A 288,358-nucleotide genomic window follows, 5' to 3' on the forward strand; every position below is an offset into this window, starting at 1 on the left:
CATGTGCCACCATTGTTTGGCCAGGAGTTTTTAAAAGGTAAAGTTTTAACTTGGGAAATGGGTTTACATAAAAGGAAACTGATGAGTAACTTGACCATTAGACACTTACAATGCTGTTATTTGATTATTTATGTGGTAGAATACTGTTAGTCAATTTTCATTCCTTAATAAAAAATACCTGAGAAAATCCATTTAAAAAGAAGAAATATCTATTTTGATTCATAGTTTTTTAAGCTTTATTTTATTTTTAATCATGCGTACATGTGGATCCGTGTGTGAATATGTGCATGAGTATAGGTGCCCACAGAAGCTGGAGTCCCTGGAATTGCAATCACAGGTGAATGTGAGCTGCCCAATGTGGCTGGAACCGAACTCACTTCTACTGCAAGAGTCGTTTGTACTCTTAAATGCTGAGTTGTCTCCAGCTCCTGGCTCAGCTGGGAAGGTTTCGGTCTGTGGTCAGTTGGCTCTTTTGCTTTGGACCCGGGGTCCATCATGACAGGGAAGTCATGAGAGGACTTGCTTAGGGTGGCATGCATGCCCGGGTCCTAATCTTCAGTGAGCTCTTTCCACTCCCCACGTCCTGAAGGCTCGACCATCCTCCAGCAGTGCCAAGAGCTGCTCACCAAGTCTTTAGCATATAAGCCTTTGGGACCGTTTAAGATCCAAAAATCATAACAAATAATGGAAGCCTTTTCTGTTTTTAATCAATTTCTTTAATAAAACATAATTTTAAATGTTTTTGCTATGGAAAGTAAATTCTACCTTGCGGGAAAGAGAAAGTTCCTCAAAACGGTCAACAGTTTATTCACATATTGGAACGGGTCAGCCAGTGAAAGTCCTAAAGAAAGACAAAAAAGGACAGCATTCATTCAGAAGAAATACCTGTATTTGACTCACTGTGATTGCTTTATAACGTAGAACTAGACAATCATGGTAAAATAAGGTTTGTGTTTGGTCTAGTCAAAAGGAGGTAAAAATTAATTAGTGAAACCAGCTGTCTTACACAAAGCAGCCTAGGAAACTTACTTTTTCCGAGTCTTCTTCCACTAACCGTGATCAGAACACAGAAAAGCAGAGTTAGAAAGAAACAGACATTTACTTGGCAGAGAAGGGACAAGACCCCGATCTCAGGCCTGAGATGCACAGACAGGAAGAACTATGGAGCTTTTGGCAGTGTCCTCCCCACTTGGCCAAGACACGGGTTACCACAGAGCAGTTAGTTGTCCTAACCTGTGGGTCGTGGCTCCTTTGGCAAACGTCTTCCTCCAGAAATATTTACATTATGATACATATCAGTAGCAAAATTACAGTTATGAAGTATCAATAAAAAATGCATGGTTGGGGGTCAGCACAATGTGAGAAAGGGTCACAACATTAGGAAGGTTGAGAACCACTGCCACAGAGAGATTCCTACGCAAAGCGAGAAGCAGCCAGCCTGCATTGTGAGTCAAGGGCAAATGGTGGTAGACAAACATTCAGTTAAAAGACAAAAGCTTGGAAATGAAAATATGTCAGAATTCCACTGGAATGAAGGTTAAAATATATTAAAGTGTTTAATATAAAAATAATCCTACAGAATTACTAATGGGGATGATAATTTATACTTCTCCAGAAATACCCAAATGATGTTCAGAGGAAAATTGCAGAACAGATTTAAAGCAGATCCTTAAATGAATTAGAAAGTTTCCTGCCAATGCCACCTGCCTGCTTCCTCAGCATAACCTATGTGTGTTCATCTGCCTAGCCAGCAAGCTCTGTTCTTGGAATCCTTTCTCTCAGCTCAAAGGTAAATTCTCAAGTCTCTGATGTCTATTTTCACACAAACAGAATTTCAGCAGAATTCTATATATCTGACAGTTTCCAAGCTAGTTGCTGTGTATTTTATTGATTGTTCAGGTATCTGACCATTTGTGCTCCATCTTACGCAAAGAAGAAAGAGACTGGCAGCAGATCTTTGTCTGAGAACCAAGAGAGGGACACTAGCTATACGTCACTATGCGCCAGAGGTCACATAACTGAGCGGGATGCAACCACGAGATCCACGATTACAGACTCATCGATGCTGTGCTCACTGCATTTTCTTTTCTGCTCTTCTTGACATAGAGCCCCTGTCTTTCCATCTCCTCTTTGCTAACTCACTCTGATCTCAGTTTAAGCACTACCTCCAATGAGCTTTGCCTATAGCACCAATGTATTTCTTCACTTAGACTTGCTCAGAACAGCAAGTCGATTCCTTCCCGTCATGTCCTTGCTCTGTCATGTTTTGTTTACTTGTTACTCCAACAAGCACACATAACAATATCTCAACAAATACTTGTTAAACAAGCAAGTGAAACTTCCAAATTCAGAAAGAAACTTAAAAAGACTTCTGAATCCCAGAGAGTATGCCTCTCGGGGAGGAATCAGGAGAGAACGTGTGTTTCTTGCTTTCTGCTCAGTAGCTGAACTTGCCTGGGCTTTCCGTGTGCTCTGTGGTTCAATCATGATGTTGATAAGACAGGGTTTACTTGTGTCTTCCAGTGCCTGCCTCAGAGAGTTTTGGAGTTCTTCTGGTGTTTGTACAAAATACCCTTTGCCTCCAAATGCAGTCATGACCTGCTCATAATGCGAGTTTGGCAAGAGACACATCGGCGGGACACTGAAAAGCAAGTTATAAGTCAATAAAATTTAAATCTTTCAGCTTCTAGAAAAAGTAATGTCCCCAAATTATCTGTGAAAAACATAAGCTGACCCAAGGGCATACTTTTTTCCAGAACAGCTCTCTATAACAGCGATATGCAGAACACGTGATCCTTGTTCCTTCTTTATTCCCTCTCATATTTCCATGCCCCCTTGGTGAGCGAGCCAAACTCCAGGCCTTCGTTGCTAGAAGAACCTGCAGCTTTCTCTGCCAGTGGCAACATTCTTAAAAGTCAATGCAGCCATAACTGGTAGGTTACTGGCTGGCTGTTGTAGGGTTTCGGGTTAGGGTTTTTTTTTTGTTTGTTTGTTTTGGTTTTTGTTTTTTTGTTTTTTTTTTAATCTCCTTTGTTCATTTGCTTTTGAGACAGAATCTATATATAACCTTGACTGGCCTGGAATTTGTTGTATAAACTGACTGTCTTAAACTCTCAGAGATCTGCCCATTGCTGCCTCCTGAGTATTGGGATTAAAGGCATGTGTCACCATGCCTGGTTCCCCACCCCCTTTTTATTCTCTGATGGATTTTTTTTAAGCCTAGTTCTTTTTCCCTTTAGAGCAAAACAACAACAACAAAAACAACAAACTAAACAAAAAGCAATCAGTTAAGCATTGGATCCAAGCCTAACGAAGATACCCAATAATCCTTTGACAGCACTTTAAATGTCACCTGCATTCTAATTATTGGATGTGGAATATACCCTTCAATCTGAAGTCTTCAACTTTGAAGCCAACAACTATCTCAACTATTTGAAGATTCTCATCTTTGGTTCTTGTTGATACTGAATTTTCAATAGTTCAATGTGATTCAGGTAAATATGCATTTCTCGAAGCATGTACAGAGTCGCCTGGTGCAGGCTGTGATGTGTGTGGTCATGTAGGTATCAGGGTGCTAACTGGCAATGTCACAGAGCAGAGCAGTCTGGCCCATGTCACTTGTCCTCTGCTACAGCTGGCTGATCACTGCACAGAACCAGCAGAGGGCATGGTACAGAGGCAGCACCATCAGAGCTGAGATGCCAATACATAAAACCTAACCTCCTCTTTATTTTTGCTTGTTCTGAGACAGGACCTTGCTGTGTGGCAGAGTCTGTCTGGAACTCAGTATGTAGCCCATGCTGGTAGCCTCACTCTAAACCTCTTGCCTCAGCCTCCCAAGGGCTTGAACTACAGTTTCCCCTATTTTCCACTGAGTCTTTTTGTGTATGACGGAGTCTTGATATGTCTTGGACCCATCAGCTCAAGGATCTCCTCTTCCCATCTCCAGACAGACTAGTGAACTACAAGTGTGTGTCACTACACCTGGGTCCCTGTACTTTTTATTGTTTATATAGCAATGTCCAGTAGAACTTTCTATAATGATAAAAATTTTTTACATACAGTATGGTGGTCACATCACTGCCTGTTACTATGGGTAACTGAAATGTAACTAAACTGAGAAATTGAATTTTTAAGACTTATTTATTTATTTATTTGCTTTTGAGACGGGGTTTCTCTGTGTAGTCCTGGATGTCCCAGAACTCACTTTGCTGACCAGGCAGGCCTGATCTCAAACTCAGAGATCTGCCTCCTTCTGCTTGTCAAGTGCTGGGCTTGTTGTGTGTGCCACCATGCCTAGCAACAAAATATTTTTATTTTATATGTATGGGTATTTTGCTGGCATGTACGTCTATGTACCTACCACATGTGTGCAGTGCCCAAAAAGCCAGAGAGGTTTTAACAACTGTCAACAACTTCTCAGTCAAAGAGGAAAGGGTACTGATTTTTTCTTTTAATGAGACAGCGTTTTATGTAACTCAAACTGACCTAGACTTGCTATATAGTCAAGGATGTCCTTGAACTGCTGATTTTCTTGTATCTACCTCTGATTGATAGGTGTGCTCCAGCATCTGGGTATGAAATGCTGGGTATGAAATGCTGGGGCTCAAACTTAGGGCTTTGTGAATAAGAAGCAAGTATTCTACCAACTGAAGCCTAGAAACTTTATTTATTTTTAACTAAGTTTACGTAGTAACATGTGATTCAGAGCTTCTTCACCAGATAGCACAGTCCATACTATTAAGTAGAATGAAGCTAAAAGGCATGGCGTGGTGGTTTGAATGAGAATGGCCCCCACAGGCTCCTACATTTGAATATGTGGTCCTCAGTTAGTGGAACTATTTGGGAAGGATTATGAAGTGCGGACTTATTGGAGGAGGTGTGTCTCTGGGGACAGGCTCTGAGGTTTCAAAAAGACTATACTATTCCCAATGTGTTCTCTGTCTCCTGCTTGTGGATCAAGATGTGAGTGCTCAGCTGCTGCTCCAGGGCCATACCTCCACTCCACCATCATTAACTTAACCCTCTAAAACTGTAAGCCTAATTAAACTTTTTTAAAAATACAAGTTGCTTTGGTTGTGGTGTTTTATCATAGCAAATGAAAAGTATACAAATGGCTATAGAAAAAACAACAGTGTAATGAAAACACTGGCACTCTACTCTCTGACCGTCTCAAAAAGTTTTGTCAATGCCCACGGCAGTTCTGACAGTCTTAGCTTGACTCTGCAATCAGATGGTAAAGGCTTAGCTTTTTGGTAAAAGTAAGGAAGATCTTTAAATCACAAATAGTATGCCAACTATTTGTGATGGTTAACCTTGGTTGTCAGCTTGACTACATAGACTAACACCCAACCATCTGGGCATGACTGTGAGGGATTTTCTTGACTGGATCATTTGAGGTCAGAAGACCCACTCTACATTCGAGCCACACCTCATGGCAGTCCGGATGAGAGGACATGGAAGAAAGAAGCTTGCTTTTTGTTTACTTGCCCTCAGCTTTGGTGGCATGTTCCTCTATTCTGCTGCCAGGCGTTCCTTCACTGGTGTTAGAGACTACTTTCTCAGGGTTCCAGTGAATACTACAGATGAGCTAAGGCATCAGATTCGTGGACTAAACAGCTACTGGACTCTTGGCCATCCATTGTAAAGCAGCCACGGTTGGGTGGCCAGACCACAGACTGTGAACCACTAATACATTTCCTTTTCATATATGCAGATTCACATTTACATTCATGAGTTCTGTTCCTTGAAAGAACCTCGACTAATACAGCATTAACAGTTCTCCCTGGTGTAAATACCAGCACTGCTATTACCCTAGGGTAGACATCACAAATCGTGACCTGGGTCTTCAGTGTCCCTGACTGTAAACAATTATAGACAGCTGTACAGAAAAGATCCAAGAAGAAGTGGCTTCTGTCACTTTAAAAAGGCTGACAAACTAACCAAGTTTATAGCATGTAGGCACATTCCAATACAGCAAACTTTTAAGACAGACTAACACATGACACAACCTAACTGTGCATTTGTTATGAGTTACTCACATTGCAGCAGCTTCTTGAAGATTTGACATTTTCCCCCAAGTGTCTGCATCAACTCCTTGGTATATTCCATTATTGTTTACTACCAAGACTATAATTGGCAAGTTGTACCTAAAAGGGAAAGTAAACTATGAAGAGATCATTCTTTCTAAAGCAATTCCTTTTCTTAACACTGAAATTTTTACTTAAAAGTAGACAATTTCAATAATTTTTTTTCAATAGGGAAAACCAAGCATTAATTATCCTAATAAAAATATAAAACCATTGATAGAAACGCTGCAGCTGCAGGACGTACTCAAGGCTGACAGTCTGCTTAGCCATGGATCTTAAATAACTAAACTTTTACAGGCAGCTACAAGAAAAACTCCTTCTCCATTCCCTCCCTCCCTAGGCCTATTTCTACATGGTTCCTAGGAACACTGTCTGAAAAGTCCCGTTATATTGTTGAAAGTGTCAATGACAACCAGCTCATGCTGGATGTTGTGAAAGACACATTGGCAAATAACACCCGATCTGCATTTCTAATGAAAACCAGCATGGCATGATTGGTACAGAAGACAAGCATCCAAATGTCTCAAAAACAGTGCAGCAAAGATGAAAAGCCTAAAAAGGCTGAAAAAGAATGTGGGTTTGCTTTTATACATTGTTGTATGATATTTTGATTGTGTTCTGACAAATAAAGTTTGCTTGGCACCAGAGGGCAGGGTCAGCCACCATCTGACCAAAATTTACCACAAAGGACTGTAGAGAGAGGAGACAGGAAGTAGTAAGGTGGGGCAGAGAGCGGATCTCAGCCCTTTTGGACAGAGGAACTGAAGAGGAAGAAAGCAACTGGCAGTTGCTCCTTGTTCTTGATCTTTCAGGTTCTTACCCTAATATTTGACTCTCGGTTTTTGTTGATTAAAATTAATTAGATTAATGCTTCATCATATTTTTCCCTGAGGGCTTATGGTAACGACACAACTAAGTAACATGACTGTAGAAGCCATTTGCTCTCTGCGCTGGAAAGGAATTACCACCCTCTAAAAGGCTCAATTCTCCGCGCTGGAAAGGAATTACCACCCTCTAAAAGGCTCAATTTTTTTCACACATCATCTTTTTGGCATATGTGGATTTTCAGTATAAACCTCTAATAGGCCAAACTTTCCCCTAAACCGCAATAATGCTGACTATGAAAAACATTTGAGAATTGAACATGCCTACTGTATAATAACATTTTTCATTAGTGTATTTTTAATTTTTATTTAGATTTATTTAGTTTATGTATGTGTGTATTTTGCTTACATATATACATGTGCCTGCCTAGTACCCTCAGAGGTCAGAGGTCAGAAGAGGGCTTTTGGGTCCTCTGGAACTAGAGTTACAGGAAGTTGTAAGCCTCTGTTGTGGGTATTGGAAATCAAATTTAGGACTTCTGTAAGAGCAACAAGTGCTCCTAATCTCTGAGCCATCTCCAGCCCCACAGAAGTATATTCTTTTTTTCTTTGTTTTAGTTTGTTGTTGTTTTGTTTTTATTTTTTCTGTTTTTTGCTTTGTTTTGTTTTGTTTTTTTGAGAAAGGGTTTCTCTGTACAGCCCTAGTTATCATGGAACTCACTCTGTAGACCAGGTTGGCCTCAAAGTCAAGAGAGATCCACCTGCCTCTGCCTCCCGAGTGCTGGGATTAAAGGTGTGCGCCACCACCGCCTATCTAAAGTGCACTCTTAGGTGAGATTATACAGTTTATAGAATAAGCAGCGTGAAAGGAAAGCGACTCCTGTAGTCCAGGTTGACCCTGAACTTGCTAAGCAGCTGAGGATAACCCTGGTCTCCAGATCCTTCTGCTTACACTGTCATCTCTATTCCCAAATGCTGGGATTAGTGGAGTGCATTGCCAAACCTGGTTTGATCTTGACAGTTTTTTTATACCACAGTATTGAAAGTCCCAAAACATGTTTCACAAAAAACCTACTACCCTAGTAGAACAGTCTTATACAGTTTGAACACAGCTGGGCTAAGAGGTCGGGAGAGTCCTCATGAGAGACTCAGTGGGAGTCTCTCCATGAAAGTTTATAACTAGGAACCTCAAAACACGATGCTGTCTGGGACTCCTGTTGTGAAGCAAGTGAGTAGTGTGCGTTTTCATATTATGAGAATGAAATGCTATGATTTAGGGCTCTGTTTACCTGCAGATGGTTTCTACTTCCATGCCAGAAAACCCAAAGGCACTGTCGCCTTCCACACAGATGACCCGCTGCCCGGGACTTCTATCTTTAGCCACCAGAGCAGCTGCAATAGCAAATCCCAAACCAACTCCCATTGTTCCAAAGGTGCCAGCATCAAGCCTGTCAAGAACAAAGCTAAAATCAAACTCTCTTGTACATGTCATGCAGGGTGGAGGTGGCATAAACCTTTCCATCTATATTCATATGGTTTATGGAAAAAGTTAAGTAATAGACATTTTTCTTTAATATTAAATTTTTGGAATATAAGGAAGCAAGTTGTCGAGGATAAGCGGCATGAAAGGAAAATGCCACGCATAATTGCTTGGATGAATGTAAAAAACTGAGTGCACGGGCAGGGCGGTGGTGGCGCACACCTCTAATCCCAGCACTCGGGAGACAGAGGCAGGCGGATCTCTATGAGTTTGAAATCAGCCTGGTCTACAGAGCTAGTTCCAGGACAGGCTCCAAACCCTGTCTCGAAAAACCAAAAAAAAACCCCACAAAACTGAGTACACAAACCATCACATTACACCAAGAATTATGAACCACAAAAACTATAAAACTATAAAATCTCACCTAGGAGTACACTTGAGCTGAGCAATGGAGGCACACGCCTTTAATCCCAGCATTCAGGAAGCACAGGCAGGTGGATCTTTCTTGGGTTTGAGGCCAGCCTGGTCCTGGCATGTACAATTCTAAAATATTTTTCTTAATCAGTATTACTGTGGTTTCAAATTAAACACACTGTCATTTTTTCTTGGAGTCTTACCTGTGGCGAGGAAGGTAATTCTGAAGCACGGTACGGCCGATGTCCATAGTATTAGCCCCCTCACTCACTATAAAGCAGTCTCTGGGTAACTGTTCTTGAACATGGTAGAATACTGTGTAGTAATTCATAGGGAGGGATCTTTTAGAAGCTAATTCCTAAAAACAGAGGTAGGCACACACTAAGTGACACTGGGACATAATGATAATAACAGTGTCAGCACCAAAGTCATTTTGGAACAGTTCAATACCACCAGTCGGCTACAAGATTCCCAAATGGCTGACTCTGCGAACAATCCAGAACCATGCTGAGAACAATGTGCTCTTCAGTCCCAGTTGGGACACAATACATAAGCTAGGGAATCCCCACGACCCGGTGAGTGGATGAACACCTGGAGAAGTCTTATAGTAAAGATGGCTGAGCAACACTGGGCTAAACAAATAGAACGGTCATACCTCTGCACTCTTACAAAAACATTGTCTTAACTATTTTTCAGAACAGTTTTATCTGAAGTATGGTCCTAAATTTAAAACTAAAAGTTAGGCCAGGCGGTGGTGGCGCACGCCTTTAATCCCAGCACTTGGGAGGCAGAGGCAGGAGGATCTCTGTGAGTTCGAGACCAGCCTGGTCTACAAGAGCTAGTTCCAGGACAGGCTCCAAAACCACAGAGAAACCCTGTCTCGAAATAAATAAATAAATAAATAAATAAATGTATGTATGTATGTATGTATGTATGTATGTTAGGATTACAGAAGAAGATCTGAAAATTTGGTTCTTCTCTCACAGTGTAGAGGAGCTATGTTATATGTTACATCTATTTAAAAAGTCCCTGATTGACAGAGCTGTAGCAAGGTCTTCAAACAGCCTCATGGTCACGAGTGCTGAGAGGAGCCACTGGTGTTTCATCAGTTAACAGTCCTGTCCCGGCACTCCAGCCTCACTGGTGCTACCCTGCTCTGCTGGAGGTTACATTCCCCTGTGCATGAGAGATGTCCCACGCCCCTAGCGTGGACAAAGGAGCAAACCCTAAGGGGCTCCTAGGGAAAGACACATTACTTACAACAATGGAGAAACTAGAACTTAGACTAGTTCTTGGCAGTAGAAATAGTCACTAAGATTCTCCTGCACAGCGGAGTCAGCCACATCAGTTCTACTAGGATGTTTGGTTCAAAATACAAACTTACTCTATGATGACAGATACATTAGGAAACACAAGTGCCTAACTCAAATTGCAGATGTGCAAATGTATTGTTCTTTCAGGAGGAAACCCTAGGGCAGGCTGGAGAGACTGCTCAGTGGTCAAGGGCATTTGTTGCTCTCATGGAGGACGCAGGTTGGGCTCCTGTACATACATGGTAGTTCACAACTATCCATAACCAGTTCCAGCTCACCTCCAAGGGTTCTAGACACACATGGTGCACATACATGCAAGCTCACACAAAATGGAATCAACAACTTAAAAAGAAGAAACCCTAATGTAGACTGAACACTGCACCCAGCTGAACCAAGACACACCCAAATACACAAAACAGTAAAAGAAAACCTACCACCCCATCTGACAATCAAAGAGAAAGTGCTGTATTTACAATGACTTTGAATAGAAAACAGCAACACTGCTGAAGAGACCCACTGTAGTACTTGCTGGGAAGGATTAGTGGTGACCTCAAAATTCAAGACAGTGTCCAAACCTTCACTATAAGGCAAAGTCACAAGGGCAGATGTGAAAGCCACAAGAGTTTCCGGCAGTGATGTGAAAGATAAATATGGCAGTGTGTGTGGAAGGGGTGGACTGAACACTCACGTGCCTCGAAGGAAAGATTTCTTAAGGGCAGATAACCAAGTCCTAACATGCCCTTAGGACTTAAGGGACATTCTTGCATCAATCCTTAAATGTCATAGGATTTAATTATGATATTATGCACCAAAATCAAACTGACAGCTTTCCAGGGTCAGATTGCTTTTCTTCTATCAGCTCACAGTGACTCAAGAACCATACCCTTTGGATGCTCAATTATGCAAGGAGCTTAAGGCCCTTTCAAGGTAAAGTAAAAGCATGCACATGGGCATGCATATGCTTTTTCTTAACTATTTACAAGGTTGAAACTTTACTATCCACCCCCTCCCACACACACAGCGTTTCTCTATAGACCAGGCTGGCTATGAACTCTGAGATCCGCCTGCCTCTGCCTCCCCAGTGCTGGGATTAAAGGCATGTGCCGCCATGCCAGGCTTCACTACCATTTTCTATTAGGCCCTTATCTGACTTTCTAGTTTGTGGGCCTTTTGAGAGCTGTGCCCCAGCAGCACCCCTTTTGATCCCCAAGCTTACACAATGCAGTACTTCCTAGGACTGTCTATGCCCCATTATGAGAGGCCAAAGCAACTCATCAACCTGAAGGGATCTTGAAACACAACTGGTCCCACATTACCTTGGATGCAGCTTCATTGGTCCTCATTTTTTCCCTCAGAGTCTCCCACCATTTACTGTCTATGGGGTACTGCCATGGGGTTTTATCAAACTGTTCCAAAAGCTAAAAATAAATAAACAAACAAACAAACAAACAAATTAACTTCCTTAAAGTAGGCAATGGCACACTGCTCCACCCTTCACATTGCTCACACTTGCTTCTCTTCCTGCAGAGCAACTGATGGCAGACCAGTGGGTGGCAGGGTGAGCCACACACACAGACTAAATGCTGCAGAATGACTGCACATGTGACATGGACTGCGTCTGCATCTCAAATGCTGTGTACGCAAGATAACGAATATCATACAAAATCGAGCGATAAATGTGACCATATTTTACCTCCGGCCACAATGAAATGTATAGATTACATATAAATAGGAAGTCAGACAAGTCCTTGATTATAGTTTAAAGAATAAAAATTCCTTTACTACCTAAAAATATACTGTTATATGTCCACTGTGTAAGTCAAGTTAAACTAATGCTGTACTGTAATTTTCTCAGAAAGCTGAATTCTACCTACTGAATTCTGGTTTGAATAACCTTAAATTTTCATGACATCAAATTAGTGTTCTAAACGCTCAACTTCCACAAATATGAACAGTGTACAATGAGCTGAATTTACCAAGTTCCAAATTTACAGTTAAAGTTAGTTTCCCATCATGAACTTGCCACCAAGCCAATCAAGACTAACATTATCCAGAATTGACTGTCCACAGAGAACAGTCCACAGGAATTAAAATCCAGAGAAAGGAATTACCTGCTTAGAAACAGCATTTATGTCTCCTAGCAAAGTCACAGAAGGCCTTACATTATTCCCCAATTCTTCTGCACAGATATCAATCTAAAAAAGAGAAAAACCTGAAGAACAAGACATGTTTGGTCTTTTTTGTTTTGAACAAATTGAGAAATTATTTTTTATTTTCTGTGTATGAGTGTTTTGTCTGTATGTATGTCTGTATCACATGTGTGCCTGGTGCCCAAAGAAGAGAGAAGAAAGCATTAAATACTCTTGAACGGAGTTACAAATGGTTGTGGGCTGCCATGTGAATTCTGGGAATTGAACCCTGAACCTCTGGAAGAGCAGCCAGCTCTTAAAAACCTTTAAGAAAGGCTATTGTGCCAGTGGTGGGGTGCATGCCTTTAACCCTAGCACTTGGAAGGCAAAGGCAGGTGGATCTCTGAGTATGAAGCCAGCCTGGTCTACAGAGTGAGTTCCAGGACAGCCAGGACTAAACAGAGAAACTCTTGTTTCCAAAAACAAAAAACAACAACAACAACAACAAAACAAACAAAACAACAACAACAAAATCCATCCAAATAAAAACAACAACAACAAAACTTTAAGAAGGACAGAGAGGCGACTCAGAAGTTAAGACCTCTTCTAGAGGACCTCAGTTTGAGTCCCAGCACCGGCTCCAGTTCCTGGGTATGTGGTGCCCTCTGCTGACCTCAGCGGGCAACAGGAGAGGTTGGAGTACTTTCCAGACATTCAGTTTAGGGGCAGGTGAGTTCAAGGCAGAGTCGTCTAGAGGTTTCCAGAGGCAGTTTTGGCATCTAAAAGGACAATTCACCTCCTTACAAGGCCGAGGTGTCCCTCCAGTCTATCACCCTACTTAAGCCTCTCTTTGTCTTTAAATACACTCCAGCTGCAAGGAAGAGGCAAATTATGCTTTTCAAATGGTTTCAGACTCGACTTTGAAAGCTTTTCTACTTAAAATTAGCACGAGATGCTTTGTAGGCTTGAAAAGGCAGCTGACTTTGGTACCTGTAATTACATCAGATAATTTGTAAAATCTATTTCTGTAAGAGAAAAGGTTCTTTACAAAAGAGGGAGAACAAAGAAGCACAGAGTCAGCTGATCAGAGTCATCCCCCGCCCCCATGCCCAGTACCTGAATAAACTTCACATCTGCCTGGTATCTTGGAGGCAATCCAAAATGTAATATCCAGTTCAGCCTCGCACCAAATAACACAATCACATCAGCAAACTGCAGAGCCCTGTTAAAAAAATTAACAACAAACAAACTAATGATTTTCCTAAAATATTTTCGAAGTCTAGATAATTTGGAGCTTCTGAAGTAAATCTGATCTTTCTAATTGAGTTTTGAAAGATTGGGAAGATGGCTCAGTGGGCAAAATGCTTACTGTGCAAGCATGAGAACCTGATCTGGACCCTTGGTGCCCACATAAAGGGTGACTGCTATGGTGCTGTCCCTACCTGAGCGCTGGGGGTGGGGACAGGTGCAAGCCAGGTGCCTAGTCAAACTGGTTATCTTCAGGCTCAGTTAGAGACCCTGTCTCAAAACTAAGGGGAAATGTGACTGAGAAGAAACCTAAGAAATCCTTGGCATTCACACCTGCATGTATGCACTCTACCCCCCAACACATAGAAAAACATAATCTGTCATTTTGTTTTGAAGATGGGATATTGCTTTTTAAACTAAAGTTGGCCTCAAACTTGTGGTCCTCTTCCCTCAGCCTCTAAATGTTGAGGTTACAGGCATGTACCACAATGCCTGGATAGCTTTTGGTTTGTAGGTTTTTCTGGGGCTAAAACCAGGACCTCAAGCATGCTAGTCAGGCACCTTAGTGAGTCACACTCCAGCTCCCAGACCCTATGTTTGCATCTCAATGCATTCTTCACACTGATTTCCAGGAGCAGATTCTCCTTGGTGATGGGATTAAAGACATGAGCCACCATGCCCAACTTATACAATGCAGGATTTCATGCCTGCTAGATAAGGACTCTTCCAATTGAGCTACATCTTCAGTCTGGAATTGCTTTCGAAAATATACTATATGCATATACCTAATATGCAAATAATCGAGACCAGGTTGTGCTTTCACAAATTTTCAGTAACTTCACCATCTAAATTTGGGATTTTTGCCTTGTGAAAATTCCAAAGATTCTACCGACGGTACTGTAAGCACATCCCTCTGTAGGTAGCAGAAGGCAGATATTATGCTAGTGTGATTCCAACTGAAGAATTTTTACAGATATAGAAAAAATGGAAATTGGATAAGAGTTCAAAACAACTACCAGGAAGTGATAGGGAGACAGATGCAAGAGGATCTCTCTGAGTTTGAGACCAGCCTGGTCTACAGGGTAAGTTCCAGGACAACCAGAACTACAAAGAGAAAATCTGTCTTAAAAACAAACAAACAAAGAGACAGAAATCTTTAATAAATAAATAAATTAATAATAATAATAATAATAAAAAACAAAAAAGAAACAAAGAGCCTGAAATGCCACACACCTGGATCTGGCTGCACCTACACAGTTTGGATGATTGTCAGGGACAACACCCTTCCCCATAGGGGTGGGCAAAAATGGCAAATTGCACTGCTCCACCAGCTTCCGGAGACTGTCCTCTGCACGGGAATAAGCAGCACCTACAAGAAATGCAAATCACTGGATGATCAGTCACACTGCACATTGGGAACCTCCAAAGAATCATGTGATCCTCTACTGCATAAACATCAGCTTTAAAGCAAAATGAACTGTGATGAATATTCTGAAGAACTGCTTCTCAACAAAAACTTGTATCTCCTGCTGCTCTCAGCTTCCTGCTTTATGCGCAGGGTCTACTAAACTACTACCCACAATTCCCTGAATGTAAATGGGCAGGGAAGACCTTTGCCCTCTATTACCTGTAAGCCTCCTCTGCAGTACACTGTGTCTGAGTTTCAAGGGTTGCTACAATGCTGTGGTACATATCTGTTTTTACAACTGTGTGCTGCAGAATAAAACATGCCCTCAGTGGCACTGAGAACTTACTGTTTCGACATATATGAATAATTTCATTTCTGAAGTCATCATGACTGCTATTATTTTATTTAATTTTTATTTAATTATTTAATTACACACACACACACACAGAGAGAGAGAGAGAGAGAGAGAGAGAGAGAGAGAGAGAGTTTTGTTTTTCAAGATAGGATTTCTCTCTGTAACAGTCTTGGCTGTTCTGGAACTTGCTTTGTAGAGCAGGATGGCCTCAAACTCACAGAGATCCTCTTGCCTCTGCCTCTTGAGTGCTGAGATTAAAGGCATGTGCTACCATTGCCCAGCTTTAATTTTATATTCTTTAGAGCTAATAGCATATTATCCATTTCTCTATAGAATTTTACTAAATAGTATAGTTACATTCATATTCAGTATCATGTTCTGCACTAAAAGGTCATCTTAGAATTCTTTATTATGCATATGCAAGAAAAATAGTGCTTTTAGTTCAGCCAGAAAGTTTTCTTACTCTTTTTCTTGTCTGGGTGTCTTTGTATACTCAGGCCTTGCTTCTTAGACACCTTTGTTCCCCTTGTCTACTTGGGGAACGACTGTTTCTTAATGGTACAGCTGTGGATGTCATAGCCTCTAGATCCTTTTTTCACAACACCCACATAAAATACTCCCTTTCTTATAACTCCATCTCACCTTCCCAGAGCACACAGCATAGGAGTATATATATAAAACAGTGAGGGTGTAGCTCAGTAGATAAGGTGCCTGCAGTGTAAGCATGAGGACCCAAGTCTGGATCCAGACGTGGCGGTGCACATCTGTAACCCTAGCACTGGAGAGTCTGGATCCAGACGTGGCAGTGCACATCTGTAACCCTAGCACTGGAGAGTCTGGATCCAGACGTGGCGGTGCACATCTGTAACCGTAGCACTGGAGAGTCTGGATCCAGACGTGGCGGTGCACATCTGTAACCCTAGCACTGGAGAGTCTGGATCCAGACGTGGCGGTGCACATCTGTAACCCTAGCACTGGAGAGTCTGGATCCAGACGTGGCGGTGCACATCTGTAACCGTAGCACTGGAGAGTCTGGATCCAGATGTGGCGGTGCACATCTGTAATCCTAGCACCAGAGGAATGCAGACAGGTGGATCGCAGGAATCACTGGCCAGATACTCTAGCCAAATCAGTGAGTTTTGGATTCAGTAAAAGACCCTGTTGACAGCTACAGAAATACTTTTGGTATCCACATACACACATGCATGAAAATGTACACACATATACCATACATAGAATTAAAAAGAATTGTAAAGTGCACTTGTTTAATCCCAGCACTTGGGAGGCAGAGGAAGGCAGAGCTCTATGAGTTTGAGGCCAGTCTGGTCTACAGAGCAAGTGCCAGGATAGGCTCCAAAGCTACACAGATAAACCCTATCTTGAAAAACCAAAATAAATAAATAATCAATCTACAAAATAAAAAAAAGAAAAAACAATAATAATAAATTGCTAACAGGAATATAAATTGTTTCTGTGATACCTAAGGAGTAAGCAATTTCAGTTCCAAAAGTCATTCAGATACCCATACTTTTTAATTTAGTTAATTCTCTTTTTGGAGTGCTACCACAAATCCTAACTATGGAAAAACTTTTCATAAAAATGTTTACCACAGCTACTATAAACAAACAAACATTTGACAACAAGCGTCAATGTATAAAATTCAACATTAAAATTGTGTTTAGGAAATAACTTTAAGAAAAATACTTATTATAAATAGCTTATCAAATATAAAGCTGTCTATATAGCATTATCACAATATGTAAAATAGGCATAAAAAATAAAATATTGGCTGGGCAGTGGTGGTGTACACCTTTAATCCCAGCACTCAGGAGGCAAAGGCAGAAGAATCTCTGTGAGTTCAAGGCCAGCCGGATCTACAGAGCTAGTTCCAAGATAGCTAGGGCTGTTACACAGAGAAACCATCTCAAAACACCAAATTAATTAATTAATCAATCAACTAATTAATTTTAAAAGTGAAATAAAATACTGAAGGCCAAAACTTATTTCCTTGGATGGAGTGATTTCTTTTTTTTCTAAAACTTTTCTAGATTTTTCTGAAATATCTGTAATAGAAAAAACTTATTTGTAGGAGGGAGGGATTGCTTGTTGGTTCCCGGCTAGCTCGGACCCGAAATAATCACACAGAAACCATATTATTTCAATCACTGCTTGGCCCATTAGCTCTAGCTCCTTATTGTCTAACTCTTACATATTAATTTAACCCAACTCCACTAATCTGTGTATCACCACATGGCAGTGGCTTACCAGCAAAGTCTCAGCATGTATGACTCTGGCAGTGGTTCCATGGCTTCTCTCTGACTCCGCCCCTTCCTTCTCTCAACATACAGCCTTGTTCTTTTCCCCCACATAGTTCTGCTCTTCCCAGACACAGGCTCAAAGCAGTTCTTTATTCATTAATCAATAAAAGCAACATATAGACAGAAGACCTCCCATACCACTTATTTACTTCTAAGTCAAGAAATAAAATTATTCTTTGTAAAAGTGAGGTCTCCAGGCCACTGAACATGAGTTCTGTGATTTGGAAATGGATGAAAAGACCATTTGCTGCAATTACAAACACCAGAGCACATAAAAACAAACAACAAAGACAGTGTCAACATTCCCACAGTCTGTGACCTAGGAGTTCTTGTGCTACCTTTCCCGATGATGAGCAGGGGCCGTTTGGCATTTCTAATAACAGATGCTGCCATACACACAGCAGGGGTTTCGGCCATGCTAACTGGAGATGGCATGCAGCACTCCTTGTACCTAGAAATAAAAATGATGCTGTAATAATGAAAAGAGGCTAGGGGCTTGGAGATAGCTCAGCAAGTAAAGGCACTTGCCACCAAGTCCGAAGACCTGAGACTGGTGGAAGGAGACAGCTGACTCCATCAAACTGTCCTCTGACCACTAAAGCATGCATATGCACACACACAAATAAATGCTTTAGGCTGAGAGTGGTGGTGCACACCTCTAATCCCAGCACTCAGGAGGCAGAGGCAGGTGGATCTCTGTGAGTTCGAGACCAGCCTGGTCTACAGAGCAAGTTCCATGACTGGGTCTATAGCTATTGGGAAACCTGTCTCGAAAAAATTTTAAAAAGAGAGAGAGAGAGATCTATATTATCCAACTATCTAGACACACAATAAAATAGGGCATCAACCTCTACACAAGTTTAAAGGGAGGCTACATTTTCAACTCACCTAAGGCACACTGTCCTTCATTCCTCAGTATTATTTTGATAGTTATTCTCTCTCTCTCTCTCTCTCTCTCTCTCTCTCTCTCTCTCTCTCTCTCTCTCTCTCTCTCTCTCACACACACACACACACACACACACACACACACATACACTAGATGTATAATGTCTGGTTCTAACAAATAGAAACAACCCCAGTATACTGAATATACTGACCACTGTCTGGAGCTACTAGAGAACCATTTCCCTAATAGCAAGGTCCACAAACATAGCATTTAAGAAATAACAATGAAACACGCTAGGCAGTGTTGGCACACACTTTAATCCAGCACTTAGGAGGCAGAGGCAGGTGGATCTCTGTGAGTTTGAGGCCAGCCTGATCTACAGAGAGTTCCAGTCAAGGCTCTGTAGTGAGACACTGTTTCAACACACATATATACACTTAAAACAATGAATGGTCATTGTTATGGATGTTCAACAAATAAATTACAGGAGGAATGTAACCTATATAATGTGTATGAAGGCTCAGGACAGTAGTGCACACTAGTAAACCCAGTACTTGGGAAGTGAAGGCAAAAGAATTGGCTATGAAACCAGGCTGGACTACACAGTGAAATCAGTCTTAAATCTTCTAACTATAAATTCAACATGTTGATTAAATATGCATGACAAAAAGAAAAATACTAAATGTTAAAAATGTCAGGCCTTGGGCTGGAGATATGGCTCAGAGGTTAAGAGCATAGCCTGCTCTTCTGAAAGGTCCTGAGTTCAATTCCCAGCAACCACATGGTGGCTCACAACCATCTGTAATGGGGTCTGGTGCCCCCTTCTGGCCTGCAGGCATACACACAGACAGAATGTTGTATACATAATAAATAAATAAATAAATATTTAAAAAAAATGTCAGGCCTTAGATAAAAGGATTTCTTTTGAGCTGGAGAGAAAGCTCAGAGGTCAAGAGCTGCTCTTCCACTCTTGTATTCCCAGTACCCACAGCAGGTGGCTTACAAGTGCCTGTAACTGCAGCTCCAGGAGCTCAGATACCTTCTTCTGACTTCCACAGACGCCTGTACACACGGGCAAGCACTCACACAGACACACACACACATGCCATTGGCCATGCCAGAGGAGCAGCAGGTTGCAGTTGAAGTTCCAGGTGTCAGCCCAGCAGAAGGGAACCCCCTGATGGGCCAATCTCCTTTAGGCAAGGCCACGGGGCTGCAGACCCTGGAATGCCTTTTGCTTCCTCTGCACCTTTACATGTTTGCTGCGGCTCCCTTTCTCTGGTATCTAGCATGGTGTGAGTGGACGTGGGGAGATTCCCACTGCCCGTAAGTATGCCTATCTCTTGGAAACATCCCGTTCTACTGAGCATTTTTACCTGTGGATTGTCAAGAAGATGACCTCTCTCTAAGCTGTACTGTCTACTTTCATAATAATAATATTGGCTTATACAGAGTTTTGATGAATAAAAATAAATACAAGGATGTTTCACAGCCAAGGTCTATGAGTCTCGCCTAAGGAGCTGCATGAATTGGACCTCAAGTTAATGACAATTAACAATCAAATCCCAATAGCTAGTTTAAATTATTTAACCTAAATGTTGGGAGATGTGTTCACGGGTCTCGGAGTGCATCACAGCTGAAACAAAGCTTTGAAAATAACAAAGTTAGACTTAGATATTTTTGTTAAGTAACTTTGAGGTAAAAAACCCAAGAAGACAATTTAAAGTCTTAGGAACATAGTTGAATGTGAAACTCTTTAAGGTCAAGAAACAAGAACAAAGCAGTCCAATTATAACTGGCTGATGAACTTTCATTGCTAGATTTGGATGATGACCAAAGGTGATGATTAATCCTTTATACCCATTTATGTCCTCAATCTCCTGATGTAAAAAACTATTAATGAATGAATACGTACCCTAAAGATTTAAAGGAGAGCTGACTGATTTCTTTTTCAAATATCAAAGTTTATGTTTATTATTTCTTTAAGATTCCTTTCAAGATAAGTAATAAAGTAATTGGCCCACTCTTTGTAACTGCAGAATGCAGCCTGCCAGTGAAAGACCCAACAAGAACAACTTGCTTGCCACATGGTTAATCTACAAGTTGTTTGGGTATGAATGCATGTGGGTTCTTGGGATAATTTGTCTTTCACCTGTAATATATAAAATGTTTAATCATATGAGGGAGATTAAAAACGTGTTTTTACCAATAATCATTCACTTGAGAAATGGAACACAACTGATTTGACTCTTGCTGCCTGGAAGGTTCTGCTGGGGTATAAAAGCTGTGAAACAACATGAGGAGAGAATAAACAAAGAAATCAGCAAGAGAGTTTGTGAGTGCCTTTCCCCTAACACCCCTCCGATAGAAAAGATCAGCTTCGCCGACTCCATGGACTCCTGCCAAAGCCCTGTGCTGCTGGAGGCTGGCCCCCCAGACAGCAGTACAATAAAAAAATAAATCTTTTTTTAAAAGAATGATTTCTACATTTCTGGATTTCTCTAAAAATGTTATAATAGAAAAGGCATATTTTATTCCTAAGACTAAAGAAACACCACTTAGGGGTTGGCGGACTACGGTAGCATATTTATCAGGGTGAATGACAATCAAGTGTGATTTTTTTGTACTTCTTTTCACTCAAGGTTTATTTAAGAAATCAAAGTGAAGGACAAATCACAGAAACACACTTCAGAATGTTTTAAGTTATAGGGATGCTAGACGAACACTTTTTATACTAAATCCTAATAATGCTCTCACCAATCATGTATCTTATCTCTTGGCTTACAGTGAAATGCTTGTCAATGTGGAATATTCCTCTACACTGTGTGAATATATGTTACTGTGATTGATTTAATAACAAAACTGTCCAATAGTTGAGCAAGATAAGGTCCGGGGGTGAGCCAAACTAAGGACCTTGGGAAGAAGAAGGGTGGAATCAGAGGCATCTCGAGCAGATGCAGAGAAGCAAGATGAAAGTGCCATGTTGAAAAAAGTTACAGCCACATGACAGAGGGTAAATAAGAAACATGGGTTAATTTAAATGTAAGAGTTAGCTTGGATCAACCTGAGTTATTGGCCTATCACGTAAAATTAATAATTTTAATTAAATTATGGTTATTTGGGAGCAGCTGGTGAGACAGAGAAATTCAACCTATATGTTAATAACCCATACGTTAATGGAGATATATATCTAAGGTTATTAACTGGGTGAATAACTTTGAATAAGGAATCAGGAAGTTCCAAGTATTAGATTAGTAATTAAATCGATAGACAGTTACTAAGTAATACCATTTAAATGAAGAGAACCAAGCCTTTTGGCTAGGATTCAGTTTAATTACAAAATCATCAAAAATATTGAGACACTTGGAGATTAACAAACTGCTAGATAAATTCTTTTCGAAGAGTAAGTATGATAACACAAAACTAAGGAAGAATCTGAATAATTCTTACTTTATAGAATTCACATTCTCCTGGAGGATCACAAGATCTGCAGGAATGTCAACGTAACAAGCACCTGGCCGACCATAGATACTGCTTCTCACTGCCTGTGTTTATGACAAACAAAATGTCTCAATTATCATATTCTTCTTCAAGTTAATCTAAAAGTGTGAAGTGAACCCTAAGTTTTCTTGAGTTATTCTTAGTTGGATAAAAGTTATTATTAAGCTGGGCAGTGGTGGCGCACGCCTTTAATCCCAGCACTTGGAGGGCAGAAGCAGGCGGATCTCTGTGAGTTCAAGGCCAGCCTGATCTACAAGAGCTAGTTATAGGGCAGGCTCCAAAGCTACAAAGAACCCTGTCTTGAAAAACCAAAAAAAAAAAAAAAGAAAGAAAAGTTATAATTAAAATTAAAATGTCCTCCATTAACTATTATTTCTGAGAGATAGTTTCATCTAAAGGGGGATAAAGAGTTCCTGTAAGGCCCTGAGATTCATGCTCCATTACACTTGAAGAGCATCTGTTAGTCTCTGCTCGCTGTTTATGCTGGATCATGAACTTTCACCCACTTCTTAACCTTAACCATTTGGCAGCATTTTCAGAAACTGTGACAATTTACAATGTATCAAATTGATTCTGTAATGCATAGTTTTGAAATAGCTCAATTATAATTTCACATAAAACTCTTGCTAGCTAACATTAATTTACAACATGTTATTTAAGTAAAAGACAATCTTATATGTAATATTCCCCAAATTTTTTGCAAATGCTTAAGAGATCATTACCCAGGGTCTTAATATATATATTTATCTTTACTTTGGTTCAAATAAAAAGATAATTTAAGGAACTAACATACAGGAGAAACTTTATTCCAAAAATAGCTTACTTTCCCTCTGTTTCAATAATTAAATATAATGGCAGTGAACGGTAGAATGCAAATAGCTTTTTAACAATGTCATTTTTATAGTGTGGGAATATTATCGCTCCATTATGAACAAAAATAGCAGTGCTGAAGGTGTTGCTCTGCAGAGGAGTATGTGCTTGGCACATTACATGAGACACTGGGGCCAATCTCCAGAGAGCTTTTCAGTAAATACTGTACCTTCTCAATAACAGAAGGAATATGTTCTATGCTGGCTGGCCGGGCAGAGAACTTGCTATATAATCTGCAAGCTTCAACCTATACAGAAAATGAAAATCACTTAAATTCAGATCATAATTATATTGTTTTCATAAGGGAAGATAAAATGTTCAAGTCATTACTGCTTATTACATTTAGAGGCAAGATAGAAAAAATGTGGCTTTTCTTTTGAGGTTATCTCAAAAAAAAAACACATTCAAATCACAATCAAAGTCCTTTCTCAGGATGATTCTAGAATCAAAACATTATTTTCCTTTCTCAAATTAGCAAAAATAAAGATAATATACACCATGTACCATAAAACAGGCAAATGAGCATTCTTATAAACTGCTGGGGGAGGTTAGCTGACAAGCAAGTGCCCAGTAAGACTATGAAAATTCCCCCGATGCATCTTACACCATCTTCCATTGCTGCTGCTCTTCTCCTCATGTATTGTTTGCTATGCTCTGGGAACACGGGAGTTGGAAGTGCTATCTCTACATTGTCTAGTGCACTTTGAGGAACATGGAGAAATTTTCTTTGATACTTTTCAGTATGAAATCTATGGAAAATATGACAGCCTTAATCACACAGGCTTGAGGGGGCCAAGATCATCCGTCAGTTTTTCAGAATCTTATGTTCGTGGCCTTCAGTTTTAAGAACTTCCAATAAGAAAAGGATATTTGAATTTTAAATCAAACTGTGTTTTAATTTACAATCTAATAAACTTATTATTTTAGGAAAATATATTTTAATGGTTGACATTAATGCTCTACTCCGTGCTTCATATGAATATAACTTTTAAAGTAACTTCATATTTTCTTTAAACTATTTTACACATTTATATCCTCTCTGTATGTGGTGGTTTGAATGAAAATGGCCGCCACAGGCCCATAGGGAGTGGCACTATTTATTAGGATGTGTCCCCTGTTGGAGGAAGGGTGTCAATGGGAGTAGGCTTTCAGGCCAGTGTCATTCTCTCTTCCTACCGTCTGCAGATCCAGACATGGACTCTCTGCCATGCTTCCTGTCATGATGACAAAGGACTAAACCTCTGAACCTGTAAATCAGTCCCAATTAAATGTTTTGCTTTCTAAGAGTTGTCATAGCCATGCTGTCTCCTCACAGCAACAGCCACCCTACCTGAGACGCTGTGTGTGTGGACTGTGAAGGTGGGAGTTGAGTATCCTATCATGTCTGTTCTGAGGTTGTCAGGCTTGATGGCAAGTACCCTTTCCCACTGTGGTTTCTCACCTGCCCTAAATTTTATTTTTGTTTTGCTCTAAATCATGGTCTTGCTAGCCTAAGATAGTCTTAAATGCACAATCTTCCTGCCTCAGCTTCATAACCGTTGGAAATATTGGTGTGTGGTACCAAATCCAAGACTATACCTAAATTTCTATTCAATTATTTATCAATTCTACTTTTCTGGATACATTAGCATCATTTGAAAACTTTTGCTACTGTTATAATTAACCAATAAAACTTTGTATTCGAGAGTATAAGGACTTGTACTGAGGGTAGTATTTTATATTAATGCAATATAAATTCTGTATGAAACTTTTGAGTATGGTTCAGTGGTAGAAAGTCTATAGCATGTATAGTTCCAGTGCATTCCTGTTACAGGTCAATCATTCACCCTCAGCTGTTTGCATTCTATCACTATTTTTCTTTAAATTTATTTAATTCTGTGTCTATGAGTGTTTGGCCTGCGTATATGTATGTGCACCACAGATGTGCAGAGTATCTGTGGAGGTCAGATCCCTTGGGACTGAAATTATTGACAGTTGTGGTCCACCATGTGGACCTGGTAGCCTAGGTCCTCAGAAGAACAAGTGTTCTTAACTGCTGAGCCATCTCTTTAGCATTCCGCCAGTTATTTTTGAAGCTGTAACATTTTGTTGACAATTTTTTCAACTTTTGAAATACTTTCTTTTCTCCTAAAATAAAAATAAATGTATACCAAGTCTGATAATTTTGAGAAGAATTTTTTCTTTTAGCTATTTCTGTAGCGTCTGAGGGTTGTACCCCAAATCCATTTTCATTCATATATCTATTTATTTATTTAGGTTCCTCAAGACAGGGTTTCTCCGTGTAGCCCTGGCTGTCCCGGAGCTCACTCTATAGAACAGGATGGCCTCGAACTCAGAGATCTGCCTGCCTCCGACTCCTAATGGTTAAAGGCATGCACCACCACCACCCAGTTTTTTTTCTTACATCTTTAATACTATGTAAAGGACTTAACTTCAGTTTAAAAATCAGGTCGTTTTGGAGGGGCCGGAGAGTAAAAAGCACTTACTGCTCTTCCAGAGGACCTGAGTTTGGTTCCTAACACCCACACCAGGTAGCTCACAACCGTCTGTAATGCCAGCTCCAGAGGTCTCTGTGGGCACCTGCACACACACACACACACACACACACACACACTAAAAATAGATCTATAGGGACTAGAGAAATGCCCAGTGGTTAAGAGCAATGGCTGTTCTTCTAGAGGACGCAGATTAGATTCCCATCACCCACATGGTAGACACAGCCATCTGAAACTCCAGTTCTAGGGGATCTGACATCCTCTTCTGGCCTTCACAAGCACTATGCACACACTGCACAGATATACATGTGGCAAAGCATCCAGACAAATAAATAAAATAATAAAAAAACTAAGTCATGTCAATTTTGGTATAGATCAGCAGATCTCAAACTGTGTGTCATGACCCCTTTGGAAATCAAATGACCCTTTCATACGGTTACCTAAAGACCATCAGAAAACACACATATTTACATTATGGTCCATAATAGTAGCAAAATTACAGTTATGAAGCAGCAATGAAAATATTTTTATGGTTTGGAGTCACCACAACATGAGGAACTGTACTAAAGGGTCACAGCATTAGGAAGGTTGAGAACCATTGCTTTAGACCTTTTTAATTCTATATATGCACATATGAGTGCAGTACCCACATGAGCCAGAAGAGGGCATCAGGTTCCCCTAGAGCTGAATTGCCCATGGTTGTGAACCCCCCAAACTGGGTGCTGGGAACTCTCATCTCTGCAAGAAGTGTGTGTCACCACTGCCTGGCTTCTGGGGCTAACTACTGGCTTGGCTCTGCACTCTTCAGGTGAGCTTTACTTGTTAGATCACAAACAAAATTCCACCACATTTCATATTTTTAACAGACGTTATTAATTGTGTTTGTGAGAGGTTTTGGTTAATGTGACCCAAACGAGGGTTATCTGGGGAGAAGAACCTTAACTGACAAAACACCTCCATTAGATTGCCTGTAAGCAAGCCTGTAGGGCATTTTCTTGATTAATGGAAGTGGGTGGGCACAGCATATAAAGCCACCCCTGGGCAGGTGCTCCTGAGTTGTATAAGAAAACAGGCTGCTGAGTGAGCCCTGAGGAGCAAGTCTTGCTGACCTGCTGTTCCTCTGTGGCCTCTGCATCAGTCCCTGCCTGACTTCCCAGGACGAGGAAACAAACTCTCTCATCCCTAGTTGGTTTTGGCCACAGTGTTTCATCAAGCATCAGAAACCCCAGTCAAGACAGTGTTTTTACTTCAACAGTATTTAATCTTTGCTCGGATGGTAGAGCTGGGTACCTGGGGAAACTCCTGAAAGGCTCCCATTGTTTCTTGATTTCTTTCAGAAGAACCACCAATCACAATCAAGGGCCTGAAACAGCAATTTTTTAAAAAGATAGTTAGAAATGAGAATACAGAAAACATTCATCAGTGTCCAGTGCATGACAATTATGAGTGACTAAGACAGAGAACAAACTACATCTTCCTTGAAAACCTAGAAATTAAAAAAAAATTAAGATGTGATCTGATAGGCGAGATCCCATTCTCAAAAACCACAAAAATGGAAAACGTATAGTAAATGCTTTTCTTACATCAGCTCCCTCCTTCCATGTTAACATTAGGTTTCCAGGTACAGTGACAAAATCAACTTTATGCCTTACTATTCCTGAGATGGAGAGAAGAACTTTTATATGTTCTTGAGTAAACCTATTTGGAAATGGAAAAATGAGCAATAGTTCTCAATTTTCATTTCTCAAGGCTAAAAAAGTTCTCCACTTTTTATTTCTCAAGGTTAAAAAATACATCAAACTTAAAGTTTTTTTTTTGTTGTTTTTTTGTTTTTTAAGATTTATTTTGTAGTGTTCTGCCTGCATGTGTGCTTGCATGCCAGAAGAGGGCACCAGATCTCATTCTAGATAGGTATTGGGAATTGAACTCAGGACCTGTGGAAGGGCAGACAGTGCTCTTTTTTTTTTTTATTAATTTATTTATTATATACACAGAATTCTGCCTGCATGTATGCCTGCAGACAAAAAGAAGGCACCAGATCTCATTATAGATGGTTGTGAGCCACCATGTGATTGCTGGGAATTGAACTCAAGACCTCTGTAAGAGCAAGCAAGCATCCTGTGCTCTTAACCACTGAGCCAGCTCTCCAGCCCTGAGCCAGTGCTCTTAATCCCTGAGGCATCTCTCCAGACCCCAGACTTAAATATCAATTTCTAAGGTAGATATGGAAGAGGAAGACAAGGAAGGAAGGCAGGAAGAAAGAAACACAGTGAAGCTCAGACAACTCTGTGGGTAAGGGCAATTGTTAGCAATCCTAATGAGGTGAGTTCAGTTCCTGGAGCCCATAACGCAGGAAGCAGCCAACCTCTGTGGGTTGTCTCTACATGCTAGGTCCTGTGTGGGCACGCACACACACACACACACACACACAAAGTGCAAAGAAGAAAATGTCCTTCACATTAAAAAGATTAAACATGTTCTGAATTGATCAGAACATAATCCCCTTCATCCTGCTATTACTGATAAAGTAGCTGAGACAAGGTTAAATAAAGGATGGAGAATAAGCATTAAACAGTTTATAAAGCAAATTTTAACAAATATAAGAATACAGTTGCTAACCAGGCAAAGCAAGATGGTGGATATACACTTCTATATGCTGAACAAAGGTGTTAAAAACTCTCAGCTAGGAGTAGTGCTATAGACCCATAATCCTTACTCAGGGGCCTGAGGCAGGAGGATCACAAGTTTAAGGCCTGTCTGGGGCATGTGTGTTCAAAGCCTCCTAGGCTAACTTAATAAGATTTTATTACACACACACACACAGACACACACACACACACACACACACAGCTTAGCTGGTGTAGTGTCAAACGCCTTTAGTCCCAGTACTCAGGAGGCAGGTGGATCTCTGTGAGTTCGAGGCCAAGCCTGGTCTACAGAGTGAGTTCCAGGACAGTATTATTGTGATTATGATTATTCCAGACTAGCCAAGCCTATATAACATAGTGAGGGTCTAGGTTCAATATTCAACGCATTTTAAAAGTAGTTCTTTATTTAGAACTACAAGCATGCTCACATCCATAAACATGAATACATACAGAGAATGAAACTCTAAAATGTTCAGTGTTTCCTTCTTAGTGATGGACTTAATATGTTCTTCCTAGCATTGCATATAATAAAGGCTACAATGTTGTTTTGATACCTACAATGAACTGATGCTATAGTCAAGCAAATCAACAATCACAATGTCACAGTTACCTTTTCATATATCACAGAAGTACCCCAATTTACATCTGTAGCAAATTTCCAGCATTCAGTACAATATTATTAACTCTTGTCCTCGTGCTGCACATTGAACCTCAGGCGTGGCCGGCAGGCACCCTTTGACCCCCATCTTCCCCATCTCCAGTCATTTCCCGATTCATGACCTTCTACTCTGTTTCCAAGCATAGCAGGGTGGACTTTTGTTTTCCCCAAGTCTTTCCACTGTAGATCAGTTCTACTTTTCCAAAACACACAAAGACACATTTAAAAAGTTTTGAGCAAGAATGATTTAATTACCAGCAGTTCATGTTCGCATTTGCCATGCCACCCAAGGCGTGGATGAGACCTGGGCCAGAAACCACAAGGCACACTCCTGGCCTACAAGTAAAGCAGAGTTATCAACAGCGTGAAACCTAACAACAGAAAAAAAAAGAATGCGGATGCCAGACTGCTATCTCAGCTTCGAACACACCAACTACCAGTTCGTATTATGTTAGGGTTTCCATGGAAACTTCTTGGTGGCCAGAGGAAAGACATGTAGTCTTTACTATAATTGGTAAACAATTATTAGAACATCTTAATTAAAAATGAGTAACATCAAGTTTCTTTTAAGATATAATGGTCATTATTACCGTCACATTGTATTTTACTAATCTTTCGCATTTTGCTCCAATCATTTTGGGTTAGAACAAGTTCACTGATTACAGAAGCAAATTTTTGACAGCCACATATATTTTATATGGATTTTTTTCATTTTCTAACAAATAAATATAATATACTCAATCTCCGTGAGGCGGTGATTCTAGATGCATGGTTTTCCTCTCCATCTTTCTGAATGCTTTCTGCTGACACAGCTCCTGAGCCTAAGCCACTCAGCAGTGAAGCCTTTACATTTCCCAATCTTTCAGACTTAAAGGAACACTAACAACAGTTCTAGTATCCAGAGCAGTACCACCCCCAGCATGCCCTACAGACGTAGACATCCTCCCTCCCTGTGCAATTCGACAGGTCATGGACCCCACACAGTCACTGAACACTTTCAGTGTGGCCGCTACGAAAAAGCAGTTCTACTTAGCATCTTGGTTATTTTTAATTACATGGAATAGCTAAACATTGCTAATGCTACAATACTAGACAGTATAACTCTAAAGTGTTCAAAATAAAAATTCCAAACTAAACTTTCAGTTTGTAAAAATAATCATCATCCCATAATCAATTAAAGCATCAAGGACTGTAATTTAAATGCTTTCCAGGGTCAACAAAAACACAGATAAAGCCATAGAATAGTTCAGGGGCTGTTTCAGGCAGCCTGGTTTTCCTCAGGCTCAAATTCAGAAGGTTCCCATTAAAGAGAAGGACTGTGAGTTCTTGCTTGTTTATATTTCTAGAATGTAATTACTAACTTCACTTTTAGAATAAAAAAATCTTACTAATGCTTATATATAAGTGGCATATATAGTGCCATAAAAAGTATGGTACAAATTTTATCAAAGGCCCAAATTCCACCTTAAAAAATATGTGAATGTAGAAAAAAAGTAAAATATATGAAAAAACCTTAGCGGTTGTGGGATTACAGTCATTTTAGTTTTTCTTCCTTTTACATTTTCTACATTTCCTAAAATGGTTATTTTTAACAAGTATTACTTTTTAGTAAAAAGCGAGGGCTGAGTAATTATCTAACACAAGAAGACAGGAATGTGCTCTAGCAACCTCATTTGGAACCAAGCCTTTTATATGAAGTGGACTAAGGAAGTTAAGGGTTACTTCTTACTAATACTACCTTCTACAATCTTTTCAATCCAACTAAGTTGTGAGTTGACATGTATATTTCTACCCCAAACTTTTGGTGTATTCTAATGAAGTGGACTTTAGTTACCTGCCCGTTAGGTATCCAACCGCAGAGGCAGCATAACAAGCCTACAAAGAAAGAGCAGCAAGACTGAATGAGATATAGAGGACTCTGGTATATACACAAGAAAATCTAATTACTAAAGGATGAGAATTTGTGCAAACAGAGGTAGCTCTGTCCCAACCCAGCCCACATCTTCTTTTAAATAATCACTCAGAGGCTTAATATTAACTGCAAAATGTTTGACTGAATAGCTCAGGCTTAATTACTAACTAGTTCTTACAATTAAATTAACCCATTTCTATTAATCTATATATTGAAACGTTACCGTGGCTTTTACAGGTATGCTGGCATTTTGTTTCTTGGGCAGCATCTCTCCTGACTCAGCTCTCTCTCCCTATATTCAATTTGGCTTCCCCACCTAGCTATATTCTGCCATGCTATAGGCCAAAGTAGCTTTTATTATCAACCAGTGAGAGCAACATATATTCACAGCATACAAAAGGGTTATTACAGAGCAGATCTGAGCTGGTCATGATGGTGCATGCCTTTAATCCCAGCACTCAGGAGATAAAGACAGGCAGATCTCTGAGTTTGAGGCCAGCCTGTTCTACAGAGTGCATTCCAGGACAGTGAGGGCCACACAGAGAAACTCTGTCTCAAAAACACAATGAAACAAAAATAGATGAGAGTTTACATAGTAAAGGAAAGGGAGAACTGGAACACTACTCGTTTTTATGAGATGTGATAACCATACATTTTAAGGAATGGCTTAAGTACCTAAGTATCTAAATTTTATTTTTTCAAGGAACGTTTCACTACTATTTGTTATTCATATTATCATCTTTAGAATCTTATCAGTCATTTATGTCTGTCACTCCACTTATGAAGGGTTAGTTGATTTGTTCAGAGTCTGGTCTCATTACCTCAGGCTAGCTTTGAATTTGTTGTGTAGTCCATGGTGATTAGCCTTCCAAGTCCTGGCATTTTTAAGGTTTTAGTTTTTCTGTATTGTTTCCTACTTCACTAGTCTCTGCTTATGCATCAATTACTTAACTTCTTCCCTTGAGTTAGATCTGATTTTCCTTTCCTAGTGTCTTGAGAAATAAGTGGACAGCACTGCTTTTAAACTTTACTAACAGATTCACCTCAACTACTTAGGCTAAAATATCTTAGCTACATATTATGAATTATATTTGATGTTCATCTTTTCAAATTGATTAAAATATTTTCTATTTGCTACTGTGATTTCTTCAACTCATTTTTAAATTAGGGTTTGTAGCAAGGTCTGTATTTCTATCCCTCACACTGGTGATCTGTGTTTTCCCTTTTATTCCTAATCAGTTTGCTTGAAGTTTTCAGATAGGTATATGAGGCAGTGAGTGTGTTGTTTCTTTTTTTTTTCTTTTTAATTTATTTAACTTTATTTTATGTGCATTTGTGTGAAGGTGTCAGATCCCTGGAACTAGAGTTACAAATAGTTGTGAGTTGTCATGTGGGTGCTGGGAATTGAACCTGGGTCCTGTGGAAGAGCAGCCAGTGCTCTTAACCACTGAGCCATCTCTCCAGTCCTGTGTTGCTTCATTTTAAATGTGATTTTTCACTTATCCTTCTGTTACTGAGTTTGCTTCCACATGGTTGTTACACATTATTTATTGTATGTTTTCAATTCTTAGCAAGCAATCTGCTGCAATTTTCTTTAAGGCCAACATGGTTTTCTATCTGTTTGTTTTGAGACATGATCCCACTGTACTCCAGGCTGGCCTTGAATGCAAGGTAAGCCCCACAAACCCGTGAGCTCCAGGAACCAGCTAGGAGTTACTACGCTTGGCCACTTTTCACTCAACTGTGCTTCATCCAGTATATAAGGAAGATAGGGAATACAAAGTTAAATCAAATACAAGATGCCCACGAAAAATGCTAAGTGCATTTTAAAATTATTCTTTGTCTAGGACATTATAGTGTTACTTATCTCTTTTTTTCTTTGGTTCTTCAAGACAGGATTTCTCTGTGTAGCCCTGGCTGTCCTGGAATTAGTTTTGTAGAACATGCTGACCTTGAACCCACAGAGATCTGCCAGCTTCCACCTCCCAAGTGCTGGAATTACAGGTGTGCACCACTGGGATTACAGGTGTGCACCACCAATGCAGGCCAGTAAACATAGTTTTTAGGTCAGCAAAGTCTGGAGTCCAAGTGTTCTGATTCTGACCCCAGTTCCCCTCTATTCTACTGTTGATTTTGACAAGTTTCTCGGCACACTTACTTCTTCATCTATAAGATGAATGCAGTTCACAGCACTGTTAGGAGGATGAATCAGGGCTCTCAGACATGTAAAGCACTGAGAATCAGCTTCCTGACAATCTGTCCGCTTTCTGGCCACATGGTCAATGTCTCAACTACTCTAAGGAGCTGATGAATGATAGTCAAGCAGTACCCAGGTATATCTTTCTCTTTAGCACAAACATGCTCTTGAATCCTGAGCCCTCTTGCAGATTCCTTTCATTAAACCCACCATCTTCCCTTCTAGATTGTTCCTCCTCTGTCTATTCTCAACCTCAGTCGGTAGAATTATCATTTATAGTCTGAGTCCCTAACCTAGCACTCACCTCCTTCCTAATAGGTCATGCCTACTCTTTCCTCAAAATAGCTCTGGCATTATCTTCTGTGGGATGCTTTCTCGGAAGACTGTATTTGTCTCTCTGTTTAATTCTTTTGTTGTTGCACTAGGGAAATCCAGAGCACCAGGCATATTAGGCAAGCACTCTACCACTGAAAGATAAAACAAGCTGTCCAAATCTCAGTTGACTGGGTTGGCTCCAAATCTGTGATTTTGTTTCACTCGAGTAGATAGAGATTACAGTTGTGAGCCACAGACTTTCCATAAGCATCCTTTGGTCTACCTGTCCACTCTTACGGCCTGCCATGCCTTTAAGCTATACTGATGCAGCATGCAACAAACATTACTTCCATGAGCAATCTTCCCTGTCCTATCAGAGAACCAGCCACATACTCTGCAGCTACTGTCTCTTCATGGATTCCTTTAGTGAGGACCATTATTCTAGATTACCTTTTTTTTTTGTCATGCCCCCACTTTTCCCAGCTGATCAACTTGTAGTTGAAAAGTAAACCTCATTTCTTCTTTATATCCCTCACTGCCTATGCAACACCTACCAAGCATATAGTACATACTCAGCACATGTCTAATGCAAGAAAAAGAAAGCAGTGGCAAACATACTTCCCCTAGAAAAACAGTAAAATGTAGATCAGCAGCTATACTTTCTCACGCAGGTAAAAGAATAGAAAGTTGTCCCAAGTAAGAAAATGGGAAGGTAAGTGCACATAGCTCAGTGGCAGGGTGCTTGTTTAGTATGCACAAGGTCCTAGGTTCAATTCCTAGCACTGAAGAAAGTGGGGGGGGGCAAAAGAATAAGCAACCCAAATTCAATATCTACCAGTTTTCAGACTAAAAACACTCCCTATAAATTCCAAACCTTGTTGATAAACATTTTTCAATTAGTAAATAATGTAGTAGTTATCTATATTATACAAACGCCTCAATCAAACCAGCACCATGGAGATAGGAAAATGATCCCTAACGCCTGCTGCACTGGAGCTCACATTTGAAGGCAGAGAAAATGAGGCAAGAGGGGGCAAGAAGGTAGGTCAAAGGGCAACAGTGGAAGAGAAAACAGGACTCTGCCTCAGCAGGGCTGACAATGTTACAAAATAGATTCTTACTCTTTTCTAACATTTAGTGTGTGTGTGTGACCCATGGAGGCCAGAAGAAACCATCAGATCCTCTAGAACTGGAGTTATAGGTGGTTGTGAGCTACCATGTGGGTGCCAGAAACCAAACCCTGGTCTCTAAAGAAGAAACAAGTACTGTTGACTTGAGCTATCTCTCTAGCCCCAATTCTTGATCCTTTAAATTATGTGTGTGTGTGTGTGTGCTCAGACAACAACATGAATCAATTATCTCCTTCCTTCTTCCATGTAGGTCCTGGCCACTGAACTCGGGTCATCAGTCTTGGTAGTAAGCACCATTCAGCCACTCCATCCATACCAGATTCTTGCCAGTGTTGCTGAGAGAGGGTAAGACTGGGCAGCCAGAGGAAACAACGTAAGTGGGATCACAAAATGTCTACTTTGCTTTTCCCGCTTCCAGATTAAACCCGGGTTCCAGTAAGAGCTTTACTGTCACTAAGGTCTTTCAGCTTACCCCACGCCTGCTATGCAGCATGAGTCCTAGCCTTCAATCATCCATCCTAGAGATGCTCTCTGAGCCCTTGTCATGTATAGAAATCACACCAGATACTGACAATACACATATGCAGCGATGAAGCAACATAGCTAGAACTTACAGCCTGATAGTGGCAACGGACCATCCTTTCCAGTTCTGACACCTGAGCACAGACCCAAACTCAGAACATCTGAGTGCCAATGCCACCACCAAATGACTCACATTGGGCAAGTTTGACTTACTCTCTCTGCATAGCACTTTCCTGTCAAGTAGGAACAGTGTGGTATGTGCAATGCTTTAGAGGTGATGGGACGCCGTGTGCAGCGAATAATTGCCATTCGGCCATGTCCACACTCACCGCTTGCTCATTCCTCATCCCGATGTACCTGATGCCCAATTCCTGTGCAGCAAGGGCGATTTCGGTTACGGGGATGCCTACGACTCCGAACATATATTCCACATTCTGGGGGGGGGGGGGGGGAGACAGAGGAATAAACGCAGATCACCAGGTGACCCAGTCTTCTTGTCCAACAGAAAGGCCAACAGGACCCCACCCGCCCCACCCTCCTCCGTCTCTATGACAACGCGTGGTCTCTCTCTCTCTCTCTCTCTCTCTCTCTCTCTCTCTCTCTCTCTCTCTCTCTCTCTCTCTCTCTCTCTCTCTCTCTCTCTCTCCTCTCTCTCCTCTCTCTCTCTCCTCTCTCCTTTCCTTCCTCCCTCTCTCCCTCTCCCTCCCTCCCTCTCTCCTCTCCCTGACGATCCACCGTACTTGCGTTTTCAGGGCCTGGGCGATGACTTTCGCACCAGACACCTGCTCCTCGCTTCTATCGCTATCCTCTCCCGAGTTACTTCCCGGCATCTTCCACCTAAAGTTACTTCACGGCACTCTGGCGGCCCACAGCCTCACAAGCCAGACAAGCTTCAGAGTTGGCCGCACGCTATTGGTGACACCGCTTCTGACCGACAGGAGGACAGCCAACCGCTTTTAGCTAAGAGAAGGGGCGGGACTAGGAGTCAGTCCTCTGTGAGGCGATAACATGAGCACGCCCATTCTCCGTTCAGCCTTTGCCCGGTTCCGCCATCAGCGGGGGCGGGATGAACCGGAGACCGCGGCCTATGCCGAGCAGGTAAGAAACCCAACCTCCGAGTTGGCCCGCCATGGTTTCCGTCTCCACGGGGGCAGCGACGGGGCTCAGTACCGCGCAGGCGGGTAACACGTGCGCACCTCGAGGGTGAAGGTTGAAGCCGATCACGTGGGGAGGGGGCGTGGCTCCGGCGCCCATCCCCCCCCTCCCCCGCCCCCGCCGGGGCTTCTTGCTTTTGGGGGCGAGCCGTGCGGAGGCTGCTGGGACGCGGCTAGCTTGGAGAGAGTGGAAAGTTGAGGAAAATGACCCATGGGTCGTGCTGTCATGCTTCGGCACCCTCCGATTTCATAACTTTGTGGTTTTGCACGCCACAGAATGTGCACGTTACTTAAGTCTGTGCTCAAAGGTCTACTTTTTATCATAGATGACACCCAGCTTGTTTGTGGAAAGATAAACTTGTCCAGAACATTCTTCACACCGCAGCTGCCCGTGCCCTCTGCCTGGTTTTTATTTATTTATTTTTGTTCCTGTGGAGTATCACTAAGTTAATAATGTTGGTTGCTCTCGACTTACGGGTTCAAGGCGAAGCCTGCTGTCTATACAGCCAATGGATTCCTTTTTCAAGACAATCACTACCAGAACTCTGTATGAAGTGCACACTTAACTCTCTGATTAGAACAAATCACTAATTCATATTGTTTTTTTTTTTATATAAAAGAATTAGTCTCCAACTGACCATATTTTGCCATTTAGCCAAGTGAAAAACCATTGAGCTGGTTCCTGTCTTCACCTGCAGTCCACGGTACAGCGTTTCACGCTTCCCTTGTCGCCTGTAGTGATTGAGCAGAAGCGATGTGAACACTGACTGGAAGGCCAAGAGTCACTCCTGTTGCATCCCACTGCACCATTGTAACCCCAGGATCTGTAATTTACACAAAGCACTCTGTGCAGGCATTGCACACATTAATCATTGCACACATTAATCGTGTTGGCAGTGTGCTTGAGGTTTTGTTTGTTGAATTTTGCCCTGGTTGAGTCAGACGTGGTGGTGTGTGCCTTTAAAGCCCAGCACTTGGGATGCAGAGACCTGTGGATTTCTGTGAATGAGAGCCTAGCTACTCTACCTGGTGTGTTCCAGGACATCAGGGCTATGTAGAGAGATCCCTGTCTGAAATGACAAACAAAAATAAAGAAAGAGGAAGGAAGAAAAAGGAAAGGAAGAAAATTGGCATTTTAAAAATAATTTATTTAACTTTATTTTGTGTGCTTTGGTGTGAAGGTGTCAGATCCCCTGGAACTGGAATCACAGACAGTTGTGAGCTGCCATGTAAGTGCTGGGAATTGAACCCGGGTCCTGTGAAAGAGCAGCCAGTGATCTTAATCACTGAGCCATCTCTCCAGCTCCTTGGCATTGTTTTTAAATTTACTTGTTGCTCAAAGGAAGAATAAGCTTTTTGTTTTGTTTTTGTTTTTTTCTAGATAGGTTTTATCTATAGCTTTGACTCTCCTGGAACTTGCTTTGTAGACCAGGCTGGCCTCGAACTCAGAGATCCACCTGTCTCTGCCTCCCAAGTGCTGGGCTTGAAGGCACCACTGCCCTGCTAAAAGAATAAAATCTTTTAAAAATGTGCTAGGGATTGAACTTAGGGCCTTGTGCATATCAGGCAAGCACTCTACCTCTGAGCTGTATCACCAGCTCTAAATTTTAACTTTCTTAAAAACAGAAGGCTAGGGGGTTGGAGAGATTGGTTAGTGGTTAAGAGCAGTGGCAACACTCCACATGGCCTGAGTTTGATTTTCAGCATCCACATGGTGTCTCACAACCCTCTATAAGTCCAGTTTCAGGGAAACAGATGGCCTCTTCTGGCCTCTGAGGAAACCAAGCACACACATAGAACACAACATGCATGCAGGCAAAACACCCGTACACATGAAATAAAATAATAATAATAAGAAGAAGAAGAAGAAAAGGCAGTGTTGGTAACAAACTTTCCAAAGGGCAGAGCCAATCGTCAGAATCTAAATAGTGATTATTTTAATGATCTAGATTTGAGATTATGAGGAGTGACTTGACAGCTTTTCTCCAAGTGGGTGAAGATAATATCTAGGTAGCTGGGAGAAGCAGGGAGAGCTGTAGGTAGGGTGTGGTGAGGCATGCCTCCAGTACCTGTACTCAGGAGGCTAAGGCAGGAGGATCCCAAGCTGAAGGCCAGCCTGGGCTAGAGTGTCCCTGGCCCAAAAATGAGTGATTAAAAAGAAAGTCGCAGTATTATGCCCAGGAATATTAACTTTCAGAAGAAGGCAACTTCTATAGGCAGTGATTCCACGGCCCCAGATTGTGATGTTATCTCTGTCGGTTCATACGAACACTAGGAATCCTTGTGCTCATTTTTAAACGCAGCCCTAGCTGAACCTGGGACAAATGGGTCATGCCTTACCAAAAAGTGGTGCTTAGTTACCAAACAAAGAAGGAATTAGGATTATTTGTTAGCCCACCTTCATTTTGTTGTCATGACAAACACCTGATCAAAAGCACATTTAGGGAGAAGGGGTCATATTCCATTCCTCTGAGAGAAGGTTGTCGGGGCAGAACTCAAGGCAGGGACCATGGAGTAACCTACTCGCTGGTTCACTCTGTGGCTTACTCCCTGCCTGGTGCTTACTGAGCTTTTTCATGTAGCCCTGGACCACCTGCCCTATGAGCTGGGCCCTCCTGCCTTGATTAATGTCCATCTTGATTCGTCCCTCACAGATGTGCCCGCAGACTGGCGGATACTTTATGCAGACACATTGCTCAGTTGACTCCAGGCTGTTTCAGGTTGACGATCGATGCTAACTAGGAAATTTGTGACATATTATAGAAGGGCTGAAAAATCAAAGTGACTGACAATCAAAACGGAAACTGAGTCCATATCTTCTGCTTTTCTGGTATGGGGTTTGAACCCAGAGCCTTGTGCTTGCTAGGCAGCTCCTACACCTGCTGGGCCTGGGAATCGCACGGATGTTAAAGAGCAGAAGCAGCTTTACTCCATCCCCCGGGTACCAGAACTTCTAACTAGTTAGGGCCACAAGCAGGGGGATCTGCGTGGTGACCCTGAGCAGGGGGAGTTGGTCCTTTTTGAAGCAAAAGCTGAAAGTTGGGGGCAGGGTCGGGGTGATATAAGAAAAAGAATCTTTACAATTTGAAGTTAAGTTCTGGGTGACAATTTGGGTACATTCTGGGAATTTACAACTTGTGATAACGTTTTATAATTAGTAGTACAATTTGTGATAACAAGGTATTTGTACAAACTTAACGGGGTTTGTGGACACTTGCTTACACAAGTCTGTGGCTATCTTAACACAACGGAGAGCTTAATTTTTAACCAACTGTTCCCCCTGTGACTGAGAATATAGGGCAGCGTTCAAGCAATAGAAGAAGCTGGGTAGTTGGGTTAATAATGTTCAGACTTACTCTGAGGTCTTTGTACCAGTAAGCCCTGTTTTTACTTTTTTTTTTTTTTTTTTTTTTTGGTTTTTTTCAAGACAAGATTTCTCTGTAGCTTTGGTGCCTGTCCTGGAACTAGCTCTTGTAGACCAGGCTGGCCTTGAACTCACAGAGATCCGCCTGCTTCTGCCTCCGGGATTAAAGGCTTGCACCACCACCGCCCAGCCTGTTTTCACTTTTTTACGTTAATACAGGGTTTCACTAAGTTGTCTAGGTAGGCCTTGAACTTTGGGTCTTCTTGGCTCAGTCTTCTGAGTAGTTAAGAGCACACAGCTATGCCACCTGCAAGTAAAAAGCCAGGAACAAAAATGAAAAGGAAGTCTATATAGAGCACTATTTTTACAGACAACCCTTAAACTGCACTGCAGGAAATGCGCTGTAGAAAACATCAACAGAGACAGAACAGGCATCAAATAAGGGATAAAATGGTTGCTCGAGTGTAACAGGCTAAGTTGATTCTGTTTGCTTCTCATTAAATTTATCACCTTTATAGTAGCAAAGCTTAGAGACAAGCTTGAAGCAAAACTGCCCATGGGAGACAACTTTAGACGCTGGAGCCGTCAGGGACAGCTCAGTAATAACTCAATAATAAAAGCTCCTGGTCCCTGTTTTGTTGAAAGGCACTAAGCACTTTCCCCTGGTATCCTCTGACCTAGAGAAAGCTGGATTCCTGCCTCCGGCCTGAACTTTGCCGAGCAGTTTATTGCAGCCATGGCCTAGCACTGAAGCCGGGAGCACTATGGAAGGAAAACAGAAAGAATGTGGTTCTTGTGCTCTGTCCATTCTGGGTTTGTTTTGTTCTTCTTTTCTTTTTAAAGTAAATTTGAAAGAGTTTCACATTAGCAATAACCACCGCAATGATATTGTGCTATGAAGGCATAATGGCTCAGCATGTAGTGTTTCTCCTTGGAATAGAACTGCAAAGTCCCCAGGGTTGAACTGAGGACATTTTCATAAGGGAAGACTTAAGACCATAAACTGGTTTCTTCATCATAACCCCTTTCTTGGGGCATATCAGCAACTCATTGTTTTCTTATAGTTAATATTTATGGCATCTTTCAGACCCATGAAAGGATCAGAAGTTACTACAAATCTACAAGCCAGCTTCTAGCTCAGGAAAGCCACACAGTGGGCCGGCCTCCTGTGTCCCGCCCTGACTGATCTCCTTTCCCATCCCAAAGAGGGAGCCATTACTTTGAACTTAATGATTATAATACCTTCATGACCCATTTTTAGGGTCTTAATTCATTTCTGTTGTTAGAAAAGAGTACATGACACTAGGCATTACCTATTGTTCTGTGGTGCAGGGGAAGCGATTGTTCCACCTCCATCCCTGAACCCTTCCCCTGCTTTTTATTTTGAGGTAGGGTCTGTGAGTTGCCTAGCCTAGTCTTTTTTTTTTTTTTTTTCGAGACAGGGTTTCTCTGTGGCTTTGGAGCCTGTCCTGGAACTAGCTCTGTAGACCAGGCTGGTCTCGAACTCACAGAGATCCTCCTGCCTCTGCCTCCCGAGTGCTGGGATTAAAGGCGTGCGCCACCATCGCCCGGCTCCTAGCCTAGTCTTGAACTCACTCTGGAAGGCCTTGAACTGGTGAAGCCTTAGCTTTAGCTTCCTAGGCAACTGGGGATTATGGAGTCTACATTATCAACCCTGGTCACTGCTAAGTACTGTGTAAGGACTCCTATTTCTGCCCACTTTTCTAGCAGCTCAGAAGAGTCTGTTACTAGAATGCGGTTTTGGTGAGATCTTCAGAGCAGGAAGGCAAGCAAATGTGTGAGGAAGAGAGAAAAAGAAGACCAAACTAGAGATGGCGAACTCATTCCTAAATAATTCATGAGGATAAATGACTCAGACTCCCCCCTCTAGACCGCACCTTCCAGCATGGCTGTGTTGAGGGAAATATACCATGTAGGGAATACAGTCAAACAGTAGCAGACTTTTAGGTTAGTTTCTCAGGGTATGGATAGTGTACTCTGAAGATTTTGTATGTCTTAACGCCTATGTGAGTCTCTGTAGAATACTGGTGTGAGGTATTGCCGGTTTTATCAGAAATTGTTCCCCAAGGTCATTTTAAGAACTTCATACCATCATTGTGTGAGAACTGCCCTTTTCTCCATCAACTGAAACCTTACTGTTTTTGTTTTTGCCGATCTAGTCTGTCATGGTAGTGCACACTTATAATTCTAATACTTGGGAGACAGAGCAGGTTCATCCTCAGCTACATCGTGAATTCAAGGCCAGTCTTGATTCCTTTAAGGAAGAGGATTAATAGCAGGGAACAAAGAAGGGTAAGGAGGAAGAATATGATTGAAATGCATCACGTTGATTGTGAACCACCATGTGGTTGCTGGGAATTGAACTCAGGACCTTTGGAGTAGTAGTCAGTGCTTTTAACCTCTGAGCTGTCTCTCCGGCTCCTGAGCCATCTCTCCAGCCCCACAGTCCAGTTCTTAACACATGGGATTTTATATCTTAGGGAATATAAGAAATCTCTGAAGACATTTTTGGTTATCACCATCAAGGGACACTATGGGCAACAGTGTCTATGATCTGGGTGTTTTGTTTTGTTTTTGTTTTTCGAGACAAGAGTTTCTCTGTAGCTTTGGGGCCTCTTCTGGAACTAGCTCTTATAGACCAGGCTGACGCTGAACTCACAGACATCTGCCTGCTCTGCCTCCCGAATGCTGGGATTAAAGGCATGTGCCACCACTGCCAGCATCTGGGTGTTTTGTTTAATAACCTGTAGTAGCCCTGACAGCATATAATTATCTGGTCCAGATGGGCCTGGTGGCCTTTGCCTTTAATTCCAGCACTAGGAAGGCAGATGCGGTTAGATTATTATGAGTTCTAGGCAAGTGTGGTTAAGTCCAAAGTAGCAATACTGCAGAACTGAGAAATGTTTATTTTATTCCTTTTGTTTTGTTTTGTCAATACAGGGTTTCTCTATGTAGGCCTAACTGTCCTGGATTTCACTCTGGACTAGGCTGGCCTCGAGCTCGGGGATTCTCCTGCCTCTGCCTCCCAAGTGCTGGGATTAAAGGTGTGTGTTACAACTGCCTGGCTTCATGTCATTCTTTTGTTACACACACACACACACACACACACACACACAATTCAAGTAACTAGCTGGGCTATGGTGGTTCATGCCTTTGGTCCTAGCACTTGGGAGACAGAGACGGGTGAGTCTCTGTGGGTTCGGAGCCAGCCTGGTCTACAGAGTGAGTTAAGGCCGGCAAGGGTCACAGAGAAACCCTCTCTCAAAACAAAACAATAAAAAAACAAAAACAACAACAACAACAAAAAAAGTACTGCTGCTGTCAGTGATTATAATGGCACTGTGAAACTTTTGGGAAAGACAGTGGCAAATTAATTATGCTTAAATAAATATGAATATGTTCTTATATTCATTTTAAAATATAAATTTAAAATATTTCAAATTTACAATAAATTTAATACTTAAAAAAAAGAAATGTATCACGTACATAGGTGACATCTCATAATAACCCTGTCATTATGCATATTTAACGTAACTAGTAAAACATTAAAATAAAATTATAATTTTTGCCAACTTGATTGGCATAAAATAACTTCTCATTTCCAAAGATACTGTGATTATGAATGAAGTAAAGTTTTGCCCTTTTCTTTACTAGATTATTTATCTTTTTCTTATTGGTTCATAGATATCCTCTATATGTTCTGAATGCAAATTATTTGTCTTTTAACTTTGTTTATAGTTGCTTTTTTTTTTCTTTTTGAGAAAAAATTTCCCTACTTGAGCCACACTAGTCTTAAACTAGAGATCTGCCTGTAGTTCCCTTTGAGATGTTGAATTGTCTAATTATCTGCGATAATTGTTTTCCTTTATGTTCTATTTCTTGTATCTCATTTTATAAGTGGTCCCTACTTTGAAACTTTTAACCCTTTTTCTGTGCCAAAAGTTTGTTTCATCTTTTGTATTTATTTGATTTTCTGACCTTATTTGGACTCACTGGGTAGTCTAAGCTAGCTTTGAATTTGGTATCCTTCTGTCTCAGCTTCCCAAGTGCTGGGATCACCGATGTGTACCACTATGCCAAACTCATTAAGTCTCTATTGTACCTGGTGTAGGTGACCTAGTCCAGCAAGTCATTCTTCAGTGGCAGGATCCTGAGGGGAAGACCCAGGGATGAGGGAACAGAAAATAAAAAATAACAACAAAACACCCAGAAACTCTGGGACCAGGAGATCTCAATTAAGCTGATGGTTTATGCCAAGTGAGTATAGCATCTTATATCCATTTTACAGGGAAATGGGCAGAGTCAACAGAAGCTATCATACAATGAGATGGTGTCGGCAGGAAGCTAACCAAGCAATGATGTACAAAGGGAACATAGGAAATCTCAAGTGTGTAGACAGAGCACACAGCAGCTTTGGGACTGATAACCCAGTCTCTTCAGGGGAAAAGCCAGGTTCCCAGGAACTAAAACCTTAACTCCTCCCAAGCCCTCAACCCAGCCCCATACCAGATCTTGCCAAGTCTGCCTCTGGGCAAATACATAGAACTAGTGTTCTCTTTGTTATTTCATCAGCACCTCTGAGAAAGCCTTGGGTTGGCCTGGCTCCCAACAACCAGGAAATACACATACACAAGGGGCAGGGATGTATGGAACCTGCACTTGTTTCTACACAATACCTTTATGAATTAGGTTTGCCTGGATATCTATCCACCCCAAATTTGGTGGTTTAAAAAAAAAAGCTACATATCTGTGAACCCGGGTTCAGCTGGGCTCATGCTCAGCTGGCCTCATTCATGAGTCTGATCATTTGCCTATCACCTAGATTATACTGGCAGTTGACAGACGGGGTTGTCTGTCTGGGCACCAGGCATATCTGCCACTGAAACACATCTCATTAGACACCTGCTTTCTTCATAGCTGTAGAATGGGACAAGACCCATTGTGTAAGCCTTTGTATATGTGGTAATGTCCCATTTGACACAAATTACTTGGCTAAACTTAGACTCGACTCTGAGCTAAATTACACTATGAGGAAATAGAGAGGGAACTAATTGATTGGGCTTTGTAATAGTCAAGTTGCCATAATAGTCAGTTGTTTGAGCACCATTTGTGCTTCATTCTGATTCAAGTATCATGTTCTGTCGCTTTAGATACATATCAAGCTTCATGTATGCATCACTTTCCTCTTGCTGGGTTAAATACTATGAGCAAAGCAACTTCAGAAAGAGTGTATTTTGGTTACAGATCCAAAGTGATAGCGCCCATCAGTACACGGAAGGCATGGTGGGGAGGCAGGAACAGGAAACAGGCTGATCATATTTTCATTTACATAGGAAGGGGGTGAGGTGAGAGAGAGAGAGATTGATTCCCATGTGCAAGAAGCAGAATGAGGCTATAAACCCTTAAAGTGACCCCCAGTGACATACTTTATCTGGAAAGACTCCACCTCCTAATGGTACCATAACCTCTCCTAACAGTGCCAACAACAAGGCTCAAGTGGACAAATACATGAGCCTATGGGGTACATTTCTTAATTCAAGTCACTTTATATACACACACACATATACATACACACACATATATCACATATATGCATATATTATAATTCCATCATATATATATTGAATAAAACTTTCTATTCGCTTCCTCTTCCAACACCTATTTGATACTATTTTGTCTCTTTTAACAGTGTCTTCAGAGTTTTAAGTTTGGTTTGGTTTTTCGAGACAGGATTCTCTGTAGGACAGTCCTGGTTGTCCTGGAACTCACTTTATAGACCAGGCTGACCCCGAACACATTGAGATATGCCTGCCTTAGCCTCCCAAGTGCTGGAATCAAAGGTGTGAGCCACCACCACCAGGCTCGTTTTGTTAAGACAAGGTTTCTCTAGGTACTGAGGTTGACCTAGAACTAGTTATATAGCCCAGTCTGACCTTGAACTCTCAATCCTCCTGCTTCAGGCTCCCAGGTGCTGGGATTACAGATCTGAGCCACCACATCTGGCTTCTGCCTTATTCTGTGTGTGTGTGTATGTGTGTGTGTGTGTTTTGTATGTACGTTTTGTATGTACATATTTGAGTGGCATGTGCAGGTACATGTTGAGGCAGATGTCGGATGTCTTTTTCAGTTACTCTCTAACTTAATTTTAAGACATGGTTTCCCTGAACCTGAGCTCATCAGTTCAGCTAGACTGGCTGACCAGTGAGCTCCAGGGAGTCTGCCTTTTCCCCCAGTGTTAGATTACAGCATACACCAGTGCTCCCCACGTTCACGTGAGTGCTGAAGATGGCCGGCAGATTACAGACAAGAACACCTCCTGAGAGCATCTTCTCTAATAGTTTTAAGGAAATAAAGAGGAAAGAAGCACCTACAGACTAAAGGACACTTAAAAGGTCTATTTTTTTTCAAATGGGCAACAGTAAATTAATGTTTAGTGGGTGACAAAGCTGTTTTAATAATTTTTTCTTTTTATTTTATGTGTATTCGCATTTTTGCCTGCATGTGTGTGTGAGAGAGTATCATATTCCTTGCCACTGGGGTTACAGACAGCCATGAGCTGCCACGTGGGTGCTGGGAATTGAACCCAGGTCCTCTGGAAGAGCAGCCAGTGCTCTTAACTACTGAGCCCTCTCTCCAGTTCCAACAAAACTTTTTTTTTTAAAAAAAAGAAAAAAGAGAGAAAGAAAGAGACATGCTGGTTCTAAAAGTGTTTTAATTACATGAACATTTATGAATAAGGTTGTCTGACTTAATAAAACAAAAACAAAACCTAGACACCTAGACACATAGTTAAATTTTAGCTTTAGATTCTCATTGGAAAAAGTTTTAGTATAAAGATACTCTTAACATGTGAAATTGTGTGAAAATCAGATCTGAATGGATTTCCATGTCTGACAAAAAGCCATAATTTTTATTTAAGGTGGTAAAGAAGTTTCCATTAGCCAGCCTTCCTCATAGCTAGAAGAGGTTGCTAGGCAACCTTTGGGGAAAGTCAATGGAACTGGCAAGTACCTCCTACTTCTGTACCACGTGGTGCCTAGACTTGGAGCTGTCATCTTGCCACCACAGGGTAATCCTGCAGATGGAAGACACATGCAAAGGCAGTGAGACAGAAAGAGAAGAGTCTGAGTCTTAGTGAGACCTCTTGAGTCTGACCTCATGGGGAAAAAATTCTTCTATGTCCTATGTAGGTGGAAGTTTCTATCCTACAAGCCGCTGCTAAGTAATCATGCAGAGGCTTAATATTAATTATAAATGTTTGGCCAGTAGCTTAGGATTGTTACTAGCTAACTCAAATTTTGAAGTCAAGATACCTTTAAAATATATGTTGGTTTAGCTTAGCAGTCTGTACAATGAAATGTCTCTCTGTACTTAGCTCATTCACAGTCAAAAATTTTAAAGAAAACACAATAATATGCATAATCCAGACTCTCTGTGTATTTTCCATCATTACGTGGCTTATTTTTCTTTACTCCTTTAATCTATGACTGTACTCATTTATATTACTTTTACTATCTCTTTAAAGACTTTGTTTTATTTTTAAAACTTACTTCTTTTTATAATTGTCTATACTCTTTTTCTTCTCTCTCACAAGCCTACATACATTTCTCCAACACTGACCTTTTCAGAGGTTTATTTTTGTCTGAATCTGTCTTTATTGCATATCTGTAATTATTTTCTGGTCAGAATCACCATTTTAAAAAAATAAGCTAAGCGGGCATGGCTAGGACCAACTCCATGGCCCTGCCTGTTTGCTCTGCCTAGGTCAACATGGTGGAAGTAATGTTCACTGCCTCTGTGAGCCATGCTCAGTGTCCCAGCTCCAGGGATAAGCAGGTCTATGTTGCCATTAGCAGACTGTAGCACACTGCTCACAAACTCCATTTAAGTGCAGGACCTCCTGAAAGAACCAGAGTTTGTGCTACTAGCAAGAGTCAGGGGGCCGCCCTTTTTTAAAAGAGGCCGCGAAGTTTTTACTGCTAGTGCTGAATTAGGAAGCCTTCTTTTAGAGGAGCCACACCTCCAACAAACAGAGCCTAGCTGAAAAAAAAATGTGGCTACCAAGAATCTGTGCTTGGCTACCATTTTTGTGGGTCTAGAAGCTCTCTCTCTTTCTCTCTCTCTCTCTCTCTCTCTCTCTCTCTCTCTCTCTCTCTCTCTCTCTCTCTCTTTTAAAGCTTTTTTTAGGTCTTATGTGGATCCATGTCCCATTTGGTGAACACCATTTTGTAGATAGAGATTGCTCGTTTGTTTCTAGGCCACCCAGACCTGAAATAATCACACAGAAACTATATTAATTACTACACTTCTTGGCCAATAGCTTAGGCTTCTTATTAACTAGCCCTTACATTAATCTATTAAATTAACCCATTTCTATTAATCTATGTATTGCCACGAGACTCATGGTTTGCTAATAAGGTTCTCCGGCATCTGTCTCCTTTGGCAACTACATGGTGTCTCTTCGACTCCACTTACCCTCTCTCTACATCTGTTTGAATTTTCCATCTGGCTTTACTCTATTAAGCCATTGGCTGAAAGCAGCTTCTTTATTAACCAATGGCAATAAAACATATCCACAGCATACAGAGGGGAATCCCACATCAAGGGAGGAGGGTGGAAGGGGACTGGGGAAAAATGTATAGCCCATTCTTATCCAAACAGTTAAAATGAAGAACAAGACTGCAGTTCTGTGCAAAGTTGTGCAAGTGGTCGCAGTTCTGTGGGAAATGGTATTCTACAGAAGACTCACTAGAAACATAGTTGAGACCTTTTCTATTAACACAGAAATTCAATGCATTCTCAAAATTCAAGTTTCAAGATTTAGAGAGATGCTAACATTCTGTCACATAATTAATTAGAAAGTAGTGAACAGAATCTTAGGAAGACTATATAAAGAAAGGGAACATGAGTTTTGTTAATTCTTGAAGGCAACTTGAATTGATTTCTTAGGAAATTAACGAAATCTTAGCAGCTAAAGTATTATTAAGAAGGGCATGCCCATTCTCGACATCTTGGTGAGTAAACTAACAGCTTTATTAATGAAGGCACCGAGGGATGCAGCAGTGAATGGCAGCTGTAGGATGGTGGTTCCGTCCTACGGATTCGACAGGCTGGGGAATGTGACGCAAATGTACTACTGAGAGTTACACACTTCCATGGGCAGGTGGGGGAGTTACACACTTCCATGGGCAGGTGGGAGAGTTACACACTTCCATGGGCAGGTGGGAGAGTTACACACTTCCATGGGCAGGTGGGGGAGTTACACACTTCCATGGGCAGGTGGGGGAGTTACACACTTCCATGGGCAGGTGGGAGTGTGTGTTGAAGCATAGTCCCATGCTTAGTAAACTGAAATAGAAAGGACACCCAGGAACTGCACGATGCCAAATTGCCATTTTGTTTTGAAGAGACTTCGGGAGGTGGTGAAGGTAACAGAACCTCACAGCTACTTCCAGATAGTATTTTGGAGTTGAAGACTCAGTGGCTAGTGAAGACCTCCCGGGTTTATATCTCTGTGCCAAGTGGGAACCGGGCTTGCCTCTTCCGTAAGGGTGTAAACACCATTTCAGGTGCCAGGACTGGGACTGATTCTGTGTCTTGCCCTTTGCCCTTTGGTTTTTTTCAGTGCGGAAATAACAAAACTGAGCCGGGCGGTGGTGGCGCACGCCTTTAATCCCAGCACTTGGGAGGCAGAGGCAGGCAGATCTCTGTGAGTTCGAGACCAGCCTGGTCTACAAGAGCTAGTTCCAGGACAGGCTCCAAAACCACAGAGAAACCCTGTCTCAAAAAACCAAAAAAAAAAAAAAAAAAAAAGAATTAACAAAACTGTATGTGTACTGTATTGGCCTTTCCACCACATGTATTACGACACGGTACCTCACTACCTGCTGTTGTCTTCTTGCCCTAAAGGCTGTCCTTTAGCCTAGCATTTGTGGTTCAGTGACTCCAGAGCCGCCAACACAGAAGGAATGACTTGGTTATATAGTGAAGTCCCTGTGGTTGTGCTCACCACACAAGTTATTTTATTTCCTCCTATTACCCTGTCTTTAGATCTCATCCAGCTGTCATCCTTACTGTTCATTTTCTCTAGACTCCCCTTCAGGTCTTTATTCCCATTCCCGTTGCTTGCTTTTCTAATTCTTGAACATTTCTATTGTTTTCTTCATTTACACCATCGTCAGGTTCCTTTGACTGTTTCCATGTTTGCCATAACTGTGTGTGTGTTGGGGGTGAGGGGGTCAGAGCACAGGCTGTTAAGGGCACAAGTGGAGGCCAGAGGTAGACGTTAGGAGTATAAGGTGTCTTCCTCAATTGCTGTCCAGAATCTCTCACTGAACCTGGAACTTGCAGATTCAGCTGGACTGGCTGGACAGGAAGGCCCTGGAATTGACCTTACAGACAATGGACATGGACATCCTTGCCTCTTACATGGCGCTGGGATCCGAACCCAGGTCCTCATGCTTGCACACAGCCACTTGTTGTGGGGAGCTGTGGGCTGTGTTCCTGCCGCCCCAGCTCCTGGTCGCTTGGCTAGCTTATGCCCCGAAATAACAACACACAAACTGTATTCTTTTAAACACTGCTTGGCCCATTATATCTAGCCTCTTCTCGGCTAACTCTCACACCTGAACTAGCCCATTTCTATTAATGTGTGTAGCACCCCAAGGTGCGCTTACCGGGAAGATTCTAGCCTACATCCATCCTGGGTCGGAGCTTCATCGCGTCTGCCCCAGAGAGGAGAGCTATCGAGTCTGAGCTCACTTCCTCTTCCTCCCAGTTCTCTTTACTCCACCCACCTATGTTCTAACCTATGAGGGCCAAGCAGTTTCTTTATTTTTTAACCAATGACTTTCCTCCATCAGCCACTTTATCCACAGGGCTGTTGCTCTAGTCTTATTTTCTTCCGTACTTCTTTTTCATTTCATTTTGTCCTCTTCTTCTCTGTCTTCCTTCCCTCCTTCTTCCTCCTCTTTTAAATGCTTCCTTCTCTTGTCTATTTTGTGCTGGTTTTTAAATATATAATAAGCAGTTGTTGCTTTGTTTTCATTCATAACAGAGTGTTTAGTAACAATTTTTACTATTTGTGGTAATTTTCTGGTGAATAATCTTCAATTTCTTTTCTTATAGTATTTTTCAAAATATCTTTGGCTTTTTGTTTACTCGGTTCAGAACGAGTGAATCCTTGCAGCGCAGTTTGGGTTTATTTGTAGGAGTTTATGTGGGAGGTAAACAAGGCTGTGTGTTGATAATTACCTTCTCTCTGCACTTTGAAAATATCTTATTTCTTTCTCTGATATTGAAAAGTCTACTTTTGTTCAGCTCACCATAAAAAAAAAACACTGTACCAGCTTTTTCAAATTAAAATTATAGTGTAAGTGGGGGGCGCATGCCAGGTGGGTGTGTGGAGGTCTCCCTAAGGTTGGTTCTCTTCCACCTTTATCTGGAGCTGTTCCCCACCCAGACTCTGCAGTGGACGTCTCCAGGCCCCCACTGTGGCTGTTCCCAGCACTGGAGCCCTCAACCTGGTACCTGGCTCCAGTGTTCTGAGTCTCTGAGAAACACTGCCAAGGACTTCTCCAATGCTGGCCTGTTGTACCAGGCAAATGCTTGCCCTAGATTTAAGGCTGGGGAAGAGAGGAATTCTGTGGCTAGGATTGCCATCTGGGACACCAGGGCTGCCAGGCTTGCCTTGTGCGCCTTCCTCCCTAGGGTGCCAGGACTGAGGTGCTGGAACTGAGGCTTGCTGCTTTTCGCTACAGCAGCTTTGTGTTTCTCCATCCTTGCGAGATTCCCTCTGTTCCTTCTTGATTGCCAGTGTTCTCCTTCCCCCCTTGGCATGTAGTTCTGCCCTACTTACCCTGGCCCTTCTGGCCTGCAGAGGAAATGCTAACCTCTGGCTTCGCCTGGAAGCACCTGCTGTGTGCCCTAAGCTGCGCTGACCTGTGGCTTCAGTGTTTGGTAGTCATCTAGGAATTTCCAGCCATAGCCCTGAAACCTGCACTCCTCCTCCTTCTCCTTGTGCAGGTTCCCACTTGCGTGTTCACAACCTTGTAATCGTCCCATACTGTATGTCCCTGCTTTCTTTCTGAAGTTTTTTGTGGCTGTTGTTCGTCCATTTGAAAGACAGTTTTGCTGTATTGCGGTGCTTGCCTCAGACAGCCCCCCCTTTCCTGGCTTTCTGAGTCCTGTTATTTGAAGTTTCCATTAGCAGAGTAAGGTAAAGAGATTATCTTCTCAGCCATGTCTATTCTACTAAGGAGCAGCTAAGGGATCCTTCGTTTCTGTTAGTGTTTTTGTATGTTGTACCTGGAAGAACCCATCCGTTCTTCTGCCATGTCTTTTTTCCCCCCAGCTGAGCCCTTAGCATAGTTGTCAGAGTTATTATAAGTGCTATTTTGATATGTGTACTGCCTTTTCAAACTTTGGTTTTGATGTTTTAGTATCCTTGTAAATTTTTGTTGAGAAGGTTAGAGAGATGATTCAGGGGTTAAGAGCACAGGCTGCTCTTCCAGAGGTCCTGAGTTCAATTCCCAGCAACCACATGGTGGCTCACGACCATCTAGAATGAGATCTGGTGCCCTCTTCTGGCATGTGGGCATATATGCAGGCAGAACACTGTATACATAATAAATAAGTAAATAAATAAATAAATCTTTTTTTTCTTTTTTTTTAAGATTTATTTATTTATTATGTATACAACATTCTGCCTCGATGTATGGCCCGCACGCCAGAAGAGGGCGCCAGATCTCATTACAGATGGTTGTGAGCCACCATGTGGTTGCTGGGAATTGAACTCAGGACCTCTGGAAGAGCAGCCAGTGCTCTTAACCTCTGAACCCTCTCTCCAGCCCCAATAAATAAATCTTTAAAGAAAAAAATGTTGCTGTTGTTGAGAGAATGACATCATGCTCTGGTAAAGCAAGCAGCTGCAGGTACCAGGCCTTTAGTAAAGAGGTGGTGGTGTGGAGAGCCCACCAGAGAAGACCACTCACCAGCTGAAAGTCATTCCAGCTGGCTGGACCTATACTCAGGGATTCAGGACCCAAGTGAGTGCCCCGTGATTAGAGTAAGGGGTTTTTAAAGGCTAAAACCATATCCTGATGTCTCTGTCTTGGCAGTTGCAGTGGGTGGTTTTGTGCCTGAGAGGAGTGTAACTGAAGATAAGATAAGCGGTCAGCTGCAGCTGGAGGTTTCCCTAAGCAGGCAATTTAACAGAAGCTTACCTAAAAGAGCTGGGGCATCTTGACCTTGGGTTCCTAGAACAGAGTTGGGTAATTTTCCACAGAGCTTACCAACAAAAGATCAAATTCCAGTTCCGTCTAAAATGGCCGCAGCAGTAATATAAGATGGAGGAACCTCTGCACTGCCCTGCTGTCACAGTACCAAGAGAGGTCCCTGGAGTTTGCAGGTATGTCTTGGACTGTCTGTACCTTGTACTTTTGACCTTGGACTCAGGGCTCTCCTACAAGGTGAGGCGGAAAGGCCAGAAGGAGCTAATGGGGAGATTTCCCTCTCCCACGCGGCAGCCGGAGAGGGCTAGAGGTAGCGGTTCTCTTTCTCCAGGTCTGTTAGGTTCAGAGAAACTCTCCCAAGGTTAAGCTTTGATAACTCAGTTTCTTAACAGGATGGGCCTACGGAAGAACAGAAACTCTTGTGACTTTCCCTGACCCTTCCAGAAGTGGGACGAGGACTTTTCTCTAATCTTCATTGTGAAAATCGCTAGCCCTGCTAGAGGCATGCTCAGACTGGTCCCTGAGTCTGTCCATCTCAGCCTCACCCATGCTGAGCCTTTTGCAATTTTCAATGACCAGTTAGGCTTCCTGCCAGGTTCTGGGGGCAAGGAGCATTGTGCTTGCTCCTAGGCCTCTGCCCTCCAAGTGCGGCTCTCTGTATTTGTCCCTATGCTAATGTACAGTGGTCTGCTCCAGGGCCTCGGTTCCCTTCCATATCTGATGAGAGCGCCTGATCCCCAGTCTCCGTATCTATGCTTCCTGTGGGCCAAACCAGAAACTTGAACTCTCTGCTATCTATTTACTCATTTATTATGTACACAGTCTCTATGCTTCCATGCATGCCAGAAAAGGGCACCAAATCTCATTGTAAGCGACAACGAATTGAACTCAGGACCTATGGAAGAGCAGTCAAGTCTCTAACCTCTGAACCATCTCTCCAGCCCCTTGCTATTGTTTTTAATAGTTGTCACTTATTAGAAAAACAGTGTAACACTAAAGAAAACATAGCAACAACAACAAAAAGATAGGGTCTGTCTATGTAGACCAGACTGGCCTCAAAACCACGATGATCCACCTGCCTCTGTCTCCCCCAATGCTGGGATCAAAAGTGTGCACCACCCCTGCCCAGCAAAGAAAACGTTTTAAGCAATTCCAGCACAGGAGGCAGAGGAGGAGGATCACTGCAAGTTCAAGGCCAGCCCCATCTCCATAGTGAGACCCTGTTTCAAAACAAAGCAGAACCACAGAACGTGGTGAGTCGCTATGAGATAACGTGTGTGCTCCTACTACCTCGCCATCTGCCATCTGCGGTCTTTGCTGGCACGCATACGTACTTTACCCGGCGGCTATCGCTGTCTCTATGGATGGTTTCCCTTAGAGGACATATTAAGCATATTTCATTATCAAGGTTCTTCTTAATTATGTTTTAACCTTCTGCCTAATGCTCCGCGTCGCCGATATGCATTGATTTCCGTGATTTTCTTCCTACTGCTCATCGCTTTCCTGTTAGACCGGACCTCCAGGATCAGCCGCGTCAGGGAATGGAACAGTAAGCACTTCACATAAGACGCTTTATTTTCAACTTACAGGTGAAGGAGTGAAAGCTTCGTTTTCTCACCTTATTTTATTACGAGGATCAGAACTGATCTTTAGCCCCCTGCACACTGTAACCCGAACGCCCATTTCGTTTACTTCGTGTTACGCTGTCGCTCCCCCCAACACCCTCCTCCTCCGTTTGAATGACGCCCTGAGATAAAGCCCCCGAAGCAAACTGTGACGCACTCGGAACACCAGTTTTCAGATCTGTTTGGGCCAGTTAGAGATCGCTGTTATCACTTTACTTGCTTGCCTTAATTTTTTTCTCAATTCAAAGTTTGGGAAGGTACCAGTTTGAATTGGTCTTCTAGGGAAGTTCAGAGGCTTTTCCCGTGCCTGTGGTTCGCTTGTCTGCCTAAGGGCCGCCTTGATGTTCATATTTTGCGTGCAGATTCTGCCAGTCTGCTCTTTGACCGGTTTAACTGCTTCGTCTCCTGGACAGCTGTCCCAAATATCTGGTGACTGGCAGTTGTTTGTGCGTGCCACAAGATATTTGAGCTTATTTCCAAATTGTTTAGCCGCCCCAGGTGTATTTATTCTACCTTTCCTCCATGTTTTGATTGAGGCATTGAAAGGCTGTGTGAACTCCAACACATGTGAAATCCTGGCTGTGGCTTCAGTCCCTTTTTAGGTAAAGGGCCACCTCTCTCCAGCCAAGGAACTGAGATGTCTACCTCAGCTTTGCAGTAAATGCTAAGTGTAGAACCTGCAACATTCATGGAAGGAGCCGAACCTTCCCTTCCCGGCCATAGCCGCAGCACCTTTGGCTTCCCCAGGTCTGGAGGACTTGGCCCCTCAAGCTTGGTAAAGCTGCAGGATTTGGGAAAACAGGCCACGGGCCTGTCCAGTTAAGAGACTGGAAAGCATAGGACAGTTGGCCGTGTGTCAAGATCAGGATACAGCTGAGACTGAGCTGGGACCTTTGCTATAGAAATAGACGTCATTCATCACATAATGCCCCATTTAACCATTCAGACCAGGCAGAAATGCTCGGGGCTGCTTGGTGAATCACTCCACACTCTACAATGCTGTTGCTGAGAATGGGCTGAGTGGGTATGCAGGCCGGAACAGGGAGCTGTCGTTTTATCATGTCCTGCCCTCTGTCTGAACACAACACCACTGGCTTCTCTTAGTCCCATACGATCTGTCACATGCTCCTTCTTCTTCCTGATCCAGGAACTGATGACATCAAGATCCACGAGTTTTTCTGTTCTTCTTTCTCTGGACATAGTTACCTTTGCCAATTTGTGCCCCTCAGCTCTCTGCGGGGGAAGGAGCCTTCACCTGTTACCTGTAGGACTCTGGCCTTTGTGCGCTCTCCCCCGCCCACACTTCCTACCATCACTTGTGTTTCTTACAGGCTGTCTTGTGAAGGACTATCATTTGGTGTGAGGAACAGGAGCAGTCTTTGGTCCTCTCACCTACGGCCTGCCCCTGTCTTCAGCTCTTCCAGAGGACTGGCATTCTAAGAGCACACGGTGACAGGACTGGCTGGAGCACTTGTCTGGTTCCGTCTGCCACACATCTAGACATTGTGACTTTCGTTCACGTGAGATTAGGTGTCCGCCATGCATTTAATAGAAAAAGGCAGCCTTCACGCTGTCTTCTGAGATTGCCATCCCTGGCAGGGTTGACAGGGGACTCCAGGCCAGTTGTGTTGCCAACTTTGGGTTTCTTAAAGGTGGTTCTTATGATTTAAACTTTAATTAATTCAACAGGAAAATGGAGGGGAAATTTCCACAATTCCCTATTGGTGCCTATTGAGGCGCACTTCAAATCATCTATTTTAAGACAAACTCTCACTATATTACCCAGACTGGTCTTGAAGTAGGTAATCCTCTTGCCTCCGTCTCCTGAAAAGTTGGGATTATAGTTTCAAAACACTGTCCCTTGGTGCTCATGAAAACACTTTGAAATGTACCCAAATCTCATTAGCTGTATGGGAAAAATACCTGAGAAATAAAGGTGATATTTCTGACGCCTAGTTTAGGAAGACCAAATCCTTAAAAAAAAATCAGATATATTACGTTTTCTTTTTTCATTATGAAGTAGGTGAAGGAAGGAGGAAAACAGAACCCATCTGCTACTGCCTGTCAAATACCCACGGGTGGTAGTGATTCTCAGGTAGGCCACCAGGTGGCAGTCACACCTGTAAAATCAGTGTGCTGTGCTTTCCCACAGCGGATGGCACACACAAAGACCCCAAGACTTAAATTCATGCAATGAGCAAACAACAACCACCTCCTTACCGAAATCCTTTGGCACTGCAGGAAGATGTTCGCAGTCGTGGGCCAGGACCTAGGGCCTTGCACGAACTGGCCAGGTGCTGGACTGCAGAGCCACAGCTGCAGTTGAGGAGCTTTTACTCAACTGAACCTCATCTCAGAGAAAGAAAGACTGCGTTTAGGCTAACGTGTCATGATCTCTGGATTTCCCTTTTAGTTTAAGCTGTTTAGTTAGTGCAGCAGAACTGGGTCCCTGTCCAAGGCACAGTACCGAGCCATTTCTGCCTCATCTTCTTTAAAGTCACACCTCAGAGGACTTGGCGCTTTCCTTATTGTTCTTATGGGTTCAGCCGTGACTTCGCACATCACTGGTTGCCACGCTGTGTTTATTTACAGTTGACCTTTTCAACTGGCTTGCAGGCTGTCACCCAGGTAGCCCAGCAATGGCTCCCTCGGGACAGAAAGGCCCAAATCAGCTCACTATTTAGTCTGCAAAGCTGGGGTCCGGGCAGATTCATGGGGAACCACTGGTGTTCAGTCTACAGTGGAATCCTGAAGAAATCTGGTTTATCACCAGCAGCCACAGTATAGATGAATTGGTCAGGTAGGCTGAGGGCAGGCAGGCAAAGGCAAAGTTTCTTCCTGTGTATTCATTTATGTGACCTGCTACCAGAAGGTGGGGCCCAGACACAGATAGATCTTCCTGATTCAAAATAAAATAAAATAAACCTTGATGGAGTGTCCAATAGCTTGGGTTTTAGTTGATTCCAGATGTAGTCAAGTTGACAACCAAGATTAGTCATACTATGTTCACCCCTTGTCAACTTGACACACAGTGACATCTTTGTATGTGCGAAATTTTCAAATGAAAATGATAATCAGGCCATAATTCTGCTTAACACTGTAGGCCTGTTAGAGAGGTTCACAAAAGCCCAGAATGGAGTATAACAAAGGTTTATTTATTGGGGGTTAAAACTGACAGTAAGGGTAGAGATCCACAGTCCTCTGTCTGTGCTGGGAGCTGGGACCCGTATCCAGCAAAGAAAGGGACCTGCACACTTTTCATCTGAGCTTATAGTACCTCAGACCACGCCCAAATGGGCCGGCATCGAAAAGGCTATTGGCTGAAGGAGTTCCCACAACATAACACCTCTAATGAGATGGGGAGGAGGACAAGTGATGTGCACAGAGGTCTTCAGTCCAGTGACCAGACACTGCTCTTCCTCTAACTCCGCTGGCCACCCCTTCCCACCTGCATCCATTGGCCACCCCTTCCCACCTGCATCCACTGGCCACCCCTTCCCACCTGCGTCCTTTGACCACCCCTTCCCACCTGCATCCACTGGCCACCCCTTCCCACCTGCATCCACTGGCCACCCCTTCCCACCTGCGTCCTTTGACCACCCCTTCCCACCTGCATCCACTGGCCACCCCTTCCCACCTGCATCCACTGGCCACCCCTTCCCACCTGCGTCCACTGGCCACCCCTTCCCACCTGCGTCCACTGGCCACCCCTTCCCACCTGCATCCACTGGCCACCCCTTCCCACCTGCGTCCTTTGACCACCTCTTCCCACCTGCATCCACTGGCCACCCCTTCCCACCTGCATCCACTGGCCACCCCTTCCCACCTGCGTCCACTGGCCACCCCTTCCCACCTGCATCCACTGGCCACCCCTTCCCACCTGCATCCACTGGCCACCCCTTCCCACCTGCTTCCTGTGCTCCAGCCATGCAGCTCCTCTGCCATCTCTTGAATGGAGGGGCATGCTGCTACCTTGCACCCTCCTCCAGGTCCAGTGTGCCTTCTCACAGCTGCCTCAGGTCAGAGGTTGGCTTAGAATTGCCACCCCGATGACCTTCCTCTCCACACTGTCACGAACTGTGCACTCTCACTGTCTGTTTCTCCTTTGCACATATTGCTATCTGACATATAGAAACTGACGTCTTTAAGTCCAGCCTCCTGTGTATCCAGTGATGAGCTCCAAGAGGCCCTGTTTGCTTACTGATGCATTCCAGACATGTGCCTGGGCCTGGCTCAGTTGGATAGTACGTGGATGTCTGGAGTGAGTATCTTCTTAGAAGTGGGGAAACTCAGAGACCAGACCCTGTCTTAGAGTGGAGCATGCCCACAGAGGGCGGGCACATTGTCTCCACAGCTGTATATTGGTCGAGGCCCTGCCACAGTTCAGTTCCCTGCGTCCTGCAGTAAAAGGACTGTTACCACCATGTTGGGCCAGACACGTACTTCTGGCTGTTTGGTTAAGGTCCTGGCCATCTCCAAAGATGGGTCACTGGTTGGGTTTCCAAGAACTCCTTGGCTCCAGAGCCCCTGTTCCAGGAAGCCCTGCATCCCAGTATTGTACATTTGGTCATGAGTCAGTACCTAGCAACTGCCTCATCTACATGTATCTAGAAGTGCTGGCCACTCCAGAACATCCCTTCCTCCCTGCCCCCTCCTTAACACAAGCTGCCCTTGAACTCTGTTTCAAGGTAAGGATGACCTTGACTTTCTTTTTGTTTTGCAGTGTGTGGTATATGTGATGCGTGTGCCCAATGTGCATGTGCCCATGGTGGAGGCCAGCATCAGCAGACTTCCTCTAGCATTCTTTACTATTTTTTTTTTCTTTTTTGAGACAGAGCTTCTCATTGACTCAGGGTCCAGTGGTTAGCCTGATTATGGATCACCTATGTCCATCCCTTGCAGTGCTGGGGTTACAGGTGTGCCCCCATGCCTGGTGCTGGAGTTACAGGTGTACCCCCGTGCCTGGTGCTGGTGTTACAGGTGCGCCCCCGTGCCGGGTGCTGGGGTTACAGGTGTGCCCCCCGTGCCCAGTGCTGGGGTTACAGGTGCGGCCCCGTGCCCGGCGCTGGGGTTACAGGTGTGCCCCTGTGCCCGGTTCTGAGGTAACTGGTGTGCCCTCATGCCAGCTTTTATGTAGATGCTGGGGTCTGAATTTAGAACCACTTTACTCACCAGCCATCTCTCCTGATCCAGGACCTTGCACTAATGATTCTTCTGCGTGCACCTCTTGGGTGTTGGGATTTCAGGGATACCACTCCACAATGGCTGGTTTGTGCAGTGCTAGGATCAAAGCCAGGGCTTTGTGCATGTCAGACGAGCACTCTGACAGCTGAGCTGCCTCCCTAGTTCCCGACTCTGTCACTTTAAAATCGAGCACCCCTTCTGCTGCTGCTGAGCCTTTGCTCAGCCTCCTTATGTTTTTCCTGAGACTGTGTGATGCCAAGTGCAGAGAGGAAGCCAGCTTCACAGCATTGGTGAGAATGTCTCCTGCTTCGCTGCCATTGGGGAAGGGCAAACTCTTGCAGCTATTTTTATTGTAATTAGTCATTCTCTCCTACCTCGTTAAGCCTGAGTCTTTGAAGCGTGAATACCTGGTTAACTGTGCATAGCCTCTAATTATCGATCTACCTTTGTTCACACACACACGCACACACACATGCACACACACGCACACACTCACACGATTGCAACTTGGGACGTTCCTACTGTACTCCTTCTACAAAGAACACAAATTCCACTTTCTGAAAATAGAAAGGAATGTGGTATTTTGCTGGTCATGCAGTTTCCTTGTTATTTCCTTGGATTGCAGTTAGATGTTCTGGATTAGAGTTAGATATCTGTATCTCAGGGCCTGGGTAAGGCTCAGTGGCAGAGCCCTAGGCCACCATTTGTGAGTTCCATCCCTTCCCTGTGTGCCCACATCTGCTACACAGAAACCATCAAGGCCCCTCCTAGCCTGGGAGTCCCTGACTTGTCACCAGCAAGGCCTGCCTTATGTGTCTCTCGACCTCAGCTGGTTTCCACACCTCCTCAAGGGGCCATCAACTTGGACTTTAAAAGTACTGTCACTATTACTGTGACCTCGCCCAGGCTGCCCCATTATTGTGCTTTCAAAGAGGAATGCAATGTAGATTTTTTTGAAGCATGTAAAATTATTCCTTGGTGTCTTTGCAGACAGAGTTCCAATAAGAAAGCTTATCAATTACTCCTTTGTGTCCACTCCAAAACTCATGACTGCTCACTCAAAGGCCCTTGTTCTTGCCGTACAACATTGCTTACAGCGTCCAGATGAGTGGCAGCAAACCCTGGGTTTTGTATGGTCCATTTACTCCCTGGTGAAACGAATGCAGCTTCAGACGGGATGGGGGTGGGAGGAAGAAGGGAGGAAGAAGGCAGCTCCCTGAGGAGAGTTTGATGTCGAAGGGTTCTGAATGAGGATCCCTGTGTCTAGTCTGTGGCTGTAATAAATATGGCTTTCAGCCAAATAATAAAAAGAAGACTGATAGCAGCCCAGGCAGTTTGTTTGGGATATAAACATACGCATCCTGAGTTGGGGCTTGGATGTCATTTTTTTGATGGGATGCCATTTTAAAGAACAGCAGTGGGATTCCTTGATTTGTCGTTGTTACGTTGGCTTTGAACCAGAATTCTTCTTGGGCGGTTGTCAGCCCCTGTCTGTCTCCACAGGGCAGCCGCTTGACTGTGGTACACCTCCAGGGGAGGAGCTTAGCTAGGAAACCAGGGTGTTTTTTCAAGGCACAATTGGGCCAGTCACTGAAAAACACTTAGTAACACATACAATTATGGAGAGTAACCATTTCTATGTCAGGGACAGGACAAGGGAGGATACAGAAGTGTCATTTGCTTGTGTCTATGGTAAGTAGAGTCTACTCACAACAAAATTCCAATTTATTTTCTGGAAAAATTTCATGTTATTCACTGTAAGAAGTATTTTTATTTTTTTTATTTAATTTTATTTATTTGTTTATTTATTTATTTGTTTATTTATTTATTTATTTATTTATTTATTTATTTATTTATTTATTTTTGAGCCTATCCTGGAACTAGCTCTTGTAGACCAGGCTTGCCTCTGCCTCCCACGTGCTGGGATTAACCACCTGCGTCACCGCTGCCCCAAACAGATATGTGTTTTAGCAAGTGATTTGGAGTGGCATGGACAAAGGTGTAGAAAGCAGTGGCTGGCAAGACTCACCCAGGTTCGAGGGGAAAGCCTTGCAGGGCTCTGATTGGGAAACTTGGGTATGGCTGCCCTGCGGGTGATACAGCAAATGCTAGGACTCCTGATGGCCCCCAAATAGACTGAAGAATGTCAGCTAGGAAGCTGCTCTGCGTTCAGGAGCCTCACGACCATTACAGCTGTCCTAGAGGACTGACTTGTAGCACTGAGTAGGAAGGCTCCGACAGAGCGTCAAATGTATCACAGAAATTGTGTCAAAAATTCGGCACAGTTCCTGCAGCGCCCAGTGTAGGCGCCTGGCTACCAAGGCAGTGGCGCATTGCAGGTTTCCTGCATGCTGCGTAAGAAAACGGAGGTAAACACCGAGTCTGTTTTGCAAATGTTCTGAAACCAGTCTATTAACACAGCGAGCCATTTGAAATGCAGCCCTACGTGTTTGGAGAGAAAAACACGCCTTTTATTAGGGACATGAAACAAATTCTTTGAGCCGCAGCATCGCTGCGGGCGAGTGTAATTGCCAGGATTAATAAATCACATCTGCGAAAGTTCAGTCCTTGGCAGCCCTCCTTATTCCGTTCTCTCCTTGCCGGTTCGTTCCAGATTTATGGTCTGCATTATGTCTGGATTCCGTACCACGCCTGCTGTATTCCTCCTCGGCTGCTGTGCGCTTGCGCTGGGCCTCGGCTCAGGCTCCCTGGAGCACCGTGAGGCCAAGCACTACATTGCTGCAGTGTATGAGCACCGGTCGGTCCTGAGCCCAAACCCTCTGGAGCTCACCAGCCGCCAACAGGCCCTGGAGCTCATGAACCAGAACCTCGACATCTATGAACAACAAGTGATGGCTGCAGCCCAGAAGGCAAGAGCCCTTTTTGTCCTTAGCAGAGTCAGCTGCTCTGAGCAAGGAGAAACCGCAGCCTCTCAAGGTCCCCCTGAGAAATGTGTCAACTTTCTGATCTGAGTTGATGGGTCAGCTGACTGGCATCTTGCTTCTCAGAAGTTAGCGGCCCAACCAACCGCACATGTCAGCTTATTAAATCAGGCCCCACTCCTGACCTCCAGAGTCAGGACCAGCAGGCTAAGCAAGGTCATCTCCAAGGAGTGTTTTCCCCAAGCTGAAGAAGCCCTGCCTAGGTCTTGGGTGGCTTTGCCTGGGATTTGACAGTGAAATAAACAAGAGCTGGAGTTTGGGTCTGGTGCTCTAGCCGACTGTTCCACAATGAGTGCAGTTTGGGCTGTGGGAGTGTGCACAGCACATCCCCGGGGGATTAATGATATTCAGAAACAAACAACAACAGAAAAAAAAAAAAAACGCTTGAAAACCATTGAGCACAGTGAACTCCATGCTCAGAAAGGCGTTCAAAGCTTACAGGAACTTGTAAATGCCCACAGAACTGCCGCTGGCTGTCTGCCCACTGTCTGTGGTGCACTTCGTGTAGATGGGGAGCCCTTAGTCCAGACGGAATAGGACCCCAGGCCCACACCCTAGTAAGGACTTCCTCTTGGCTGTCTTTCCTCTTCTGCCAGCCAGGAAGGGTGGGGGCGGAGGATAGGCTCCCCTGGGACAGGAGGGAGTGCTGCTCTCAGAAGAAGCTGTGGGGTGGGGAAGTCTGGAACCAAGAGAATCTGAGCTTCTTCCCTGTTGGTGGAGCCGCCAAGCCCAGCTGCTTGAGGAAGGCCTGCTGTGCTAATGACAATGAGCCAATGCCCTGCCTTTGCTGCCGGTGTGGACCTGGCCATGCCAACAGACCCACCACCCCATGCCCACACCTCGTGACCCGAAAGGACATAGCTACCACTTCTTGGTGCACTTTAAAATCCTGGGCTAGTTAGTGTATATGGTCCAGCCTTCCTTGTGGATGGCACCCCTCTCTTGTCCCCTGGCACCTGGCTTCTCGGCCACCCTCAGTAGCTCAGAATGCACTATTTCCCAGGTCCACGTGTTCCACTGTGCCACTTCTGGGAAGGTTTTGACCACAGTCTGACCTTGAAAATCAGCTGAGTTTCATCTTCTGCACACCTGCCCCAGTCCCCCAGGAAAAGCCTGAACTTCCAGTCCTCTTCAGACTTCTCTTAGAACTGTGGGCATAAACCCACTGCTGTGTGGCAGGGTGGGTGGCGGGGTGGGTGGCAGGCTTCTCCCAATCTTCTTGCTCCAGGTGATGTCCTCAGTAGACTCCTGGCAGTCACATCACACTGTGTTTCCAGGGCACTTAGGACCTCCTGTTCCTTTACACATGAGGCTGTGTGCTGCCCCCCTGAACTCGGGCAGTCAGCTGACAACCTGAGCAGGCCTTCCCATCGGAGCTGTTCCTTGCTCCAGCCTGTTGGGCTATTTAGGGATCTTTACTGACATCTACATAGCGTTCATGCATTTGATACTTATCCCTTTTATGTCTCTGCTGAAGTCAGTGTAAAATAAATCCCAGCTGTACTTTCAGGCCTCCTACCAGCCCTGACCCACACAAGGGCAAGCCCTGTGGTGGAGGCATTGAATGGCACGGTGCCTCCTCAGCACCTGCAGGCTCACCTGGCTTCTCCATCTGTTCATGGTACTACTAAATCTCCAGCTTGGAACTCCCATACATGGTTGTGTGAGTCGTGCCAGGGGCTGCTTTGTGTTGTCCAGAGCCTTAGCTCCTATGCCGTTTGCGGCATCTACATCTTACATCAGATTCACTGAAGACAGGAGTTCCCCACAGGACCCCTGGCATAGAGGGACAACAAGTCTGCCTTGAAGATTAGACTGTGCAGTCCCAAGGGTTGGTGACCTTCATTCCTCAGGAGTTCTTGACCTTATTAGGCCTGTCAGGACCCAGCCGAAGCAATGTAGTCAGTGTGAAACATAACTGAAATGGCAGGCTCCATAAGACATCCTTCAAGTGCTTTTGTTTTGTTTTGTTTTTTCTGAATAAAGGAAAACCTCTTTCCAAGTATAATTTTCAAAACGTTAAAAGAGTGACTCATAGCCAAGTGGTGGTGGTGCACGCCTTAATCCTGGCAGAGGCAAAGGTAGGTGGATCTCTGTGAGTACAAGGTCAGCCTGGTCTAGAGAGTGAGTTCCAGGACAACCAAGGCAACACAGAGAAACCCTGCCTCGGACCCCCCCCCCCAAGAAGGGATTCATGCAAATACATAATGAGGAGTTTTTATTTAACTCATTTGATCATGGTAGAAATTTGAAAAAGGGAATGTTGCAGTCAGCCCAGCAGTGACCGGGAGAATTTGTTGCTAGCTAAAATAAGCAACTGTGTATTGTTCCACACGACACAGATGCAGTCTTCAGTGTGAGGACTTGTTCCATTTTGATTTTGATGAACCGGGCTCAACTGTTAGCTAGGCTGGCCTTGAGCTCAGGAGCCTCCAACCTTCATCTCCTTGGGGTAATCTTCTAATTAACAAAAGACAACGGTGGCATATTCTGTGCACAATCAAATTGCCTAACTCTGTAGCAAGCCTGTTAATCTGGAAAGGCAGGCCACCTCCATCTTGAGTTTGTGATCAGTTTGCGCCGTCAAGGCTCGTTGTGCAATGGGAAGGTCATTGTCACTCTGTGCTATGGGGAGCCACACCAGTTTGTCGATGCGTATTAAGAATGTAAAACTTGCTGGGCAATGGTGGTTGCACTGGAAAGCAGAGGCAGGACGATCTCTGTGAATTTGAGGCTAGCCTGGCCTACAGAGTGAGTTTCAGAATAGCCAGGGCTACACAAAGAAACCCTGTCTTGAAAAACGGGGAAGGAAAAAAAAAAAGGAATGTAAAACTTTCCCTGCTCTTTAACCCAGCGGATTCACATGTGAAATTCACTTTATTCTGAGTGGAAGCCAACTAAAATCATGAACACCTCAGTCAGGGTAGTGAGCACCACACACAGACCACACACAGCTGCCGCAGCTTTGATTTTATTGCAGAGGCTGCATTCCGATGATCAATGGAGGAGAAATGGTGGCCATTACAGTTGGCATTTCTGCTTGTTCTCTATGAGAAGGACAAATGCCACACAATATACCATCTCATCAGCACCCAGCTACACAGGGAAAAGGACTTGCAGAATGGCAGCAGGCATCTTTGTGGTAGAGATATGCATTGATTTATTTAAGTTTTTCAGTCTTGCAGATTTTTATACGGTTAAACTTTGGAGCTTTTATAACCAGAAGTGGGTAAACAAACCTAAATAAAATTGCAGTTCCCTGAGGAACTAAGTGCTGGCGCGCCTGCTGTTGTGTGTGGCACGCCGTCACTACCTGCCGCCCCACCCTCTGCACTGGGCCGACATTCTAGGCCTGACATTTTCATCCACAGAGCTGGAGAGCCCCCAGGAGAGCGAGGTGAGACCAGGGCGGAGGGCTGCCCTGTTTGTTTCTCTCCCTAAGTTGCTGTGGATACCACAGTGTGGGGAGAGGCCTACAGAGCAGCAAGAGCCCCGAAAGGGACTCTTAAGGCCCGGGTGGGAGCTGCTTTGTGTACCGCACACTTGCTGCTCATCCATGGCCCCCAGAGTCCAACCGTGACTACACAGTGGAACCTTTTAAACAAACACTGCAGCCAGGGCTCACCCACATTCCAGTCGGCTGTTTTATGGTGGGCCTCCGTATCAGAGTTTTCCTTAGAAGTTCCCCAGCTGACTTAGGCATGAGAGGATGGGCAAGAACAGCTGGACTAGAGACGTCCGCTCCCCGCTCCCTCCATCCCCACATGCTGGTGGTTCTTCTTCCAGGACACGGACACACGTGCGGCCACATCCAGCACTTGGGCGGTCAGCTGATGGCCCGAGAGCAAGCCTTCCCACTAGGCTGAGTTGAGCCATCTCCTTCCTAGCCCGTCAGTCAGCTTGTTGATGTTTGGCAGCCAAGGACGTGGTGCTTCCTTACTTCCCGACACTCTGCTCTGTCTTTCTACTTACAGGGTGTGCAGATTATAGTGTTCCCAGAAGATGGCATCCATGGGTTCAACTTCACAAGAACATCCATCTACCCATTCTTGGACTTCATGCCATCTCCCAGGCTGGTCAGGTGGAACCCCTGTCTGGAGCCCTTTCGGTTCAATGACACGGAGGTAGGTGAGAGGACTCGTATGCTGAGCAGAACCGGATCCTTGGCCAAAAGCCACAGCATGCTGCCTGAGGTCTGAAGGAGGTCTGGGCTCCAAACCACAGAACCCAAACGCCCCAGGCCCTGTGTTAACTAATATAGGACATTACTCAGGTGCCGGGCTTTTCACTGGTGAATTACACAAGAAACACACGCAAACTGAAACATATTAAGCAAGTCAAGTTCAAACAAAACAAAACACTAAAAGTTCAGCTCAGCACTGCCTGGCCCTCATCCACTGGCTTTTCTGGAAGCTTCCTTCCAACAGTGGTGTGCTGTGCTTTTTCTCCCCTTGACCTCCGGCCAAGCAGGAGACAAGCTCCCTTCTTTTCCTGCTTGCTATTTTAAGCACTGCTTCAGTGAGCATCCTGTATGTATATTTTTGTAAGCATGTTCAAATTTTCCTGCAAAACTCTTGGAAATGGAATTTAATTAGTTTAATTAATATTTAATGAATTTTTCAAATAGTAAATTTCGGGGTTAAAAGATGTTTGTCTCACTTTACATACCTCCAGTACTAACTTGTGAGCCTGTTTTTCTGCCCTTGGGTCAACATTAGATGCAGTACTTCCTTGAGCTTTTGCCATTCTAACAAAGGTGAAGACTTGGCTCCCTGAATTTACATTTTGTCGTCACTATTGAGTTTAGTTGCAGGTGCCTCTTACGTTTGTCCCGTGAATCACCTGTTCATAGCCTTTGTACACTCTCACAAGTGTTTTCCCACTGACTTATGATAGCTGTTTATATATGACAGACACAAAACAGGAACTTCTTTACTGAAATATGATCCAAAAGGCAGTGTTTAAACTTATTTTATTTATTGTCCACCCCAGGTCCTCCAGCGCCTGAGTTGTATGGCCATCAAGGGACAGATGTTCTTGGTGGCCAATCTTGGAACAAAACAGCCTTGCCTTCGCAGTGACCCCAGGTGCCCAGATGACGGGAGGTACCAGTTTAATACAGATGTGGTGTTCAGCCACAATGGAACCCTTGTTGCCCGCTACCGTAAGCACAACCTGTACTTTGAGGCGGCCTTTGATACCCCTGCTCACGTGGACCTCGTCACCTTTGATACCCCCTTTGCGGGCCAGTTTGGCATGTTCACTTGCTTTGACATCCTGTTCTTTGAGCCCGCCATCCAACTCCTCAGAGACTCGGAGGTGAAGCACATTGTGTACCCCACGGCCTGGATGAACCAGCTGCCGCTCTTGGCAGCCATTGAAATCCAGAAAGCATTTGCCACTGCCTTTGGTGTCAGTGTTCTGGCAGCTAACATCCACCATCCAACTCTGGGGATGACTGGCAGTGGCATCCACACCCCTCTGAAGTCCTTTTGGTACCATGACATGGACAACCCCGAAGGCCACCTTATAATTGCCCAAGTAGCCACAAACCCCCTGGGACTTGTTGGGATAGAGAATGCAACTAGTGAAACGGACCCATCCCATAGTAAGTTCTTAAAAATGCTGGCTGGTGACCTGTCCTGTGAGAAGGACGCCCAGGAAGTGCACTGTGAGGAGGCTGCCAAGTGGAACATGAACACACCACCTACTTTCCACTCAGAGATGATGTACGACAACTTCACCCTGGTGCCTGTCTGGGGAAAGGAAGGCTATGTCCAGGTCTGCTCCAACAGTCTCTGTTGTCACTTACTCTACGAGAGGCCCACCGTGTCCGAAGAGCTGTACGCCCTGGGTGTCTTTGATGGGCTCCACACGGTACACGGCACTTACTACATTCAAGTCTGTGCCCTGGTCAAGTGTGGGGGCCTCGGCTTTGACACTTGTGGGCAGGAGATCTCAGAGGCACAGGGCCTGTTTGACTTTCACCTGTGGGGGAACTTCAGCACTTCCTATATCTTTCCTCTGTTCCTCACCTCAGGGATGACTCTGGATACCCCTGACCAGCTCGGGTGGGAAAATGACCACTATTTCTTGAGGAAGAGTGGACTGTCCTCTGGTCTGGTGACAGCCGCTCTCTATGGGCGGTTGTATGAGAGGGACTAGAAAAAGTGTGTGGTCAGTGGAGTGGGCTGTGCCAGCCTGCCTTTCTACAGGACCGTCTCTACCCAGAGGGTGGAAAGCCACCTCCGTGGCACTGGGTTCCACCCTCGGTCCCACTCTGGGAATTGTAAGAAGATGGGAGAGGCAGTTCCTTCTTCCTTTCTACATAATGACAGACATTTTGTGGTATTTTCTATTCACACTCTTTTTCAAACCACACCTTCTTCCTACTACGCAATTAGTTTTAAATGCTAAAATAACAAATAGACATAAGTTGCTACTTTACAATCCCACAGAGCCCTGGTTGTTTTTTTTTTTTCTTTCTGTTTTGTTCTTTCATTGTTGATCTAGTGACACAGTGTCCACATTCTCCAAGCCTCAAACACTTTCTGTGGTAAAAAACAGACTCTCGAAGCAAAAGCTGTGAAAAGGGCTGCCATGGTGAACCATCCTGTTCTGGTCAACAGGGACTCTGTTCGGATGCGGTGGCAAAGTCAGAGCTACCAGCAGTGGCAGAAATGTAGCCCTAGAAACAGCAGGGAGGCGAGGCTTTCTTGCAGGCGCCTTGCTGTCCTGGATGGCTGTGTAGGCAGGCTTGGAATCTCTGCAGGAATGCGGTGCTGTGGAAGTGGGGAGGGGGGCTGGAAAATGTTGAGCAAGGCCAGGCTAGGAAAGCATGAGTAATAGAATTATTCCTCCAAAGCGTCTCATCCAGGGATTCCAGAGGCCTTAGCCAATCGATTTAGCTGTGCTCAACTGAATTTGCACCCAATAGGTCTCCCTCGTGCAGAGAGGCGGGGAGCTGCCTCCAGCCTGCTGCAGTCACAAACTTTTGCTCAGCTCGGCACAGCAGGTGTTTCTCAGGGCCCACGTAAGCACAGAGCCAGGACTGTGCACAGTAACAGCTGCGCACCAGAAGCTGAGAAGCTATGGGTAGCACGGCGACAACATTTATAGGCCACTGATACTTTCTTTGCAACCAATGTTTGAAAGCCATTTAAAAAGTATTTTACTTCTATACAGAGCAATTGTTTCTTTTATTTTTGTTTATTATTTTATTATTTTTTGAGTACAGAATGGATAGTCTTCTGAAATTTGCCTCTTTTTTTCCCCAACAGTAGAAAATATTTAATATACCACCTGATAAATAACAAAACACTTGGGATTAATTTTCCCTTTTGTCCATATATTCAAAGAATTGTAAAACCATTCAAGAAACAAGAGATGTAGAGGTGTTTCAGATACACTGAAGGGAAATGCTTAAAGGCAAAATTCCTTAAACATATGCCACTTGTGGGAGCCCAGAACCATTCCCTGCTAATCCTGTTAAAATCCATTGTGCAGGAAGGCTGTGAGAAAGATCACATCTGTGTACAAACCAAACATACTATTTTTTTTACCACTAGTCAGAATACTCATTCTTTCCTACAATAACAGATTTGAAAAACAAACACATTTCTTGAAAGCAAATCCTTCTTTGAAGTACAATTAAGGACTGAGTCTGACAATAACCATTAAACAGGTAAAGCCCTGTTTATTCCAGGTAAGACTATCTTAGTTTTGGAGTGGGCAGCGACCATCATCCTGATAGGACTGGCTTTGACTTTAGAATCTTTCTGAGTGAGCTGCTGCTTCGTGTATAATGGGGGCTAGTCATGCTTCCATTTAGTACCGGTAATTCATCTCAGCCTTAGGTGAAGACATGGAAGAGGTTGTGTTCTGTGTGACGCAGGTCTGACCCTGTCCTTGTTCACACCTCCAATATTCCAGCTACAGTTAGGACAGACCAGAACCAATTCCAGTCCCAAGCTGTAAAAATTCCCAGGGCATTTACACATTCTTGTTGGATGTGTACCCTGCTCTCAAGAAAGACAAGAAACCTAAGTTGTCAACCCGGAAGTTTCATCTGATCATCCCAGCCTCAAAGGACCCGAAACCGCTTGCTGTTGTTCCTTTCCTTTCCTGCCTAGCTTTTTATCTTGAGGGATGAAATTCGCTTCTTTAATGTTGCTATTTAACTCCTTGAAAACCATGAGTGTTATACAGAGGAAACCCTGTCTTGAAAGACCAAAAGAAAGAAAAAAGAAAAAGAAAAAAAACCAAAACCATGAGGGTGAGTGTGTGTGTGTGTGTACATGCGAGTGTGCCTGTGTATGTGGGCACATGTGCCATGGAGTCACTTGAGACAGATTTCTGTGAGTTCTAGGCCAACTTAGTCTACATAGGAAGTTCCAGGACAGTCAGGAATACTTAGCACAACCCTATCCCAAAAAACAACAAAATTATAAAACTATGAAATGAAAACTGCACTCTTCCCATGCTCTGGCAGGGAAGTCCCTCTCTGGTCTTGGCAGGGTAACTGAGGGTATCCTAGGCTCTTGCAAGTGTGACTTCGCTGTGAAACTCCTGCTGCTGTCTCAGCCGGGGCAAGCCATTATGCCTAAAGGGAAAGGCATCCGGTGGCCCCAGTCCTGGTTGACTCACAGCTTGCAAAGGCTTGGCATGAGTCAAGTCTTGAGAAAATGAGCAGGGATGAACAATTCAGAAGCCCTCAGGAAGTCCTGGGATTCCTGTGCCCTGGAACGGCCCCCAGGGATGGTGCAGGACCTCTCCTGCCAGAGGACAGTCTGTCTGCTCTCTCAGTTCAGACATTGCCAGGAGGCGGGAGCTGGCAGGCTGGAAGTGGCTCCAGATATGGCTGTTCAGTCCATGCTGCTTCCCTGCCCCCAAACTAGAGAGACAGGAATTCTCTTAAAAATGCCTATCACTCTATTGGGAGCTCACCAAGGCCAGCTGGACTGCTACTGAAAAAAACATGGGATAAAACCGGACTCTCTTAATGTGGTGGACAATGAGAGCTGACGAGAGGCCAAGGAGAATGGCACAGGAACTTTCATCTTGCGATGGATCGAGAGAGAGACAGAGACCCAATTTGGATCAACGGTCTGAGCTCTTAAGGTCCAAATGAGGAGCAGAAGGAGGGAGAACATGAGCAAGGAAATCAGGACCACGAGGGGTGCACCCACCCACTGTGACAGTGGAACTGATCTATTGGGAGCTCTCCAAGGCCAGCTGGACTGGGACTGAATAAGCATGGGTTGAAACTGGACTCTCTGAACAAGGCGGACAATGAAGGCTGATGAGAAGCCAAGGACAATGGCACTAGGTTTCGATCCTAATACATGAACTGGCTTTGTGGGAGCGTAGCCTGTTTGGATGCTCACCTTCCTGGACCTAGATAGAAGTGGGAGGACCTTGGTCTTCATGTAGAGCAGGGAATTTGGACTGCTCTTCAGTATCGAGAGGGAGGGGTAGTGGACTAGGGGGAGGAGAAGTGGAGTGGGGATAGGGGGAGGGGAGCGGGGGGAGGGGGCAGTATGTGGGAGGAGGGGGAGGGAAATGGGAAACGGGGAGCAGTTGGAAATTTTAAGTAAAAAAGAATAAAAAAAAATGCCTATCACTAGCCGGGCGGTGGTGGCGCACGCCTTTAATCCCAGCACTCGGGAGGCAGAGGCTGGCGGATCTCTGTGAGTTCGAGACCAGCCTGGTCTACAAGAGCTAGACAGGCTCCAAAACCACAGAGAAACCCTGTCTCGAAAAACCAAAAAAAAAAAAGCCTATCACTACTTCATGCCAAGATGACCCAAACCAGCATGAGAAGCTGTATAGAAAGGCTCGTCCTGAATTCGGACCTGCTACAGCTAGTCCCCTCAGTAAGTGACAATCCTAGGCACCCGTGAGATCTGCATTGTGTCCTGCTGGAGCCCAGACCCTCCCAAGAGTCACTTTCTAATGACAATTCAGAATTGTCTCGCAGACAGAAGGGCAACAGCAAATAAGGGTGGTAGAACAAAGACTCTCGCAATTAAAAGAAGCTGCCAGATGGCAAAACAAAGGGAAGAATGGGAAAATGAATAAAACCAACCATTTCTGGACAAAAATATACTGATGACTAATGGTTGTGGTATGCTTTTGTTAACTGTAATACTGAAGTTCAGGAAGCAAATGGCAACCCTGACCACAGCATCCAGGCACGAAGCCCAGAGTACTTCTGGTGGAGGCCGACTTGGGGGAAGTGGCTTGCTTCGTCTGTGTGGGCTTTCTGGGGTTGCAGCTGTGCCTGACTGACTTCTCTCACAAAGGAAGGAAGGGCACAATGAGATGTATTCACACTGAGCTTAACATCTGGACCCTAGAGAAGCAAAACCCCCAACAGCCTTCTTGAAGACTGACCCAATTCCAGTGTCTACCACCCATTTATAGGGGCAAAAATGCCCACCGCTGCCACCAAGGAAAACTTGTCTGAGCAACCACATCATGGGTGAAACAGAATGGGACTATGTTGGTTAACTATGGCAGTTGTAGCAAGTTCACAAACTTATTCGCTTTCAAATAAACACCAAATGGATTCTATAGGTATGGTGCTATACAAAAGGGCTAGGTTTAAGCCAACCATGTTGGCACATACCTGTAATTCCAGCACTCAGGAGACTGAAGCAGGAGAATTGAAAGACCAAGGCCTACCTAGGCTACATAGTATGATCTTGTCTCAAACACATACAAACACAAACCAACAGAAAGTTGGTTTAAACTCAGAGCTGGGATGCATAGCAAGACATCTGTGAGGACTGTGGAGGTTGCACTATTTCTGTGACTACAAACAGCTACTCAGGAAATGCAGGCCAAATGTTCAGGCTCACAGGGTGAGAGAATGTGGCCCCCTGCCTCAGCCCTGGCTGGCTTGTAGCCCAGCAAATATTCTGCTGTCCTCTGAGAAAGACACCATAGCCCCAGAGGAGCTAGCACATCTAATGGCGAGAGGCACGACATCTCCACTTTGCCTAGCCCAAGCTGCAGACTTACCAGCAAAATGAAGTAACTGTTGTTTGGAGCCACTGAGTTCTGGGATGACTTGTTATGCGGCAAACAATCAGAAATCAGAGCTGGCATCTGCAAACCATATGGTTTGGGCTGCTTGACAGTCTTTAAAAAATTAAAAATATAGAAGGCCAGTGAGGAGACACTAGTGACTACTGTCTGTGTGCCCTGCTGGCTGTGGAGGACTGTGGAGGGGCACAACAGTGACAGTGTTAAGCTGGGGAGTGATACCATTTGAAATGATTGTCCTCATTGCCTCTGATTTTCAGAAGCCCTGCCCCCTTCTAAGTCATGTGTACCTCAGGGCTCACCAACTAGTGGAGTGCAATACAAGTCATTCTAGGAAAGCAAAAACTGCTAGAATTTAGAATAAAAAACTGTACCAGGCTTTCTCTTTTGGGCTACCAACCAGTCCCCAGATCATGGCACTGAGATTTATTATTAGTTTTGAATGCTCAGTTGTTTCACTGTGCCTTTTAAAAAAAGCTTTGATAAAGACGTCTAACAATCTTTGCAAAGCACCAGGTGTTGGATTTCCTAATTATAAAACTTTTATTATTTCATTATTTCGGATTTCTCTGGGTAGCCCTGGCTGTCCTAGAACTTACTCTATAGACCAGGCTGGCTTGAACTCATAGAGATCCACCTGCCTGTGGCTCCTGAGTGCTGGGATTAAAGGCTTGAGCCTCTGCTTTTATTTTTGCTTAATTACTTTGGATTTACCTTGCTCTGGTTTTTCTCAGTCTCTTAAGGTGGAATGCTCACAGGGTTGATCTCAGATCTTTTTTTTTCTCTTCTAGTATGGACAATCAATGCCAGAAACTTTACACTTAAACCACTGCTTGAGTACCAACACAGACAATTCTTAATGTTTCATTTAATTCACCATTAAAAAAAATCACAGTATCTTCTTTACCTCCTTGGTTTATATGTATTATTTAATCTTTAAGTATTTTCTATTGTATTGATTTCTAACTTAATGCTATCAGTGTCCAAGAGCAGATTATGTCCTGCCCGGTTTCGGCAGTCGTTAAGTCCCAAAGAAATCACAGAGGTCTACATTAACTATAAACTGATTGGCCCATTAGCTCAGGCTTCTTATTAACTCTAATAACTTATATTAGCCCATTATTCTTGTCTATGTTAGCCACGTGGCTTGGTACCTTTTTTGGTGAGGCAGTTACATCTTGTTTGCTCTGTGGCCAGGTCAGGACTGGTGAATAGGACTTCCTTCTTCCCAGAATTTTCCTGTTCTCATTGACCTGCCTCTACTTCCTGTTTGGTTATTTCGCCTATACTTCCTGCCTGGCTACTGGCCAATCCGCGTTTATTTAAAATATAATCGAAAGAATACAGACCATTGTCCCACACCAAGATCCCATATATTTTCTGCAGTTTTAAGTCTGCTAAAGGATGTTCTATACTTCAGAATGCAGTCTATTTGGTGCGGTTCAGATGAGTGTGCATTCTGCTGTTGTAATCTACAGAAGTTGTCTGCTGTGTCTAGCAGTTGATGCTGCTGTGGAGATCAACTATGACTGCTGATTTTCCACCTGCTAGTCTCCCATCACTGGTTAGCTGGTAGGGATATCCTCAAGTATAAAAGCGGATGCATCAGCTTTAATTTTTGTATCATTGGTTCTGATACCCTATTGTTAAATGTTAAAGAGAAAGATTAGGACTTTGAACACAGGTCAAAAATGGGAACGTTGCTTTGAAAGAGTATTAGCTTTGCTGCCTAGTGGTTGCCAGGTGGCATCAGGAATGTGAAGTACCAAGTTTCTAAGCTCCCACAGAGCTGGAGAGTGAGGGATGTGGCCAGTCAAAGGCCGGGGCACTTCTGTTTTTAGTCCCTGCTTTTTCCTAAACACACACTCTGAAGGTTGACAGCAGCCATTCATGTCCACTTTTGAAAAATTTGATTCTGACATATTTTGTCAATACTTCTTTGGAAGCAAATTTCAAAACTGCTTATTCTGCCTTCTTCACTGTCATATGGCAAACACTTTCTATTAACTGAAGTTTCATAACTGTACTGGACATATAGACAATTCTCTATACTGACTAGATTTCTGAATAGATGCACACAAACACAATAGTTAGCCCAGATCTTTGTTGAGCCTGGCATCAGTGTGCACATTTGGAGTTTCCATGCCTCACAGTAAATATTTGGAACTGGGTACCTGCATCATGCAGTTCACTAAAGGAATGTGCTAGTCTCTGGTCACCACCTCCCTGATGGAGATGGTCCCTCCTTTTCTTATCACCTGTCTTTGTTGGAGTCAGAACATAAGCAACAGGGCAGCGCTAAGCCAGCAGTGAGAAAGTCTGTCCTAAGTCCTTTCTCAGTTTAATTGGTGAGACATCTGCCATTCAAGCCCCTCACCTGGACACTCCTATGGCCCTGGCCATCTTTCATTCCAGGGCTTGGATGTTTCTAGTGAAGCACAGGCCCCTTCCCTGAACACTTAGCCTCCAACCAGCTCTGGGCACATAACTCCACAGGAAGTCCAACACTGGGGACGCATGGAGATGAGAGTCCTGAACCCAGGCCCCAATGCCCAACCTTTGACTGCCGTTCTCATGTCCTGTTCCCACATCAGAGTTGCAGGCAACTGCAGGCCTTCCCCGGTCCCCATACTCCTAGTGCTGGGATCAAAGGGGTGCACCACCGCACTCCCCCACGCCCAATACTATCACCATTCACAGCTGCTCAGCTAAAGAAGACTACTCTCCTCCAGATGCAACTTTGCCTTGGATTTTCTTCATTCATTCTCTTGGGTTTTGGCATTTCCTGCTTTGAGGATTCATCCTTAAGAACTACAAAGAACTTTTCTTTCACATATGTTATGCATTAGTGACCAGAATGTGGGCTCATGCCAGGTTACCAAGGCAGAAGAAGTTAAATGGCAAGTTTTCCTGTCCATGTGAAATGTGCATTTGTCTTTGTTAGATCAGAACCTAGTAGTCACAATGCCTGATTTTTTTTTTTTTTTTTATTTTCGAGACAGGGTTTCTCTGTAGCTTTTGGTTTCTGTCCTGGAACTAGCTCTTGTAGACCAGGCTGGACTCGAACTCACAGAGATCCGCCTGCCTCTGCCTCCCGAGTGTTGGGATTAAAGGCGTGAGCCACCACCGCCCGGCCTTTTATTCATTCATTTAATTAATTAATTAATTAATTAATTTTAGTGCCTGATGTTTTTGAGGATCAGAAAAGAACCAACTTACCTGATGTTCTTACTCATTCTTTATTTGTATAAGGCTCATGCCTTAGGAAACAGTGCTTCTCCAACTCAAGTGTCGTGCCATCTTTCCAGCTATCTGGAGGCAAAGCAAGTTAATGCTGTATAGTCAGGGGCATTCGAAGAGGGCTCACACTCAACAAACTAGCTCAAAAGAAAATCAAAGAAAGCTCTGGGGTAGAGCGTTTGTCTAGTATCTGAGGCTGAGTTCAAGCCACTGTACAGCTCAAACAAACAAACAAACCACAACAAAAATTCAACAACAACAAAGCAAAGGATAAAAGGTTCTTGGGTGAACCTGTGATGTGCTGTGGTTGGTGTTGATGGGTTAGCCAGCATCTCCATCCTCTACTGCTACAAGGAGTCCGAACATTCATCTACATATTCAGCAGCATCTTCTGTCTCCTTACACCAGAAGTATTAGTGTAATCTTTTTAAATCTTGTTTAAGCGACCTTCTCATCCTCAAGGGCTTCTCTCACACAACAGGATTCCAATCAGCATTACTCTCATTTTTTTTTTTTTCTGGCAAGCAATTATTTGGATGTTTTTCTGTCTGACCAAGCACATCACTTTGAGGATAAGTACTTCACTTAGTCCCGGTGAACATTCAGGATTTAAGATCATGCTTTTGACATACTGTGTGCTTTAAAATGTTTGTTGAGTGTGGAAAATAAGCTTTAAAACTGAAAACTTACTTTAGGTTTAAAAAAGAGTAGAGAAGAAGAAATATTTTAAGCTTAAATCACCATTTAAATTTTGTTTTAAAATCTAATTAAAACATCAGACAGAAATATAGTAAACTCATCACCTACAATTAATGCTAAAAGGCATTTTTCTTTCTTTAAAAACAACAACAAACCCAGTAGGCAGAATGCAAGAGTGAGTAACCAGAAGGAAATAAAAAAACACGCAGAGAATGAGGCAGGGACGGAGACAGAAGTGCTGAAGGATGGAGTACCGGCAGTAGACAACATTGCACATAACCATCCTTTATTATTTTTAAAAGCAGCCACTAGGCAAACTTTATGATCTTTCTTCAGTCTAGCCTCTGCTTTGGAAAGAATGATCACAGTAAGAACTACAGAGAAGACTAGGCTCTTCTCAAGGTTGAGGCAGGCAGATGTTGGTTCCCTACCTTTGGAGAAGAGTGAACTTCTCCAAACCTCTCCAGTCCCATATCCCACCCACACTAGCAGGGAGTTAAGAACGGAGCATGGTGCAGTATATACTTGTAACTGAAGCACTCCAGCAGAAATGGGGAGATAACAAGGTTGATGTCAATTTAGGATACATAGTAACACCCTGTATCCAAGGAAACAAACAGGGCAGGGAGCATAAAAACAAAGAAGAAACAGGCATTAAATACTTACAAGGGCAACCACCAGCTGACACAAGCATCTCAGGACTGTGACTGTGGGAGCTGCACCCACCAGCCTCTCCTATCCTGCCATGCCACTTGTTAAGCTCAATGGGATGGCAGGAGATGTGATATACAGAGTTGCACAAATCATGATGGTGTGGTCAGAATTCCTTCCAGGCTCATGAAAACCCTACATGTAACTTTTTATATTTCAACCCAGGCTCAAGAGCGAATACAGATAAAAAGAACCAAAGTCAGCTCCTAAAAGGTGGCAAAGCCCTGCATTGGCCCCAGCTTGAAGCAGTCACTCTAAGAAACCTTTATTAGCCAACCTGCAAAGGCATGAGGCTTATTTTAAGCAAGTGATATATAGGGTGCTCAAGAGGGCAACAGTAACTGAGGTGAGCAGGTGGTGGGCTTTCTGGAGCCACTCCATCACAGGGTGAATGACACTACATCCTCCCTTACCTCTCTACATCCAGAGCCTCAGTTCCTTTGCAAGTAGCAGGTGTTCAGTAACGGTTGTGACCAAATTTCTGTTTGTTCTAAAAATAGTGACCTATGAGAATAAAACTAAAGGGAACTTAACAATTTTGAAGTCAAGATAAAAACCAGAAAATCAGCAAACATGTTAAGAGACATTAAAGGATCATAGCAATGGAGGACTGCCTGCATTTAAATTCAAGTTTTAAAAACTAACACCCTGTTAAATGCTATTATTAATAGTACCTATCTCAGTCATGGGGATTAAGGGATAATGTATTTATGGCTTTGCCTGCACATGATAGATGCTGTACTGGTCTTTCTATTACTGTTACCTACAGAGATGATCTCAAGAAAGAGTAAAGCCCCTTTATCTGTTGCTCCAACCAGCTATTAATATCTATATTTTGTGCTTGTTATCTACGCTTCATACAGTTTCTATAGTCTCACACTCAGGAATGCTAAGTGTCGAAGAGCACGGCATCCCCACATAGCCATCTTCCAAGCACTTTGAGGTCCACTGGCTCTGCTTTGGAACCAAGGAAATCACTTAGCCTTTTTTCACCTGCTTAAAACAGACTTGTTCTTGATGTCCAATCTTTCTGCCACCTCCTCCACAAAGCTCGTTCTGTCTTCTTCAAAGTGTCCTGTTTCTGCTCTCTTCAGCAGTTTATCTCAATCGTATTTTGTCATCATCTGTTTACACTGTCTCAAGATCAAACTAGCTGTTGAAGGATATCACCACCATTTTGCCCATTGCTACCCCCAGGTACATAGCAGGTAAGGAATAAATACTTGGTACATTTGAAAGATTCATTTAGATAAATTTGAAAGTCTAATTTTATTAAAAAGTCACTAAATTTTTAAGGACAAAAGTCAGAAATGGGCATGGAGGCACATACCTGTAATCTCAGCACTTGGAAGTGGAAGAAGAATGACCAGGAATCCATCCTGGACTATTTAAGACCCAGAAACAACCTAAAAAACACTTGTCTGAAATCCTGCCATAACTTATCAATGAATATTTTAAAGAGAAACATTCTTTACATGTAAAAAAAAAAGACACTTAATTTTTTTTGCATTAAAATTTTTTTATTTCATTTAAAAGATCCAATATATGAAGCCAAATTAACCCCAAATTTATAGCTACATTTAGAGATCCCCTGAACTAAATGGCACTGGTTTGAGGTCACCTATCATCACTATTTCCCCAAAGTTGTTTTTGAGCAAAAGCTGGTATTACTGTAATACATGTATTTCAGATATTACCTTTCACACAGAAGTTAAAGGCTGACAGGCTTTTCCCTTCTGGGTGAGGATAAAAACACCACAGAACCAGGTCCAGTGTTTTTTGCACACTAGGTGTATGTTAACTATAAAGTAACGTATGGTGCTATGCTTTGCTCGTGTATTTATTCCAAATACTGGGGTTGGTCAACACTTTCTGGGACAGTACTTCAGAATTTCCCTCTTCCGGTGCATACCAAAGGAAGTGAGCTGCTCAAGTCAGAGACAAACTTCCACAAAGCAAAGGAACAGCTTTTCTAGTTGGCCAGAGACAGCACAAACCACCTCCAAAATGTTTCCAGTTACGGCATCATTTAGATAAAGTGAGGCAGAATCTATGGTCTCTACATATATATGATGATAAATTAAAAGATGAGTTTGTTACTTTATAGCTACACCTTGGATGTCATTAGATGTGGAGACAGTGTGTTTAACAAGTCCTTCTGGAAATCACGTCAGCAAAGGAGTCACCAGCCTGTGAAAGAGAAGACGTGGCAGAGGGTGGAAGAGTCAGTCTTCCAGCACTCTCCTGAGGACAGAGCTGGGCCCAGGACAGGAGTTACCGGGAGGGAGGCTTCAACTCCGTTAAGGAGCCCTCCTAACAGAGCTGCTCAACAATGAATGCACTGCTTGTGAGGTAGAGTCACTGCAAGTGTTCAAGGTGGAAAGACAACCTTGGAGAAGGGACGCCTGCATTTGTTAAGAGGTTAGACTGGATGAACCTCAGGTCTCTTTCAATTCTGAGATTCTAGAAAATTCCCTCAGGGAATTCAGAAGAGAATTCCTAAAAGGAAAGAGAAAGCACACATATGGTATACTTTAAAAATCCTTTTGAGTTTTTTTTTTTTAAGGTACAATAGAAAATGTAGTCTAGAGTCTTTAAAATGTATATTTACCCTCCTACCACTATTAGTTAGGAAGGGTTCATTACAACTTCTTTATATATAAAGAAAAGATGGAGATTATAATTTTGTAAATATTTTAGAAAAAAATGTTTAAAATCTAGTAGTCAATGCCCTAGAAACTTTATAGATTTTTAAGTAATATGCACAGATACAAATACATTATTCATTAAATACAACTCACATCTGTGTTTTATTATACTCTAAAATATACAGGAATCTTGATGTACTGAAAGAGTGCAAGTAAATACAGTATTCAAGCAGTCACTATTTCTATGTACATGCTCATTAATTTTTCAAAAAACCCACAAAATTATCAAAGATCAAAATACTGTTCTGTGTTTTCACACTTTATATTCAGAAAAACCAGCTGATAATTTACAATGTCATAAAGTTCCAGTTTCACAATACAAAAAGGATAAGATGAATTGGGTATCATTTTGTTGCAATGTATGGAACTTTATCCGGCTCTATTAAGAACCCCCCTCCCATGTGAAATTATTTTTACTGGGACAGTGACAGGTACAGTACAACAGAACCACAGAGAAGTGTTATTTAAAGCCTAATGCCAGCTCAGCCCCTTCTCTATTACCTGAAAGGCAGTCTTCAATTTGGCAGGCAATCTTTCTCCGACAGCACCAAGCTGCAAACATGCTACTCTAGATCTAAGTCGAACCCAAAGCCTGAAGTATTTTAAATTCTGCCCAATATAGAAATGCCTTCCAGGTGACCTGATTCTGTTTATGATAGAAATCATCATCTATAGCAAACTTCAGTACTTCTGAAAATGAAGCCAATGGTTTGTTGAAATCTATAAAGAAAACGAACACCTGAAGCTAGGCCTGGTGGCACACCTTTAGTCCCAGCTCTCCGGAGACAGAGGCAGGTGGAGCTCTTAAGTTCAGTGCCAACCTGATCTACACAGTGAATTTCAGGACAGCCAGAGCAACACAGAGAAACCCTGTCTTAAAAAAAAAAAAAAAAGGAAAAGAAAGAAAACATCTGAAAGCCTTCCTGCTATATTAAACCATGAGAAAGCAGATGTCTTCTGTCACATAAAAACTTTAAAATTCCAGTTTTTATACAACTTAAAACCAGCTTTAGATGATCTCTCATAACAAGAATTTAAAATTTTTTATTTTGATTCTTGCTTTGCAAAGCTCAAAGATTAGTAAGTGAAATGAAAGTCCTCCAATCCAAGGTGGAGGTGTGCCACCCTGCAGAGGCTTAACCAGTCCCACTCCCCAGGACAACTGGGCTACAACAGGTGAAATAATCTGATTTTTAATTTCATCAAAAAATTTCCCCCTATGGAATTCCTTAAATAAAAATAATTCAATTTAAAACCAAACACTCAGAAGTGGGCAGCAGCCCTGACCTAGTCTATATCCACTTACACGGTACCTAGTCAGCTGCTTTTGAATTCTATAAAAACTGGAATCTTACAATTTTTACATTAAAAAACTAAAGACATCTGCTTTCTCTCATGGATTAATATAGCACTGAAGGCTTTTTAGATGTTTTCTTTACAAAAATCAACACCAAACCAAATCTTAGCTTCATTTTCAGAAGTATTGGTTTGCTTTCGATGATGTCTTATTTCACCTACTTCTATTTCCACAGAACGGCGTTCTAAGAGAAATCTGTACGTTATTTGGTCCTTTGGCAATTTGGTGTGTACATAATGCCTACTATACCAAACTTTATTGCATTTAAATTTAGCTGTAAATTTATGGGTAAAATTTAACCTAGTGTTTTTATCTCTTCCTTTACAGCAGTGTTGCCTGTATAAGCAAGTCAGGGAGCAGTGTCCCAATTTCTGGCACTGAAAAGCCAATTAAACAATCCCACAAAGTAATCGACATCAATGTGTTTTCCATTGGTCAAGTCATTATTAAGATTCTAGAAGTTCCTTTTGCAAAACTTGCCTTTCAGATTCTTCTTCCTAATGTCATCACATTTCTTCTATCCATTCACTGTGTGATCTTTCTTCAGGATGAATTTGTGTATGAGTAAGAAAAGTGCTTTTTTCCTGAAAAAGCCCAGTTTGAAGTTTCAATGTTAAAACTCCCTTCAACCTTCAGCTCAGCCTTTCAGTAGGTCTCAGAGTCAGAATCGTTGAGCTCGTCCACGTCAGTGTACAAGTACTCTTGATCCCCACCAATGTTGTTGAGACTGCAATAGGAGCTAGGCTCATTCCTCATGATGGGCAAGGCTTCAAAGCTAACTGTTTTTGAGGTGTTGGTGTAACGGTTAATGGCATTTAATGTCAGGGATGACAATGGGCTACTTGACGAGACAGGCATCATGGTGGCCAAAATGAGAGCCAGGCAGTCAGCCACATCCTTATTGGGAGCACAGGCCAAAGCTGGGGTATAGCCTAGGATTCAATTTAAAATATAAAAATTAATATCCTAAGATCCATGAAGCATGAGATAGTAAGTCTAAAGGTCTTAAACTTTACATATAGATTCTATGGCTTATAACAAATTCTTTCAGCAGATTGATTCACAACTTTCTAGCAAGCAGAAAGAGACATGATCATAAAAACGCATAGTAGAAGGAGAGTGTTCAAACTGAATAATAAAAGAAGAAAACTAGGGCCTCATGATGCACACTTTCCCCAACATCTCCCAACTCACACACCCAACTCAACTCAGAAAATACTGGGTACACTTAGAATAAGGAGAAGGAAAAAACCTCAACAAACCCACATATTAGTCAATCATCTTCGTTTAAAACAGTGAGCCAAGGCTTATTGTCATTCATATCTGTGTAAGTCAACTTTTATATGCTGAGTCTAAATGTGTATATGAACTAAGCATTAAAGAGATATTCATTAACTACATACTAAATGAATTATTAAGAGTCATCTTTTCCTAATGTGTTTGTCATTCAGCCTCCGATGAAGACTATGGTAGGTAAAGTACCTTGAGTAAGTACGAGAATCTAAGTTCAATTCCAGAATCCATGTAAGTAAACCAGGGTGTTGTAGGAATTAATTCAGCCAATGCCAATAGCCTTTTAGATACCAGCCCACTAGGGTGTGGTCTGAGGTACTATAAGCACAGATAGGAAGCATGCTTGGCCCCCTTTTTATCCCTTTCACTTGGTTGGTGGTCAGAGTTCTGTTGGCAGTGGCTTTCTATTGTGAGTGTTCTCCAATAAACATTTGTTAACCTTTACTACAGGTTCTCATGGACCTCCATTCACTGAGCTACACCATGTACTGTGGTGTATACTTATGGATTCCTGAGATCTACTGGGCAGACATATCCACACAAGAAAAATGATAAACTAAAAAGGCAAATTTTAAAAGCCCGAAATCTAAGACAAATATTTCCTTTTATCTTAGCAGAGAAGCTTCTTCAGATATAAAGTATCCCAATAACAAGAATCAATGGGCAAACAACAGAGAAGCATGTGGTACCTTACTTGGCAAAGAACTAGCCTTGTGGATGAAGTGGGAGAAAATGATGAGACAATGTGTGATGACATTTCAATTATTCCATATGAAGCTTTGTTTTTACTTGTTTTAAGCCATGTGGAGGCAAAAATGCTAATGCCACAGATGTCTTCCAATTTTAGCCTATAGCTTCATTTATTGTTGCACTATTTTTTATATTATGCTTACATTTCAGTACCCACATACATATGGATTATAAAAGACTTGTTTTTAAAACAGATTTACCACACAACAAATATTGATACAGTCACCAGTCAGAATAAGAAAGAACACAGAAAGAGAACATTACCAGTACACCACTAATACTACATGTCTTTTCTTCCTCCACATTGGTAACCATTATCCTGACCTTTTCCTTCTGTGGTAACCATTTCCTTGTTAACTTAGTTATTTTGAACTTAATTTAAATGGAAGCACATAGTATACACATTTTAAAATCAGACTTCTTTTGCTTAATTATGTATGAGACCTAATATTGTAACAGACAACTATAGTCAGCTAATTTTCACTGTTGTATAGTATTCATTAGTATGATAATACTGCAATATATACATTTACGTACTGCACATCTGGCTATTTCCACCTCTTCAATATATTTTCATTATTATTATTGTTATGATGGTGATGATGATGATGAAGGTATTATTAGTCTTCATGATTAAAATACAATTTTTTCCTTGTAAAACTGTCATTTTGCTAAAGGTCAAAGGGAAAACTAGCTATTTCCCCAAAGAAATGGAAAGAGTGACTGAAGGATGAATATATTTTAATTAAACCAGTTCCTCAAAATGCCCGAGCAAGTACTTTAGTCTCACTTATCTTTTAAGGCTCTTCTGAAAATGTGAAGGTGCCAGTTACTGTTACCCCAATGCTGGCAAGCACAGCCAAATCCTTAGATAGGACATGATGACCCAAATGAGTGGGAACATATCTCTCGTCAGTATCTGTAGGCTTCTTAAAACAGAAGTCTCTCTCTTTTCTACATGAGAAACTCTTTGATGACATTCCCTGAATATGTAAACTGTTTCTTCTTATTCAGAAATACATCTCATTATCACTAATCCCATTCTTGGGAGTGAACAAAGGCACAGAATGTACTGGCGACTTTATCTTGTCTTTATTTAGCCTTCAGAACGTAATTAACCACCAACCTGTTGTTACTAGACTGATTTACAACTAACACTACACACAATCATAAGATGAGATTGACATTTCTTTAACTTGTGAACTGAAGCCACATTACTATGAAACAAGTCAAAGGGCACCAGAAGATAACTAGGTCACTAGTGGGGACCTTCATCAACAGGGCTATGATCCTTTCCTTTTCCTTTTTGTTTGCCTGTTTGAGACAGGGTTTCTCTATGTAGTCCTGTCTGTCCTAGAACTTGCTCTGTGGACCAGGCGTGGCCTCAAACTCAGAGATTTGACTGCGTCTGCTTCATGAGTGTTAGTTAGGATTAAGGGGTGCATCACCATTGCCCCACTTCTTTTTTATTTTTAAAGACAATGTGAATTCCTTCAAACAAAGTAATACATATCGGCAGTTATCATAATGTGCATAGTGTGGCCCTCATTTTAATTTATACAAGTAGCTGTATTCCTAGAAATATATAGTTTGCTTTTGTGCTTCAGATCCATACATTTAATTGCTCACTTTCACTCAGGTTTCCCTATGTCCCCAAATAAGTGTAATATAGGGTAATTCTTGACTCAATGCCATTTAAAGTGTCATCCACACAAGCTTCCCAAGCTATAGTGGGTATAACTTCACCTACAAAATCTCACTCCTTTACCAAATTCCAAAGAGCATACACTCTAGAAAACATTTTTTCATTCTAAGTACTCATCTCAATGCTAGTGGCTATCTATGCCTCTCTTATTTCCCCATTCTAGTCTTGCTGTTCCCCTTTCAGACTAACTGCCATCTTTCTAATGCTTAGACTCCTAACAAGTTGACTTAATGCTTACACTTACCCCAGGTTCTATGTCTCAAGAGGCTTATTACTCTTTTAGCTTAGAAGGTTCTCTCCCAAACTAACACAGAAACTTGCAATAGGATAATGTGCAGATGAGGGACTTTAGAGTACTTATTACTAAATGGAATGTCCTCTCCCCTCAAAGGCTCAAGGATCTTTGTGGAAGAGGAGGTGGGAATAGTTCTAAGAGTCAGGGGAGGTCAGCTTGGTCTACAAAGGGAGTTCAGGACAGCAAGAGTGTCACACCGAAAAACCCTGTTGTGGACCCCGCCCTCCCCACCCCCTCAAGGAGCCACAGAAGATGGATGACTCCATGGAACACATCTTCCAGACACAACAGCACTGATGCATATATGAATTAAGAGGCTGTGGGAGCATGAATAAAGCCCACACATTTCAAGCCAGATAGGGTTCAAGCACTGAGAAAGGAAAGCAGATAGAGCTCCCACCTCTAACTAAGGAGCAATCTGCAATTTAAAACCACTGGCAAAGAAAAAATTAGTTTTCCTCACTGGCTTCACTGAGTATATTAGCCACACTTCAGGGCAGGCCCCATGCCCATTAGTAGTTGGCCAATAATCATTACTTTTGTATTTTTAAATATTTTTGTATGTATTCTTGTAGACATTTTGTCTCATTTGCTTTGGATTTTTTTGTCCTCTTTTGCTTATTGATTTCCATTTTTCATGTTTTTCTTTGTGTGTGTTTGTGTGTTTTCTGTTTATTTTTAAGGAGATGGGGAGAGGGAGAGGGGGAGAGAGACAGAGAGAACATAAAATGGGTGAGTAGGAAGGTAGGGAAGATCTGGAAGAATTGGGAAGAGAAAACATGATCAAAATATATGAAAAAATTATCGATTAAAAAAGTTCCCTCCCAACTTGCTATTTGGAATGTCTTTTATCTGATCTTATAAGGAATGGTCAAGATTCTTTAATGCTCCTTAGTAGACTCTGTCATACTTATTTCACACAGAAGTCTCAGACTTAACAGTTCTGACATAATTAAACATGCAACAAATATCCACCGAACTCCCAAATTCTTTTGACACTTAGAAACATCAATGAACACAGATGACAAAGATTCTCTGCTTTTAAGAAGTGTGTTTTCATTCTAATGGAGGAGATACACACATCGGCATTGAAAAACACATCATATTCAGTAAGTTAGACTATAATAAGCTTTATTGAGAATAAGAGATGAAAGGCTAACTGGGACTAAGAATGCCATAATACAATTAATTAGTGAGGTAAAGCTTCACGGAGATGAAATCTGATTTGAAATAGGTTAATGATTTGGTTAAAGAATACTTGCAGATTAGAGTGTTCCTGTCAGAAGACAGCTAAAGCAAAAACTGTAACACACACACACACACAAACTTTGGGGTAGTTTTGTAGGAGGGATAAAGCGAGGCAGAAAGGTCATAAGAGTGGACTACTTTGTAGGTCACTGTGAGAACTATGAATAAATTGCAGGAAAAATATGTTATCATGTGTTTTAAAGGTATCTGTGTGTGGAGGGTGGGATAGGAGAGAGAAAGATGGATAAATATGGGATTTACTTTAAATGTAATCAGTTGCACTTTAAATGTAATCAGTTGCACTTTAAATGTAATCAGTTGCGTTTGCTGTTGGAGTGTACAGTGGGCGTGAGAGAGGAACCAAAGACAATTCAAATTCCTGCCTCGAGCTATAAAGAGAAGATCTGTCTTCAACTGAAATCAGGTTTGGAAGGATATGTTTAGAGTGAGTAAGGAACAGGGGTTGACAGTTCTAGACATCTGTATGGTATTATGAATTCAGCAGTTAGATATAAGAATGCAGACACTGGGGAAGGTATGAGCTGGCAACATAAATGTAGGAAGTCTCAGCAAATAATGTTCAGAATCAAGGGTTAGGTAGTCACCTAGAGAGTAAATGTAGACAGAGAAAATAAGAAACAGGATTATTAGATTTCAGAACTCTACATCAGTGTAGAATCCTAAAAGCCAAGTAAAGGAAGTTTACCAAGAGAAAAGGAGTAATCATATACCAAAAGCTGACCAGCCAAGTGCAACAAAAACTGACTTAATACTGTGGAGAACCAAGAACCTTGATGAGAAGAGTTCTACAAAGTGGTGAGGACAAAGGCCTGCCTATAGAAAGTCATCCTTGCTGCAGTGGAAGACAGAAATATAGTGGAGCTGGCAGCAGTTGAGACTAGTGATTGCTACAGTGGAAGAACTGAGACCTTAATGTTGACGGGGGAGACTGGGATGCAATTGGTGGTAGAGTACTTGCAGAATATGCACAAGGCTCTGAATTTGATTGCAACAACCATAAAAAGTGATATACTGACAGAACAATTGCTAAAGTGATAGCTGACAGAGGTGAGGTAAGGGGGGAGGGGAGGAGGAGGGGGAGGGAGGAGGAAGAGTAGAAATCTAGGGACAGGGAGACCTTCAGGGAAGAAGCCTGGACAGGGGCCAGAAGTCTGGAATGGGGAGGAGTGGCACCAAGGTGGAACTTCCAACTGAGCATAGTCTCTAGTAGGAAAAAGTAACAGAATCTAATTTAAGAGTAGAACTACTGGCTTTGCCTAAGAATGTGATATTTTAGTAGGGCCTTGGTAAATACTTGTTGAAATAACAAAATCTTTGGCTACCAACTGAGTAATAGTGGTGACCAAATAGTGAACATCAAATTTGGCTTAACAGAAGATACATTAATTCAGAAGCTCACCTACAGATGACTTTCTTGTTTTTTATTCTTATTTATCTACAACAAGGAACTCAATATTTATTTCAGCACTCTTCTTTGCCCAATAAGAAAGTACTGAACTTCGTTTTACTTAAAAAATACACCATTAAGAGAAAAACTTCTACCAAGAAGTTGGTCAAGGGAAGGCACACAGAACTTACCATTTTCATCGACGGCAAGTACACTTGCTCCTTTCCCCAGAAGTTCTTGAACAACCATTGTTAGCCCGTTTCGGGCAGCAACATGCAAAGGCCTGGGGGAGAAAATTGTACATATATGTGCAGTGCATGCATAGACACACAGCTGGCTGCAAAGAGCATTTCATCAAGTTGTGAAGATCTAGAGATAAGAATCCAAGACACCCAGTTCTCAGGCAATGAAGACAGGAAGGACAGCAGCACCACCTCAAACATCAGTAGTAGTTTCCTGGCCTCATCAAACCCTTTGAACCTTCCAAGACTCCATACTTAAAAAGAGTTAACCAAATAAACTACATTATTTTTTTAAAATTTCTTATACTTTTGAAGTTTTATTATAATTACATCATTTCCCCTTCCCTTTCCTTCCTCTAAATCTTCCCATATACTCCCATTTTTGTGCTTTTTCAAATTCATTTGCTCTTTTTTTCATTTATTTTTCTCATATGCATATACAGGTATATTACTAAATATAACTTGTTCAGTCTATATAATGCTACTTGCACATACTGTATATATGTTTTCAGGTCTGACTACTGGTATTGAATTGGTGTGTTCTTCCTTGGAGAAGACCATTTCTCTGCCCTCAGCATTCCTTAGGAATCAATAGTTCTTTGTAAGGGGTTGACACCTCCTGGGTTTCCCTGATCCACTCTAGCAAGGTTATTGTTGTTGCCCTTATTCAGGTCATGTTTAGGCAGTTATGTTGACAAGACTTTATGAGTGTAGCTTCTGACCTTACCAGAAGACACAGTCTCACAAGATATTCCATGACCCTTTGGTTCTTACCTTCAGTCCCTCTTCACAATGTTCCCTAATCTTAGGTTTAAGTAGCTGTCCACTGGGATTAGGTGAACTACAGCCTTAACTTATTAAGCAATGAAGTGAACAAATATATAATAAAAGCTACAAACAGCAATACTACAAATTTTAATAATCTTTAAAAGATGTTTATTGGCCCCCATGACTAAGATTTGGGCCTTTGAGGGGTTGGAGAGATGGCTCAGCGGTTAAGAGCATTGCTTGCTCTTCCAAAGGTCCTGAGTTCAATTCCCAGCAACCACATGGTGGCTCACAACCATCTGTAATGAGGTCTGATGCCCTTTTCTGGCCTGCAGGCATATACACAGACAGAATATTGTATACATAATAAATAAATAAATATAAAAAAATAAAAGATTTGGGCCTTTGAGAGATTCGACTGAATCTACAATGTGAACTATTAAAAGCATTTTTTTCTTTTTTAAAATCAATGGAAATTGGAAGACAAAGATGGGAGACATGGACCTATTTTCTCTGCGAGTCAAATTCAAGACTTACTGCTTATTCCAAGAGACTGATTATTTCTGAAACCTCTTTAAATTTACACACACACACACACACACACACAGCGAGCGAGCGAGCGAGAGAGAGAGAGAGAGAGAGAGAGAGAGAGCGCGAGCGAGCAAGCACTTCTCACCTCATTTACTGCTAGTATGAAATGGTATCTTTTCATACACAGACTAGAACTATCTTCCTTTAGAAAATTATAAAGTAAACTAAGAAAAAAATCCATCAATGTTGTAAAAGTTTCAGTTCAAATATCAAAAATTTAAATAATAGAGCTTTTAGTTATATGATTTAAACAGTTTGTAACTGATCTATACTATTGGTCACATTTTAAAAGTGCGTTTATCCTTTTTTAGAATTATAGAGATCACTAAGTTTACCCAGATACTCAAAGTACTTACGTTTGCAAGGCTGCATTGGTTGCATTGATGAGGTTTCTATCTGTTATCTTTTCCAGTATTAACAAGGCACTAGTTTCATGACCCTAAAATGTGGCAAATAGATCTTAAAAACAGTGAACTATTAAGAATAAACACATCAACTCAACTATCTCTAACATATGTACAATATTACACACATATCACAATTTTTCTAAGATAATGTCTGAAGTGTTTATTCAAAGGTATCAGAAATGTGAATAAAAAACAGTTCAATAATAGCTAAGTGTTAAGATCGTATTTCAAAACCTAGTAAGCCAACACCTCCCACCCCACTCCAGAAACTCAGGGTTAGTAATTCTTAGGTATGTTTCTGACTTCTGTTTATTCTAGTGAGCTGGGAAAACTTAATGCTACTCAATAGTAACCATGAAAAACTATGTACAAACCTTGCTGCAAGCCAAGTGAAGGGCGGTGTTTTTACTTTTATCTTGTAAAGTTAGGTCTGCACTAGCACTGCTCACCAGCATCTCTGGGAGGAAAAAAAATGCATCAATTGTTATAAACATGATTCTTAGACTATCAATAACTTACTGTAGAGAGATTAAGACATACAGAAAAAAAAAAGCCCTCTTGCAAGTAAAACACTATAATATATAACATACACATTATATTACCATGCAATTATACGGAACTTTTATATTCTTATGCAAATCATGTCCTAGCAACAATAACCAACATTTTGGAGTGTTAATGTTCAAAGTTTTATATGCCCTGGACTTACAGGTTATCTTTAATCCTCACATCAATCTTTTAAAGTAGATGCTGTCATTTTGCTCATTTTATAAGTGAAAAAAGTGAGGTAGGAGAGGTCACTTAAGATCTAGGACTCACACTCATGCAGTCTGATTCCACAGCCTGTGTTGTATGAGGTTAAACCACCTTGATTAAAAAAAAAACTGTTCCGTCAGTAAGGGCAATAAACCAAAATGAAAATGTGGAATTTGGTGAGATAATTCATGAAGTCAGAAGGGTTGGGATCTAAGTTACACATACAACAGAATTCATAATGAGCTTAAAAAAAAAAAAAACAAAAAAACAACATGGGTTGTGATTTACTACCTAGCCCAGAGTGGCCTTACGCTTGCGATCTTCTGACAGGCTCTTTGGTAGCTGAGTTTATAGGTGCACACTAAGCCAGGTTCTAAACAACTTCTCTTTTCTTATGGAGATACTATGTAGCCAAGGCTGACCTCACACTCAGAGGCAGTCCTACTGCCTCGGCCTTCTCTAAACAGTTTCTTTACCAACTGTATTGGTTTGTCCGTTTTCTGCAGCCATCATGAGGGGTGTTTTTCCAGTAGAGTCCACGGAATTGACTTGAGCATTATGGCTGAGCAGCAGCTGTAAACACTCTACATGGTCTGTGAAGGCAGCGGCATGGAGAGGAGTTCTGGGACACAGAGAAATACACAACAAAAGCTGAATAGCACATACACCGAAAAATTATTCCTTAATTCAGGACAAAAAATTTTCAAGGGTTTACCTAGTAGGTTATAAAAGCATTGCTAAGATACAAATTGTGGGACCCTCAACACAAATAAGTTCAATGGAACTCACAAATTTCTACTTTATATATGTATATTTGACACAATCTATTTTAAACTACAACTTGCCTAAAAAAAGGATGAGCTATATAATACTATTAACACTATATTGTTAAAGAAAACTTAAAAGGACAAATAATTTACTCCAAAATTACTACATATTACAATTGCTAGATTCTTCTTTCAGCCTTTAATCTAATTTAGAGAAATATGAACAATTTTATTTGGGTTTAAAATCATTCTTTTTAAATCAGAAGAGTAACATTTATATTTTAAAATAAATTGATAAAAAAATTAAATGCCCTAATAATGCAAAGAACTTAAGACTTTATAATAATTTACAACATCTGCGAAGTCTTGTTTTCAATTAGATATGAGTTCTCTATAAACTCTCAAACAGATGGTCAAATTACAGTGCTTTCTCTTATGCAAAGAAACACCGTGTGTTACTAACTGGAATCCTACCTTCCCTTTGAATCTGTGGCATTCACAATGTTGGCTCCTAAGGTATCAATAAGCATCTCAGCAGCACCTTCATTGTCATTGATCCTGAAAAAGGTACAAGATGATAAGTCCATGGCAACAATGTTTCTTAAAACACCAAAAGGAATTTGATTCACTATGACTTTACTTACACAGCACAATGCAATGGACTAAAGGCATTCCCATCTATTTTCTGGAAAACATCCTGTTCTAAAAGTAGTTCCACACATGTCTCATGACCTAATAGGGACATAAGAACCAGATATTAAAATCCAAGAGATACTTGCAACAATCGCAAATACACAGAAGTATCTAAAAGGGTACGTTTAAAAAGATTCTGTTACATCCCACCTTCACTCTTTTTAGACCATAACCAGTGATCTCAAGAGTGCTATAATGTTTCTAGGCACATACAATTGCCTAAACACTTATTTTTTCTTTTTACAATTCAAATGGTATACTTTGTTCTGCAACTTTCCTTTTCAATTAATAAACTGTATGCATCTTCTATAATAGCATGCATAGGGCAATTTCCTAAAGCACCGTATTGTGAAAAAGGAAAATATTCTGAAAGAAATAGGCAGAAAGCTTTTTTAAAAAGCATAAAACAAAAATAAAACATAAAATAAAAACATAAAACAAAAATCCAACAAAACAATAAATCCCAACAAAAACTAGTTTTTCTTAGCCTAGGAGTTGGGTCCCAGGAAGCAAATTTAGGTTGTCAGGCTTGGTGGCAAGCACCTTTACTTGCTAAGTCATTTTGCAGGTCCCTTAAAAAGTTGCTCTTGTAAAGATTTTTAAACTTCTCAAGTCCCATTAACAATGCAGGTATCATCAATAGCTGTAACCCACAAAGCCTGAGACCAAGGGCTAGAGATCCACTGAGTTATAGAGTACTTTATCTGCTATCTCCAGGGATTAGCACTGGGTAGAACCAAACTACAATCTAAATACAGTCTCATTATTTCTCTTAGTATTTCAGAAAGTTCTTTCTCTTTCCTTTCTTCCTTCCTTCCGTCCTTCCTTAACCCCCTCCCCCTCCTTTTTTTTTTTTTTTTTGAGACAGGGTTTCTCTGTGTAGCACTGGCTGTCCTGGAAGGCACTCTGTAGACCAGGCTGGCCTTGAACTCACAGAGATCCGCCTGTGTCAAGTGTTGGAATTAAAGGCATGTGCCACCACTGCCTGGTTCAGAAAGTTATTTCTGAGGGTGCTTAAGAACATCAAGTTGATTAGTTGTTGAAAGGGACAATAAATTGAAATTCTGGACTTTAAGCTTAGTAAGTTTATAGTCAATAATTTTCTAAAACCTGGTCATCATTTCATTGAGAGAAAAGCTTGTTTTGATTAGAGTACTTCCATTTTTCTGTACAAAAGTTACTAATCAGTTAAACCATTTAATGTATTCCACTTATGTAATGTCAAATTATAAAGGAGGCATTTGGCTAAAAATATGGCATTAATTTTAGACTGCATAGTCTGTTACAGTGTGAACTAACATTACATTTCTTCTAGCTCAATTCAGAATCACTACAATTTTGCTTTTCTTAAAAAAAAAAAATCAGACCCATTTGATTTTTTATTTTTTTGTTTCATTTTTAATGGCAACCAGGCATGCTGTTGGTGTAAAATTCTGTTTCTATGAGAGTAAACCTCCAAAAGACAAGTAAATGCTCTACCTTGGGAAATACACTTCCTGTATAACATGGAATGTCACTGATCACTTTAAAAAAAAAAATCACCCAATAAAAAAATTCTGCCTTCAACAGGCAGTGGTGGCACACACCTTTAATCCCAGCACTTGAGAAGCATAGGTAGGCGGATCTCTTTTTGTGGCCAGCCTGGCCTACAAAGTTTCAGGACAGCCAGGGCTACACAGAGAAACCCTCTCTCGAAACCCACCACCCCAAAAAAATTTTGCTTAAAAAGTTTATCTTGCTGATTTTTACATAAAATTCACATTTGTGGATACTTTCTCAGGTTATTAGACTCATAAAATGTTAATTCATAGTATAAAAACAAATCAAACTTCAATGACAATATACAGCAATTCTTTTGATTCAGGTACAATCTTTAGCTACTCTACTATACCCATTAAACATCAATCCAAGAGAGCTGAAAGGAAAAGAACATAAAGGCTTATCTCAAACACTTGAAAATTAATGACCTATCTTTAGCATAATAAAGGACAGGAGTAAGACACAACTAGAGAGTAGATTATTCCTAGTCTTTCCACTAATCTTACATTTTAAGCCCGGCTTATAAATATGCTACTGTCATCAATACCACAATGTATTTTGAGTTGCCTGTTTTTACTTATTAGTACCTAGTAGGCAGGCACTCAGTGCAGGTTTTTATCGGATACTTAACCATTGTAGCAAGCCCAGTGAAGTGCTGTATACCCATGATTGTCTAGTACGGCTAGATTTGCATCTATGGATGCTGCTGACTGCAAAAGGGCTCCAAGAACTCCAATGTGTCCACAGGCAGCTGACAAGTGTATAGGTGTCCGACCTCTGCTGTCCCGTAGTAAGCACTTAGCACCATGTTGAAGTAATGCATCTACACATTCTTCATGGCCTGTAACTGCCTGCAAAACAATTTGGGTGTATTAAATACATTATGTGGGCACCATGGACCAAATTTAGTTAATTTAATTTTGGCTTACCCCTCTATGCAATGCTGTCCTTCCCCACTTATCTTTGGCATCTACGTTTGCTCCTTTGTTCAGTAGTGAATATACACAGTCTGTGTGTCCATTGAGAACAGACAGCATTAGAGGTGTCCTGAACAGTAACAGAATTAGGTTTAGTGTTATCACTTACAAAACTCTGAAACAGCAATGATGTGATGGCTTATTTTCTATTTATGCACTATCGTGACATAACTTTTTATGTGTTTAAAAGGAACTATATACTTGCCTTTCTCCAGTATACAAACTATTACAAATTTACTAAAATAGGGGCCAGAGTATTAGAACATCTAGTATTTTGACAACAATCAAAGGCAAGGTATAGTGTACTCATGCCTGTACCCAGCATTAAAAAGGGTGAGGTGGTAAGGTAGTAAGATTGTAAAATGGAGGAGTGCCGGGGCTATATAATAAGACATAAAAAAAAGTTAATCTAAAAATTATTCAAACTTACTGTCCATTTCCATCCTGAATATCTACTGCATTCTGTGGTTCTGCATTTCCTATTAATAACCGTAAGCATTCCGAATGGCCATTTGTTGCTGTAAATCAAAAATTTTAAATAATTTTAATATACATCATTAAGCAAAAATATATTAGAGATAGCACATCTTTTAGAATATAATTTGGGGACAGAATTCAATAAGCAGAACAACAACTATGTGTATAAAGAAGGTTTTATACTGTATTTGCTATTAAGGGACTTGTCTACACACAGCAAATGGAATGCATATACTGCCCCCACCCCTACATCCTCCCTCATGTTAACAGAATCCTCATTTTATTTAGCTTGCCACTAGAGGAATTAAAGGCATGTGTTACACTGTCCAGCTGACTCCATCTTATTCACACCACTTGACAGTTTCTACAGACATCTTTATCTGAGAGTTTAAATGCTTGTTATTTGTCTCTAAACCTTGCCTGAATAACAAATACTTCTTAAAAGCTGCTCTGGGATTAACAGTTAGTGTGTTCTCTATTTCTATAGTCTTCTAAAATGTATCTTTCCCCCAAAACAAGTACAAATCAAGTCATATATTTGAATGGGTTCTTAATGTTCCATAAACAAAGTGAATTGAATCTGGTCACATAAGATTGGAACTAAGAAAAACACTTGGCTACTATTTTTCAGTTGTACCAGTACTGGTTATTGAAAATAAGTACTGTGCCTTGTAGTAATTATATAAAGAATTGGGAAATTAGTGTCTTCTATTGATATACTGTTGGTACTAAGTCATTTCTATAATTGTTCTCTTTCCCTTGCCAGTCTTTTTCCTACACACCCACAACTTGGTTACACCCTGCATTTTTTAGTACACTGGCAAAGTTATGAAACTACAACTTGGGGCAGTTCTTGCAGAAGTTAAAATTTGGTGAATTTTTTCTGAGGGTTTAATGCAGTAACCAGTAAAATAGTAAAAGAGACTATTAGGGCTAGAGATGGCTCAGTAGCTAAGAGAGCTTCTGCTCCTGCAAAGGACCCAGGTTTGATTCCTAACACTGACATGATGGCTCACAATCATCCACAACTCCAATTCTGGGAGATGTAACACCTTCTTCTGGCTTTCTTGAGCACCAGGCACACATGTGGCACACACATATATATGCAGGCAAAACACTCATACACATGGAATTCAAATAAGTCTTAAAAAGAAAAAGACTTAAACTCTGGTGATAATCTAAGTATTTTATTTCATAAATCCAATCCTAACGGTATATGATTTTATGAAAGTGTTGCTTTTCCTTCAGAATACAATAATTTGACTACTTAACATAAAAAGTAAACACAACTACAGTATCAGTATGAAAAAGTATATTAGGATTATAAACATTATCAAGTATAATATTTGGCATACCTGCTGCATGGATAGGTGTTCTCTTCAAAACATAATCTTTTACGAGGATTGAAGCTCCCTGGTTAATGAGCACATCCACACATTCAACATGGCCCTTAAATGCTGCAAGATCTAAGGGTGTTCTACCACTACCATTTCTTACATCAAGATCTAACAAAGATTGTACCAACACTTCCAAGGCTTGGTGATGACCATGATAGGCCTAGAAATAAAAAATATATAAATGAAAAAATACGTATTTAGACCAACTCCCCAATTAGGTTTCTATTTCTCTCTTTCTCTATTCTGGGAATATAAACTAAGTACTTGTGCATGCCAGGTAAGTAAGTAAGTTTTACCACTGAGTTACATGCCCAATACACTAATGTTCTGGAAAATGTAAGCAAATTCATTTTTTAAAAAGATTTATTTATTATGTATATAGTGCTCTGCCTCCATGTATGCCTGCACACCAGAGGAGGGTACTAGATCTCATTATAGATGGTTTTGAGCCACTATGTGGTTGCTGGGAATTGAACTCGGGACCTCTGGAAGAGCAGCCAGTGCTTAATGGCTGAGCCATCTCTCCAGCTTGCAAATTCATTTTTACACTGTTACAACTGAGATAATACAAACTTTTATATTGAGAAGTCAGGAAGTTTAAATCATAGATTTCTTTTCCATAAGAATCACCAGCACTCTCCCATATAAAAAACATATATATTCTGTAAATAATAAAGCCTCAAATGGCAGGAGGTAACACAATGCCTGAATCACAGCAGGCATGGAAGCTCTGGCTGTGAAGTTGGTGACAAGAAAGTGTTCCAGACAGTTCACCTTGAACACTGACACTGCACTGGACACTCTACAGGAAATAAAGCAATAAACTTCAAAGGACAATAAAGCAGTTATTTCTTGGGCAAAATGTCCAAAAATTGGGCCAATGAAATGGCTTAGTGTGTAACAGCACTTGTTCTGCAAGCCTGGTGACTTAAGTTCAAATTCCAGAATTCATGTAATAGTAGGATACAATCAAAGTCATTTAGGAGATAGTCTGAAAATAGGGTACAGAGGGTTCAGGGTGTTCACTCTAAAAGGAAAGAAAAAGTCAGAAAGTACAAGCAAAGAGAAAATTTGGTTTTGCTGGAAGTTTATCTACAAGCTTAACTATCTCAAAGATAAGACGAGTGTAGACAATAGAATTAATTTTAGGGCACACCCAATTTTATATGGCAATATTAGGTGGAAGAACTCATGCGACTCTAAGAATGAACTTTGAAGAATTTCACTGGATACACAGAAGATAGTATTTAAAAAAAATAAAGAGGAGAGAAAATGAAGACTAGGAGTCATGATGCTTTTTTATAGGGCTCTTCTCCTTATCACTTCCTTCTACAAGACTGAAGGAAAAGCCTGTGTCTAGCACTAACATTAGGAAGAAATAACATTTTCCTTAAACTTCACTCCACTGTCTCACTATAAGGTTATCTGAAAACCTGAGTTTAATAATAATAATAATTTAAAAAACTACTTTAACTAATTTCTGGGAAAGTCTCTTAGGATTAGATATAAAATGTTAAAATTGTAATATAATCACATTTCATTGAATTTAATCATTAAATTGCAAAACTGTCTATTTCAGCTTAAAAACCTAACACACCAGCACTTACACATTCAAGAGATGAAGCAACACTAAGTGTCCACTGATAAGCTGATTGAATATAAACTGCAATATGAACATAAGTAAGCTCAAAAGTAAAGGAACTGCACAGGGATGAACTTTGGGGAATATATATTAAATGAAATAAGACACGCCAAAAAGAATTCAAACGAGAGATACAGTATTTATTAAGATAAAAAGCTACAGAACATGTACAAAGAAATATTACTGAACTTTTAGTGGTCCTGTTAAATGAAGCACTATTCTTAAGACCAGAGGTCACATAAACAGCTAGTGATGTGTCCTGGTCTCTTGATGATCAAAGTCCTCTACAGAAATGGGCTTCAGAATAAATTCTTTCAGTATAGAAAAGCTAAGACGGGTTTTACTTAATATTTCCTAACCTCTTTGTCGTGGTGACTGACACCCAGAGGAATCTGAAAATGGATGGGAAATGATAGCGCATACACCCAATCCTGTAGCAGTGAACAAGTGAGATTGCACTGACCTTACAGTTAGCCAGCATCCATGGCCAAGAGCAAGCCAACAGTTGCTGAAATTTACAGAAATTGTGTGGTTTATATAATCTGCTCAACAAATTACAGTCCTACTATGGTAGCAATTTACGTCAAAGTCAGATTCTCTCACTGAAAAGCAGGGCTTGAGGAAACCAAGGACTAAGACTTAAGAGGAAAGTAAGAAGCAGATAACCAAGAATGCAGTAAAGAAGTTTCTGGATTAAAAAAGTTCTTTAAGTCTTAATTCCATAATGACTACACCAATCAACACAAGTATATACCAGAGATCCATAGTGAAGCAACCATTAAAGTTAGCTATGAAGGCAGTACTTACAGCCAAATGTAAAGGACTTATTGTCGCTCTATTATCTGAATCACTCAACATATCTGTTCCCGAGGTTTCCATTAACTGCAAAAAGGAGAGGCCATTTAAATATGATAGAAATGATACTTTTAAATATATCAGTAGTAGTTATCCCTCCTATCCCTCACTCCATTTTAGAGTATGTCAATAACTCAGCAAATTCACAAAACAGCATAATCACAAAAGCATAGTAAGAATCACAGACTCTGAGCTTTATCAACCAGGTGTTTGGAGAAACATTCTTCCATCAAATAAATACCTTCCTTTCTTGAATATACATTCTTGTCATTGTCTTTGGTATCAGGGGTATGATGTGAAAATATGTCCAACTTTAGTTTTAATGAGAATAAAGAAATACACTATTTTAAATGTTTTTTTGGGGGGCAGAATCAATTAATACTTACAACATCCAAAGGAGTTTCACTTGCAATCTGAAATAAAAGAAATGACATTTTATGAAGTTACTCATATATATTAAGATGTTTAACATTTTTATTGATAGAGGGCTGTTAGTTTCTGTTTTAAACCCATGATTTCTTTGCCTTCAAAGAGAAGTCTTTTACATAGACAACAAATCTACATACAAAGCCTATAATTTAATTCTAAAGATGCATAGTAACCTATGAAATTATGGGTTATTTTTACAGTAGCATAATAATGGCTACATGAAATATGTTCACCTTCTTAGATGCCTTCCTTGAGTATTATTTCCTACTGAAGGGAAGCAATGCTTATACATGTCTATAAAGGAAGCTTTGACCTGAACAAGAAGTATATGCACTGCAGTACATTTTAACTCATTTCTTCCTTTCCAGTTTGGCAAAGAATCATGTATATTCCAGGACAAGACTATGGTTGAAATTCAAACTTCCTTTGCAAAAGCAGATTGTCCTTTATTAAGAAGAACTGGGAAACAAAAGGACTTTGCATAGTTCTCTAAACACATGAGGGAATTGTAACTCTCTCAGGGGATTTATTTTTTTCACGTAAGACACGGTTACAGCCCCTTTGGATGTCAGTGTAGCGATTTCTCAGAAAATTAGGAAACAACCTTCCCCAAGACCCAGTAATACCACCTTTGGGTTTATAGCCAAAGGATGCTCAATCGTGCCATAAAGACATGTGCTCAACTATGTTCAGAGCAGCATTGTTTGTCATAGCCAGAACCTGGAAACAACCTAAATGCTCCTCGATTAAAGAATGGATAAGGAAAATGTGGTACACAATGGAGTACTACACAGCAGAAAAAAAGAATTACACCTTGAATTTTGCAGGAAAATGGATAGAGCCAGGAAACATTTTGAATGAGGTAACCCAGACCCAGAAAGACAATCATCAAATGTACTCACTCATAGGTGGTTTTTAAACATAAAGAAAACCAGCCTACAAATCACAAACCCAGAGAACTTAGACAACAGTGAGGACCCTAAGAGAGACAAACATAGATCTAATCTACAAGGAAAGTAGAAAAAGACAAGATCTCCTGAGTAAGTTGGAAACCTTGGGAGAGGGTTGAAGGGGAGGGGAGAGGTAGAGAGGGGAGCAGAGAAAAATATAGAGCTCAATATAAATCAATAAAACTAAAAAGGGGGGAGAAATATTTATTTAAAGGGGTAGAAATAAATGCAATAGACCTAGAAGTTGAATGATACGAAGATTTGAAGGCTGGCATATAGCTCAGTTGGTAGTGTGCTCACATGAACTAAATCCCCAGACCACATAAAACTAGGTGGGATGGTGCAAGCTCGGGATTCAGAATGTGGAGGCTCAGAAGTTCAAGGTCATCCTCAGTTACACAGCTAGTTTGAGGCCAGTCTTGCGATATGCGACCATCTCAAGAAACACAACATTTTCGTAGTCTTCTTCAAAGATTAATCTGTTTTTTTTTTTTTTAGGAAGTTTCTCACTATGTTGTCCTGGATTCAAGTCAGTGTCCTTCCTCAGCTTCCCAAGTAGGACCGCAGAGATGTACCACTGTGCCTGACTCCCCTCAAGAGATGAAATGCACTATCATTTAGACAGTATCTCACCAACCCCTAAATTTACAATATTTCTCCCTTAGTTTTTTAAGGATTAGGATTATAGGTATGTGCTACCACACTGGATTCAGTGGCTTGTTTTTCCTTTTTGTTGTTGATTGGTTTGGTTTCTCGAGACAGGTTTTCTCTGTGTAACAGCCGTTGGTTTCCTAGAACTAGTTATTATAGACCAGGCTGGCCTCAAACTCACAGAGATCCACCTGCCTCTGCCTCTCAAGTGCAGGAAATTAAAACTGCTATTTTTCCTTTTTCAAAAGGAAATTAGAGAATGAGAGGTATCTTACTGAAGCAACTATGAATTTAAGAGGGAAATGGAGTATGAAAATGTTAAAGAACAAAATTAAATGTTTGCTGGACTACTTAGTCTTATTTTAGTTATATTACTAAACTAAAAAACTCACACTAGTTCTGCATGAGAATTCATAAATCTTACCAGTTGAAGACACAGACGGTGACCATAAGCAGCTGAGTAATGAACTGCATTGTATCCTTGTTTGTCCCGGATTCCAGGATTTGCATCATTTCTTAGTAAGTATTCCAGGCACCTATATATAATAACAACAAAAATGAAAATTCCAAATTTTACATTTAAATATTTTATTATAAAAAAATACCACAAACCCACAAAATCACATGCCAAAATTAACCAGGTTTAAAGAAAGACTATAAAACTCAATAAACTTTTCTATACTGTAGAATATTCTATTATACTGCATGAACATATATAACTGTGAATGGTTTAATAAAGAAGCTGATGGACCTATAGGTAGGCAGGATAAGATCAGGTGAGAGAACAGACGAAGAGAATGTTGTGAAGAAGAAGGAGGAGGGGAGTCTCGAAGAGACGCCATAAGACACAGAGTGAACAGGGTGGGAAGTATATACATTAGATTAAAGAGCCTCAAGACAGCACACACATTAATATAAATGGGTTAATTTAAGTTATAAGAGCTAGCTAATTGGGTGGTGGCGGCACATGCCTTTAATCCCAGCACTTGGGGGGCAAAGGCAGGCAGACTTCTGTGAGTTCTAGGCCAACATGGTCTGTAAGAGCTAGTTTCAGGGCAGGCACCAAAGCTACATAGATAAATACTGTCTGGAAAAAAACCAATAAACAAACAAACAAAAGAAAACAAAGAGCTAGCTTTGAGTTATTAATTATAAATGTCAGGCTTATAAGTCTCTATGTGATTGTTTGGGAGTGGCTGGTAGAACAAAAAAGTCTGCCTATACTATACAGTAAGAATAACCATTTGGAATGAAAGCTGGAGCTTCATATTAGTTTTGTTATATATACTTTCAATACTGAATATATTTTTTATATAGTTATCCACCTACATTTTGTTTAATTATACATCTGGGACAAGGTTTCTCTATGTAGATCTGGCTGTCCTAGAACTTTCTATACAGATCAGGCTAGTTCGAACTTAAGAGATCTTCCTGCCTCTGCCTCCTACCATGCCTGACCTTTCCACCTACATTTTAAACAAATGATTAAATCCTGGTAATTGTTGCTGTGGGACAACAGTCTTGTACCCTGTAAAGATTTGTTACTTGTATTTTAATAAAATGCTGATTGGCCAGAAGCCAGGTAGGAAGTATATGTGGGGTGGCCAGGCAGGAAGCAGCAATGGGAACAGGAGAATTCTGGGAAGAGGAAATGGTCAGTCTGCAGTCGTGATCCAGGTACAGAGAAAGCAAGATGAGAATGCATTGCTTATAAAAGGCACCAAGCCACATGGCTAACAGATAAGAATTATGGGCTAATATAAGTTACAAGAGTTAATAAGAAGCCTGAGCTAATAGGACAACCAGTTTATAATTAATATAGACCTCTGTGTGTTTCTTTGGGACTAAAAGGCTGAGGTACCGGCAGGACAGAAACCTCTGTTAACAAATTGTTCTCTTCTTGTCATTAAAATTTTTATATGCATGATCATATAATGTAAGTATTATGTCCAAGATATAACTGCTTGTGTTTTTTTGTCAGGCTTTTAACATGAAAGGGCTCGTTTACATAACTATTTGGGAAGAAGTATAAATGACCACTGGTTTCATACAACAGGGCTATTATATATGTCAGATACAACTACACATCAGGCAGTAAGTCTGTTAATTGTCTTTACTATCATTTTCTTAACTTGGTCTAACTCTCTAAACCTAAAAACTTAATTTTGTTTCCAAAGTACAGGCTAAATTAATGCATAAAAATTTTATGTAACTATAATATACTGCTTTTATGTTTCATTAAATCTTCATGATACAAGGCTTCTAACAATATAAAACTCACAAAAGCTTTACCAACCTGATATTATCCAATCTACAGCTGGTGTAATGTTTTGTAAGCTGTTAAGCCATACATAACAAATTTGCAAACTACTATCTAGTAGCAGTATATAAGAGCATGTTCTGCTAATTCAAATAGTGTTCTATTAAGACTAAAACTGGACTTGCTAAAACTTGGTCCCAAAGAGTACTGACTGCCAACCCCACAACCTCAAGAGATTGTATCATATTAAGGTGTCTGCACGTGTGTGCAGAAGATGCTATTTACTCATTCATATAATGGCCATTATACATTCATAAGATAGCCAGGTATTTTAGCTTTGTAGTTTTAAAAACTTAATGTGTGTCTATGTGTAGGTATGTACACTGTGATGCTAACCTTATTTTTTTCAATTTATGCATACGTACACAAGTTGTGTGTAGGAATGCACACCCATGCATATGTAGAGACCAGAAGAGGGCATTTTACTACTCTCTGCCTTATTCCTGAAACAGGATTTCTCATCGAATCTGGAGCTTGCTACTTTTCAGCTAGGCTAGTGGCTAGCAAGCTCTAGTGATCCTCCTGTCTCTGCCTTCTACCTCAAGACCTGGTTACAGGTGTGTGTAGCCATGTCTAATTTTTCACATGGGTGATAGGGAGAACTCAGGCTCTCACGCTTGCACAGCAAGCTGTTCTTACCTACAAACCCATCTCCCCAGCTTCTAACTTTTATTCCCTTAATGTTGAACAGCCTAAAACCACTTAGGCCTCTCAGTAATTACTCTCACAAAATACTATCAATGTCATCTTTTCAAGTAAGAATTGCCTGGTAATGTGAGTTCAACTGTTGGATCCCCAAGTAGAAGGAAACTGGACTCCTGAAAATTATCTTGACTTAAATGTGTGTACTGTAGCATGTGTACATACATTATAATATACATTCACAATAATAATAATAGATAATAAAACATGCACACACACGTTTGGGTATGGTTATGTGTGTCATAGGAGGTATATGGAAGTCAGAAGAAAACCCTGGGTGTCAGCCCTAATTTCTACCATTAGACAGGTTTCTTGTGGTTTGTGGCTATGTATCTCAGTCTAGTTGGCTAGGGAACTTTCCGGGATTCTTTATCTGACTCCCACAGCAAGGTACAAGTGTTAGAATTTCAGATGTCTACTACTAATCTGGATTTACATAGGTTCTGAGGTCCTCAACTTTGTGAGGTCAAGTGTTTATTTACTGAGTCATCTCCCCAGCTTGAATTATACACATTTTGCAAAGGATTTAAAAAGCGAAAAACAAAAGCTTCTATGTTAACTGTAACTTCCCAGAACTACGTTTTTAGCATTGCTCCCTAGGAATAACTAACTGTTCCTCCTAACATTTTTAATCTTCATTGACTCTGACACATGAGTGATACTAGAAACACTTAAGATATAATTTGCTGTCTTCACTGGATTTCAATCTAAGAAGAAAAATTTTATACTGAGGCACTACAAATGGATCTGGTAACGGGATTTCTTTTGCCAGTTTATATATCACTTATCCCTTTTTTTCTCACCACTCTTGATCAACATTTACTCGGTCTGCTATCTAACAATATTCAAGCAATATGTACCTACTATATGTCAATCTCAGCACTCAGGAGGCAGAGGTAAACAAATCTCTGAAATTAAGATCAGCCTGGTCTACAGAGTGAGTTCCACGACAGCCAGGGCTACACAGAGAAACCTTGTAATGAAAAACAAAAAACAAACAAACAAACAAACAAACACTGTTTTGCAGGAAGAATAAGACCATCCTCTACCAGATTTTTCAACTAAAGGCCAGATGCTTGGGACACAGCAACAGCTAGGATTTAATAGTAATTATGAAATGTCTTCATTTTTCAAACTGTGTACTCAGGGAATGGTAATAAAAATGTAAAAAGGCAACAAACATTTGCAGTAAAACAGTCCCCATATGAAGATGCCAATTTATAGAAATAACAATCTTCTTCTCCTTCCACATGATACTTACTTGCCATCTGTGTCTGATGTAGCTGCATAGTGCAGGGGTGTGCAGCCTCTTTCATCAAGGTCATTCACACTTGCTCCTGATCCCACAAGAGCAAACAGGCACTGGTAGTTGCAGTTGGCAGCAGCATAGTGCAGTGGAGATCTTTTGTGATCAAGTAACACAGGAAATATAGAAGTCAAGAACATACATTTGTAAACATAAGCATAGCTGACCTTTGTTCTACACATTTAGTTACAATACAATCCCAAGTCAATTACAACCTCTATATTCTGCTTAGAAACCTAAAATCTTTTATTTTAATAAAGTTTGCCTTACACTAACAAAAATGCCCCTGAGTCCATGTCTTGAGGAGAAAAAGAGAAGAAGAAAAACACAGACACAAACAAGAGTGGTCATTATCAACTCCACATAGGCTTCAGCAGTAACACCAGAGCTCTCAAGCATAAGCTAGGTGCAGGCTTCCAGACTAACTTCCTATTCAGAGAAGCTAATGTGTTGTTTTAATCTCTAAAGTTATGAATAATCATAACTATTTTCTCTGATTACTAAAATCACACAGAATTCTATTAAACAAAACTATTTCAAGATGATAAATCTAAGATGATTTTATGATTTCATTAAAAGAAAAAAATTATGGTAACTTCACCTCAGAGTTCTTCACAGTGTATTCTTTCCCTCTAATACATTTATAAGGAAATGATACCAAAATATTATTTTGCTTTATTGGATATTATACTATTTTTGATTTATTAGTTTGAGACAGGGTCTCACTATGTAGCCCTGACTGGCCTAAATTCATACAGATCTATTTCCCAATGCTGGAATCAAAGGCAAGTGCTATGATTCCCAGCTATTATAGAGATCTTTAAAATGGAGTTAATACTGGAAATACAGTTTTCAACCTAATATCAGAATATGATATGATTCAAAAATTCTCTTTTGTTGTATGGAATTTAAAAATTACTGCAAATAAAAAAATAGCTTTAAACTTAATTCTGTGGGCCATTTGTTCCTTCTATTAGTGCATTTATTCTTCCAAGTATTAAGGGGTCAAACAGCAATTAATTTTCTTCTATTTATTTCTTACTCCCTGCCATACGCAATTCTTCCTTTTTCTTCTGTATTGGCACTCTTACAAGAAACTAATACAAACCTACACATCTCCTTCCCGTCACAAGTCTTTTGTAGTTTTTACCTGCTGACACATATTGCTTATGCTACCACCAACATCTTTCAAACAAATTCAAACTGCATTTAATTCTTTCCTGAATGGTTTTAATGTACTTTGTGTGTCTAATCCTGCTAAACATAGGAGTAGATAATAAAAGCTTCAACTGCTACTACTACAAATGCTAGTAACAACAAAGCTAGAAATGAGACTTTGTCCTTTTATAGCTGTTTTCCTGCAGACTGTATTCAGTGGGTTATATGGATGTGTATAAGAGAAAAATTACACACATATTTGTAACCTATTTTTTCCTTTTAGTAGTGGTAAGTAGGTATAGGAAGTAGAAACTTTCACAAAAGATGACTTGGAAAAATTCTAGGTACTATGAATTTTGTAAAGGCACTCTGGTACCATGTAGTTTTAAGTTTCTATGCCAAAATTATAGGAAGAGGACAATTAATATCAAGAAGGATAAGGAGCTAGAGAGACAGCTCAGCAGTTAAGAGCATTGGCTGCATTCCCAGAGGACCTTGGTTCAGTGTTCATAATGATCTCTAACTCTGGTACCAGGGGATTTGAAGTTTCCTCTTTTGGCTTCCATGAACACACAAGCAGGTAAAACACCTACTACACACATAAAATAAAAAAAATCTTTAAAAGGTGGGTGGGTGGGGGACGACGACAGAGGCTAGGACTGTAAGGGGAACCCAATTAAAAGACTGGAGCTGCCGGGCAGTGGCACATGGCTTTAAGCCTTTAATCCCAGCACTCAGCACTGGAGCAGAGACAGGCGGATCTCTGTGAGTTCGAGGCCAGCCTGGTCTATAAAATCTAGTTCCAGGATAGACTCCAAGGTTACACAGACAAACAAACAAAAAAGCTGGGGCTGACAACAAACACTTAGAACCCATTGACTTAGCTGGCTGGTGTACACATGTGCTCTTTTTCTTTTCCTTTTGGCAGTGCTATGGATCAAATGCAATCCTGTGCACTTGGAAAGATAAGTCACAACCCCAGGTCTGCTTCAGAGTCTAGTAATCATAACTACAACTCCAAAGATGCTGTGTGACACATAAATGTAAATCTTAGAGGTCAGTTAAAGGCCCAGGAAGCCATTAAGTAAGCAAATTTCACCTAGCTTTAACTGAGTCATATAACCGATTACCTCCCAAATTTATCCTTTTTGTTGAAGTCTGCACCAGTATTCAACAGAAGGTTTAGGCACTCCAAATTTCTAATCAGAGAAAAAAAAAGTTTGAAAGTATAATTATCAGTGATTTTATAATAAAAATGGTAGGCTTAAATAAGCATAAATGAATATTTTTAAATGATAATTACATTTTATGAAGAATAAAACATTAAAATTTATTATATTTAGCACTTTAAAAAGTTATGTGCATATACTGGCACAAAGGAAATAAGTCAACTATATTTCTGTAGAAAAGGAAGATCACTTTGTAAACAATTCTAAGAGATTTGTACGAAACCAACACTTATATTTAAATGTCTTAAATTCAAGGAGTTTAAAAATACTCAATTAAAATGAACTAAAAACAACAAAAAATTCTTATACCCTTAAAGCACATAATAGTAAATTAATCTCCCCCACTCTCCTATATTTTCATTGTTTATTTAGATGAACCTTTGTTAAAATTGTAGGACCTGCTTACATAATTTATTATTATAACTTAATTTTTATAAACCTGAACAACTTTGTATATTACAATGGAAACCATGCCGGTTGACTTCCGTAGGCAAGTTATACACAGATTAGGTTTTAACTGAAATGTCCTCTGGTGACCTTAGAAGAACAAGGGAGTGAGTCACATATGCTCTCAGTTCATCTTTATAACTTAGACTTGCATGGTGGCATTCTTGGTTCAGCACATTTGTTCTTTGAAATAACGGAAATATTAAGGAATTATCACTAGAAATAAAATGCTCACAAAATGTCCTTTGTGATATTAAATGGCTTTACACAAATCTAACTTATCAGAAGCAGTAAGATAACAGAATGTTTTCAGAGACCAAGACCTCTGGTCATTCAATGGAACTAATTGACTAGCTTTCCCTACAGTGTTTCTTAAAACTTAATCCAAACAAGGAGGGTGTTGTGTGCCTATAATTCCAACACTTCAGAGGCTGAGGTTGGAGACTTGGCTACACAGCAAGATTCTGTCTCAAAAATAGGGACACACACACACATACACCCTAAACTAAAATAATATAAATAAAATTTAGTCTAAAATATTCTAATCACATTTCTTCTGAGCCAATACATAACTATAACATCAACATTTTTTTTCTGAGGATACAATTTTTAAAGTACCATTTACAGTGGAGTACACAGTATTATTTAGAACACTAAACAATACTTTTAATATTTTGAATGTTCTCATCATTTCATGAACATCTTTATTTATATAGGGATTATTTTCTCTTTCTTTTGTAGGTTTGTTCTTTCTGACTTAACACTCATGACTTAGTTGAAATATGGCCAACAGGCGATGGGGGGGTGGGGTAACTTTTGCTGCCCTGGACTGTCTTTTGTTAAACTCCAGGTATGTTTCAGTTTCTATTATGTGGGGACTCAGAACTAATAAAGAGGAACAAAGAGATAGATAGCCTTCATGACTGGCATCTGTCTCTCGAGATTTCTGGAATGAACCCAGATGCTCTTGGGATGCTAAGTGTATAATCTAATACTCTCTTCATAAAAGAAATAAAAATACTATTAACATACCCTCCAGCTGCAGCTGCATGTAGACAGGTCCTGCCAAAATCATCTGGGGTGTCTATGTCAAATCCTGTAAGAATGAATACATATCTTCTCTCATATAATATCATAGATGTATTACTTTGCATTAAGATAGTATTATTGAAAATATATATCACATTGTTCTTTTCAATCTTAAGCAAACTTATATATTCATTCATTCATTCATTCATTTATTTAGCATATATTCTTAACAAGTACAAAAATATATAAAGAAAAAGACTAGTAATGTACAATATTACAAAAAAATTCCACTAAAAGTTTGGTAATTTTACAAGCGCTATATTGCTTGTCTGAAAGGCTATATATGCCAGGAATGATGGCTCATACCTTCAGTCTCATAGTCCCAGTCACACAGAAGACTAAGGCAGGAGGATCACTACTCTGAGTCTTGACTAGCCTTGGCAACATGGTATAAAACCTGTTACAAGCAAGCAAGCAAGCAAGCAAGCAAACCACTCTAATCTCTAAAAGGCTATAGGGAGCATTGGGGATAATAGTCAACAAGAAAAAGAAATGACACAAACAGAACCCTTAAGATCATGAAACGCAAAATGCTAGTCATAAAAGATTTTGTTGGGTAATTCTATAGAAATTGTATGAGTGATAACTAATATACCACATTATGCTAACGGAATTTCTATTAAAGGAATTAAAGATATTCCACAATGGATGAAATTCATGGTTATATACCCCCACAAACGTATTATAAATATTGAACTGTATACATTAAATAAGTGAATTTAGAAGTGTATTATACACAAATATCTCAATAAAGCATTTTAATCAGACATGATGGTACACACCTGTCATCTGAACACTTGGGAAGCAGAAACAGGAGAATTGCAAATTCAAGGTCAGCCTGGGCTTTACACACTCTCCACTCATCATCTCCCTCCCTTCCAAAATAAAAAGACATGTACTTTGTTCCATATGGCTATTATTAATACTGAGAAGAGATTTTAATGTTCCTTTTCATGAAAGTGAAATGGACAGTTTCATATGAATACATGTTGATCCAGACTTAAATAAAACAACCACAATAATGAAGTTACTCAAATAAAAATGTATTGTACATACATCCCAACAAGCAGAGTCCCCAAACCTCAGAAGAGTATCTGTCTCACTCTATAATATTTTCACTGAAACCTCATTAATTTATTTCAGTAAACATGAGTGTTAAATGTTTAACGTTCTTATATTCTAAGAAATACAAAGTAATTTAAAAACAAATCCTATACAGTCAGTAATTTATTGCACTTAATAACAATCATAGTTTGCAGTAATACGAAAAAAAATCCATGCCGACTACAGTTATAGCATTTTAAACTAAGTATTAACAATAAATTAATAATTTCATGAGCCTATAAGATTATGACTTTTAACTCTCAAAATGAAGAAACATGCCAATTAAGGTATACTGCTTCTAGAACAAGTTAAATAGGGCAAGTTAAGAGACTACCATCACTAGATAGAAGCTGCCCTATAGACTTCACACCCCATGTCTCCAACTAACAAAGAGAATCAACTATAAGAATAAAGCATTTCTCAGAGCTGATAACTGTGAAGGGTGAGAGAGAATGTGTGAGCAAGCACGCACAAACAAACTGGTCTGAGAAGGTTCCACTTACCTGAAGAAAGAAGTTTTCTGCAGCAGTCTGAAAAACCACTTAAGGCTGCCAAATGAAGTGGGAACATTCCATGTATACCACGCCTTAAATTAATAGGACAGAAACTTCATTAAACACATGAAAAAATAATATAAATATATTTATTATAAAAAAATTTACTAAAGTAAAAATTAGGTGAAAAGAAATCTCTTATTACTTTGGAGAAAGTCTGGCCAGTCATTGAAAAGTGGTAAAACTAATTACCCAGCTATATTTTCCCAAAGCTTATCTTTCTAACCTTAATACTAGCACCATAATAGACTATTTTATTTTTTGGTTTTGCAAGACAGGGTTTCTCTGTATAGGCCTGACTGTCCTCGAACTCACAGAGATCTGCCTGCCTCTCTCTCCCAAGTGCTGGGATTAAAGGTGTGTAACACCACCAATCACCAAGACTCATGGTGTATTTATGAGGTCTATATTCTAATGTCAAATGCTTAGCAGCACCTTTGGGTTATGTTATTGATACTTTTCTCCACAACCAAAATATTTCCAGGTATTTCCTCATGAAGCAAAACTTCTTCCCCACCTCACTTCACAATTTAAAATCATTTCTGCAAGGTGCTGGGCTCAAGAATGTTCATCTCGGTCATTTTATAATAGTAAAAATTTGAAAGCAACTTGATTGCAAGTAAGGAGAATATTGTATGTATCCTTATACAATAAAATTAAATCCTGTAAACCCAAGTTGTATAAACATCTGAAAAACCTAAAGTGTCTATATATCAGCAAACACGTATATTTTAAATAAAAAAAATGTACACAGCATATCATCTATAATACATAAAAAGTTTACAATTTGTTCATTAATACATATAAATGACATAAAAATTAGAAATACCAATATAATTATGGTTTTGACTTTCATAGTATATAAAACCATGTATATTTTTTTTGGATTTTTTATTTATTTTTTATTCTTTAAAATTTATTTATTTATTTATTAAAGAATTCTGCCTCCTCCCCACCCCCACCTCCCATTTCCCTCCCCCAATCAAGTCCCCCTCCCTCGTCAGCCCTAAGAGCAATCAGGGTTCCCTGCCCTGTGGGAAGTCCAAAGACCATCCACCTCCATCCCGGTCTAGTAAGAGGGGTATCCAAACTGCCTAGGCTCCCACAAAGCCAGTACGTGCAGTAGGATCAAAAACCCATTGCCATTGTTCTTGAGTTCTCAGTAGTCCTCATTGTCCGCTATGTTCAGCAAGTCCGGTTTTATCCCATGCTTTTTCTGACCCAGGCCAGCTGGCCTTGGTGAGTTCCCGATAGAACATCCCCATTGTCTCAGTGTGTGGGTGCCCCCCTCGTGGTCCTGAGTTCCTTGCTCATGCTCTCTCTCCTTCTGCTCCTGATTTGGACCTTGAGATTTCAGTCCGGTGCTCCAATGTGGGTCTTTGTATCTGTCTCCTTTCATCGCCTGATGAAGGTTACTGTTCAGGAGGATGCCTATATGTTTTTCTTTGGGTCCATGTATATTTTAAAAATGTACAGGGCAACTTAAATAGGATGGGGCTGGGGGACAGGGACCCCTTTGTATCAGCAACTAGGGACTCCCTGGGCTCTGCACAGCACAGTCTGAAATCACTGTCTATAGATGGTCCAAGAAAAGCATTTGGTGTGTACAATTTTATAACTTCTCGACTGAAAAGTAAAGGGATCATAAAAGTTAAGTTTCTTATCAAAACCATGTATTATTTATGCTGGAGAAAAAATGAACAGAAATATAAAAATATGCCACACTGGCTACTCAAAATTATATATAAAACATATAAGATATACCAGTGTCAGGATAAAAGGTAAGAAGAAAGCAAACAAAGAAGCCAATGACTACATTGTTGAAGACAAAAACGCACACTCCCACTTGAAATCTCTACAAAACTCTGCACACTTGCTTCTGTGCTTCCCCAGACAGCAATTACCAGCTCTGTAAGTACTGCTTACTTTGCAGTGTCAGCACCACTTGTAATAAGAGTGTTGATTAGCAGCTCGTGGCCATACCGGGCTGCTATATGCAAAGGGGTGTTTCCATTCTTATCTTCACAGTCAATTACAGCTCCTATGAAGAAGGACATAGTGTCAGACACTAGATTATATAGAGATTGGTCAACACCGTGAAATGCAACGTAACAAAAAGATGCTTAAGTATAAACTAATGGATATAGCAATTCTAATTAATTTCATTTTAAACCATGTTTACTTGGGGTTATCAACTGCAAATTTAAAACAGTTTTGTAAATTGAGAATAGGACTTAAACATATTTTAAACTAGTAGAAAGAGTTCTAGGGTGCAGTGAGTCTAAAGACCACTATGTAAACATACTGCTTTAGAGCAGTACTTAAGAGCTATCCCATGTTTCATAAAGTCGACTGCTCATACACAGTACTCTATAAATCTTTGGGTCAAGGATCTATTATTATTGTTGCTGTTGATGTCATCATCATCATCATGATCACTGTTATTGTTATTTCCCCTTGCAGAACTCTAGGAACAAAAAACAAAGGGGTTCTTGAGATGGCTCAGTGGGCCAAATGCCTGCTATTAAACATGAGTAACAGAATTCATGTAAAGTTGGGTATGGTAGCACCCATCTGTAAGTCAAATGCCCAAATGATGAGTTAGGAGGTAGGAATAAAAGAATCCCTGGAAGGGAAGCCCATGAATGAGACAGCAGTCTGCAGCTAACATCATAAAATTCTAACTTAAACAAGGTAGAAGGGAAGGATTAACATCTGTAGCTGTTCTCTGATCCCTACATGTCCACTATAGCATCTGTATGCCTTTCTTTCACTCTCTTTCTCAAACACATTAACCAATATATACATATAAAAGATTGTGTTGTTGTTTTTCTGTTTTGTTTTTTTCGAGACAGGGCTTCTCTGTATAGCTTCGGAGTCCATCCTGGAACTTAATCTGTAGTCTGGGCTGGCCTCGAACTCACAGAAATCTGCCTGTCTCTTCTTCCCGAGTGCTGGGATTAAAAGTGTACATCACCACCACCCAACAGAACTTTTTTTTTTTAAATGCCAACAAGCAGCTGGAGAAATGGCTAATTGGTTAAGAGTATAGGATATTCTTCCCAAAGAGCTGGGTTCACTTCCCAGCACCAATATCAAAGTTTACAACTGTCTGTAATCAGAGTCCCAGGGAACCTGACCCCTTCTTCTGGTCACCATGTGCATCACATACATGTGGTGCAGAGACAGACATCCAGGCAAATATTCATGTATATAAAATAAAAAGAAACAAAATCTTACAGAGAACAATAAAACCTTTAATAAAAATTATATATTAAGAACTATTAACAAACACTCCTTTAGAACATGGTCTAAGAAACAGATTTACATTAATAGCCATAAAAAATACTAAAAAGTTTAATTTACCTAGAAATAATTCAAACATAAGAGAATAAAGTGCAGAGATTAAACTAAAACCTTAAAAGGAGTTCATTTCAAAGCATTCAAATAGAAAAAAAAAACAAAGCACATATTAAAAATATACATAAAAAAGCGGTTTTCCAATTAGCAATAACGAAAAAGAAAAAGGTCGACCCTAATTGCTATAGAAATAGAATTCATAGCTGGGCAAGGTGGTGTTATGTAGTAAGAGGATTATGAATTCAAGGTCGCCAAAACTGTGCAGGGAGACTTCTCCCTTCCTATCTACTCAAAAGAGAAGAAATAAAATTAATAATTCAGAAGAATAGAAGTAACTATGAATGATATGTATTCATGGTATTTTAGCCTCTACTGATTTTTAAGAGATTTAAAATAAAATTTTAACAGTATATACACTGCTACGGCAATTCCACAGTGCCATTCACTATGTAGATTAAAAATAAAAACCAAAAAACTACATTGAAGAAATAAAAGAAACAAACAGAAATACTTTTTACCACTCTGGATAATGGTTTGTGATCTGGAGAATCTACCGTGGAGAGCAGTCATGTGTAGTGGGGTTTTCCCATCTTTACTCTGAAATAATAACAAAAAATTGTTTACTATGCTGTACCAGGATGTGCATTCTTCAGTTGTAATTTAGATACCTTCTTATATAAATTTTATAAATGTTACTCAAGAATTACATTTTCCAGAGGTTAAACCACCTTTTCAAAGAATGAATTGAATTGGCTTTTTCATTTTAATGTAAATCAAATCAAAAACACACAAAACTCCCATGATTACTATTTATACAAATCCTGTATGGCACTGTAGAGTATAATCTTAGCATTCTTATTTCTTCAGGTCAGAAAATTAAAACACAGGATATTAAATGATTCAACCAAGTACACCATAACCTCAAGTGATAGAGTCACAATGGGCTTCCCAAGTTTAACATTCAAACTTTCACCAATGCTTTCCTTTAATGAAATCCAGAACCCTCTCATCTTTAGTCACTATTAGTCATTTAAAAAACCAATGTCTTAATTTGTTTATAATTACTTGTAATCAATATTGTTAGCTATTTTCTTGAATTGTTTAAGATAATCAGGTTGGCTGGCTGTGCATTTCTATTTTAGAAGAATTTCTAATTTAGAAGAAATTCAAAATGAGAAAAACAATGCCTGACTGATGTGATATTTTCTTCCTAGTTAAATAATATCTTTTCATGTCTAAAATCTTGTGGTGAGTTAAACTATACAAAGGAAAGAACCTGTTTTGCACTCTAATCCTTGAGTACCATGCAGTATGCCTTCTATACATACACTGTAACAAATGCTCCAAGTTTATATTAACTCTGTAAAACCTTTCCTGCTATATGGACACAAATAGTTATCCAAGTGTTTGATTGTATAATTTTGCTACCTTGTTTTGGGAGAGGAATTTTATGTTACCTAAAATTCACTACATAACCCAGAATGTTTTTGAACTTGTTATCCTTCCATCTCAGCCTCCCAAGAGCTTGGATTATAGGAATGCACTACAATGCCCAGCTTATTTTGTTAATTTTATGATTTTTTTTTGAAGCATAAACCATCTAGTAACCTTGAGGGATTTCTAATAATCTGGAGGCACTGGAAGAAAGGATGAGAAAGTATGTACACATAGAGACTCCGGAACCACAGCAACATCAATAAATCTTAGCTCTGACTCTCATAACAAGAACTGGGACAAGTTCCCTAACTTTTGAGTTTTTATTTCCTCAACTGAAAATGAGGATAATATTATCTATATCTTAGGTATGCTGCACAGTCAAAATATAACAACCTCTGTAAACCACTTGCATATCATATCTATAACTTGTTATTTTATTCCTTTAATTAGGAGGACAAAAAGGCACAAAGCTATTTCACAGAAGCATTCTGGTTTCATGTTTTCAAAAATGTTTACTATGTGGCAAATTTCAACTCAGTGTTGATATTTTACAGCCATTTTTTTGGAGACAAAAAAACAAAGAAAATAATAATGTATAATGTAAACAGCATTCATAATACAGTGAAATTAGAAAGATGTGACTTCAGATAACATTTTTAAGTATTATAAACATATTTTAGGTAAAATTTGAAATAGTCTTTATATGCAGTCATTTAATCCTCACAACCCTATGATAAAGATACTATCATTTTCAGGCCAGTGAGTTGGCCTACTGGGAAAAGGACTTTCCTGCCAAGTCTGAGGAGTTGAGTTTGCTCTCTGGACACGTATGAGGGAAGGAGAGAACCTAATCCTGCAAGTTGTCCTTTAACCTCCACATGCAGGAACGTACATGTACATACCTTAAGTGCATACATATAACAAAATTTATATAAAAATATAAAATTATTTGTTTTATAAGTGAGGAAACATACAGTCTAAGATTCAAGAATTCCATTTTGTCTTCTAGCTAACAAGATAATAAGCTTATACAAAACATTAGCTAGAATATTTTTACTTTCTACAAACTGATTATAGAAAGTATTATAAATATACAAGGAAAAAGAGATTAAGATTAGCAGTTGAAAAGTACAGCTTAATAATAGTAAGAGAGCACACTTATTTCTCTCTAAATTGGAGAAAAACATGGAGATTCTTTTAGTGTAGGACGAATAATAAAAACGCAGAGCCATATATTGTGGTTCAACCTGAAGATCAAAAAAGCAAAGCAGTCAATAACTAGAGACCTTTGACCTTTACCCAATCTTCAGACCAAAAGGGCAAGATCCTGTTTTCCAAAATCCTCAAACTCTACAGTCCAGTGAGTTCCTGTCTCTTCCCCTTTATATTTCTCTCTCTGCCCAGCCATATGACTCCTATCTTTACCTCCCTAGTGCTGGGATTAAAAGTGTGTGACTCCCATACACTGAGATTAAAGATGTGAACCACCATCACCTGGATCTGTTTCTGGATAGATCTTGTGTAGTCCACGGTGGCCTTAAACTCACAGATCCACCTGCCTTTGTCTCTTGAGTCTTGGGATTAAAGGTGTGTGCTACCACTCCCTGACTTGTATGACTGACTATGGTGAATGCTTTGCCCTCTGATCTTTAGGCAAGGTTTATTTATTAAAACACAAATAATATACTAATGTATTTCCCCCTTTTTTTTTGTCTAAAATAAAAAGGCTCTAATATAAGAAAAACTATGCACAATAAGTACAATATATATATATATAAAATATAAGGCAATAAATACATCAACAATGTCTAGTCCATTTGCATTTGACAAATTCAGGGGAAATACTCCATTATTTTGGGAAATACTATATTATCTATGCCATCTTGGTGAGTCCAAAGTCTTGTACCTAATTTACTTTCTATCTTAATTTGCTTTCTGCATCTGGTAAACAAGAAAACTGTAACTATCTAGTCTTTAACTCCCTTGGAGACCCAAGAAATAAATATTTATTGAGTAAGCAATTAATATACAAAACAACTATTTCTGCATATTGCAAATCGGCAATTATGTTGAGAGGTTCTTTAAAATCCCTTAGAATCACATGTAATTCTGACTTTTGTAAGGGCTTTGATCCATTTACTTAAATTTTCTGATTTATAACCTACCTTTCCTGATTTATTTGCATCAGTATAGAATGTAGAGGCTCTAGTTATTGATGTGCCCGGTACAATGCGAGGAAGGATCCAGTTAGTTCTCTTTATAAGTTGAATTCTCTTGCTTTTTAGGACAGTTGTTAATCTCTCCCCCAAAATTACTACATGATCACATGTACTCACTCATAGGTGGTTTTTAAACATAAAGCAAAGAAAGCCAGCCTACAAACCACAATCCCAGAGAACTTAGACAACAATGAGGATACTAAGAAAGACTTATAGAAATCTAATCTACATGGGAAGTAGAAAGTAAAAAAAGACAAGATCTCCTGAGTAAATTGGGAGCATGGAGACCTTGGGGGAGGGTTGAAAGGGTAGGAAAGAGGGAGGGGAGCAGAGAAAAATGTAGAGCTCAATAAATATCAATAAACAAAACTGAGAAAAAAAAGAGTAAAGACAGAGCTAAAATGAGAGATAGAATTGAGAAAGCAGAGAATGTAACACTGTAACATCCCAAGAGAAGGCAACGTGTGAGAATAAAGAAGGAATCCAAGAGCAAAGGTGTGAATGTGTCATTTTTTTCTAAGAAAAAAAAATCCCTCGGATAGAAAAAGGTTTTAACTTCATAATGCAGTGAATTTTTCCTTTTAACCCTGCCTATAGCCAGAAGCTGGTTCTTCTTAGGCTGTCATAGACTTGAGGATTGAAAACATACATATACATGCATACATGTATGTTTTCTTTTTAACTGAGACAGGATATTGCTATATACCTCACAGTGGCCTCAAAATCACCATCCCTTAGCTCCCAAGTGTTAGGATTATAGTGTGCATCATTATACTTTTCTTTAAATGTATAAATTTTGCACGTTTTTGTGTACAAATGAAGGTATATGCATGGAAGCCAAAGAACAACATATGGTTGTTCCTCAAGCGCCACGCACTTTGTTTTTTAAGAGAGGGTTTATCACTGGCCTAGAGTTCCCAGGCCTGCTAGCTTAGTATTTCTACACTCCCTAGAGGTGACTTCTTTAAAAAGATAGCCTAGAGGCTTGAGAGATGGCTCAGCAACTAAGCGCTCCGGCGGTCCCAGTTTGATTCCCAGCAACCACATGGTGACTCACAATTGTAATTCCAGTTCCAAGGGATCTGACTCCCATTCCTGGCCTCCATGGGTAAAAGGCGTATATGCAAACAAAATATCCATATACATAAAATAGTAAGATAATTTAAAAGAAATTAAAAAGGACAGCTTAGCCTGAAGCGTAATAGAGGCTCTTAAGTGATACTTTCTGGTCTTCCTTCCTTGAGTGTGAAGTAAATAAAATTGTCTCAGTTGAAAGAGAAGAGAATGAACTAACTCCCACTAGACTCAATGGTGCTTCACTTCTCTTGTGTAGGTTAGTATTCTCAGTTAGGAAAGGCAGTGTTCATGTACATCCATGTTCAGAAGGAGCTAAAATTCTCCATAAACATTATTTTTAAGCTTATAAATTTCTACTAATCCTACAAGATTCAAATTTGATTGATTGTGGTTTTCTTCATAACACAAGATAGGGTTTATCAGTACTTTAAGTGATAAACTGATGAATGAATACAGGAAGAAACAGTGAAAAGACATCTTTAACAATGTAAAACAATTATATACTATGAAATAATAATGCTTGAAATATTGGTTACTGATGTTTCTCACAGAATTACACAGTGAAAATAAATTTATTTTGAGCCCTGAATTTTAACATATTTCTAAAATGCTTACTCCTGAAAGCAATTATGAACAAATAGTCAAACGACTATTCTTTATGTGTAAAAAGATAATCATCCTAACACTATGAAAAATTTTATAACAGAAATTTCAGAAATGAGAACAATTTCAAAACAGTACTACAGCATGAATATCCAAATACATATCTGAATTCTATCACCAACATTTAACCCCGTATTTTTAATCACATTATCGATACAATTATTTAATGCTTTAGCGTTAGTCACAGCTGTCATCACAATGTGACAATCAGGGTGTATCATTCAATATTCAACATCGTGTAAGACGAAGTTATTGGTTCCTTCTAACAGAAAGCTGACACAATACGAAGCGCACTAGTCTTAAGAACCCTGGTGCTATTCCACAAGTGCGTATCTACATTACACAATGCCTTCCAAGAACAAAGCAGCACTGTTACCCTGTAAGGTCTCCTCATGCCCCTTGCCCAGGCGATCCTTCCTTCCCATGGGCAACAACTGATCTGTTATTTTCCTTCTGACTATAAATTCTGGAACTCCAAATAAGCAGAATTCCATCTATTCTAGAATCTTGCATAGATGGAAAATGTATTAAATTCTTTATCTGATTCAGCATAGTATTTTAGAGATTTATCCATGTTCTTTTATTGGAGGGGGTAGTAGTAGAGACAGGGTCTCAATGTGTAGTTCTGCTTGCCTCAACTCAGAGATCCACCTACCTCTACCTCCAGACACTTGGATTCAAGGTGTGCGCCACCATGTCTGGCCTTATTCATGTTCTTAAGTTTACCAGAATGTCTTTTTAATTCTGGATGGTCTGTGTTATGAATATTGTTTTAGACAGTTAACTAAGTACCAAAAGTGTAGATTCTAATTTTCTTTCATACCTTCATATTGACATCGGCCCCATTGCTAACCAGGAGTTCTAAACACAGTGCTCCATGTGTTGATGCAGCAGCAAAGTGCAAAGGTGTGAAACCTTTTTCATTCTTCTGATTTACATTAGCACCACAGTCTATGAGCTCGTTCACAACAACATCTTGTCCATTATAACAGGCTACATGAAGAGGTGTGTTTCCATAGGCATTTGGTTCGTTCATCTATAGGAAAAAATGTGAATGTTATGTAGTTCTTTCATTACTACTATAAGCTATTTTAAATTATTAAAGAAAAAGGGATAAATACAAAGATGAGGTTTACAATGTTAAGGTTCTTTTAACATAATAAACACGACAGTAAACAATTTAGTGTTCAATGGGTTACATACACTTAGAGAATGTACTTCACACATACATGCTAAATTCCTCCACAAGAGTTATTTTAAAAACAACATATTTTCAAGTCTTTGAGCTAAGGGAGAATTTATTATAAATGCGAGCAGAAACAAGAATGCTTCCTTCATCTATTTCTCACATCTTTTAAGGCCACTAAGCTAATTGGTTGAAACAGAGCTACAGGTACTATTGAACAAAAATGAAACTTTTACCCATCTTGTACTTTTCAGGATCCCACTCAACAGTATGTCTGGGTGTTTGGCAACTTCTATTTCCCACATTTTCAACGTCTTTCTTCCTTGTTTTTCAGTACAGGGTTTCTCACAGTCCTCAGATAATGCAGCTCCACAGTCCTGTCATGTCTGGTCTAACTAGAATCACATTAACTTTACTGCTTCCCTCTCTTTGCACTGTCCTTTCTCCTTATCCACTGCTTTGAAGAACCAGTTAAGTTTGATCAACATGTCCCTACATACAATAAAAGTAAATGATATTAGGGAAAAGATGGTGGCATAGACCAATAACCCAAGCACTTGGAAGCTGAGACTGGAGGATTCCAAATTTGAGGTCAACTTGGGCTACACAATGAGACTGTTCCCAAAACAAAATAAGAGTAAATAAAATAAAAGAAGAAGTAAAGGACATGTATTTAAATAATGGCATAAAAAAAGCTACATGTATTCTTATTCAGGGATCAAATATATACCAAGAAAACAATATTCTCTCCTAATCAGAATGGTATCACTATATAGTGTTTATAGTAGTCAATATGTATATTTGGTTAATAAGTATATTGTCTTCCTTCCTTGCTTTTGTCAGTATCCCATACTGTGATCTGCTACAGTCATTTAAATAAAGGTAGAATTACCACTCAGAAAACTGATAGTAACACAGCTACCTAGTCAACGTGTGTCTGATCTGCTGGCTCCCAGAGAACTGGAAGAAACAGAGCTACAGGACCTGGAATGTGATGGAAAAGAAAAGCTTTGGGAAAATCATTCATCTTTGGAATGGGTTTTAACTTTTATATATTTTGACTAATTACCTATTATATTGGCTAGTTTTATGTTAACTTGACACATCTGTGTATCTGAGGAGGGAAACTCAATCAAGAAACTGACTACATAAGATCAAGTGTAGACAAACCTATAGGGCATTTTTCTTAATTTAATGATTGATGCAGAGGGCCCAGCCCATTGTGAGTGGTGCCATTTTGGGAAGGTGGTACTTGGTGCTACAGAAAGAGAGTTGAACAAGCTATAAGGAGCAAGCTAGTAAGCAACAATCCTCTAGGCCTCTGAATTAACTCCTGCCTCCAGGTTCCTGCACTGACTTCCTTCAATAATGAATAGTGATGTGGTAGCATAAACCACATAAACCGTTTCCTCCCCAAGTTGCTTTTGGTCATGGTGTTTCAGCATAGACAATAGTAACCGTAACTAAGACACATATGTTGATCATATCAGGATACTAGATAATTAAAGGGTTGGAAATATTTGGTAAAAAGACAAAGATATTACTGTTGTCTTTCAAACCTAATTTCTGACAATATAGTAAAAACAAAGAATACATTAATTTATACTGCTCAATCTATATACCTACATCAACTCCAAGATCTAGAAGGTATTTGACTACACTGATCATTCCACTAGAGGCTGCTGCATGAAGAGGTGTGTAAGATTTCTTATCCTTGCATGTCACTTCAGCTCCATGAGATACAAGTAATTTCACTACTTCGATGTGACCTGAAAATACATTTACAAAAACAAGTAAACAAACTCAAACAGATCAGTACATAGAAATTTAACATATTGTGAATACCTTTTAAGAAATATAACAGCATATTAATGCATGAGTAATAATTCATGCTGTAATTCAAGAGAATTGAAAAAAATCTAAGAAACTAGAATAATTTTGACAAAAATTTGTAGAGAAAACAACTAAAAACATTACAATTCACTATTTTATCTAGTGTTAACCTTGACTCAATCTTGTTCTTCTACCCAAAGTTAACATCTTTCTTTCTCTTTCGTGATGTCTTCCGTCACGTCACAACATGACACAGTAGAAAGGAAGACACTTACCCGATGACAGAACCTTCACCTTGGATTTCCAAAGCTCCAAAATTTGAAGGAAATGAAATTCTGCTCAGGATAAATTACCCAATCTCAGGTATTCCATTATAGTAACACAAGGTAAATAAAAAATGTGCTGCTAACTCTAAAACACAGAATACCTTATAATTAAGTTTATCAAGGACATCCGAACCAAGCTATGCCCAGGCCAAGATTCACACACTTAACTATTAGAAGCTCAACTTCAAGCAAGCCACAAAATTATTCTGGCCCTTCATTTCATAAAAATAACTGTGAAGTCAAACCTAAATTTTTTAAAGTAAAAGGCTTACTATACTCCATTGTTTGTGCAGACCTTTGCAACACAAAATGTACTCTTTAAAATCACACTGTTTTAAACTGTCCCGATGAATAACGAACAATATTCAGGAAAGCCTTTAAAACTTAAGCATATAAAACTCTACACAGAACAACAGACTTTAGGATGAAACATAACTTTTTCTGGCTATTTTACCTTTAACACACACAAAAAAAATTTCCTTGCATATGAAGAGGGACATATTTTTGACAGTAAACACTACATTTTTAGGCTTTGGCCATCAAAATAATGTATGTGACCAAAATGGCACCCTAGACTTGGGAGTGTACTTATAATCCCAGTGCTGGGGAGGTAGAAACAGGCAAAAGCTCTTAGGCTTCTGGCCAGTTTGTTTAACATAACCCTAGGTCCCAGTTAGAGGCCCTGACTCAGAAAATAAGGCAGATAGCTCCTGAGAAATGACACTGGAAGTTGACCTGACACATATGTACAGGTGCATGTACAAATAAATGAAGACACACACACACACGTACACGTACACACAGTGCTTAGATCATCATAATAAGTTTAGTTTTCTTTCATGCAAGGCAAACACAGTGTCATTTCAGTTATACCTCCAGTTTAATAAGATGCTTCTCAATTCATCTACACAACTTATTAATAACCCAATAAAAAGAAGGATGGATATGAGAACAAACTTTTAGTAAATACCCATCTTAAGTTAAATATCCCAGGCCATCATCTTAGATGTCTCTTGTTTTATTCAGTTTTTACAGCCTGGATCCAGTGTACTGTTATAATAAACCTCTCTTACATGTCCTAAAGTATAACTTATTGTTATACTTTAGAAAAATTGCATAAATGCCCAAACCAAAATGCATTATTTCCCCTAAATATATAGTTGAAAGTCAATTTAAAAAGTACATACCCATATATGCCGCCCAGTGGATGGCACGTCTATCTTTCTTATCAAAAGCATTAATATTGGCACCTCTGGACAGAAGTAGTTTGACCATCTGGAATAAAAGTAAATATTTTCATAGAGATTCAGAAGAAGAATTGTTTATAAATATGCCTTGTTTTAACTTCATTATTTAACTTCATTTCTTTGGTACTGAATGGCTGTAGTTGTAGAAAGGAACTAAAGTAGTAAAGGCCATTTAATATAATATGATAAGGTGGGAGGGAGTTCACTGTGTTACTGAAGTTAGGCTACGGCCTCTTTTAAGATGCCTCTTTGCAATTCAATATTTTATGAACATCTAAGTAAGTACAAACCTTGAAAGTCTAAAGCTGGGAATACTTAAAAAAGAAGTACTGCTATTTATAGCCGAAAGTGTTATTAGAATGTAAATAACTGTCTCATACCAGTAATATCTGAAATTTAATTTTATTCCTCATGGTAGATCCACTATGTTTAAATCAAATTATTACAAAGTCTATTTTCAAATGTTATATTTCAAATTCAATATTTATAATCTATTACAACATAATGAATCAATAATAATGTTATAATATTTATGATTGTTTCTCCATTTTGTGATCTATGCTACAGTTGATGCAAGGATTTGGCACATTAAAATGAGAAAAACAATGAAGCCACTAGGCTTCCAGCTGCAAGATCTTGAGAATGCTGTTCTAAAATTTTGTGGTTTTGGGTCTGCACACTGAAGGACTAGAATATGGGTACAGTCAAGTGCAACTTGTTTCAGCTGCTTGGAAGAGGCTAAGGTAGGAGGATAGCCTAGTGTTAAGGAGTTTGGAACATAGTAATATCATCTTTAATTAAGAAAGGGAAGTGAAGATAGTAGGAAAAACAGTGCAAAAAAGAAAGAAAAAAGAGGAAAGAAGGAAGGTAGGCGAAGATGGGGGTATGTGTAAGGCTGGACAAGTTCTAGCTCTGGTTCAACGAGGCTTGCCAATACTAGATGAAAGCATAACTACTTTCTGTGTAGTGTATACCTGTTTGTGTGTGTGTGCTAGTGTGTTTGTGTGTGTGTGCTAGTGTATGTTTGTGCGTGTGGAGACCAGAGGTTGATATTGGGTGTTTTCCTCCATCATGCTCCACCTATTATGATGATGATGATGATGATGGGAAAGGATTTCTCTGTGTGGCGTTGGTTGTCCTGGAACTCATTCTGTAGACCAGGTTGGCCTCGAACTCAAGAGACCTGCCTGCCTCTGCTTCCCTGAATGCTGCAATCAAAGGCAATGCACCACTACTGCATGCTAATCATTCTTTTCTTTTTCTTTCTTTCTTCCTTTTTTTTTTTTTTTTTTTTTTTTTTTTTTGAGACAGGGTCTCACACCTAGAGTTTACCAATTTGGGTAGGCAGACTGACCGACAAATTTGAGAGATCTGACTGGGATTACAGGTGTGCACCACCACACCTTGCTCTATTTATGGGTGCTAGGGATCTGTCCTCACGCTTGCACAGAAAGTACTTAGGGACTGAGTCATCTCCTCAGTCCTGTCGTGACTAATTTTCTTTTTTTAAGAAGATATATTATTTATTATGCATACAGTGTTCAGTCTGCATGTATGCCTGCATGACAGAGAGGGCACCAGATCTCATTATAGATGGATGTGAGCCATGCGGTTGCTGGGAACTGCACTCAGGACCTCTGGAAGAACAACCAGTGTGCTCTTAACTGCTGGGCTATCTCTCTAGCCCAACTAATTTTCTTAATCTGTTCTTTTGATGGTTCTGTCACTAAGGAATTATCTTAATAATGAAATAGAAGAAAGCATGATTTCACCACTGCCTTTCTTTGCTATTATCCTACCTTCTGAAAGAACAATGAAATTGTTGTCTCCCTGTACTTTCTTGACAATGACAAAACATCTCTTATGTTTATCCTAGAGCAGACAGTGCTGTCATTGTATGTGTATTAAGTACTAAATACATTTTTAAATTTGAAAACACTTATATTACTAGAAAAGAAAAGCTAGGATATTTTGTTTGCTTTTCCTATGAAGTGAATGAATTAAAAGGGGGCAAATTCATTAGTAATCAAAGGCTGGAAGAATCAGTTTCTCATTGAACGCACTTACCTCACCATGCCCACTGAAGGCTGCATGATGTAATGCAGTCCTCCCTGCTCGATCTGATACATTCACATTGCTCAGAAGCGGCACCAAAGACTCAGCACACTTGACAGCTTTATTAGCAGCAGCTATATGTAAAGGGGTCTGCCAATTTTTGTCTCGAGCATTAACATCGGCAGAATGCTTCAAAAGTATCTGTACTGCTTCCTAAAATATAAACAAGAGGCGTGAACACTTTTAGGAATTTATAAAGATGTACACATAGTGAGAAAAGTTCTGAAAAGAATCTACTATAAGTAATGACAATTTAAGAAAGTATTTTTAATTGAATGATAGTACTTAGAGCCATAAAAAAATGTATCCTGATAACAAATGTTCGCATTTCTCACTAAAGCACAGCCCTCTATTAAAAGGCACAAGAAAAAAAAAAGAAATGCATGTGTTTCATTAAGTATTCATCTGGTTTCTTATTAGCAAAATACATCGCGTATATATTGTATAGCTTAAATAATATGTACTTTTAAATATTAAATATAAAAACTTAAAAAGACATTTCTTATCTCTCAAAAATTATGCATACATTTACCAAGTGGAAAAAAAATCACTAGGTCTGGTTCATTAAATTAGTACAGAAAAGGTTTTTTTATTACAATGCTATTTAACAGGAATGTTACTATGAAAGCAACTTAAGAATTACTGTCCCAAAAAATTCATCCTTAGAAGTGCATGGGAACCTTACACTATCACTTTTATAAAGCAGATGTTTGCCAGGATTCTTAGGACTTTATTATGTCAATGGCATTAAAAAATATAATCATAATTAAACAGCAAAATTGTGTCCTTACAGTGATAATCCTATCTTTGGTAGGTAAGTACAAAATCACATACGAAAATAAAAAGCAACAGAACTAGAACAGAATCTCAGTACTATGACCTTTTAAAAAATAATTAAAACTTTATTGTTGAGAACTTGCAAATAAAAAAATCACACAATGAAAACAGTCAGACTCAAAAATCACATCAATTTCTACAGTTAGAAGAGTCATTCTGAAGCCAAAGAACTTCAGCTGTGGGTCTTACTTTCAATATCAATTATTATTTTTATGCATTTATTCTACCATACCCCCACTCCAAATCCATGAGTTAAAACTAGAAAAATAATGAGCTTTATATCCTTTCATATAAGTGTCCTATGCCTACGTTCCACCCTTCCTGTTCACCTAATATCTTCCCTTTCTTGTTCTTTTAACACGTTATACTGTACATACATATAATTGCTTGTTTATACACATTATATATGAATAAATATAAATATAAACTATAGACCAGGGTTCACATGAGGAAAACTATGTAGTACTTTTCCCTTCTGAAATTGTGTGACCTCAATTATTATTATAACTTCATCATTTTTCTTCAAATTGTGATTTCATTTTTCTTTAAAGCTGAATAATATTCTATTTGTACAAGATTTTAATAGTCATTCATTTCTTGATGAGCAACTAGGTTCATTTAGTTTTTTTGCTATAGTGACTAAAGCAGTAATAAACATGGAGTGCAAATATCTCTGTGGATGGTAAGAAATAATAAAGTTTATGGAATAAATTAAAGAACTATCAAAATAACAAAATACAAAAATCAACCAGGGTTGGTTCTTAGATGAACAGAGTGTCATTACAACAGAGCAGCAAAATACAGAACATTATGAGGGATTATTATGAAAAACTATACTCTAAATATAATTCTGGATAATCCAGAAGAAATAGATTTTCTAAATGTACTAACACCCAAAAAAATTAAGCTTAGAAGGTATCAATAATGAAAAAAGGCTCATTACAAATAATGAGACTGAAGCCATAGTCAAAGGCCTCTCTCCCATCAAAGAAATCCCAGAGCTAGATGATTCACTGCTGAACTCTATCAAACTTCCAAGAAGATCTCATACCAATTCTTCTTAACTTGTTCCACAAAACAGATGAAGGAGCATTATCAAATTCATTCTATAAAGTGATTATTCTTATGTCAAAACCACGTAAAGACACAAGAAAAACAATAAGAAAACTACTGACCAGTTTCTTTAATGAACACAGATGCAAACACTCCCAGCAAAAAACTTGCAAATAGAATTCAGGAACACATTAAGGAGATTATATATTATGACCAAGTGGGCTTCATCCCAGAAAGGCAATGTTGATTCACATACATACACTAATAAATATAATACACCATATAAATGAATTTATGGACAAAACCCACATAATCATTTTGATTTTTGATAAAAAGGCCACTGACAAAATACATTATACTTTCATGATAAAGTTTTGAAGATATTAGGAATAGATGGAATATACTTCAAACTAATCGAATATATACAACAAAGCTATAGCATACATTATAGTAAACAGAGACAAACTGAGAGCACTTCCTCTAAGACATAAAAATGCCCACTCTCCTATGTCTTACTTAATACAGTATCAAAGTCTTAGCTATAGCAAAAGAAAGACACAGAAGACGAATAAAAATAAGAAAGGAAGAAGTCAAATCATTTTCATTTGTAGATGTCATGACCCTTGACTTAAAAGACCCTATGTAATTTATTAGAAAGTTCTGTGATCTAATAATAAACACAGAAAAGTTGCAGAATACACAAACCAACATAAAAAATACCCCAGTGGCCTTCATATTTTCCACCAATGTACTCTCATAGAAATAAATTATAAAAATATTCCATTCAAAATAACTCCAAAAATCTTGAAGTATTTAGGAACATAACCCAATCAAAGAGTGAACAGACCTCTATACAACAAAATCTTCAAGACAATGAAAAAGGAAATCAGAGAAGGTACCAGATGATGGAAAGACCTTCCATACTCTTGGATTGTAGAATTAATATTGTGGAAATGGCTGTATTACAAAAAAAGAATACAGATTTAGTGCAATTATCTATAAAAAAAATCCAATGTTATATTTAACAGATCACACAAATCAGTAAGTGTACTGTCACACTGAATATATTTAGAAAAAGAAAACAAAGAATCATATGGAACCACAAAAAACTACAAATACCCAAAGTAATCCTAAGCATTAAGAATATTGCTGGGGGGCTGGAGAGATGGCTCAGTGGTTAAGAGCACTGCCTGCTCTTCCAAAGGTTCTGAGTTCAATTCCCAGCAACCACATGGTGGCTCACAACCATCTGTAATAAGGTCTGGTGCCCTCTTCTGGCCTGCAGACATACATACAGATAGACTATTGTATACATAATAAATAAATAAATAAATAAATAAATAAATAAATAAATAAATAAATAAATTTTTTTTAAAAGAAGAATATTGCTGGGGGTATGACAATACCTGATCCCAAACTGTACTATCAGTATAGTAATAAAGACAGTCTAGTACTGACTGACATAAAAACAGGAAGGACAATCAACAGAAAAGAGGACTCAGAAATAAAAGACAAAGCTATGCCCACTTAATTTTGACAATAAGCACATATTTGAAAGAATGATAGCCTATTCAAAAAATGGTGTTCTCAAAATTGGGTATCTATCTGCGGTAGAATGAAATTAGATTAATTTTTCACTTTGCAAAAAAATAAACTTATAAATGGATCAAATTCCTTAATTTAAAACCTGAAACACTGAATTAAATAAAAAAGAAAATACTCTTCAAGATACTAGGCTCAGCAAGAATTTTCTGAATAAACACTATCAGCACAGTAACTAGCCTCAAGTATCAACAGATCAGACTTTATGAAAATTTAACTAACAGCAACAGATACTATCAAAAGAGGAAACAGCACAGAATAGGAGAAAATCTCTTCAGCTACAAGGAATTAATATCCAGAATTTACAATAACTCAAAAAATTAAATACCATGAAAATAAAACTGCCAATCAACAAATGGGTAAGGGAACTGAGCAGTTAAAAGAGACACAGTCAATAACTGATTTAAAAAAGTATTCAATATCTCTAACCATTGGGGAAATACAAATTAAAACTACTCTTACCCTATTCAGAATGGCTTATCATCGAAAAAAATCTAACAACAGAGGCTGGAGAGGTGGCTCAGAGGTTAGAGTATTTTGCTGCTCTTGGGTTTGGCTCCGAGCACCCACCCATATGGCAGCTTACAAACACCTGGAACTCCAGTTCCAGGGGACCAAGGGCTCTTATCTGGACTCTGCAGGTAAAACACTCAAGACACATAAAGTCAAAGTAAATAAATCTAAATAAGTAAATCGGGCAGTGCTGGGAACATAACTAGAACTATTTTATAAAGTAAAATCATTCTATGTGATTTTGAAAAAAAAAATAATGTTAGCAAGCTGTGTTAAGGAGCTAGTCATAAGGCAGCTAACTCAGATAGGAGCCAAGCCTAAGACAGATTCTCTGATAAGTTAATGAATCAGCCCTAAACTGTGAGCCCTGGAAGTGCAAAGCTAACACCATCTGGATCGGTACAAAACTGGAGGTGGCCACAGACCTTACTGTGTTCTCTGACACGAAGCTCCCTGACATCAAGTCACTGCACTGATCCCCATCAGTAAAAGACTGAGACTGGCCACTGTGTGACTCTGGCTCCTGAGACCTTAAAATTTCTTGCACAGTTGATGAGTTAGAGCTGTCACTGTCAGAGCTAGCCACTGGCCAATGCTCTTAAGGACCTTCTAGAACTTCCAACACCCTCCAGGTGTGACATAGCTGAAGGACCTCCCAGCAGATGCTGGTCAAGCTCACAGCTCACTGGCTCTGCTTGTCACAGTAAACATATATTGAGGACAACGTAGAGAAAGAAGGATCCACATTCACTGCTGAAGGTAAACATTAATACTGCCATTATGAATATTAGCTTGAGGGTTCTTTAAAAATTTAAAACAGAACTACTATATGACTCAGCTTTCACTCTTGGGCACATATAAAGAACTTAATTCTATCACTTACAAGACACGATTCAAGTTTTGTAAAACTGCCCCTTGGTGCTCCTGTCTAGGAGAAAGAGGGTACTAACTGAGCACCGCTCTTTTCCCAATTGTTATATTACTACCTAGTGCACACAGAGAGCATTAAAGTGTGAAGAGCTATAAAATAACAAGGGTTCAAGGATGACTAAATGGCATAAGCAAGGACAACTACTCATATAAGTTTCTTTTGAACAGCCATAAAATCAAATATACAAATATCTACCCAATAAGAAATCAGAAAGGCAAACTGTATAATACTATTCACAAATAAAAGGGAACTCATTATTATCAGCAGCATCAACAAATCTTAAAAAGGTTATGTTGCAGAAATCAAAACAACAGTACATATTGTTTAATTCAATTTTACAAAATTCTACAACAGGGAAAATGATAGTATATAAGTAATAACTCTAGTTGCCTCTGGGGATATGGAAAGCTGAATAAAAAGAGACATGAAAGGGCAAGTTAAGTATCTCATGCACTTTAATGAAGCAGCAAAATGACAGAAAAAGCAAAAAACAGTTGTCTTCAAACATCTGTTCTCATAAAGGTGTTATAAGGTCTAGAAGATGGGAAACACATTAAGAAAACTTTCTAAAAATATCAGTTATCTTAATGCATAAACAGCACATAGAACTATAACCAGGAAAGAGTCTTTTATCCATGGGAGAAAACTCACACTCACTAAGACAATACTTTTCAAACTGAAAAGGGAATTAAGAGTTGGAGGCAGTGTTGGATGAAGTACGAGTTATGTATAGACCCAGGTTTGGATCCCTAGAACCGTTAGAAAATAAAAAGCCAGGTAGGTGTGGCAGCTACCTGTAATCCCAGCACTTTGGAGGCAGAAACAAGAAATATCCAGGGCAAGCTAGCTAGCTACCCAGCCAGAGTTGGTTCACCAAAAAATCCCATTTCAATGAATAAAGTGGATAGTGACCAAGAAAAATGCCTGATGTCAACTTTGGGTCTCCACATGCATGTGCATACCAATGCAAGCACACTCACATACACATACATGTGAATATGAATGCAGACACACATATGTACACGATAGTCACAAAAATGCACTTAAAAGTATTTCTGGTGCAATGAAGTTCCGACTTTTGACAACACTGATTCGTATAGTCCAGTCACATCAAATTTCAAGTTACTAACTTGATGTCAATGAGGATGATATTGAGAAGATATAGCAGTCAACTTTAACAAGCTAGTATAAATTAGCTCCAAAACACCACAGGAACTGAGAGTTTGAAAAACTGTCACACACACACACACACACACACACACACAAACACACATCTTGATCTATATCAATTTGTAAGCTACATACACTATTGAAATTGGATAGCTATCGCAATCATTTCATCAGGTACACATGGTTTCTGCTCCACCACACCATGTGTTAGCAGGCACCAAAACATTTGAAAGGTGTTTTACTGGGTACCAATTTTTAGCATGCAATTTCTGTGTTATTTGGAAGTAAATCAAAAATAAATTTGTTCGTGTTTCTTCCTGCTTGTTTTAACAGCTTTTGAAGGAAGATATTTATTATTTTTATAACAGATAAAAATAAACCAGAACTCGTTTTCTAAAAACTTAACCCATGTACAAGATTGTTGATTCAATTATATAAAATAAGTCAAAATAAACTGCATTATATTAACTGCTAAAAAAAAAAAGTATTATTTCTGAAATTAACTTCAATGTTGAAATAAATCCTTAAAACTAGTCATTATATACTGATGACAGTATGTTCAGCATACCCTTGGGACAGAGTATTATGAAGCAGTAAAGAAAATACTCAAATAGGATTATGTGTTATAAAAATGCTTTGTAGGGCTGGAGAAATGGTTCAGTGGTTAAGAGCACTGGTTGCTCTTCCAGAGGACCCAGGTTCAATTCCCAGCACCCACATGGCAACTTACAACTATCTGCAACTCCAGTTCCAGGGGATTAGACACCCTCACATAGACATTCATACAGGCAAAATACCAATAAAAAATGAAAATAAATAAATAAAATAGAAAAACACTTTCTCTTGGAGGGACTGAAATAGGGTTTCTACTCTTGTTTACTCCAGACGCCAAGAGCCTTACACACAAAAGGAGAAATCCAACAATTAACTTAGTTTGTACAAATTCTGGAAAAAATGACCAGCCTAGATATTTTAGTAGTTTTGTTTCTTCAGTTAAAGATGGACCCATGCAGGCTTACTTAGTGTTTCTTTATATACAATTGACTAAAAGAAATATCATACCTCACTACAAGATGCAACTGCTCTGTGTAAAGGTGTCAACCATTTGCTGTCTTTGGCATTAACTCTAGCTCCTGTAACAAGAAGAAAAAAATAATTGAAATAATTTACATGAACTATTTTTAATAAATCTCAAGTTAGATGTAGTCCCAATTGGATAACGATCGAAAAATTATTTGTATATTTTCTGCCAATAAGTTACCCTTAAGTTATAAAACAAAATCATTCTTCTAAATTGATGTAATTATCAAAAAATGAATCAGTTCTTCCTAATAAAAATAAAATAAACAACATTTTATATCTAGGCTAGAAAAGTCACCTTTATACAGAGCATATTCAAGATAAAATCAAATCCCACTTTAAAGGATGTGTTAACCCCAAAATACTTAAAAGAAATGAACACAATATCACTCCAAGATGAATTGTATATTAATTTAAAATCTTGGTTGCATTCCTTTACTAATGAATTATTATGTCATAAAGTAATATAAAGATAGTTATACAGATCTAACTATAAATACATTAATAGATCCAAAGATTACAAATGTATGAAAACAAAGAAGCAAACCAATTTACATGTCTTTCTTGGTTATACCTAAAGCTTAAAGAAGAATTTTTTTAAAAAAATCAAGCATGTATAATTAAAAAAATTTTAATGGACAACAGTACTAATAAAATATCCAACAAGATAAAAAATTATTAGATTATAAGGCCTCTCCCCTCTCCCGTCCCTCCCTCCGTCCCTCCCTGCCTCCCTGCCTCCCTGCCTCCCTGCCTCCCTGCCTGCCTCCCTCCCTCCCTCCCTCCCTCCCTCCCTCCCTCCCTCCCTCCCTCCCTCCCTCCCTCCCTCCCTCCCTCCCTCCCTCCCTCCCTCCCTCTCTCTCTCTCTCTCTCTCTCTCTCTCTCTCTCTCTCTCTCTCTCTCTCTCTCTCTCTCGACAGGGTTTCTCTATAGCTTTGGAGCCTGTCCTGGAACTTGCTCTTGCCAACCAGGCTGGCCTCGAACTAGAGATCCGCCTGCCTCTGCCTCCTAAGTGCTGAGATTAAAGGTGTGTGCCACCACTGCCTGGCTTTAAATTTCTGCAGGGGATGGATAATCAAGTGCAGTGACTTTATGCTATAGTTGTAATGTAGTTGTGTGACCACCTCTGAACCTAAGTTCCTTCATCTATAAACAGATTTCCTAATACCTTGGTACAAAGATTACCATATAACATTATGTATACCCAGTACATATGTTGATGGTAGATTTAGAAGACCTGAACCCAAGAGACTATAAAACATGCAGAACACATGTATTAAAAATTTGAGAGTAGCAGGGTGGTGGTAGTACACACGCCTTTAATCCCAGCACTCGGGAGGCAGAGGCAGGCAGATCTTTGTGAGTTTGAGGCCAGCCTGGTCTGCAAGACTTAGTTTCAGGACAGGCTCTAAAGCTATACAAAGAATCCCTGTCTCAAAAACAAATAAACAAACAAACAAACAATAAAAAACCCAAAAACAAAAAAACTTTTAAAAACTATTTTTCATGGTGATCTGTGGACAAAAAAAATTAACAACCCACGTAGTTTCTTTCTGTTTTGTTAGTACGTAGAATAAAACTCTAAAATTCTTAGCTATCTTTAATCATTGTTTCCAAAGCTTTTATGAGAGAGAGAGAGAGAGAGAGAGAGAGAGAGAGAGAGAGAGAGAGAGAGAAGGAGATAAATATTTTAAAAGTTTTAAAGTAGGGTGATCAGGGTGCATTATGTAAAATTTCTAAATAATAAAAATATTATGCTAAAAAATAAAAGCACTAAGGAAATGTTTTGATTTCTTATAATGTAAAGGCCAATTTAAAAACTCTGCCGGCACCAATGAGAAAGATCTCTCTCTTACACACATGCATTAATTTATATGTGGTTTGCATACTAACAAACAAGATATACTAATTAATACATATTTCCAAGAACAGTTAATTAATTTGGCTGTGTTTCTAAAAAACAAAAAGGGAACAACAACAGCCAACAATAATGATGTGTAAGAGTCACAAGCAAAGCAGCACATTTTTGACGTTTCAGAGTCCTAGTGCCTCTTTTGGTGTACTCTCTGAAGGTAATAGATCTCTGTTCTACAAAGAACTCTCCTAAGACTAGCTATACGTTTATACTTTGGATAGCAAAAGCAATGCAAAAATATACAGCCAGAGTAAAATTAAGTGGTCCAACAGCTAGTCAAGAGTATAGACTGCTAGTCAGAAAGATTAACAGGGAAGATGGGAAGAAATAAAGGAAAATAAAAAGGAAAGGGAGGAGAGGGAGAAAAACATTATGAACATTATATCCCCTCAAAACAAACTCTTTGTGGAGAGAATTAAAAAAAAAAACACAAAACTTTAACAGCGTTTAGCAGTATCATCACAAGCTCCACATATGACAAAGGATAAAAACCTATGAGCTACAAAGATGTAAAGTCACTAAAAAATATTAACCTCTTTACTATGTCCTGGTCATTCAAACAGAAACTATACACTAGCGACCCCATCTTCACTGCTACTGTTAGGTTACTGGTAGAAGTTTTGGCAAGAGAAATCACTGCAAACAATCTGAAGACAAAAAAGAGAACAGTTTAAGCAAGATGACATTGATGACTATTTTAATGGCTGGACCATTTCTCTGCCTTCAAATCACAGTTCTCAAAGAATTAGTAATTTTTTTTTTTTAAGAACAAGAAATGTAGACAGATACAGACAGATTGAAAATGGAGGGAGAAAGCCTCTACTCATGAGGCAAAGGAAGAGGCACATAACAGAGCCTTTGTTTTTAAGAAGGAAGAAATCACACTCATGACTTCATCTCAGGTTTCTGACTAGAACTGTGAAAAAATAGATTTCTGCTGTTTAAGCTGCCTGTTTGATGGAACTTTTCTTTTTTCAAACGACAGTCCTGGCTGATTAATATACTTGAGTTGCAAACTTTCAAGTGGTTCATACTTTACATCTAACTCTTGAGGACAGAAACAACAGATTCTTGTTCTGTATTTAGAGTTATTTTCCATGAGAGAACAACAAAATGAATTTTTGGGTAATGCTTTCCATATGCTGGGAGGTTAACAATTCATCAGTCAGCTAGTATGATTTGAATGGAAGTATTAAACTAATTGCTTCCAAACAAAGTATCTATTCTTAAGTGATAAAAAAATTTTAGTCTTTTGGACATTCAAGAATAAAAAATAATGTGTATGCAAATTTTGCTCAATGTGAAGCAATAGTGGTAATAAAGGAGGTTAAGTACAGGAAAGAAGAGAGATTCAAATTATGGAGAGTTAATGTGAATTGAACAGAATGTGAGACTGAATTCTGCCTCTAGCTTTTCAGCTACAATAATAGTATAAGCTTCAGTTGTAAGTCACGCATCTAACAAAAGATGTCTTTGTTTTCTTGTTTTGTAATACTTTTATAGAGCTGAGGGTAAAATAGGGTAAAAGAAAAAGCTATTTTTAGTATATCATTAAAGAGATATATTACGTAATCATTGCTTACTGTTATTTTACTTCTTCTAAAAGAATTATTAATTCCAGTGGATCTCAGCTTAACTCCATATGTAGGATGTCAAAACGCACTATTTATTTACAAGCCTTGGAGCTGCATCATACAGAAATATTTACTTTGTAATAAATTTGAGTACAAGTTTTATACAATTTAATCTTAAAACTCATTAAAAATAACATTGATTATTATTGATACTAATATTGATTATGAAATAATAATTTTGTGAAAAATCTAAAAGAATATGAAGAAACAGCACCTTCAATGAGGAAATGGTTAATACTAGCTGTGGTGGTTTGAATGAGATGCTCCCCATAAGCCTTGGGCATCTGAACACTTGGTCCCTAGTTGGTAGTCCTGTTAAGACATTTAAATGTTGCCTTGTTGAACCAAGTGTTTGAAGTTTCAAACATGCCATTCCCAGTTCACTCTGCTTTCTGTTTTTAGTTTGAGATTTGAGTTCTTAACTCTCAGCTTCCAGCTGTTACATCTGCTACCTGCAGTCATGTTGTCCCGAAAATTATGAACCCTAACCCTCTGGAACTCTAAGTCCAAAATAAACTTTTCTGAAAGTTGTCTTGGTTGTGGTATTTATCACAGAAACAGAAAAGTAACTAATAAAGAAACTGGTACCAAGGAGAAGGCTACTGCTTTGACCAACTTGACTATGCTGGTTTTTAGAGGAATATGGAACTTTAAACTAGAAAAGTAGTGAACACTTGCAAAGCTTGATGGGAGCTTAGTGGACCATGACAGTACAGTACAGTACAGTAAGTACAGGGCTTTGAGCTATGGGAAAGTAGAGGTCCAATTCAAGCGATTTTAGATAAACAATATTAACAAGTAGGCTAGAGACCACTCCGGATATTTTGGTAGATAATGTGGCTGCTTTTTTTTTTTTTTTTTTTTTTAAACCTTATCCCTAAGAACTTTCCTAAGGCTAAATTTAAAAGTCATGGACTGCCGGACGATGGTGGTGCATGCCTTTAATCCCAGCACTCGGGAGGCAGAGGCAGGCGGATCTCTGTGAGTTCGAGACTAGCCTGGTCTACAGAGCTAGTTCCAGGACAGGCTCCAAAGCCACAGAGAAACCCTGTCTCGAAAAACCAAAAAAAAAAAAAAAAAAAAAAAAAAAAAAAAAAACATGGACTAATTTCTTTGGTAGAGATTTCAATATAGCCTAATATCAGTGCCGTTGCATGGTTATCAGCAATCATTCAAGTCTACAATGAAAAGGAGCAAATGAGGTAAAAATGCAAAATTTATAGTTTGGAGAGAAAAAAAAAGACACTGCCAAGCTAAATGTTATAGCTGTGACTTGAGCTGGGGAAGAGGCTGTAACTGTTAAGAATATTGTCACACCATTAAAAAGAGGTCAAGTCTGCGGTGGAATAAAGTGAAGGGTGTCCTTAGGACAAGACACCAGCCAACAAAGTTCCCAACTTGTGAGAAAAAAAATTCTGTTCCTATAAAGCAACAAAAACAACAAGTGCTGCTGTGGTTAAAGGCAGCGGGGGCAGAACTCATCCCATGTTTGCAGCTCTCCCTGGCAATGTCATCCACAAGGTGCTGGCTCTGCAGTCATGAAGGATACATGGAAGATAAACTTCCTCTGCAGTTTAAGAGAGTCACCGAGGCTAGGTATGGCTGGGATCGGGGGTCCCTGCATGGAGGCCTGAAGAGGCCATTGTCTGAAGTTGTGGAAGGTAAACTCTGGTTTGTGTTGGAGACCCCCATGATGGTGGTGGAGTTAATCTTGCAGGCAGGAAAGCTGGAGGGACAGTGCCATCTAAGCACTTTGACATCAGACAAGAAGTTACAGAATTTGGAGTTTGCTCTGCTGGATTTTGGTCTTACTTTGGTCTACTGTTTCCCCATTATGACTCTATTTCTTCCTTTTGGAATGAATAGTAATGTGTATCTTGTATCATTGTATGTTGGAAGGATGTATTTGCTTTTTTGATTTTACAGGGGGTTACAGCTGAGAGACAGTCTTGAATCTCAGAAGAAATTTTAAAACAGCGTTGACTCTGCAAAGGACTATGGAGAGTTTCAAATTAGACTATATGTATTTACTTGCATTATGAGATGGTCAGAAGCCTAAGTTGGCCAACAAGTGGAATGTGGTGGTTCAAATGAGATGTCCTCCATAAGTCTTGAGCATTTGATTCCTTGATCCCCAGTTATTTGGGAAAGGCTTCAGAGGTGTGGCCTTGTTGGAGGAAGTGTGTCAATGAGGATTGGCTCTAAGGTTTTAAAAGCCAAGTGTGGTTTCCAGTGCTTGTGCTCGCTTGCTGGCTCTTTCTCTCTCCTTCCTGTTTGAGGTTTGAGATGTGAGCCCTCAGCCTCCAGCCTCCATGTCTGACTCTTGCTCTCATGCTGTGTCTATCCTTATGCACTTTACTGGAACCAAAAGCCCCAAATAAACACTTCTGTCTATAAGTTAATTGGTTACTGGGTTTTATTACAGAACAACAACAATAATAAAACTAACACCACCATAAGCCAAAATATAAAAAAATTCTACATATTATGGGAAAATATGTACCCAATGAGGATGAACACTGACTCAAGTGAAGTTTCTTCAGTTACAGGGAAGGCTGCTGAATTCTCTAAAAAGCACATTTTGTACAAGTGTTAATGTGTTCCTTTCTCTCGGCTATGTATATTCTAAAGTCCCAAACACTCTTTCACATGATCTGGAGCTGCCACCTCTCCACAGAAGACACTGTGCTAAGAGATTAAGCAATGTGGTTAATTTACACTAGTGTGATGAGGGAGGGTAACAGCCAGTCAGCAATAGATCACTTAATAAGTCTATGGACTTGAGGGAAAAGAGCTACTTTAAGTTCAATAATATATTCAATAAGAGATTATGCTGATAAAAAACAAAGTACACATGGTTTAAATGAACTCACTTGAAACTATTTAGTTATTACACATCCTTTTGTTAGTGCTTTGTCAGTCATGAATTATAGGACTGTTTGGAATTTGTTCAGTGTCTAGGGACCAGACTCAGAAGGTGTTAGGCTTTAAAGTCTATTTCCTGATTCAGTAATAATGTCAAATGAGAATGCCCCTGGTGCCATTTATACATGATATGGTTTCTTTAAGGGAACAAAGTCCTTACTGGAACTATTCACTTTTAACTAAATGGGGAAGGGAGCCCTCCATAATAGATAATATAAAACAGTGTGTATATTAAAATAAAAATGAACACAATTCTTAAAAACAACCTACAAGTTATCAAAGTCTTAAGACATTAAAATAAACAGAACTGTGCTGCTTCTTACATAGCTAGTTTCTTATTTTATCTTTTCATGTATGCTGTGTATGTGTCTAAATGATGTGTGTCTAAGTCAAAAGACAACCTCAGGTTCTTGTACTTTCCTTCCATTGTGTTTTGCAACAGGGTTATCTTTGTTGTTTACCATTATATATTGAAGCTTTTAAAGACTCTCCCGTCTCTGTCTTCCATCTCACTTGGCCACACTGTATTGTTTTAATAAAATGCTGACTGGCCAGTAGCCAGGCAGGTAGTTAAGTGGGGTGACTAGGCAGGAAGTAGAGGTGGGGCAACAAGAACAGGAGAATTCTGGGAAGAGGAAAGACTCAGTCTGCAGTCATCACCCAGACGCAGAGGAAGCAAGATGAAATCACCTCACTGATAAAGGTACTAAGCCACATTGCTAACACAGACAAGAATTATGGACTAATTTAAGATGTAATAAAGAGTTAATAAGAAGCCTGTGTCACTAGGCCAACCAGTTTATAATTAATGTAGACCTCTGTGTATTTCTTTGGGACTGAACGGTTGCAGGACAGAAACATCGGTCAACACACTGGGATTAGGAAGGTGCCAGCACGCCTGGTATCACATGGGCACAATGAGATTAGGAAGGTGCCATCACGCCTGGTCTCACATGGGTACACTGGGATTAGGAAGTTGCCATCACGCCTGGTGTCACACGGGCACACTGGGATTGGGAATGTGCCATCACGCCTGGTCTCACAGAGGTTCTGAGGATCTGAGTTCAGGTCTCGATGCCTATGTGACAGCACTTTGCTCACTGAGTCATCTCTCGAGCCCTAGCACAGCTATTTCTAAACATTAAAAAAAAAAAGGTTTTTCAACAATTTTGTGACAAAACTTCCCTGTATTAAATTTTGACTCATCAACATATTCTATTAAAAACCTGCCTTAGTTAAGAGGAAAAGGACATTTTTTTTCAACTTCTTGATCTTAACTTTAGTAAGTTTTAGCTGAAAACTAATGACTAAATAGAGATAAAATAATTCATAAAGAAATTAACAATATTAGATAGGTCCACACCATACCATATTTAATTCTGTATAACCATAAAATTTATTATAAGAGCCAGATTTAAAAATTCTAAGTATATGTATAATGGTATTTCTTGAAATTGTGTGTTTTATAATTTATTATTTTTATTTTATGGACATTGGTGTTTTGTGTGCATGTATGCCTGTGTGAAGGTGTCAGATCCTCTGGAATTGAAGTTACAGACAATTGTGAGCTGCCATGTAGGTGCTGGCAATTAAATCTGAGCTCTCTGGAAGAGCAACCAATGCTCATAACCACTGACTCATCTCTCCAGCTTTACTGTTTTTGTTTTGTTTTTGTTTTTTTTTTGTTTTTTGTTTTGTTTTGGTTTTGGTTTTTTGAGACACAGTTTCTCTGTAGCTTTGGGGCCTTATCCTGGAACTTATAGGCCAGGCTGGCCTAAAACTCACAGAGATCTGCCTGCCTCTGCCTACCAAGTTACTGAGCGATTTTTGAGACTACACTACAAAATTTCTTTCCTTAGCTCATCCAGACTGAACTAAAATATCAAAAGAATGATACCACTCCATTTCATTGTTAACGTATATGTTCAACCTAGAAATGCAAGAAAAATTCAGCATCTCATATCCTTTACAAACAAATATCAGAAAAATAATCTGTTTTAGAGGCTAGAGAGAGAGCTCAGTGATTTAGAGCACTTGTTACTCTTACAGGGTGCCTAGGTTCAATTCTCAGCACCCATGCGGTGGTTCCACAACCAGCTTTAACTCTAGTTCCAGGGAATCAGAGGCCCTTTCCTGACCTCTGTAGGTACCAGGCATAGCTGTGGTGAATATACATCATGTATTCATATACAGAAAAAATTCTGGCTATAATAAAAGATATTTCTACACTATCTGACTGCCTGCTTTGAGATCTGTAGGCAGTCTGATGACAATGAGAGCTATCCAACAAGAGTAAGTTCTAGTGTTATATAATAAAAAACTTGAAAAGTTTAGGAGAGTTAAAAAAATAGAAACAAACTAGATAGAATTGTCCCTGCTTCGTATGCACAACAAGTATTGTAGGCTGGCCTCAAACTTGTTATGCAGCTGATAACCTTGAACCCCTGATTCTCATGCTGCTCTCTCTCAAGAGCTGGATTTACAGTAACTTGTGTGCTGTCACATCTAGTTTAGGCAATGCTGGGGAGCTGGGTATGGAACCCAGAACTTCCTATATGCCAGACCAAATGAGCTCATAAACTCAGCACATAAAGCATAATTTCTAAAAAGGCATTTAAAAAAATCTTTAAAAATTTTGAAGAAAAAAATTATTTTCTTTTTGATGTGTGTGTGTTTTCCTATGTAGGAGTATGTGGTATACATAGGTATATGTGGTAAATATGTGCACGTGAAAACCAGAAGCCAATATTGGGCTGTCTTCCTTATAATTTTCTACCTATATTTTAATCAGGTCTCTCACTAAACTTAGAATTCACTGCCTTTGCTAGGTAGTCTGGCTGGCCATCGAATTCCAGATATCCACCTGTCTCTGCCTCCTCTAGTACTGGGATTACAGCTGTGTACTGCTAAACCTGCATTATGATGTGGGTTAGGGATCTAAACTTAAGTTGCATGCCTATACAATAATCACTTTACCAACTGAATCATATCCTCAGCTCTAAATAAAAGTCATTTAAAGAAAGAAATTCTGATAGTACTGCCTTAAATTTCTGCACACACCAAAACTTGTTTCTTCTCATCTAGCTTCTGGGACACTATTACCACTATTACTCTCTCCCCTTTGGAGAAGTCACCTTTGGAATGATGTTATTGTCTCCTTGTGACTATGTATTCAATGAGGTCCATGAAAATTACAATATATAAGGCCTTTTGTAAAAGTTATCTCCTTCCCATTCCTCCTTATTTACGCTTTTCATTTTTCCATAACAGACTTTTTAAAAAAAAGCAAACTGAACATTACTTGTATTTATCAGAGTAGAAGAAAGTCTGTAAGGACAGCAATTTCTGTTCTACTTCTTAAAGTACTTTAAGCACCTACATCAGGTTATATGATCAGAATCTGTAGAATGATCAAATTGGTTTCAACTTATGAAACCAATATTAAAAAACAGGTTATGGGCTGGAGATATGGCTCAGTGGTTAAGAGCATTCCCTGCTCTTCCAAAGGTCCTGAGTTCAATTCCCAGCAACCACATGGTGGCTCACAACCATCTGTAAAGAGGTCTGGCCTTTAGGCATACACACAGACAGAATATTGTATACATAATAAATAAATAAATATTAAAAAAAATAAAATAAAAAACAGGTTATATATTCAGTAGGCAGCCAGGCTTGAGAAATACTAATTATGACAAAACCAAACAAAATGAACTCATCACAGGAGTTGTCGTACCAGATAAAATAAGCAGTTCAATGATTTCTGCATCTCCAAGATAGGCAGCAGCATGTAAAGGAGTTCTCTTCTCGTTGTCCTGTGAAAAAGATGAAATAGCACTTTTAAGATATAGTTTAAATGAAATAAAGTATTATTAACTACCAAATTATTATTTCTACAACTCTACTCCACAAGTCTCAATAACAAGATATAGGATGTTTCAACTGCTAAGAAAAAGCCTTTACAAATGTAGTTGGCTATAGCTATAAAAACATGGCATGAGTTGAATGGCTCGGTCCTACTTTGAAAATCTGCAATGAACCAAATTCCAAAAGGTTTTGAGGATTAACATGACACCACAAATGGAAAATTAACTTTGAAGAAATTTTGTTTCACATGTAAAATTCTAAAAGATATTATGCACATATTCTCAGATGATGTGTATAAGGCACCTTGAGATGACAAGTCTCATGATTAAACTTGAATCTCATCCTCAAAACAATCCCCCTCCCACACACACACTATTTTTTAAAATCTGAAATTTCACATACTCTGGTCCCAAGAATTTTAGATAAAGATATTCATCCTGTCCATAAAAGAATAAATAAAACTTAAAAAAACACAGATGAGGAAACAGTATGTTCATACATATATATGCTTTTTCAAGACAGAGTCTCACTATGTCGAACAGGTTGGCCTCAAACTCAAAGATAACCACCTGTTCTGTCCCCAAATGTTGGGATTAAAGCCACTATATCTGGCTTGAGCAAACCTTTTTTTTTCTCACTTTTTACTACTTTTCTTTTGCCAAAACAGTTCCACAATTTTAAAAGCTTAACACTTTAAATACAAACTTTAAATAGGTGTACTCATAGGACACAGAAATGACTTTGTGAAGTTAGAATTATCCTTTAACACTATAACAAGGTTAATCTTAATGTTTCTATTGGTTTCTACTTTCATACTCAAAATACATACATGTCTGTTTTAATACCTAAAATACATTTTCCCCTAAATCTTCCTCCAGAAAGGGAAGCTACATTTAGTGCACAGCTTTATAATTCTCTTCTCCAAAGCAAGTGTATTCCAATTGATCAAGCAAGGTACAAAGCAAGATATTGTCTTAAAAAACAAAACAAATGAAAACAAAACAAAAACTAGCTTACAGTTGGAGTGTTTTATCGCTTCCCACAGGCTAACAGGAAGATGTGAAACCAAGTCAGCTTTGAACATGCAGTTGTATATCAGTATCACAGACTGTAAAACAAGATTCTAAATGATTTCATAAGAACTGAGCAACCATCTTGGAACTCTAACTTCTAGACTACTTGAAAAAATAAGCTTGTATAAAGTAGAATAATCCCCAGTCTTCATAGTTTTTTGGGAGGGTGGTGGATTGTATGTGTGAATACAAGGGTACATGTGGAGGTCAGATGTCAATCTCAGAAGTCATTTCTCAAGAGCTGCCTACTTTGTTTAGACAGGATCAATCACTGGGACCTGGGGCTTGCTCCTTAGGCTTGTCTAGTTGTCCAGTGATCTCCAAGACTGTGCCTTCCTGGTGTTGATATTATAAGATTATACCACTACATCCAGCTTTTATGTGGCTGCTAGGACTCTGGTCCTCATACCTGTCCAGCATACCCACTGAGCTATCTCCTCAGCCTCAAGATTTTAAAATATAATGAATTTACTTGATTTTGTAGTAAGTTCCCAGTTTGAGAATCTCTAAATTACTTTAAGAAAGAACAACAAATTGGGTGGGGGGGGGGCGGTTAGCAATACCATATAAAAATACTATATGGGAAATTAGTATTATAATGTTAATTTAGATAGTAAGAGTTCTTACCTCTATGACCAGAGTTAGAATGGGAAATTAGTATTATAATGTTAATTTAGATAGTAAGAGTTCTTACCTCTATGACCAGAGTTAGAAGCTAGTGCATCAGTTTTGTTATTTTAATTTTCATCCCAAGAAACGGAATAGACTAAGAGAAATCACGCACCAAACAGTTGTTGAAAAGCTAACACAGAATATCTAACAAACATTGAAAGATAAAGATTTACTGAAAGCTGAATACTAATTTAAGACATTTTGGTGCAACTTATTAAGTAAGAAATTCTACTAGTGTAAAGATACGATAGACCCAGTAAAAAAGAAAAACATCTCTATTGCAATGAATAAACATGACAGAAAGAACGATGACACAGAAAGTGAGTCATCTGTGTCTAAGAGATGCCTGGATTTCTATGATTCAACGCTTGGAATACTATGAAGCTATGACTCATATGATCATAATACTCCTTTATGTAAATCAAATAAAAGGAGGGAATTAATAATGAAAGAAAAAAAACCACAGACCTTATTAAATTTGATGTCCCCTAAATGGCTACTTAAATAATGTGACATGAGAGGCTCTTCATCAATTTTTATTTAACTAACTCACATGACTAACCAATATTCTTGGTTTCCTAGATAAAATGAATAATTATTTTTTTGTACATGAGGTACTTTGACTCATACAGTCTTCTACTAACAAATCTACACACAATGGGGTCTGTGTTTACCAAGAGTAAAATGTGTTTGTAATTTATGTATATGTGCTCTATTTAAATTGACAAATTAGGAACAAAGAATCAAATATGTCTATGATCAACAGGCTAAATATTACTTTTAAAATTTAATAAAGGAAAGCTATAGAACATTCGAAGAGTGCTAGAGAACTGAAGAGGAGGAGACAATTGAAGCACTAGGCTTTGGGCCTTAGTAATCAATAAAATCTCAGGAGTTTTATTCTAAGACTAGCTTTGCCCAAGAGGGTCTCACTCTGTACCACAGGCTAGCCTAGAACTCTTATGTAATATATGGAGGCTCATACTCAAGATCATCATAACTCTGTTTCCAAGGTGGTAAGATTATTGGCATATGCCACTAGGCCTAGCTTAAGATGCTCATTTAAAGGCTTAATTTTTCATATCACTCAAAGAAATTAAAAATGCACTGTGGGTACAGTGCAAGGAAAATATTCCTATTACTGAGACACACATTATTAATGAAAAACCTCAAACTTAATTTAGGGAAATCCCTGGTAAATATATTGTTATACTGAAATGCTCAGCAATAGTCATACTTTAAACACATCAGAAAAGAAGATTACGAGTTGGACATCTACACATTGAAATACTGTGCTTAAAATTTAAATTGAGATGAAAAGGGAGAGACAGGTGAGGGTGTGTTGTAGGTCACAGGAGAATAAACACTGCATTATGGGAGTTCAAGAAGGAAAAGAAGCGGAGTTGTTGGTGCATGCCTATAGTCCTAGCACTTAGGAGGATAGAGAGAGGCAGGGGATGAGGAAAAGCCATCCTTACTACATGGCAACTCTATATCAAACAACTCACAACAAAATACAGAAGGAAAGACAGAAAATATGTTTAATGAAGTAACATCTAAAACCTTCAAATTAAAGTGTAGCACAAGTAATAAAAACCCAGAGACAGATATTGGGGCTCAAGCTGAAGATCAGAAAAGCAAAGCAGCCAAGTCACTAAAGAGCTCTTACCTCTGTGAAATCTTCAGATTGGAAAGAGAGCGAGTTCCTGCCTCATTCTGCCTTATAGTCCTCTATAGTGCTGGGATTAAGGGCAAGCACCACCCACCACCACCCAGCCTCTATGGCTAACTAGTGTGGCTGCTAAGATTAAAGGTGTGTACCACCATTGCCTAGCCTGTATGGCTGACTAGTGTGGCTAGCTCTGCACTCTGATTGTCAGGCAAGATTTACTTATTAAAACACAAATAAAATATCACTATATTAAACCCAAAATTTGAGATTTGAGAGAGAAATGGTATTCCACATAAACGTGAGCATACACATATACACTTACACATAACAATCTTCTCAAAGACAATTCTTCCTGTCTCCTCTATGTTATATGCAAATTTTAATCTCGAGTATGTTGCAGAGCTTTTAAATGTAAAGAGCAAAATTTTAAAAGTTCTCATAAATACAGAATATTATCTTTGACTCAAGTTATTAAAGATTTCATGGGTTAGGGAGACTGCTCACTTGGCAAAGTGCTTACTATGCATAAGGATCTGAACACACATAGGAAGTGCAGTTATCATGCCTGTAATTCAAATCCCAGCAATGGTGAGATGGGAGGCAGAGACAGGCAGATCCCTGGTTCCTAGACTAGGTAGCCTGGCCTACATGACAAGATTCAGGTCACCCAGAGACATCATCTCAAACAAAGGTGGAAAGCTCCTGAGGACTGACAGCCTCTGTGTACAGGTAAGCACCTGCACTAATACACACCCCCATCCACACATTAAATAAAAGAGGGTGGCATGTGCTTGCAATCTAAGTGCTGAGGGATGCAGGCAAGAGGGTCCCTACGGAATTGCTTAGTCTGTCAATCAATGAGAGATCCTGTCTCAAAGAAAAAGTGGGAAGCTCTCAGGGGCTCACACTCAATTTTCCATGTGCCAGGCAAGCAATTTCCAAGTGTATACTGTTCTCCTCTCAACACATACACACTTCTAAAAGATAGGGGTACAGCGCCAAGTACTTGCAATGTCAGCATCTGGGAAGCAAAAACATACGAACCCTGGGACTCACTGGCCAGTCCACTAGCCTAATTGGTGAGCTCTAGAATAATGAAATCCTGTTTCAAACAAGTAAGTGGTTTCTGCATTGCAACATACATGGCGGATGGGATGGCTTCGTTAACAAGACAACAAAGGAATTACTACAAAGGCATTAACTGTAAGTGAAAACCTGGACTAAGTTAAAATTAACACCTCATGTTCAATGACACCACAAAGAATTAAGGCAATCTGAAATATAAAAATAGAATTTATAACATCTACAGCTCAAAGGGGGCTCATTCAGAATATGAAAAGCTGCTGCAAATAAAAAAGAAACTAAAAAAAAATGAGCAAGAGATTTAAGAGGCTGGCTGTGTGTTTGTGTACATCAAACTCATTAAAAGCAACTCAACAATGCCATAAACAAAAATATAACATTACTATATAATGTGACACATTCCTTTAACCCTAGCTCTCAGCAGTAAGTGGGTCTCTGTGAGTTTAAGGCCAGTCTGGACTATGTAGTGAGTTCCAGGACACCCAGGGCTACACAGAGACTCTGTCTCAAAAAGTAAAACAAAAATAAAGTAACAACAACAATGGCATTTCTATACTTTACTGTAGCCTATTAAGTGTGCAGAAACTCATTTCTGAAAAAAAAAAGATATAGCCTTAATTAAAAATACTTTATAGCTTAAGAATACCAATGATCACTTGGGCTACTAAAAACACTATTGACTGACTTGCTCAATTTAGAGTTGCAAAATTACTGTTTACAAAGCACTGTATTTGTAAAGAGCTATTATAGTTGAATGTTAACTTTAATTTGCTGGAACTGAAAGTGATTCCCCCAGAAGACATAAACAGGACTTGGGATAGATCTCAAAAAGTGCAAGGAACATGTCTCAGTTGTAAAGTGCTTACCTTGTAAGCATGAGTAAGTCTGATTTCAGTATGGTAATGTAAGAGTAACCCTAATATTGGGGAAGTGGAGACAAAGGAACCCTGAAGCTTCTTGGCCAGCCAGTCTACAGTTTAGCCTAATTAGTGATCCCCTCGCTAATGAAGGAAGCTGTCGCAAAAGAGGATGACATTCCTAATGATGGTACCCAAAGCTGTTCTTTGTCCTCCATAAATGCAGGCATACATGCAATTTTTAAAAAAGAAATAAAAGCTGTAATAGGAAGTATATGTGAGTTTTAGAGGTGGCCCTTTCTTTTGCACTAATTTCTGGATTAAAAAGTTTGGTAACGAGACCCACACTGGAGCACCGGACTGAGCTCCCAAGGTCCTAATGAGGAGCAGAAGGAGGGAGAACATGAACAAGGAAGTCAGAACTACGAGGAGTGCACCCACCCACTGAGACAGTGGGGCCGATCTATTGGGAGCTCACCAAGGCCAGCTGGACCGTGACTGAAAAAGCATGGGATAAAACCGGACTCTCTGAACATGGCGGACAATGAGAGCTGACGAGAGGCCAAGGACAATGGCACGGGGTTTTGATCTTACTTCATGTTCTGGCTTTGTGGGAGCCTAGCCAGTTTGGATGTTCACCTTCCTAGACCAGGATGGAGGGGGGAGGACCTTGGACTTTCCACAGGGAAGGGAACCCTGACTGCTCTTGGGACTGGAGAGGGAGGAGAAGAGGAGTGGGGGGAGGGGGAGAGGGGTGGGAAAAGGGGGAGGGAAATGGGAGGCGGGGAGGAAGCGGAAAATTTTTTTTCAATTAAAAAAAAAAATAAAATCTTACTTGCTTTTAGATAATAAAAAAAAGTTTGGTAACATTTCTTTTTAAAAATGCTTTCTCGAAATGCTCTTTGCAAACATACACAATTCAGTGCTACATGGTATTCTCAGTTATATATGTATCTTCACAATCAATCTTACAACACCTTATCCTTATACCTGAGAAGCTTTTCTCTTAAGCCAGCAGTTCTCAACTGTGGGTTATGATCCCCAAAAGGGTTGCACATCAGATATTCTATATATCAGGTATTTACATTATGATTCATTAACTGCAAAATTATAATTATAAAGTAGCAATTAGATAATGTTATGGCTGGGGTTACCACAACACAACGAACTGCATTAAAGGATCACAACATTAGGAAGGCTGAGAACCACTGTCTTAAACTATCCTCCTTGCTTCCATTATTTCTAGCCCTACCAAAATAAACACACCATCTCTATGGATTTGCCTGCTTTGCTTACATATCTTCGGGGTTTGTTTATACCATAGAATTATTAGTATTCCATTTAACTGATTAATAATATTCCACTGTAGGGATATATCACATTTTTTATTCACTCAGTTGATGGAAATTTGAATTGCTTACATTTCTTGTCTATTACTAGAAATAATGACAAGAACATTAATTTCTTACAAAGAAAATCTTGTCAGGTGGTGGTGGTGCATGTGTTTAATCCCAGCACCCAAGAGCGGGAGCAGGAGGATCTCTGTGAGTTTGAAGCCCGCCTGGTCTATAGAGCTATTTCCAGGACAGTCAGGGATACACAGAGAAAAACACCCTGTCTCAAAAAACAACACCACCAAAAACAGAGACAGAGAGAGAAGGGGGGAAGGAGAGAATCTTTATGTGAACTTATTATTTTTTAGAAGGTATATTCTTAGGAATGAAACAATACAGTAATAAATATAGCAACTCATATTTAGACTTGAACTACCAACCTGTCTTCTACAGTGACTTCTTAGCAGAGTGAACAAGGGCTCCAATATCTAGGAAGTCTTGACATCATTTGTTAATTATCCCCATCAAGCACATGTGGCACATGCCTTTAATCCCAAACTCAGGAAACAGATCTCTGTGAGTTCAAGGTGTTCCTAGTCTACAATAGTTAAGTTACAGGCCATCTAGGGTGACACAATGAGACCCTGCCTAAAAAAGCAAAAAGCAAAATCCAAGACAAACCAAAGAAAACAAAAACCACAACTTCATCCCAGTGTGTAGCAAATGGCATCTCAGTTGTGGTTCTGATTAGTATTTCCCTGATGGCTAATCATGTTCCGCATGTCTTCATGTGCCTATCAACCACTGTGCACTTTCTCTGGAGGTGTGTCTATTCATCATTACACCATTAGCCTTTTTTTTTAATTGGGATATTTGCCTTTTTATTAAGGATAAAAGAACAAATATATATAGTATGTCCCATGTCTGTGGCCAATGTGTCACATTTAGGTTTCCTATTACCATCAGGAAACAAGCTATCAGTCCTGCTGTGGATTTGTTTGGATGATCTTTAATTCAAATTCAGTACTAACACTCCTTACTTGGGAGGTAGTATTAAATGACACAGTAGTGGGCTCAGTTCCTCAATACTGCCCGCAATTCAGACACTAGTCACAAATTCCAAGTTGTCTTTTCTGTACTTCTAACTATAAATTACAATTCCTATAGCCTCCTTCTATCTTCCTGTGTATATGTCATTCCTTCAGGAACTCCTGCGTGTGATCATTGGTGATCACGCCAATCTTCAGTCTTTCCTCTCCAGAAGCTAGAAGGTGGACATAAAAGACCATTAATAACACCTTAAACTTTTGGGTGATCAAATCCCACTCTGAAGCTTTTTAGGGGCCCTTAGGCACTTAGTTATCTGACTAACATGAAAAGACACTACCACACCTAAAAGTTCAAGGGTTTTTAAGTGTTATGTGCCAATAAATGGGAGGGAAGTGAAACACTTTATAAGATCAGATTCTACTTAAAAAAAAAAACAACAAAAAAAAAAACCACAAGAATGTGATCCAAATACGTACACTAACAATTCTGATACAGCACTCAGGAGGACATGAGTTAATAATGTACAATATAAAGTGTGGCCTATAGGCCACACGTATATCCTATAGAAATACAAGCTTATGTATATCATGCACACCAGTGTAGGTGGAGGCTGCTTGTTTTTCCCGGCTGCCCAGAACCAATAATCACACAGACAATATACTATATTATTTAAAACACTGCTTGACCCATCAGCTCTAGCTTCCTATTGGCTAACTCTTACATCTTAATTTTACCCATCTCCATTAATCTGTGCATCACCATGAGATCATGTGGCCTACCAGCAAAGTTTCAGCATGTCTACCTCCAGTGGTGGCAGTGGCTCCATGGCACCTCCCTAACTCCGCCCTCTTTCTCCCAGCATACAGTCTAGCTTTTCCCGCCTAGTTTTGTTCTGCCCTTGCCATAGTCTCAAAGTAGTTCTTTATTCATTAACCAATAAAAACAACACACAGACAGAAGGACCTCCCACACCACACCAGAGACACATTTAAAATAAGCACCTAACACACAAAACTTCATTGTTCCTAACACATAAAAATTGAAAATAACCCAACAATAGCACGGTGCATAAACTGTGTTATATATTCACTGGAACCAGTACAATTTAAAAATAAACCCACTTTAGAAAAGAACTCAGACCTGGGCAATGCTGGCATGCCTTTAATCCTAGTACTCAAGAGGAAGAGAAAGCAGATCTCTGAGGTCTCTGAATTGAGGGCAGTCTGGTCTATACAGTGAGTTCCAGAACAGCAAGGGCTACACAGAGAAACCCTATGTTAAAAGAAAAATGAAAAAGAAGGAAAGAGAGAAAAAAGAACTCAGACCTAAGTAATACTATATTGTATACTGATTGCATGATCTATTGGATTCAAAATATAAAAGACTAAATTATGACCAGAAATAAAAGACTAAGATTTTTAAAGATTTATTTGATTTTAATTATAAATATGCATTATACATACAGACATATATGTGTGTTTCAGTATGCATGAATACACACATGTGCAGGTGTTCACGGAGGCCAGAGAGGGTGTTAGTTGTGAATCACAGACACACTTGGGTCTTCTGGAAGAACAATACATAACTGCTGAGTCATCTCTCTAGCCCTAAATGTGAAAATTTGTTCATTATGTATATTCAAATGGTAATTTTGAGGAACTAACAGAATAATAAGAGAGGAGAAAAAAAACTGGACATTAGTAATCATTTTTATACAAAATATCAACTAAGGTCCATTTACACTAAGGGTAAAGTGTTCTCAGTACTAGCAAAAGACACAAGGATCTGAAATGGGATCTTCAAGTCAAGAAAGTAGCTAAAGCCAGATTTGTAATCCCAGATACTCAGAAGGCCAAGGTAGAATATTGAAAATTTAAATCTTGCCTGGGAAACTAGTTAGAACATGTTTAAAAGTATGTGTCATTGTCCTGACCCCTTCCTACCCGACAAGGTTTCTCTCTATGTAGCCCTGGCTATCCTGGAACTCACTCTGAAGACCAGGTTGGCCTTAAACTCAAGAGATCCGCCTGCCTCTGCCTCCTGAGTGCTGGGATTAAAGGACTGAGCCACCTCTGATCAGCATGTCTCAAAGTTTTAACAAGGCTGGAGAAGCCCTAAACAAAATACTAGAAGGAAAACTCTAACCCAAGGAATTTGGCTACATCAACTTAAAAACAAATCTGTCAATGTAACCCACCATATAAACAAACTGAAAAATAAAAACCACATGATCATCTCATTAGATACCGAAAAAGCTTTCAACAAAATACAACATCCCTTCATAATAAAGGTCTTGGAGAGAGCAGGGATACAAGGAACATACCTAAACATAATAAAGGCAATATAAAGCAATCCAAAAACCAACATCAAACTAAATGGAGAGAAACTCAAAGCGATCCCACTGAAATCAGGAACAAGACAAGGTTGTCCACACTCTCCATATCTATTCAATATAGTTCTTGAGGTCCTAGCTAGAGCAGTAAGACACCAGAAGGAGATCAAGGGGATACAAATAGAAAAAGAAGTAGTCAAACTATCACTACTTGCTGATGATATGACAGTTTACATAAGTGATCCCAAAAATTCTAACAAGGAACTTCTACAACTCATAAACACTTCAGTAATGTAGCAGGAAACAAGATTAACTAAAAAAAAAACCAAAACAATACAAAAAAAAAACAAAACAAAACAGTAGCCCTCCTGTACACAGATGATAAAAGGGCTGAGAATCAACACCCTTCACAATAGCCACAAATAGCATGAAATATCTTGGAGTAACTCTAACCAAACAAGGGGAAGACTTGTATGATAACTTTAAATCTTTGAAGAAAGAAATTGAAGAAGACACCAAAAAGTGGAAAGATCTACCATGCTCTTGGGTAGGCAGAATTAACATAGTAAAATGGCAATCTTACCAAAAGCAATCTACAGATTCAATGCCCATCAAAATCCCAGCAAAATTCTTCACAGACCTTGAAAGAACGGTACTCAACTTCATATGGAAAAGCAAAAAACCCATGATAGTCAAAAGAATCCTGTACAATAAAAGAACTTCTGGAGGCATCACAATCCCTGATTTCAAACTCTACTATACAGCTATAGTCCTGAAAGCAGCCTGGTATTGGTATAAGAACAGACAGAAGGACCAATGAAACCAAATAGAAGACCCGGACACTAATTCACACACCTTCGAACACCTGATATTTGATAAAGAAGCAAAAATTATCAAATGGAAAAAAGAAAGCATATTTAACAAATGGTGCTGGCATAACTGGATATCGACATGTAGAAGGATGAAAATAGACCCATATCTATCACCATGCACAAAACTCAAGTCCAAATGGATCAAAGACCTCAACATAAAGCCAATCACACAGAACCTCATAAAAGAGAAAGTTGCAAGGACACTTGAATGCATTGGCACAGGAGACCAATTCCTAAATAGAACCCCAGCAGTATAGACACTGAGAGAAACAATTAATAAATGGGACCTCCTGAAACTGAAAAGCTTCTGTAAAGCAAAGGAAATGGTCAATAGGACAAAACAACAGCCTACAGAATGGGGAAAAAAAATTCACTAACCCCACATCAGACAGAAGTCTGATCTTCAAAATATACAAGGACTCAAGAAATTAGTCATCAAAAGAACAAATAATCCAATAAGAAAATGGAACAGAGAACTCTCAACAGAGGAATCTAAAATGGCTGAAAGACACTTGAGGAAATTCTCAACATCCTTAGTCATCAGAGAAATGCAAATCAAAAAACTCTGAGATTCCGTCTTATACCCGTAAGAATGGCCAAGATCAGAAACATTGATGACAACTTATGCTGGAGAGGTTGTGGGTGAAAGGGAACACTTCTGCATTGCTGGTGGGAATGCAAACTAGTAGAGCCCCTTTGGATGTCAGTGTGATTTCTCAGAAAATTAGGAAACAACTGTCCTCAAGACCCAGTAATACCATTTTCGGATATATATCCGAAGGATGCTCAATTGTGCCACAAGAACATGTGCACAACTATGTTCATAGCAGCTTTGTTTGTCATACCAGAACCTGGAAACAACAAAAGAATGGATAAGGAAAATGTGGTACATTTACACAATGGAATACTACACAGCAAAAAAAGTCATCTTGAATTTTTCAGAAAATGGATGGAGGTAGAAAACATCATTTTAAGTGAGGTAACCCAGATCCAGAAAGACAAATATCACATGTACTCACTCATAAGTGGTTTTTAAACATAAAGCAAAGAAAACCAGCCTACAAATCATAATCCCAGACAACAATGAGTACACTAATCTACATGAGGAGTAGAAAAAGTCAAGGTCTCCTGAGTAAATTGGCAGCATGGGAACTTTGGGGGAGGATTGAAGAGAGAGGCAGGGAGGGGAGCAGCGAAAAATGTAGAGCTCAATAAAAATCAGTAGAGAAAAAAGAGAAGACTGGAGAGATGTTTCAGTGATTAAGAGCACTTGCTACTCTTCTTGGAGGTTCAGCGTTTGGTTTTCAGTACCCATATAGTGTTCCTAACTTTAACTCCAGTTCCAGAGGATCCAATAACTTTTACTGACATTGCCTGTCATGGTTCACAGACATACATGCAGGGAAAACACTCACAAGCATAAAATAAAGCAGTAAAAAAAAAAATTTTTTTTTTCAAATTCAAGGTAGTCAGGTGGTGGTAGCACATGCCTTTAATCTCAGCACTTGGGAAGCAGAGGCAGGCAGATCTCTGTGTTCAAGGCCAGCTTGCCAGAGTGAGTTCCAGAATAGCCAGGGCTGGTTCACAGAGAAACCCTGTCTTGAAAAACCAAAAATAAATGAATAGATAGATAGACAGATAAAAGGGCTGGGGAAATAGCTTTTGCCTCTCTCGTCAGATTCTATGTTCAATCCAAATTCAATCCTTAGCACTGAAATCCCCTTCCAAAAAACAAAGCATACCTATTGGCTTTTGTTTTATTCCTTTGGGAATGATTATTCTTTAAAGTTCAAAACATTACTAGAAAAATAAAAATACTATGCTCACTCTTTATATCCCTCAATATCCATTTGATTCTATATGGACACTAAGATACTAAAGAAATCATTCAAGATTCACATAAAGTAATCTTGGAGAGGCAAAAAAGCAACCTAGTTTCTACATAAATAAAACTACAAACCTTCACTGAATGCTATTTCTTTTTCAAATCAATGTTAAATACTTGACCTACATTTTGTACCTGATTTTTTGTTGTGTTTGATTTTCTTTAAAGCATATATGACACGTCCTAAAATAGTTCCTTTATTATATTTTACTGGTATTGGAGAACATCTTTGAAACAACTTTGGTGAGATATAGTCAAATCCTTGATTCTCTATAAAACTAACAAAAGCTGGGGAGATGGTTCAGTGTGCAAGAGTGGTTGCTGCACAAGCAGGAGGACCTAAATTTAAACCTCCAACATGTGAAAACCCAGGTGTGGCTGCTTGTGCCTAGAACTTTGGCATGAGTGCCAAGACAACAACAGAAAAAATAGTATAGTGTGCTTTTTAAATGTACAAGTCAGATGAAGTTAGTCTACAAGTGGTTATAAGACATGAAAGATTTATTTCAAGGCTTCCTAGCAATTTTCTAAAACTATATTATTTAATAATCTACAATCATTTATTTCGTAGTAGAGAGTCTCAATTATGTATGTAATGAGAGTAAAATATTTTCTTTGTGAATACAGTCTTTAAGTGGGATGAGGCACATTTTCCCTTTCAGTCTTGACTCAAAGTATTTTGATTTGCACAATTTTGAATATATCAGTTACTTCTACACTGGCTTATACGTACCAATAATCTGGCAGCAGGATCTGAAATGCAAGCTTTATATTACCAAATGCTATACATTTGGCTCAATTGAGCATTGTACAGAATGGTGGTGATTAGTATCCACCTTGTCTCTACTCCTTTGCCCCTGCCCCAGGTTTTCATACCTTCTTGAGTTACTTTTATGATTTTATGCTTATAATTCTAACTTTCCTCTCTGTAATACAATGATAAAACCTCAACTTGAGGGGCTGGAGAGATGGCTCAGAGGTTAAGGGCTGCTCTTCTAGAGGCCCTGAATTCAATTCCCAGCAACCACATGGTGGCTCCCAGCCATCTGTAATGAGATCTGGTGCCCTCTTCTGGCCAGCAAGCATACAGACAGAGCACTGTATACATAATAAATAAATAAAATCTTAAAAAACAAAAACAAACAAAAACCTCAACTTGACAGAATAGCTCTACTGATAAGAACTTTAAGTAAATGGCTTTTCTAGAAATTGAGGTTCCTGACCTGAGCACTGAGGGTAAAATGATTTGAATGTGCTCTCCAAAGTGTAGGTGCTGCCAAGAGGACAGTGAATGGGAGTGGGGAAGGAATTTAAGAGATAATAAGGCGTTCTAATATGACTGGGCGATAAAGAGCTCTCATGAGGGTCAGCAAGATGGATCAATGGGTTAATGTGCTTGCAGCCAAGTCTGACCTGAGTTTGGACATACATTTGTAATTCCATTACTATGGGTAGGTGGCACATAGACAGACAGATCCCTAGAGCTTGCCGGCCAGCCAGTTTAGCTCGATCAGTACTTCAGGGTCAGTGAGACCATGTCTTAAAGAATAGGGCAGAGAGTGACAGAAAGGCACTGATGGTTTACCTCCATTTATATACATACAACACATGTGCATACATACACATACACACAAGTCTCACAGATATTAACACTCATCTATAAAAGGACGGCAGCTTTTTCCTCATACTAATTGTCCCCAAAGGTAACTAATACTTTAGTTATTAATAGCAACTAAAACAACCAAGAACTGTCCATAAGTATTATCTTTGTCAATGTCCAAAAAAGCTCTTTAGTATGGTTTAGGGACCCCACTGGATGGCACAAACTGAGGACCATATTAGAAGGTAAGATAAATTCCATTTTGTTTACATCATAACTCATCCAAAATAGCACTGCGCCACAGAGGATTCTTCTGGGCTTCTTGCTTCTACTATAATAGAAAACCAAAGATAGAGGTAGATTCTAAATTCAGAGTCCTAACATTTAATACTTCTTTGTAGCCAGTCTCACCCCATGGGAGATATTGAGGATGGCAGAGGTGGACCACCTACAACCAGGAGGATGGTGAGGGTTGCAGGAACAAGGAGAAAGATCTTAGCGGTAGCTGTGCATTCTGGCCAGTGGAGATGTATCAACAGAAAAAACTTTCCTCCATGTAAATTGATTCATCACAGGTATGGAAATATTAAAATCACAGTGTAATTTATATACCTTGGCCTTTTGTTTACCATGAACTGCTAGAGCATGTAAGCTTTTTCCATACTCAAATAATCTTTTTGCCTAGCTGCAAGTAATGTCATCTTCAGTGAGAATGGCTGTGTTAAAGGGAAGAGAGTTTGTTAAACAGGTTGAGCACGAAGAAAAAAATTAAACATTTCAAATCAAATGAAACACTGTTTACATTAGGAACGAAAAGCACAAAATACAGAAAAACCTAACAAAAATCATACTCAGTGAAAGTATAAAATATTGGCAAAAGAAACGAAAACTTAGCTAAATACATAACTAAAAATATCTGAATACTATGCTATACTTGCCAATCCTAGACAGTTTTAACTTTCATAAATCTTATTTTGACACTGAATGATGAAATACAAATATTTTTCTGCTACCTTTACAAGACTGTTCTTTGAGTAAAACATTTTTAAAAGGCTCATACATATGCCCATCTCTGAAGTCAAACTTTGTAAGTAACACTACACTTACAAAGTGCAATCTACCACTCTGGACAGAGGAAAGTAATTTCTACTTGTAGAAAAACAGCTTGCTGTAAATATAGATCAAACTTTTCTCTGAAATGGGGTGGCATAAATATTTCAGATTAAATTATCTGAGAACTACAATATGACATCAAATTCTTATAAATTCTAAGGAAAGACATTTAATTATAATTTTGGTCGTATAAATCAGAAAAACAAGTGGTATCTTCTGGATAAAATCAGGAAGGCATTCAAAGTCATTGAGGACTTTTGGAGAATCCTAAATTTAGATTCAAGAATGACCCTGAAGTTAATTAATGTAACCCTACATATGTAGAACAAAAGCATAATGTCAACGCTGAAGTTAGAGGGAACTGTTCTAAGTTGTCTGTCTAAAATGATGAAGAAAATTTGATTCATAGTTCAAATGTTCTTTATACTATAAATAACAACATAACTTTAATTTTTAAGTTATTTGTTTATCCCTAGTGGTATACAGTGTTTCTTTCATAAGTAACTTCCTTTTTCAAAGTTTGCTATTTCTATTGTAAAGGAATCAGTTATCTATCCTTGCTAAGTTACAGACGAAAGCAACTACTTTTCCATTCCTCCTTCCTATGGAAATTCAGAATCACTATAGACATAGCCAAACAAGCTCCTATTCTTTCCCCCAAGAAATGAAGCAGGCAATAAACCACAACTGACATAAGCAAACTAAGTAATAGGTTGGTTGGTTGGCAGGTTGGTAGGTAGGTAGGTAGGTAGGTAGGTAGGTAGGTAGGTAGGTAGGTAGGTAGATAATCATTTTCTACTTTGCCTACTGATAGAGCAGGCCTATAATCATCAAGACTTTAGGGGATATTTTGTCAGTATTCTAAGCAAAAATGCTTTCCCCTGATTTGAAAGGAAACCTAGAGAATATTCTTTCAGCTTTGTTTTGAGTATGTGCAGTTGTTACTCATTTCATGCTGTGTGGACAAGGCTCAGATCCTAAACTCTGCATTGTCATAAGACTGACTGATAATCAGCTTGCTCTGGAGTAAATTATTCAACAAGCATGCTTAGGGCCTTGAATTTGATCACCAACACTACAACAAACTAATAGTACCAACAAATTACACATGCAAAAAGCTTCCATTTACTGAGCCAGTAAATGGCCTTATTTGAGTTCAGCAGCTATGCAAAATCTAGGGGTGAAAGCAAGCATCTGAAACCCCAGTCAGTGCTGGGTGGTAGGCAATCTCTAGATTAAGTGAAAGCATATGCATGCACGCAAAATACAACATAAACACACTTGCATAAAACAACCTTTAAAAACAAGAAATCTGAGTTTCAAGGAGCATAATTCTTCAACACTTAATCCTTGTTATTACTAGGAACCTACTACAGTCTCCCTCAAAGAAAGGACACTGACATTTCTTATAGTGTTAATGATGTCCAAAAACAAGATTTATTTTTTCCATTTAAGGTATTTTGACTGAATAAAGTAGAGAATAAATGGCACCTACAAGCTTTGTGATGGAGTAATTAGCCATGGTAATTAGAGTATGCCTGAGATTCTCACTAAATAAGAAATGTTAGCATTATTAAAGTTAAAGACCAAAGACCAAACAAAATTGTGTACATTCGTTTCCCTTCTGCTCATACATCTACACTCCTACAACTATTGTCTGTGCTAGGCAAAGTGGACTTGCTAAGACAGCCTAATTAGGTAAAGTGAACCATGCATTCCACTTAAAATAAATCCTGAGTTAGGTGTATGCTTCTCCAACTAAATATAAACCAAGAAGCCATTCACTTGAAAAGTTATGACAGTAGTCTCTAGGTCAATACTCCATGTTCTTAGAAATCAACCATTTGAGTCAATAATGCACATCTATTTAGATAATCTGAACTTCAAAAGATAAACGTTTAAATATCTAACAACATTAAATGGTACACTATAAAACTAAAGAAAGAGATAAGAGTTCACGATATGCTTGTAGTGTATTATGTTTATAGTATATATTTCTTATAATTACAAAAATTCTAGAACATCTGTTTTGGTAGTGTTATAGCAACTTTAGGAGTCATGAGACTTTTCATGCCATCCTTACTTAAGAGGAATATTTATTTCCAGAAAATGTTTATAAAATAATGAAATTATTTTGTCTTACTAAATTAGATTATTTAAGCAAGTTTAATAAGTTAAAAAAAAAGTCAGTACTGGCTACAAAATAAGACCCTATTTCAGAACAGTTATATATAAATATTATATATTTAAAAAATAATCTCCATACTGTTTTATATATTTTCTTTCTACACTTTCTAGCATGTTAACCTTGAATATTACAGCTACTATATTAAGTTCAAAAAGTTTTCAAACAATCCAACATAATTGAGTCTAATAAAAATCAAGAGTCTCTGTGTGTATCTATGTATATATCTATCTACATAGAATCACATACATATGACCCATGAAAATGAAAAGACTAGTTGAGAAGAGGAAGGGATGGAAAAAGGAAGAGGATAAGAAAGGATAATATAGAGTAAATAAAATCAAAGTATATGATTTACTTGAACAAAAATGAGATTAATGAAGCCCATCATTTTGCACAGCAAATATACTTCAACAAAAAGTATTCACAAAGCTCTCACAATTTTTACAGAAATCACATCTGATATCATAAATAAGATACATTTTAACTTTATAGAAATCTCTTCTGTCAAGTTTTAAAAAGAATCCTCATATCTAAAAATAATAAACTGTCATATTTGCATTTTACTTTCAAAACATGGTTCAACAAAGAAAAACATGTATTTCTACACACACACACACACACACACACACACTCTTTGTGAATGAGAACAGCAAAATGTTATCAATGCTGAACCGAAGGAAGGGTCTTGGGACCATTTTTTCAATATTCCTGCATTTGAAAATTTCCATATAAAAAGTTCAGAGGACAAAAACCTCTCAATTGACTTCTGGGAGCTGTGGGTTTTCTGATAGTACATTATATATGTCCAGTATATCTCTTTTGATCACGAGCAGGATTTTCCCTCCCTCACTGAAAACAACTGTTGCAAAATTATGCTTTTAAACAAAAACATGAAAACAAAAATCACAATACTAGGACAGAGCTTTTTAAAAGTAGGCTAAAAAGGTTGGTGTAAGTGAATTAACTGCTTTACCTGAAAGTTAACATCTTCTTTCTTAAATATTAGTGCTCGAACTTCATCTGGATCACCATTAAATATAGCTTGCACCAGTGACGGCTAAAAAAAAGAAAATGAATAAATAAATAAACATTGATCATATAATATATATAACTTTAAAGATATTTTTGCATGACTTCTAAATCTACTGTTTTTTTTCTCCCCTGTAGCCATAATCTTTTTTGAGGGGGTAGGGAACATAAATCAGACATTTCATGCAGTCTAATAATATTAAAAGTATGGAGTTCATCCTGGGGAGTGTAATAAAGAAGCCTAATTAATAAATCTTTTCAGTAATTTGACCAAAATTAAGTAACAGACTTGACACTCATTTTATTTCTTATGTGAAAGCCCTTTGCTTAATTTGATGAAAAGACAGACATACAAATAAGTCTGATAACTCAAATCTATTCTTGGAATAGAACCAATTAAATAAGCAATTCCTAATCCACTGAAGACAATGAAAGTAAGAGATTTTGAAAACAGCTATTCGGGGCATGAAAATAACATACATGGGGATTCCTATACACACTGTATATAATATATAATGATAGAAATCCCAGAAACAAAATTTAGCATCTGATAAAAATAACTACTATTCAAAGACCAAAAGATAATACACATCTGAATAACAAAAAAGACAAACATATGTATGTCATATTTAAATATAAGCTCCTAAGCAGCAGCATAGCCTCCAAGGCATCATAATATACTAGTCAAACAAGGGTTAGCTAATGAAAACAGTGTTTACAATAAGGTTAAGGACATACCCTGATTCTTTTTAATATAAAGTTTTATATGAAAATGGGTAAAATTCATTACAGAAAAGGCTATGCCTTGACATTGTGGTAGTAGTCAACCTTTTCAAAAATATGCAGAATCCATACTGCCTGGAGTTTCTAATGAAGCTAGTAAAATCTAACTCAATGTACTACTACAAATTTAAATTTATATAAACAGCTCTATAAAATATAATCAACAGAACTCAGCTTACCAATACATTTCCAGAGAATGGAGAATGTAGAGATTTATTTTCCTGGGGCAACTTAGAAATGAATACAGGAGAATCATCTTCTACCTCCTCCAAGACAACAATACACACTCGACTCATTCGCTCTTTTAGAACATTAAACTCCACGCTTTATGATAGAAGTCACAGTGGGAAGAGCACAGTTTTTCCTCCTCTTCTGTATATCACTCATGAACATTCTCTGAACAGTGCAGCTGGTTTCATAGTAATATTAGAGTAACTGAAGTTTAAAATTATGACACATAACTTCCTAAAAATAAAAACCTATTTCTTTCTGCCAGGTTATTGCGATCTATAAAAAGTTTCACATCAATATGTCAATAATTAAAGCTCAAGTCTATGGGTTACTTCTTTTAAAAATATTTTTCTTCTGCCAAAATAGTTACATTAAGCTCTGAAATTTACTTTGTACAAAACAATCCTTGTTTTGGGTGACAGGACACCACACCATAAAAAAATGAAATCAGAAACAACTGCTGAGATAGAGGTGGCCTCAGATAGGACTACTCCCGTCTACAAGGTCATACAGTTACCAGTAGGCTGGGCGGCTTGTAGCTGAAAATAAAAACAACAGAATCTCACTATTCTGTTTCCACTTCTAATTTGTCTTCATTTTTTCAGCTTCAACGACTTAATACAGATATTATCCATGAAACAAATAAACAAAAAATATAGAAGTTAGCATAAATCCTGAAAATGAAGTTCAGGGGTTGACAATTCTTTCTGTGTTTAGGAAAGAAAAAAAAGCCACCACTCTGCATTAACGGCAAAGCTGCAGCACATTTACACGTGATGCGTCAGATCACAGGAGACAACAGGACCTCTGGTACGAGAATACAAGTTGATAATCCAGACTTCACACACAGCAGTCCAAACACAGAGCTTTATCCCATCAGTAACAGAAGCAAGGCAAAGCTTTTATTCTTTCTCCATCAGGCAGTTGTTCCTGGCTGCCCAGCAAAAAGACACAGGCACCAGGCAGAAATGGTGTCAGTGGAGAATCCTAACAAGCAGACAGCAAAAGAATCAGAAGACCTTTGAGCTCCAATTACTGCTTCGGAGTTTTCATTTTGAGTAGTTTATCGCTCTAGTACTTCCTTTCATCTCTGCATGAATACAGCTTCCATTAAACAGTCCTCATTCAGAGGGAAAACAGCAGACTGTGCATCTTCTCTGAGCCAACTACTTTATTCAGTCATCTGCCTTTGTGCCAATACAGTTTCCTCCCCGGTAAAAACCGCTAGAGTTATCCTTTTCAGTTAATTTCAGATGCTTTCCTGTTCCTCAGATGATCTTGCAAAATTCCACTGTTATCTTCAAATGAATAAGCCCTTGAGAAATACCTACACAACCTCAGAATCAGTCCCGCAGAAGCACTTCGACTGGGGAACAGTCTGAAGACCCGCAGGATGAAATGCCTAGTAATGCTCACGTTACACTTACCAGAGAGCCGAACGACTGCTCAGGATGTAACGGATGTAACTTCCTCTAGCAGGAGAAAAAAACAGTGCATTTGGACAGCCTTCACAATTAGAGGGTTCACGCCAGTTCTATGACTAATCCAGATCAAACTGAAAATTCTATAACTGAAAAATAAGTGCACTTTTAACATTTTCCACTAAAAGCCACAAGGAAATCTGGTGTACTGCCTCTGCTGAGTAACACTGGCGTTAGCAAGTAAACAATCCCAAACAGCTTAACTGCTTTCGTATGCGACAAGTACAGCCAATGTTTAACTCCACGATAGCAGCTGCAGTAAGAATGTCTGCAGTGAGTAAGAGAGATCTCGAGAAGAAAGAGACAGAGTGTATCAGACTAAAGACCATGAACCTAAGTTAAGGTGCACGACTTTTTATTTTTCCAAGACCACCTTCCTCCTCCCTTCTCATTTCTTCTTCCCCTTTGGATGTATGTTATTTTCTAGAATGGAAAGAGGTTTTAAAAAATCAAATGTTAAGGCTTGTTATGACTTCTAAGTTAATGAATTAACTTTTAAGTTAATGAGTCAATCATTTATTGACTCATACTTTTTTAAAGAAAAATTTTAAATTTCATAAAGGCAGAAGTCCTAATGTTAAGATTTTATGAAACACTTGAATTTTCACTGAAGACATTAAATAATATCTTCATATCTAAATATGCTCTGAAGTCTTAAAAACCCACTAAGCAGCTGCATAAAACAATTGTTTAAAGTTCTTGTCCTGAATTACATAGAGCATAGAATCTTAAAATAGAAACTAAACAACCAAGCCCTCCTTCCCGATAAAATAATTTCCCCAAAGCTACGATTCAGTGTGAAAACCAACCATTTGGGGGCTGAGGTTGTAGCACTTGTCTAGCATGCACCAGACCATGGGTTTAATCCTAAACACTGAAAACAAAACCACCCAAAACCACTGTGAAGTTGGCTTTCACTACCTTTCCTTTCCCACTTTGCCCCAAACTAAGAATATTTCCCAATTTATTACAAAGAAATACCATGCCCCACCTTGATCTGTATTTTCTCCTTTTATCATCTCGTACTCTTATAAACAACCTCATGCTATTTTTCAGCATTTTATGCATGGTGCTATACATTTTCCCTTAATATAATAATCTACTATAATCACATTTTTTTTTAAATATTTATTTATTTATTATGTATACAATGTTCTGTCTGTGTGTATGCCTGCAGGCCAGAAGAGGGCACCAGACCTCATTACAGATGGTTGTGAGCCACCATGTGGTTGCTGGGAATTGAACTCAGGACCTTTGGAAGAGCAGGCAATGCTCTTAACCACTGAGCCATCTCTCCAGCCCCTATAATCACATTTTATATAGGAAAAAAGAACTCAGAAGACTAAAATGCTTAACGCCAAAAAACATATATTCCTACTACCAGTAAGATTTTTTTTTTTTAAAAAAAACTTTACTTCTATGTGGAAGAACTGATCATTAAAGAAAACTGATAATGACTGCTGAAAGTTTAGGCAACAAAAGATTATCTATTTGTAAGTTCCCTCCACCCCTGAGACAGGGTTTCTCTGTAGTTTTGGAGCCTGTCCTGGAACTAGCTCTTGTAGACCAGGCTGGCCTCGAACTCACAGAGATCCTCCTGGCTCTGCCTCCTGAGTGCTGGGATTAAAGGCGTGTGCCACCACCGCCCGGCGTAAGTTATTTCTGAATGAGCATTTCAATGCTACTATTTGCTTAAGCCAATTTACTTATTAAATCACGGGGAGGGGGACTTAATATAATGCCAGAATTTAGAGACAAAAATTACTGAAAATTATTAAGTATCCATGTAGAGAAGAACCAACATTCACATGGGGTTCAATAGTTAATCTTCCGTGGGGAAGGATGGGCTCTTGCTATGTTGCTTAGGCTAGCCTAGAACTCCTGCACTGAACAGATCTGCCTGCTTTGCCTAGCAGATGGGACTCTAGGTACATGTCACCATGTCTGCTTCTATTAGTGTAGGGCCATATATTATACAGGCTCATATGACTGCATTGTATGGCAGTCAGACTCTCAAGCCACAGTTTGCACCTGACCACACAGAAGGTGATCACCTAACCTTTCCAGACAAACCTAACAAAGGGTCAGCATAGGCTAATGTTGTTCTGCTCCTTCTTTGTAATTTGGAGGACACCTAGGATAGAGATATTAATTCAGTTACAGAGCTGCTGTACAGAACAGGAAGATAGACGTGACAGAGCAGGTATAGATAGGTGTGGATGTGACCTTAGACATTCGCCTGGTTACCTAGGGAACAGAATGCTAATGAGTTCCCTCCTCAGTTTAAGTATAAAAGTTTTGGTATAAAAGCTGTTTGGAGAATAAATGCGGGTGAGAATTTTCAGGATGTGAACGCAGGATTTCAGGAGGGATCACTGAGAATCTCCCTCCCAATAAAGCGATGTGACTTGAGTCTTTGATCCCACACCTCCCCTCTCGTCCAGAGAAATAATTTATGGTCTAGGCTGGCACCTGACCACGACATACTAGTTACTTTAAAATATATTAAATGTTTTTATAGGCAAATATTGTAACATGTTACCCATCTCTATATAGTTAAATCAAATATATCATTCTAACACTTGAAACATAAAAATAAAATTATAATAACATCTTATTGCCTATTTTCAGGGTTCTTCTCTAAAATAGAACCTCTTTTTATACAAATAATTTTTAACTTGCTCCAAAGTATCTGGTGTAAGTTCATCTACTTTGATTAAAGAAGCTGCAACCTATTTCTTGTTTGAGATCAACTTTTACACTGAAGGTTTTCCCAACCATTTGGAGATGAGGGATTTCAAGACAGGGTTTCATCATATAGCTCCAGCTGTCCTGGAACTCACAGAGATCCGCCTGCTTCTGTCTCCCAAGTGCTGGGATTAAAAGCATGTGACACTACCACCTGGCTTCCTGATCATTCTTTACATAAAATTTTTCCTACAAAAATTTAAAATTTTATTTAAAGCCCCTACATCAGCATCTACAGCATGACTGAGAAATGAAGGGTTAGCGCATCAGTACTACTGTAATAATCTAGAAGCACAAATAAAACCACATTGAACAAGAACACCCATTTTAAAGATATTTACTAAAAATTATATAGCATTGACTGAACAAATATTCAGTCTTATTTCTTCTATGCACAGCACATCAAAAAAACTAGAAAATATTGTGTTTGCGTGTATATAAAATTCTTCATCTGCTAAGACATTATACAATAAGCAGGCTGCTATATCATAAATAAGAAAAATAACCAGTATAAGAACACAAGATACTGAAAGGCGACATCATATACCAGAGGCTTACACAGGAAATACAGACCACACATTCATGAGGCAGTGAACAGTATACAAATTCATTAACTGTAACTGGCATGTAAGGGACCTTCCAATTGTTTTTACAAAGCTATCCACAAACCTCACTGCTAGGTTTCTTGTTTTAACTTACTGATATATTTTTTTTCTTTTTTGCCTCTTAAACCAGTAATAACTAGCCGGAGCTTTTAGGATCAGAACTCACATTTGGGGGAAAAGGTTTCAAAATTTAATAACACTATTTGTACTGCATGAATAAGCTACTCAAATCTTAGACTAGTATGATCTAATAGAAATATAAAGATACCTACACAAGTAATTTCTTATATAGTCACATTTTAAGCAAAAGCTGGTAAATTAAAATTTTAACATGTCCAAAATAAGATAGAGAAACCCACAACATTATATTATGTGGAGAAAGAGAGTCTAAATGGGAGGTCTCCACCAAATCCTTCCCCTCAGACCTCAGAGAATCCTGCAGAGGAGGGGGAAAGACTGGAAAAGCCAGAGATGATGGAGAGTGAGAACAAGGCCCCCTGAATCAACTAAGCAAGGAACATATGGGTCTATACCAGGTTATCTGTGTATATATTATAGCTATTAGCTTATTTCTTTTTTTCTTTTCTTTTTTTTTTTTGGTTTTTCGAGGCAGGGTTTCTCTGTAGCTTTGGAGCCTGTCCCGGAACTAGCTCTTGTAGACCAGGCTGGCCTCGAACCCCAGAGATCCGCCTGCCTCTGCCTCCCAAGTGCTGGGATTAAAGGCGTGCGCCACCACCGCCCGGCTTATTAGCTTATTTCTTTATGGCACTCTTGACTGTGAGAACTCTGACTCTTGGAACTCTTCTTCCTGTTGGGCTGCCACGTCCAGCTCCAACATGACCACTCTTACATACTGTTGATGGCAATGTAAACTAGTCCAGCCACTATCAACACGGAAGTTCCTCAAAAAATAACAATAGAACTACTATATGACCCATTTATATACCACTCTGCAGTAGATGCCCAAAGGAGTCAAAGCTGGCACATAACTGAAACACTGCATGGCCACCATTATCACAGAACTAGCAATAGTTGAACTACAGATTAAGCCCAGGTGCCCCAATCAGCAGATAAAAGCGGAGAGTTATGATCACAAGGATGCAGAAAGGAGGTTGATTTTCATAGGGAAGATTAATAGGAAACATTTGAAGATAAAACTTTCATTGTATATGGTCAAAATTAACTTTTCTTATTTCAGTCTCACATATTTTCTTAAATTTGACATTTTTTCTAATGTAAATAGCATTTATACGAGGGTTTCCTTCAGTCTGTTGAGTCCCACCCTTAAAAAAGAAACAAAAACACTCTAGAACCCTCACCGTATTTTCCATTATTAGTGTGTTGTGGATAATTTACAGTAAGTAGGGAAATTAACTCTGGAAGACAATGACAAAATTTAATTTTTCTATGTTAATATGTAGTTTGCTACTGGTTGTCTACTTACCAACCTTTGTTAACTCTTCCCTTCTTACAGCCTACCTTCAGTTCTGTTCTATATAGCACATGGCTTGGAGAAATCTTGAATAGAGTAAGGTGATCATGGTAATTCTATTCTACCTACTAAGTAACTCATTTGGTAACTGACATGCAATCTATGCCAGCTTGCTCTGTCACATGCCAGGGAAAGTCAGCTGTAGTGCTTCTAGGAAAGCTTTTCTTTTCTCTTTCTTCTTCTTCTTTTTCTTTCTTTCTTTCTTTCTTTCTTTCTTTCTTTCTTTTTTTTTTTTTTGATCTAAGGGAGAGAAAAGGAAATGGTCCTCCTACTGAACAAGAATGTTTGATAATAATGTCGTGAGGTATGCTGGGTATCTTATGACTGAATGGAGTTATCTTAGAGTCCATGCTAAGTCTAACAGAGGGAAAACCTATATATGGTCCAGCAGTAAGTAAACTAAACCACTCAACCTAAAGAACAGTATTTCAATTCTTACTGCTATGGTAAGACCCTCTACTATTTAATCCAGTTTCTATTTTAAATATAAATTATTTTCAGTTTAAAATAGCCCTAATATTAAGGGGCAAACAATATTCTATTACAAATAAAAGTTATTAAATATAATGATTAACCTTATATTGGCTCAAAAGTTTTTAAGTATGCCTGTGATGCTGGATATTATGAATATAAACGTCAACAAAACAATAAAAATTGAAGCATCATTGTTGGTAGGCTTAACTAAATTAGCTAAGAATGGACTAGTCACAGATTCTAACAAGACAGCTCCTTTATTTTTAAGAAGTTTAGAACCAGTTACAACTAATGGAATTAGCATTGCTTAACAGTTATAATCATAGCATTTTATAAGCTTACTAAAGTAAAAAAAAAAAATATTTTAAAAAGATTCCGTTCTGTGTTCCTGAAGATTGCTGCTCTCCCAAACACTGGTTACTACAGCAGTGTTTTGTTTTGTTTTTAAAGAAACTCCATACCACAAACACATCAGAAAACTACTTTCCTTCTTTTAGCCATAAAAATTGCTATGCTGAAATACATCATTCTTTTTTTGTCTGTTTTTTGTTTTGTCAAGACAGGGTTTTTCTGTGTAACCTTGGTGATCCTGGAACTTGCTCTTGTAGACCAGGCTGGCTTCGAACTAATAGAGATCCACTTGTCTCTGCCTCTTGAGTACTGGGATTAAAGGTATATGCCAGCATTCCACGTAAAATATAGCATTTTTTGATAAAGGGAACTAAAGAAAAATGTTCTAAACTATCTGAGTCATTGCTTGGAATTTTAAAATAGAATGTTCAGTATGTCTCCACCCTGTTACAGTTCAAAAAAACATGAGTCATTTTCTTTATTATTTTCCAAATGATAGCTACTTTCGAACATAAGTGATATACAGTTTTAGTTTGTGTGTGGAATAACCAGTGTACACTAAGTGACTGATCTCTCTGTACTAGTGGAAATTTTTGGGCTGTCTCATGTAATAATTGCTCAAATAAACACAGGGTAACCATAGCAACTCACTCTCCTTAACTTTTAAAGTACAGTAACGTAATACCACATTTACCCAAGTGTTTTCAAATTATAGAAACCAACATGAATAATCACTCTGTAAATAATCTTTTTTTATTCTTTTTTGTTTGCTTTGTTTCATTTTTCGAGACAGAGTTTCTCTGTAGCTTTGGAACCTTTCCTTGAATTAGCTCTAGCAGACCAGGCTGACCTCCAACTCACAGAGATCCACCTGCTTCTGCCTCCAGGGTGTTGGGATTAAAGGCGTGCACCACCACAGCCCGGCTCTTTAGTCTTTTTTAAGAATTTAATTTCTGTGTATGTATGAGTCCTGTGTGTGTGTGTGTGTGTGTGTGTGTGCGTGCGTGCATGCGCTGTGAATTTGTGGTACACATGGAAGTCAGAAAAAGGACATGAGATTTCCCCTAAAAATGAAGTTACAGGCAGTTATGAGCTGCCGCGTGGGTGATAGAAACTTAACTCAGATCATATCTGAAAGAGTACCAAGTCTCTTAACTAATGAGCCATCTCTTCAGTGTTTCTTAAAGGGCAAGACCTAGTTAGTGTGTTTCAGCTGAGTATGGTGGTACATATTTGAACTAAAGGCCAGACTGGGCTATACAGCAAGACAGTCAAAAGGGAGGGAGAGAGGGAAAAGAGGGAAAAAACCCACCAAAACCAAACAAAAAACTAATAATACTAGACAAATCAAATGGGAGATTTGAGAATAACAAAATATTAAAGAGGGAGGGAAAGACCCTCTAATTCATATTGGCTTTCAAATCAGTATGAATGATTAGTAGCTTTGCTTATTTTCAACCTACTTCTTGAGATATGAGGAAATGTAATTTCCAAAATACAGTAATGGTACATAATTATTAGAACAGTTTTCCCTTTTATGTCCTTCACATTTGACATGTTAGGTATATTCTAAAAATCTTACTTGTTGCTTACCCTATTAAATTTTTTTGTTTATAGTCATTTGAAAGGAAATAAAGGCAAAATTTTCATTGTGTTCACTTGATTTTCTGAATAAGATCATAAATTCTTGTGCATAATTCTTGAATCTAGTCTACCCTAAAAAAAGTCATTTTATCTTCTGTTTCCCTGAATTCATGCTTTTCTAGAGTCTTCTCTACTGTTGGCTATTGCTCTGTCCACACACAGGGTTATCCCCAGAGCACCTGTGTTTCTGAGTTGAGAGAAACTTTAGTCGGCAAATGTTATCAATAAACTTGCTTATAAAAGCATTGCCCCTTTTGGGGCATGTACCATCTAATTAGGTAAACTTTCTATTTCTTTTTGTTTGTACCTGACAAATATCACTACCCAGATCATCTGGATATTTGTCTCAGGGCCAGTCAGATGGCTCAGGGGGGCGAGGACACTTGATGCCAAGCCTGACAACCAAAGCTTGATTCCCAGCATCCGCATGACAGGAGAGAATAAATGCACACAAGGTATTTTCTGACCTCTGTGAGTTATAACACACACACACACACACACAAAGTCAGAATGACTTCTACTACTACCCCAAGTTTCACATATGTCAACTTGTTGCAATTAAAATATGTCACAACATTCCATACAGTTCTGCCTTTGTATATACACTGTTCCCTAGTCACCTCTTTATCCACAGAATATATAGTAGGGCTGTATAAAATACAGTAGAAAATTAGAGAGCAGCTAAGTCATGAAGAGCCATGAGTGTCATAATATAGCAAATAGATTTTTAAATCTGTACAATGATGGATTGTACCTTTTAAATCAAGTTGAAAAGTAAAAATCAAGTTTATACATAAAAAAAACTCACTGCGGACATAAAATAAAAAGTAACCTAAAAATGACCTGCCACTATAGCAAAGATAACCACCAGTAAGCTACTGCAAAATTCTATGGCAGAGACCACAAGACAGTGAACTGGAGGGAAAAAACAATCTGCCAATAGCTATCAATAACATCAATATGCCTTTCAAACTTTTTGGCTATCATTTCCACTTGTAAAAAATGTAAACATAAGAAAATAATATGAAGATTATAAAGTGTACATAGTAAGATCATTAAACATCATTAAAACATGAAATCACCTTAATACTGAATAAAAGAATGATTTAAAATACAATATATGCCATATAATGCACATTTATCTGATATTCAAAATCTCCTTTGCCCTGAAATACTGGAGACTGAAGAACTACAGAGCCTTACAAATGCTAAACAAGTACTCTACCCACTGAGCTACATCCCTGCTTCTCTGTAAGAGATTTCTAAAAACACAAAACAATACTTATGTCGCATGGAATAAAACGTGTGTGTGTGTGTGTGTGTGTGTGTAAGACAGTCTTAATTATGGCAGAAAGTTTGAGTGTTGAGGATTGAACTTAGGCCTTACACACCTTACACACCTTAGGTAAATGTTCTAATACTGAGCTAGATTCTTTTGTGTGCGTGCGTGCACACACGCTACTTTATAACTGTAATTTTGCTACTGTTATGAGTTGTAATGTAAGTAACTGATATTCAGGCAATCTGCTATGTGACCCCCAGGGAAAGACTCTTCTGTCCCAAGGGGGTCGCTACCCACAGCATAGAAGGGAGGCTTTGGCTGTGTAGGTTAATTTTTAGCTTAATCAACAGTCATTGTGTTTATGTTATGGTTGGTTTTGTTTGTTTGTTTAAACAACAGACCAATTAAGCCACAGCAGGATTATGGATTATTTATTCTCACCTTCATAGGTCACATATTTTTTGTTTATGTTTGTGTGTGTGTGTGTTTTGTTTTCCAAGACAGGATTTCTCTGTAACTCTGGCTGTCCTCAAACTGTCTCTGTAGACCAGGCTGGCCCTGAACTCCCAGAGATCCGCCTGCCTCTGCCTCCCAAGTGCTGGGATTAAAGGCGTGCGCCACCACCGCCCAGCCTTAGAGTCATGATTCTCATTTCCCTGAACTCAAACACTATCCTATAACTAAGAAAAGTAAGGCCCAGGAAGATGAAGCGACAAAAGCTCCCAATGCCAAAACGTAATGACTGCGTTTATTAAGCTAAAAAGTAACCTACAAAGCCAAAGCCTCCCTTCTATGCTGTGGGTAGCGACCCCCTTGGGACAGAAGATTCTTTCCCTGGGGTCACATAGCAGATTGCCTGAATATCAGTTACTTACATTACAACTCTTAACAGTAGAAAAATTACAGTTATAAAGTAGCAATGAAAGTAATTCTATGCTTGGGGGAGGGGTCATCACAACATAAGGAATCGTATTAAAGGGTCACAGCATTAGGGAGGTTGGGAACTATTGCTCTAAACTCACTGGGTAATAAAAACCTCTAAATTTATTCCTCAAAAGCTAAAAAATAGGACCTGGAAAACTGGCTTGGTGGCAAGCTGCTGTTGCAGAAGACCCAAGTTCTATTCCCAGCACCAACGACAGATGGCTCACAGCTGTCTGTCTCCAGCTCCAGTAGATCTGAGGCCTCTAGCCTTGGAGAGCACCTACATTTATACGTGAACACAAGACATGCTCAGATAATCTGAACAAAATACAACATAGGGTAATTTAAGATGCCTGTTTTTGCTTGTTTTCTCCTCTGAACTGGAACCTTGCTATAACTCCAAATACTATCTTGATACCTGACTACTCAACTCATTGAAATAAAAAAAAAAAATGTCAATAAGACATTTGGTAGCTTTAAAAGTAGAATGCAAATATAATAGCTATATTTTTGAAAAAAGGAAAGTTTTTGTCATAAAGGTGTGAATAGCTATGGGACAGGAGAAAAAGACAAAATGATAATTAAGGATACCTTTTAAAGCTAGAGCTTCCTCTTTTTTAAGCATTTTAAGAAATTATGAATTTTTTTTTTTTAAAAAACTTGGATGTCATTTAAACTACAGTATCATCTGTGAGCTCAAGGGTAGACAGCTTGCCTAGCATGTACAAGGTCCTAGTTTGATGAAGCTATTACCTACAATATCAAAACATCTTTACTTTTTTCGGTTTTACTAAGACTGAGTCTCTATGTAGTCCTGGAACTCACTATACAAACCAGGCTGGCCTTAAATTCACAAAAATCCTCTAGCTTCTGTCTCCCAAATTCTGGGATTATATGAGACATTGTCTAAACACAGAAACACACACACTTCTCACTCTTTCTCTTTAACTGCATAGTATATCACAAGATATTTTTTGGAACTAGCTTAAACTTGCTCAAATGCACAATAAACTATACCACCACCTTAATTTTATTATGGATTTTTCAAATGGTTCCCTTATATAAATTTATAAAGGGGTAGTAGTAACAATGCAAATGCACCACCCAGTGGTAAAAGGTAAGAATTACAACTTTTGCAAAAGCAGGTTGAAAATTCAGTAGTCTTCAACACTATCAGAGGGGTGTGTGTGTGTGTGTGTGTTATTAGCAATCAGCTATTTGTCGTATTTTTCCAATTAAAATTATTTATCACACAAACTCTTAAAGGCTTTTTGATTTGTCTTTCTCTTTTGCATAGGACTTTTTTGTTTGCTTTTCTGTTTTGTCCATCCATTTCTCAAACACTGAATTAAGAAAGGAACTAGAATAGGTATACTTTATGATTTATCCAAAGCCTTTTATGAGTCAGGAGTTACAAGATGATTTATGAACAGAAAGCAAAGAAGCATAGAATTTTCCAGTGAAAATCTAGCTATCAACATCTCTCAGGTAATAACAAATGAGTCATTCAATACATTTTTAAAAATGAGAAGGCTAGGTGGTGGTGATGCACGCCTTTAATCCCAGCACTTGGGAGGCAGAGCCCGACAGATCTCTGTGAGTTCAAGGCCAGCCTGGTCTACAGGACAGGCTCCAAAACTTTAAACAACAACAAAAAAAGTGAGAAGAAACTAGCCACAGCTACAGTGGTAACACTCTGTCTCAAAGAGGGTGGTAGTGGTAAGGAGTGGGGGAGAGAAATAATGTATGAAGGAAAAGAGAGCACTTGTTAGCATGTGCCTATCAGCATCGTAAAAAAACAAAACAGTGGTCATTTGGAATGTCATCTAGACTTTCTTAAAAGGGGGCCAAGTAAAGAGACACCACCAGTCATGTATCTCATACATCAGAATTGTTAAAGGGAACATGGATCTTGAACGTAATCATATTCAGTCCAGTTTAACATACCAAATAGTCTGTTCATCACAGATGTATAATAAACAGCTTTCCATTTCTAACTTAACAGCTTTCTTCTTTAAAAAGGAGGGAAAGTAAAATAAAACCAAAGACAACTCCAAAGACAACTTAAATACAACTCCAATAAGGTTATTTTTTCTGTTCTGAAGGAATACTGTATTGAGTAATATCAAGCAACATTACTGTTTTGAGAGCATAAAGACATCTAACAAAAAGATAGCAACTGCAACCTAGTGACTATAAAGCAACAATTATTAAACCACGGTTTTTTTACTAACTACAGTCTTTAATGTTTCCACTTCAAATGTGAAGCCCAACAAATAGCACACACATTAAACTCACATGCCTTTCTAGTGCTCCCCAGTCTAATGCTTTTCCTCTGCAGTCTAAGAGATTTTTTTAAACTACTTTCACTAAAACCACAGGAGACATTCACCTAATTGAAGTCTCCTCATGATTACTGTGGTTGATAATTATTAAAGTATGTATTACATTTAATAGTTAAGAGAATGAGAAGAGTAACAGACAGCCGGGAAACAGGATGCAAATGTTTACTGGTTTTACAGGAGAAAATAAAACAATCTGCAGCATGCTCATTATCTTCAGCTATTTACTATTTTCTTCCCCAAGCTATAAAAAGAACATTAAGTAAGATCTATCTAGGAATAGGCACCTATCAAATTCTCTCACCAATACAGAGCTCACTACTATACACTAGCTGCCTCCAAATGGGGCTGGCATTAAGTATTAAGTCACATGTAATTATGTGTATGGTTAAGTTATATGTGTGGCAAGGTTAAGTTTTAAGGAGGCATAAGTAGCACAAAAAAAGCCAATGACAATACTACACAGGAATACTAGGATATAACATGAATTTCCATATTATTTTCCTCTAGTGAAAGCAGTAGTTCCAATCACAGGTCAGTGAAAGCAAACAGACAAAATGAAGGGACTATGTGCTTTAAGAAAAGTTATTAAATGATAGAAAGTTTACTTTGATTTTTACTAATTTAGAATTTAGTTTTTATCCTTCTATCAATAAAACTAATTTGTGTAGCATATGTTTTTTATTCCTGTTATTTTTTTTGAGACAAAGTTTTTCTATGGAGTCCAGGATGATCTCAAACTCAATCCTCCTGCCTCCAATTTACAACTCTGAGGATTACAGATGTATACATGTCATATTTATATGAAACATATATCATATATACATGCACTTTTAAAGACTATCTCTATATAAAAGTTAAACCTTATTGGATTCTTGAAGAAACACAAAGTATGGGGCTTTTTTTTCAGAACTAGTGGCAATAAATTATCCTCTTAAATCTTAAAATACAAACACACACACAGCAAAAACCCTGTCCAAATATATTTTCTGACAACATATCTAACGACTTAGCCATATTTATTTATACAGGGTTTAAGAAGTTGCAGGTGATGCATAGAATATTATTTATACCTTTACATATAAAACATTAGTTTGTCTTTATCTTTCCTTTTTTTAAATTGTGCTATGTTTTTCTCTGCTCCCCTTCCTTGCACCCATTTTCCCTTCTACCCTCTCCCATGACCCCCATGCTCCCAATTTACTCAGGAGATCTTGCCTCCTCTCCTTCCTATGTAGATCCATAAATGTCTCTCTTAGGCTCCTCTTTGTTGTCTAGGTCCTCTACGGTTGTAGACTGTAGGCTGGTTTTTCTTTATGTCTAAAAGCCACTTCTGAGAGAGTACATATTATACTTGTCTTTCTGGTTCAATATGGTTTTTCCTAGATCTATCCATTTGCCTACAAACTTCAAAACGTCATTTTTTACTGTTGAGTAGTACTCCATTGTATAAATGTACCTCATTTCCTTTATCTATTCTTCAGTTGAGGGTCATGTACGGTGTTTCTAGGTTCTGGCTATTACAAATAATGCTGCTATGAATATAGTTGAGTACATGTCCTTGTAGTATGAAAGAGCTTCCTTTGGGTATATACCCCCAAAAATGGCATTGCTGGGTCTTGAGGTAGATTGTTTCCTAATTTTCTGAGAAATTTCCATATTGATTTCCAAAGCGACTGTACCAGTTTGCACTCCCACCAGCAATGGAAGAGTGTCCCCTTTACCCAACATCCTCTCCAGCATAAGCTGTCATCAGTGTTTTTGATCTTGGTCATTCTGACAGGTGTAAGATGGAATCTCAAGTTGTTTTGATTTGCATTTTTCTGATGACTAAGGATGCTGAGCATTTCCTTAAGTGTCTTTCAGCCATTTTAGATTCCTCTGTTGAAAGTTTTCTGTTTAGGTCTGTACTCCCATTTTTTTTTTTATTATTATTGCATTATGTGTTCTTTTGATGTCCAATTCTTGAGTTCTTTGTATATTTTGGAGATCAGACTTCTGTCCAATATGGGGATGGTAAAGATCTTTTCCCATTCTGTAGGCTGTCGTTTTGTGTCATTGACCAGGTCTTTTGCTTTACAAAAGCTTTTCAGTTTCAGGAGGTCCCATTTATTGTTTCTCTCGGTGTCTATGTCGCTAATTTGCCACTTGGTGGCAGCAAATACAAAAGAAACAAATTTCAGTTCTATTTAGTTTACCAATACAAAAATATTTTCTAAATCTTATATTTTCAACAGGCGTATTAAATGAATGAGGGGCTTTATTACTCTTCTTAAAACAACAACAACAATAGAGTCTGAGTATGTTGCTCAATCTGGCCTCAAACTCACTCCCCCCCCCACCCCCCCACCCCCCCACCCCGCCCCTTGGCTTCTAGAGTGCTGGGATTACAGACATGTGCATCACTGCCCGGAACAACTTTAAGAGGTTTGGGGTTGTTACACAGAAACAAGACCAGGCAGTCTGGCACTCTTCTCACCCTTCTCCTCAGCCCCTTATATTCAGATCACTGGCATGTGCTAGCCAACATGTCCAGCTTTTGTCAGTAATGACTTGAACATTTTCAATCAAGCTCAAATTTCGAACCAAAAACAACAGCCTCCAGTAACAGCACTGACAGACACAATTTAGTCACTCCAAAAAGCATGTGGCTCTTTGATGATTATTAAATACCGTGTATTAAAATAAAAATATATACAAATTACATTTTCTTACTTGAACCAAATTAGGTTCTATCCCTACACTTATTCAAATTATTGCTTGTTAGTAACTATATGCGAAGTGCTAAAATTACAGCAATGAACAAGATTTTTTTGGTTTCACGAATATTATACAAAATCTTTCATGTATTTCTTACCCAGATTTTGTTATACGGAACAGTAGTGTGAAGAATAGATAGTAAAAAACCCACTCGAGAGCCAGAGAGAGCGGGGGAGGGAGGAGAAAGAGGGAGGAAGAGAGACAGAGAGACAGAGTGTGTAGCTTTCTTCCACCAGTAATTTACAATGAAAAAATTACACAAAAAGAACAAAGTAAAGGATATGCACAACCTTCCTATTTTGTTTGCTTTACTGTTATCCTTATTGTCTGCTGAAATATTTATTTTGAAAGGAAAAGCACCTGCTGATCTTTAACTATTCCACTTCTCAAATCCATACCCTGACCTAAATATTTTAAGTTAGAAACACCTAAAAATGTGTTTAGGAGGCTAGAGAGATGGCAACAGTTAAGAACATTAGCTCCTCTTCAAAGGATCCCAGTTCAATTCTCAGAACCTACATGATAGATTACAATTTTCTGGAACTTCAGTTCCAGGGGACCTGATACCATCCTCTGGCCCCTACTGGGCACACCAGGCATGCAAGTAAAGACGCACATACACCCACGCAGGCAGAACAACCCCACACATAAACTAATAATGACATATACAGAACAGCTTCCTGCACAAAATTATCACACAGCAAAGTAAACAAAGTTTCATTTCTCAATAATGTGTTCCCAAAATGTTTTATGCATAAAACTAGGATCACAAGTGGATTCGATTTGAACCTAAATGTGTGGATACTCCGACAGATAAATCACGGAATCAAACACACAAGAAGATTGTAAAAGGCTCAGTCTTGAGACAGCATCTTCTTCAAGAGCATGACCACATGTATCATATGCAGTGGTGGACTTTTTCTCATGAATTAACACTTAATACTAAATTATATCTTCTTATAAGAACTGTCATACCTTCCCCCATTTTGGGGGTACTGTTGTCTCTGCAAGATTTACAGCCTACAAACTAGTGAACAATTTCACACAGTTCAACCTAATATCAAGTGTCCACATTATAAAATCCCCAGACATTTCAATTTTCCTAAATGCTCATCTCTTAAGGAAGAAAGATAAATGAACTGTAAAGAAGTGTTTTCATAGACATTTACAAATGTGCACATCTGCAAAGAAAAGAATGACATACATGTAGTTTAGTATATCTGGAATTATAAGATATTTCAGCCTATGTTAATGTATAGAAGGAAAACTGGACTTCTATTTAATTTTATTATACTGAGAATCACATATATTTAAGGGAATGTAAAGATACCAGGGAAGTACTGATTGATTTCTAAGATAGCAAACAGGGCAGGATGTCTATTTTTTCTGCTCCTATTCAATGGAAGCCCTAGCATTGCTGTGAAAAGCAATAAAGACATAGAAATTGGACAAGGAAGGCATAAAACTGCCTTCAATAGCAGAGAACATACTTGTCTCTATAGAAAATTACACCAAATCTACTAAAACACTCTGAGAACTAAGTGGGTTTTTTTTTTATTAAAAATTGTATGTCGTTAGTTTTAGATAATACCAATGAACAAACAGAAATTAAAAGTATTCCAGATACCATTTGTAATGGCATTCAAATTCTGGAAAATTAAGGTAGAAACTGCACTTGCTTTTAGCATGGTATCAAGCAATGCAGTGTAAAATACAAACAATGAAATATTGGTGAGAAAAAGTAAAAGACTTATTAATTAGTAAGTGGAGATAGAATGTTAGGGGATGAGAAAATATTAGTACACATTAAGAAATGGCTTTAAGTCAGGTGGTGGTGCACACCTTTAATCCTAGCACTTGGGAGGCAGAGGCAGGTAGATCTCTATTGAGTTTGAGGCCAGCCTGATCTACAGAGTAAATTCCAGAATAGCCAGAGTTACACAGAGACATCCTATCTCAAAAAATAAAGACAGAAAGAAAGGCAGGCAGGCATAGAGAGAGAGAGACAGAGACACACACACACACACACACACAGAGAGAGAGAGAGAGAGAGAGAGAGAGAGAGAGAGAGAGAGAGAGGAAATGACTAATAATAGCACATGACAATGAACATTATATTGCTTTCCGTTTAACTTGTTCAAAAAGGTGGTAGTGAAATTAAAAATATGGCATAGTAAGAAACACTTAAACTCCATCCCATGGCTCCAATATTGATGGTGTAGGAGAAACCAGGGGCTGTAAACCAGACCAATGTCATGACAATGAACATTTGCAAGTAAAGCTGTTTAGGCAAAAGGGGAGAATGGGTGACACATTGCAGTTTCCATTGTAAGATGGTTTTTCTTTCTTTAATTTGCATTTTTATTTTTAAATTTTTATTTCATATTTTTGTTTTCTTTTCAGAGGAGGCATGATAATAAAATTCACAAAGAATCAATGAAACAAAAAGAAACAAAATAACTCTATGCCATCACAAAGCAATGAAGAACACAGCAAAACAATCAAAATCAATTATTATCTAAGTAAAAGTTAATTGATATCTTACAAAAATCAGAAAAATGATTAATAAAGAAAGAAGCTATTGTCAGGCATGGAGGCATATGCCTTTAAACCCACTACTTGGGAGGCAGAGGCAGGTGGATATCTATGAGTTCAAGACTAGCCTGGTCTAAATAGTGAGACCCTATCTCAAACCACACCCACGCCAAAAGAGGAAAAAATAAAACAGGGAGGGAGGGAGGCTCAGGCAGGCGGGGAGAGGGAGAGAGAGAAGCTACTGAATTTTAGTAAAGCTGTGGTAATTTAATTTACCTATTCACCACCCACAATTTCCTCAAATGACTGCAACCACTATGATAGGAACCCATGTTGGTGTAGTTGTTGGTACTAAATAGAACTGACACTTGTTTTCAATTACTGGCATGGGGATACCTAAGGTTGGGTTTGGGCCTTGTTTTGGTTTCCAAGACTTGGAGACTCCTAGGGTTGAAGCAGCTTCCCAGATGGTATGTATCAAAATCATTTTGGGGTCAGTGTTTACCCATGACAAGAGATAACATTTGCAACAATCAATAGACAAAACTAAAAGTTTGCAAAGAGGCTGAAAAAGGAGAAAATTAAATGAATACTGGTTTAAAACTTATGCATGTTGGAAACTCTAGAAGTCTCCATGAATACCCAAAGCTACACAAAAGCTCAGTAAAAACATCTCACAAGAACCTGAACTTTGACCTTAGCTGCACCTTTTAGCTCCTATGCAAGCAGAAATGACTAAACACTGACTGTCCTAAGACAGAGGGCTCTGCAAAGACTAGTAGAGTTTTTATCTTCTGATGAGGGTTTTTAAGAAAAGTCTGTCAAGGAGGAGATAGAATTCACTTATGATATCCAATAAATACAGTCTACCAATAGAGAGAGAGAGAAAATGAATGAATGAATGAATGAATGAATGAATGAATGAATGAATGAAACAAGTTGTAAAAACCAGAAATAACAATCCCTAGGGGGACACTGCGCCATACATGCTCCTTCCTTTCCAGCCTCCCTCTCTGACCCTGTGGCCACCATGATGTTGATGCCTAAGAAGAATTGGACTGCCATCTATGAACTCCTTTTCTAGGAAGGAGTGATGGCTGACAAGAAAAATGTCCAACCTTCATATAATGAAGGCCATACAAGTCTCTAAAGTCTAAAGGCTACATGAAGGAATAGTTTGCCTGGAGACGTTTCTATTGGTATCTTATGAACAATAGCATCCAATATCTCCATTACTACCTCCACATACCTCGGACATAGTGTCTGTCACCGTGCACCATAGCCTTCCTGAAACTGGTAGGCCTTAGTCCAAAGGTCCAGAGGGTGAGCAACAGGCAAGGTTCACAAGAGGGGAGGCAGACAGAGACACTTACAGAAGAAGGCTGTAGGTGCTATATGACCTGATTCTGACAAGAAAGCTGAGGCTGGGCTGGCTCAGCAACTGAATTCCAGTTTATAAACTGCTTTGGTCATGGACATGGTCAGCCATCTCAGTGGAGTTGGAGATTGTATTGTGCTGAATAAATTTTAAAGGAAAAAAAAAAAAAGAAGCCCCAGGGAGTCCAAAGAACTGAATTCCCAGATACATTATATACTACACCCGTGGTTCTCAAGCTTCCTAATGTTGCAACCCTTTAATACCATCCCTAATTTGTGGTGACTCCCAACCATAAAATTATTTTCGTTGCTACTCCATAACTGTAATTTTGATACTATCATGAATCAAAATGTAAATACCTTCCACATAAGATATCTGATGTGTAACCCCAAAGGGGTTACAACTCACATGTTGAGAACCACTGTACTACATATGTTCAACAATAACAAAAATTTTGAGCCATGTAAATGAACACAAAAGTATACATTAATTCACAGTAAAAATATAAACTATCTCTAAGAAAGGGCAGTTGCTAGATTTATTAGAAGACTTTTAATCATCTGTCCTTATAAGTTAAATAAAAAAAAAACTAGTAGAAACCTAGAACAAAGAACTAAAAGAGTCAGGTAGTGGTGGCGCACACCTTTATCCCAGCCCCTTGGGAGGCAGATGCAGGCGGATCTCAGTGAATTTGAGGCCAGTCTGCTGTACAAAGTGAGTACCAGAACTATTACACAGAGAAATCCTACCTTGAATAAAAAAATATAAATAAATAAAAAAATAAAACCACTAAAAGAAACAATGGAAATGGAAATTAAGAGAGACAGCAGACAGACACAGAGAGACAAAGATTCTAGAGCTGAAAAATACAGTAACTAAAATAAAAAGGAACTATAGCCCTTTGAAAAGATTATCATAAATTGCCAGGACTTTGGCTAAATGATCATATGAAAACAGGGGCAAGACTCAGGTTACTAAAAACTAGAAACTAGAAGCAGGCACACTGACCTTACTTGGGGGAAGTATAAGCACTACTACTATGGTTAGTATAATTGTATACCAACAATTAGATAATGAACTGAAAAAGCTACCCCAACCCCCCCCCAAAAAAAGATAATAAAAATAAAAAGTACTTGAACATACATACAAACAACAACAAAATAAGATTAAACTAGTAATCAACAACTTCCCAATAGAGGACGAAAAGATGGCTCAGCAGTTAACACATTTCGTACAGCTCACAAGTTTTCTTATGTTTCACATGCTGTCTGTTACTACCTTAGATGTGAACATTTTGTCTTGTCCACACCAAATGAAGCAATCTCATTGGTGGAAACTGCAGGCTAATCTGCAAAAAACTATATAATTGCACAAACCCATAAAGCATTGCAGTTACACTGTATTTTGGTCATTCAAATAGTCTTCAGTCTTCAAGTTCCTGGCACTTTTAGAAATGCCCTCTCTCTCTCAGAAAAAGGAGGGGAATCAATGAAAGAGATACACTTCCATATTTAATGGTAATTTCTCAGCTATTCTTAGTGGGATCAAGGATGCAGATGACTATCTGGACAACTCCTGGCCTGACTCTGCCAACTCTACTGACAGTGAAATGATTAGACCTGTAAGACAGCGCACAGTGGTGGTAGTTTCAAGTGATTCTGACACTGACGAAGCTACTGATAATTTCCGGTGTGAAGTTGACACACCATCATGGAGGAAGGTCATTGGTTAAAAAATAAACTGCTTGGCCCTCATAGGTTAGAACATAGGTGGGTGGAGTAAACAGAACAGAATGCTGGGAGGAAGAGGAAGTGAGCTCAGACTCGATAGCTCTCCTCTCTGGGGCAGATGTGATGAAGCTCCGACCCAGGATAGACATAGGCTAGAATCTTCCCGGTAAGCGCACCTTGGGGTGCTAACAGATTATTAGAAATGGGCTAAATTAATACGTGAGAATTAGCCAAGAAGAGGCTAGATATAATGGGCCAGGAAGTGTTTAAAATGAATACAATTTGTGTGTTGTTATTTCGGGGCATAAGCTAGCCAGGTGACCAGGAGCTGGGGCGGCAGGAACACAGCCCGCAGCTCCCCACAACACCATCATGCTTACAAATGTTTGAAGGTCATTCTCAGATCATTACATTTCCGTCTCAGAGTGACTCTGTACCTCTGTGACCAATCTTTTTTTTTTGGTGATGAACTGTGCAAATAGCTACCCAACTATCACAATCAAACTGCAATGAAACACAAAACACCATCTAGAAAACTAAAGTAGTCTCCGGTTACACAGAAGGGCATCAAGAAATTCCTTGGCCTAATTATTCTGATAGGTCAAACAAGAAAAGATTACCTGAAAGACTATTGGTCAACAGATCCTTTGATATTTACCCTATATTTCCAGACACTAAGTCGTTATAGATTTTTGAGCAAATATGGACTTCTGGCATTTCTATAATGTCAAAATAGACAGTCACTCAAGGAGACTTTTCAACATCCAACCTGTACTGATTTCCTGCATAAATTTTGAACAATATACAAGTCAAAGCAACTGTTGTCTTTGGACAAGGGAATGATTCTATGGACAGGACATTTAAAATTCTGCATGTATAACCCAGAAAAAATAATAAAATACTGTTTACTTGTTCAGATGATGTGCAAATGTCTGCAATATGGAGATATGCACTGCTGAAGGAAAGAGATTGCAAGAAACTGTTCTTTCAGCCCTTGGACCCTATCTTGGCACAAGGCACCATATTTACCAGGATAAGTACTACAATGCTACATCTACAGCTGAATCGCTGCTACAGAGAAAAGTAGAGTCTGTTTTAGGGACAGGGGAAGTTTGTGCCAAATTTGAAAATGAAAATACCAAGAATGAGAAAAGGTGACATATTATTTTCCAGAAAAGGTAATATTCTTCTCCTATCATGGAAAGACAAGCACTGTCCAATAATATCAATGATCCATGACACTTCTGTCTCAACAACAGGTAAAGCAATAGAAAAACGGGAGAGAATGTTGTAAAACCTGCATCAAGGAATACAAAGCCCACATGAAAGGAAGGCGTTGACAACACGGACCACTTCCTTTTGTGTTGTTCCATTCTAAGAAAAATGATGAAATGGACAAAAAAAAAAGTAGTGCTGTACCTTATAAACCATGGACTTTTCAATTCATTTCAGTGTACAACATCCTCAATCCACAAGCAAATATGAAGCATAAACAGTTTCTGCTATATTAGTGGTGAGAGACTGGGTAACAGATAACAATAATGAAGGCTCTCTGGAACCAGACCTTCCCCTGGATATGCAGGGAGAGCTCCTCATAAAGATCCACCCAAAAGAGTTGACAGGTGATAAGAAGCAGAATGAACCTATATGTATTAAGCAAGTAGTAAGAAAAAAATCCTTCGAGAACCTGCAGAGCTTAGTTTCTGCTGCCCATGGTAAAAGGGGCGAATCTAAATACTTACGTAAATTTTGTTTGGTGCCTCTTCATAGAGGAAAATGTTTTACACAGTACCATGCATTAAAAAGTACTGGGAACTTAAATTGTTTAATTGGTTGTTTGTTTTTGTAAATAAAAATGTTATAATTATTGAAAAACAACACCTAAATTACATTATGATCTGTAATTATGATGACTCAAATAATGTGCAGCTTGCCCCAAAAATGTGCAGTTCCTGGTGTATGTCTTAGAGATTTCTATGCAGTACTAAATGTGTTTAAGGACACTTGCTGTTCTTGCAGAGGGTGGGAGTTCCGTTCCCAGAACCCCTGTGGGTAGCTCATTAACTACCTCTAACTCCAGCTTTAGGAGATCTAAAAGCACCCGCACATGCGCGCACACACACACACAAATAAAATTTTAAAAAGAAACTTTGCAATGAAGAGCAGACTAGGAGAAATTCCTTCACTGATGAGTCTAGCAGAAATTTAAAAAATTAACATCAATTCGTCTCAAAACAGAGGAAGAAACATGTGATTGTTTCCCAACAAAAAGAGCTCAGTTAAGTGAATATCAATAATTCTTGAGGCCAGTACTACCCTGTTACCTAGCCAAAAAAAAAAAAAAAAACACAAAAAAACCAGTATGAAAAAAATAATCCACATGCCAATATCCCTTACAAATATAAACATAAAAATCCTCAGCAAAAGTACTTGTAAACCAAATATTGCAACATATGAAAGATTACAACCATAACTGAGGACTTTAATCTCAGAAATGTATAGTGACTTAACATTTTTTAAATGCCACACTATGTTAATTAAATGAGAAAACTAACCATCTTAGTTGATGCAAAGGAAAATGCATTTTATAAAATCCAGTATGCTTTCATGATTAAAACACTCAAAACGATACAGAAGGAAACTTTACCATTAGAAGGAACACTTAGGTGCCCGGTGGTGGTGGTGCACACCCTTAATCCCAGCATTGAGGAGACAGAGGTGGACGGATCTCTGTGAGTTCAAGACGAGCCTGTTCTACAAAGCCAGTTCTAGAACAGCCAGAGATACATAGAGAAACCCTGTTTTAAACACACACAGAAAGAGAGAGAGAAAGCAAGCAAGAAACAAACAAAGAAGGAAGGAAGGGCAGGCAGGGAGGGAGGGAAGAGGGGAAGGAGGGAGAGAGGGGAAGGAAGAGAGGGAGAGGGAAATTGGGAGGAGAGAGGGAGAGAGGAAGAGGGGGAGAGAAAGAGAGAGAGAAGGAAAGGGAGGGAGAAAAGGACACTAAGGAACATAGTCAAAATGTTCCTGATAAACATGAGTTCATTTGCTTTTCCCAGGACTGTATCATCAGTTTTCCAAATTAAATCCATAGTCTCAATGGGATATCAGTTAAATTCAGAAAGATTTTAAATTCACAGAGAGGACAAAAGCATAGAGTCAATGGGTGAGGGGGGGTTGGATTTCACACAACATAAGAGGAAAATATAAAAAATATATAAATTGTAAAAAGATTTTCAAAAGAAATAGAACATTCTGCGGACCTTGGTATGTAGCTTATGTAAGATGGGGGAGCAAAAAAAAAATATCAGCAGGTATGATTATTCTACAATTAAAGTTTTCTGAACAAAAGACTCCTGAAAAATAGGCAGTTCACTGGAAGACTCCCATATAAAATCAAAGACTTCAATCCATAACTAGTCAGAAGAGGTAAAGAAGGCCACTACAATTCATTAAGAAGATAACATTTGTATGGGGCTAGAGAGATGGCTCAGTGGCTAAGAGCACTGGCTGTTCTTGCAAAGAACCTACATTCATTCAATTCTCAGCACCTACATATTAGCTCACAACCTTATGTAAATCCAGTTCCAGGGGGATCTGTCTCTTTTGGTCTCTGTGGGAACCACACAGACAAGTCAGTGATGCATACACATACATGTAGGCAGACAGACATTTACACAAAATTAAAGTAAAATTTTTTAAGTAGATAGAGTATTTTGAAATGCATATTCACTAAATGTTGGGGTTTCCAATTTCATAAAGCAAGTACTACTACACATAAGAGAATATATTCATTAATAGTCTGTGATGTCAACATCCTGCTCTCATCGATAGTTTCCAGGCTTAAAAAAAAAAATCAATAAAAGAAATTCAGAGTTAATCATACCACAGGCTAAATATACTTAACAGACATTTACAGAAGATTTCACTCAACAGCTGGGGATTATTTTCTCAGTAGCCCATGGAATTTTCTCTGACTCTCCAAATATTTTATATTAAGGAAAAAATTATAAACTTCTAGATTAAAAGCACCAACCATCAGAATCTTTGAGATACAGCAAAGGCATTTCCTAACAGGAAACGAGTAGCTATAAGTGCTTATATTTCAAAAACAAAGCAATCCAAAATAAACTGCTCAATGATGTACTTCAAGGTCTTAGGAAAAACAAAACAAGCCAATTATCAGTAGACAAAAGTAAATCAGGGTAGAAATTTAGGAAAAACAGAGAATATAAAGAATCAATGAAGTTGGCTCTATGAAAAAACAAATGAGATTGACAAACTCTTAACCAAACAACCTAAAACAAAAAGAAACACGCAACTTAATGAATAGCTAAAAAAAGGATATTGCAACAAATACCAAAGAAATCGAGAAGTAGCTTTGAAAACTTATATTAGCCCAAACTAAACAATCTAAATGGATAAATTCCTACACAAATGCCCTACTAAAGTTAAATAAAAATGATAAACAACTTAGACCCAGACAACTGACTGAAGCAGTAACAGTCTCATAACAAAGGCCCTTGCCTAAACAGTCACTGTCAAACTCTACCAAAGCTTTAGAGAAGAGCCAACATCAGCCTTCCCCAAACTAGAACTTGGGAGGCAGGAAGATCTCTGTAAGTTCAAGGCCAGCATGGTTTACGTGGTGAGCTCTAGTACAGGAAGGTCACAGACCCTGTCTCAAAATCAGAGTCTCAATAAAATACTTGCAGACTGAATTAAAGAATACATTAAATTATATACCACAAGTAAATCAGTTTCATTCCAGGGACAAAAAGATTGCCCAACATACATAAATCAGTAAGTGTAACAGTGTTCACTGTTACAAAAGTCATGTGACCATTTCATTTAATGCAGAAAAGGTCTTTGACAAAACTCAACATCCCTTCAGAATATGAGCACTGAAGAACCTAAAAGCAGAACTTAACATAATAAAGTTGCATGTGACCAATAGTCAATATTACAGCAAATGGGGAAGACTAAAAGAATTTTTTTCTCAAATCAGGAGCCTGTTATGGGTGTCTACTTTCTCCACTTATAACTAACATAGTGCTCAAGTACTGAGAGAAAAAATAATAGACAAATATAAAATAAGTCAAATCCCTACTTGCAGACATGACACTATATTTAAGAGCATAAAGACTTAACAGAACTTTTAACATTTAAATACACTTTCAGCAACAGTAGGTGGGAGCAGAATCAGTGTAAAAATTCCATGATTTCTTATTCACAATAATAAAATTTCTGAAAAAGAAACAAAAAAAATCCTATTCATGATAGCTTAAAAAAAAAAAGACCTAGAAATAAACACAAGCAAATAGGTAGACAGCTTCTACAGGGACGGTTTTAAAACACTAAGGCAGAAACTGCAGGTACTTAGATGAATGAGTCTCCCACGCTCAGGTACTAAATTACATACTATGAAAATGGATACATTATTGAAAGTGAGCGACAGATTTAATGTAATCATCATCAAGATTCTGGCCACAAAAAAAAGAAAACAAAACAAATAACAAAAATTCAAAAAGTAATACAAAGACCTTAAATAAAGCTAAAGCAATCTGAATCAAAGAGTGTAATACTGGAATATGCTAGGATTACAAAGTAAAATAGCAGATTATTAGCCGTCTCTGTCACCCAGTGAAAGAATCTATTCCAATAAGAGAACAAGCTAAAGAAAAAGGATTAAGCTAAAGTAAGGTTTTTCTCAACAAAGCAACAATCAAGCCAGGGACAGAGGCTTCAGTTAAAGAGGTATTCTCCCGGCACACACAGTGGCAATGTGAAAATACAGACCTGGGGACGACTGTCTAGTCTGTGGGGATGTGACCAGAGCCTGGATACACTATGAGGGAAACTGCTGAAATAAAGCAGGTTCTGAAGACAGAGGCAGGTGTGGTGTGGGAGCTGAGAGGTTCTCCACGGAGGCCATGGAGATAAATGATTGAAAAGGCAAAATGGTCCTCACTGCCTGGATGAATGAGTTACAAAGGAATAAGAAAGCACCCTTGGGAATCTGGTACAGTCTCTTGATGGCTGGGAAGATTTCCCAGTGACAAAAGTCATACAGGCAAACACTTGGAAAGCACAATTCTAAAGATACCAGGGACAAGATTGTAATTGCTGGCAGGGTGACCTTAGAAATTCTAGAAGTTGTCTTCCTACATGAGATACTGACTTATCTTGAACACTTCAAAATAATCCTGCAAAAGACAATCAAAGGAGAGGTAGAAACCACATCGATGCCAAGTGAAGTGAGAGGGAATGGGATAGACTATTTCATTTTATTTAAAAAATTTTTTAAATTTATATTTCTATACTTTAATTGTTCAGTCACTGTTTGAAATTAAATCTTGCTCAAATAGGCTTTTATGGGTGCCCTTTCTAATTTTTTCCACGTGTGTGATGTATGTATGTGTGGTATATACTTGTATTCGTGTATGTAGGAGGATGAATGTACACACACAGAAGCCTGAGAAAGAAGTCAGGTTTCCTGAGCCATCAAAACTTACCTTTGAAACAGAATCTCTCACTAAATTTCATCTAGGATGGTAGGTGAGAAAGCTCCATGGACCTGTCTCCTCCCTCCAATGCTGAAATGACAGGCATAACAATCATGCCTGCTAGGGATTTGAACTCAGGTTCTCATTTTACCCTCTAAGCCATCTCCTCAGTCCAAATGTCCCTTTCTTTCTCTGCACATAGCATAAATATTTTCTCACACCTCTAACCCATATACCTTTCTTCTTCATATCCTACTTCTTTTCCCTATCCCATTCCCTCTCATTCCACTACTTAAACTACACTTTCCCTCAATCAGTATTCTGGTACTGCTAACCTCTTAAACAGGCAACACAACTGTCTTCTACTTCAAGTTAACACTGGGACTGCTGTCAAATTATTGTTATCTGTTACTACAGTCAGCTTCTCCATTAAATAAAAGCAGTGACCATAAATCTAAGTGAAGACAACTCACCAAGAAGATTCACATAAAATAAAAAGGGAAAAAATTAAGGCTACACAGCCATCCCAGGAGAAGCACAAAATATAAGAAACACTAACACAAAATGAAACAAGCCATTACAAAATGGAAACCAAAGACAATGAGATATTTGAAATGCCAGGGGAAAAAAAAAAAAGATTTCAAATTTCTACTTTCAGAAGGCAATCAAATGACCTCTTGCCGGATTCAAGGATATGAATGAAGAGTAAGAAATCACTTTAGAACCTAAACAACAAAGTTTGCAAAGCAGATGAATCAGTCAGTAATATGGAGGAGAAAAAATATGAAAGGAAATGTTCAGAAAAGAAATGAAGACTCTGGAAAATAACCACAGAAATGCTGCAAATGAAAATATTAATGGATCAAAAAAGCAAAAACACAGCAGAGAAAATATTATCAACTGTCTAATCCCGCATCCAGGAGACAACATCGGTCAGGGTCCCACCTGGCTTAATTCACCTATGCTTGGAGGAAAGAATGAGGATTAAGAAATGGCATTAAAGATTTAAATTAAAGATACAAAAGAAAAGACAGATACAGGATAGAGTTGGAAGGGCACTCCAGTGAATACTGAATCTGCTCACATTTATTGCTCATAGGCTTTATATACCCCCATCCAGGAGAGGGAAGACAAAAGACTTCTTTACCACAATACAAGGAACAAAGTAATCACCTTCTCAATACCCAAAGCATCAAGTAACCACACCCTAGAGCAAAACATCCTGTTAGTAGCCATACCTTGGGTCAAACCTCCTGTCAATAACCTTGAAGGAGCAAGAATAGGACTGAACTCTCTGATCTTTAGCCAAGATGGAAGGAATTCACCCACAATCAACAAACAAAACCAGATAGAACAAAGTTCAAAGATGAATCAAGGTTAGAACGGTATTTTCAGTCACTCACTCACACACACTCACACACACACACACACACACACACACACACACACACACACACACACACACACACATAAATAGTACTAAAAAGAATGACTTCAACTTTCAAGAACCCTGGGATAATGCTGAAGGGATAACCTAAGGATCTGTGAAGTAAAAGGAACTAAGGTAATCTAAAGACAAAGACAGTGTAGTCAATGACATTGTAGCAAAAAATTTGGACAAATGATGGAGGTGGTTCTTGTATTTTATCTGTTGCTTTCATTGGTTAACTAATAAAGAAAACTGCCTTAGCCCATTTGATAGGCCAAACCTTAGGTGGGTGGAGTAAACAGAAGAGAATGCTGGGAGAAAGAAGCTGAGTCAGGAGTCGCCATGATTCTCCCACTCCAGACAGACGCAGGTTAAGATCTTCCCTGGTAAGCCAGCTCGTGGTACTACACAGAATATTAGAAATGGGTTAGATCAATATGTAAGAGCTAGCCAATAAGAGGTTGGAACTAATGGGCCAGGCAGTGATTAAAAGAATACAGTTTCCGTGTAATTATTTCGGGGCATAAGCTAGCCATGCGGGCGGTCGGGTGCTGGGGACGCAGTCCCGCCGCTTGTATTACAAGAGACAAAATCTAGAGAAAAATAGGGATATCTAAATACAACAGGTAGTTTGAAAATAATTACAAATGAACCTCTAAACAACACAGCAGTTACAATGTAAAATATACAAAGAAAATAATAATAAAAGCTGTAAGAAAAATGGCAATTCACAGGAAAACACATCATGATAACATTAAGTTTTTATCAGCAACCTTAAAAGCCAAGAAACCATGGAATGGTATATTTCAAGACCTAAAAGCAAACAATGCCAACTAAGATTGCTATGCTCAGCTGCTGTCAAAATTATTGAAAAATATTTTCAAGACAAACACAAACTAAAGTAATTTACAGCAAGCAAGCTGCCTTTAAGAAAACACAGGAATAACATACAGAGAAAAAGAAAAAAATTACATGCATGAAAGCACAAAAAAGAATATATTGCATAAGGAGAAAAAGATGAACAAAGCAGAGCCATATGATACTCAACACAATAAAACAGATCAACTGTGATCTTTTGATTGGATCATTTGAGGTGGGAAAATTCACCCTAAGTCTGGGTCACACCTTCTAACGGCAGTCCACTGAAAAAGTTTTTTGCTTGCTTACTTTTACTCTGTTGCTGCTGCTGCTGACAATGATAATGAATTCCTTCACTGGTATTAGAATACACTTCCCTGGGACTCCAACACAGACCTAAGCCCAGTGAGATATCCAGCATCATGAACTGAAGAACAAAACTACCATATTCTTGATCTTTCCATCGGGAGGACCAGCTAGACCACAGCCTATGTAAGTCACTTTAATAAATCCTCTTTTAAGTTCTGTTCCTCTAAAGAATCCTGACTAATACAGAATTCTTCATAGTTTTATAGGTGTGCTTTTTCAATAGCTTTACAGATATTTCTCTAAGTATTAATTGAAAACAGACCAAACTTAACCCTTATCAAAGGTGTTAACAGCAAGATTCTAAAACAAGGCATCCCTGATTAATTACATGAAGAAATATATAAGAATCCAGGTGTGGTGGTGCAAACCTTCAATACTAGCACTGGGAGGCAGACAGGTGGATAGGTCTACAGAGTTCCAGTATGACCAGGGCTACACACACACACACACACACACACACTGTCTCAAAAAAAAAGCCTGTATTTTCAGAACAGAAAGCCTTCTACCTTCATTGAAGGTTAGAATAAAGATATTTCAAAAATTAAAATGCTCCCTATTATTTCTCCTCTTACCAGTATATAATTTCTTACCTTTCAGGTGTCAAACTTTATCTTGCTTCTTTGCAACTTTCATAACATAATGCTTTCTCCATAATCACCTGTCTATTATGACCTGGAAAATTCAACCACCATCTAATTACCATCTAATTACTTTTTCATTCTTTTCTGATTTAATTTTTCAATCATCTGATTTATAATAAATTTTTGAGCCACATAAAGCCAGAACTTATTGATCACTATTAAATTCTACCCTAATTCCATGTATTAAAACAATATTCAGATCTGGGGGGGGGGGAGATTTTCATTAAAATTCAAGGAATTTAAATCTAGTCTGTTGCAGCCTAACCCAACAAAAAAGAAATGTATGCTCAAAACTACCTAAGGGAGCCGGGCGGTGGTGGTGCACACCTTTAATCCCAGCACTCGAGAGGCAGAGGCAGGCGGATCTCTGAGAGTTCGAGACCAGCCTGGTCTACAAGAGCTAGTTCCGGGACGGGCACCAAAGCTACAGAGAAACCCTGTCTCGGGGGAAAAAAAAAAACTACCTAAGGGACCAATCTTAGTGGGACATCTGCTCTAAAAGTTTTGTATCTTCTAACCCCTTCACACTTTTAAATTCCTAAGGAGCTGAGAGTTTTGCTTGTAGGAGTTATTCCTTTAATAATTACTATATTGAATATTAAAACTGAAAAAAAAATGAAAACTTAAAACAAAAGTTAAAAATGAGGTGAGTAGCACTGCTTTAACTTTTCACAAATTCTCATGTCTGACTGGCTTAACAAAAAGTAGACGTCTTAGCTGCTGCTGTCCAATCGGTGGCAGTGAGTCATCCTTACTCAATTACATAAAGAAAATCTGTATCCATTAGTAAACAGAAAACGGCAGCATTTAAGAGTCTTTTTCAGGTAACTGTGAATTTTCTCCTGACTACACCAGGCTTGACAAGTAATATTTTTAAATTGATACAGTAATCTCTCTAGCTGCAATGGAACCGTATCAATGAATTTTTCATGCTTCATTAACATCCACTGGCTAGGGTCTTGAAGTATAATCAGTAATAGAGCACTTTGGAAGAACATACACAAAAACCTGAGTTTGATATCTAGCTTTGAAAAGAATATATACAAATGTACATTTTTGAATGGATGCTTTACCTGTGTATGATTTAATAACACCATGCATAATAATCTGGAAAACACTAGTTTACTAAATTATATAAATCTTCCAATTATTGATACTTTTCATTATATGCAATATCATCCCCCCAAAATATCCATCACATTTGCTCATGCTAATGACCAGAAAGTCTAAATACTGTAAAGTTAAGTGTAGGTGGCCAATACTGATCTTTCCGATTATAATTTCTGTTTTAAAGTTCTAATTTTCATGATAGTAAAAAAATAGATAGGTACATTTCTTGAAGTGACAAAATTTTCTTCTTTTCCCTTTCCAATGGATTGTTTGAGTTCGAGTAAATACGATTTGTCAGTTATTCTTTCAAGTAAAAATGTATTACTTATTTTCTTGGGTCTTAGTTTAGGCGAGCAACTCACAAGACACATCTGTGAAGTACTTAAGCATTATCTTCCATAAACCCAAGAGCTAAATGTAATCAAAGTAATTTCTACTTGTCTTTTCTTCTTTGTGTTGGAATGGAACATAGGACCTTACATATGCCACCATGTGGTGATTTGAATGAGAATGGCCTCCATATATTTGAAAGGTTAGTCACCAGAGAGTGAAATGTTTTAGAAAGATTAGGAGGTGTGGCCTTGTTAAAAGAGGTATGTCACTGGGGGTGTGATCTGAGATTACAAAGAATCACATCAAACCCAGCTTTCTCTCTCTGCCTGATGCCTGTGGATCAGGATGTAAGGTTCTCAGTTACTGCTCCAGTCTGCTTCCTCCCATGATGGTCATGGACTCAACTCACCTTCTAAAACTGTAAGCAAGCCCCCAATTAAATGCTTTCTTTTATAAGAGTTGCCTTGGTTATGGTATCTCTTCACAGCTGTAGACCAGTAACTAAGACACATCATCTTGACACCTAAGGAGATACACAGTAAGCACAACTTTTGTACCACCAGTACAAATTTCAACAAAGTACAAGACACATATAACATTTATTATGTGAAAATCTTACCCCAGGGTTATGGGTCCATGAAGTATGCTTTCAAAACCACTGCTTTCAATGGCAAACAAGTTCCTTAAACAATACATGGGTACAAAGTAACCTTAAATCCATTAACAGATAAATCCTAAATTAGCCTCTGAGAATTACTCAGGTAGCTATAATTATTATTTTAATATTTTATTATTTATTTATGTGCATATGTGTCTTTCCTCATGTGTGTATATGCATGTGTTTGAATGCCCACAGAGGCCAGAAGTGGATGTCAGATCACCTGGAACTGGAGTTCTATGAAGTTGTAAACTGCTCAGTGTGGGTGCTAAGAACAGAACTCAGGTTTTCTCAGGAGCTTTAAGTGGAATTAACTACTGAACTATCTCTACAGCCCTTTGGTAGCTATTTGTTCCTAAAGAAGAACTAAAACAATGAATCTCACAGTATACAGTGAAAATTTAACTTTAATTAAAGAAAGGTTTGACCCTTACTAATCTTGAATATAATTTTTAAGCCCTTGGAATGACCTGCTTTAAACAAACAAACAAACAAACAAACAAACACTATTCTTGATAGACTGAACAGTAAGATTATGTTCATAACTTTAGGCCACACAGCATCTGATTTACCTATGAAGAAGATGAAGACTAAGATCAGCCACATAGGTGGCTGACTCTACCTGTGATTGATTACTCAATAAATTCATTGCACACCAAAGCTCAGGTGGGTATTACTGGTTAGTAAACCTCCCAAGTTCAGCCTTACATCACTACTGGGAGAAGTGAGCACCCACTGACCACATATATCTGTCTCTGTGTGTGTGTGTTTGTATGTATGTATATATATATATATATATATATATATATATTAATAATAATGAATAAAATTTTAAAACTGCTGGGTGGTGGCTCACACTTTTAATCCTAGCACTCAGGCGGCAGAGGCAAGTGGATCTCTTTAAGTTCAAGGCCAGTCTGGTCTACAAAGTAAAGGATAGCCAAGACTGTTACACAGAGAAATGTTGTCTCCAAAAAAAAAAAAAACCAAACCCCACCCAAATAAGAGGACAATTGCTACTTTGTGCCTGAAGTTTCCAAGACCCAGGCCTGTGTACCTTTATATATTGGTGGGTTAAACCTGTATTCCTCTGATGCAGTAAACCATATAATTAATTAAACTGTTTTTGCTGAGACTTCTAAGTCCAATCAAATTACTAAATGGTCTTAGGCACCTCTAAAACAATGTTGGTCACAATCAAACTCCTCAGTATATAAAAGCAAATTAATCACCTACAGGCTTGTATACATGAGACATACAATTTTGCTCAGAGTCTAAAACTAGTGTATCTGTATGTATCCATAAAAACACACATCCATATACATATTCACACAAAAATAAAGATATGGACTGTGTGGTCAAGCAGAACGTTTTAGAGAAAGGTTTCTGTAGCTCTGTGGGGTTATTTTGTTTGTATTTTAATAAGAAAACCTTGCCTGAAGATCAGAGTACAGAGCTAAGTCACTAGAGGCCAGGGAGTGATGGCACACACCTTTAATCCCAGCACTTTGGAGCTATTCCCAGCGCTAAGGAGGTGGAGACTGGAGTGATATGGCTGGGCAGAAAGAGGAATATAGTCTGAGGTTTGGTGGAGACAGTTGCAGTAGTGGCTGGCTGCTCTGCTTCTCTGATCTTTAGCATTAACCCCTGTATCTGAGTTTTTATTATTAATACCAATTAGAATTTGTGCTACAAAACTCAATAATACTGAATTTTAGATTGTTCCTGCCCCACTGCCACTCATGTGTAAGGAAAAGGGACCAGCAAAAAAAAAAAAAAAAAAAAAAAAAAAGTCAAAAAAAAACCAAAACAAACAAAACCCAACCCTGCCCTGAAACCTGAGCCAGTGAAAGATACATTTTATCTCTGAACCCAGAACCAAAGAAAAACACTCTGATTCTGAAACAGACCCAAAGAATCGTAATTAAATACACTTTAGCCCTGAAAATTAACAAAAAAAAGCTAGTGCCACTGAAAGAAATGCAGTTTAACCTGAAATCAGAGCCAACTCAGTCCCTGACCAACTAAACTAACCAATCCCTTAGCAGAAAGAAAAACTTGTCCCTGGGAAAACTGTCCCCTTCCCCAAGAAGCCCCTCTGCCTGTTCAGTTGTGGCTGTTCTTTCCCTCCCCGGCAGAGGCAGCCATTCTCCTGGACTCCTCCTTCCCAAATAAATCTCTTTCTCAAAAAGAGTCTTGGGTGAAGATCTTCATTTGCCAGCGCAGAACAGAATAGAAGAACCTTGCTGAGAGCTCCCTAAGTAGTAGTGAGCAAGGCTCAACAAAAAATAACAGTTTTTCCTAAGAGACGGAGGAGATTGCTACATTTCTACGGGAGCTTCCCCTTAAGAAAAGTGTAGGAAACAGAAGTAGTAACATCTTTGTGCAGAAGTGGATAGCTCTGCTAGGACCTGCTAGGACGTTCTCTTAGAATAAGTAGAGCTCAACTGGCTCTCTAGGAGAGGGATTGCTATATCCTGTGTGAAGACCACCACCCACCACACCCCAGCTCCAGGTAGCTGGCTTCCGGATCAGTCAGGACACCTTTCCCTCCACAGCTGAGCTATTGCAGCTCCAGCTTCCAGAGCTGTCCTACTGGGGCTCTATCCCTTCACAGCTGTCCTACTGTGGCTCTAAGTAAAGCCTGGCTTCTGGATAAGTCAGGATATCAATGCTGCTCCAGAGATGTAACACTCACACTCGCTTACATCATGTGTGTTGTGTGTGTGCAGGTGTATTGACCTGTGTGGGCATGGATGGAGGCCAGAGGTTGACATTGTGACGTATTTCTTAATCCCTTCTCCACATTTTATTTTTTTTAAAAGATTTTTATTTGCATTTGTGTACATGTGTATGCCGTGTTTAGGGGTGTGTGTGGCTCTGGAGGCTACAAGAGGCTACAAGATCCCCTGGAGAAGAACTCTCTAGTTCTCCCTCAAGACACCCTGAATCATGTCTATTAGTATCACCAACTATGCTTTCATGTACCAACAAATGTAATCTTCCTTTCTGGAGCTTTCTGTGATCATTTCAACAAACACATTCATCCAAGCTGACTTGTATTAATACCAGGTGAATTCCGACAGTACACACAAAAGGATTTCCTACTTAGTGTATTTTCTATCTGATGCCTTTTCACTAAATAGGGAAGACTGTGTAGAAACCAACCAGGTCACTGAGGCAATTGCTATAAGTAATTTACAATGAAAGCCCACCTTATTGTCTGACAATCAGTTCTAATTAAGCCCCAAGTCTTAGGTGATACTTTCCACCTTTAATTTTGTCAGACCTTCCAAATTATGTAACCGATTCTTCACCTCTGGATAGCAATCTACAATGTATATTTGTGGGATTGCTGTAGCTGTTCTAATATGAAATTTTAGTTGTCACTCTTTAAGATCATTATTATTTTTATTTATGTGTATGTGTGTGTATGCATGTACTGTGTGTAAGGGTGCCAATGGAGGCCAGAAGATGGTGTAAGATCCTTTGGAGTTAGAATTATGAGTAGCTGTGAACTGTCAGATGTAGATACTAGGAACCAAACTCTGGTCCTCTGAAAGAGCAGCAACTGATCTTAATCACTAAGCTAATACTCTTAGACAACCCTTCTACCTTACTTTATGAGACAAGGTTTATTATTAAACCTAGCTCAGTATTTTGGCTGGACTAGCTGGTAAGAAAGCCCCAGAGAATTATTGCCTGTCTTGACCTTTAGCACTGGGTTCTAGACACATACCACCACACCTACCTAGGTTTTATGTGAATGTTAGGGATCAAACTCATGTGTATGTAGTAAACACTTTACCTACTAAGACATTTCCCCATCCTCAGACGATTTTTTTTATTATTATTAAAAGGAAATGTCTCATTCACTGCAAAATTTGAGCAGCATTTCTGGCCTCTATATAATAGATAGCACTAGCACCTCTTCTCCCTATTTTTAACAAAAAAAAAAAAAAAAAAAAAAAAATGCCCACAGACATTGCCAAAAATGAGCAAGGAGGGAAAAAGTGTTCTTGGTGTAAACTGTCTATAATATTTGTCTTCATCTGTTGTGGGAGCTGCGGGCTGTGTTCCTGCCGCCGCAGCTCTTGGTAGCCTGGCTAGCTTATGCCCCGAAATAACAACACATAAACTGTATTCTTTTAAACACTGCTTGGCCCATTATATCTAGCCTCTTCTCAGCTAACTCTCGCACCTGGACTAGCCCATTTCTAATAATGTGTATAGCACCCCAAGGTGCGCTTACCAGGAAGATTCTAGCCTACGTCCATCCTGGGTCGGAGCTTCATCGCATCTGCCCTGGAGAGCAGAAGCATGGCATCTGTCTCTGAGAGGAACTGCCCTGCATCTGAGCTCACTTCCTCTTCCTCCCAGCATTCTTTTCTGTTTACTCCACCCACCTATGTTCTAACCTATGAGGGCCAAGCAGTTTCTTTATTTTTTTAACCAATGGCCTTCCTCCATCATTCATCTTTATTTTTTTAAAAAAGATTTATCTATTTATTTATGTGTATGAGTGCTCTAGCTACATGTATACCTGTACTCCAGAAGAGAGCATCAGATCCCACTATAGATGGTTGTGAGTCACCATGTGGTTACTATGAAATGAACTCAAAGACCTCTGGAAGAACAGCTGTTGTTCTTAAACATCGAGCCACCTCTCCAGTCCCTTGACTTCAGCTTTTTAACAAAAAGGTAAAGTGGGGCTAAGTAGCTCAGAGGTTATGAGCACTTGCTACTCTTGCAGAAGACCCAGATTTGGTTCCCAGCACTTACATGGTGACTCACAACTGTTTGTAAGTATACTTCCAGGAGATCTAACACCCTCTGCATGTACCAGGCACATACACATAATAGAAAAAGCACAAAAAGGAGTTATATAATAAAGCTGTATTAGTGAAAAAAAATGACACTATGTAGTTAGCTTGAATCTCTAAGAATAAAGAGAAATATATATGGTAAGAGTATAGGTTAATAAAAATACTATAAACCTTGCTTTATTTTTTAACTGGTATTCATTATAGAAAGAATTTAAACTGTCATTAGGTTATAATGCTAATGAATGTAATGTATATAATAGTACAAAGAAGAGGAGAGGAAATGGAATTAGCTATACTGAGACATTAACAGGATTCATATGAAGTACACTGCAATAAACAAGATACACGTTGTGTGGAACAAAAAGTTGGAAAAACAGAATTTTTTGAAAAGCAAAGAAATCAAAAATGATAAAATAGGAAGAGAGAAAACATACAGTTATTAAAAATAAAAGGATTAAGGCTAGAGAAATAGTTCATTGGTTAAGAAGTCATATTTCTCTTGCAGAGGAACCAAATTTGGTTCCCAGTACACACACAGGTAGCTCACAACCACCCATAATGCCAGCTTCATGGAAGGTGGCACCCTCTAATGGACTCCTTAAACACATCAGCACTCACACATATATCCACACAGAAACACACACATATATACATATAATTAAAAAATAAAACTAATATTTTAAAATAAATATATGGATTAAACACTCCACTAAAATGAGTTTGGTCAAATCAGGGTCAAAGTGATGGCTCAGTGGGTAAAAGTACTGTGACCCAAAGTTGACGGCCTGAGTTCCACCTCTAGATCTCAGAATGATAGATGAAATTGCCAATTTAGTGATTACAGGCAGATGCCAATCTCATCATCTATGAAAAAAGTGTAAGCAAGAAATTAGAAACGATAATGAAGAGTTGAACTTCACTAACTAACTTGACCTAAAAGACACCTGAAAGAATCTAACAACAGCAAAATGCAAACACATTCTTGTTAAGCCACATTCTCCAAATCACATCATGAAATAGGTTCAAACTTAAAAGTAGTGATACAAAGAACTTTCTCCAATCATAATGTGAGTAAATTAGAAATCAACAACAAAAGAATATTTGAAATTCCCAAACCACTGGAAATTAAATCAATTCTAAAAGAAAACCCATGGGTCAAAGATGATATCACAAAGGAACTCAGAACATACTTTAAATTGAATAAAAATAAGATATAGCACAAACTTAGGATATAATCAACAACATTTATAGAAGGCTATTTATAGCTGTAAACATCAATACTAAAACTGAAATTTTTCAAGCCAACTTTTACCTGAAGAATTAGAAAAACAAAAGCAAAGTAAACCCAAAGCAAGCAGAAGGAATAGCATTAGCAAGAATCAAACTGAAAAGATGAGCAAAATTAATAAATCTTTAAAGAAAAAAAATACAAATTACCCAATTCAGCAACGGAAGGAAGGACATCACTATCCAATTTTAAGAGACCCTAAAATGGTTATAAAGAAATATATGAACCAGTATCAACACAAACAATCAACTATGATAAAAATGGACAAACTCCTAGACAAAACTCCTAGATAAAACCGGCTCAAGAGAAAACAAAAAATATGACCAAACCCATACCATTTGAAATGGAATTAGTACTTCAAATTCTCCCACAAAGAAAAATCCTGAGCTCCATTCACTGTACCAAATACCAAATTAATAAAAATTCAAGTTTTCATAAACTCATGAAGATAATTCAACAGGTGGACTATTACTCAGATTTATTCTGAAGAAAGCAATACCTCCATATGAAAAAGTGCCATGGCTTTTAGACATAAAGCAAAGAAAATTAGCCTACAATTTACAACCCCAGAGATCCTAGACAACAAAGAGAACCCTAAGAGAGACAGACATACACGGATCTAATCTACATGGGAAGCAGAAAAAGACAAAATCTCCTGAGTAAATTGAGAGCATGGGGACCATGGTAGAGGATAGAAGGGAAGGGGAGAGGAAGGGAAGAGAGCGGATAAAAGTGTAGAGCTCAATAAAAACAATTAAAAAAAAATCCCAGCAAGCCAAATCCAGAAATACACAGCAGGGCTTATACAATTCATCTAATAGTCTGCAAACATAAACTTATCACATGGTCTAACAATTTTATTTCTAGAACTACTTCCAGAAAAAATTAAAATACATCTTTACAAAGACATATTTTAATATTCACAGCAATATTACTCACACTTTCCAAAACTGGGAAACCATTCAAGTGTTCATCAACTGGATTGTATATGGTATACACACACACACACACACACACACACACACACACACACACACTCACACACACAAATGCTTACTATTCAGCAGTGAAGAAATAATATGTTCAAGCATAATTGAACCTTAAAAATATTTATACAAAACGACAAGAAGCCACACCCACTTTGGCCAGCAAACATAAATCATTTACTTACAATTTTTATTTGACAATGGAAAATGTTTTCATTAATCAGAGAAGTAGTAATTTTAAAGTTATACTACAGTACACTGCAAAATTAAACTAAATTCTGGCTAAGCATGGTAGTAAATGCCTATAATCTCTGCACTTGTAACAGCTGAGGAAGGAGGATTTTAAGGTCAGCCTAGTCTATACAGTGAAGATCCCATCTTGAACAAACAAAACCAATCCAAATAATCCAAATAATGGGCATTGTTGCCTGGTTTGTGTCCAACCTGAGTATTACAATCTTAGTTAACAGGCAGAGTACATCTAGATACTAATATGGAACAATATGTAAGAAAGGGGGAAAATTCCAAAACAAACAAGAGATAAACATCTACCCAAATTTCAGTTAATATTAACAGTACATTTTGGGGGCTGGAGAGATGGCTCAGAGGTTAAGAGCACTGACTGTTCTTCTAGAGGTCCTGAGTTCAATTCCCAGCAACCACATGGTGGCTTACAACCATCTGTAATGAGATCTGGTGCCCTCTTCTGATCTGTAGGCACACATGCAGACAGAACACTGTATACATAATAAATAAATAAATCTTTTTTAAAAAAGTACATTTTGGAAAAAAATGGAATATTAATTCCCTTGAGCCAAAATAAAAGAGGGCTGAGCTTATAATGCTCAAGATCCTGGGTTCAATCCCTACGACAAGGGAGAGAGGGTGAAAGAATTGCAAACTATAAAAGTAATACCAGTAAACAAAATTCTATTAAAATTTCAAGAAATCCTTCCAACTTCACCCTTGGGTGCAACTAGCCACTTCTTTAATGTCTCCAATTGATGGCTAATATAACTGTCCTTATCTAATTTCATTTTATCTCATAGTAGAAGCAGATACCTTGCTTTATAAACAGATGTATCCCCAGTGTCAAGGATCAGCAGATTGTAAGCATGAATTTTTTTTAATCCAACAATCAGGGTGTTTATTACACCTACTTCTATTAAACGTATTACAAAGAAAACAATATACAAGAACTGGAAGCCAAATGTTGAAGATATGCCTACCATATAAATAAGTTCTTAAACAAAAAGAACACAAGCTGAGGCCAACACTTAGCAAAATGTTGATCCTTAGAAAACTCCAAGTTAATGAATGATCACCTGGGAGACTAAGGAAGCTGGAATCTACTTGGACTAACAAAAGTTCAGGATCTGAACCCATTGTTTCTAAAGCTGTTCTGGCAACAGGTGGGAAATAAGAGGAGTGTTCATAACACTCAACAATTGGGCTAAATTTTCTATGGCTATATCTCAAACAAACACACCTACCACCACCATCACCACCACGACCAACAACAAATGCATGAAGAGGTAGTAAATATCAGTTAATTGGGACCCACTAACTAAGAACAAAACAGCCTTTAAAACAGGAAGGAAGATTTAGACTCTAAAGCAAGACCCAAGGTGATCTAACTGGACTTCAAGCACACATACATCAAGAATTTGTATTCTGGCGATGGATCGAGGTAGAGACAGAGTCTCAATTTGGAGCAACGGTCTGAGCTCTTAAGGTCCAAATGAGGAGCAGAAGGAGGGAGAACATGAGCAAGGAAACCAGGACCACGAGGGATGCACCCACCCACTGTGACAGTGGAACTGATTTATTGGGAGCCCACCAAGACCAGCTGGTCTGGGACTGAATAAGCATGGGTTGAAACTGGACTCTCTGAGCATGGCGGACAATGAAGGCTGATGAGAAGCCAAGGACAATGGCACTAGGTTTCGATCCTAATACATGAACTGGCTTTGTGGGTGCTTAGCCTGTTTAGACGCTCACCTTCCTGGACATAGATAGAAGACCTTCGTCTTCCCGCAGGGCAGAGAATTTGGACTGCTCTTCAGTATCGAGAGGGAGGGGGAATGGTGTGGGGGGAGGAGAAGAGGAGGGGGGTAGGGGGAGGGGACTAGGGGGAGGGGGCAATATTTGGGAGGAGGGGAGGGAAATGAGAAACGGGGAGCAGGTGGAAATTTTAATTAAAAAAGAATAAAAATAAAAAAAAAAAAGAATTTGTATTCCGCTAAAAAACAGTGGCCTTAAGTAGTAAAGAGCTTGAGGCAAATAGGAAAATCATTTCCACAGAAAAGTTTAATGTTCTGAATTATGGTGGGCATTCAGTAGTAATTCCCATCTTGGACACTAACTATTTGCATAAAATGAAAGCCTAGGAAAGAAAACTATTCTAGTTTCAATCAAGATCATGTTAGATAAAGCCTAACTTAAACAAATCCCAAGAGAATATAGTTACCACTTGGCAATCTCTCCTCTTTGGTCTGTGATAAGCAGTCTCTTGTGGCTCTTACCTCTGGTAGTTTCTCAGAATTCATTTCCTCCACCCATCCTAGGTTTTCCGTTATATTCTTGATCACGAGCCCATCTCATTTCCTAAATAAATTCATTTACTACCTAAAACACTCTTCTATAAAATCACTCTCATATTTAGCAGCTTACTCAAGGACAATTCGATGTTTACAAGTTCCACTAAAACTTCAATATTTCCAAAGTCAAATTTATCTTACTGGCTAAGTTAAAATGGATTTATCTTCCTAGTAATTCCTCTACTTTACTGATCCAAAATATTATCAATTTCCCAGAATTCATTCAAAACACAAATCTTGTACTGTCTGCGTTGATATTACAAAATCAAGTTCCAACTCCTTAGAATGCAGGCTTTTCATGACTGGACACTCTCCAGCACAGACTTCACACTCCATGAGCCCCATGCTCCATATATTCTCACATTTTGGCTGGGAGGGATAGGGAGGTGTTGTTGAGACCATATCTTGCCATATAGTACTGGGTTGGGCAGAAACTCAGTGTTGCTCAGATTACCCTTGAAATTGCAGCAACTCCCTTGTCTCAACCTCCCTCAAATGCTGAGATTACAGGCAGAGGCAACTATGCTTGGCCACATTTCCTGTCAACATTTCGTCAAACACATTCTTGTATGTTTTAGTCTGGTTATAGAATCTGATGCAAAATAAAATCAGTCAATCAAAGGAATAATAAGTTGTACTAAATCTGGAGTGAAATGTAGTTGACTGAAATTATCAAATAGGAAAATGCTGGAGAGATTTGAGGTTGCTTAAAAACTCAAATCCATAATCAAAAGTTTGGGGCTTGCTATTAAAATGTTTAGAAGTCTTAAGGATGGAAAAGTTGTATCAATAACACAATCTTGTGTGAAACCAAGATTCCTTTTTATTCCTAAATTCTCATTTTACTCAAATAGTTATAATGCCCAAGATGAAACAATTAATATTTGATCAAGTTTAAGAAGTTACCAATAAACAAATTGAAACCAGAGGAGAACTTCATCGGTCTAGTAAAAGATATTTACAAAAATTCATAGCAGAAATCATATTTAATAGTGAATGACAGGAGATTATGAAGACAAGGATGTTCAACCCAGGAACGGTGACTCATGTCTGTAATTACAGTAACTGGGAAGCTGAGGCAGGAGCACGGCCATGAGTCTGAGCTAGCCTAGGCTACACACAGTGAGTGTCAGGACAGTGTAAGCTACCACTGAGATCCTGCTACCACGTATACCCAAAAGACTGTCTATCTCACGATTACCATTTAATATTGTACTGGAAATATTGTACAGGAGGTTCCACTTGGTGAAAGCAAGCTAGAAGAAATAGAAAGCATTCAAACCAGAAAGAAAAGGTAAAATTACATCCAGTAAGAAGATACATCTCTACACAGAAAGAAAAAACAACCCTACCAGAAATCCACTAAAAACCTATTCATACTAATAAATGAGTTCAATGGAAATGCAGAGTACAAGAGCAATTTAAAAAATGGTTGTAGCCAGGAAGAAGTGGTACACACCATTAATCCCCGCACTTGGGAGGCAGAGCAGGTGAATCTCTGTGAATTCAAGGGTTACAAAGAGAGAGAAAAAAAAAGTCCTTCTATACACACTCTGAAAATTAAGGAAATCTCCAATAAATAACATAAAAACAGTAAATTGAACAAATGAAGTCTAAAACTTACAATCTACACAGTAACACTGAATGAAACTTAAAAACCTTAATAAACGGCAAACAACTCAGTCTCAGATTGAAGACTTACTAATAAGTTCAGTATTTCTCAAACTGACTTATACATTAAATACAATAGCTGTGAGATTACTCCAACTTTCTTTTCTGACAGATTCAGAGCTGTTGCTACAACTAAAATAGAAGTACAAATGTCCCATAACAACAAACTCTTGAAAAACAAGAACAAAGTTAGGACTCATTCTCCATCTTCAAACTATAGAAATCAAGCCTTTTAGTACTGGTACACAGATACACAGAGATCAGTGGAAGAGAATGAATAAAGTCTCATAGTTGTCAAATTTGTGATAAGTATGTTATGATAATTCAATAGCACAGGAACAAGTAAATATGCATAACAATGAAATTTTACTCCTACCACATTGCATATACAAATCTAAATGTATTAAATCTTTTTGTTACTCCCTTAAAGACTACTGTTAAGGCAAACTTGGTGGCTTGAATTAATAGAAATTTGGGTTAGAGAAATGGCTCAGCGCTTAAGAACATGTACTGCTCTGGCAGAGGAACGAAGTTTGGATCCTGGTACCCGTGTTGGGCAGCTCACAATCACTGATAACTATAGCTAAAGAGGGACCTGAAGCCTGATCTTTTCAAGCATCTTCACTCATGTGTACACACACCCACTTTTTCTCTTTAAAAAATTAAAAATAAATCAGCCATGCGGAGGTGGTGCATGCCTTTTATCCATCCCAGCACTTCAGAAGCAGAGGCAGGCGGATCTCTGTGAGTTCAAGACCAGCCTGGTTTTTACAAAAAGAGCTCCAGGACAGCCAAGAATGTTACAAAGAGAAACCCTGCCCCCCCCCCCAAAAAAAACAAAATAAATAATTCTTAAAATAAAAACCAACATTTTTTTCTTACCAGTCATGGAGGTTGGCAGTCTCAAATTGACAAGCCCTGAATATGTTAGGGAAAAATTCTTATCTTCTCCAGTGTGATGACTCTGGGCATTCCTTGCATTAGAACTGGTTAGCTTTGCTTCCATCTTCATGGGCCATTATCACCTACAGTCTGAGCTGCCTCAAGGCCACAAGTAATTTACTAACAAGAGGAATAGTGAACACAGGAAGGGCAGGTTGCTCTATTTCCACAGACTCCTTCCAACTACAAGGTGGTTTACTGGTTGTTGTGTGTTAAGACTCTGAAGGCACTGTGACTGATGGGATATCTCAGTATTGGGGAATATTATTTTCAGGTGTGCTACTTTTGTTTATACTGCATTTGATTAACTGTGATTAACACCTGATAATCCTAATAAAGAGCTAAATGGCCAATAGTGAAGCAGGAGCAATGATAGGCAGGGCTAACAGGCAGAGAATATAAAAGAAACGAGGAGGAGAACAAGGAGCAAGGAGAGACAAAGGCGAGAACATCAGGGGCCAGTCACAGAGCACGAGTGAAAGTCAGATGCACAGAAACAGAGAAAGATAAAAGTAGTCAGGATAATGTAAGTTAAGAAAAGTGAGCAAGAAACAAACCAAACTAAGGTCAGACAATCATAACAAGAATAAACCTCCATGTGTGATTTATTTGGGAACTGGGTGGTGGGTCCATCCTCCCTCCCCCTAAAAGCCAAAAGAGTAAGACATCATAACATCTCAGTTCTCTCCAAAGCAGATCTCAGGACTGTTTCCTCATTCTCATATGAACTTGGAGAAATCCCTCAGTTTGGATGTTTATCGCCCACAGGCACATTGACTTAGGAACCACCAATGTGAATGGAAATCTCCTCACCCCACAGCAGCCAGCAGCAACCCCAGCTACACACAGAAGGGTACCAGCTAAACTAAATGAGGTCTTGTCACTGATGTACCACTGGAGCTGTACTGCACCAGCCAGTACGGTGAGAAGAGTGAAGAAAGGCAACTGACTGTTCTTCCTGTTGTGGAATATTATTATAAGATGTGTTACATTTGTTATGGTGTGGAACATATATATGTTTAATAGTGCAAAGATGTGCTGCATTCTTTAATGTTGCATGTGTTTAACTCTGTGAAGCTGTTATACTTTGCCTGTCTAAAACATCTGATGGTCTAATAAAGAGCTGAACAGCCAATAGTAAGACAGGAGAAAGGATAGGTGGGGCTGGCAGGCAGAGAGAAATCTGGGAGGAGAGAGGAAGGAGCAAGAGAACAAGGAGAGGAGGACATCGGAGGCTAGTTACCCAATTTCACACAAGCCACAGAGAAAGAAGAAAAGGTATACAGAAATAAATATAAGAGCTCAGAGGCAAAAGATAGATGGAATAAGTTAAGAAAAGCTGGCTAGAAACAAGCAAGCCAAGCTAAGGCCGAGCATTTATACGTAATAATAGGTCTCTCCATGTGTGATTTATTTGACAGCTGGGTGAAAAGACCACAAAAGACCAAAGAGTAAAGTGTAAAATAATCAACATCATCATCCTCCAGACCTACAAGATTACAATTATTATAGATTCTGGAAAGAACCCTCTAATTTGTTCTTTTACCTTATTTCTTTATATTACTTTTAGTACTTTAATTAAAAAAACCCTTTTCTGTTTTATTATGTATTGCTACTTTTTTATTGTTGCTGTTGTTTTAAGAGTCCTAGAGATTAAACTCAGAGCCTTGGGCATGTAGGTTGCTCTACCATTGCTTTTCTCTCTCTAACCTACCTCTTAAGAGTAATATTTTATTTATGTTTTAATAAATAAAGCTCGCCTGAAAATCAGAGGGTAAAACTAAGCCACTAGAGGTCAGGCAGTGGTGTCACACACCTTTAATACCAGAATTTGGGGGAGAGAGAGAGAGGGATCTATGTGAGTTGAGAGCACCCTGGGCTACACACGGTCACTGCAGAATTCAGGTGGTTGTAGTTCACACCTTTAATCCCAGTAATAAGGAGTCACACGCCTTTAATCCCAGCACTAAAAGGGAATTTAAAACTGGAAAAGACAGAAGCTCAGGGCTCAGTCTGCTGCAGTTGCCCAGCCTTGGTAGAGGTTAAGACTGTTCTAGTGGCTTGGCTGTTTTGCTTTTCTGATCTCCAGTTTGAACCCCAATATCTGTCTCTGTGTTTTTATTATTTGTGCTACAACCTCGTCTCCCTTTGAGCTAATTTTTACTTACTTTTTAAACTTTGTAATCAAATATTTCTTGCGCTTTGTCTTTGCCTTTATCTTTTTTTCCTTACCTGCTCCTCTTTTTCACTCTTTTATTAACTTTACCTTCATAGTTTTAATTTCATAATTTACTAGACATTGCTCTTTCTTTTTCTATAGTTAACAGTGATATGCAGTCTTTTAAGATTTATTGCATTTCTATATTTGGCTTGCTTGGGTATTGCTGTTGTTACCAACACTGGCTTTCTCCCCTGAATAGTACTGGAAATTAAGTCTTCAAGGTTACTTACTCACTAAGAAGATCACATAGAAACCAGAGAGATAGCTATCCCAACAGCTGCACAATTATAGCAGAGAAACAATATGAAAAAAGCAAAATGATCTTACAAAACTGCACACATCTTCCATAACCAAATACAAAAATATGGAAATAGTTGAAAAGCTAGATTTAAAAAATACTAAAAAATTAAATTTTAAAATGACAAGGACCTCAAAGAGGTTTCAAATAAACAAATGAATAGCAAAGTCAATTTAAGACTTGGACAAGAAAGTCAACAACCTGGATAATTCAGCAAAGACATACATAATGGGGAAGGGGGCTCCTGGTAAGGAAAAGCTCAAAAAATCAAATAAAATACTCAATGAAAAGTATCACCAATAGACTAGAGTAGGTAAAAGGAAGAAAAGCAAGGATTGAAGATATAGTTGAGAATATATTCAGACAGTAACAAAGGGGGTAATGTATCATTATTACAACTTTTAAGATCTCCGGGATACAATTAAGAATCAAGAATACATGTTTTTGGTGTAGAAGAGGAAGTTATAAAGATGGGTGTGATGGATGGTACATGCCTATATTCCCAGGAGGATGACCATAGTTGAGTTCTAGGCCAGCCTGAGTTACACAGCAAGATCTTATCACCAAATGAAGGAAGGAAAGAGAAGGGGAGAAATTAAAGCAGAAAACTCCCTAAATCTTAGGAAAGGGACAGATATCCAAATATAGGACACAATAAGACTCCCTAATAGAAGTGACCAGAAATCCTCTTCATATCATCATACAGTTATAATGCCCAGAGTACAAAACAACACTGAAAGTTTCAAGGCAAAAGTTACATTCTCATTACAATGAATCTATCAAAACAAAAAGCTCAACAGAAACCCTAAAGGTTAGGAGAGCATGTACTAATATATTTCACACCTTTAAAGTAATTGAAACAAAAATTTTTGTACCTGGCAAAATTATCTTTGAAAATTGGAGGAGACTTTGATGGTGTTGATGCATGCCTTTAATCCAGCACTTGGGAGGCAGAGGCAGGCAGGTCTCTTGAGTTCAAGCCAAGCATAGTCTACAGAGCGAGTTCCAGAAACCAGGACTACACAGAGAAACAGTCTCGAAAAGGAAAAAAAAAATTATTGAAGGAGAATAAAAAATGCCCACAATAAACATAAGCGGAAGCAAGTCATGAGTATCAAAAGAGCAATGTATACTTCCAAAAATACTACACGGAGAGGAAGGCAGACAAACACAGTCATGAGCTCAAAGCTCAAAGGAGAGAGAAAATTTCACTAGGAGATCGAATAAACAAATGAGAATTAGTAAAGAATCAAACCCAATATTCCAGGAAACCTCTAAGGTGAATAAGGGGAAATTTTGTACATGCTTTTAATAACCCTAAAGGCAAGGTTTTATCTTTCAATTGAAACATATAAACTTGATATTTGGCTTAGAAAACAAGAGCCAACTATGTGCAAGAAAATTACCTCACCAACGCATTCATCTCAAGCAAATAGCAGGAGTAGGTTATACTTTTAGATTAAAAAGCAGACTTTAAACCAAAATTAGAAGAAAATCACTGAATATTAACAGGCAGTAATTTGTCAAGCTATGACTGTAAAACATATGTACTCAATTTTATCGAACAAGCACTACTTGTCTACATATTACAAGACATGACTATACTCCTTTCAGATGACAGATTATCTAGATTAAAAAAAACTCAACAAGGAAACTTTGAATTAAACTATACCATAGATCAAATGGATTTAATAACATCTACAGAATATCTCATCCAAGAGTTGCAGAATATATGCTGTTCTTGGCTACCAAGATATTTTCTCCAAAACATTGTATTTTAGGACATAAAACAAGTATTAATGAATACAAAAATATTGAAATAGCTTCTTTTATCTTTCCAAATCAAATCCAAGTGAAATTACAGAAAACATAGAGACTGAAACCATAAATTTTTGAAGAAATTGAGAGAAATTAAAAATTTCCTAAACCAAATAAAAATGAAAACATTTCTAAAGTGGATGAAATACAGCAAAAGTGGTTTTAAAAGAGAAATTTATAGCCATGGGTGTGCATATCAAAAAAACCAATCATCATAAAAGAATAGCCTAATGATGCATCACATAGTCTGGTAAAATCAAAATCAGAAGGAAAGAAAATCAGGGAAGAAATAAATGAAATGGAAACTAAAGCAAACAATAAAAGGGGCCAATAAAAACAAAAGGCTACCACTGAAAAATTAAGGAAAATTAACAAATCCTTATCTAAGCCAACTAAAAAAATAAATAAAAGTAGAGACTAAAAAAGTAGCTTTAACAAATGCCAGGACATATAAAGGATTATTAAGAGTATTTTGAAATCTTGTGTTCCAATAAATTGAAAATTCTAGAACTTCTAGATGAATTACCAAAATTGACCCAACATAAATATGTATGTATGTGTATGTATGTATGTATACACACACACACACACACACACACACACACACCCTAAAAGATCAATAGCAAGTAATATTACAGCAGGGATTTTTAAAAAATCTCAACAAGGAAAGATCCTCGACCAGATGAATTCTCGACTGCTCAACTGCTGAATTCTACCAGATCTTTAATGTTAATGTTCCTTAGTCTGTTCCACAAAACAGAAAGAGAAGGAACACTATAAACATTCTACTAGTCCAGCACAGATAAGAAAACAGTAAGAACAATAACAAACACAGACCAATTTCCTTGATTAGTTTAAAAAAAAATATTTGCAGACTTGTAGGTGGAGGCTGTTCATTCATTTCCCAGCTTCCCAGACCCGAAATAATCACAGAAACTATATTAATTACAACACTGCTTGGCCAATAGGTTAGGTTTACTATTAGCTAACTCTTACATCTTAAATTAGCCCATTCTTACTATTTTGTATTTTACTATGAGGCTTGTGGTTTACCAGTAAGGTTTCAGTCAGTTTCTGTCTCCTTTGGCAGCTGCAGGGCATCTCCCTGACTCTGCCTTTTTTTCTCCTCTATCTCTGCTTCGAATTTTGCCTTGCTCTATTATGCCCTGTCAGAGGCCCAAAGCAGCTTCTTTATTAACCAATGGTAACAAAGTACATTCACAGCATACAGAGGGGAATCCCACATTGCAGACTAAATTTAAAAATTCACTAAGAAACTAGGATCAAGCCTGTTTCTTTTCAGGGATGTAAGACTATCTCAACATACACAAATCAGTAAATGTATGGCAACAAATACACAAACTGGGGGGATCAATTGATCTTAACAGAAATCGAAAAAGCCTGTGACAAGTCCAATATCATCTATGTTTTCCTCCAACTTCTATAAATTTTGCACTTGAACTAACTCACATGCAGAATACAGTATATTTATGTTGCCTTTCCTCCTCTTTTAGGTAATATTACCCTTAAGGGCAGAGATTATGCCTATCTCTTCCTTCTGTCCTGTTATTCTCCAAAACAAAGCAAGGGACTTCTGATATAGAGTACCTGAATATATGAGCATCAGTGTTCTTCAGCATTTCGTGTATTTGGTAAACATATAAGGTTTTTCAAAGTGTCTTTGTCACTGTTCTACAGCTGTGAAGAGAAACCATGACCAAGGCAACTCTTACAAAAGAAAGCATTTAACTGGGGACTTGACTACAGCTTCAGAGGCTTATTAGTCTATTATCATCATGGCAGGGAGCATGGCACTGGAACAGCAGTTGAAAGCTACATCCTAATCCACAGGGGTGTGTGTGTGCATGTGTGTGAAACCTCTTTCACCCTCAGTGACACACTTACTCCAACAAGGCCACACCTCCTCATCCTTGTAATATTTTCAAACAGTTCTCCTCCCTGATGATTTAATTAAGCATTCAAATACAGCCCTAGGGGCCATTCTTATTCAAACTACTACACAAATGGTATCTTTTTCTTTTTTCCTACTCATGAAAGGCAAATCATGTTCAACTCTTAGTAGATCCTTCATCAAGTAATTTTTACTACCCAAAATAAAAGTTTTAAAATCTTTATGTAGATTAATCTTTTTTAAATACTTTGTAACCATAGGCTAGCCTCATCTACAAATCAATTTCCAGGCTAGCCTGGGATACAAAGAGACCTTATCTCAAACTATCTCTCAAAGCTGCTGGACATGGTGGTGTATACATTTAATTCCACCTCATAGGAGATTTCTGTGAAGGATGAACTCTGAGTTTGAGGTCAGCCTGGTCTACACATCAAGTTCCAGGGCAGTCAGGGCTATGTAACAAACTCTCTAAAACAAACCAAGAAGACCAAGAATAACCATATACAAAACATTTTGATCATATCCACCCTCTATTCCATACAGTTAATTAGAAGGAATCATTTCTAACATTCTAAAACAGAGTAGGTAAACTATAGTTGACAATAACTGCATATTTTATTACCAAGATGAAATATTAAATTGTATATGTCTACAAACAATAGCAGAAAAGCTTCTCAATGTTCCCAGCACAAGGAAATGATACATGTTTAGGGAGAATACCAACCACTCTGACTTAATCATTACACACTGCACAATACAATATTTTCAATTATCATTTTATATCTCATAATCATGTACCTAAAAAAAATTTAAAGATTTTTACATGGGGGAGAACTAGTACTTCAAGAAACCTACATACTAAACACAAGTAGAGAATTAAAAAAAAAAAAGCCACTACCTTTCAGTATTACTACAAACAAAACTTAACTCTAGTTATAAACAAATTCTGAAAAGCAGAAATATACTATAAATGGTGTAAGTATTTTAAACTTTTTTTTAAACAAACTCTTAAGCATTATGTAAAAGTTTATTACCAGGACTGGGGATAGAGCTCAGTGGCCAAGTGTCTATTTAGCATAAGACCTCTAGGGTTTGAACTCAGCACCCCTACACACAGACACACAAACTTATGAACAACAGATTGATGCAATAGTGATAAACATTTACAAAGTATTATGCTAAATGAATCAAATGAGACATTAAAAGGTACATATAAATGATTCCATTTAAATTAAATATCCAGAACAGATATTCATAAAAAGTAGATTAGTGGTTGTCAGGCATAAAAAGCAAGAGAAAGGAAAAAAGACTTCTAATGGCCATGTGTTTTTTCTGGAGTGGTGAGAATGTTCTAGAATTAGTGGTGATGACAATTCAGTGTGTTCACTTATTTTAAGAGAGTGAATTATATGGTATACAAATTCTATTGTAATTTTTAAAAAGATTTATGGCCAGGCTGGTGGTGGGTGTTAACTCAGAAAAAAAGCTTACCTAGCATGTATGGAGTCTTAGATCCAATCCCTGGCTAACCCCCCCACACACACACCACACACGGGGGGGGGGGGGGGGGGGGAGCGAGAGAAGAGTAGAGAGGGGAGGGGAGAGGAGAGGAGAGAAGAGGAGAGAGAGAGATGGGTGGGGTGTTTATGGTTTATGACCTCTTTAGCCCCTTTATGTATGTTAAAGAACACTCAGTTTGAGTACCATTTTTGTAGTTTTTCTCCAGTTCATCTAAATAAGCAGTTATAAACTAGTTTCATACTAGTCCTTTTTTATAACCTGAGTATTCATTGTTCTCATTGGTAACTACCAATTTACCAACATTTATAAATAGACTTTACCTAACTATCTGAACGTCTGGCATCCTAAAGGAAAATGGAACTCCAGAAATACTAGATAGACCTTGCACAACAAGAGGCTTGGGGCTCAGCCGCACTAACATGACTAATACTAAGGTCAAGATCTCTACGACTGCACATCATCTCCTACATTGAAGGCAGTGTCAGTTGCCATTTAGTTTCTGAAATGGGGAATCTAACAAAGACCAACCATCTTTCTTAATAGAACATAAAGCCTATGGTTTAAAGTTTAACTATACATATAAACAGTTTTTTATCAGCTAAAGAGATAAAAAGTGATACTTAAAGAGGTAAAATCCTGCCATTGTTACAGATGAAAGAAAGGTGTTGGATACCCTGGAACTGGGGCTAAAGACAGTTGTGAGCCACAATATGGGTTCTGGGAATCAAACCTGTGGGTGCTTGGAATTGAACCTAGGTCCTCTAGAAGAGCAGCCGATGCTCTCTTACCACTGAGCAATCTCTCTAGCCCCCCATTTTACTAATAATTTAAAAAATATTTTCATCTACTCATAAGCAGAAAGTAATACAGCAATTATTTCTTATCCCCTTACTTACATAGTGGCACAAAATGAGAATGCTGTCTTATTCTGATTACCGAATGAATGAAAACAATTTCCTTTAGTTGTTTACTGATCTTCTGTCTTCTCCGTGTATCTTATATGTATATTGTTGGTTTGTGTACCTGTGGCTGCATATGTACATGTGGAGGCCAGACACCAATCTGCAGTGTCATTCTTCAGGAATAAGCGAAGTAGGCTACGTTGACTGGTCAGGGATCCCTGAGAATTTATCTGTCTCTGTCTCCCAGGAGCTGCAATTACAGGCATGTGTCATTGACCCTAGGTTTTTAATTTTTTTTAACATGAGTTCTGGGGATCAAACTCAGATCCTCATGCTTATGTGGCAAGCACTTTACTGATTGAGCCATCTCTTCACCTCTAATTTTCTATGTGTACCATGTAGAACCCTTCTCATGTAGAAAAACCTAACTCTTTTCTAGCTTCTATGTACTATGTACTATGCTTTGCAAGGTTAGCAAAAAACAAAACCAGCTTGGCGGTGGTGGCGCACGCCTTTAATCCCAGCACTCGGGAGGCAGAGGCAGGCGGATCTTTGTGAGTTCGAGGCCAGCCTGGTCTACAAGAGCTAGTTCCAGGCCAGGCTCCGTAGCTACAGAGAAACCCTGTCTCGAAAAACCAAAAAAACAAAACAAAGCAAAACCAAAGCAAATTATATTATTTCCTATCACAAATGTATATAAAGCTTTTGAGTTAGAAGCTATGTCAACTCCCTTCCAGGTTTAAAAATCCTGTGTACATATCCAGATCTTATCTTTCCTCCAAAAAGTATTTCACCTTCCTGAAGTGCTTTTCCTACACATGAGAAAGGTTAAACTGTCTGCATTCCATTTTGTTTCTATCAACACTGCTAATGGTTTGTAATAACGAGACATAAACTGATTTCTAAGAAGAACAATTCCCTTTAAATTAGGCAAAATAAACTCAGTTCTTTCAAAAGAACTAGATGAGACAGTTAGTATTACAGTAAGTCTTCGCCAGCAATGCCATCATCTCTAAGTTTACAGGTGACATTTTAAAGATCACTATCACCACCAAGTATTAAAGGATATTAAATTAAACTGGATCAGTATTACAAATGCTTCAATATTGTAGTTCCTAAATACTCAAACACAAAGATGCAAATGCACTGTTTTTATTTCATAGTTTTTATAAACTAAGATGTTCTAAAAAGTCTACCAGATTCCTAATGCACACAAACGGCCAAATCACAAGATAATCTTTTCAAAAGTGAACGGTTAGAATCAAATATGTAGGCACGAAGTGCTACTAGAATAATAAAATTAGTGAAAAATCTCAATCTTGTTTCATGGTATTAACTATATAAGAATTACATGTTGTAAGCTTTAACTCTGCTTGTTGTTACCAGGGTTTTTTTCTGACAGAACTTTGTGCAATGAAAGAGTTTGTTGTATTTAACACAGTAACCAAGATCAGTTTGTGGCTGGTGAACACTTCTGAAAAGTGACTAGCACAACTAAGAAACTGGTTCTTTTTTTTTTTTAAATTTAATTAAAGACTATATGTGGCTAATGGCAACATGCTGGACAATAAAGTTATTCACATAATTTGAAATATAAACTATCAACTAAAGTTTTTCCAAAAATCATACCTTAATGTTAATATTAGTTAAAACATGCTGATACCAACTGATACAGAAAGCCAGCCATCAGTCTAAAGAGAATATACCATTTTTTTAAAAATAAAAAATGTTATTAGCTGGATTCAGAACTTAAATTTTTACTTGCAGAAAATACATATACGTATGAAGTTTTTCCCTATCATTTTTGTTAAGCCTGTGCTCACTTTCGGAATGGTTTCCCAATGCATGCAAGTAACTTTCCCTTCAAATCTGTTCAGTATCTCCTATTCAGGAAACAATAGCAAAATAAGTACTCAGCGTTAATAGGTTCCCACGATCCCGAAATTTCACACGTTAATTTCCTTTTTCCTTCAAAGAAATATAAACATTGGGGAGAATCTACATCTCCTGAAGCAAATTATAAAGTTTTACAATCCACCTTCTCACGTTTTTAAAGGTAACAGCATTCAGACATAGTTGCGATTTCATTGGTAGATACTAAGTTATTCTTCCAGGCCCACAGAATGAGTCTTTGCAGCATTTCAGGTGTTCTTTGACAAGCTCTTCCTAAGTCAAGAAAACTAACCAAGATGGTGCAGAAAATGTCAAGAGAAAACAAGTCCGGGGATTTGCACGGTACAAGTCTCTAGCAGAATCAATCAAGAATGGTAGGTTTGCTTTCTTCCGCCACCACCTCTCCGCGAGACAACGCGTTGGTCCGGGAACCACCCAACGAAGCAACCCGAGAGCAAGGTCGTGACCCCAGGTCACGGCCACCAGCACCGCTGCCGCTCCGCACAGCAAAGCCACCTGTTAGGCCCGAGCCTCACCTGGCAGGAAAGAGGAGGCGCCTACCCGGTAGCGCGCCGGACGCGAGGGCGGCGAGCGCGGAACCCGCCCCTGTGGTGGCGGCCGCGATCCCCCGGCGGCACGTGGGTTTCTCAGAGCCCGGGCTGCACTGACAGGCGGACGGTCCCAGGCTGCAGCCTCGCGCCGTCCCCGGCCCGGGACACCCGCTTCCCTCGCAGCCACCGCGCTGAGCGGGCACCCGGGCGGCCCACGCCGCTGGTCCGCCCTCCTCCGGCTCCTCGGTGGCGCGATTGCACTCCACCGTCCCTCACCTACCTGGTCGCGGAGTTTGAGAAACGCCATGGCGGTCGCCGCCGCTCGGCCACTGCCCGGGGCCAGCCGGTAGGTAGGTGGCCGGCTTCGCTGAGAAGAGCGCGGGCAGGGGGCGGCGCCGCCTCCCCGGCCGCCCGCCGCCGTGAAGAGCCCCGCCGGTCCCGCCTCCTTCACCGAGGACTCCCTCCCTCTTTCTTCTTTCCTTTCTCTCTCTCTTTCTCTCTCGGCCGCCTCCACACGCAGCCGCTGCTTTCGCCGTCGCCTCACACCCCCTCCCCGAAATACCCCGGCAGCCCCCGCCGCCGCGCCGCTCCAGCCCGCGGCAGCGGCGGCATCCAAACTCCACTCCACAATATTACCACCACCGCCCGCCGCGATTGGCGGCCGCGCGGGGGAGAGGCCAGAGTAAGCCGAGCGCCTATTGGCTACGCCGCCGCGCTCGCTCGCGTCCAGGCCCCGCCTCCCCGGCGAGGGAGGGGCGGGGCACAGGAAGCGGCGACGCGCAGAGCGGGCGGGCCTGGTGGCGGGGGTCTGGGCGCGCGCCCCGGGCGCGGTGGGCGGAGCCGGGGCGGGAGGTGGGGGAGGAACCGAAGCCGGGGTTGTGGTAACGGCCCAGGATGGCACGTGGAGGTTGCGTGCAGAGGTTCTACTCAACCAGGTGTGAATGAAGCAGCCGGAGCGGGTGCAAGGGGAGGGCACGGGGCTGGTGCTGGTTCCATGAGAGTAGCGAGGGTACCGGGGAACCGGACGCGCACGTGGAGCGAGAATGAAAATGCCTCCGCGGTTTTGGGGGCGAAGTGATCACGGGGGACTGCTGGCACGCGGGACGGAAGGGCGTGGTCTTCATAGCCAGAGCAGGTTGTGACCGCCAAGCTTTTCTCTCCAAAGCTCCCCTTTCAATCTTGCATGCAATTTTCCCCCTTTATCGTCTAAAGGGTTTTGCCTCCCACTCGAGAGGAATCAATTTTTGCAAAAAGATGTGCAAGATTTCCAATAAATAGCATCCTTGGATGGAGAAGAGGAACGACTCCCTCGCCCTGACACACACACCCACGCCAGCCCACAGCTCAGAAGAGGCTTTTCTTTCTTAGGCAGCTGCACACTGTTACCATTCCAGGCTTGTGTGGGAGAAGATTGTTGTTCGCCTGTGTATGTCCGCCTGGGCGGCTCCAGCCCCTGGTTAATAAAAGGTACAGATGGTTTGAAGACAAACGGGAGGCTCGCTTTAAAAAAACAAAAACAAAAAAAAACAACAACAAAAAACCTCCTTTTTCCCCTGCATCATTGTGTCTCTTGGGACAGACTTTATTTAGAGAATCGATTTGAGCCTAATGGCAGTCTAGAGAAATTCGGATCTGTGCCAGGACTGTCGGTTTATTATACCAGTACATTTAAAAGCAACTCTTTAGCCCCATAAGAACAGACAATATCAAAGTGCAAGATCGAACTCACTAATACTATGAGCCTTCTGATATCTCTTAATATAACCATCTGTTGAAAGAATCTTTTTTCTAAAATTATATTTTTTGCCACGGATGATATTTTCTACTTTAAAATGGAGGAATTCCCATAACTGATGGAAGAGGCTTCCAAGGGAGACAAATGGTCCTTACTTTGCATTTTCTCCGGCTTTGGAGAAGAAATAAGGATTCTGCCATTCATCTCTTCTTCATCAGTGCATTGAAGGTGAATGAGCTGGTGGTAGGAAAGCCCCTGAGTCCTCCAAGACCAAGGTGTTGTGACAGCTTTTCCTACAGCACTTTGTGACCCCGATTTCCCAAGCTTTAGCTTGCTCAAGGACATAAGATTTTACTCGCCTCTATGTGTGCCTGGTTACCACTGCAGGTGGACCCAGATACTAATACAACTAACAAACGGCCACACGCAGGAATCTCACTGCATTAAAGTTCTGGACTTTAAAAGCACAACAGGAGCTTGGTTAGCAACACGGCACAGACTCTTTGGGGAGCATAAAAGTGGCTTTGAGGGTATGGTTGAGAGTGGACCAGGAGTGCCCTTCAGTGTGTTAGGATTGAGCTGATGAAATTTTTACTAAGAGTAACTGATGGAAGTGTTTACAGCATGCAGTCTTTGCGTTATTGTGGGTGTGATCATGCTGCAGGGGAGGCTTCAGTCCTAGGTGGGCTCACCTTTCTCCACTTTGAACACTGTTTAACATCCTGTGTCTCTTGCCCACTCTTTATTCAAAAAGAAGGAAAGAAGAAAGAAAACTAAGCTCAGTCTTACCCAGCCTACGCATCTCACACAGTCAAGCAGGATAATGAAAGGCTGTGGAAATTCTGAAGGACCATCCAAATTTAATATTAGTATTTTAACAGCAATATTTCCATAGCTGTTGAGATAGTAACAGATGTTGACTCTGGAAAAAAAAAGAAATAAAACTTCTATGTAACTAAGTATAAATTGAAAATATTCATGTTCAAGTTCTGTTAGCATTAAAATATGTTATTATTCTTTCATATGTTAAAATTGTAAAGAGCTCAGCCAGGTGTGGTAGAATATGCCTTTATTCCTAGCACTAGGGAGCGGGCCGGCGGAGCTCTGTGAGTCTGAGGCCATCCTGATCTACATAGTTCTGAGTTGGCCAGGATAACTACATCATTGTAACCAGTGAGGCCAAATACTAAAATGATGCCCATAATCCCCCCATCTGTGTGTGTGTGTGTGTTGTATGAATGTGCGCTGGTGTGCACCCTTGTGAAAGCTTAACAGGATGTCTTCCTCAGTCGCTTTGCACCTTATTTTTTCAAACAAGGTCTCTCATTGAACATGGAATCGCTGTTTTGGCTGAACTCTCTGGCCAGCGAGATCTGGACTAGAAACCCAGGACTCGTGCTCGTGCAGCAGGCATTTTACCCCTAAGCCATCTCCCCCTTCTCAGGTCTCCTTTTCTGTACACCATTGACATCCTCCAGCAACCCTGCTCACACAGTAAGTACTGTTCAGTCATAAAATAGTGCTCCTAACAAGACTCAAGTAAAGACTGACTAGTTGGCTTAAACCCATGTGTCCATGCCTCAGCCATTCACTCCTGGCAAGTCTGGGAATTGATGACAGTCTCCATCAGAACTTGTGTTCAAAAGAGATCGCACAGATACAACCACCAGGGAAGTTACTGTAAGCTAAGCAACCACAAAACAGTTTATTTCCTTATCTACTATATGTCAGACACTTACTAAGTACCTTCCTAAGTGCCCAGAGTCACCCAACTTACCACTGGCAGAACCTGATATGGAATGCCCTTAACAACCAGAAAAACAGCCTTTATGGTAGGAAATAGACAATTTGTTTTGTTTTTTTTTTTTTGCCAGTGATGGAGGAGTTACTTTCATTAGTTAATAAAGAAACTGCCTTGGCCCATTTGATAGGACAGCAGCTTAGATAGGCGGAGTAGACAGAACAAAATTCTGGGAGGAAGAAGGCAGTGAGCCAGACGCCATGCCTCTCCTTTCCAGGCGGTCACCATAGCTCTCCTCTCCAAGATGGATGCAGGTTAAGATCTTCCGGTAAGCCACCACCTCGTGGTGCTACACAGATTACTAAATATGGGTTAATCAAGATGTGAGAGTTAGCCAATAAGAGGCTGGAACTAATGGGCCAGGCAGTGTTTAAAAGAATACAGTTTCCGTGTAATTATTTTGGGTGTAAAGCTAGCCGGGTGGTGGGACGCAGCCTGCCGCTCCCACAACAAGCCAGATAATCCCTTTTGGATAAAAATGATTTTTTTCTGAAGAATCTGAACTACCAGTAAGATGGAAATAATAGACTGCAAAGCAGCGAAAGTGAGTGCGGAGCCTGAGGACCTGATGGTGCTGAGTGTTTATCCCAAGGAGTTCAGTGGGAGGGGAGGAGAGCCTGAATGAAAGGTAATATACATAAAGATAGCATCTGTGTGGTTCAGACTTAAAGAAAACTATGAGTTAAAGGAAGAAACTGAGTCTCCATAGGAATAAACTAAAAATGAAGCGGGTAGTAGTGAAAGTCAAGAAAACTAAGCAGAATGTGGAAATGTTAATTCACACTGAGTAAAGTCAGGCTGACCTAAAAGGAACTTGTCAGCAGGTATTTCAGCAACAACGAAGATAGAAAAGGTCTCTCAAGTATTGAGAATCCATAACTGGAAAACAAGCTAAATTATTTTTTTTTCTTTTTTGTTTTGTTTTGTTTTGAGACAGGGCTTTTCTGTGTAGCCCTGGCTATCTTAGAATTCACTCTATAGACCAGGCTGACCTCAAATTCAGAGATCCACCTGCCTCTACTTCCCGAATACTGGGATTAAAGGCATGTGCCACCACCACCAGGCTTAAACTATCTTTCAAGAAAAAAGGTAAGCACATTTTAAAATTCAAACTCACAGATGCTCCTTGGAAAAAAATCTAAGAACTGTTGATGTCGCCTGGTAGAGTGCTCGCCCGTCATGCACAAGCCTCTGGGTTTAATCCCCTGCATTTAACAAACTGGGTGTGTTCATGGAGAAAACTCCAGCCCTTGGGATGTAGAGACAGGAGAATTATCTTCAGTGGATCATCCTCAGTTACTTATGGAGTCAGGGCTAGTCTAGGCTATAGCCTGTATCTTAAAAAGAAGGAAAAAAGCCGGGCGCATGCCTTTAATCCCAGCACTCGGGAGGCAGAGGCAGGTGGATCTCTGGGAGTTCGAGGCCAGCCTGGTCTACAAGAGCTAGTTCCGGGACGGGCACCAAAGCTACAGAGAAACCCTGTCTCGAAAAACCAAAACCAAAAAAAAAAAAAAAGAAGGAAAAAAGAAATCCTGAAGGATATATTATTAGAAGAAAAAAAGCGGTTAAATCCCCAAAAGAAATGAAGTTAGATATGAAAGAATAAATGAATGAATTGGTAAATATCTTGGTCAATCCAAAGCTGTAGTTTTTTGTTTTGTTTTGTTTTGTTTTTTTAAGATTCTGATATTTTAGAACTTGAAAACTAGATGCAATTGAACTACTAACCCTTGGAATACAAGAGATTATACTAGGAGCCAGTTCGGAGTTAAGATGTTCTAGACTTACTCAGAAAGAGAATATTCACTGACTTTAGACTTTGACAAGTTGTTATATCCATTAAACTCCTTTTTGGGCCAGGGGGCGGGGGTGAAAATGAGAACAGTATAGAATCATTGGGAGAGGTCGAAAAAGCAAGGTTGGCCTTTTAGGGGAAAAAAGCGTCATAACTCACATATCAGAACTGACATGATACACTGCTATTTCCATCAAGCATCAAATACCAGGAGCTCAGCTTTGCTTCATTTTCCTCTGCTTTCAACCTCATGCTGTGCGCAGAGCTCGTGTGCCTCCATCTCCCACATCTCCACTGGTCCTGGTTTGCATAGCCTATGCTGTAGGCCGCCTGCTAGCTACAAGAGAAGCAGAAACAGAGTTCTGAATTCTTTTTTTTCCCCCAACATTGATTCTTTGGGAATTCACATCATGCACCCCAATTCAGCTCATGTCCCATCTCTCCATATCTGCCCTTCATTCACCCTTGCAGCATCCCCACCCCCCAAAAAACAAAAAGAAAATTTAAAAAAAATTAAAACCAAACCAAACAAAACACTTTGCTCCTCCATCCTTTCTGCCTCTCCAACATCTCTTTATTTGTCTTAATGGCATTGGGAGTCAGCGTGTGTCATGCAGTATACCCTTTGGTTCTTTCAACTTTATTTGTAAATGTTCATTGCTTTGGGCCTGGTTCAAGGCCTCTGGTTCTGGTACACCATCATCACTGGATCCTCACCAAAAATCCTCCCAGATATCCAGTGGCCACCCTGAGTCATGGAGACCCTTCTTATGGTCCAGTAGGTCATAGATGGGGTAGATGTTAGGGTGGGCTACTCCAAAGCCCTGAATGTGGACCAGAGTGGTAGTTGAACTGGTCAGAACTGGCTGCTGGAGCTGCTCTCTTCAGGTGAGGGGTAGAGCCACCTCTCCTAGGCCCATGCCATCAGGGCCAGTTCTCCCAAGCCCACGGTGAGGCTTGGAGCCAGCTCTCTTGCTGCAGTGTCCAGCGAGGAGCAGGGCCAGTGAAGGGCAGGGCCGACTCATCCTGGCCCTTGGATTTCATCATATATGGTTCTTATGGCCTCCTGTGGTAACATGGACCACAGAAATTAATGCATACCCCACCTATAGCAGGACCCAGACATGACCCTCAGCAACAGCTTGGGCCCAGACATCAACCATGGCCCCTGTGACAGCTCAGGTCACCCAGATCAGTATGACCCTGATGGCAGCATGGTTCTCGGACAACAATGTGGCTTCAGGAGGCAGGCCAGACTGTGGGCATTGACAAGGCCCTCAGTGGTAACAGGAGCCAAGGATATCAACTCAGACCCTGGCTGAAGGAGGGCCATGGACCCAGACATGCCCCTCAGTTGCAGCTTGGTCCTGGACATTACCATAGCACTGGGTGACAGTGTAGGCCACACAGAATGATAAGGCCCCTGCAGCAGCATGGCCCTCCAACACCTGCATGGCCATAGGTAGCAGCCCAGACACTGGGCATCCTTGTGGCCTTTGGTGGTAACATAGATAACAGATGTCAACACAGAGCCTGGCTTTGGTAGGACAATGAACCCAGTCATGGCCCTTGGCATCAGCCCAAGCCTGGACATCATCTTGTCCCTGCATGGCAAACAGGCTACTGTAACAGGTCTTTCTCTACCTGCCAGCTATCTCTCAAATAACAACATGGAAACTTGATCTTAGCTTAGGCTTGTCCCACTAGCTCTTATAACTTAACCCATTTATTTTAATCTAAACTGTTATGTGACTTGTTACCTCATCTTTCTGTACCGCCTATGCTGCTTCCTCTGCGTCTGACTGGCGACTCTACTTTTCTTCTTCCCAGAGTCCTCTCTGTCCCCAGAAGTCCCGTCTAACCTCTTCTTGCCTAGTTATTGACCCAGCTCTTTATTAAACCAATCACAACAATCTATCCTCACACAGAATACAAATATTCCATAAGAGGCTACCCATATCGTCCCATTCCCCGCCACCTTCACGTCTTCCATTCTACTTCTTTCTCTCCCATTTTTTCACCACACATTTGCTCATCGTAATGGCACCCTTCTGCCCAGCACCGGATGAGCCTGGGAATGTCTTCAGCCATCCTAGGCTTTGAGTACCCAGGCTGGCCTATGAGTAGCTTCTACCCACTTGAGCTGAGTGGCATCAGGCAGGCCTGTGGATGTCTTTCTGCCATCCCAGATCTTGAGGAACCCAGAATGGTCTATGGATATCTTCTCACAAGCCCAGTCAGTCCTTGAGGACCCAGGCTGGCTTGTTCACGTTTTCCACTTACTTGAATCAAGTTGAGAGTTCTGAATTCTTCTCTAAGGAGGTGGGAATTTATAACCAGAAGCTATCCTATGAATAGGCCTATTTAAATTATATGACGATAATTAAATTATATGCCTTCAATATAGTAAACTGTTACTAACATGTACGTGGAACATCAGGATGCAGTGGAATAATCCTTTTGTACACTGAAAATTTGTTACTCGGATTGGTTTAATAAAAAGCTGATTGGTTGTTAGCCAGGCAGGAATTATAGACAGGACCCAAACTAGGAGAATAATGGAAAGAAGAAGGGCAGAGTCAGAGGAGACACCAGCCAACTGCCGAGGAAGCAGGATGTTTGAAAATGAGGTAACAAGCCATGAGCCACATAGATAAGAAATATGGGCTGATTTAAATGTTAAGAGTTAGTTCGTAGCAAGCCTGACCTATCAGCCGAGCATTTATAATTTATATTCAATTGCCAAGTTATTTGGGAAGAACAGGCAGTTGGGACAGGAAAACTCTGATTACATTGGGAGATACTCGCCAAAATGAGGAAAATAAAAAGTTTAACTTCCAAACCTATAAAGGACAAACATGGCCTAAAGAAAACTTAGTAAATAAAGAAGAAAGAGAAAAAAAAAAAAAAAAAACAGAGACAGGGAAACATGGTGGATCAGGCAAATTAACATATGACAAATATTTAGCTCAAGATGATGGAAAGAAGTCCAAGAATATAATTAGTCATAATAAAAGTTAATAGGTTACACCTGTCTATAAAATGTGACATCATATACATCCATGTTCAGGCTCAATTTAAAAAAATAATAGCTATGAGTCAGTCACAAGGTATATGCCTAAATCATACGGTCAAAAAAGTTTAGGAAAGGAAAAAGGATTATATACCTAGAAAACACCAAACAAAAGATTGCTCATCTAGATATCAGTAGCAGATATATGTATCACAATTTAAGACAAGCATTGATAAGAATAAATAGGCCATATGTTATCCTAGTAAAAGGCATAGTTAATTTAAAAAGTCAAGGAAATAAGCAGGAGGGGTGGCTCTGTAGTTAAGAGTACTTTTTGCAGAGAACCCAAGCTCAGTCTTTAACACCCATGTTGAGTAACTCACAACTGCCTTGATTTCCAGTGGCCTCAGCAGGCAGCTGCACTTACATATGCACATACCTACGCTCAACAGACACACACACACAAAAAAGGTTTTTAAAAGTCCATGTTTTTTTTTAAAAAAAAAAGGTACGTGGTTGTGAACTTGTGTGTGTAACTACATAAAGCAACATTTTATGGAATTGTTTAAGGAAGATAGCAAAGACAATATCCAAAAGCAATGCACAAACTAACACAAGATGTCTTAGACTTTCAACCGCTGTGGCAATTCCTTGAGAGAACAATATAGAGGGCAGAAGACCTCTTTGGGCTCACGGTTTCAGAGGTTTTACCCAACAGACATCCCACTTTTGACCAGTGACGACCTGTATCAATAACAGGGTATTCAGAATCATTTCATTTACTCAGAATTCTTCTAAGGGGGTCTTTGCGTAACTGCTACCCCTCTGATAATAATAACACTTCTATGTTTGATATACATGAGCAATACCTGTATAAGACTGCATAAGATAAACATTTCATAATTATATACACAATATGATATAAACTAAAAAAACAAACATTTTGAAAAAACAAAAACAGAAAGTATGCTAATATTAACTGGAGTTATGGTTGGATGACAGAAATGAGCCATCTGTTTTCTATATTTTGCACATTTTTAATGAGAAATCTTTATCTTGCAAATTTTCTTTAATATATTAAGAGTCTATGTACACTTATAGTATTCAATTATTATGTTCATTAGAATAAGGAAAGACAAAACAAACTACTATAATGGAAAAAGAGGGGCTAGATAGTGTAGTTCAGGCAGAGAATATACTTAGTGTAGTCACTCAAACTAACCCACAGTTAGTGTGCTTACAATTACATTTTATTTTAGCCCTCTTTGTTTTAAGTCTTGAAGACTGAACCCATGACTTCACACACACTAAGTATATTCTTTCAGACTGGTGGAACAGCAAGACCTTATTTTATGTTGCTTATAAGAAACACACCTGCTGGGCATTGGTGGTGCACACCTTTAATCCCAGCACTCAGGAGGCAGAGGCAGGCGGATCTCTGTGAGTTCGAGGCCAGCCTGGGCTACTAGTCTACTAGTTCCAGGACAGGCACCAAAACTACAGAGAAACCCTGTCTCGAAAAAAACAAATAAACGAGAGAGAGAGAGAGAGAGAGAGAGAGAGAGAGAGAGAGAGAGAGAGACCTAAACTGTGCACGGTGGCACATGCCTGTAATCCCAGCACTCAAAAGTCCAAAGCAAGAAGATAGTGTGTTCAAGACAAGCTTGGACTACATAACAAGGCTCTGTCTTAACAAAACAAGCCCCCCCCCCCAAGTAAAGACAGTGACGTAAATACCGAAGACTAGAGACATAAGTAGATTGAAAACACAAGCAAAGATAATATACAGTAATAACTATATAGTATCCGGAATGATTGTATGGCAAACAGAGTAAGTTTAAAACTAGAAAATTTCCTGTGTATTTTTATTGTGTGGTTAATACACTCAGAAGCCATAACCATTGTAAACGTTGATTAAGAAGTAGCTTTAAAATAGACGGAAAACTTGCTGTTTTACCTCCACAGTGGCTTGTCATTTAAATGACTAGTAGTAGCCCAGCTACAAAGGCCATAGCCTGGGGGGAGTTCTGTTCCTCCAGACAAAGGCTCTGCTGCTCAACTAAAGGCAGCTCTAACTAAATTGAAAACCTGGAAGCTAAGAGAATTAGAGTAGCAACTGACTAACTTTCTCTCTTAGCTGGTAACCTCAGAAGCCACTCCCTTCCACACTATCCCAACTAAAAAAACCACACTATGCTCCTCCCTGCTACTTCTCATGGTCAACCAGTTGCTAAGCCCGCTTCTCTGAGCCCAGGTTAATTTTATTTAATTAATGCAAATGCAACACATCTTTACATAGTTAAACAAATGGAGCATAAACAAATGTAACACATCTTTGCCTAGTGAAACAGATATTCCACCACAAAACCTGGCAAATTAAAATAGAAATAGGAGTTGAAACTGGATCAGAGGCAGAGCATTTGCACAGCTCGTGTAATGTCTTCGGTTCAATCCTCACCTCAAGAATAAGAAAAGGTTTTAGAGAGATGGTTCAGAAGTCAGAGCACTTGCTATGCTCCCTAAGGACTGGAGTTTGGGTCCTAGCAGACACATAACAAACTAGCATCCAAAGCACACATAGACCTCAACTTCAAGGAGGTGGACAGAGGAGAGAGGAAGTTGATGGGCTTTCTGACTCCAGTCCAGCCAAAAACCTTGAGCCAAATGTTCATGGAGAGAATACCTCAAAAGAAGTAGGGAGACAGAGTGGTGGAAGAGGACACTTGATGCCTTGTTCTATTCTGGTTCCTACACACACACACACACACATGAATAATGAGGGAGGGATCTCCTAAGGAGGCACTAAGGATAGCATCAAAGTATTTAGGGGGGCAGGAAAAATCACTCAGAGATTAAGCACACTCCCTGCTCTTCCAGAGGACCCAAGTTCAGTTCCCAGAACCCATGTCTGGCAGGTTGGTGCCTAATTACCTATATCTCCACCCTGCACTCGCACACACCCGCATGCAGACACACACACCTAAACATAATTAATTAAATACATCATCTTATGGAATACTTTGGAATAAATTTGGCCAAGTGAGTGAAAGACTTGTACACTGCAAACTATTCAATGTTGAATTAAGAAATTAAAGGCACAAATACATGGAAAGAGAGCCTGTGCTCACGGATCATAAAAATTAATATTGTCCAAAACGTCCATGCCACCCCAAACAATAGACAGATTCAGTAAAATCCTTATCAATATTCCAAGTACACATCATAGAGATTGTTTCTGAAATCCTGAATTTCAATGGAGCTAAAACAATCTTAAATAGTCAGTGGGATTCTCGAGGAAAATATCATCAGAGGCCTCACACATGCTGATTTAAAGTTATATTATAAATCTATAGTAATCAAAACAGTATGGCACTAAAGTAAAGACAGCTACAAGCTTGTGGAACAGAGTAAAGAACTCAGGAATAAATTTAAAGATATGTAACCAACTTATTGTCAGAGGCACAAAAGACACAGTAGCAGATGACTTTCTCAGATATTGAGGAAACTGTATTTCCATTTCCAAATTAATGAAATTGGCTCCCTGTCTTATACCACATATAAAAATCAATCCAAAAATGGAGAAAAGACCTGGAACTAGAAAACTGTTAGGTGGAAACAAGAGACAATGCCTTGGCCCTGGCCCTCAATGATCTGGATGTCCCGTTAAAAGCTCAGTCTATCAAAGCAAAAATAAACGGAACTGCACCCAACCAAGACACTTCTTCATAGTAACGAAAACAATCAATAAAACCATAGAGGCTGGGAAAATAGGCAAACTATCTGATAAAGGGCTAGTGTATAAATTTAAAAAGAAGTCACAAATGAAAAAACATATAACTGAATATCTTAATGAGTGAGAAGAGTGGGGAGGGGGAACTGTTAGTAATGTGCTTGCTGGGAAATAACGAGGACTTGCGTTCAGGCTCCTAAGTGTTGAAGTTTAAAAAGTGAAAAGGCTGAGAAGGCAGTGCAGACCATAATTACAGAGCAGGAGGATCCCAGCCTAGCCCAATCAGTGAGCTCTGGGTTCAGTGAGAAGGCAGTGCAGACCATAATTACAGAACAGGAGGATCCCAGCCTAGCCCGATCAGTGAGCTCTGGGTTCAGTGAGAGACCCTGTCTCAAGAGGTAAGATGCAGAATTGTTGAAGAATTAACTTCTCTGATCTCCACATGCATGTGCACACAGATGCACGCATGCACACACATCATTACTCCCACCACCGTCATTATCTCAGTTTAAGAAGGTGATTCTACTGTTTGCAATGGATGAACTTGAAAGACTTTATGCTAAGAGAAATAAGCCAGACACAGAAAAGTATTTCATGATTTCCCTTTCATATGGAGTCTAAAAAACATACAAAAACCAAAACCCAGCCAAACACATAGACATAGATAAAACATTGCCTACCTGAGGTGGAGGAGAAAATGGGAGAAGTTAGTCAAAGCAAAGGATAAAATATGTAGAATGAGTATAGATATTGATTTTACCAAGTGCATAAGAATGCACTGTATTCAGACCTTTCACTAAATGACTATTGTAGTTGTTCTTGCCACAAAAAGATAGTTATGGGAGGTTATAGATGTGTTAATTTGTTTAACTGTATTTTATTGTATAGGTGTGTCTCCTGGTCTTTTGTTTTAGATTTTTAAATATATTTTTACAATTATTTATTAATTTATTTGGGTTTTTTTTTGAGACAAGGTTAAACAGAGGTTTAACAGCCCAAGTTGTCCTGGAGCTTGTTTGGTAGACCACAGAGATCTGTCTGCCTCTGCCTTCCAAATGCTGGATTAAACATGTGTGCCAACGCCACCAGCTTAAAATTTATTTTTAAAAGGTGTGGTTTCAGCGCTTCATTCTCAATTGATCAAGTAGTTAAGGAACTTGAGACTGACAGCACCATCAATTTAGCTGGTATTTATAGAACATTTCACCAATGACTCAACACGTCATTTCAAATGTACATAGAAAATCCTCCGGGATAGACCATCTGTTAGATTCCCAAATACATTTCAATAAGATGAAGAAGAGCACATTTTATAAAGCACATTCTCTGATTACAATGGAGTTAAATAAGAGCATGTAAGAGAGAAAAACCTGGAAAACCACCCAGTATTGGGACCTTTAAAAACATATCTAAGAAACCCATGAGTGGAAGAGATAATAGCAGAATTAATTAGGCTAAACATAAACTGAACACTGCAGCATGCGTGTGGTGAACTGAAGCAGTTCCTGGAGGCAATGTGAAACTGGAGACCCCTGGGTCAGAAGAGAGCGAAGGCTTTAAATCAAGGTCCTACACCTCTGCCATAAGAAACAGAGGGCCAGGTGCAAGTTCAACCCAAAGAAAAAAGGGAACAAATGAAGCAGTAAATACTGTAGCAGGAAGACAGAAGATAAAGAAAATGAAACTCCAAATATTTAAAAAAATATGTAAACACAGAATAGGAATGACTTTCACTAGACAGACCAAAAAGAACAACAAATAAAACACAAAACAAACCTCCAAAGAAATGGCAATAATTGTTAAAGTCAGGAACGAAACCAGGGGTATTGCTGTCAACTCTACACACCTTGAAAGTATTGCAAAGTGATATCATGAATAGACTAATGATAACAAATTAACCAACTTTGATAAGATTTACAGACTTATGGAAGTCACTACATAGCCACGAAACAAAATATGTGAGTAAACTCATCATGAGAAAAGACATCGATTAATGATTCCAAATCTTCTTATGAAGAAAGGCCAACACCAAATGGCTTTATTGGTAAATCCTATAAACTATTTTTAAAAGAAACAATTATAATCGTTTACAAACTCTTACAGAAAATGGAACATTTCCCATCTTACTTCCTAAGGTTAGGATTACCTTGCTATCCAAGCCAGAGAGTATAACAAGATGACTATATACCAATATTTCTCGTGAGGAAAGACAAAGAGATTCCACAAAATATCAAACTGAAATCAGCAACACAAAACGACTATGTGATATAATCAAGTAGGATTTATTGAAGGAATGAAAGATGAATTTAATACCTCAAAATCAACTTACATAACATAAAGTATTATTGCAATAGAAGAAGGTAGGTGGAATATGTTCTTAATAGAGTGAGAAGAGCCAACAAAGGAAATATGTGGAACAAGAGAACCCAAAAACTTAAAAGAGCATATTTTGAGAAAGAAGGAACAACCTAGGCATGACAGGGCAGGCTTGTAATCTCAGCAGCACAAAGGCTGATCCAGAAAGATCTTCTGGACTATAGCAAGAGAGAACTTATCTTAAAGAAGGGGTCTGCGAGTATGTGTGAAAATAAAAATAAAGGAAAGAAAAATGAATGTTCTCTAGATGAGTACTGCTCCCACGGAAAGTAAAAAGGAAAAGTGAACAGAGACTGCATGCAGCTCATGGTAGAGGGCTTGCTGAGCATGGGCAAGGACCTGGGCTCAATTCCCAGCACCGCAAAAAGAAAGTGAGACTCGGCCATTAAGTTGAGCCCCATAGAGATTGATGGCAACCTTAAGAAGTATTTGGGGTAGATATTACAAGTGAGAAATGAAGCAAGCTAGAAGAGAATGAGAAATAAGCGGACAGAGGGAAAATAGGGAACTGTCCAAAGGACTTACTTTGAAAGGTACCAGAGAAATGAGTGCAGTGCCCAAGGAGAACAGAAGAAGGCATCAGATACCCCCGAAGCTGGAGTTGCAGGTAGTTTTGAGAAAGCCTCCATCCTCTTTCATCCTCTTTTCTAATAGGCTTGAGGGCCAGCAAGAGCTGCCAAACCTGAGGACCAGAGTTCTGTCTCTAATGGTGGACCCACCTGCCTGATGGGGTGCTTGGAACCAAATTCAGGTCCTTTTAAAGACCAGTACCTATTTTAACCCCTGAGCCGTCTCTCCTGCCCTCAGAATCAATGATTTTACTGGCACATGTGATAAGGACGGTACTAGCAAGGGCTTTGTGGAGAAACTGAAGGGAATAATTGATGTGATGGGCCATATATAAACTGTAGGCTGGGTGAAGAGGGACGAGAGGGAGGACAGTCAAGGGAGAAATCACTGAGAACCAAAAGATTCAGGTTCCAGTGGGACCACAGACTTGCTGGAGAGGGGATTATAAGAATAAGTAAAGTAGGAAGGAAGGAGATACTCATTGTAATGAAATGCTTTAGGTGAGGATTTCGGATTGAGGTATAAGAAAGAGCATGGGATTGCATAGCTGGGAAGGAGGGGAGAAAAAGAACATTGGAGGTGAGAACATCAGGAAATGGAGTGAGCAAAATGTCAGTGTGGTCACTCAGCACTCGTTGGAGTCACCACGAATAATGGATCACAGAGAAGAGAAAGACAATGAACAAGTGCTAAGATTTTCGTGAGGGAGTGGAAGGAACTGCAAAGGTGGAGGGGAGTCCAGCAAAGCATGGCGCCAGGTGCCGCAGGAGACCAACCCTACAGTTAATAAACTTCCGTGTTTGAGCAGCACTTCGAGAAACAAACTAACAACCCCAAGAATCAATGCGCTAACTAGAAGATAATGTTTATACCCACTCAAATTAAACAACTAGGGAGATGATTTAGTGGGCAAGCGCTTGGCCTGTAAGTGTGAATAGCTGAGTTCGCATCTCCAACATTCACGTGTCTGTAATCCCAGCATTCCCATTGGAGATGGAAGGTGGGCAGGGGAGAAGCCCTGCAACCTCTCAGACCAGATTCTTCACATAGACCGATTAACAAATAAAGAGAACACAAGGACTGACATCCGTACTTGACCTCTGACCTTTACATGTGTGTAGTACTTCCTCCCTTTCTCTCATCAGACACACACACACACAAAGACAAGATTTTCAAATAATATAAATATTCAGTAAAGGAAATGCCACAGTATGGCAAAGAAGAAGAAACACAATTCTAAACCACAAAACGTAGTTTCAGCCCTACCAGCAATAAGATGTGGACTTGGAGAGACTGCCTAACCTCAGACTTCAGTTTCTACACTGGATACAGATCAGAGAGTTCCTAAGAGTCCTGTGGGCCCACCATTACATAATTCCATGATCTTATATCAAATAATGATTATTTTCAGAGACTTTAGGAAAAATATTTTACTGTCCAGAATGTACAGAAAGAGAAAATGTGAAAGACAAAGGACTTCATAACTTGTCCAACCTCAGAATGCGACGTCATGTTCACTGCTGTCTGTAAACACACAGGGTGCGGAGCGCGGGCTGTAATCTGTGCTGTTTCTATCCACCTTCACAGTGTGCTTGTCTTTCAACCGTGCTTGTCTCTAGCTACACCAAGACTACCTGTGTCAAAGAAACAGAAAATACCACTGCAAGTCATTATGGGAGCATCAGTGAGTAACACATGCTTGAAATGATAATTTTTTTAAAGATTCATTTTTATTATTTTAATTAAGTGTAGATGTGTGTATCTGTGTGTGGGTATGCGCACCTGAGTTCAGGGGCCTGTGGAGGCCAGAGAGACATCTGCTCCCCTGGAGCTGGAGTTACAGGCAGCTGTAAGTTGCCTGATGTGAATTCTGGGAACCAAACTTGGGTCCTATGGAAGTTCAGCAAGTGCTCTTAACCACTGAGCCATCACTCCAATCCCAAATATTACATTTATCCAGGAAGCAAGGGGTGTTTCAATTCAGGAACCATATGCTGCTGTGGTGTACTTAAATCAGCATCTCTTTATTTAATGAATGGGTCCAGTAACCCTCAGGATTAGCATGCTGGGGGCTGGGGATATAGATCAGTGGTTGAGTGCTATACGGCCACACATAAGGCCTGGCTTCAACCCCCAACATCACAAGAAAAAAAAATACGAAAAAAAATCTTGTATAAAATAATGTTGATTGGAGATCAAGATTAGAAGGCTATAATTCAAGTAAAGAGGATATTTTAACATTTTTTCTCTGTAATTGTGATTTTAGGCCTATATTTTTAAATATATACAAGAACATTCAGTCACACATGTTAAATTTTATTCTGAGTCCAACTACATGCTAAGGACACATGTAAGGGCCCTGAGGATTGTGATTAGTGAGTCAGAGAAAGCCTCCAGCCTCACTTTTCTTTTTTCAATCCATGGTGACTATACATTCAAATATATGAGCCTATAGGAGCCATTCTTATTCAAATCACCACATATTTTATTTTGTGTTTGCTTTAAAATAATTCTTTTTTTTTTTTTTGATTTTCAAGACAGGATTTCTCTGTAGCTTTGAAGCCTGTCCCAGAACTAACTCTTTTTTTTTATTATTATTGATATTTATTGAGCTCTACATTTTTCTCTGCTCCCCTCCCTGCCTCTCTCCTCCCCCCTTCAACCCTCCCTCAAGGTCCCCATGCTCCCAATTTACTCAGGAGATCTTGTCTTTTTCTACTTTCTACTTCCCATGTAGATTGTATCTATGTAAGTCTCTCTTAGTGTCCTCATTGTTGTCTAAGTTCTCTGGGACTGTGGTTTGTAGGCTGGCTTTCTTTGCTTTATGTTTTAAAACCACCTATGAGTGAGAACATGTGATAATTGTCTTTCTGTGTCTGGGTTACCTCACTCAAAATAATGTTTTCTAGCTCCATCCATTTTCCTGCAAAATTCAAGTTGTTGTTTTTTTCTGCTGTGTAGTATTGCATTGTGTAAATGTACCACATTTTCCTTATCCATTCTTCGGTCAAGGGGCATTTAGGTTGTTTCCAGGTTCTGGCTATGACAAACAAAGCTGCTATGAACATAGTTGAGCACATGTCCTTGTGGCACGATTGGGCATCCTTTGGGTATGTACCCAAAAGTGGTATTACTGGGTCTTGAGGAAGGTTGTTTCCTCATTTTCTAAGAAATCGCCACACTGACATCCAAAGGGGCTGTACCAGCTTGCATTCCCACCAGCAATGCAGAAGTGTTCCCTTTTCCCCACAGCCTCTCCAGCATAAGTTGTCCAGTTTTGTGGTACATAATGGGGACCTCTGAAAGAAAATGCATTTTAGAAAGTCAGGACTCATTAGGATGAGAGAATTCACATTGTGTATTTTCTTACTTTCCCAGAAACAAGATCAGAGGTTTCTATAAAGATTTTCTTTATATGTGATATATGTGACTTAGGGGTCACCAGGATATTTTTGTATAAGATAATAATGATGGCTTGTATGCCTTGATTATTTTGATCATAATTCATAAAAGGTGGCCCACAAATAGTGGCTGAATGAGATTTTCTTTTTATTCTTGTAAAAAGAGCTCCAGGGTCTGGGAGAATTGCTCATCAGTTAAAAATCTCTTGACCTAAAAGCCTAGTGACCTGGACTCCGTCCTGGAACCTACATAAGAAGCAGGATGCAGTGACATGCCTCTGGAACCTCAACCCTCCTGCAGAGAGATGGGATTCAGAGAAGTCCCAGAAGCAGACCAGTTAGACAGGAACACACAGCAAGGCACTGGCACAGAGACGCCCTTCTCAACACTAATGGAAGAGAACTGACTCCCGAAAACTGTGCTCTGATTCCATCCATGTGCCCTGGTGCTAATTTAATTTAAAAATTAAAAAGATATCCAAAGAAAGGTAAGCCTGGACTGGATGGTGACTCCAAGGCTGTTGAGAATACAAGTTTCATCTATTGTTTGGCCACTTTTAATGTGTCGTTAGGTTACTTTATGAACTAAAGTGATTTCTCAAACACATTTGGACCAGGACAGAAGAAGGAAGGACAAGCAGACGTGTTCAGCTATCTGTCTTCTGTTTAAGCAGTTACAGTAAGCAGAATAATGCCCCCCCACACACACACATACAAAATGTCCATTCTGATCCTCACTGTTGTCTGTTGGGGATTATCTCACATTGCCTGGATGGGCAGAATCACAAAGGATACAATGTTGGGAGTGAATCCAAACTTGGAAAAAATATGACAACCTGTCAAGAAGCAAAAGGGTGCTCTGAGGGTGGGCATTGAATAAACTGCTCTTAATAAGATTTTTACAAAGAAATAAGAATATTTTATCAGTGCTTCTAATATTCTCAATCTAACCCATTTTAAAAAAAAACAGTCTTGCTTTGAAAAAAAAATCCCTGTGCATTCATAATGCAAAAAGAGAGTTTTTGATATTTTACTAAATATTTTTGGAAGTTGTGTGATATTTTGTTTGTGTTCTGACAAGTAAAGCTTGCCTGGAGGTCAGAGGATGGAGGTAGCCACTGGTTAAACCATAGAGGCCAGACAGTGGTGGTGCACACCTTTAATCCCAGCACTTGGGAGGAGGAAGCAGGAAGATCAGGAGTTCAAGGCCATCCTGGGCTGTGCAGATTGAACCAGTCTAAAGAGAAGTAAAGGCAGGTGTTGGAGGCTCACACCTTTAATCCCAACATGAGGGAAGTGGAGACAGGAATATAAGGTGGGTGGAAACAGGATCTTGGGCTCATTCAGTCTGAGGGTTTGTGGAGACAGGAGCCCCCATCTGGTCTGAGATTTAGAGAGGTAAGAAGTAGCTGGCTGCTCTGCTTCTCTGATCTTTTAGCTTTCATCTTAATATATGACTCTGGGTTTTTATTGTTAAAACTAATTAGGATCCCGCTTCAGGAAGGAGAAATTCTTTTTTTCTTTCTTTCTCCCAGAGTCTCAGGATGTAGCCCAGGTTAGTCTTGAGTTTATACTCCTTCTGTTTTAGCAATCCTGAGTACTGGGATTGCAGGTGTGTACCACCTCTTGATTACTAAGATTGCTTGGCCCTTGTTCAGTTTGCCTTGCCATTTTTATGATTATGTACTACCATGCAAGATGAAAGCGGCCTGATTATTGGCAAGACAAGAAGAAATTCAAAATAGCAGGACCAATGCTTTCGCAATACGAGTGTATTTTAACGTATAACTAGGGTTCAAAAACGACAAAGTTGCTTGTAATGTTATAGACATATCCACAGTACAAAGCAATAATTCATATAGTTATATCACTGTTGTGGGCTGTAGTTGAGATTTTCTGGGTACTCATTTGCCTGGAGAATCAGCACAGGTATGAGTTGCTATAAGATGGTTCACTGGGAACTTTGGTTGCCAACGGCAGACTGTCTCAAACCTTCCCTCCTTGAGACATGAGTCTGTACCAATTAGGAAGCCACTGGGTGCCGGCACCTCAGGACTCTGGCCCTTCTTTCTGGCATTTTTCCTGGCTCTGCCCCCATTTGCATACTGGTTCTACTTCAGGCTGGAAGGAAATCATGACAGCTGTCTCAGGCATCAAATGCAGACAGGAGATGGCTTTTCTAGAGGCTTCTGAGGACTAAGAAGACACCCTCCAGCACACCACTTTTCTCCTCTTATTGACCAGAACTGTACCCCTCCAATGCTGTAACGTCAAGGCCGGAACACTCTCAAGACACCCTGTTCGTTCTGGGCATAAAGGGTTTAACATAGAATCAGAGGCATCCGTGGTTGCTGGGAGAACAGGGCGTGGGGAGAGCGAAGTAAAGACACGCTACCTCAACAGACCCCAAGCAGAAATGCTTCGGTGAAATTTCCTCAAATCTCTCCCAAGAAGTTGCTGGGAACCTCTCATCTGTCTATCCATCCCGGAGGAGAAATGCCTTTCTGTTTCTCTGTCTTGCCTCAGTTCCTCTCATGATCACTGGCCTGGAAAAGGATTAGGATGGTGATGGTTCCTGGACTTGGAAAGGAAGGTGATGATGCCACACTGGCAGCAGGCATTCGAGAACACCCACCCCAGCCAGGAAGCAGGCCACTAGCATTGCCTCGGGCCTTTTCAGGTTCATCCTTGAACCCGGGGATAGGATTTGGCCATTCCCATTTGGGTGATACAGGGAATAATTGACACCCACCCACCATCCTCCCAAATCAGGCCGCAGCTAGCAAGGGAAGTAAAAACAAACAAACAAACAAACAAACAAAAAACCAAAAAAAAAAAAAAACCCAAACAACGTAAAAAAGTTGTTAGACAACTGGCAGTACTTTCTACCTGCTGTGCAACACTGTAATTACAATTTTCATTGCAAATAAACATATTTGTTATCAAAGTAGCTAGTTATTTATTTTTAAAAACATACACTGCATAATACTTATCTGTTATACACATGCCTGTTATTGCTCACAAAGTACAGTCTCCTGAAAGTAATTCAGTCCCAGGCTAAACTGTACTGACTGATTGGTGATGTTTAATGTTACTGTGCTCAGTAAAAAGTTAAAACTCCTCAAGAAACCGTCTCCATTGGCTCCTCCCCCAAACAGTGGGCCAGATTCATTGGTCTGCTGGATCTACATAGGTTGTACCTGCACCCCGGCAGGGCACATCCTAGAATTAACAAACTTGTTTGCACAGCTGGTGTTTCCAGGCTCAGTCATCTCCTGTCTCTGCTGCTGGCTGTCATAGTACACCCATTTAATTCTATTCTAGTTTCTTAGAGTCCGCAGGACCAGTTTCCCCTTGGGAAAAACAAAGCTGGTTCTGAATCCGTTTGGAAGCCAGAAGAAAACATCGACTGTCAGGACACTGATTTTTGATTTACTCTGTAGAGTAAATCCCTTCTATACAAGAGACCCGAGGGCGAGGGTCTGGGGAGGTTATTGGGGAAGCTCTGGCTGTGAGGAGCTAAGCTTCTGTTCTAGAGAGGCCCGCAGCTCGGCATGTCCTCCCACATGCCTCCTCAAATATGCCAATGGCATATATATTTATAACTCGGCAGCCAGTAAAAAAAAAAAAAAGCAGAGATAACTGTCATAATTCAATCAGTTGTACTCTATAGAGCACCTAGAAACTACAGGCATCAAGATTATATGTGTTGGATCAACTCATATACAGGGGCTGGGAAGATAGTTCAGTCAATAAGGTGCCTGCCTCACCAAGCATGAGGACCTGAGTTCTAGCTCCAACAGCCATGCGTGAAAGTCAGGTGTGGCAGCACATACCAGCAAGTCTAGTGCCCTGGAGGCAGAGGCAGAGGAGTTTCTGGTCTGTCCAGCTGAACTGTCAAGCTCTGGGTTCAACAACACACCTGTTGAAAAAAAAATTAGGTGGAGGGTGTTGAGGAAGACATTGGATGTCAACCTCTGGCCTCCTTACCTCATGCACACAAATTCATAAGCAGACACATATCCACATGTATGTACACACAAACGCACATAAACATACGGGCGTGGAGGGAGCTTCAGACTTGGAGAAGGAGGACTGGAGTTGCTCGTGCACAAAGGGGAGTTGGGGACGAAAGGTTTCTTGTGGAACGGAGGCTTAAAAGAAATCCTATGCTAGTTTAGAACTGAGAAATAGATGGTTATTTATTTAGGGGTAAACTCACAAATCAGAATCCTCTGCTTGAATGGAGAACAGAGATCAAACCCAGCAATCTGAAAGAGCAGCCAGGAAGAAGGGGCAGACACAGGCTCTGCATCAGCATATATAGTATACGAGGCCACGGGTAACCACAAGCTGTAAGACTTCCTACAGCACCTTCTGTACCCCGGTATTAAGTCTCTCCACCAAGGCAATACATCAGATCAGGCCAAATTAATAAATCCATGTTTAATCTGAGCAAAGCATCCCCAGGTTACTGTGGGACAATGGTTTTATCCTGTAAAGATTTGTTTCTTGTACTTGTTTAATAAATCTCAAGGCCCAGGCTTCACCTTAGACCAGTTAAAACTGGAATCTCTGAAGCAGATACCTGGGCCTGAGTATGCACAGTTGCCATCCACTACCAGGCTTTGCCTGGGGGAATTGGGAGGCCAAGAAGAAAATCTTTCAGCACAAACAAGGGCGAGGGCCACTGTCATTGAGGTTCAAAGTACTTTGAAGTCAGAAAGAAAGAATTCAGATGAAGCTGAGGAATGTGGTTTTTTTGTGAGCATCTGGAATTTGAGTACTGGAGGGTGTGTCACATGTCTTAAAAACACATAACACTTCAGCCCTCACTGTGAAAAGAGAAGGGGAGTGATTGAATAGCCCAGGCTTGCCCCAGCTAGTGAGCCCTTCCCAACCTTCTGGCTTCAGGGGCACCTGAGCTCCAGGGCTGTCTTGTATTCTGCAGCCTCACTCCACAGTTGAGTTGTCTCTGGTGACCTTGTACCATTCTTGGGGGGTGGGGGACCTGGAGAAGATGGTAGATAAGTGTTGATTTGCTTTTTAGCTGCCTTTGGTGTTGGGGTAGGGAGGAGGTGCTGGGCTGAAGCAGGGAAGAAGAGCTGTGACTCAGGGGAAATTCTAAGATGCTTACAAGCTGCAGCAAGTGTGTGTTGGTGGGAGGTGAGAAAGGCAAACAGAGGGCTGAAAACGGAGCCAGAAACCTGCCTGGTGGATAATCAAAACTTGACTATAAATAAATGGAAGGACGCCCCTGTTTAGCAAAGTTATTTTCTAAAGCGCTGTATAGGCAAAAGCAGTGTTTTCCTGGAACAAATCCTCAAGCCCTTCCAAAACTCAGGAACACCTGCTTGGCAGCTGTACCATTGCAGAAATACCTTTCCCAGACAACTTAAATCTATCCTCGTAATGCCCAAACACCCAGCATTTTAGCTTGCCTCTGGAAATCTGTCTAGATTCTCGCTAGAGATGTTGGGGAGCGTGTAATGCCTCTCATTGGCTTTTAGTGGCTCAGGTTTCTGTAGCAGGACCTGGATTACCTCCTCACACATTCTCAGCGTGTGTCCCCTGCCCAAAGCAGGAGACCTAGTTTAGGGATCCTCAGAGCGTCTTGTTTTGTTTGGGTACAAATGAGTTGCACAGGTTTGTGACAACTGCCGCTCCTTGAGTCCTTTTACTATCTCAAAAATGTCGAGGGTAGATATAATTACTGCAGGTCTGGAAAATAACTGAAGTGCACTTATTACTAATTTTTAGTGTTTTTAAATTGCACTTTGATTTTTTGAATATTTTCAAAATGATCCTAAAATCGTTCCCTATTCTGTGACTCCAGAACATACTCAGGAGAAGCAGCTCAGGAAACTGATCTAAATAGTCTGTTATCTTCTTGAACTTTCTTTCTTTTTTTAAGCTTCTTTTCTTATATATACATTTTTTATTGATATTTATTGAGCTCTACATTTTTCTCTGCTCCCCTCCCTGCCTCTCCCTTCCCTCTTCAGTCCTCCCCCAAGGTCCCCATGCTCCCAATTTACTCAGGAGATCTTGTCTTTTTCTACTTTCTACTTCCCATGTAGATTGTATCTATGTAAGTCTCCCTTAGTGTCCTCATTGTTGTCTAAGTTCTCTGGGATTGTGATTTGTAGGCTGGTTTTCTTTGCTTTATGTTTAAAAATCACCTATGATTGAGTACATGTGATAATCGTCTTTCTGTGTCTGGGTTACCTCACTCAAAATAATGTTTTCTAGCTCCATCCATTTTCCTACAAAATTCAAGGTGCTGTTATTTTCTTCTCCATTGTGTAAATGTACCACATTTTCCTTATCCATTCTTTGGTCGAAGGATATTTAGGTTGTCTCTAGGTTCTGGCTATGACAAACAAAGCTGCTATGAACATAGTTGAGCACATGTCCTTGTGGCACGATTGAGCATCCTTTGGATATAAACCCAAAAGTGGTATTACTGGGTCTTGAGGAAGGTTGTTTCCTAGTTTTCTGAGAAATCGCTACACTGACATCCAAAGGGGCTGTACCAGCTTGCATTCCCACCAGCAATGTAAGAGTGTTCCTTTTCCCCACAGCCTCTCCAGCATAAGTTGTCATCAGTGTTTTTGATCTTGGCCATTCTTACAGGTGTAAGATGGAATCTCAGAGTTGTTTTGATTTGCATTTCTCTGATGACGTAGGATGTTGAACATTTCCTTAAGTGTCTTTCAGCCATTATAGATTCCTCTGTTAAGAGTTCTCTGTTTAGGTCTGTACTCCATTTTTTTTTATTGGATTATGTGATCTTTTGGTGTTCAATTTCTTGAGTTCTTTGTATATTTTGGAGATCAGACCTCTGTCTGATGTGGGGTTAATGAAGATCTTTTCCCATTCTGTAGGCTGTTGTTTTGTCTTGTTGACCATGTCCTTTGCTTTACAGAAGCTTTTCAGTTTCAGGAGGTCCCATTTATTAATTGTTTCTCTCAGTGTCTGTGCTGCTGGGGTTATATTTAGGAAATGGTTCCCTGTGCCAATGTGTTCAAGTGTACTTTCCACTTTTTCTTCTATAAGGTTTAGTGTGCCTGGCTTTATGTTGAGGTCTTTGATCCATTTGGACTTGAGTTTTGTGTATGGTGATAGATATGGTTCTATTTTCATTCTTCTACATGTTGATATCCAGTTATGTCAGCACCACTTGTTAAATATGCTTTCTTTTTTCCATTTGATATTTTTTGCTTCTTTATCAATGATTAGGTATTTGAAGATGTGTGGGTTGATATTCGGGTCTTCTATTTGGTTCCATTGGTCCTCCTTTCTGTTCTTATGCCAATACCAGGCTGTTTTCAGTACTGTAGTTCTGTAGTAGAGTTTGAAGTCAGGGATTGTGATGCCTCCAGAAGTTCTTTTATTGTACAGGATTGGTTTGCCTATCCTGGGTGTTTTGCTTTTCCATATGAAATTGAGTACCGTTCTTTCGAGGTCTTTGAAGAATTATGCTGGGATTTTGATGGGCATTGAGTTAAAGAATTTCCTTTCTTAAGATATTTTGTGTATGATCCTCCCCAGCTTCATACCCTACATATTACTGCATTGATCTGTCCAGAATGGCACAATGAAAGCTAAGCATGGTGGCAAACTATTGATGAGCAGCTGACTTTCTGAGGCTTTCACCATTCATTATAAAAATAGAAATAAAACCTGAATGCTGTGGCAAATTTTGTGCAAAACCTTTTGCGCATTGTTTAGTAGTGAACACCTGCCTAACCTCCTGCCTAACCTTAATGGTTCAGAAGTGTGGGTGAAATTGTGCCCATCGTCTCCCCTTGATTCATTACTGTGAAGGGAGCAAGGCTTCTGTCAAAAGCTGTGGTAAGGACGGAGGAGGCTGTCAATGACCCCCCGCTGTAGAGACTTAACTCTGAAGAAGGCTTGGAAGCCTCGCTAGGTAGCATTTCAAGGGCATCACTGGTCTAACCAGAGTGACAAGTGAGGTGCCCACTGTAGCCTTGTGCCATTAAGTGAAGCTGCATGGTTCCCCAGTCAGTTTTTCTCCCCAATACAAGAGAGTCTGTATGAATTACCCATTAGAAGACTTTACATCAAAGAATGGCTAGACAGGGACATTTCCTTAAGAGAAAGCAAAAACAACAAAAAACCCTGCATGTGTCTATGTTGATGTGTACTTGTTAGTGCATGTGTGTGGGCGCATGTGCATGTATGTACACATTCGTGTGAAAGTCCCAGATGTATCCTTGATTGCACTTCACCTTTAATTTTTCAGAAAGAATCTGTCATTACTGGCACCCCGGCTCGTCGGTTCAGTCACGATGGCTGGTCAATGCGTCTTCTGGCTTGCTTTCTGCTGCTGCGATAAACACTATGACCGAAATCAACTTGGGAAGGAAAGGCTTTATTTCATCTTACAGGGTACAGTCCATCCTTGAGGAAAACCAGAGAAGGAACTCCAGCAGGGCAGGTTCTCCAACAGAAACCATGGAGAAATGTCTTCTATTAATTTGCAATCCCTGGTTGACCTGTTGAACTTGCTGTCTTTTTTTCTTGTTTCTTTTCAAAAATGTTTTTAAATTATGTTTCTGTATGTTTGTGGGCTGGAGGGTGGTGACAGTACAAGGGAAAGCAAAAGTTTGTGGAGGCCAAAGAGCTTTGGATCCCTTGGAGCTGGAATTACAAGAACCTTTGTACCACCTGATGGGCTCTTAAATATCTATCCAGCACACAGCTCACTCCTCTCCTACAGCCCAGGCCCACCTTGCCTAAGAGGTGGGCTCATACAATACCCACAGTGGGCTGGGCCTTCCTAAAGCAATTAGCAATTAAGAAAATGCCCTTGGGGAGCAGGGGGAGCAGAAGAAGGGTTGGGAAGAGGAACTGTGGTTGGTATATAAAATGAATAAGAAAAAAAAAAAAAAAAGAAAATGCCCTCGCCAGGCAGTGGTGGCACACACCTTTAATCCCAGTACCTGGGTGGCAGAGGCAGGCACATCTCTGTGAGTTCAAGGCCAGCCTGGTCTACAGAGCAACTCCCAGAACAGGCTCCAAAGCTACACAAAGAAACCTTGTTTCGATACCCTCCCCCCCCCCCCCACAAACACAGAAATGCCCTCACAGATGTTGCCACAGGCCAATCTGGTAGAGACAATTCTTCCATTGAACCTCTTCCCTCTTTTCAGGTGACTGTAGGTTTGAATCAATATGATAGCTGAAGCTCACAACTTCAGAGAACCTGTTTCTGTTCCTTCCAGTGTTGGGATTACAGGGCATGCTGAGAATCTAAATTCAGGTCCTTGTGTTTGCTTAGCAGATACTTTAGCCTACTGAAACATCTCCCCAGCCTTAGATATGGACATTTTATGTGGCAAATTGGAGTTAGGTGTGGTTGTGTCTGACTGAAGTCCTAGCAATAAGTAGGCTGAGGCAGGAGGATGACAAGTTTCAAGCCAGCATAGGCTACATAGTGAGTTCCAGACCAGCTTTGACTACAAAATAAAATTCAAAAAAATCCATAAAACAAAAACGACAAAATAAGAAAATAAAATTAATTTAACAAATTAATTAAAAGTCTAATGGGGGGAATTAGAATTATGTGAGAAGATCAGTCCTGTAGGCGTCTTCAATTCTACTTACTACGATGCATGAGGGAAAGGAAGAGAGACTTTAGTTGCTCTGTAGTTGAGCAGTTATATAGTTTAGGAGCTGAGTTTTCTTATCTTTAAGCTGGAAAGGCCCAGATTTATGCTAGCTAATATGGCTGCCATTTGTTGTATATAGCTATTAAATTAATTTTAAATACACAAGATTAAAATTTCCTCAGATCTATTTCAAGTTCTCCAATGCTCACCTATACTGAGTGCTGCTGTGTCAGAGAATATATATATATGTATGTATACAGTGTTACAGGAAGTTCTTTTGGTCTGCACTGATGACCCTCTCCAGTGCGACTGCCTATAGATGATCTGATAATACTATAAAGCATTTCGCGTGTCAGTTCTCCCTGGTAGCCATCCATACCGTCTCTGAAACCTGCTCTCTAGCCACAGGGTAAATGTAGTCAGTCATGATTAGAACAGGAATGATCCCCTGACCCAAGCATAGTCAAACAGAGATTCTTCTTTGGAAATTTGGTACTGAAATTGAGATACAAGTTCCTTTTTACATAGTCCAAGCTCACATGCCTAAATGCCCACAGTGGGCTGGGCCCTCCTACATCAAGGCGGTCCAGGTGATGGGGATGAATGAATGTGGGTGCTAAGGGTAGCTATCTGCTGGAGATGCAGAGAAAGCCAAGCCACAGAGGCAAAAGCAGAAGAAACAGGCAAACAAATGCAGAGCAGAGGCCAGGCAGTGGCCTTGTGATTCCTGCTTCCAGAAGCCTAACTACATTCCGGAACTTGACTTTTTTGAGTCACTCTTTTACATTTGGATAAAGAATCCCCTGTTTCCCCAGTTTGGTCTCTGCTACGTGATACAGACGAGCTCTATCTAAATCAGTAATAATTGTCTAGAGTTGATAAAAACTCTGAAGCTCTATAAGTCTCAACAAAAGAATATGGTGATTGACCGATGATGTCTGTCATGGTGCAGGATTGGAAGCTTGATTGATGATGTCTGTCATGGTACAGGATTGGAAGCTGAAGCATCTGTGTTGAATATTTTCTGTTCCTGATAAGTCAACCTCTGAAATAATGACCTCATTCACAAATTCCCTTTGTAATTCTGATGAATTATTAATTGTTTGGTTTTTTTTCTTTCTTTCTGATAATGCTGGGTAAGTAACATGTTATTCATTACCTAATGTTTCCTGCTAACTTTTACTATTGGTGAAATAAAATATAGTGACACTTTAAGACCTAAGGAAAGAGAGATGATAAATTGGAGCTATTAATAATCGATGCTTTAAATTTCATATAAAATGTGAACTTTCACATAAAATCAAAAGCTTTTAGCAAAATGTGGCTTTTAGTAATATCAGCCAAGTTCCCCAAGGCCAGTATCCTGCATGTTTTTTAAAAAAAGTTATCACAGGGCTAAATATAAATTTAAATAATGTCAAATGTATTAAGGCAGTTGGATATAATTAACTTAAAATAACCTTTAGTTCTTTCTTTTGACTTTTCAAGACAGGGTATCTCTATGTAGCCCTGGCTGTCCTGGAATGAGCCCTGTAGACCAGGCTAGCCTCAAACTTGAAGATACGCCTGCCTCTGCCTCCTGAATGTTAAAATTAAAGGCGTGCACCCCCACCATATAACTCAGTAGTAGGGCGCTTGCCTCCCATTCACAGAAAGAAATCTTCATCACTAAAAATGAAAGAGAGGGATAAAAGAAGAAAAGAAAGAAATTGAAAGATTTTCTTTTAAAATAAATATGATGTATTATGTATAGCGGAGAGAACTTTATCCTTTTCTTATATGATAGTTATGACTAATTATGTAAAATCTGAGGCAGGCCATTAATTTCATAACAGTTAGGACTATGGGCCCAGAGGCAACAGCTGCAGAAACGCTGAGACGAGGTGATGATTAGCTGGGGAGAGGCGTGGTAGAACCAGGGCTCAGGACATAGGTGAAGATGTGTGGTCAAAATGCACACTGACATGACAGATCCAAAAACCAAGGCAGTTGACCAAAACCAGGCTAGGCCTGGGCAGGAGGACTGCTAAGAATCTGAATCCAGACTGAGTTATGCACCGAGCTCTGGGCTGTTGGGCTACAACACCCGCCCCTAACAGGAGAGACATAAGAAAGACTTTGCCTGTTTAAGACCAGCCTGCTGGTAAATGGTAGACTGTGGCAAAGACAGTGGGCTGAACCTGGGCTTCTGGTCTCTATAAGTAGAGAAGATAAATGTGCTGTTTGAACCTAAGTTTTCTGAAGTTTGTTACACTGCAATAGAAAACTACTATGCTGATTTTGATGATAGTCTATCAAAATAGTTTCAAGTCTTTCCATAGCCATGGAAAACTGGACTTCAGCAAAGGCATAGATACACAATATGTAAAACAAACAAAAAAACCAGAATTATTCCACTTAGAACTGAATAGAGAATGGATCCAGTATCACCTGAGTTTCTCGTGCTCAAGAAAGAGCTCTTAAAACCACTGAATAAACTGGACAAAGATCACAAGACCCCCATCAGCTGCACCCTGGAGGCTGCAGGAAACACAGAGGACCTCCATGACAGAGCATTAAGGACACTGTGGGACAGACGGCCTCCCATGACAGAGCACTGAGGACATGTGCATGTGTTACTCGAAATTTCATTGCATCACTGGTTCTGCTCACTCTCTCAGCTCCTGAAACTGCTCTACCTGCCTGGAAAAGTTGCGTGTATCTATGTAGTCATGTCTCTTGCCGAGAGGCCTTCAATAAGTGGTTGATTGTGGGGAAGTTAAAAAAACAAAAAACAAAAAAAACCAGTAGCTCCCACTTTGAGTCGGGACCATCTCCGGTGTGTAATTTGTACTCTAGACTTTTCTAGCTAGATCAGGTTCCGGCTACCCTGCCCTCAGTAGAGTGGCCTGGCATGGCACCATACTTGTTTTTTCTCTCTTCTGTTCCCTTCATTTCCCACCAGCTTCCCTCTGAGGCAGTTCATTAACAATGCTTTGCACAGCAGTTCTTATTCTGGTGTTTGTTTTAGGAAACCTAACTCGAGACACACGGGCAGCTGAGCCTTTTCAACAACTCTGAGGCCTTTCTGTCTTTTTGAGTCTCTTTTTGGTCTTATTTCATTCTGGGTCCGTGTGGCCTTCATGGCCCCTTGTGATCCTCACGTTCATCCTTTGCAAAGGAGAATGTAATTGGCCTTATGCCACCATGCTCTGTGGAATAGCTACGATAGGTAGGTTTTTACCCCAGGCTACCCCCAAGAGACAGTTGATCTCTCTATTGTGGGGTGCACTTCCACTAGATTGCAATGTAGCTCAGTTACTGGTCCTTGTTCCCGTCTAGACATTGGGATGTGGTCCTTTAAATCCTTGATTGGAGAAAGAAAAAAAATGGGACCATTTCTTAGACAAGAGCAATGGGTGAGACAGTTGCTTGCTGGCTATCTGGAATCCTCTCTAGGATATACAACTTTTTTTTTAATAATTATTTATTATGTATACAATAGTCAGTCTGTGTATATGCCTGCAGGCCAGAAGAGGGCACCAGACCTCATTACAGATGGTTGTGAACCACCATGTGGTTGCTGGGAATTGAACTCAGGACCTTTGGAAGAGCAGGCAATGCTCTTAACCACTGAGCCATCTCTCCAGCCCCAACTTTTTTTTTTAAGATTTATTTATTTATTATGTATACAACATTCTGCCTTGATGTATGCCCGCATGCCAGAGGAGGGAGCCAGATCTCATTACAGATGGTTGTGAGCCACCATGTGGTTGCTGGGAATTGAACTCAGGACCTCTGGAAGAGCAACCAGTGCTCTTAACCTCTGAGCCATCTCTCCAGCCCCCTAGGATATACAACTTTTATGAGTCCAAAGAAAGATGACAATAAGCAGAGTAGTATCAGGGTAAGAACACAGCTTAAGAGGCCTCAGCTTTGCTCTTTTAGATAAAATAGAATTAGCTAAAGATACAGGCTTAATATCAGCTCTTGTCTTCCTGTAAATGGCTGCTTTATATGCTGTCGTAGGTAGGATTTCTATTGCTGCAATGAAACACCATGACCAAAAATAGACTTTGGAGGAAAGGGTATTTGGCTTATACTTCCATATCACTGTTCATCATTGAAAGAAATCAGTACAGGAACTCAAGTAGGGCAGGAACCTGCAGGCAGAAGTTGATGCAGATGTCATGGAAGGGTGCTGCTTACTGGCATACTCCTCATTACCTGTTCAGTCTGTTTTCTTATATAATCCAGGACCACCAACCCAGGGATGACATCATCCTCAATGGGCTGGGCCCTCCCCCATCAACCATTCCCCCATCAGTCACTCATTAAAAAATGCCTTACACCTGGATCTTATGGAGGCATTTTCTCAATTGAGGTTCCCTCCTTTCACATAACTCTAGTTTATGTCAAGTTGACGTAAGACCAACCAGCACATATGCTAAGTTGGTTACTTCATCAGATGCTAGCAATGCTTCTCAGCCTATGGGTTGTTGTAACATGAGGGCCTGCAATATGAGGGTCTACTTGTTGGGGTTTCTGTCCTGCCTGGTTCCCACAGTCGTTGGGTCCCAAAGAATCACACAGAAGGTCTATATAAGTTATAAAACTGATTGACCTATTAGCTTAAGCTTCTTATTAACTCTTGTAATATGTATTAACCCGTTATTCTTATCTATGTTAGCCACATGGCTCTGTACCTTTTTCAGTGGGGCAGGTCACATCCTGCTTCTTTGGTGTCTGGACAGGACTGCAGAGAAATGGGCTTCCTCCTTCCCTGAATTCTCCTGTTCTCCTTGCCCCACTTCTACTTCCTGTCTGGTTGTCCTGCCTATACTTCCTGCCTGGCTATTGGCCGATCAGTATTTATTTAAAACATAATTGACATAATATAGAATTGTCCCACACCAGGTTGTGACCCCTTTAAGGGTCACATATCAGTCTAAATATCCGATATTTACATTATGATTTATACAATATAAAAATTACAGTTATGAAGTAGCAATGGAATAATTTTATGATTGGACGTCACCACACATGAGGAAAGCAGCAGGAAGATTGAGAACCACCGTGATAAGATAAAGCTTATCAAAGATGATGTAAATTCAAGAACTTGAGCTACTAAGCACTTTGGTCTTATAGTAACAGGCCAAAACATGTGTTGTCAAGATATACACAGACATGACAAATTAAAAAAAAAACAAACCAAGACAATTGATCAAAACCAGGGTACAGCAAGGCAGGAGAACTGCCATGAGTTTGAGTCCAGCCTGGGCTGGACTTTGCCCTTACAGCAGCTAGGAGTGAATGTACTTGCTGGTGATTTGGGCAGAACACCAATCACCTACAGTGACCTACATATAGAGGAACAGGCCAGGACCAGAGCCATTTTAACATTGACTGCCCTCGAGCCTCAAGATGGAATCCCAGCAGACGGGGCTGGACCTTGAGGGGCATCAGGGATTCACTTACAAAGAAACTTCAAACTTGTTTAGGTCCTAAGTAAGCCAGGCCTTTCTCTCCCGTGTGTTACATCTCAGCCTCCTGTGCATATCTTTTGTGTACATCAAAGGAAAACTGGACTAAGGAGAAGCAGAGAGAACCTCCAGAGAGAGACAGAGGCTCAACAGGAAGCAGTTCATCAGTCGTTCTCCTAAGGAATATTTAGTTGAGTGCCTGTGCTGGGCTAATACCTTCTGAGCCTGTGAAGGCATCCACACTAGAAAGGGCATGTTGCAGTGTTTAGAGCCACAGCAAGGTCATTTTGCGCAGAGGCAGCATGACTAAAATAAGCGATGCTGTAAGCTCTTCTTAAGTGTCCCCAGAAAGGGACAGGCCAAGAGAGGTGGAGTTTGGGGAGGGTAAAAAAGTAAGCAGCAGGTCACGGGCAGCTTGCCAGGGAAAGATCTGAGGTCAGGGCTCCAGGATCTGGCCGACAAACAGAGTTTGAGAAAGAAAGGTAAGGTCAGTGTTGAGGAGCCCAGGCTGAGGAGGAGGGCACAGGCCGAGGCATGAACAGTGCCAGGCTCTGGAGAAGAAGGCAGGTAACACACTCAGCCTGCAGTTTGCCAGGCTGTTGAATACATTTAACCCTTACAGCAGCCTTGCAAGACAAACACAAGGTTCAAAAGAGGAAGCTCAGGCTTTCCTAAGAGTACAAATCACCAGGACTAAACAATCTAATACGAGTTCTGATTGAACAAGTCTTCAGCTGCATCCAAGAATGTACTGTTGTAAAAATCTCAAGGTGAGCATGCTGAGGACTGCTGGCCCAAAGACCATGGTGGGAACAGCAGGAGGTGAAACCCTGAGCAAAGGGGATGCTCAGTGGTTAAAGTGCTTGCTACACAGGCTTGAGGACCAGTGGGCAGATGCAGTGGCCTGTGTGTAATTCCAGCCTTGGAAAGCAGATACAGCGGATCCCTAGCAAGCTGGTTAGAAAGATTAGCCATACAGTGGGCTCTGAGTTTGATTGAAAGACCCTGTGTCAGTGAAAAAGGTCGAAAAGTGATAGAGGGGGTTTCTCTAAAATCAACATCACTCCTCCATGTATATGTACACATGTGTACACATGTTCTCACACACATGTGTGTCTACACACATACATTTGCACACGTGCCACATACAGATGTAAACAAAGAAGTGGGGCAAAAGTCAATAATTTTATTGCAAAGTTAGAGAGGGAAGGACAGGGAGAGAACAGTAGCCTAGTATGAGAGTCTGGTTTTCCAGAGTCATGCTCATTGACCAGGACTGTGATGTGTGCTTTCCAGGCAGGGGTGGCTGTAGAAGGGAGGAGTGTTGTTCTGAAGATGGTGTGACCCTCTGACTTCCTTGACAGATAAAGTCACACTAGTGACCCCTCTGGATGCTTGGCAGATGTAGTCACACCAATGACACCTCTGGATGCCGTGGCAGATATAGTCACACCAGCGACCCCTCGGGATGCCTTATCAGATATAGTCATACCAGCGACCCCTCCTCTCCTTACCAATTTACTGTGGCAACTTTTTGTTGTGGAAAAATATTCCACTAACACAACTCAAGGGATAAAAGATTTCTCTGTGGAAAAGAAAAACATCATGACACAGAGCACAGTTATTTTCCTTATAGCAGTCAGCAAGTGGCTGGAGAGGAAGTGACTGAAAACAAGCTACATCCTGAAGGACATAACCCCATTGATTTGGTTCCTTCAACTAGGCTCCACCTCTGAATGTTAATACCACTTCGCAATAATGCCCTGAAATTATGAGCCCACTCATGGGTTGATTGGTGAAGTCTTGATCCAATAACTTCCCCAAAGCCCTGCCTCTGATTATGCTGTATTGGCAGCCATGCCGTCAACATGTTGGCCTTTTGGAGGGATGGTTCACATTCAGACCACCTTAAGTGGGCTCAGGGAGTTTTCCACCCTAAGTGGGCTCAGGGAGTTTTCCAGGGGCTGACTACATTCAGTTCAGTACATCTGGTTCAATGTATTTTATAGTTTATATATAAAATAGTTTATATCATAGCTTAATGATCAATTAATTTGGATAATATTTATTGTGATAAAATTACTTTATAGCAGTTAGTTTTAGTGAAGCCATCGCTCTTTCTTTCTTTTTTTTTTTTTTTTTTGGAGGGGCAGAGTTTGAGACAGGGTTTCTCTGTGTAGCTCTGGCTGTCCTCCCTTTCATCTTAAATGGTTTGTTCTTTAAGAATATCTCATGGCCTTTTTATTAAATTTATTCCTCTGTGTTTGGTGCTAAAGTGTAATGAACTCTTGTTTAGATTCTCCTGCTTGTTTTTAATTTGATAATTATTATTATTATGGATTTTTAAAAGACCATTCACAAGTTGTTTTAGTTACTAGAACACTTTCATTGGCATTTCTTTCATTTTTACTTCCATTTAATCCAATCAAAGTCAGTGTCATCAACTCACTTCATAGAGGAGGCTATGGAGACACATGAAGCTGAGTAAGTTGCCTGAGGCTATGTGACTTCATAAGCAGCAGAGATAACCTGTCACATGCTATGCTGAGCTTTCTATGTAATAGGTCATTAAGTCCCTGTCCCAACTCTGTTGTTATTCCAGTCTACAAATGAAAACACTAGAGGAATTACCTACTTACTTGAAGCCACTGCAGGAGCATGGGGACTGAATCATGGTCTTACTGAGGCACACTGGTTCTAACACTGCAATGGCATCCACACTAGAAAGGGCATGTTGCAATGTTTAGAGCCACAGCAAAAAAAAAAAAAGAGTATTGGTGAGGATTTTGCCAGTTTGTCCTAGAGAGATGATGCCTGGTGTAGGAGGTCCTTCTGTCTTTGTGTTTCTTTCACTGGTTAATAAAGAAGCTGCTTTGGGCCCTTGATAGGGTAGAACTTGGGTAAGTGGGGAAAATTAAATGGAATATGGGGAGGAAGAAAGCAGAGTCAGAGAGATGCCATGGATCCTCCTGAGACAGACGCTGGTTAGAATCTTGCCAGTAAGCCACTGCCACATGGCGATCCATATACAGATTAATAGAAATGGGTTAAATCAAGATATGAGAGTTAGCCAATAAGAGGTTAGAAATAATGGCCAAGCAGTGATTTAATTAATATAATTTCTGTGTGATTATTTCGGGGCTAAGCTAGCCGAGCAGTCAGGACAAAGAAGCAGCCCTCTCCTCCAACAGATGCCCTTGGCAGCCACAATAAGGATCTTAAGAAACTTTGGATAGTCCTTCTCATATAGGAGGAGGCTACCAATGCTGGTGGATGATAAATACAGCAGTTTGAAATCATTTCTTGGGCCCCGCAGACCACAGCTGGGCAGTAAGTAACACGTGGTGCTGGTCAACTCTAAAACAATTCTACTCCATTCTGTACCTGTGCTGGGTCTCCCCAGGTCACATGTCCCACCTTGATCACTGAATTACAGTCTCATCATGAAACCAGGTTCATCTCATGATACGAGCTGAAGAGAATTGTGTTTGGCAGGAAGGGATTGAGTCTGTGACTTGACACATAGCCCAGACTGCCCTCAAAGCCTTGATCTCCTTGCCTTGGTCTCCCGAGTGCTAGGATTACAGTGTGTTCCACCAGGCTTAGCTTCAGATGCAGAGACTTTAGTGAGGAAACTGTTGTAGAAGTTTGAGTTAAGTCAAGGGAGCAGATAGGACGGAGAGGCGCCAGCGAGTGAGAGCGCTAGGAAGCCAAACCAACCCTGGAAACCCAGAGAGAGTCAAGAGGAGAGTTACTAGAGCTCCATTGAGGACCTGTCCTGTGAAGGGCACAAACATGGCCAGGTGTATACAAAGAAGAAAGGGGGGAAAACACCCTGCCTTTTCTCCCCTCCCTGCTGGTCATCTGCCAATGTCCTTTTCTGGAGAATCCAACCTGATGTCAGCTGTCCAGAACACCTGGCTGTGCAGCAGGGTCAGAATTCTCAACACAGAACAGGGCACATGTGTGACAGAATTCAGGAAGCAAGCCACAGGAGCTAGTGCAGAAACACACCGGTTCTGTTCTCCCACGCCAGCAAAACGAGGAAGGACCCTTCTCCAAGTCACCTCAATTCTTTGTGCTGGCCAAAATCCCCAATCCTAGCTATAAAATTCCTTCCCGAGGCTCAGAGTTTTCTGACCTACAATTCTTTTTTTCCTGTGAAGTTTCCAGACAGTGAAGAACCTGAAAGACTGACACAGTTGTCACCAGATGAAGACAACATCAGAATCCTCTCAGGCCTAGTGTCTAATCAGTTAAGGAGTTTTTTTTTTTTTGTTGTTGTTGTTGTTTTGTTTTGCTTTTTTTTTTTAACTAGAAAAGAGCATGGTGAAAAAACATATTAAAATAGAAGCAAATGTTGGCTGTTGGTGGGAATGCACAGAACAGGAACTACACTGATTCAGGCTGGGTGCTTCAGCTCATGATCATTTTTTCTTTTTAGTTTCACCTTGGATCAATTTGCCGTGGTAAAACTCAATAATTAACTTGGTGAACACATATCAGCAATCTGCTATCGTTCTGTCAGGGAGACACTGTGATGGTCTAATATCTTAACAAATTCACAGCTTTTTAATTTTTTTAGCTTTATTTTAATTGCATTTATGTGTGTTTGTGTGTGGGTATGTGCATGCGAGTGTAGGTGTCTACGAATGCCAGAGGATTTGGAACCCTTGGAACTGGACTTACAGGTAGTTTGTGAGCTTTCCGGCATGGGTTCAGAAAACAAACCTTGGTTCTTCGGCAAGAGCAGAATATATTAACTGCTGAGCCATTCTCCAGCCTCAAATTCACAACTTTTTAGAAAACGGAATCAAATTATGGTGTCTGGCTTAATGTTTAAGAAGTTTCTATTTTGCCGGGCGGTGGTGGCGCACGCCTTTAATCCCAGCACTCGGGAGGCAGAGGCAGGCGGATCTCTGTGAGTTCGAGACCAGCCTGGTCTACAAGAGCTAGTTCCAGGACAGGCTCCAAAACCACAGAGAAACCCTGTCTCGAAAAACCAAAAAAAAAAAAAAAAAAAAAAAAAAAAAAAAAAAAAAAGAAGTTTCTATTTCTTTTTTAAACACACATTAAAGAAATTCCATGTCTGAATGTTTTCCCTATATGCATGGACACCACCAGCAAGCAGCGTGGTCAGAGGAGGGCACTGGATCTCATGGAGCTGGAATTGCAGACAGTCGTGAGCCATCGTGTGAGTGCCAGGTCCTCTGCGAGGGCAGCAAGTGCTCTTAACTACGGATCCAGCACTCCAGCCCCAATATTTAAGATGTTTTAAAATAATGTAAGAAAATGTTCTAGTTTGGCATGGTGACACATGCCTATAATCTCTGTACTCGGGAGATCGAAATACGAAGATGACAAGATTGAGGGTAGCCTGGCCTACATAGCGAGATCTTGTTTCAAAAGAAGTAAATGAAAATTTAAGATTCTGTTTACTTCATTGGAAAAATCAGGAATCAAAATTCTTGCATAGCAACAAGACTGTAAAGAATTAACAAAAAGTGTCACATGGTACTCAACAAATATTTGTTAGCCATTATTAATATCTGTGATTCTACTTTTGAGAAATCTGACAGGATTGAAAAACACACCTGGTATTTTGATTATTTTGAGGTTGGATTCCAGTTTCAGGAAATTTAGTTGTAAGTCTGCTAATATATGAGGTTTGTTTATATGAATTAGAGTTGTAGATGTAACTATACAATATTTTTATGAAATCATCAAGAAATTAAGTCTTAATATTATCTTCCAAATCCAATGACACCAGGAAAAAAAAATACTCCTTATTCCCTGTGAGCCTCCAGAGGAAAATCCACGCGACAACAGAGTGAGAAGGTGGCTATCTGCTGCTCAGGCCGGGAGGCCTTCCAAGACACCAACTCTACTTGTGCCTTTATTTTGAACTTAATGCTGAGAGAAGAGCAGAAAGAAAATAGATGGGTACTGTTAAGGCTACCCAGATTACGTATTTTGTCACAGCAGCCTGGAAGTTTTATTATCTCTCTTAGGTATAACAAAGTTATTATCATAGTTTGTATAATGATTAATTATTGAAAATTTTACAGTTAAAATGATGTGATATCTGAGATTTGCTTAGAATACCATGGTATGGGGCAGTGAGGGTGAGGGGTGAGAGAATACACGAGATAAGAGTTCACCGCTCTTGCAGCTGGTGTTGGGCTTACGTGGCTTGTTTAATGCTATATCCCCTCTACTTATGTGTGTGTTTAAAATTATAGGTTAAAACCAATATTTTTTTGAAAACTAGAAAAATCCCTTGCTCATAGTGTCAGGGATGGGGGAATCCAGTTTGTTTATAATGTGCTGATGATGACAGGCTTTGTAAGTCATAAGGATCTTGAGAATGGTGGATGGACAGAGCTTCCGTGCACACACATTCAAGCTGAAGCCTTGCTATGAGAACAGTTAGTCCACCAGGCTTAGCCGGTACCCACGTGTGTGCAGGGAGCCCTACTCCTGAGTGCTGCTGACAGGACGGACGCTGCATTAATGCACATTTGCTGCTGGAGAGATGGTCCAGCAGTTAAGAGCACTGATTACTCTTCCGGGGAACCCAGGTTCAATTCCCAGCACCCACAAGGCAGCTCACAACTTCACAACTGTCTGTAACTCCAGTTCCAGGGGTCCCGAACCCATGATAAAACACCATTGGGCATAAAATAAAAATATATTAAAACTTAAAATTGAAAAATATGTAGGATATCAAAGAAGGAAGGATTGGTTTCGGCCCATGGTTTGTGAGGAGCCCCTATAGCTGGCTGGCTCCATTACTGTAGGGCTACGGTGAGGATGAGTATCATGGAGGTGGTCGACTATTGGTAGGGTTGGTCACTTCATGACAGTAATGAAAAGGAGAGAAAGGACAGATAGGAGGAGCAAGGGCATGATATAACCAGGAAGAATACACCCCAGTACGCCACGTCTCCAGCTAGTCTTCACATCCTCAAACTACCCAGCACTTCCCAGCAGTCTGTTTAATTTTTCATTCATCTGTGGATTAATCCATTGATCCATTGGGGAGGTCACGACCAGCAGGATCCAGTTACTTCCCCATTATGTCGTAGTCAAGCACGCAACACATGGCCCTCTTGGTTCAGTTTCATGTTCAAACCATAACTACCCTGACCTTTCAGAACTTTCACTCTAGGGGGTGTGATGAACCAAAATCAATAAATTATGGACCCTTCCTTGCCTGATAATAATGGTTGTAATGATCATAAGGACTGGGATAGGCTTGATTGTAGAGGGGCTCAGAAAAAGTATCTCACAGAAGGTGTCTTATAAACTGAGAGACCAAGGGGATGGGGAGATAGAGCCATCCTGGGAAGTAGAGAATGTGCAGAGGAGGGAGAGAAGAGTGTGGGCAAAAGTCCAGCAAGAACCTAGCTTGATTTGTTCAGTCAGGAAGGCTGAGATGAGGTGACCCAGGAAACCATGGACCTAGAACGAGGCTACAGGTCAGGCGGTGTTGAAGTCATGAACCACAGTGAGCATTTGGGGTCGATTCTAGGAGCTGTGGAATTCATTGAGGATTTTTATCAGGAAGTTTGATTTGCTTCAAGACAAGAGCAGACACTTCTGGATTTCTGGAACTCTGGGGATCTGGAACAGCAATGAGAACTAAGGGAACTCTGTGTCAACATTCTAGCTTTTCCAGTGACCCATGAACTGACTGTTGAGTAGGAAGGTGCTCTTGCTATCTGTTGTTGTGCAACAAGTCATGCCAAAATTTAGTGACTTCTGGAAGCAGAAATATCTTAGGAAACTCAGATTTGTTCAAAGGCTTTTCTCTGCCTCTCACCATCTCTGAGGTCTTGGCTGAGGTCACTGGGATGGCTGGGATAAAGAGCAAGGGTTGGATAGACCTCTCACTCTTTCTTCATGTAGTCCCAGTGCCTCTCAGAGAGGTTCCTCATGATGATCTCAGGATAGTTAATCATCCCCTCCATCAGGTCAGGCTCTAGAAGCAGGCAGGTAGCTGCTCCAGTAGAGCAGAGTGGAAGTCCCAAGGCTGTGATATAGTGGGACCAAGGCTGTCCTAGAGCAAGACCAAGGCTGTCCTAGAGAGGGACCAAGGCTGTTCTAGAGTGGGACCAGGCTGTCTTAGAGTGGGACCAGGCTGTTCTAGAGTGGGACCAGGCTGTCCTAGAGTGGCACCAGGCTGTCCTAGAGAGGGACCAAAGCTGCCCTAGAGAGGGACCAAGGCTGTCCTAGAGAGGGACCAGGCTGTCCTAGAGCAAGACCAAGGCTGTGCTAGAGAGGGACCAGGCTGTCCTAGAGCAAGACCAAGGCTGTGCTAGAGAGGGACCAAGGCTGTCCTAGAGAGGGACCAGGCTGTCCTGCTCCATCTCTGACATCATAGTGTACTTTCACTGTTCTGTTTCTCAGGGCCATCTCTAAATTTTCTTGGAAGGAGACTACACAGAGACAACTCAGAGGCTGGCCACTAAGAGTTCATATAACTCATATACTATGTACAACACTGTGGGAGAGGGATGTTGGGAAACTCCTTGATGTGGAATTTCCCTCTGTATGCTGTGAATACCATTGATTAATAAAGAAACTGTCTTGGGCCTGCGTAGGGAATAGAGGTAGGTGGGGGAAACTAAACTGAATGCTAGGGGAAAAAAAGGAGGGGTTAGAGAGAAGCCATGTAGCCCGACCAAGACAAATGCTGGAAACTTTACCCAGTAAGCCACAGCCATGTAGCGATACACAGATTAATGGAGATGGGTTAAATTAAGATGTAAGAGTTAGCCAATAATAAACTAGAACTAATGGGCTAAGCAGTGATTTAATTAATACAGATTCTGTGTGATTATTTTGGGGCTAAGTGGCTGAAAGCCAACAAGCCTCCTTCTTACAACTCCTAAAGGAACTTGCTTGTCACCTTATAACCATTATCATGTTAAAGCATCATTTTACAGGGAGGAGTATTGCATTGGAGAAGAGCTAAAGTATGTGGTATAGCAGAAAAGGTCTTTGGAAGCCTCATGTGTATTCAATTTAGAGGGCTGATGGCAAGATAGAGTCAACCTTAGTAAGAATAAAGAAAGGCACAAAGCCGAGAGGCTGTAAAGGATAGGAACTCATGTGTATCTGGCCTACAAACTGTAACAAAGACTCCCAAAACCACAGCCTTGCACAAAGGCCACTACAAATAACCAGAACACGTGTGCAAGGGCACACACCTAGTGAGTTCCCCCCTTATCTTGGCTCACAGTCACCCAGCTATTGATCTCTGAGGCCAAAGATAATTATTTCAAAAAGAATCTTATGTAATGTTTTCTATTTTACTACCTTTAAAAACTTTTGTCTTCCTACTTTTTTATTGGATATACCCATGCGTATTCTGACCACAGTGCTCATTCCTAAAGAAGTCCATTATCTCTGGGGAATCTCCCTCTGTTGTGGTTTGAGTCTGAAATATCCCCCACAGGCTGATGTTTGGTATGCTTGTTCTCTGGAGTGGGGTAATATTTTAGGAGGCCATGGGACTCTTAGGAGGTGGACTGTGGCTGGCAGAAGTAAGTAGCTCACGAGGGATGTCCTAGTTCTCTCTGCTTCGTGGCCCCACTGGGTGCAGACCCTCCGCCACATGCTCTTGTCATTGTGGTCTGAGCTGCTGTACCTGGCATGATGGACTGCAACCTCCTGACGCAATAAGACAAGTTTCCCGTCCACGAGTTTCTTCTGTGAGATATTTTGTCAAAGCAACACAAACAGTAGCTCTCCATTGTTAGACTGACAGTCTAGTGAGGAACTTGGTAAGGCTGTTACGTCGAGTATGGAGTCAGTCTCTTCTCCCTGATTCAAAAATAAAATCTTAAGTAAGTGATTTCTTCTGTTAACACACTGTGACTATTGTCTGAGGGAGGAATCAGGATCAGAGGCCAAGCTCTGCTTCCAGGGGAGTTTGAGATACAGCCCCAAGGGAACCTGCCCGCATGTAGGATACTAAGAGAACCAAAGAAAAACTAAACAAATGACTAAATCCAGAAATGTCTATGATCTGCTACTGGCATGTGATCACCAGCAAACCCGCAGTCATGTCTAGCCCTGTTATAGCTGGATTCTGGAACTGGTCACCTCCATTTCTGGTTTCCTCCTACTCAACTTCCTCTCTGCTCCAACCTCCTTTATGTGTTGTGAGTTTGGGGACTTAAATATATTCTATAGCATGGACTCTGCTACAGAAATAACTCTTAAGAATTAAGAATTATTTAGTTATCTGATGTGTATTAAATACTACATGCAATGAAAAACTGAGAAAAGATAGAATTCAAAGTTAGTGAAGGATGTAAGCCTTGAATGTTCTATGAAATGGTAAGAAGTGGTAAGACTAAGACCCTAGTGTTTGGATCTAGAGGGTCTTTTTTTTGTTTGTATGTTTTATTTTGTTGTTTTGTTTTGTTTGTTTTTAGAGAACTCACTCTGTGGACTAGCCTGGCCTCAAACTCACAGAGATCCATCTGACTTTGCTTCCCAAGTCTGGGATTAAAGGCATGTGCCACCACACCCTGCTAGAATATATTATTTTTATAATCATAACTATTCCCCATAAACTCATTCAAAAACTCAGTCTCCTGTTTGGGGAGGTTATGAAACCTTTAGGAGGTGGAACCTTGCTGGGGGAAGTACGTCACAGGGGGCAGGCTTTGAGGGTTTATAGCCTCACCCTGCTTCCAGTTCTCACTCTTTCTGCTTCCTGTAGTTATGATAGGATCACTCAGCTTCCTTCTTCTGACCACATGTCTTCTCCACGATTATAGACATTTAGCCCTCTGGAGCCATAAGCCATAATAAACTCTTCCTTGTGTTACTTTTAGTATGTTGTCACAGCAACACAACAATAACACAGGGATTTGCTGGGGGCAGTGGAGGCTGAGGGTGAAGAAATGCTTAATGGAAATGGTAGCATCAAACAGCCTAAAATTAAAAGTGACATTTGTAAAGATCTGGAGCTTAGAGGCTGAATGGAGGCTGCCCCTCTCTGCTGGTGATCTCAAGAATACAGACTGTGACCCTCCCATCTTGGTATCTCCTGCCTAGATCCTGGCATACTGCAGTTCTCAATACACGGTAACAAAAGGTCCCAGGACTTAAGACATGGGCTTAATGCTTAGACCTAGAGCATTGGGAACTTGTTAGATGCTTTTCCTCAGAGCTATTGAGTCAGGAATTATAGGGGTCCAGTCAAAGCATTCTGTGTTTTAGCAAGTCCCTCAGGAGGTTCTGGTGCAGGCTAAATTATGGTAGCATGTGCCTTTAATTCCAGTATCCTAGAGGCAGAGGCAGGCAAATCTCTTGAGTTTGAGGCCATCTTGGTCTACAAACTGAGTTTCAGGATCGTCAAGGCTACACAGAGAAACCCTGTCTTGAACCCCATCCCCAGAAGGATATTACTAGTGACTAGGAAAAGATAAATCATTGGCAAGTTGTTTTCCTCCTTGAAAAGAAACATATTTTGTCTATGAAAATATATTCAATGTTTTAAAATTCCTTTGAATTATTTTATGTGTATGGGCGTTTTTGCCTGCATGTATGTCTGTGTACCATGTGTGTCATGGAGTCCGGAAGAGGATTGGATCCTCTGGAGCTGGAGTTACAGATGGTTGGAAGTAGCCATGTGGGTGCTGAAAATCAAACCGGGTCCTCTGGAAGAGCAGCCAGTGCTCTTAACTGTGGATCCAGCTCTCCAGCCCCTATTCAATAGCTTTTAAAACAGACTATTTAGAGAACAAGAAGAAAGCAAATAAAAATGTCCCCCCAAAAATGAGCCGTGGAAACAGACTATTTAGAGAACTGGAAGAAAGCAAATAAAAATGTCCCCCCAAAAATGAGCCGTGGTTTTATGTGAAATCACTCTTTCCAGCCAAAGCCACATGCCCATCATCTGTCAATCTCCATTGTCACCCCTGGTAATTCCCAAGCACGTCACCAGCATGTTTCCTTCCAAAGTGGAGAGATCTCGTAAAAGTCTTCATTTTCTTATTCATTCACAATGCTTTGGGACTCATGGCACAGGAAGTATTAGTGGGATCCTCTGCTTGCCTTGTGCCTCACCTGGACAATGAGGAGCATTGCTCAGTTCTGTGATGACTTTGAATGAGCACACAGGCATGGATGTAGCTTCATGGCTACCCTCAATAACCCACCGCCTAGTAGGATGATGTGATAAATACATACAGAACACATGGCTTTGCTCAGATTAGGACTTTAAGATTAGAAGCTATTTCACATGTAGGGTTTTATTGGATCCGTAAAAGAAGCCCCTGGAGGCAGTACATGGTGACCGATGCAAGGCAACCTCTAACTTACATAGACTATATTTGGGCTAAACCTAGAAGGAATCTCCCTATTCACAACCATTCACTGTATGGTTAAAGAGGTGGTTGTGTTCTCAGGAAGGACTGTGATTATATCTTTAAAAACATTATTTATTTGTTTGCGTGGATAGCAGGTTGGCTTCTGAGATGGTCTGTTGCTGAAAGTGGCCTTGAATTCCTGACCTCCCTTGAGATTATAGATCTGACTCATCCCACCCCTTAAGTATGGTGCTGGGGATGAAACCCAGAGCTTCATGTGTCCTAGGCAAGCACTGCACTAAAGGAGCTACATCCTCAGCCCCTGTAAGAGTGTAGAGTTGAACCAGTTACATAAGATGTGCTCTGAAGTGGGAGGAAGAATGTTTATAAAATGTGTCCTTTTAACTGATTCCCCCTCCTACCTTAGCAGACTAGCCAGCTTAGTAGAATATACCCACACACATAATAAATAATTTCTAATGTAATAAAATAATGAAATGAGAAGCACAACATTGCTTTTGAGAGAAAGGATGGTCAGAGAAGGCCGTGGAGGAAGGGATCATAGCTAAAAATATTTTCTTTCTTCTTTTCAAAGTAGTTTATTCTTTGGCATTTTCATACATGTATATAATGCATTCTGGTCATACCACACCCTCATATGCTCCCCTTTCCCCTTCTGTTATTGTGTCTTTCGTTTCCGTGATCCACCAAGTTTAAGCAGAGATGCATGCATGGGCATGGGTGTGGAGCGTGAGAGACCCACCACTGAAGACAATAATTCCCTTTATCCCCTCAGTCATTGGCTACCAACTGCTCCTAAGGAAGGGCTCCACAAGCTTCTCTCTCCTGAAAGTTCATGAGCCCAATGGTTATGTCATGCCTAGTAATAGCATTTTAATACCTGTCCTCCACTATCCCACACTTCTTCTTTCGGGGCCCTCTTCTGCAGTGTGCACTGCACCTTAGAAAAGGTGATGTGTAAGGTGATAGTCATGATAAGCCCTCAGCAGTAGCTTGTTCTCAGCACCATGATAAGCCATGAATATTTTGTTTCTTGCAAGTCGGGGGGGGGGTCTATTAATCAATACTCACATTCATATTGTTACTATTATCAACTTGATAGGTATTTATAAGTATAAAATAAGGAAGGAAAATGGAGATTAGAGATGAGAAGTAAATGCAATACAGTCAATAACTTGAGGAAGTGATATCTTTTGGAGATGCCAGCTCAATTTTTCTCTTGTATCTTCTCTAGCAAAATCCCCAACCCTGCTACATCATGCTGAGGAAAAGGTTAATTAATAACTCATAATAAGGGTAAAATCAGGTCTTTAAAAAATCAAGTCAAAATAAAATAAACCTAATCTGTAAAACCAAGATACAAAGAGGAGGTGCTCTCCTGAAGTGAGGTGAGAACCTGCCATAGCAGAATGCTACTCTTTGCTTATAACACACGCTGACATTTAAAAACAAGCCATTATGTATTTTAAGATATTTCAATGAATATTGATATATTCACTTTTATATATATATATATATATATATATATATTAAAAATACAAAAACACGGTTTTTCTCACAGCTGAGTTTTTGCTCAGTGGGTAAAGTGTTTGCTTCACAAACATAGGAACACAAAATTAGAAATTCTAGAACACACAAAACTGATGGGTGGGTGCAATCCCAATGTCCAGGAGGTGAAGACAGCATCTTTGGAGCAAGCTGACTAGGCTAGTCAAATTGGCAAGATCTAAGTTCAAGTGAGAGATCTTACCTCAAATATATAAAGCAAAAGTAATTAAGGAAGACATCCAATGTCAGTGGCTTCTGTGCACACAAACAACACAAGTGTCAACAGAGACTGCGGTGTTTGTTTCCTGGCCACCCAGACCTGAATAATGATATAAAAACTATATTAATTCAACAGTTGGGTCAAGAGCTTAGGCATATTCCTGTCTAGCTCCTACATCTTAAATTAACCCATTTCTATTAATCTCTGTATCAACACGAGGCTGTTGCCTACCGATAAGGTTCAGGCGTCTTTCTCCTTTGGCAGCTACGTGGTGTCTGCCTGACTCCACCTTCTTTCTCCCTGAATTCAGTTTAGTTTTCCTGCTTGGTTTTATTCTGCCATGCCATAAGTCAAAGCAGCTTCTTTATTAACCAATGGTAATAAAACATATTCACAGCATACGGGTGGGGGATCCCACATCACACATGTACATATGTCTTGCATACACCCATGTGCCTAAGCACGTGCAAACACACATAGCATATGCATGTACACAATATACATGGTAAAATATAAAAATAGTTGGATTGAAGCACTACCTTCATATAGATATTTTAGAACAAAGATTTTCAAGTTGAACACTGTGGTACATGCGTATAATCTCAACACTCAGAAAGCAGGTGCACGGAGATCCTGAGTTTGAGGACAACCTGTGCTAAATTAATTATTTAATTAGTATTTGTCAAGTGATTTGATATCATTAGAAATAGGATAAACTTTTTTTGGATTTTGGATCATTCTTCTAATTGGATTCATACCGTCATTCTTTACCCTATAGAACATCATTGTCTATAATAATACTATAATGATGTTATAATAACATCATTAAACATAATGTCCTAGAGTCTATAAGACTCTGGAGTTAGAAAATCTTCTCTGGGTTTAGTTATCACAGTAATTATTCATGTATATTTAGTCACAACAGCACAAAGGGGCTGGAGGGATGGCTCAGCAATTAAGAGTACTGGCTGTTGTTTCAGGGGACCAGGGTTTAATTTCCAGTAACCACATGGTTCATAACCATCTGTAACTCCAGCTCCAGGGGAGTACAGGGTCCTCTTCTGGCTTCCTAGGGTTTCTGCAAATATGTACAGGGTGCATACACTCACATAGACTCACACGTATACATATAAATGAAAATAAATAAATAAAGCTCAACATAAAAAATATGCTTTGATGATTATGAAACATGCCTTTCATTGAAAGTTGACACCTTAATGAATGGTATTTTCTTTCTTATAATTAGTTATATTTATTGTTCCTATTATTTATTTCTAGAATCAAAAAAAAATTCAGCACCAACACCCCCCCTTTTTTTGCTCTTTTTTTTTTTTTGTAGATAGAAATGCTGAGGATTTCTATTCCTCTTTAGACTGCAGGATTGGAAGCTTACTGGTAGAAATGTTGTTTACTGTTTTGAATTCTTTCTGAGTTGAAAAGTGAAAAGAATATCGTGACCTTTTCTCTCAAGGTGAGTTTTAAACAGCCAGCGGAGGATCATTCCCGTCTGTTACAATTTTGAGAGCAATGAATCAATGCCACTTGACTTGTGGAAATATTTGTCGCTGGCTTACTGCGTTAGTCACTTTCCCAGCAATGGCACCAATATTTTAGGTTGTGGCTTTGCTTGGAAACCTGAGCTTTTGTATTCTGAGGCAAAGAGCCAGTTATTAGATTTAGGATGGGAGAGAGCGAGCCTTCTGTGAAAAGAGGGTGAAAACATTGTAAAGGAGAATCTACAGCCTTGACCTCATTTTTTTTTTTTTTGGCTCGGTTTTGTTGTTAGGAAGGAGTAGAAGTGAGCATGATGAATGTAGAAAGCACCCTCATAAAATCTCCCAGGATTCCAAGTGGAAAGCTTCCCACACTTGTGGCATATGCTCTTCAGACCACTGGCATAGGTGAACGTGGGAACCATTAGGAATGCAGAGCCGAAGCCCCAGCCCAGACCCAGTGAGACAAAACCTGCAATGAGCAAAATTCAAGAGTTGAAGAAAGCGCTAGGCCAGCGCTTCTGTTCCCTGGCCTTGACCTGGGCAGGAGTTCTTTCCGAGGGAAGCAGTCGTTTGCAGGTCTCCTATACTTCTACGTCTGAATATCCAGGGAGTTTCCAGCAGCCAGTGTGGCTGACTGCAGTGGCCTTTTTTGACTCTGCACAATATTCCAAGACTGCCTACGCCAAGCCAGATGGCTCCACAGGGACCCCAGGTAAGTGGTGGCTGATAGCTGTCACTTCCCTGGTACTAGGGATCAGATTTGGGCAACATATTCTTTTCCTCTGAGTGTCACTGGAGCCTGGGATTTGAGTTAGTGGATGTTAAGATTGGATAGATCCATCTGTGTCACAGAGAGACTTCCTCCTATCACCTTGTAAGCATTGAGACCTTGTCATTAAGAGTGCTAGAAACAGAATACCCCTCTCCCCACCAAACTAAAAGCCTATTCAAAGAGAGGGTTGAAAGTTGCTATTTCTAGCAAAAATAAAATGACTGATTGCAGTCTTGAGATGCGTTTTCCTTTTTCTGTATTTCTGCTGCATTGACAATTGTGCCATCCCGGCTTGGCCTCGTCCTCTGCCTACCCTCTTGGCCTTGCATTCACTTTTTCCTGTGTGTGGGATTCCAGATCAGTAAACAAGGGTGCTTGGAGCCAAAGCCTCCCTCTTGGATGTAAAAACATGAGTGTTAGTGTTATTTGGAAGCCCATGAACAGCCCATGGGAGGAAATGTTTCTCTGACATTACTCTCACTTTGTCCCTACACCAAGAACAGTCATACCGCAAAGAGAGAGGAGTTCAAACCCTGCATCTGTGCCCACACTCTTCTGGACTTCCTTGTGGCTGTCTTTAACATGGTATCTTCTCAAATGGCTTTGGGATAATTAACTGAAACGTAGCATATAAGTAAGTACATGGATGGTTTATGGAACTGACAGACTTCATTCTTCCGAATAGAAAAGGGGCTTCATAAAATCATGGGATCATGGACAAGGGCATTAATACTTTAGATGACAATGGTGATGGTATGATGTATATGACCTAGGCGTGTAAGTGCCACTAGCATGTGGATGTCAGAGGGTAACTTTGGGCATTCAATTTGCTTCTTCCAGTGTGGGTTCCCTGGATCTGACCCAGATTATCAGGCATGTGGGGCAAGCACCTTCCCCACTAAGCCACCTCTCCTGCCCTGGGCAAGGTCTTAAGACCTCTGGATTACTGGGGGAAAAAAACCAAAACTGAACAGTAGGGAAAAGGATCCTGCAGTAATGAGTCAAGTTTTAGATTTCACAGTAGCACCTAGGTGCTAATAATAACTTGCAGTGATGGTGGCCCAGACGGGACACTTTTTTCCTCTATGGCTGATTGGCCATGGATCAAGTGCTATGGGCCATGTCACTGCAAAGGGAGACCGTGAACAGACAGGGAGAGACATAAACAGTAGAGCACAGGGAACGCGACAGGGAGTCCTCAGATGACTTCATCTGCTGCTTCGCACAGTGAAATCGTGTGTTCACATCGGTGTTTCTTGACATGTGGTCGTCTCAGAATCAACGTCTCCCGGGAACCTACTGAAGAAGCAGAAAGCCTGGGGGTGGGGATCAGCAGTGTTTCTAGCAAGGCCTCCACGTGGCTCAGATACAGATTGAGTTTGGGACTTGCTAGTTCACACGAGAACAGCTTACAGCTACCTTTCCTAGCGCAAATCATAAATGCCACGGCACTTAAGATTCCTCCTTGATGTACACACACATGCTGCAGAGTTCCCAGACACCGTTTCTACCAGTTCTTGCAGAGATAGGCATGGGCACGGACTACCCCTCTGATTATCAGGAAGCGGCAATACCAGCGGAGTCTAAACATTAAACAAATGAATATGCTTTCACTTCTGCGTGCGGGTGTGCACATATATGCATGTATATGTGGTAGTCTGCGGCGAACTCCCTGACCAGCAGGAAAGGACGACCACCAGACGAGGATTCTTCCCAAATCACGCTTTATTGGAGCCTCTTGGTTGAAGGGAGAGTGGAAGCGAGGGGCCCCCGAGCGCCAAACGGCAGCTGCTTATATAGGGGGTAAGGGAACGAGTCGTGCCTGGATTGGCCGATGCGCGCCTGCCGATGCTCCTGGCCACGGGATTGGCCCTAAGCACATCATCGTCACTGCACATACGAGAGGCACGGTTCCACTGCATTGCCTAATATGGAGCTGTCCAGCAAGCGAGGCCGGGGCCAAGCGCCATCTTGTAATGGCGGCCACTCAAATCGGCTCCCAGCAGCTCCCCCTTTTTGTTTTTCTCTGTAGGCCAGTGAGAAGGTCTTACTCCCGTTCAGGTCCTCACCTCATGATGCGAGGACCGATCAAAGGAGGCCCAAAACTCCTGGTACTCCTTCTCCCGTGCAATGGAATAAACTCCTGGGAGGTGCAAAGGCAGTACTCAGAGTAAAAATGCATACCTTCCTCAGTGCAATGGAGAATTTCTCCCTGAGAGTGCAAAGGCTATGCAAGGAACAAATCAACTGGCCTTTTAACCATACTTGGGGTGAATCGCCATTCTCCAAAGTGGCTAACGCTTGTAGAACCGCAACCTTATCTCGAGATGTTTGAGCTCGGAGGCGGCATATTAGCCAAAGGCAGACTATACATTCTCCCATGCAGCATGCAAAAAACAATCCTTATATCTGAAAACCTTTTGTTGCAGCCTCTAGTGAAATTAGCGGGGGCCCATTGAGGCCCAGAATAGCCTATACCATTACTCACTTTGCACTTATTAGTGGTATTGGTAGCACAACTAGAGTTGCTCTGTCCAGCCTGCCCTCCCTGAAGTAACACAAAAAGGGGAGAGATCAGAGCAACTGCCATTAACCCTGCAGAGGAGCCATTTATTATAGGGCGTTAGCAGATTTTAAGAAGGTTCCATTGAACCAAAAAGCCTGTAACATGGGGAGGCCCAAATCCTTGTTGGTAAAAAAAGCGGGGGAAAACCACGGCATTGTGGCGAACAGGAATCGGCTTAGGGAAGGCAGACAGTATTCCCCATCTCTGCTCCGCCTGAATCCGGATTGTCATCGCCACCATCATCAGGAACAGCAGCGGCGACATCTTCGACTGAATCATGGCCTTCCTCCATTGGCTGGGGAGCAATTGAATCATCCTTAATGGTTCTTGTCAATCGGCACGGAACCCAGTGAGGCACCTCTTGACCCTGCGGGAAAACACAAATGGCTCCCCTGGATCTTCTGATGACAGGATCCGGGCCATACCATTTGTTATTCAACACATCCTTCCACATGACGGCCTCTCCTTTATCTTCAAGGGTCATTGCAGCATGCCGATCAGCCGCTGTCCTGCCCCGGCCGTCAACTATCAAAAAATTAAAAGTAAAGAGTGCCAGTGCAACTCTGTTCCTGGGGGAAGCTATCTCCGCTATTCCCCCTTTCTGTTTCTGTAGGAGTTCTTTAAGGCTTCTATTTGCCCTCTCCACAATCCCCTGACCTTGGGGATTGTAGGGTATGCCAGTGGAATGTTCCACCTGAAGCTGTGCACAGAAGGCACGGAAACCTTTTGAGGAATAAGCAGGGCCATTGTCAGTTTTAAGGCGGGTGGGTTTGCCCCAAGCCGCCCAGGCCTCTAGGCAGTGGGTCTTGACATGGGTGACGGGATCCTCCATCACCGGGTATGCTGAGGCTAAGCGTGCCCAAGTGCTCTGGCTAATATAATGGCAACCCCTTCCTGGTTCAGCTGCTTGTGCACCTAATGGCGGTGCTGAGGGGTGAGACACACCCTCCATCGGTGCGCGAGCACCGGGTGGGTTATAGGCTGGGGGACGGTGATAGTCCCGCTCATACCTTTCTTCCTCATACTTAGCAGCCTCCTCCTCTAGCTCCCCCTCTTCCTGTGAGCTGAGTTCATCGTCTGACAAATTTAAGTCAGTGAACTCTGTGAGGAGTAGGTAAAGCCGGTTTTTCTGCTTTTTATCCCCTTCCTCCCGTTGAGGGTCCTCTTGAGTTTCTTCTCTAGGTATACCCTTTATCTTTCTATCCTTTTCCTTTTTACTATCCTTTTTTATCTTTATTCTTTTCTGTCTAGACCTGCCTAAGTCCCCCCCTTTTGAATCCGACTCTGATAGGCTGTCCTGGTGTGCTTGCTGTGCCCTCCTCCCTTCCCTGTGCAACCAAAAGCAGCACAGAAAAACAACAATTATGAGGGCCACAAAGATCAAGCAAAACACCTCAGGTGCAACCCCAGCAATCATCATACCTGGGAGACTCACCGACGTCGCCGCTCCGCGTGTCGAGTTCTGAATCCTCTTTGGCCCCTCACTCGGTACCAAAGCTTGTCCCAGCGTCCCAGGTTTCTGGCACCAGTTGCGGCGAACTCCCTGACCAGCAGGAAAAGACGATCACCAGACGAGGATTCTTCCCAAATCACGCTTTATTGGAGCCTCTTGGTTGGAGGGAGAGTGGAAGCGAGGGGCCCCCCGAGCGCCAAACGGCAGCTGCTTATATAGGGGGTAAGGGAACGAGTCGTGCCTGGATTGGCCGATGCGCGCCTGCCGATGCTCCTGGCCACGGGATTGGCCCTAAGCACATCATCGTCACTGCACATACGAGAGGCACGGTTCCACTGCATTGCCTAATATGGAGCTGTCCAGCAAGCGAGGCCGGGGCCAAGCGCCATCTTGTAATGGCGGCCACTCGAATCGGCTCCCAGCAGTAGTCATTCTACCTTTTATTTGAGACAGGGGTCTCTCATTGACCTGCAACTTTGCCAAGTAAGTTAGCTTAGCTGATTGGCCAACTCTGGGGTCCTCTTCGGTCTATAGTTTCCATTTCTCTATCACTGGGATTAAAAACATATGCCAACCTGCCCAGATTTTTTTTTCTGCCCAGATTTTTTATATGTGTTCTGGGGATTTGAACTCAGGTCCTCACACTTGTGACGAAGGTACTTTACTGACTGAGCTGTCTCTGTATCTGCCCACAGCCCCACCATCTGGTCTTTATCATTACCATTCTGCCAGAACTGCAGTGCATTTGCAGACAGATATACAAAACAGATCGTACACAAATCACCGGGTTTTCTTTTCTTCACCTGCACAATCCCGTCTCTAGAAGCCCCAGATTGTCTAGATCGTGGTGACATCTGTGATGATGTCTTGATGTCCTACAGGCAGAGTCACAGCATCATAGTTCTCTTTATTTTGGATTCCAGTCTGATGGCTAAATCCAGGAGAGCGGCCAGTAAGACGGCTCAGTGGTTAAAGAAAGGTACTTACTGCCAAACTTGACAACCTGAGTTTGAGCCCTGGGACCCAGGTGGCTGGAAGAAAATACAGACTCCCAGAAGGTGACCTCATTCCACTGTGGCATGTGTTCACCAGTGTGCACACCCAAGATATTTAAATAAGTAAATAGTGTCGTAATTTTGTAAGTCAAGGAGAAAGCTGGTCGTTGAGAGTCTGTATCAGATTCTGTTCCTTATTCACGTACTCACTGTTTGGTTTCTGTGTCCATCAGCTGCCCAGACTGGGGATCCTTACACTCGAGTTGTCTGCTTGCTTTCCTTGTGAAAGACAAGCATGCCACAGAGATTCGCTGCCACCTGCGAGCCGGGGGGACTTGTTTAAGGGCTGCGGAATTCTTGAATGTGCTCCCTTTTAATGTATCACTTCTGTTTATCAGCAGAGTGTCCATTGCCTACTTGATGTCCACGTGACATTTTTTAGAGATTCTATAAATGATGAACTGCATTTATCCCCCTCAAGCCCTGAAAAAAAATCAACTCTGTAAATATAGCAGGAAAGAGAGAGAGAGAAAAAAAAAGGGAGAGGGAGAGAGAGGGGGGAAGGGAGAGATAGACTCACAGCTAACAGCTTCCTAATGAGGAAACCATGAACACTGTATTTTCAACATCCAACTCCCCAGTTTGAATAATTCATGGGGAAAAAAATCTGTTGCACTAGAAGTGACTGGGCTATTTTAATGAAAGTAGAGTTTTGGGATGTTTTAGCGCTGGAGAGCAGTATCTGGTTTTCATGGAGGGGGGAGGGGATTGAGAGCAATGAGAGAAGTTAGACCAGCACACAGTGAATCCTGGGATGGGATCTCCTCTGTCTTCTGTGTTCAAGGCCACAGAGTGATAACAGGCCTGCCTCCAACTAGAACCCAGGCCCTCTGCCATCTCTGTTCTTTGCAACAAACCTCAGAACTTGCCACAGAGATACCGGAGGAGAATCAGGTCCCAGAACCCTCTCTGCTGTACTGGTAGAGGCTAGGGAGATTACTCCTCCGTTGTTGGTTTCTACTCAGGCATATAACAGAGTCCCCCTAGAGTGCTTAAATAAATCCTGAGGCTCGGAACCCACCAATACCAACCAAATCAGTCTCTGGTGGGGCCCAGGCCTGGATCATAACACTCACTGGGTGATGCCCCCCAAGTTTGAAAAACCTGTGTTCCCTTCTCCCCCTTCTTGCTTCCACACTCTTGAAGGCTGGTTTCCTTCTACTCACTGCAACCCCCCCCCCAACTTATTTATTAAAAAGTAAGGATAGATAGGTAGATAGATAGATAGGTAGATAGATAGATAGATAGATAGATAGATAGATAGATAGATAGACAGATAGATAGATAAATGGATCCATTGCCTCAGCCTGCTCTGTTTCCTTTCTGCTAACCCTTGAGTTGGAGCACAGCAGCCACACAGTTTATAAAAGGGTGCTGCCCTCAAGTCTTTGTGTCTAGATATAGCCTAGGGATTGTGCTCCCTGCTGCCTGCCTTTCTTTCAGCTGGGAGGAGCCTCTCCAGGGTCACTCCCCAGGGTCTTCTCCGTGTCCCTAGCCCAAATCTCTATTTTCAGCCCCTCTCCTCCCTTTCTCCTCAAGCGTCCCTCCGTGACTTCAGCCCCCTTCAGGCATGAGTTTGGGCTAGAAGACCCAGTCTGATATAGGAGCTTCACGGTAGCTGCTTTGAGATTCATGCTCCCAGAGGGAGCAATCCTCTCAGCAGCCCCCCACCCCCACCCCAGGCTGGCTACGTGTGGGTGTGCAGCAGGCTTTTGCTAGGGAAAACTGGCAAAAAATAAAACTTCTCAAGCTTCAATTCTGTAGACTGGGAGGTTGTGCAGCAGTTCAGAGCTGCTGAATCCGGCTCTGTCCACCCACCTACCCCCCAGGGAGTGGTGGGTCAAGTTCCCCAAACTGTGATTTGTTCAGCCTTGCCTAACTTAGGAGAGAAGCAATCAGACGGGTGTCAGTTTAAGAGAACCCCGTGGACAATTAATTACTGGGCTTTCAATGTAGGATGCTGTTCTACTCATGGGTAAAACTCAAAGGGTCAGACTCTGCTAAGGGTACTTTATGTGTGTGTGTTTTTTTTTGGGGGGGGGAGCAAGCGGAACAGAGGAAAATAGACAAGAAATAAAAAGTCATAAAAGGGGGTGGTGAAGGGGTAGGAGTGGCAAGATGACAGCTGTGTGTTTAACTTCCCAGGATTTAAAGCTCTGAGTTATTTGTACAGCCCTTTTTGGGCAACCCTGTCCTGTCGTAGCATCGTATTGTTTTAAGCATGCCATTTGATCCCCAAGGCGTTTGTGGCGCGCTCTGAAGCTTAGCAAGCAGGATCTGAACAGTGGCAGTTCCTTCCTCAATCTGTTACCAGGTCTCACTCCCACAGGCCATCTCCCTTGCTCTCTCTTAGACACTTACAGAGCACTTTTGGGTTTTTGTTCTTTACTCCCTGGCTATCTAATGAAGCAAATCTAAGTTGTCAGTCTTTTGTCAAAGTAATAATGAATATTACTGGTAAAACCAGCACCAAATAAGATTAGCAGCAGCTAAAACTTCATGTAGAAAAAAATGATTATTGGTGGAAAACTGCATACAGAACTAGATTTTCACAAGAGGTTGACAGCTGCATCTGGTCAAGAAAACCTGGTTGACGTCATGGCCAGAGAGCAAGTCTTAACAGCAGATAAAATTGGGGATGCTGACAAATCAAATTTTGTGGAAACAGAATTGGTATCAATGAAAATAACTTTGTTAAATGAATGAACACAAATGGCAAAAACTGGAAATGGTGCTGATTGATCAATGAATCTCATCATTTAATGATGCTTGACCCAGAGACTGCTTGATAATCAAGCACATTAAGGTAATTCTGCTGGTATTATTGTCAGTTTCTGTGGAGGTAAAATAGCAGTGGAAGATATTGTGGGCCCCAAGTTGCTCTCCTTTTAGTAAGGAGACCCACAGGACAAGGTAGAACAAGGTGACATGCTTTAAATACTCCAGATGTAAAAACTGAGAGTGAGAAATAGATAAACAGGACTGGTGACGAGCTAATGATACGGGAGTTGGGTAGGCAGTACCTATACTATTCCTTCATGGTGTCCAGTGTATGAAATAAATGCCGAATGGATTCTATTATTTACTTATTTATTTTTGTGTTGCTGGGGATGGAACTCAGGACTTTATACATTTGAGGAAAGTGTTCTCCCATTGGGTCACATTCTCAGTCTTAAATATTTTTTAACTGGCACTATAAGTACGTAAGTATATAACTCAGGTTGTACAATCTGCCTTTTATATCCAAGCATAGATATGAATGCAGCCCAATACATTTACAGACCACAATGCCATGTCATAAGCCATGTCACAGTGTCAAAAGACTGGCGCTTCTGGATGTGATTTTGATGTATTTTAAAACAGATTATTACCAAGGAAATTTTCCATAGCCTTGTATTCTAACAAGAATTACTATTACTACCACCAATAATATGTGTGTTTTTTCATGTATATTTAGAAGTAAAATTTTATCAAAATATAGCAAGGCAATAGATAAAGGAATCAAAATGCCAACTGTAGTTGGTAGAACTGTAGGCATGGGATAGGGAGAGGGAAGGAAGAAGTAGCACGTGTTGGGTCTAACATGTCATCTTTGTTACCACTAGCTTTGAATACTCACCCAGATATATGAAGTAAAACCTAACTCGTAATCCTTAAAAAATGTCTTTGAAAACCTGGCAGTAGTGACACATACCTTTAATCCCAGCACTCTGGAACAGGGGCAGGCAGATCTCTATGAGTTCGAGCCAGCCTACAAAAGCTAGTTCCAGGACAGGCTCCAAAGCTACAGAAAAACCCTGCCTCAAAAAACAAACAAATAAATAAAGATAAAAATAAAAAGTCTTTGATATGAATAAATTTGCAAATAGAACATGGAGCTGGAATTTGAACTTGGGTTATTTCCCTTTTCTCTGTTCTCATCCCTACATATTGCCAAACACTGCACCACAAAGGGCAGAAAAACTCTGAACAGGACAAGGTTACGAAGAAGTGGGGTCAGCTAACGACTAACACATGAAGATTCATGTGTTTGTATGAACCTATAATTCCAGTATACAGAAAGCTGAGGCAAGAGGATCATGAATTCCATGCCAACCTAGGCTACTTAACAAGATGGTATCTCAAGGGGGAATAAAAAGACAGAAGGTTGACACATGAGCTGGGCTTGCAGGAAGATGAGGAGGGTAGAGAGAAGATCTTATAGTTTTCTCAGGATGGAGAATGAGGGCAAGATGCAGGAACTTGGTAGGAGCCAGAGAATGGGGTAGGACTGGGAATGAGCTGCTGATTCCTGGGAAGATGGGGTGTGGGCCCTGGAATGAATGGAGATGTTTTAAGACACAGGCCTAGACAAGACTGGAAAAGATTTAGGTAGATGGGAAAAGGATGCTTCTGGCCACAGAAAAGGAAGCTGAGAGCAGGTTCAGATGAACACTAAAGTAATGAGCTCTCTTCAACATGCAGGATGGGAGACAACGGTGGTCTACGGGGGAAGGCTGAAGTGACAAGATTTTAGATCTGATCTACAACCAATCAATGTCCTGAAATACAAAGGCCTTGTCCCTTGGATCCCACCTATGCTGTGGTAAAAATCTGCAGTCTTCCATCTTCTGTTGAGCTGGTCAGCACCAAGCACTATTCTAATGTTGGGCACAATAGTCTTGTGATTAATATAAAAGCATTGGTGGGGGCCCTTCTCTACCTTGGGCTTTCCTCCGTGGCTTACTTCCAGCTGTATGTGTTGTGTTGCATGCACAGTCTGTGAGTACGGACCCCTCACCCTCAAACTCTTCTATGGAATGTGTGCTCCACGTGGCTGTGTGTAACAGTCCTGGGCAAATTAACCCTTTAAAGCCAGATCTTATCACTCCCCTGCACCAAAGTCTCTGGGAGCTCTCCTCTCTGCTCTCCAACATGCTGACCTCAGGACCTTTGCACGGATAGTTCTATCTAGAGGTGAAAATCAGGTTCTTTGCCAGCCTACCTTTTGGCAACTCAGCCATAGCAGCCTCCATTATCACCTGCCACTGCCAGGTATGGCATCTTTTCACCGGCGCCGTGAGTTGTGCATCAATGGCCGCCCCTTTAAAAGGTCCTGGCCGCCCCAGCTCACTCTCTCTGTTTTGTTTTCTGCCTCCCAATCTCTCTGTCTGTCTGTCTGTCTGTCTGTCTGTCTGTCTGTCTCTCTCTCTCTCTCTCTCTCTCTCTCTCATGTCTCATCTCCAAGATGGCCTTTTGCTGCCCACCACCCTATAAAACTCTTATATTAGGTCTGTTGAGTCTTGTGATCTCTTAGTGACACACCCTGGCCCAACCTGCCAAGGTACCTTTCTCTGCCTTACCCTAACAAGAAGGCTCTTTTGCCAGGTAACAGTATCTAAGACTTTATCAGATGTCTTTCTCCATGAGGCCTAGCCAGATGGCCTCTTAGATCTCAGCTGTCCCCATTGCTTCTGTTACATCTCTAATCTACACAGTTTCTACTTGTTTCTCCCTTAGCACCTGTTTCTTTTTAATGCATTTCTTTTTTATTTATTAAGAAAATGTCTCTCTTCAATAGAATAGGGGTTTTGTGTCTCAGGAAGACAGAAAGATCCTTGAGGCTCACTGCCAGTCATCTTAGCCAAATTGATTTTTGCCAAGAGACCCTGTCTCCGAAAATAAAGATGGAGAGTGATTGAGGAAAAGCATCTAATGGCAGCCTCTGGTTTCTACATATAGCAATTGCACACGTGTGTTCTCCCTTTCCCTCTCTTCAAATGTGATCAAAGCGAGTGTGCTGAGATGGAGGGAACAATGTCCTTTGTCATCCAGGGGACACTAATCACAGATATCTTTACAGAAAGGACACAAAGGAGATGCTGCAGCAACCAAGTGACTGCAAAGCAAGATTCTTCCTTGCTGGCTGTAAGGATGAAAGAGACCCAGAGCCAAGGAATGTCAAAAATGCAGCTCTAGGAGCTGGAATTGGTCAGGAATCCCATTCTTTCCTGGAACTTGTGGTGAGCCAGGCCCGGTGGACACCTTGATTTCAGCCGAATGAAACCAGCTTTGGTTTTCTGACCTCCAGGGCTGTTAGAGAATTCATGTATGTTGTTGAAAACCACCAGATTTGTTGCTCTTTGTTATAGCTGCCTCAGGACCCCAGTACAACAGGAAAGGACATCTTAGCAGGTAGGAATCCTATATAGCGACATTTAAAGTGCCTGAGTGCAAAGGAAGGGCATTGTCTTAGTTGGGGTTACTATTGCCGTGATGAAATACCATGACCAAAGCAACTTGGGGAGGAAAAGGTTTATTTCATTTACAGTTCCATGTAACAGTTCATTGTTAAAAGTGGTGAGAGCAGGAACTCAAGCAGGACTGGAACCAGGAGGCAGGCACTGAAGCAGAAGCCATGGATGGGTGCTGCTTCCTGGCTTGCTACCATGGCTTGTTCAGCCTGCTTTCTTATAGAATCCAGGACCACCAGCCCAGAGATGACTTCTAATCCCAAAGATCTGAGAAGAAAAGCCACCAACCCAAATCATCATGGCCGAATTAATTAAAGAAAACTTTGTGTGTGTGTGTGTGTGTGTGTGTGTGTGTGTGTACACAGGCTGTCTTTCCATAAAAGCAGGGTTCGAAAGGTCAGCATTGGATTTGAGGAAGACAAGGTTCTTGTAGCTCAAGGGTAGGAGATTTCCAAATTGGGGATTTGGTGGGAAAAGTAGCTGAGGTTGCAGGAGGAGAGTGTAAGCATAGCAAGTTAGTCATAATGATCTCCTGAAACAAAGACAGGATTGCAAGGTGGTTGTAACAAGGTAGTCATAACAAACTTTTGAAACAAAGATAGATGGTTATAACGACTTTTGAAAACAAAGACATGGTTGCTGTTTCTTGGACCAGGCAGTACAGCACCATCCGTAGTTAAGGTTGCAGATGGAGCATAGCCTGCCTATTCCTTGAGAAACAGAGCTTTAATCATAAACAGGAATGAACCTAGTTTGTCTTACTACAAGACAGTTTTTAAAGCCTGAAATGGAGGCAGGCTGGTTCATTAATGGTACTGCCCACAATGGCCTAGACACTCCCCCATGAGTCACTCATTAAGAAAATGTCCTACAGGCTTCCCTACTTCCTGTTCTTTTGGCGATGTTTTCTCCTTTGAGGCTCCTTCCTCTCTGATAATTCTAACTTCTGTCAAATTGACATAAAATTAACCAGTACAGGGCTGGAGAAAGATGGGGTTAGAGTGGTAGCAGGGATTTAATTGCGGGTGCTAATCATGTCACACATAGGAAATGAATAGCCTCCTATGGATCCAGGAGGTTATAACTGCTACAGTAGCCTTGAAAGCTATAGAGGATGGTGATCAGGCCTCTGTTGAGGCCTGTTAAAAGAAAGCTATTTCCTCCTGATCAAAAGAATGGACTGCACCTCTGTCCCTGGGTAAGAGAGCTGACATTCTGCTCTGTACCAAAAGATTAGAACATTGCATACCACCATTTCCTCCCTTGAGAGTTAATCTAGGTGAGCCCGTCAGTTATTTAGCCAAGAGACCACTACTTGGGAAGGCTGATTCACTGAAACTGCTTAAGAGATGGGGAGAATAATTGTCCCCTCACTGAGCTAAAGTACTTACTGCCCCTAGGAACTCCACTCCTAGGCTACTGCTTGCCGAGCTTCCATCAGGCAGTACATGGAGCCTCTATCCTGTGGCTCGTCCACTTCTCTGAGTCTTAACTCAAAAAACCATAACTTTACCTCTCCCTTCTTTTGCCAATGCAAAAACACAACTCTCACCTCATCTGGGGAAAGAGATTGCTCATTCTAGAGCCAACTATGAGTGACCACAGCCTGGGGAGATAGGTTTAAGTTACTCCAAATTCCATGATCTAACGTGGAAACAGTTTAATGAAGTTTTTATAGTAACAGAAGAAAATCACAAATTGAAGCTCTTTTCAAACATAGTGGTAGAAACACTAGTTTAGGTAGGTAGGGTAAAGAGAGCAGGGATTCTCTGCTGCAGACTTCTGTGCTATCTGATGTCACTCAGCTTTTGGTAAGGGCGAGCTTTTGGTCCCTTAAGTTAATACATTAAAAATAAGTTTATCTGTTATAAGGATTCTTGCTCAAAAATGGAGAAGACAAAAATGGCCAGCTTATTGAGAAGTTAAAGATAGCCCAAGCTAAAGTGCAGTTAGGCTCTGGGTAGGTCCAGCATGTCCACGCCATCGCTGATGAACCTGTCAGGTAACTAGCCTTGCAGAGTTTCAGTGGGAAGTTCAGTTCTTTTCTGGAACTTTTGTTCACAGGTTTCTATTTCCTTTCTATAGTAACCAAAACCTGGGCATGCTTTCTCTGAAGCTATGGGCCTTCTCACTACGGGAAGCTCTCCATCCCTCCCCGCTTCTTTCATGCCATTGCTTGCTAACCTCCACTGCAGAAAGTATGGTTTCTTCTCCATCTTCCTCCTCTGGGCAGCTGCCAAGATTTACAGTTTTCTGCGTCATTATTTTTCTCTCAAACTCTATTAAAAACTGTTCTCAAGCTTCCTTTTGAATTCATTTTTAACTTTTTTTTTTTTTTATTAGACTAAGAGCCCAAAGAGGGAATCCCACTATCCCTGTCAGCACTTGGTGCCTACAGTGGGGTCCTCAAAGCTTCTGGTAACTGTATAGCTGCTGTTGTGTGCCACCCTTGATGTTCCTCATTTCTGAAAGACACCGCCTCTGCATGAAGAAGTGGCACTCTAGGAAGAGCTGCTGGCCGATGTTAGCTCTTACTGTTAACTCTTTTCTGAAATCTCTTTTCTGCACATAGCTTCCTGGCCTGAGCGCATGCAGCTTCCCAGGGTATGAATGTATGTCCGTATACTGTACGGAGCAGTCCAGCTTCAGGTCTCTTATGGGGATAGCTAAAGCTTTGTCGTGGGTCTAGTGGGATGGTCAGGGTACTTGCTGCCAATCCTAATGACCTCAGTTTGATCTCTGGAACCCAAATGGAGAGGACTAATTTTTACAAGTTGTCCCTTCTCTCTCTCTCTCTCTCTCTCTCTCTCTCTCTCTCTCTCTCTCTCTCTCTCTCTCTCTCTCTCACACACACACACACACACACACACACCATAAAGCATTATTGTGATATTGTGATGACTTAGGAGCTCAGCTTCTCCATGTCTCTATTCCAGCCTCTTCTGCTCCCTGCCAGAGGTCGTGACCCCTCCTTAGAACACATCCTATATTCTAGTTTCTGTCTCATCCTTTCTGTAGTAATTCACCCTGCCCATGGGACCTAAAAGATCTCAAACAAAAGAGGGAAATATAATTGAATTGAGTGGTGGGGATAAAAACTCAGAACAGTGTGAGGATGCTCTGGGATGGGAAAAGATTGGAGGACAGGTTGGTTAGGACACAGTCAAAATATCTCCAGCGCTTGTTTCTGCATATACAGGGGCAGAGAAAATTTGTTCATTTGCCAAGGAGCAAGCCCAAAAGGCAAAAAGGGATTGATTTTGGCATTTTATTTCCTTCAGGTCTTTCAAGAGAGCTAATGCAGAGCTGGGGAAATGGTTTGTGTTTGCCATACAAGTATGAGGACCCGAGTTCAGATCACACAAATAAAAAGGCAGGCACAGTGCTGTGTGTCTGTAATCTCAGCCATGGGGAGAAATAGAGGATGCTGAGTCTCACAGATCAGCTACTCTAGCTGAATGAGCTCTGGGTCCAGCCAGAGAGCTTGTCTCAGAAAAATAAAGTGGAGAGGGGAAGGGAGGAAGAAACATCTTGCTGACCTCTGGCCTCCATATGCACACACACACACACACACTCACACACTCATACCCCCCAAACAAATAGAACAAATAAAAAGAGAGAAAAAATAAAAGAAATAAATTCATTAAATAATCAGAATGAGGATGGTCTCAAGTAAGTCTGTCACCTCCTCTCCTCAGGGCTGGGACCTGTACTGGGCCAGGCTGGACTTCAGCTTTCAAAGTAAATCACTGGATTCTCCTCCATTCTTACTTTAAATGTGTTTTCTGAATTTATTTTCTAATGTATAATTAAATTAGTTGCTTCACTTTTAAAATTTATTTTCAATGAGCATAAAAGATCTTGACTGTTGTCAGTATATATTACATACTTGTTCCTCTTCACCTGTTACCTCTTGTCTCTCTTCCACTGGTCTCCTTTCTCCCCCTTCTGTTTTCATGTCACATATAGATACCTTTAATCTAGATTCTGCATATGAGAGCCAGCATATGATATTTGTCTTTCCCAAGCCTGCTTTGTTTCACTTTGCGGGCATGGCCATCTTTTCTAGCTCTTTGAGGCTGGAGAACCCTGCACCCACACTTTACATGTAGGCACACATTTTATGACCAGTTAAGTTGGGAACATCTAACCTTTGCTGCTCAGAGCCCAGAGAAGGAAGACCCCTGGTGGAGAGAGAGGGTCCTAGGGAGGAGCCACTTACACTGAGGTGGAAACTCATTTGATTGACTGCAGTGCATATGATCTTTCCGCACACCCTCAAGGCATGGGTGGGAGAAAAAGGGAAACTGTTGATTCAGTCGTGCAGAGAGGATGCTGGCTCTGGTTCAGTTGTGCAGAGAGGATGCTGGCTCTGGCTCAGTAGTGCACAAGAGGATGCTGGCTCTGATTCAGTAGTGCAGAGAGGATGCTGGCTCTGATTCAATAGTACAGAGAGGATGCTGGCTCTGGTTCAGTAGTGCAGAGAGGATGCTGGCTCTGATTCAATAGTGCAGAGAGGATGCTGGCTCTGGAAGGATAGCATGTGTGATTTCTTTCCCACAGAAGAAGGCTGCTATCTGGAGGACTCGTGTGAAATATGACGCAGCCAGCAGCATTATGGCGAATGTTTTATGGAAGGCTCTGGAGAGTGGGGATTCCTGATCTGCAGGTGTTTGCTCATTTGCATGGTGTGAGTCCTGTTCCCAGGGTCAGTCTCCCACTACCAGCATAACTTCATGGAGTGTGGTTCTGGGAGCAATGGACAGGCTTGTACCATTACACAGGTCCCATCGCCCATAGTGGTGACCATTGCTAACTGAAGTATAATAATCAGGAAGCAGTGTATCTTGAATGTTTATTAGCTTTAACTTTTTCTTTTCTTTTTCATTTGGGGGTCTCATGTATTCCAAGCTGACTTGAACTTACTTTGTAGCTAAGGATGACCTTGACTTTCTGATCTTCCTGCCTCCATTTCCTCACTGCTGGGATTAACAGTGTGTAACTCTCTGCCTGGTGTATGCTGTACTGAAGATTGAGCCCAGGGGTTTGCCCATGCCAGGCAAGTACTTCACCAACTGAGCCATATCCCAGGTGCCTTTACTTCAATTTTTAATATAATTTCTCGGTGTAAACTAAGATCACTTGGTTTTTAATTGTGACTGCATCAACAGCAGATTGGCCAAACTCCTGAAATTTTAGTTATCGAGTAGTTCACTTGAGTCAATACAAGTGGCTTCAGGTTGTCATTAACTCCGTGGAACTTATAAATAGCCCCTGCTTTCTCTAGCTGTATACATAAAGGGCATTAAAACTTCTGTATGGCTCAGCCAGACTCACTCGTTTATTCATCTTTACTCAGTTTTTATCAAGCAGCCTGCTAGGATCTAGAAATACTGAAGTGACTCTGAGACCTCCAGGATAGACACGTAGGGGCACTGTGTCACCAGTGTCTGGCAAGTGGAAAATATTGATTTTTGTTAACGATTATCTACACATTCAATTAGTAAAATTAATATCACATTTAGCAATATGAATGTGAAGGGCATGAGGGTGC

General features: G+C 40.0%; 3 protein-coding genes and 1 pseudogene across 6 annotated transcripts; 2 read left to right on the forward strand and 2 right to left on the reverse strand.

Annotated features, from left to right (window-relative positions):
* Positions 1-258: 258 nt before the first annotated feature.
* On the reverse strand, positions 259-35,624 carry Hacl1 (2-hydroxyacyl-CoA lyase 1). The gene is made up of 17 exons (XM_057770569.1): positions 35,453-35,624; positions 35,042-35,146; positions 30,471-30,511; positions 28,892-28,972; positions 26,621-26,693; positions 23,005-23,082; positions 21,915-22,009; positions 17,917-18,029; positions 14,731-14,866; positions 13,366-13,471; positions 12,232-12,315; positions 11,437-11,538; positions 9,011-9,165; positions 8,203-8,361; positions 6,042-6,149; positions 2,455-2,641; positions 259-841 (listed from the first exon to the last, which is right to left on the reverse strand). Exons 1-17 carry the CDS (start codon positions 35,540-35,542, stop codon positions 809-811), a joined length of 1,746 nt encoding a protein of 581 aa, XP_057626552.1. The 5' UTR covers positions 35,543-35,624; the 3' UTR covers positions 259-808.
* A 101-nt stretch (positions 35,625-35,725) lies between these two features.
* Positions 35,726-70,749, forward strand: Btd (biotinidase). Of its 2 annotated transcripts, XM_057770746.1 has the most exons (4): positions 35,726-35,810; positions 61,907-62,162; positions 66,209-66,358; positions 67,227-70,749. In XM_057770746.1, the coding sequence occupies exons 1-4, from the start codon at positions 35,779-35,781 to the stop codon at positions 68,397-68,399; spliced, it is 1,611 nt and encodes a 536-aa protein (XP_057626729.1). In that variant the 5' UTR covers positions 35,726-35,778; the 3' UTR covers positions 68,400-70,749. The 2 variants fall into 2 exon arrangements, with proteins under 2 accessions (XP_057626729.1, XP_057626730.1); XM_057770747.1 differs by lacking the exon at positions 61,907-62,162 and having other exon boundaries at positions 35,773-35,810.
* An 8,691-nt stretch (positions 70,750-79,440) lies between these two features.
* Positions 79,441-222,188, reverse strand: Ankrd28 (ankyrin repeat domain 28). Of its 3 annotated transcripts, none has more exons than XM_057769368.1 (28): positions 221,868-222,188; positions 163,439-163,522; positions 144,604-144,682; positions 134,379-134,449; positions 127,163-127,363; positions 125,036-125,123; positions 123,316-123,458; positions 121,327-121,539; positions 115,626-115,704; positions 113,674-113,788; positions 111,697-111,779; positions 110,033-110,096; positions 108,455-108,523; positions 106,122-106,262; positions 102,263-102,374; positions 100,195-100,221; positions 99,761-99,835; positions 97,270-97,471; positions 95,868-95,955; positions 95,390-95,507; positions 95,092-95,311; positions 92,873-92,960; positions 92,703-92,786; positions 91,938-92,083; positions 91,080-91,162; positions 90,655-90,737; positions 88,889-88,980; positions 79,441-82,930 (listed from the first exon to the last, which is right to left on the reverse strand). In XM_057769368.1, exons 1-28 carry the CDS (start codon positions 221,892-221,894, stop codon positions 82,644-82,646), a joined length of 3,162 nt encoding a protein of 1,053 aa, XP_057625351.1. In that variant the 5' UTR covers positions 221,895-222,188; the 3' UTR covers positions 79,441-82,643. The 3 variants fall into 3 exon arrangements, with proteins under 3 accessions (XP_057625351.1, XP_057625350.1, XP_057625352.1); XM_057769367.1 differs by lacking the exon at positions 221,868-222,188 and adding an exon at positions 164,457-166,151; XM_057769369.1 differs by lacking the exons at positions 79,441-82,930; positions 88,889-88,980; positions 90,655-90,737; ... (14 more) ...; positions 111,697-111,779; positions 221,868-222,188 and adding an exon at positions 164,457-166,151 and having other exon boundaries at positions 113,670-113,788.
* On the forward strand, positions 184,180-186,256 carry LOC130874482 (40S ribosomal protein S10-like; annotated as a pseudogene).
* Positions 222,189-288,358: the final 66,170 nt, after the last annotated feature.

This window comes from Chionomys nivalis, chromosome 5 (assembly GCF_950005125.1).
Source record: "Chionomys nivalis chromosome 5, mChiNiv1.1, whole genome shotgun sequence".
In the NCBI taxonomy this organism is placed as follows: Eukaryota; Metazoa; Chordata; class Mammalia; order Rodentia; family Cricetidae; genus Chionomys; species Chionomys nivalis.

Excerpts from the sequence above, each read along its gene's own strand:
- Btd (XM_057770746.1), top strand. The coding sequence starts at position 35,779 with ATGAACCGGAGACCGCGGCCTATGCCGAGCAG. Across the intron at positions 62,163-66,208 it reads TGATGGCTGCAGCCCAGAAG|GGTGTGCAGATTATAGTGTT; the intron begins GCAAGAGCCCTT and ends TTCTACTTACAG. Across the intron at positions 66,359-67,226 it reads TTCGGTTCAATGACACGGAG|GTCCTCCAGCGCCTGAGTTG; the intron begins GTAGGTGAGAGG and ends TGTCCACCCCAG.
- Hacl1 (XM_057770569.1), bottom strand. The coding sequence starts at position 35,542 with ATGCCGGGAAGTAACTCGGGAGAGGATAGCGATAGAAGCGAGGAGCAG. Across the intron at positions 23,083-26,620 it reads CCTTTCAGGAGTTTCCCCAG|GTTGAAGCTTGCAGATTATA; the intron begins GTACCCAGCTCT and ends TTTTCTGTATAG. Across the intron at positions 2,642-6,041 it reads CTTCAAGAAGCTGCTGCAAT|TGTCCCGCCGATGTGTCTCT; the intron begins GTGAGTAACTCA and ends CTTGCTTTTCAG.
- Ankrd28 (XM_057769367.1), bottom strand. The coding sequence starts at position 164,573 with ATGAGTCGAGTGTGTATTGTTGTCTTGGAGGAGGTAGAAGATGATTCT. Across the intron at positions 125,124-127,162 it reads CCTTCAGTGGGCATGGTGAG|ATGGTCAAACTACTTCTGTC; the intron begins GTAAGTGCGTTC and ends CTTTTATTCCAG. Across the intron at positions 82,931-88,888 it reads ACTTGCCGTCGATGAAAATG|GCTATACCCCAGCTTTGGCC; the intron begins GTAAGTTCTGTG and ends ATTGAATCCTAG.